The sequence below is a fragment of the Notamacropus eugenii genome, chromosome 5, assembly GCF_028372415.1.
Source record: "Notamacropus eugenii isolate mMacEug1 chromosome 5, mMacEug1.pri_v2, whole genome shotgun sequence".
NCBI classification, from domain to species: domain Eukaryota; kingdom Metazoa; phylum Chordata; class Mammalia; order Diprotodontia; family Macropodidae; genus Notamacropus; species Notamacropus eugenii.
This window is the reverse complement of record NC_092876.1, coordinates 436,570,981-436,859,338: the sequence shown is the minus strand read 5'-3', so window position 1 is coordinate 436,859,338 and position 288,358 is coordinate 436,570,981. Positions and strand designations below refer to the sequence as shown.

Sequence of the window (288,358 nt, the reverse complement as noted above, 5' to 3'; positions counted from 1 at the left end):
ATTGCATGATGAGTGCTAAATGAATAACCCCAACTGCAAGTGCTAGAGGAGTTCAGAGGAAGGTGAGACTACCTTTGCCTACCTTGGTTAGGGAGGACTCCATAGAGGAAGTGGTATTTGAATCGGTATCTTAAGGCACTGGAAATTTGTATCAGCAGACAGGAGCACAAAGGGGTACCTCACATTCCCTTTTAATGTGTGGCTGACTAAATCTCCATATGTCTTTTTCACCCCCCACTTCTCTCTGTCTATTTGAGAGAACTAAAGACACTTAGGTTTGAAAAACTGGGGAACTCAAAATTTCGATTGTTAGTTATTGAGACTCCCCAAAACCACATTTAATAGTTTCACTTTCAGAGGCTAAGATTGAGAGGTATGCAGATGTTCGCTATAAACTAGAGCCAGGTCTCTGACAGAGTGACCCAGACTGCTCCATCAGGAAAAAGATGTTCAAAGGAAAAAAATAGGATTAAAAACATTAGCTGGCACTTAGGTTGAGAGTCTCCTGTTGGAGATCAAAAGTTTAGCCAGGACTCTGATGGGAATTATACAGGAAAACATGAAAACTTTTTGTTTGCCAAAGCAAGGATTTCTGCCTTTTCTGAAAGAGTAAGAAAAATCCCATGGAAGTTAAGCAAAAAGAGCCTAGCAGTGCCTTGTCTTCCCTTGAGGAAGATAGAGCCAAGAACTTCAGCTGATGCAGAGCTAGAGGTTTCCCAGGCACACATTCAGCTCAGCAGCGTTAGGCAGAGACTGAGATCAGTTGGCAAGAGACTGACTAGGAGCTAATATGGAAATTTTTTTATCTGCTTTCATTCCTCCTGCATCTTTTCCTTAATATTAACCTATATATAAATAACATAACCTATAATATTAACTAAGCAAAACCTGTCCCACAGGATGTAAAATTTTACTTAAGAGCTTTAAGTATTCCTTAGATAAGAAGACAGAAAAAGAATCTCAATGGTCTCTTTGTCAGCTTTCTTGCTGTCCTGTCCTGATTTTGAATCCTCTAAATGTAGTTTAATCTATAACTTGATTGACATTGAAGCAAGTATGGGATTATAGGTCTATCTTCTTTTTAACTTTTATGGCCTAAAAGGAATGTATAAAATTGTGATATGTAAAAGAACTATTTCTCTGTCACTCTGATGTAATTTTTCCTTTAAGAAGCCTCATCAGAATCCTCATGCTTGTTCAGGTTTTCTCCAAGGCTTGTACCTATGCTTGAACATAATAATAAAACCCAGATATTTACCTCCACAATTTGTGCATTCTGGTAAATATATATTTGGCAGCAGTTACCTTGCTCATGAACTCAGAGTGGATATTTTTCTCCCATAACAGAGCAGTGCAATGACATCACTAAAAGAAATCTGTGATCCAATAGATTAAAGATTGAAGTCGACAGTCTACGTGTGTACCTGGCCACATGTGTTCCTTATGTGTGTGCCCCTCCACACATGGTCCCTCTGTCCATTCTTCTCATTGATATGACATGTATTCTTGAGACAGTGTGTCCCAATTAATGAAGTAAATGTTGTGCTGCTATTTTCTTGCTATGCCATTTCATTATGTAACTTTGCTCTACACTAATTAGATCCCTTGGCTACTAGAGGTAAAGAGAATGGTGGGAGCGCATTAGTTATTTAGGGCAGACATATCAAACTCCTGGCCCTCTGACCCAAGCAGTCAATGAGACTCCGGAGTGCTGCTAGAACCGATTAAAATGTAATTGAGAAATGTTTAAAATAACAATACAACACCAGAGAGATAATGTTAATGTATGGTTTTCTAAGTCAATATGCTGCCAGCAGGGATCTGTTTTTATTTGAATTTGACACCACTGGCTTAGAGGATGAGTACTCACAGAGTACCTTGAATCTAGGGTACCATTCTTTGGAGGATCTGTACTCAGAATTGGGAAATCCATCAGCTGCTATAAGAGGAAGGCAGTCTCCTGGGGCATGGAGGTAGGTTAGTAAGTGGGGGGAAAAGAGGAAAGATGGGGAAGTGAAATGTGGGAAAAGACAAGGAAATGGAGGGACATAATATGTGTTCTGAGACCAACAAATAGACAATTTGACTAAAGTAGAGGGTTTGTGTGGGAAATCAGTGACAGAGAACACTAGAAAGGTAGGTGAGGACATGATCATGGAGGGTCTTAAATGGAAGGCAAAGGAATTCTGATTTCATACTGTAGGCAATGGGGAGCCAATTAAGATTTTGTAAGAGAATAACATAGATAACAAGATTTTTTGGAGAGATAAAACTGTTAACCACCCAACTCTGCTGTTTGCTACCTCATACCCACAGAAGTCACTTTGGCTTCTCATAGACAACATCTATGGAACATAAGCTCAAGCAGATCCAACCAAGGCAGACAGATTTTGAGTATGTGGGTCTGTATGACAAAGGACCATATACTAATTGTCTGAGGACCAAACTGGCCATATGAAGAGAAGAAGTTCATAAAATTGAAAATTGACCGTGGGGTAATGATTTTCGTGGGTTTTTTGGACACAACAATTTATTTGCATTTACAAAAGTAGAGAAGGATTGCAATCCATCTACCATGATGAAATAATAAATTAAAGAAGCATTAAAGACAGTAAAATGGCAGCAGTGTGCAGAGCCAAGAGGCAAAACCAAGGATATTTTACAGGTACTTATATAACAAGAGAGTAAATTGTCCTAAAATTTTCATTGATAAAATTAAGACCATAAAAATGAGTACAAGTTTTTAGACATCTACTCATGAGAAGAATGGATTTTTCAAAAAATAACATTTCACTTAAGTGAGATTCAAAATTTATGTTTCCTATCACCAAAATTAATTATAAATTTTCATCTGTTAACGTAGATCCATAATGAGATTTTACATATTTTATCTTTGAAAATGCCATTTCACAGATAGATACTGCCAAATGTTGATATCAGTTCATGATCATGTGATTTTAGTTGAGTATATTCATCATTTGGGAAGCATTTGTAGAATTCTATTACAGTCTTCTCTTATTATTTGCCTTTTTGTATGCCATTACATTGCAAGTTAATCACTTACAATTGAAGGTTAGGTAGAAACTCCTCAATTGTGCAGTTAAATGGATTTTGAAATATGGAAATTGTATTTTGCACTTGCGTTAAGGTCTCCCAAAATACTGCCAAGACTGTCGTTTGAGCTCAGAAAATATATTCACTGCAAATTTGTGTGGGAATGGAGATTCTTGTTTTAACTTTACAGCACAGGAAGTGTATGAAGCACCTTGTATTACTTGAGATTCAAACAATGTTAGCTGCCATCCAACTGACTTTACCACAGTATATGTTTCACATGTAAGCTCCATTTGCCTTGTGATTTTAGGCTGAATTCATCATGAAGTATTACCAAGGCTGAAGCAAAAGCTAATTTCCACAGTCATTCTGTGTTCAATCATTAGTGACTGAAGGTAGTTCAGAAAAATTTCAGTTTTAGCCCTGACCTTAAAAAAAAAAGGTAATAAAACTTTTTTTTCCCCTTCTTGTTTTGACAGTATAGCCATGCACCGATAAAAATAAAATAAAATGTCACATTACAGTGATACACATGGCACTTGAAATGCTGTTAACCGTGTCACTGTGATTTGTAACGTGTTCCAAGCAGCAGCTGAAGTGATAAGAGCACCAGCATGCCATAGGGACTAATCAGTTCTGCTGGTGAAGCAGGAAAGCAGCCAGCTGTAGACAAACAACATGTAAACAAATGAGCATGGCCACATTCCAATAAAACTTTATTTAAAGATTTAAATTCTTAGCTTTTGAAAACAGATATGGGTCAAATCTGGACCCTTGCTTTAGAAAATAGCTATTTTTCCAGGCCAGTTTACAGATGTAAATCCACATTTCCAAGGTCAGCAGCATGGCATGGTGTGATTAGCAGTTCATTGGACCCAGGATACCTGTATTTCAATCCCAGTTCTGCCATTAGCTTTCTGTGTGACTTTGACCAAGTCATTTGACTTTCCTGGGTTTATGTTTCCTTATCCATAAAATGAACAGGTTTGGAAGAAGTGATCTTGAAATGTCTCTTTCTGAATTCACGATCCACTTTTTACCCACAGGGAAATCTTTTCCACAAATTTGAGATAGTGGAGCTGCTCCAAGATGGATAAAGAAGTGGAAAGAGGCCTGTATGGGACTGAGAAGCGTTCTGTGTTTTAGTTTGTTTCAGAGGTTGACAAGGCCAAAAATTCATGACCAAGTAAGCAGCTTATCTCTCCTTAGCTAACCAGGGCCTTAGAAATCAGGCATAGCAAGTTTCCAGGGACCACACTCAAAGCTTTTCCATCATGGTCGGACCTGTTGGAGCTTGCTCTCCATTTTACCATAGCCTTTGAGAACCCAGGCTGATGTTTTCATATTCTAATGTAGTATTGGATTCTGGTTCTTCATAGTAAGTAAGGTCTCCCAAAATACTGCTGAGACTGTCGTTTGAACTCAGAAAATACATTCACTGCAAATAAATCTTCTGTAAGATGTGCAGAAGAGAATACAAACAAAGCAGTTTATGACATCATAAAAGCTAGCATTTATAAGATATTTTAAAGTTGATAAAATACTATTGTTGTGCTTATCCTTTTGTGAAGAGGGTCATGACATCAGGGAAATGATAACATGACTTGCAGTTGATTTTGATTTGAGGGAGGGAGGGCTGTGCAACGTCACCAGCCTCACTTCCTCTTTCTGAGCCATCTGGGTCCAGTGGCCGGATAGTCATCAGGATGACTGGAGATGGCCCAGGATGCAATGGGAAACCTTGGCCCTTTTAGGCTAAGGAACTTAATAAATTACTTTGGATATCTTATTGTACTAAAGTTAATAGATATAGATATATATTTCTTTTAAAAAATATGTAATGGCATTTATATGTTTTAAGTCTTATAGAATAATATGTTACATATAACATCAAACATGTACATTGTGTATTTTTAAAAATATGTAATAGCATTTATATTATATTTTAAGGTTTGTGGAGCATATATTATATATCTGTGCAAACCTTAAAATATTAAGTATACTGTTATATATTTTAAAAAGAAACAATATATGATATATACACATTATATAAGTGTATAACATATGTATACCTCATATACTTGCACAGAAGTATATTAATAATATGTACTAATTATATGTTGACAATATTAATATATACATATATGTGTATCTGTATGTGTGTGCATGTATATATAAATCTGACCCTCACAACTCTGGGATATCAGTGCTATTATCATCCCCATTTACAGATAAGGAAACTGAGACTGAGGGAGGTTAAATCCCACAGCTGATAAGTATTGGAGATAAGATTTGCACTCAGGTCTTCTGGTTTCCAAGTTTTTTTTCTATTCACTGTGCCGTATAGCTATATATGTTTCCTCAAAAAAAACCCAACAAACCAGAAAAAAAAAAAAATTGGCAGAAGTTAAGTTTCTTCCATAGTTCTCTTCCCTGTTCTTTGTGTCTTGAAGTATTTGTGATTGTTGATGGTTGTTTAATTTGTTATAAAAAAAGAACTTTAAAAAAAGTGGAAATTGGAAAGCATGGTTGGTAAGAAAATATGATTTTGACACATATTGTATTCATTAAGCTATTTTTCAAAATATAAACATGTATGATGACAAAATAATTTGGCAACATTGTAAAACATGCTCTCCCTCATATGTTTTAGCTTTTTCTAATTCTTTCCAACTTTTTTTCTAGTCATACACATACATAATTATCTAATATTCAGGCATGCCCACAGGAAGAAAATTGGATTGATTTAAGATTTCATTCAGAGTCATCTTATATAAACTTAACATCACCAGAACATCAAACATTTTTCTCAGGCATCTTTCTTTAGAATTTCAATTTTCTAAAAATCAAAAACAGCAAAAAAAACCCCCAACTTTTCTTTAATTAATTTAAATTTTAAAGTCATTCAGCAATTTTTTTTCTCTTAAGGAACTTTTGATATTCAAAATTCATTTCAGGCTATTTCATAGTTTGCTACTAATTTGTTGAGGGTAAGGTAACTAAGCCGGATGCTGTCATCTAACTTTTTTGTGGCATACATAGAATTTAGCACAGTATCTTGCACCCAGGAGGTACTCAAGAAACACTAGATTAGTTTTGAAGTCATTATTTTACTTTCCTTCTTTCCTCCTAAAATAAATGAATCAATTCTGTCATCATTAGGCCAAGGTATAGTCAATGTGTCTTCCTCCCTTCCCCTTCCCCGCTAATTCAGATATACACATGTACCTGTACAGTAACTAGAAAATAATTCTGATTTTAAGATGATCTTTTGTGCAAAGGAATTCAAAGATCTGAAGGTTGAAGGATAATGAACATTTGAAAAAGTTTTGTGCGTGTGTTTGTCTTTTTTATTTCTTCATTCAAGGTCTACAACACAACTGTCAACTACTCTGGCACACTTCTTATTGTTAATTTACAGAAAATGTGCAAAATTCATTTCAGTCTAGAAACCAAGTGTCCAAAATACTTTCTTTGTAGCAAAGAAATATGCATAAAATAGGAAAATGGGATATTCTACTTAAATTAACTAAGATTAACTACTTAACCTACTAGTTAAGTGATTTGGATTTGTCTAAAACTCTGCAAAAATATCCTAGTCGAATTTTTGACCTTTCTAGAAGAAAAGGTTGCATGCATTTGGTCTTCTGCTGTAGATAGGAAACATTTTATAAAATAAGAATTTGCTTCCTCTTTATGTGCTTCGTTTTGATTTTTTAAAAATATCCTAGTGCCAGCTTCTCAAACTACAATTTAAATGACATTCTTATTAAGCTACTAACAGTGGAATACAAATGGATAATGGATATATAGGATACTGAGGAATTCCTCAACTCATATGTCCTAAGACCTTCTCTGAGAGTAACTCCTCCCACCAATACCCATTTGACTAAGGTCAATAAATGAAGCTAGGTAGGCAAGAGAAAAAAACTGATTCACGTCATCTGATGGGCATTTGACAGGTAGACTAATGGTTATGACCAAAAGGAGATGCATACATATGTGCCTATATCTACCTATATACATATATGTGTATACACATAAACACATATAAATACATGCCTATATATGCATACTCTGTGTGTGTGTGTGTGTGTGTGTGTGTGGTTTTATGACATTTTAGCGAGATATTTTGAAGTCAAGAAGAAAGTTCAACCAACCTCTCAGGCTGCCTGGCCATTTTCCTTACTTGGGAGGTTGAGGAATAGGAACAGGATGTCAGGCAATTTGGGGAAGAATGTGTTAACTTTGGAGTCTTAGAAGTTGCCTAAGATCGGGTCTGTTTCAGTGAGATAAGGCTTTCTCTGTAGTTAATCTCATTAGAACGTCCTGTTTAGGCAGGACTCTCTTCAAGACAGAATGAGTTCAGATTTACCCTGTCCTTGCCAGCCTGAGGGCATCTATTTATACAATCCTGTAGCTCTGTTTCTCTGGCCTCAAAGGTTACTTTTTCAGAAAGAGGAGGGGAGAAGATGTTTTCCCCAAACTCATAATACATAATTTTTTTTTTCTTCTTTTTTCCACAAAGACAATCCAATATCAGAAACAGACAGAATAATTGAATGGAAAGCATTTGTTGATTGCTATATTAAGCAGAGAGAACATACAAAAGTGAGATAGTTTACATTCAAATAGGAAGGATGGCATATATGTGGCAGTGATCAACAGGTAAAGGATTGTGGGAAAACAAAAATTGTGAGTAGAAATCTAGAGCAGCCAATTGCCATGCCTTTTCCAGGAGCTATGGCAGTGTTGACAGGACAACAGTTCTCAGAACAAAAGTTGAAAGGTGGCCAGTGATGTGCTGATTCTAAACTGCCATTAAATTTTTGAAGTATACATTTACATCTTACAAATGGCAAACTTTACAAGGCGGGCTTGGTTTCTTGTTTTGTTGATTACGTAAAGTTAAGCGATAGAGAAACTGTTAATAATGCAAATTCAATTTAAAAATGCGTCTTCGGTAAATATCTCACCCCACCACCCCAGCTGGTTGGTCAACATTCACCAACACTCCTGGGGATGGAAAACAGTGGCATTGCAAAGAATGAGGAGAGAAGAGTGATGGTGGCCCAGTAGGCGTGTAGAGCCACATAGCTTAGATCCTCCAGGAGTGGTGTCCGGAAACCCCGTTCTAAGGGTGGAGTAGCAGCAGTGACAGAAGTCTAGAACCATACAAAAAATTCATACCAAAGCACCACAATTTACTTCTGTCATCTCTTTGTTTGTTGGATCCAATCTCAATTAGACTACTACTTGAAAAACAATTTTTTTTAAATTTTAGACTCAAATGCCAGAACACAAATACAAGGGAGGAAAAAAAACCTTCAGTACTGAAACTTAAATACAAAGTAAGAAAAGAAAAAGAAAACCATGTCATGAGCATAGCAGGACGTAAGACAGGACTTAAAATGTAGCGATGAATTTTCATTTCAAAAAGTCTGTATGATAAATATTTTTGAAAAACAATCCTTATCACTTTAGCTACACCCATACTTCATCAAGGTAGCTTTTTCTGTGTGATGATGATAATCATGATAAAAAGCTACAACAAAAATAAAAGATGATAATAATGAGCCAGAGAATCATTTATTAATCTGGGCCTTTATCATGTGATCTCTTCTTCTCAGTGGGTATTCCTTAATGATCAGGAGGCTTTGCCTGTTCTTTGTACAGCTTTACCTAATTCCCTGGTTTGCAAATCTCTGAAGCACAGAAATCCAGGGCACTGGGAGGTAGAATTATTTGCGTCAGAGCTGTTCCTGGGCTGGGGCAGGGGAATGCTAGGGGACTTTGCTCAGGAACTGAAATTTAGAGTGAGCTGATCATACTTGTAATTCTTCAGCACATAAAAAGAAGTGTTTAGCTTCTAATTAACAGGATTAAAGTAGATATCTATGGGATGTCTTTCCCTTCCTTTGGCTTCTGTAAATCCCCTCCCTGGCCTCAGCAGGCAAACTGTTCTGGAGTTTCTGTCCGTAATGCTTAGCATCTCAGTGTCTTTGTTACCCCTACTTTATAACAAAAATTTTCTTAAAAATATGAGTTGAATAAACTTGTCATATCACATTGGTGAAACTTGTCCCAGATACCAAATATGCCAGTTACAGCCCTAAGCCTTGTCTCTTCATTTCTGACTTGGCTGCTTTGGCTTCCTCAGGAATCAGAGTCCCTGCATGCACATAATCCTCTGGCGAAGTGGAATAAACACTAGAATTGTCGAGTGAGAATGTGGGCTAGAATCCTGGCTCTTCCACCGGTTCTTGTGTGACTTGGAAAATGACTTAACTCTCTGGGTCTCAGTTTCCATATCTGTTAAATGACAGAGTTGTATTGGATGATCTCTAAGGGATCATCTAGCTTTAAATCTATGATCCTATGAGTGTGTGCTAGAGATGTGCTACAGTCAACTTGAACTAGCTAGTGAGAGCTGATTAAGTGTGTGAGCATTATACCTCAGAAATTGGAAAACACCATAAATCAAGATTTTCATCCTTCTTTCCTTCCTTTTTTTGATTGTCTAGTCTTTTTTCTTTTTTTTTGATTGTCTAGTCTAAGGAAAGGCAATTAGGTGGGCAGTTGATAGAGTGTTAGGGCTGAAGTCAAGAAATCTCATCTTCATGAGTTTAAATCCAGCCTCAGGCACTTACCAGCTGTGTGACCCTGGTCAAGGCACTTCATGCTTTTTGCCTCAGTTTCCTCATCTGTAAAATGAGCTGGAGAAGGAAATGGGAAACTGCTCCAGTAACTTTGCCAAAAAATTCTCAAATGGGGTCACAAAAGTTGAACACGACTGAAATGACTGAACAACAGTAGCAGTCTTAAGAAAGTGTTAAAAATAGATTCAACTTTAAAGGGTGTCATGAGTACATTTTTGTTTCTTTGTGTGTGGATACAATTGTTAAACATTTACCAGCACACCCCTGGTCATTGCTGTAGTGGGACCACGAGAAATAGAATAGGACACAATATGAAAATTTTACAGAAGCATGCTATGTGCATTAGATGCGCATGGAGAACCCTTGAATCATGAGATCTTTGAAAAGAATTTAAAGATCGGTTTAGATTAGATCTTCATTATATTGAAAGGCTGAGGTCTTTTAAACAGAAAACTGAGATCCAGAAAGTGAGTTGCCTTATGTTACACTGCTAATTAGTGGCAAAACCAGACTAAGATTAAGACCATATACTAATCCAGTACTGTTTCCATTCTGCTACATTCATTAAAGTCATACAATACTGATCCCACCTCTTCTTTCAGTCTTATTTTAGATTACTGGTTTATCATATTTTCTATTCCAATCAGCATGTCCTGTTAGTTATGTCTCATCAATTACATTCAACCTCCATAATGTCATTTGATAGTCTATTGATGGAATGTGGGAGGATGTTTATCCTGGAGAAGAAGGAATAAAGGGGAATGTAGCTACTTTCAAATATTTGAAAGGATTATCCTTACTTTTCAGTGTTTGAAAGAAGACCATCTTGTTTTTTGTTGATGCCAGAGTGGAGAACTAGGAGCAGTGATGGGTAATAGTTACAGAGGCAGAAAAGGTCTTAATAATTAGAGCTGTCCAAAAATGGAAGGATCTGCCTTAATAAATAGTAAAACAATTGAATTAATGCCTATAAAGCTCTTTGCAAATTTTAAAGCACTATATAATGGCTAATTATCATTATCATTATTATTCGTATTTGATTGGAGATACTCAAGCAAAAGGCTGATGAAGTGGTTTTGAGGGATATCGTAAAGTGAAGGGTGGAGGGAAACCATTTGTTCCAATGGCCATGACGACTGCTGAAGTAGGTGCTTGTGGAGAACTAAGAGCTTGGTCAGACATCCAAGATGCCAAGACATCCACTGCATCCTGGGCCATCACCAGTAATCTTGATGTTTCCCTGCCACAGGACTTCAAGACTCTAGACGAGAGAGTGAAGCTTACAAATTTGTGCAACTCTGCCTCACTTAAATCTAGCTCATGAACAAATCAAGACCACCCTCATGATGTCACTGGTCCTCTTGGAAAACAAAGGACAAACAACAAATGCTTCCTTAATGTTTGGGATGTATTTCTTCCTTCACCCCCACCTCACAGCCTCCCTTGCTTCTTTTAAAGCATAACTCAAGTGCCACCTCTTATAGGAGCTCTTTCCTAGTTCTCCCAAGAAACTCTGAATATTTTGGAATCTGGATTAACGCAAGGACAAATCTTGAATCCAGATGGCTGAAGCTAACCATATTTCCCATCTCATAATATGAAAATTCTGATCAGTGGATTATGTGTTAAAGGCAAACTAAAGCCACAATCTTGGTTCTGTGGTCCCCATCTGAATATTGAATCTGTTCCAGGTAGCTATATATGAGAGGAGTGGGAAGGTTTAAAATAGTCAGCTCCAGAAGGATGGCAGCAGTACTTTTCTGAAGACCCAATTGTTTTGATAGGGGCACTGCCCAAACCTAGTTGATCACAGGCCTGTTATTTTATCCCTTGGTTAGTATGAAGACATACTGCATAAACAGACAATTTTGAGGCCAAACTTTACCCAAGATTAAAACAGCATTAAAAGAAACTAGGCCATGAAAAGAAAATATATGCAGTAAGTCTGTAATTCTCAGTACAAAACTTGGCAGAACATAAAATCTACAGTAAATCTCTCCAGTTCCTACTCTCTTTCTCTTCCACATTAAATTAAAATAGTCTTTGAAGAAGATGAATAAGTGCTCTATGAAGATCTTTGTACAGCTATTGAAGTTATCTAACTACAAGAAAAAAACACAAATATTTGCAAGGCCAGAAAGATACAGAAATAGAAGAAAATACCATAGAATAACAAATACTTTTCTATGTCTCCCTAGCATGAGAAGAAAGGAGCCACAATGACAGTCTGTAATTTGAAAAGATATCCATGCCAGGATAGGGGTCTATTGAGTAAATCAATCAACTTTCCTTCACCACTGCCCCACTCCTGCTATCCCCTACCATCTTAGCCATAAAAAGACTTCAAAAGATCCAGAGGATTTGGAACATTCCATCTTTCCATCTTTGGCCCAGTAGGATCCTTGTACCACCTGAGGGTAGTACTGCCTTGGTAAACAAGGACTGACCAGATGCAGATCTACAGCTTTACAAAAAGCCAAGTGGAAAACCATACCATTCCCGAGGGTTACATAGTGAAGACTAAAACAGAGTGTCTTCCAGGAACTGAGGATTACCACATGCTCTCTAAGCTTGAAACCATTTTCCCCTTGATGTTGTAGGTATTTGTGTGAGAGTGTGCAACAGAGTTTTGGGGGAGAATGTATTTTAACAACTGTTCTTACCCTACCACTGCAGCAAATCCTCCTTTGTAAAATCTGGGCTTACTAATTGATAATCAACTGACAACCACGGAGGGGAGCACCCTGGTGGAGGTGTGTGAGCTATATATTAGAAAGACAACTCCTCCATTACCTCAGGGCTACCCATAGAACCTGCTGTCCTCTGGAGACCCAGTCCCCTAGTATGAGTTGAGGTTGGAGGAGCCACCTTGGAGCATATACTACATAGACATAGATGATACCGACTGAGACATAGCCTCTTCACATTTATATATATGTATATATACATATATATGTATATATGCGTATATATATGTATGTATATACACACATATATGTGTATATATATATGAATGTATATATAGATAGAAAGATAGATAGATATATCTATAGAAACCTATTTCTATGTATGTAGATCTCTGTCTGTCTCTCTCTGGTCTCTGTCTCTCTCATTATGGCTATGTCATCTTTGTTTACGTAGTATATTATATTGGGCAGCTAGGTATGGCACAGTGGATAGAGTGCTGGGCATGGAGTCAGGAAAACTCATCTTCCTGAGTTCAAGTCTGGCCTCAGACACTTACCAGCTGTTTGACCTTGGGCAAGTCACTTCACTCTCAATTTCCTCATCTGTAAAATGAACTGGAGAAGGAAATGGCAAATTCCTCCAGTATCTTTGCCAAGAAAACCCCAACTGGGGTCACAAAGAGCTGGACATGACTGAAAACAACTGAACAACAACATTATATACAACATGTATGTGTATATGTATTCATGAATGTTGTATCTATATGTGGAGAAAAATACTTTTTCTTATTTGTTTAGGTTCTTGCTACTACTTTTTATTTTGGAAAGGATGACCTTATCCTTGGAAATTTTTCTCTTCCTGATTCTGAGGGAATCTCAGGAAGCTTATAGGCTGTTTATATTTTATTTGCTTATAGGTTGAGAAATTCCCTAGATTTTTCTGTTCCATTGGGAGAATGAATCTTAGCAAGCACAGTCCGATAGGAACCCCGGTAATTGTATCTCTGTCCAGGAGCTACTTTCATGGCAAATTGAAGGCTTTATTTCGCTTCTAAATATTCTTATCTGTGTACTTTGATCAACCAAATAAATATATACACTAAGTATGAACAAATCTTTAATCAATTAAAGAAGATTAAAATGCTTTGATCCTTAGATAAAAACAGATGACACCACACTGGAAATCTTGTGACTGGCTAAGAGAATCAGACACCCTCTTGGGCTTATGTGGAGAGCTAGCCAGTGGAAGAGGAAAGTAATCCATTGACTGAGAACTCCAAATTCAGGAAGTGAGAACTGCAGGCTCCAGGGTAACTTGAGGAAGCAGACGGTTATGCCCATATTGAAGGTTGCAAGGGGGAAGGGGAGAGTAGTGATCCCAAAGGAATGTTGCAGGCCTTCTTCCCTCTCCCACATTGGGGAAATGACTGATAGAAAATAATACTGACTTTTTAAAGGCATTCCAGTAAAATTATAGTATCTCCATTTTTTTTTTTTGTTATTCCACTAGCACATCCCTGAACATTCTTGCTAAATTATAGTTCTATAAAATATGCATGTATATAGGATTGTATAAATACATGTTAATTTGAGTGGAAATAGTATGGAATAATAGAAAGAGTACTGATCTTAGAATGAAAAGAACATGGTTTGAGTCTGTGTTCACACTTGCTAGAAGTTTGCCCTTAGTAAAGTCACTTAACTTTTCTAACTCTATTTTCTCATCCATAAAGTGGAGATGATAACACTAATATTATATACCTCACTTGGTTATTATGAGAAAGGTATCTTGGAAAACCTTCAAAACTTATATAAATCTGCTCTTATCATTATAGAGAGATAGGCTCTAAGTAAGGGAGATTTGGATTCAGGTGTTGCCTCTGATACACAATAACTGCAAATCTCTGAGCAAATTAATTTCTTAGTACTCCAGGCAACTCTCTAGGACAGGAAACTGAAGAGAAGATACAGATTTACACTGAGAGAGAGAGAGAAAGAGTGAGTGAGAGAGAGAGAGAGAGAGAGAGAGATCACTTTTTCATTGGGAATTTCCTATCCTAATAAAATCACAGGTCCATGTCCTTCTCATTGATTATTGTTTCATAAACAATTAATTTGGAGAAAAGACGGGTTTTCCAAAAGACTTTCCCTACCCAAGCAGCAGCTAGGTGGTGCACTGGATAGAGCACTGGGTCTGGAGTCAGGAAAACCTGAGTTCAAATCCATCCTCAGACACTTATTAGCCATGTGTTATACTGGGCAAGTCATGTAACCTCTGTTTGCCTCAGTTTCCCCAATTGTAAAATGGGGAAAATAATAGCATGGACTTTCCAGGGTTGTTGTGAGGATCAGATAAGGTGATAATTGCAAAGTGCTTAGCACAGTGCCTGGCACATAGTAAGCATTATGCAAGAGTTAGCTGTTATTGTGATGATCATTACTGCTGCGCTTAGCACAACACTTGATACACAGCAAGCTCTATATAACTGCCGGTGTTGTTCGGTCATTTTTCAGTCATGTCTGACTCTTCATGACCCCTATTGGAGGTTTCTTGGCAAAGATACTGCAGTGGATTTACCACTTTCTTCTTTGGTTCATTTTACAGATGAGGAAACTGAGGCAAAGAGGGTTAAGTGACTTGTCCAGGGTCATACAGCTAGTAAGTGTCTGAGGATGGATTCAAATTTAGGAAGATGAATCTTCCTGATTCCAGGCCCAGCTCTCTATCCATCACACTGTCTAGCTGCCCATTTAAATGTTAGCTATTATAGCTATTGATGTTGTCATCACCCTGATCATTACCAGCTTTGCAACCTAGACTCTGCAATGCTGGAATACCGGAGAGCCCTTCTGACCTTTTGAACTCATAAGGTCAAAGTCCCCAATAACCTTTCACCAAAAGGGACAAGAAGAGACAGAGTCCAAGGACAGAGGCCTTTTCATAAGGTCAGAAGGTCTCAAAGGGGAAAGGCTATAGAATCTGGACGCATACCGTTGTCTCTTACCAGAAGCTAAGTACTAAATAAAGCCTTCTATGTAAGTTTATAGTCTAAACATTTTCAGATGTTGCATTTAGAGGGCTGCAAAAACTGTTGAAACTCTCCCAAATGAAAATTTAAGGAAATACTTTATTTTTCAGACTTGTCACTAAGACACGTAGGGAACCTATAGTCTCAAGACCACATGTGGCCCTCTACATCCTCAAGTGGCACCCTTTGACTGAATTCAGATTTGTTCTGTGAAGTTTGGATTCAGTCAAAGGACTATACTTGAGGACCTAGAGAGTCACACGTGGCCTTGAGACTTCTCCCCCTTTACTCCACTCCCCATATTAAGAGAAATGAGACAGAGGTACCACATCACACCTATCAGATTGGCTAACATGACAAACCAGGGAAATGATAAATGGTGGAGAAGACATGGGAGAGTTGGAAGACTAATTCATTCTTGTGGAGTTGTGAGCTAATCTAACCATTTTGGAGAACAATTTGGAATTAATCCCAAAGGAATATAAAAATGTGCACGCCCTTTGACCCAGCAAGACAGCTTCTAGGGCTGTATCCCAAAGAGATCATAAAAATGGGAAAAGGACTTCCATGTACAAAAATATTTATAGTAGCTCTTTTTGTGGTGGCCAAGAATTAGACACCGAGGGGAATGTCCATCAATTGGGGAATGCCTGAACAAATTGTGGTATATGAATGCAATGGAACAGTATTTTTCTATAAAAAAATGATGGACAAGGGGACTTCAGAAAAACCTAGGAAGACTTATATGAATTGATGCTGAGTGAAGTGAGCAGAGCCAGGAAAATATTATACATAGTAGCAGCCACATTGTGCAAGGACTGTTTTTGATAGACTTAGCTCTTCACAGCAATTCAAGGATCTAAAACATTTCCAAAGGACTCATAATGCAAAATGCCATTTATATCCAGAGAAAGAACTATACAGTCAGAATGCAGAATGAAGCAGACTGTTTTCTGCTTTACTATGTTTTGTTTTTCTCATGGTTTCTCCCATTCATTTTAACTCTTCTATGCAACATGACTAATGTGAAAAAGTGTTTAATAGGAATGTATGTGTAGAAGCCATTTAAGATTGCATGATGCCTTGGGGAAGGAGGGGGAGAAAATTTGGAACTTATGGAAGTGATTGTTGAAAACTGAAAACAAATAAATTAATAAATGTGTGTGGGGGGGAAAGAAATAAGATGGCTTTCCTCATCTTGGCTGTAGGGAAAAAAGGGAGGGGTGGGGCTAACATAGATAGAGGACAACTAATTCTGGATAAAGTTTTTTGAGGCTTTAAGTAACCAACTAGACTTACTTTGAAATGTGTATTTTGGATGTCGTTTTCTTTGTAACTCTTAAGAAAATATAAACATGGGGCGGAGCCAAGATGGCGTAGTAGAAAGACGCACATACACATAGCTCTGAACCCACAACCCATAGAACAACTACAAAGAAGTAACTCACGGCGAATTCTGCACCCAGAGGCCACAGAACATTGGAGCGAGGGAGATTTCTGTTCCGGAGAGACCTGCAAACCTCTCGTAAAAGGTCCTTCATGCTGCAGACTGGGCGCCGGGACTGGGAGCTGAGTACAGCCCTGCCGTGGCCGCGGCACTGAGAGGAACAGATCCGAGCGGGCTTCAGGGACGGGATCTCCAGCGGCCGCACAAGTACCTCCACCCACAGGTGACGGGGGTCTGTGAGAGAGTCCCTTTGGTGGGTCGAGGGGGGAGTGGGGTGCCCCCATGGCTCGGGCCCCCTCGGGAGACAGAAGCTGAGGGGCAGCGGCAGACCAGGGCTCTCCAAGCAGGCAGGAGCCTGGATCCATTGTTGAAGGTCTGTGCATAAACTCCCTGAGGGAACTGAGCCTGAGAGGCAGCCCTGCCCTCACCTGAGCATCTGAATTTAATCTCACACTGAATAGCAGCCCTGCCCCCCCCAAAGCCCTGAGGCTGGAAGCAGCATTTGAATCTCAGACCCCAAACACTGGCTGGGAGGATCAGGAGGTGAGGTGGGTGTGAGGAAAATATTCAGAGGTCAAGTCACTGGCTGGGAAAATGCCCAGAAAAGGGAAAAGAAATAAGACTATAGAAGGTTACTTTCTTGGTGAACAGGCATTTCCTCCCTTCCTTTCTGATGAGAAAGAACAATGCTTACCATCAGGCAAAGACACAGAAATCAAGGCTTCTGTGTCCCAGCCCACTCAATGGGCACAGGCCATGGAAGAGCTCAAAAAGAATTTTGAAAATCAAGTTAGAGAGGTGGAGGAAAAGCTGGGAAGAGAAATGAGAGACATGAAGTCAAAGCATGAACAGCAAATCAGCTCCCTGCTAAAGGAGACCCAAAAAAATGTTGAAGAAAATAACACCTTGAAAACTAGCCTAACTCAATTGGCAAAAGAGGTTCAAAAAGCCAATGAGGAGAAGAATGCTTTCAAAAGCAGAATTAGCCAAATGGAAAAGGAGATTCAAAAGCTCACTGAAGAAAATAGTTCTTTCAAAATTAGAATGGAACAGATGGAGGCTAATGACTTTATGAGAAACCAAGAAATCACAAAACAAAACCAAAAGAATGAAAAAATGGAAGATAATGTGAAATATCTCATTGGAAAAACAACTGACCTGGAAAATAGAGCCAGGAGAGACAATTTAAAAATTATGGGCCTACCTGAAAGCCATGATCAGAAAAAGAGCCTAGACATCATCTTTCATGAAATTATCAATGAAAACTGCCCTGAGATTCTAGAACCAGAGGGCAAAATAAATATTCAAGGAATCCACAGAACACCGCCTGAAAGAGATCCAAAAAGAGAAACTCCTAGGAACATTGTGGCCAAAATCCAGAACTCCCAGGTGAAAGAGAAAATATTGCAAGCAGCTAGAAAGAAACAATTCAAGTATTGTGGAAATACAATCAGGATAACACAAGATCTAGCAGCTTCTACATTAAGGGATCGAAGGGCATGGAATAGGATATTCCAGAAGTCAAAGGAACTAGGACTAAAACCAAGAATCACCTACCCGGCAAAACTGAGTAAATACTTCAGGGGAAAAATTGGTCTTTCAATGAAATAGAGGATTTTCAAGCATTCTTGATGAAAAGACCAGAGCTGAAAAGAAAATTTGACTTCCAAACACAAGAATGAAGAGAACCATGAAAAGGTGAACAGCAAAGAGAAGTCATAAGGGACTTACTAAAGTTGAACTGTTTACATTCCTACATGGAAAGACAATATTTGTAACTCTTGAAACATTTCAGTATCTGGGTACTGGGTGGGATTACACACACACACATGCACACACGCACACACACATAGAGACAGAGTGCACAGAGTGAATTGAAGAGGATGGGATCATATCTTAAAAAAAAATGAAATCAAGCAGTGAGAGAGAAAGATATTGGGAGGAGAAAGGGAGAATTGAATGGGGCAAATTATCTCTCATAAAAGAGGCAAGCAAAAGACTCATTAGTGGAGGGATAAAGAGGGGAGGTGAGAGAAAAACATGAAGTCTACTCTCATCACATTCCACTAAAGGAAAGAATAAAATGCCTACTCATTTTGGTATGAAAACCTATCTTACAATACAGGAAAGTGGAGGATAAGGGGATAAGCAGAGTGGGGGGGGGATGATAGAAGGGAGGGCATGGGGAGGAGAGTGCAATTTGAGGTCAACACTCATGGGGAGGGATAGGATCAAAAGAGAATAGAAGTAATGGGGGACAGGATAGGATGGAGGGAAATATAGTTAGTCCTATACAACACAACTATTATGGAAGTCATTTGCAAAACTACACAGATTTGGCCTATATTGAATTGCTTGCCTTCCAAAGGGAAGGGGTGGAGAGGGAGGGAGCTAAAGAAGTTGGAACTCAAAGTGTTAGGATCAGCTGTAATGTTCTTACCACTAGGAAATAAGAAATACAGGTAAAGGGGTATAGAAAGCTATCTGGCCCTACAGGACAAAAGAGAAGACAGAGACAAGGGCAGAGAGGGATGATAGAAGAGAGAGCAGATTGGTCATAGGGGCAATTAGAATGCTTGGCGTTTGGGGGGGGAGGGGAGAAAAGGGGAAAAATTTGTAACCCAAAATTTTGTGAAAATGAATGTTAAAAGCTAAATAAAAAAAAAAAAAAAAAGAAAATATAAACATACTACCTTTAGTTCATTCGTCATATCGACCTTAACTAATGAAAATTCTAAGTTCAGAGAAAATTTCAAAGTATAAAATAATGTGGAGTGGAGGAGGGATTCTATCACGGGAGCCCTTCACCAATTTTATGAATCTTCCCTAATCGATTTGGTAAGATTTCAGAGTATAGCTGTTGTTCGTCCTTCATTCTTTAAAAGGACCATGACATCAGAAAAGTAATACCATGACTTGCAAGTTAATTGAATTTAAATGAGGAAGGCTGTACAAAGTCACTAGTCTCACTTTCATCTATGGAACCATCTGGGTCCAGTGGTAAGTCATAGATTAGGATGAATGGAGATGGCATTGATGCAGTAGGAGACCTTGACCTTTTTAAGCTAAGGTCTTTCCCAGGTCTCAGTTTGACTGGGGCTATACCCATTAAGTGATTAAGGTTAGGTAAGAAATGAGGCAAAGAGTGGCCTCTGTTACCTAGTCAAATATATTTGTGTGTGTGTGTGTGTGTGTGTGTGTGTGTGTGTGTGTGTGTGTGTGTGTGTGTATACATCAATCTGAGAGGGGAAGATCCTCAGGGTTTCTGGCCAATACAGCAACAATTGCTGTTTAATTCACTCTAAAACATCAGGGCCCAAACAATGACCAGGTTGAGGTTGGGCTGGCACCTATTGTTGGCCCATATATGAGAGTCAAAATAACTGGGGTTTAAGGGTCCTTAAGAAAAAAATCTAGCCCTTAAATCCCAAGATACAATGTAAGGTTTCAGTGTTTGAAATTTGCATTCCTTTGGACAAAATACAAGCAGATAAGGGTATGATACTCTATATGGACAGAGGGAGAAGAGGCTAGGAGAGAATGAGGGACAGAGGTATAGAGGGAAAGAAGGAAGGAAGGAAGGAAGGAAGGAAGGAAGGAAGGAAGGAAGGAAGGAAGGAAGGAAGGAGCTTCACTGCCCAACTAGAACACATCACTTGGGTCCCCAGTGGGGTAGCTACTACTACTCACAGGTTGTTGTTTCTCCTTCCTTCTCTACCATGACATCAGGAAGGTGATGCCATGACTTGCAAGTGACTTGGATTTAAGGGAGGGAGGGTTGTGCAAAGTCCCTCTGGGTACAGAGGCAAGATATAGATCAGGACAACTGCAGATAACCCCCACAATCTGGCCAATAGGCATTATTCATCCATGGATTGTTGGGTCAATCACTTTTGGTTACTAATCTAATTCACTGGAAGCCCTATGATATTCTAGGCTTCATGAAAATGGCACATTATCATCCATGAATGGAGCATGTCAAGAAACTCACAATCTATAGGACATCTTATTTCCATTTGGACCCTACATTGGACATCATCCTATGGAATGGAAGGAAAAATAGGTCCAGAGAAAGCTTTGATGTGAGGATCAAATAAGCCATATTAACCAAAAGCATTCATAGATGACACTATCAGTATGGAAGAAGCATAACTAAGTGATAATTTTTTCAGTCTGCCAAATGAGCTCTTTGGACAGGAAAAAATGAATGATGCCTCCCAATTATTTTCTAACCAAGAAAGTGTTGAAGGTAATGGAACATCATCTCCATTATGTAATTGAGGAAACTGAAGTAGACAGATTAGGTGACTTGCCTAGCGCCACACATCTGGAAGTGTCTAAGGCTAGATTTAAACTCAGGCCTTCCTGACTCCAGGCCCAGCACTCCAGCCACTGTGCTACTTAGCCCCCTTTCTCCAACTTTGCATCACTTCTCTCACTCTCCACCATCTTTCAAAATTCACTACTAATGGCTCAGAATGCACATCTGCTAGTTTTTATTATTACTATTGTTATTATAAGCTATAGCTTATTTAGGTCAGGTAACATGAACATCTCAAGTGCATCTAGGCATCTTGTTAGTATTTACCTATTTGTCATGAGGTGAAGTACTAATGGTTTGATCAGCTTAGAGTTATGTTCTTATTGGACTAGGCAGAGATGGAAACGTCACATCTTGAAACTTCACATCTGGTTAGAATGATGGGCTGAGTCTAGCTATAGAATATTTAATAGAGAAAAATGTAAAAGTCCCATACTATTGGTTTCAAAAAATCAACTCCACAAGTAAAAGATGGAGCTGGTGTGCTTAGGCAGTTATTGGAAAAAAATAACTGTAGGTTTAAGTGAATTATATTGAGAGGCAGCCAAAAGTTCTTAATGGCATCTTGTATAGGACTAGGCAGGTAATATGGTTCCATTTTACTCTGCCCTGATAACAACACATCTGGAATATAATGTTCAGTTTCAGGTATCACCCTTTATAAAGTTCGCTGACAGTCCAAAGCACATTTAGAAGTCAAGATTAGCTCAAACATCACCTTCTACACAAAACCTGTCCCAACTTCCCCCAAATGCCAGTGTCCTCTCTCCTTATCAAAATACCTTATACTTACAACAAGGAGACAAGTAGAAAGGAGGAAAGTAGAGATCATGTCAAAAGATGATCACTTAAAGATTTCCTGGAAAGAATTGGATGAGGAGGAAACAGGAAATTTTTCTTCACATATTTGAAGGGCTGACAGAAGGAAGAAGAATTAGATTTGATTTGCTGGTCCCAGGAGGCAAACCTTATAACAATGGGTAGAAGTTGTAAAGAAGCAGGTTTTAGCTTACTGTAAGCAAAACTGACAATTAATAATTTAGTTCAAAAGTTAAATGACTTTTCTTTCAAGTAAGGGATTCTCGGCACTGGAGATATTCCATTTAGGTTGAAACATTGCATGATGACCGAGATGGTACAATGCATAGAGCACTGTGTCTTGAGTCAGGAAAATCTGAGTTCAAACCCAGACTCAGACACCGTCTAACTCTGTGACCTTGTGTAAGTCACTTGATATGTGTTTGCCTCAATTTCTTCATCTATAAAATGGGATTAATATATCTCTAATACACATTCACATATCTACACACACACATGCATAAATGCATATATGCATAAACGTAGCATAAATATAAAGGGAACAAATAAAACAAATACAAAGTAGTTAAATATAAAGTAGTTGGGTAGGGAGAGTGGGAGTTGGTGGGAAATCAGGAATGACTTCATGCGGAAGGTGGTATTTGAGTTCTGTCTAGAAGGAAGAGAGAGTATTCTACGACGCCAAAGGTGAGAAGGGAGTGAGTACATTCCAGGTAAGGAGTTCTTGTTGTTTATAGTTGTGCCTGACTCTGTGACTCTTTTAGGGTTTTCTTGGAAGATATACTGGAGTGGTCTGCCATTTCCTTCTCCAGAGTATTTTATAATAAAGGAAACTGAAGCAAAAAGGGTTAAGTAACTTGCTCAGGGTCACACAGCTAGTAAGCGTCTGAGGTCAGGATCTTCATTTAAGAAAAATAACTTTGGCAGCAATCTACATGGAGGACAGGTGGGTGAGAGACTGGAGGCAGGGAGACCAATCGAGGAAGTAGTTGGAATAATCTAGGTGAGAGATAATGAACTAAGGAGACAACTGTGTGTGCAAAGGGAAGGGGTAGAATGAAGGGGATAGAATTAACATTTGCATAGCATGTACTACTTGCCAGGCACTGCACTAAGTGCTATACTAATATCTTATCTGGTCCTCACAAAAGGCAAGTGAATGTTCCATTGCCTTCAACACTTTCTTGGTTAGAAAATAATTGGGTGGCACTATTCAGTTTTCCCTATCCAAAGAGCTCATTTGGCAGACTGCTTTAAAAAAATCATCACTTAATTATGCGTCTTCCATACTCATGATGAAAATAGATCATTATAGAAATGTTAACAAATTTGTTCCTTTTTACTTCCATTTAGTTGTCTACTACTAGCGCCATCCATATATGCTTTTGGTTAATACGGCTTATTTGATCCTCACATCAAAGCATCCTCTGGACCTATTTTTCCTTCCACTCCTTAGGATGATGTCCAATGTAGGGTCCAAATGGAAATAAGATGTCCTATAGATGGTGAGTTTCTTGACATGCTCTATTTATGGATGATAATGTGCTTTTTTCATGAAGCCTAGAATATCATAGGGCTTCCAGTGAATTAGATTAGTAGCCAAAAGTGATTGACTCAAAAAGTTATCCCCATTTTACAGCTGAGAAAATTGAGGCTGATTTGCTCAAGGTCACATAGCTAGCTGATGAGTATCTGACACTGGATAAGAGATGATGTTGTGGAAGGATTAAATGAACAATTGAACAGTGAGTTTGAGGGAAACAGTTTCATCCCAGAAAACATTTTTTAAAAGATCATCATCTTTGAGACCAAGGAAAGAGAGTTATAGGTTTGTGTAAATAGATACCCTCAGGCTGGCAAGGGCAAGATGTGCTTGAACTGATTTTTTTTTGAGGAAGCCCTCCACTGCCTTAAAGATTTACTACCCAAGTAAGATATTATCATGAGATTTGCTGGAACAAAAACTTTATCTCACTGGAATGTACCTGGTCTTGGGCAACTCCTAAGACTTCAAGGTTGATTAATACATTTTCCCCAAATTGCTTGACATCCAGTCCCTATTCCTCAACTTCTCAAATAAGGAAAGTGGTCTAGCAGCCTCACTTAATAGATTGATTGAACTTTCTCTTTTCTAATGTTTCCCCAAGATCATTTAAAATCCTCTATGTGTGTGCATATCTCCCTTTCTTTAAAGGTATTGCTATCCTCCAGGCAACTGCTCATCAGTTGAGGCTAATTAAACTTTTCATTTTCCAGCCTCTCCTCTTGATTTATTGATCTCCAGTCAAATGGACCCTGGGGGTGAAGATTTATTCTTCTCTCTTAGGACCACTGGGTACAATGATTCCTCATCAATGTGCAAGTAGCAAGGGCAAGACTTGACAAGTAACTGGGATATTTAGGATAAGGTAGAGTCAGGAGCCAAACATAATGCCGAGATTATGAACCCAGGAAACCTTTGAAATTCCTTCTAGTTCTGAGGTTAGGCCCAAAGAAAGATGCAGGACCAAAGTCAGTGGTCCTAAATTGTAGGTCGTTAACAAGGAAGTATATAGTGGATATGTCAGATAAAAGCCAGCAAAGTCAGACCAAGTTACTTCTATTGGGATTCTAAGAAAGGTCAGTGAAGAACAATGGTTTTGTCTAGCTGTTCATTTAAAGGCTCAGGCCTTTTTCCAGCATCTATCTTCCTTCTCCAATAATTCTGCCCCTACAGCTTTGGCAAAAAAAAGGAAAAAAATAAGATTTTCTCTTCTATTTGCCTTTGGACAGAGAATACCATACCCTGTGAAACAGGATCTCCTAGGAAATCAATGAGGAAGGGAAATTATGAGTGAAGCATGAAATATGTATTTCTTCTACTTCTTTTGGGCACCATGGAATCACAGATTTAGAGGATCAAACCTCTGTTATCCCATTTTTCAATCTCCTCACACCCAGGCAGGAGGATACAAGGTGTCCATAAGCAAAAAAGCCACCTGGCCTGCATCTGGTCTTGTTTTTGTTTTTTCATATTCCTCAGAATCTGTCATCATCTTCATGGCTTTCATTCAAACATATGGAAGGGTATGTCTTGGCTGTTACTTATTCAGCAGAGGAAGTGTTTGTCCCTTTAAGCTGGATTTCCATTCAAATGGCCATCTTCTTAGGAGCAGAGCTATATATTGATTTTTTTAAGGGCTCCACATAAGTATTTAAGAACCAAAACATCTGAGACAACTCAGGAGCTGACAAGCTGTGAAATGTTTGCTTAACGATATGCAGAACAAGCTGATCCCACCTGACAACTGATGTTACATAAATAAAAAACAGTTTCTTCATTGCTGTCATTTTTTGAAAGAAACTACACAGGATGCAGTTAAATCTTTTCTGTGCCTTTTCTTTGCTAAAGAGCAGGGTTGGCACTAAACAAAACTGTCTTCAGCATTATTTCTCCTTCTCCCCCCTCTCCCTCTGCTCCCCCACTTTGGCGCACAAACACATCCACCCACAAGACATCCTACAAAATATTCTTTTTTTAGCATGGTAGAATTATTGAATCTTGGAAGGGACAGAGAAGCGATGATGAGGTCCAACCTTAACAAATGAATTCACTACAATGATTACACCAGATGATTATTCAGGTTCTGCTTGAATAATTCTCCAAACAAGGCACTTTTCGTTAGGAAGCAGTGGGGTCTAACAGATAAGGTGAGGAACCTGAAAATAGGAAGAAGGGTTTGAATTTTGCCGTTGGCAGTAGCTGTATGATCACAAGCAAGTGACAACTCCCCGGAGTCTCAGTTTCCTCATTTGTAAGGTACCTATAGTATCTAACACAGAATGCAGCTCAAAGGAGATAATATATGTAAAACCCTTTGCAGTCTTTGAAGCACTATAATAATGTTAGCTATTATTAGGTTCAGCCAAAGCTGTCTCCCTATAATTTCCATTCATTGGTCCTATTTATACCCTCTGGATCCTCACAAAATGTCTAATCCTAGTTCCCCATGACACTCTTAAAAATATTTGTAAATAACTATCATTTCCTCCCTAGGATTATAGGATATAAAACCAGAAGGGATTTCAGAGATCAGTTAATCCAACCCTCTCATTTTACAGATAAGGAAACCGAGGCAAACAGGGTTAAGTGATTTGCCCAAAGTCACACAGCTAGCAAGTATCTGAGGTCAGATTTGAACTCAGAGAGATATGTCTTCCTGACTACAGGCCCAGCACTACCTAGTTGCCAGACAGAAGGGATTTCGGAGATTAGTTAATCCAACCCCTTCATTCTACAGATGAGGAAACTGAGTCCCAGAAAGGTTGTGACTTACCCAAGGTCATACTGGAAATAAATAGCCATAGGGCTGAGGCCATGAGGGACAGTGGTGATACCAACTCAGAATACCCAGGCAATGGAGTCACTGTAGCAAAGCAAACTTCTGTGAAGTTTGGATTCAGTCAAACGTTCCCCACAGGTTCCCCACCCCTAGCCTAGACCTCTTAGCTTTGACTCTGGACTCTACCTAGAGCCACACCTTGATGAACCCACAAACACTTATCCTCTGGTTTGTTCACAGTCTGGCTTTGGGCCAATTTATACCTCCCAAAGGGCAGCCAGGTGGTGCAGTGAATAGGGCGCCAGACCTGAGTTCAAATCTAGCCTCAGACATTAGCTATGTGACCCTGAGCAAGTCTTTTAACCTCTGTTTTTCTTTCTTTCAGTTTCCTCACCTGTAAAGTGGGGATAATAACAGCACCTGTCTTCCAGGTTTGTTGTGATGATCAAATTAAATGATATTTGGAAAGTGCTTCACAAAGCTTAAAAAACTATATAAATTCTAGCTATTGTTATATTCCACCATCTACTGGGGAGGGACACTCAAACACAGTTCAGTTTCAGCTTCCACAAAGCCATGTCTCTCTCTGTCTCTCTCTGTCTCTCTCTCTTTTCCCAACCATGACATATCTCCATCCTCTCTCCTTTTTTCCCTACTGCACACAGTGGGACTGGGTGGACAGTTCTCTAGCCACACCTACCAGTATTGGAACACTGATTACATTTATATTTCAATAAATTAACAAGTTAAAATGTTAAGAAATCTAGAGGAAGGGCCCCAGAATATTGAGTGGATCACCTTGGACTTAGATAAGAGAATCACACATAATGAGGAGAAAGCATGGCTAAGTTCTGATCTGTACCGTTAAAAGGAGTACCAACACTTCCTTCAATGGATCACAGAAATTGTTCAAGAATTTTCTTTTTAAATGTCATCTTCAGCTTTGAAAATCAGCCTCATGAAGCGTCTTGGTCATCATGGCATCTTTCCCTATATTTACGAACATTCATTTTAATTTAGGGATTATTTGTTGATGGGAAGTTTGAAAGAATTCACCTGTGAATACATTTGGGTCTATTTCTGTGAGGTATTTTATTGGGCTATTTCTTCCCTGAGATTGTTCTGTTTAAATGATTAATTTTCTTTTGTATCAAGTTTGGTAATTTATTTTTTTTAGAGATAATCATTTATTTATTTTAATTTTTTTTCATATTTTTAGCTATATAACTAATATTCACTAATTGTAGTCTTAATTTCTTTTGAGTTTACCTCCTGTTTCTTTTGAAATTGTGTTGATTTGCATTTCTTTCCTTTTAAAAATTATCTCTGTTAATGATTTGCTCACTTTATTGAACTTTTTGAAAAAAACAATTTCTGGTTTATTCATCAAAGTAAGCATTCCTTTTTTTCATTCTATTTACATCTGCCCTTCGTTCCATATTAAATTTTCTCTTATCATATTCATTGCTGTGGCCTGTTGAGATCATTTTGGCCCCTGATCCTATCAATTAGTAAAATATCTCTGAGAGAGAGAGAGAGAGAGAGAGAGAGAGAGAGAGAGACAGAGACAGAGACAGAGAGACAGAGACAGAGAGAGACAGAGAGAGAGACAGAGACAGAGAGAGAGAGAGAGAGAGAGAGAGAGAGAGAGAGAGAGAGAGAGAGAGAAATGTCATGGACATTCTTCCTGCTTTGAGTATCATGGAGCTGAGGCCAAAGACAAGACTTTAGGAGCAGGGCCTCATACTCAAGACTGTAATTAACTATAAAGATTTAGAGACCTCTCAGACTGCTGAGGCAAAAATTTTTGTTTTGTTTTCAATAAAGATTTTCTATATTTTGAGAAGTTCATGCTTTTAAATAAGGAATTGACCGCAGTATGACTGAGGAGTACCATGGTTTTGATTCAATTCAATTTCATAGATATTATCTATGTTGTCTATTATCATTATATGTCTATTATAATATTGTCTATTACCTCACACATTGGTTTAACAATTGATTCTAGAATGCTGGTGTAATGTTAATAAGATTTATGTTAATAAAAGATGTTCCCTGCCCATTAATGGGCCTCAGATTAGGGGAGATTTGTTTTGCAGGAAGGCCCACATCTTTTGTTAATTACTAATGAGGCACTGGATCATGAAGGTCTTGCCCTCCAGCTTTGAAAAAATGTGTGTGTGTATGTGTGTATGTGTGTGTGTGTGTGTGTGTGTGTATGTGCATGTACTCTGAGGTGAGGTGGGTAGCCATGTTCCCCTGCTTTGAAAACCCAGATGTTGGTGTTTCTCTCTCTGGTAACCATTTATGTATGTATGTAATGGTCAGACAGTTGGATCTGTCTGTTGATGTGTAATGTCTGTATTACATATGGTCACACAGTTAGAAGCCCAGTCTGCAGGTCTTTATTTCTCTGCTTGCATTTTCTCTGTCAGCATATATGATTCAAGAAGATTACTGACCTCTCAAAGTTGATTTCCTTTTAGAAAAGCAGATCTGAGATCATTTACAGCAGGCCCTCCTGTATATACTGGGGTGCTTGCTGCTACAGCTGCCAGGGACTGAATTCTGCTGAGACTTATCTTTCAATCCTTTTTAGGATTTACCTTCTGCTTCTTCTTTTGAAGATCCTTATAATATTTTTTATCTCCATTCTTCTGGTCTATTTCACATTCTCCATGATTCCTTAAAGACTGTGCCTAGTAATAACATTTAAGAGCTTTCAATACCCTGAGATGTAGTTCACCTAGGGCAAGAGACTCATAGTCATTTAGAGTAGCTAGGTGTTCTCTATCTCCTTGTCTACTTTATGCTTCAAGTCATATTTATTTTACCTTTCTACATTTGCATGTCATCTCACTAAGCTCCTTAATGATAGAGATTGCTTCATTTTTTGTTATTGCTACCTCCAGTGCCTAGCACAGTATCTACCATAAAGCGAATGCTTAATAAATGTTTGTTACTTGCTTTCTTGCATATTTTTCTCACTGCCACCCTGGGAGACATATTCATTTGATTTTGGGACTCTATCCTGGGGTTATCCTGATTGGTGGGGGGACCGATCAAAAATTCATTAACCCATTTTGTTTAGTTAGACCAATGCTAGGTTTCATATTTCAGCCAACTAGACACCAGGGCACCAGCACCTACCAGAGTGAACTATTGCCAGCTACTGGGAACCAAACCTGATTCTCTTCTAATTTTTGCATTTCATGTTCTGAAATGCAAATCAGATTGCATCAATATTACCTCTGTTACTAGAAAGGACATGACAATCTACTAACTGCATGAGCCTACTCATAATCTTTGAGACTTCCTGGCCCCAACTTCCTTTATCACATTCTTATACATGCTATTGGTTTTGTTGTCTGTCCTTTGTTCTTAAGGAGGTCTAATGATAGGAGGAAGGTGATGCAATGACTTGCAAGTGAATTGGATAGAAGTGAGGCAGGGCTGTGCAAAGTCACAGCCTCACTCTCCTCTGCAGAGCCATCTGTGTCCAGAGGCAAGTCATAGATCATGACAAGTGAGATAGCCCCAATGCAGTGGGAGATCTTGGCCTTTTTAAGCTAAAGTCTTTCCCAGGTCCCAGGGTGTTTGAGGCAACACCCATTAGATGATTAAGACTAGGTCAGAAATGAGGCAAAGAATGGCCTCTTTTACCTGCCCCCTCCCCCAAAAAATAAACATCTGGGAAGGGAAGACCCTCAGGGTTTCTGGCTCAAACAGAAACAAATGCTATTTGGTTGGTTAGTTGTTGTCCTTCAATCTATTCTTTTTTTATTTTTAGATTTCGAGATTCATTTCCACAAAATTTTGAGTTCCAATTTTTCTCCCCATCTCTCCCATCTTCCCACCCCATAATACCTTGCATTCTGATTACCCCTTTTCTCAATGTATCTTCCTTTTTATCATACCCCACCCTTCACTTATCCCCATCTTTTCTCTTTTCTTGTAGGGCAAGATAAATTTCTATACCCAGTTATCTGTATTTCTTATTTCCCAGCTATATGCAATAATAATTTTCAACATTAGTTTCTAATACTTTGAATTCCAACTTTTCTCCCTCCTTCCCTACCCATTCCCACTGAGAATGCAAACAATTCAATACAGGCTATATATATGTTGTTTTACAAAAGACTTCCATAATAGTCATGTTGTATAAGACTAACTATATTGCCCTCCATCCTACTCTATCCCCCTCTTTTTTTTTCCTGTTCTCTCATTTGACCTTGACCCTTCCCAAAAGTGTTTACTTCTAGTTACTCCCTTCTCCCATTTGCCCTCCCTTCTATCATATCCCTAACCCCACTTGTCCTCCCCTCCCTTACTTTCCTGTAGTGTAAGATAGATTTTCATACCAAATTTAGTGAGCGTGTTATTCTCTCCTTAAGCCATATGTGAAGAGAGTAAGCTTCACTTTTCCCCTCTCACCTCCTCCCTTTTCTCCTCCATTGAAGACGATTTTTCTTATCTCTTTTATGAGTAATAGTCTGCCCCATTCCATTTCTCCCTTTCTCCTCCCAATATTTTCCTCTCTCACCCCTAAATTTAATTTTTTTTTATGGATATCATCTCTTCTGATTCAACCCAACCTGTACTCTCTATCTATATGTGTGTGTGTGTGTGCACATGTAATCCTTCCACCCACCCAAATACTGAGAAAAGTCTCAAGAGTTATAAATATTATCTTTCCATGTAGGAATGTAAACAGTTCAACTTTAGAAAGTCCTTTATGATTTCTCTTTCCTGTTTACTTTTTCATGCTTTTCTTGATTCTTTGTCACTTGTGGGTTGAGGGATCTGGGACCCTCCTTGCTGAGAATTCTGCTCTGGAGTTCTGTTCAGGTCCTGTTCCTCCCAGTGCCGCATGGCCAAGGCTGGACTTCACTCCACTCAGCATCCCATGAGATAGACCTTTCCTGTTGGCCTTCCAGGTTACCTTTGGCTGGAAATGTCTTTCACTCTGTTGTTCTGTGGCTTCTGCTGCTCTAGAATTTGTGGAGAGTCATTTTTACAGGTATTTTGTGGGCCGTGGGGGAAGTGCTAGAGTATACATGTCTTTCTACTCTGCCATCTTGGCTCCTGTCCTTCAGTCTTGAAGAGAATCAAAATGATATCACTATGCTAGAATCAAGTTTCAGTGTGTCCAACTGTGGTTGATCAGACCAATACAAGCACAGAACACTCTACCATAGGTCAGGCACAAAAAATCCATGTGAACATTTGGGGTGGATACTCTAAATGTGTGCATCCTACATTTCCTTTGAGCTGTTTCAATTCTGCTTTGCTCATAGAGCACAGCACCTTCTCTGATGTGGGCATGCCATGCTGAACAGTCCTGTGCCACTGTCTCCCATGTCACACAATCAATTTCAAAGAGCTTAAGAGAGTCCTTGAGAATGTCCTTATATCACGTGTTCTTATCATGTAAATGCTTGCCCTGTGTGAATTCTCTATAAAATAGTCCTTTTGGCAAGCGTATATTTTGCATTTGAACAACATGGGCAGCCCATTGGATTTACACTCTCTGAAGCAGAGGTTGAATGCTTGGCAGTTTAGTTAGAATAAGGACCTCAGTGTCTAGTACCTGTAATGCCAATGCAATACCCATAACAGCTGCTATGAATATGCATGCATATTTTGTGAGTAAATTCACAAAACATAATGTCTTTCTCAAAGGCAAAACCAAAGTATTTATTTGGGACATTATTAGAATACCAGGAGGTAAGATTTAATAGGGTACTTTTCACTAATCTAGGGAGCACTGACATTTTAAATCTTTTTTCTGTCAGGCCTCCCCATAAAAACAAGTTCCCCTAGACAAATTCCTCTCTCCACCCACTCACAGCTTGCTTCTCTCTCTCTCTCTGCTCTGCCTGCTCTCATTTTCTGCTTGTACTCTTTCTCTCCCCTCCTTGGACAAGCTTCTCCCAGTCTGAGCTCCTTGTGACTCAAGTTCCATGTGATCACAGGTTTCATGTCTTAGGGCTATTAATGGATAGGGAAAATCTTCCTATTCTATTAACATTACATTTGGCCCCAAGATCTTTCATGTCCATTACATAGGTCAATGGGACTTTAAGGGTAACTTGTATCAACATAACTTGCATAACAATATAAAAAGTATAATACAAAATAAACACATAAAACAATACCCCATCATTCCCCCCTCAAATGAATGGGACCCCAAATCCCTTAGGATAAGAGGTAAAGGTCTCATCTTCTGAAACTACTTCCTGCTGAGATTGGACATAGAGCTGTCCCTGCCTCGTGAGATCCTATTTGAGGGGTCAGTTCCTTACCTGGTATGCAGACCTTGGTCAATACCAGGTTCAGGGGTGACATATCATAGTCTTGGACATAGGGTGACATCCAGTTTAAGCAATCAGTCATCTATAAATGGAGGGCACTATGCCTGAAGGAGACAAATCTTGCAAAGGGGCTAAGCAAACAAAGGCCAAAAAGAATGAGACAATAACCAGAAGCAGGGTAAATATGGCATCAGCCATACTTCTGGAGTCCATGAATCCAGTATCATAGCCTTATTCACAGTAAAATATATGAGTTAAGGGCACAATTTGGTAATCATCTTCTCCTGAATAAACAATTGTTACAGTATCATCTTTTCTGTGCACTATGATCTTTGCAGTCTTTGGAACATCATTTGGCTTCCGTTTTACTCATACTTTAGCTCCCAATTTTATTCTATCAGTAGAACCAAACCTTTCAGTTCCTCGGATAGTTATTTTGGAAGGAGGGTCATTTTCACAAGGGGTATTATTTCACAAGGAATAAAGATCATTTGAACTATTCTATTATTTTTACAGAACTATTTTTATAAAACAAAATTTACACCTAAATTTTGGAATGCCACAATAATTTCTCTTAATAATTAGAATCTATCACTTCAGCCAACACATGCATTCCTTGAGCTGCAAATCCTGATTTAGGTAATATCCATCCAAAATGATTTTTAGGGATTCTCATACATATTCTAGTGCAGATTTTCCTTATTTCTTTCCTATCCAACAAAAAGTTTTCCAAACAATGTAAATCATATCCTGCTCAACCAGGTATTCCTGAATACCCCAAATACCTGGGACATTTTGCCTTACAGTTCAATATTCAGTATTTGGATCGTATGTGTTTGCTGTTTTCTAATTTGCAGATTTGAGGTCATCATTAGCGTACATTGTCTGGCTGCTATTTCAGCCCCTCCCAGGCCTGTGATGGTAACAGCAGTTCCAAGTTTAAATTTATCAGGGTTTCTATATATAAGGGAGGCCTCTGCCGAAGTATCTATTAATGCCCTAGTTACAGCGGCTAATCTACTTTTCCAATATATAGTTAAAATGATATGGGGTCTGTAATCCCATTGGTGTACTTTTTAAATCTGAACTGGGGCTTGGCTGATTTCCTATTCTCCCTGCAGGTGTGATGAACTTGGATACAATGATTCAGGAGGATTTGCAGGGAGCAGTTCTTACTTCTCCATTCTGCTTAATATTAAGTCCCTTCTCCTGGTATATCTTATATAGCTTGTTAGTTGGAATACCATCTATTTTTCCACAATCTGTCCCTATTCTCAATAGAGCAGTAAACATTTCTCTCCTCGTTAATCCATGCTGACTTTGAATCTGCTGGCAATTTTCTCTTCTCCCTTGGGGAAAGTTATCTTTTCCCCATTCCTCTAAGTGACCCAACTGTGCAATCTTATCTAGTACCTCTGAAAGAGGGTGCCCTATTTCCCCAATTAGTAGAGTCAGAATTATATGTTTATAAGCAGGAGGAGAAATCTTCACTATTATATTTCTATGAGAAACTGTTAAGGGACTGCTATGATAAGCACCTGCATATCCAATCATAATTGCAGTTTTCATTACCTCTTCCTTTAATTTTTTCATATACTCTCTAAGCACATATCATGGTCTGTCTCCACTTGGCCACGTAGAGTCTATGGGATACTGTTTATTGCATCCTTAGGCAGATAAAGCTAACAAATTAGTTTCATTGTTACCTCTTTGAATATGGTAATCCTGAAAAGCTTGTTGTACAAAAGGCTTCTGACTAATACCTATGAATTTCAAACAATCTATGTTGTCTACCCATACTTTTCCCACTCCCTCATCACTGATTCTCACCATCCAAGATATTAAAGATTCTCCAGTTTTGGGGATGAATCAACTTAAAATATCTGTGACCTCCTGCTTAGTAAAAATCCTCAGTTACTTCCCTAAACACTGTGTGACCCACCTGGTTCTCTTGCTTCTTCAAAGTACTGAATGAATGTCCACATTCTTAGAAGCCTCCTCATCTAAATTTGCTTCATTTTTTTTCCATGCATCTTTCTCCCAGGTTTCTAGGTACCTGTCAGACCTTACATGTGCAAGAGTTACATGCACCTTCCTCTTGTTAACTTTTCTTTTTCTAAGCTAAACTCACAGCTGTCTTTTCTGCTACCACCTGATACTTTCCTGCTTGCTCTTCTAAAGGGAAGTTCTAATACTATAGCATAGAAAGCTTCTAATGCAAATCATCTAACTCCTTTTTCAGCAGATCCTTTTCCTCCTGCAATTTGTCTCTACTTTTATATGTAATATGGCAACTTTTTAACAATATCCATCCTCTTCTACATGTCCCTGACATTTCTTTCGCCGGTTCTATTGGTATTACTTGCAAACATGTTTCTAAATCTATGGGTTCTCCCCTCTGTAACCTCAGTTCCCAGTTTGCACAAAGTCCTATACTTTTAGCCCATTCTCTTGCCAGGGAGGTATAAAGTAAATCCTCCCATCCCAGGATACCCATTTCCTTACCTAGAGCCTTCCTGGCTCCAAGTAGAGGTTTTATATTTCGTGATCCCATCCTCATCACCATTTATAACATCAATGTGATATCCATAGCAGTTGCTATGAATATGCATGTGTATTTCTTGGGTAAATTCACAAAATACAATAAACTCTCTTCCTCAAAGGTAAAAACCAAAGTATTTATTTGGGACATCATTAGAATACCAGGAGGTAAGGTATGAAAAGGGTATTTATCACTAATCCAGGGAGCATGGACATCTTAAACCTTCTTTCTGTCAGGCCTCCTCACAAAAACGAATTCCCCTAGATAAATTCCTCCCTCTGCCCACTCACAGCTTGCTTCTCTCTCTTTGTTCTGCCTATTCTCTCTCTCTCTCTCTCTCTCTCTCTCTCTCTCTCTCTCTCTCCCTCTCTCTCTCTCTCTCTCTCTCTCTCTCTCTCTCTCTCTCTCTCTCTCTCTGTCTGTCTCTCTCTCTCTTTCTCTCCCCTCCTTGGGCACGTTCTCCCCAGTCTAAGCTCCTTGTGACTCAGGTTCCATGTGACCACAGACTCCATATGATCACAGGCTCCATGTCTTAGGCCTATTAATGAACAGGGAAGATCTTCCCATTCTATTAATATTACAGTACCTTATCCTGTCAGGTGGTCTTCAGAATCTTTCACAGACAGTTCAAATGGAAGTGATTCAGTTTCCTGGCATGGCACTGGTAGACTGTTCAGGTTTCACAGGTATACAACAATGAGGTCAGCACAACAGCTCTGTAGATCTTCAGTTTTGTAGTCAGTCTAATACCTCTTCTCTCCTATACTTCCCTTTGGAGCCTTCCAAGCGCTGAGCTAGTTCTGGGAATGCATGTGTCAACTTTATTGTCAATATATGCGTCCCTAGAAAGTACACTGGAAAGGTAAGTGAACTTATCCACAGCATTCAAAACTTCTCCATTTGCTGTAACCAATGGTTCTACTTATGGATGATGTGGTGGTGGCTGATGGAGTCCCTGGATTTTCTTGGTGTTAATTGTTAGGCCAAAATTAGCACAGGCAGTAGAGAATTGATTCATACTTTTTTGTATCTCAGCTTCAGAGTCTGCATTGAGTGCACAATCATTTACAAACAGAAAATCATGCACCAACACTGCCTCCACTTTAGTCTTGGCTTATAGCCTTTTCAAATTGAAAATTTATCATCAGTACAGTAGCTGACCTTGATGCCATGTTCATCCTCATGGAAAGCATTTCACAATATGGTTGGAAACATCATGTTAAAAAGCATGGAAGCAAGCACACAGTCTTGTTTTACTGCATTGGTGACTGGGAAGGCACAAGAGCATTGCCCATTATCTAGAAACTGGGCAAGCATGTCATCATGAAATTGATGAAGAATGCTGATAAACTTCTCCAGACAACCAAATTTTGACATAATTTTCCATAAACCCTCATGACTAACAGTATCAAAGGCCTAGGTCAGATCTATAAACATTGCATACAGACTTCTGTTCTGCTCTTGGCATTTCTCCTGGATTTATTGGGCAACAAATATCATATCAATTATTCCTCAGTCCTTCCTGAAGCCACGCTGGCTCTCAGGTAGATAACCATCTTTCACGTGAAGGATCAGCCTATTATGGAGGACTCTGGCAAGAATCTTGCCAGCAATGACTAAGAGAGAGACCGCCCATGTGATTGGCCTTCATATGACAGTCTATTCCCTTTACCCTTATAGAGATGAACAATGGAGGCATCCTTGAACTGCTGGGGGATAACCTCCTGTTGCCCTATAAACTGGAAAATTTCAGTTAATTTTTTTTAAATTAATTAATTATTTAATTTAACTTTTAACAATCATTTTAACAAAATTTTGGGTTCCAAATTTTCTCCCCATTTGTCCCCTCCCCCACCCCAAAACACCAAGCATTCTAATTGCCCCTATCACCAATCTGCTCTCTCTTCTATCATCCCTCTCTGCCCTTGTCTCCATCTTCTCTTTTGTCCTGTAGGGCCAAATAACTTTCTATACCCCTTTACCTGTATTTCTTATTTCCTAGTGGCAAGAACAATACTCAACAGTTGTTCCTAAAACTTTGAGTTCTAACTTCTTTTCCTCCCTCCCTCCCCACCCCTTCCCTTTGGAAGGCAAGCAATTCAATATAGGCCAAATCTGTGTAGTTTTGCAAATGACTTCCATAATAGTCATGTTGTATAAGACTAACTATATTTCCCTCCATCCTATCCTGCCCCCTGTTACTTCTATTCTCTCTTTTGATCCTGTCCCTCCCCATGAGTGTCGACCTCAAATTGCACTCTCCTCCCTATGCCCTCCCTTCCATTCTCTCCCTCCACCCTGCTTATCCCCTTATCCCCCACTTTCCTGTATTGCAAGATAGGTTTTCATACCAAAATGAGTGTGCATTTTATTCCTTCCTTTATTGGAATGTGATGAGGGTAAACTTCATGTTTTTCTCTCACCTCCGCTCTTTATCCTTCCACTAATAAGTCTTTTGCTTGCCTCTTTTATGAGAGATAATTTGCCCCATTCCATTTCTCCCTTTCTCCTCCCAATACATTTCTCTCTCACTGCTGGATTTCATTTTTGTAAGATATGATCCCATCCTCTTCAATTCACTCTGTGCACTCTGTCTCTATGTGTGTGTGCGTGTGCGTGTGCGTGTGTGTAATCCTACCCAGTACCCAGATACTGAATAGTTTCAAGAGTTACAAATATTGTCTTTCCATGTAGGAATGTAAACAGTTCAACTTTTATAAGTCCCTTATGACTTCTCCTTGCTGTTTACCTTTTCATGCTTCTCTTCATTCTTGTGTTTGAAAGTCAAATTTTCTTTTCAGCTCTGGTCTTTTCATCAAGAATGCTTGAAAGTCCTCTATTTCATTGAAAGACCAATTTTTCCCCTGAAGTATTATACTCAGTTTTGCCAGGTAGGTGATTCTTGGTTTTAGTCCTAGTTCCTTTGACTTCTGGAATATCCTATTCCATGCCCTTCGATCCCTTAATGTAGAAGCTGCTAGATCTTGTGTTATCCTGATTGTATTTCCATAATACTTGAATTCTTTCCTTCTGGGTGCTTGCAGTATTTTCTCCTTGACCAAGGAAATCTGGAATTTGGCCACAATGTTCCTAGGAGTTTCTCTTTTTGGATCTCTTTCAGGCAGTGTTCTGTGGATTCCTTGAATACTTATTTTGCCCTCTGGTTCTAGAATCTCAGGGCAGTTTTCCTTGATAATTTCATGAAAGATGATGTCTAGGCTCTTTTTTTGATTAGGGCTTTCAGGTAGTCCCATAATTTTTAAATTGTCTCTCCTGGATCTATTTTCCAGGTCAGTTGTTTTTCCAATGAGATATTTCACATTATCTTCCATTTTTTCATTCTTTTGGTTTTGTTTTGTGATTTCTTGGTTTCTCATAAAGTCATTAGCCTCCATCTGTTCCATTCTAATTTTGAAAGAACTATTTTCTTCAGTGAGCTTTTCGATTTGGTTAATTCTGCTTTTGAAAGCATTCTTCTCCTCATTGGCTTTTTGAACCTCCTTTGCCAATTGAGTTAGCCTATTTTTCAAGGTGTTATTTTCTTCAGCATTTTTTGGGTCTCCTTTAGCAGGGTGTTTACTTGTTTTTCATGCTTTGCTTGCATGTCTCTCATTTCTCTTCCCAGTTTTTCCTCCACCTCTCTAACTTGATTTTCAAAATCCTTTTTGAGCTCTTCCATGGCCTGAGCCCATTGAGTGGTCTGGGATACAGAAGCCTTGACTTCTGTGTCTTTCCCTGATGGTAAGCATTGTTATTCCTCATCAGAAAGGAATGGAGGAAATGCCTGTTCACCAAGAAAGTAACCTTCTATAGTCTTATTTTTTTTCCCTTTTCTGGGCATTTTCCCAGCCAGTGACTTGACTTCTGAATATTCTCTTCACACCCACTTTGCCTCCAGATCCACTCAGCCAGAACTTGGGGTCTGAGATTCAAATGCTGCTTCCCAGCCTCAGGGCTTGGGGCGGGGGCGGGGCTGCTATTCAGTGTGAGATCAAGTTCAGTTTCTCAGGTGGGGGCAGGGCCACCTCTGGGCTCAGTTCTCTCAGGGGCTTTATGCAGAGACCTTCACCAATGGATCCAAGCTCCTGCCTGCTTTGGGAGCCCTTGTCTGCTCCCGCCTCCGCTGCTGCCTCCCGAGGGGGCCTGAGTTATGGGCTCACCCCACTCCCCTCTTGACCCGCCAAAGAGACCCTCTCACTGACCCTTGTCACCTGTGGGTAGAGGGACCTGCGCGGCTGCTGGAGATTCTGTCCCTGAAGCCTGCTCGGATCTGCTCCTCTCGGTGCCATGTGGCCAAGGCAGGGCTGGGCTCGGCTCTGGGTCTGCAGCGTGAACGACCTTTTGTGAGAGGTTTGCAGGGCTCTCTGGAACAGAAATCTCGTCCACTCCATTGTTCTGTGGCTTCTGCTGCTCCAGAATTTGTGGGGAGCTCTTTTTTACAGATATTTTATGGGCTGTGGGTTTGGAGCTAGCATATGTGTGTCTTTCTACTCCGCCATCTGGGCTCCTCAGTTAACTTTTGTATGAGCTATTGACCCCCAACCTTGTAAAACTCAACTGGAATAGAATCAGCACCAGGTGCTTTGCCACATGAAAGGAGCCTAATGACCCTCAAAACCTCTTTTTCATTTGGAACTTCAGCTAGGGAGGGATTGCCTTCAACCTGAGGTACATGGTCAATGGCCTCAGCATTGATTGATGATGGTCTGTTGAGAACACTATGGAAGAATTCAGTCCATCTCTCTAGGATCATGTCCTTATCACGAATCAATGTGGCTCCATCAGCATTGAGTAGTTGAGATGTACCATAGGTCTTTCCCATAAATATCCTTCAGAGCAACATAAAAGCACTTTGAATTCTTACCATCAGCATAAAACTCAATTTCATATGCCTTCTTACAGAGCAAGGAATCCTATATATCTCTAAGCTTTGCTTGTACTTTGCTTTTGATGGAATTAAATGCTGCCCTTCTTGGAGACAGATGAACTATCCTGCTAGTTAACCCTGTGGAATTCTTGTTTTTCATTTATTTATTTAAACTCACTCTGAAGTCAACAAAACCCAAATAATGACCAAATGAGGCTTGGACTGGTACCTATTGTTGGCTGATCAATGAGAGCCACAGTAATATAGCCATTCATGTACATATATGTACAAACATACACACAATGTAGGTATTCATGTATATATATAATTTTTTGAATATATACACACGTGCATGTATAAATATACATACATATACACATATTTATACATGTGTAAATAGTATGATGACCAAAGATAACATGAAAATAATTAAACCAAATGTCTATTAGGCATCTGTTGTATACAAGATATCACGTTAGGCATTAGGCAAGCAAAAAAAAAAAGACTTGTCTAAAGAAACTGATATAGGTTCTTAGAAAATGCACCAACTAACAGATTTTTGAAAGAATTGTACAGAAGATGGGAGGTAGCTAGGTAATAGAAGATGAATGTGAGAGTATAGGGCAGCTAGGTGGCTCATCTTCATGAGTTCAAATCTGGCCTTAGACACTTACTAGCTGTGTGACCTTAGGTGAGTCACTTAACTGTTTGCCTCAGTTTCCTCATCTGTAAAGTGAGCTAGAGAAGGAAATGGCAAACCACACCAGAATTTCTGCCAAGAGATCCCCAAATGGAAACAGAAATAGTCAAACATGACTGAACAACAACATGAGAGTATAGCACAATCCTTTAAAAATATTATCAGGAACACTAAGGGTAAGAATATGTTAAGGCTGGTGAGGGAAGCTGACGACAACAAAACAATTGTTTGTAGTTTGTTCACTTGTTTGTTTGTTAGCTATATTAGGAGATAAACAGGATCAAAGAAGAGAGAGGACCTTTACTTGAAGGTAAATGGGATGATGACAGCCAAGCACAGAGAGAAGGAAGATCTGCTCAGTTCTAATTTGGTTTTTGTTTTCTTTGCAATGGAGAATAACCTTTACACTGGAAATGATAATCAAAAATGATACCCAAGGTACATGAAGAGATAAATGACAAAGCCCTTAGATCTCCTTAATGAATTCAAGTCACCTGATCCAAATGAATTACACCCTCAATTCCTGAAAGAACCAGCAGATGTGATTACAGAGCCACCATTCCGGATTATTTAAAAGATCATGCAAAATATCTGTCTCAGTTTTCAAAAAAGGGAAGAGAAGAGAGTCTATAAACTATAGCAAACTTTAGTCTAGGGAGCTTGATTTCGATTCCTGGGAATTTCTAGAATGTATCATTAAAGTGATGGTTTCAAACATCTAGAAGGGGAAGTAGTGATTACATAGAGTTAGCATTTTTTTTGCATAGACATAGATAGATAGATAGATAGATAGATAGATAGATAGATAGATAGATAGATAAATGGATAGATGGATGGATAGAAGGAAGGAAGGAAGGATAGAAAGACAATCAGATGTTTGTCTGTGTTCATCCTTTGTTATCAAAGAAGACCATGACATCAGAGAAATGATGACATGACTTGCACTTGACTTTGTTTTGACTGAGGAAGGGCTGTGCAGGTACCCCTTGAGCCATCTGGATCCAGTGACCAATCCTGATCAGATAGATGAATGCAAGGACTGATGAATGGATGCAAGGGAAGAAGGAAGAAAGAAAGGATGGACAGATAGATACATAGATGATAGAGCATTTATTAAATGCTTTTTATGCTAGGCATTGAGAACATAATTATAATCAACAAGAGAGCCTCTCAAGAAGCTTACATTATAATGGAGAAATAAAACATATATAAAAGAAGCTAGAAAAGAAGGTGATGGTACTGTAATAGAGAGATGGTTGGGAAATAGTGTTGAGTAGTGGTATCAAACTCAAGTAGAAACTGAGATCACTGAATCATACATAAGGATCCATGAGGGAACATTTTGATTTAGAAAATCACATATCAACATTATATTTGGTCTATTTTATTTAAATTTACTTTGGGAAATATTTCCCAATTCCATTTTAATCAGGTTCCAGCATGGAGGGGGGCACATGTATGCTATTTAAGCCCAAATCATCCTGACTTTCCTTGAATGGCCAATAATGGCCCCTAGTTGAAGCCTATGTAGTTCATTGTTTAGATTGTAATGGCTCAATGAGTGTAAATAGCAATTGTTTTCTGTTCTCCCCAGAAACTTTGAGGGTCTTTTCCTCCCAGATTGTTATTTTTGTGATGGTAAATTAGGCCATCTTTTGTCTCAATTCTTACCTAGCCCTTAACCACTGAATGGGCATGGCCTCAGACAAATAGACCTGGGAAAGACCTTAATATAGAAAGGCCAAGGTCACCCACTGCATCTCAGGCTAACTCCATTCATCTTGACTTTTGTCTTGCCACTGGATTTTGAAACTCAAGAGGAAAGAATGAGGTTGATGACTTTGAGTAGCTCTACCTCACTTAAATCCAATCTACAAGGAAGTCAAGACAACACCTTCATGATTTCACTGCTCCTCTTTGAGAACAAAGAACCAACCACTACATCACCACTAACCCTGGTTCTAGACAACACAGTAGATAATCTCATCTTTAAGAATTTGGTATTCCAGGAGTAGGGTCCAAGGGAGCAAATGAGGAAGATAGCTGGAATAGAGGCAGCCTAGTGTGGAGATGGCCAGGAATTGTTGTGGGGGCCTGGTTCCAATCAAGATAAAAGGAAAACCCATCTATGAGAGCTGGGGAGGAAGAGTTAGTCATATTTTTGACAGGGTTACTCAACTAGTAGATGAGGATAATACTGGGAATACATCAGGGATGTGCTGATTGTTGAATTTTCAGGGGTTTACATTTTGAAAATTGACAGAAGTTACAAATCAGACTTGATGTATTGTTTTGCTGATTGCCCAGACTTAAGAAAGTGATGGAGGCAATATTGATAATGTAGATTAAATATACGTGTCTTGTGCTCTTTTGGAGAGCCAGTTGTTAGCACACCCCTGGATAGAACTTACTTAGATTTCAACAGAGCTTTTGATTATTTTATACTACTTGTGGAGAGAATGGATTGACCTAGATTAGACAAGAATACAACATTTCGAACTAACTAAGAGTTCCTATTAACAGTTCAATTTCAGCATGGCAGAGTCCGCAATCAGGGGATGTGCCTAAATATTTAACAACTGGCTCTCTGAAAATAAATCATGCTTTTAAATGTAATCTATATTATTAACATTTTCTCCATTATTTTCTCAAATCTAGACAGTCAACAAAGCAATAACTCAAGCTCTGATTTATAAGAAGGTTATAAATGCTCAAGCTGAAAATTTAATCATTAGCTCTCCACAGCCTGTGTGAGCTGGATATAGTGTACCCTTTTCTCCAGGAGAATGCCCTAGGAATATGTGCTTAGCCCTTGGCTGTCTAACATTGTTATCAGTGATGGATAAAGGCATAGATGGTATATTGACCAGATGGCACAAAGCTGGGAAGAACCTAGTCTGGATGACCTGGTCAGGATAAAAAATTACCTTGATGGGCTAAGTCTAATAGGATGAAAACAAATATAATAAACAAGAATAAGATGAAATTCAATAAAGACGGATGTAAAGTCTTTCACTTAGGTACAAATAAAATCACCTTTACAATGGGATGGTCATGGTTAGACAGTGGTTGTTTGGAAAAAAAATTTTCCTTGGAATTTTAGGAAAGTATAAGTTCCAGATGAGTTACCACTTTGACATGCCAGTCAAAAGAGCTGTGATGTTGGGCTGAAGTAAGAGGGTCATAGTTTCTTGAAGAAAGAAGGTGTTAGTGCCTCTGTGCTCTGACCTCCTCCAATCTTACCTGGAGTAACGTGCCTGCCTAGGCACAGGGTTACTCTAAGGAGTTAATGAGATCCCAGATGTGAAATTCATAAACGTAAAGGATGCCAGTGGGAAGAAGAAGGCAGAGACTAGTGAGGGATGACTATTTATTTTTCCACATAATGGGTGATAGGGCTGGATCTTCACTTTCTCAAATCATTGTGATAGTAACACCCATGTATGATTCACCTTACAACTTTTGTTTGTTTTCTCATAACAACCTGGTAAGATAAATGATGTAGGTGTAATTTCCTCCATTTTGTAGGTGAGGAAATTGAGACTAAGAAAGGTAAAGTAAGTGACAAGAGTCAGGTCCTAGGCCTATCTGAATCCTAGTCCAATATTCTTTCAATTATACAAAAGAGAATGAGCCCAGGAGAAATTAAGGAGTGACAGTTAACTCATACGACACCTCATCCATGAAACTTTTTCTGACTCCTCCAGCTAAGAGAGTTAGAAACCTTCCTTTTTCAGTCCCTCATGACACTCTGATAGCTTATACACTTAATCTATATTTTATTATAGTTGTGTGATATCTCATCTCTTTGCTCAATTGCATCCTTGTGAAAATGGGAAGTAGGTTGTTTCATTTCAGCAACCCAGGACCTAGTGCTGCATCTTAATGAAAATAACTCCGATTTACTGTATATATCACCTCAAGGTTTACTAAACACTTTTCTTATAATAAGGAAGGAAGGAAACAAGTATTAAGCTCCTACTATGTACCAGGAACTGTGCTAAGCACTTTACAAATATCTCATTTTATTTACTATTACACCTCCTATTTTATAGTTGAGGAAACTGAGGCAAAGTATCTTGAGTAAATCCAAGAAAGATAGCATGGAGTACAGACTTGAAGATTGAGTTTATCCATGAACAGATGTGGAAACTGAGGCAGACAGAAGTCCAGCTGTTGTTTGTCTCTCCTTTTCGAAGAGGACCAATGCTGTTCTAAGACATCATGGGGTGATGTCTTGACTTGTGGGTAAACAAGATTGAAGTGGGGCAGAGCTGCACAAAGTCATCAACTTCACTCTCTGTACCAGAGATATAATTTGAATTCAGGACTTCTATACTCCAGGTCCTGAACTCTATTGACTATACTACCTAGCTGACTACATAGTGGGAAAGAGGATCAAAATTTAGACCCTTTGTCTCCAAAGCCAGCATTCTTTTCACTGTCACATTTGGCAGTTCTTAGTATCCTCATGTTATAGATTAGAAAACTGAGGCTTAAAAAAGTTTCCAAAATCCAGTTATCTCATTTGATCTTTAAAATACCACAGTTGTTTGGTCTTCTGGATACTTCTATCCCCATTTTTAGAGGAAGAAAATGAATCTCAGAGAGGCTTAAATGATTTATCCATAGATAGTGAGTAAGAACTTCAGAACTCCTGTGTTTTAAGTCTAGTGCTTAAATTGAATGAAAGGACCCATTTTTTCCCTGCTCTGTTAATGTACATACTCACCCGGCAACCATCTCCAGAAGATGTTAGAACCTTTTCACTCAAAACACCCCCTGACTCACTTCTCCTGCTGACAAGTCCATAGGACCAGGGTTTGTTGATGGTTGAGTTTTTTTCTGTTATCTCTCCTCCCACTTTTTCCCTACCCTTCTTGGCATGTGGATTCCAACAATGATTTGCTATCAAATATAAAAGTCTGCAGTTGCAGATAAAGACAAATTTATCTCATCATGAATCTCTCTATAGATGCAGGGTGGCAATAATGAAAATTCAATTACTGATCAATAGTCAGTGAAGAGTATGATTTGCTTGTCCAACTTCACCTCCCTGGGCTTAGGCCAATGGCAGCTGCTGCAACTTGTAGCCAAAATACTCTGTAGTGGTTAAATTATGGGCTAGTTCTTCTACTGTGGAAATGGCTATTTAATCAACTAGATTCATTCCGGGTATATCTCCAATAGAACATCCTGATTCAGAGACCTCAAAAGGCAGCCGTTACATCTTTTCTTGCCAAACTCCAGCCCAGTTTTCCTCAGTACTCTAATAGTAATTTCAGGTTTAAAATTGGGAACCAGGAAATCTGATCTTGGCATCAGAGACTGGGGGGAAAAATGCAAATTGCACATTCATTTCCAGTCCTAATGACAACGTACAGCAGATACATAGTTTGTGGCATGCTCAGGCAATGAGTTGTTCTCAAATAGCAAAAAAAAAAAAAAAATCCAGTTTAAAAAAATTAACCTTCAGTCAAGTCCTCCCTTCTGATGAATCTTAAGTATTAGACATTTTGCTTCTTTCTATTTTCTATCAGCTATGCTACTTGGGCTTCAACTCCAGGGAACATCTTGCCTCCTCCATAAGCTGATCACCTGGAATCTATCACCATGCAGATTGACTCAGCTGTAGATATTCAACACCCTCCTCAGCTGCCTTGACTGCCTCTCCCTTCTGATTGGAGGACTGGAGGATGAAGCAATAAACTCTTTTCAAAGGCCTCCTATTATAGAGGGCTCAGAATGTTCTAGGTAGCTCTACTTAGCTTCAGCACCTCTGCTTGGTAGTCAAGAAATACCAGAAAGTCATGTCCTCATGCTTGTTACACACCCTTTTTACTTTCCTTTGTGTATCCTCTTCCCTCATTATCTTCAAGTTCTTAGAGGGCAGGGACTGTTTCTTTTTCTTATTTGTATCCCCAGTGCTTAACAGGGTGCCTGGCATGTAGTAGGCACTTAATAAATGTTTTGAATTGAATCAAATCTTCCCCTCGTATAATGTTAAGGAAATTTGAGGATCTTCCCTGTCCCTTAAAATGCCCATATGATCTGTTTTGAGCTTTGGTCTAGCCAACAGCCTGAGTCACATGGAACTGATGGTGGGAGGAGCCTTGCAGAATGGGTGGAGCAGGTGCAGAAGGAAAAGAGAGTGAGGTGCAGCTGAGAGAGGCAGCAGACAGAGTGGTACAGATAGCAGGAGTGAGAGAGGGAGTGGTTTTATCTAAGGAAGCTTGTTTGTGGGGAGGCCTGATGGAGGGAAGGCTTGGGGATGATGATCCTCTCTCTATTGATAATGTGTACAAACTTCCTTGTTACTATGGTGGATTTGGCTTTCTGGTATCTGAATAAATATCTTGGTTCTGTCTTTGAGGAAGAGAGTTTATATTTTGTGAAGTTACCCTGGAAATATGCTTGCACAGCCAAAGCAGCTACTGTGGGTATTGCATTGGCACTATACCTGGGTGTCTAAGTGCTATCCTGAGTATGTTGCAATCTCTTCTCTCAATCCAATTCTGTAATTTCATCTTTGCATTTATAGAATACTTTTCATGAAACTTTCAAGCTCCTTTATAAATGTTATTTTATAATTTATAAATATTCCTTTACCTCAAATCACTTTATAGTCTATATAAATAAGACTAAAAGTTTGAGTTGTTAGTTGAAGGTCACACAATAAAGGTATAGATCCCAATTCTCACTATTGATTCCCATTCCCATTCCACTGGAATGCTTGGATGAGAACAATTTGTTCCAAGGGCCAGGAAGGTCATTGAAATAGTCTCTATGGAGCACTTAGAATTTGGTCAGACAGCAAAGACCCCAAGGTCATCCACTGCATCCTGAACCATTGCTAGTCATCTTGATTCTTGTCTTGCCTTTGGACTTTGATGACTCTGAAACAGTGAGGCTGATGACTGTATAACTCTACCTCACTTAAATCCAGTTCACTCAAAAATGAAGACCTGGTGCCATTAGTCTTCTTTGAACACTGAAGGACAAACAATAAATGAGCCATCTAAGTCCTTAGACTGGACTATCACCAACTTCCTCAACCTACTCTTTTGGTCTCCCTGACCTATGGTCTATGAGTAGAAGACAATGTTTTATTCTCATCCTCTGCCTCATGTTTTGCGAGCAATTTGCTTCACCCTTATGGCTATTTGGTCTATAATGCCCTATAGTCAGCCATTTGGTGATTACTTTCATCTCAAATAATGTACGAAAGATCTTATTTGAATTGTTCAACCTTACCAGTAACTCTAGTCATTCAACCCCCTTCATTTTACAGATAGGGCACTCAAACTCAGGGACATAAAATGACTTATCCAGAATCACTCATGTAGTAAATAACATCCAGGAGTCAAATCTAGGATTTCTGACTCCAAGCATGCTTCCTGTTATATTGCAAATGAAGTTATTAATATTCTTGTTTTATAGATAAGAAAACTAAAACTTAAAAGAGATTTTGCCCATGATCACTCACCTAGTAAGTATCAAGGATGGGTTTCAGGGGTAGGGAACCTATGGTCTTGAAGTCACATGTGACCTTATTGGTCCTTGGGTGCAGCTTTTTGACTGAGTCTAAGTTTTGCAGAACAAATTCTTTTATTAAGGAGATTTGTTCTGTGAAGTTTGGATTCAGTCAGAGGGCTGCCCTTGAGGACCCACATGTGTCCTTGAAGCTGTAGGTTTCCAACCCCTGGTACAGACTCAGCCTTATAATTCCAACTGCAGTTATCTTATTTGACCTTCATAACAACATATTACATTTCGTATACTCTTGATACTTTTATTCACATTTTGTAGAGGAGGAAAATCATCAAATATCAATCAATTAATCAACATTTATGTGTTAGGCCCTGGGGATATACATAAACCATAAAACTAACTATATTACTTTCTGTGTGTGGGAGACAATCAGGCTTAAGTGACTTGCCCAGGATCATACTGTTAGGAAGTGTCAAGAGTCTGAGGCCTCATTTGAACTCAGGCCTTCCTGATTCCAGGAATGATGCTCTATCCTCTCACTACCTACTTGCAGATATATACCAGTGCAGGAGTCAGGAAGACCTGAGTTCAAATCTCACCTCAGACACTTGACACTCACTAGCTGTGTGACCTTGGGCAAGTCACTTAACCCCAGTTGCCTCATTCTGGGTCATCTCTAGTCATCCTGATGAATATCTGGTCACTGGATTCTGGCTCTGGAGGAGAAGAAGGCACAGCCTTCCCTCACTCAAAACAAAAGTCAAGTGCAAGTCATATCATTATTTCTATGATGGCATGGTCTTCTTTGGCAACAAAGGATGAAGACACAAACCTGCTCCACAACCATGTTTTAAAAAGCATCTTAGTTTAGACATTTAAAAAAAAAAAAAACTAGTTTTTTAGGGAGGTGGAACCAAGATGGAGAAGTAGAAAGACAGACCCACTCTAGCTCTCCCCTCAAAGTCCATAAAATACCTATAAAAATGACTCTAAACAAATTCTAGAGCCGCAGAAGTCACAAAATGACAGAATGAAAGAGATTTCCAGCCCAAGACAGCCTGGAATGCTGACAGGAAGAATCTATCACACTGGGCTTGGAGCAGAGCGCAGCCCAGCCTTGGCCATGCAGCGTGGCAGGGACAGGACTGGAGCAGGCTTCAGGGTGTGGAATCATGGGCAGCAGCTGTGGTTCCAAGATTCCTCAACCCACAAACACCAAAGATAGCTTCAAAGGTCAGTGAGAAAGCTCTTTCACCTGTGTGAGAAGGGAACATGATCTGATCCTAGCCCCAGGGTGGCAGCAGTAGCTGAGGCATCAGTGTCCACTTTAGGAGGCTTCAGCCTAAAGACCCTGGGGAAATCAAGCGACTGATCTGTATCTCAGTTCTGAGTGGTGACCCTGAGGCAAGGAGAAGCATTGGTCTGGTGGAGCTCAAGGTGGTTGTGAAGAGGGAACCCTACTCACAGATCCTGGGCAGAAAAGCTTGTGGTTGCTCCCAGAGAAGAGTGAAGGCCAGGAGAGTGGTAAACTCTTCTCCCTTGATTGTGCCACCTTGGAGGAACTGAGAACTTACAGGTCCCTAGAGTATACCCTCCACTTGACAAAGGACTCAAAAGTCGAGTAACAGGCTGGGAAAATGCCCAAAAAAGGGGGGAAATAACACTATAGAAGGTTACTTTCTTGGTGAACAGGTATTTTCCTCCTTCCTTTTGGATGAGGACGAACAAAGGATACCAACAGAGGAAGACACCAAAGTTGAAGTTTCTGCATCCCAAACCTTTAAAATAAATATGCAATGGTCTTAGGCCATGGAAGAGCTCAAAAAAGATTTTGAAAATGATAGAAGGGCAAATGGGAGGAGGGAGTAATTAGAAGCAACCACTTTTGGGAAGGAACAAGGTTAAAAGAGAGAATAGAATAAGTGGAGGGCAGAATAGGATGGAGGAAAATATAGTTAGTCTTTTACAACATAACTATTATGGAATTTTTTGGATAACTACACATATATAGCCTATATTGAATTGCTTGCCTTCTCAGTGGGGATGGGTAGGGAGGGAGGAAGAGAGAGAAGTTGAAACTCAAAATTTTAGGAACAAATGTTGAGCATTGTTTTTACATGCAACTAGGAAATAAGAAATACAGGTAATGGGGTATAGAAATCTATCTTGCCGTACAAGAAAAGAGAGAAGATGGGGAAAAGGGAAGGGACGGATATGATAGAAGAGAGGGCAGATTGGGGGAAGGAGTAATCAGAATGCATGGTGTCTTGTGGTAGGGGAGGAGAGAGATGGAGAGAAAATTTGCAACTCAAAATCTTGTGGAAATGAATGTTGAAAACAAAAAATAAATAAATAAATAGAAAAAGTAGTTTTCGATCAAGAAACAATATATCTGGTTTGAATAATTTTTCTCATTCACAAGGCTCTTTTGACATTGTATTTTCATTGGTTCTTAGCTGTGTATTCAGTTTCAGCTAATGTTTCTAAGCCCCTCTCCAAACCTTAACACCTCTGAAACCAATAAGAAAAGAAATATATTTAGAAAGGCATACCTTTCCTGATCCAAGCAATGAGGTCTTCTGTAGTAGTAAGGTTGCCATCTTTAGACTAGATTTAGCCAGTGAAGATCCTTAGATGTAGGAGGAGCATCTAATTCCTTTAAAAGTATACTGCCTCTGAGATTTCACCACAATTTGATCAAATGAGGAAACCATGACGAATAAGACTTAGTGCATTTCAAAATGGAGTCCTTGTTCATATGTCCATGTTTGTAGTACGGGGATTAAGAAGAATCCATAGTAAGGACTTGTAACTACCCATGCTCAAATCCACGTACTAGGAGGACACAGATGGCAGATATCAAACAGCTGGTAGTACAGGCTATAAAGAACTTCTTATCCTCTTGGGGGTAGAGTGGGAGAACAAACATTTATTAAGCTCCAACTATATACCAGGTATTGTGCTTGTTCAGTCACTTCAGTTGGTTACAATTCTTCATGACCCCATCTGGGATTTTCTTGCCAAAGATACTGGAGTGGTTTGCCATTTCCTTCTCCAGCTCATTTTGCAGATGAAGAAACTGAGGCAAACAGGATGAAGTGACTTGTCCAAGGTCGCACAGCTAGTAAGTATCTGAGGTCAGATTTGAACTCAGGAAGATGAGTGCTAAGTACTATATAAGTTTAATCCTTCTTATTTAATCCTTCTCAGAACAATCTTGTGAGGTAGATGCTATTATCTTTATTTTGTAGTTGAGGAAACTGAAGGAGACAGAGGTTAAGTGACTTGCCCAAGGTGATCACTCAGCTAGTAAGTGTCTGAGGCTGAATTTAAAATCAGGTCATTCTGACTCCAGGCACACTGTTGTATCACTGTATCACCCAGTTCCATCTAGACTGCTGGTCCAGCAGTGTGCCTGGTCTCAGGAAAGATTTTAAAAAGATAAGAAAGTCCTTTTGAAGGCAGGAGACTTAAAACTAGCTTAGTCAGGACTGGTTGGCTCACATCCAACAAAGACATGACTGTACTTGACCCATTCTATAGGACCTGGTCATCTAATCTGATGATACTGTCTAGAACAATGCATCTCCCCTTCCCTCCTCTCCATCATCAGACTCAGAGAAATGAACATAAAACTTCTCCCATGATGTTACCATAGAAACAAGAGTCTGATTCCAAAATGACCTGATGGGAGGGGGCCCTCAGTGGCAGGACCTATGTTTAGAGTTAGAAGGATGATCCATGAGGTCTTTTCATGTAGAAGAAACCCTGATGGATAAGACCTCCTGAATTCTACTGAAAAAGATACTCAGAAACTGAAGGAACCAACAGACTGCCCTGCTTGGTGAAACCCTAAAGATAACAAAGAAAGCCAGAGAGGGAATAACTGAATTAGCCCTACACTTAGGCCAGTCCTCCAAGAGATGCATTTGCACTGATGGTTCAAATATTATAGGACATGAAAGCACTCCAATAAATTGTGAGAACATTTTCCTATACATATCCAACTGCTCAGCAGAAAGTAGATCAGCAGCTGTCTAATGCACTGAATAAAAAGACATTTTCAACTGCCACAGGTCCTGTGTTCCCACTCCGATGCAGGAATGAGTAAGGTAATCCTCTCCTGGAAGAAAGCGGCAAAATACAGTTTTCAGAGGGGGAAATCTCTTTAAATGTTATGGCACAAGTAAGGCATCATGGCCAGGGGTATAAGAGTCAGAAAAGGATATGTGATGATTTGTGCTTTGCATTAGAGCTTCCCTTGGAATGATAAACACATAGCTTGCTTTCTTAAAATGTTTTTTGAATGAATGAGTGTTCTACCTGTACCTGGTCTGCTGTGAACAGCTGAAGCCGGTGACTGATGATTGTCTTCACACTTCAAACAAATGATCAATCAATAAATATGTACTAAGCACCTACTATATGTTAGGCACTGTCCTAGGCACTGAGATACAAATATAAGGAATAAAACAACCCTTACTCTCAAGAACCTGACGTGGAAAGAAGTATATATAAATATAGGTGCAGAATACACACAAAGGGAATAAATACAGGGAGTTAGGGAAGGAGAAGAACTGCTTGGGCAGATCAGGAAAGGCTTCATCCAAAAGGTGGTACTTGAGCTGGGTTTTGAAGGAAGAGAAAATCTATGAGGTGGAGGTGAAGAAGGAGTGTATTTGAGGCATGGGGACAGATGCTAGAGATGGAGTGCCGCTGCTGTGTGTGAGGAACAGAGAGAAGAACAGTTTGGCCACATAATTGGTGTATACTAAGCCCTTAAATGCTTTCTCAAATATTCATTCAGGTTGTAGATAGATGATAGATGGGTGATAGATAGATTACAGACAAATTATATACATTCTAGACATGTAGATTGTAAATAAATGACAGATGATGGATAAATTACAGACAAATATGTAGGTGAAAGACAGATTATAGATGGATGATAGAAGGACAGACAGATAGACAGACAGATAGACAGACAGACAGACAGACAGACAGACAGACAGACAGATAGATAGATAGATAGATAGATAGATAGAGAGATAGATAGATAGATAGATAGCTGTTATCACTGGGAACAGTTTGGCATGAAAAATTATCTCATTAGGTATAGCAAGACTCAAAAGTTTTCTAGGACCAAAAATGATATTCCACTCAAGGTGCTTTTTAGAATCTCCTTTCACAGATTCATGGGTTTAGAACTTAAAGAGAGAGTCCTTAGAGATTATCCAGTCCAACTCTTTCATTTCACAGATAAAGAAATTGACCGAGAGAAGTGACTTGTCCAAGGTTACATAAGTAGATAAAAAAGTAACAGAATCAGCTTCAAACCCAGGCTCGGTGAGAGAGCAGGATGGGGCATGGGGTCACTGAGTGGGAGGTTATTTAATGAGATTTTACCTTGTGGCAGGTTTCTGTCTCCTTAGCATATGCACTCAGCTCTAGTTACCCTATAGAAGTGCATCACTTCTTTTTCTGAGATGTTTGGGTTTCAGAGGTTTTCAGAAAATAATTACTCTGCCGTCTTGCCAATTACATGCTCCTCTTTTTTCCCTAACATTTTGCAGCTGTTTCATCAAATCAAGTTGTTTCACTGTGTCCTCAAAGCATCATGCTCCCCTGCTTATTCTGCTTGAAATCATCACCATTTTAACTTATTGAACAACTGAGCACCTACTGTTTTCATATAGCAGAAAAATTGAAGTATAAATCACTGTTTTTCAGAAACTTATAGTCTAGTTGGGTCACATGAAGGAAAACTTTTGGGATCTTGGCAAATTCAACTGTTTTTAGAGGGTACTCAGATGGCTTTTCCTAATCTGGACCTAGAGAAGAAAAGAGAGACAGACAGAGAGAGACACAGAGGGGGAGAGACAGACAGAGATAGAGATAGAGACAGAGAAAGACAGAGAGAGACAGAGAAAGATAGATAGAGACAGAGAGAAAGAGAGATAGATAGAGAGAGAGAGAGAGAGACAGAGAGAGACAGAGAGAGACAGAGGAGCTGTGTGATTCCTTGATTTGAACTATTCCCACAACAAAACAAAACAGAACCATGGAAGCCCTGAAGCAAGTACTCCATCTTCTCTTCCTTCAACTTGCTGTGCCCCTTTCTTTTCTTTCAGCACCCCATTTTTGTAGGACTCTCATGCTTTAATAGGCATATTTGTTAATCGATTGGGAGACTCAGTCAGCTCCCATAAATAGTGTGGCACAATAATTGCCGCAGTTAGACTTTGAGTCAGAAAGACCTGAGTTTGAATCATGCCTCAGATACTAATTGTGTGACCCTGGTGAGTCTTTTGGCCTTAGTTTCCCCACCCGTAAAATGGGGGCAATAACAGCACCAATCTCACAGAGTTATTGTGAGGATCAAACCTTAAAATGCCATATAAATTCTATCTATTATTAAAGTGTACTAGATGTCTTGCAGGTAACACAACAAAATGATCTATTAACAGGGGACCCATTCAGAAGCTATCTTAACAAGACACTTAGACAACCAGCTGGAAAGTCAAAGAGAAAATTTTTCCTTAAAGAAAATTATTCTTGACCAATACACTACTGAATAGTCACTTGAACAAATTTCCATCATTTGATTGACCAGTTACTTAGTATCCTAAATGCAGAGAAAACCAAAGATTCCTAAAATCCTTTGAGATCCATCATCCACTGAAAGTGAATCCAGTAATGATGGCTGTCTGCTCTTAAAGTTATTTGTCCTTCCTTTTCAAAGAGGACCACTGGCATGACTGGTGATGTCTCAATTCATAGGAGACTTAGACTTAAACAAGGCAGAGTGGCACAAGGTCTTCAGACTCTCTCTTCCAGTCTTCAAAGTCCAGTGGCAAGACAAAGTCAGGATGACTGGCCCTTGCAGTAACAAACTCCAAGAGGTGGGACCTTAATCTGGAGAAAGTCACGAAATGAATGAAAAAGATGCTATTCCCCTTTCCAGTGTTTTACCAGAAGGAAAATGGAAGATGGTAAGATCTGAGTTAAGTCCAATCCCATCACTTCCTTCAGCTGCATGGAATCCATCACCTTTCACATCAGAGGACCAGGTTTGTTAGTATTTGGGGACATCAGAATGATTCAGCAGCAGCATGTGCTCAAGACTCAGAAACAACCAAATCACACTCTCTCCCGTAGGAGTTCAGGGGAACTGAATAGGGTGGTTATCAGCACCACGAGAGGCAATCAGCATAGACATAATACGCTTCTTTCTCCAAATTCTAAGCAAATAGCTGAGGGGCCCAATAACTTCTATTTCAGGAACAGTAAGTGGGTGGGATTACATGGTCATTTTTGTTCATGCTTTCCTCCTTTTTTGTAATGATTTCCTTTAAAAAAATATGCAAAAGTTCTTTAGCATGTTCCATTTAGCGGTACATTCTCCACTAACAGGTGCTGCCATTTCAGGGGTGTGATTATCTGCACTTGTTTAAGGGAAGCATTTGAGGATCGCCTGAGATAAACAATTCTGGCTAGGTTCTTAGACCAGACATAGCACCCTCCTTCCAAAGCCCAGGTCTGGTATTTGGATTGTAAACTCATTAATATATCTAGAACTCCTCTAGTGCCTATAAAATAGTAAAAATGTGTCTATGGTTTGAGAATTGATGATTACGGATTTTATTCTTCCAGTTACATTTGATATGCAAAGTAAAACAGAAATAGAATCGTATTTTTTTTTAAAGCTAACATTCCCAAACCAACCTCTGTGGTATACACGTGGTCTAACAGAATCCATGAAAATTTGTTTTAATTGGTTTTCTATTAGTCTACCTAATCCATTGGGAATCCCTAATTGCTGAGATAAGTCTTGACTTTCCACAGCTCTGAACGTGCCTAGCTGGCTGCCTAGCATCATTATTTTTCCTTCTCATCTATTTCAGCCTAATATGGGACAAAATGAGCTCCTTTTACCAGGTGCTGATTATAAGCTGACCTGGCAACCCTCCAGCTGGGATTCGTAGGGCAATCCATTGCTTGCCCTTTCTGAACTTGACCCTCTAGAGAGGAGAATTTTAAAATTCAAATGCAGGGGGATGACTATTAATCATCGTGTTTTTGCCAATGACATAATTGCCCCTTGAAGAAATGACTTGGCAGCCTCCCAAAAGAGAAACAGATTATGTCTTAGAGGGGAGTTAGCTTCTGCATACAAATCCCTCTGACTACTTAGGCTTTAAAAAAAATTCTGAATAACACTCAGAGGAACACACAAAATGGAGTCCCAGAACTGTTGTGAGCTGGAAATGGAGGGATGATGGCCAGCATTATACCCACTAAAATGAAGATGAAAGTGAACCAAATCACAGAAATCTGGGTCAACTGAGGAGACTGACCTCGGCTCTATATTTCTGTGAAAGAAGTCTTTCTCTCTGAAATATAAATACTTTGAGTTCTATTCCATGGTATGAGAAGAAGCCTGAAATGTAGCCATATGGTTACTGACTTATAAACCAGGATCATTATTTATTTATTACTTGGGCTATAGTCCCAGCTCTGCCACTAACAAGCCATGTGCCTCTGGGCTTCTGAGTTGGGTTTTAGTTTCTTCGTGCAGTGTATAGGGTCTTAGATTTATAATTTAGGAAGACCTGTGTCCAGATTCTACCACTGCAGTGGACCACTACTCTGAATCTCAGTTTCCTGGTCTGTTAAATGGGGATAATTTTACCTGCAGTACCTACCTCACAGGGTTGTTAGGAAGCTCAAACGAGATCATAAAATCCCTTGCACACTTCAAAGGCTTATGTAAATGGCGGCTATTACTCATCTATAAAATGAGGGGTTGGACTACATGCCAATAATTTCTTTCAGTCTGTATCAGCAGTCTCTGAAATGGGGGTATGGCTCATCCTGTTCAAGATGAAATGAAGTTTAGATTAGGAATTCCTGACCTTTTCAGTTTCACAGACCTCTCTAGCAGTATGGTAGCACCTACCTTCTCAGAATAATGCCTTAGGTTTTCCTAACTGAAGGAATTCAATGAAAGGCTAGTGAAAATAAATATTCCCTTCCAAGTTCACAGACCTCCTGAAATCTATCCAAAGACTTAGCTAAGACCCTGTATTAAGAAAGTTCGGATTCGCTCCTGTAAATGACGCTCTCGGACTCAATCAAAACGAAAATAAAAAGCTTTAATTACACAAGGCACGGTACAGACAATTTAGGACAGCAGAAGAAGCAGAGGGCAAATATAATGATTATTGATACAAGGGCTATAATTACAATAGATAGATAGAGGAAGAGAATACATCACCAATTCAAGGGAACCTCCAATAACTCAATCGGCTGGGAGCCCCGTCGCAGCCAGAACAACTTGAATTGTGTAAAGATGGTCCCGCGCGAAGCGTCCTCCCACGGGTGAGGCTAATCGGCTGGGAGCCCCGTTGCAGCCGGAACAACTTGTGTAAAGATGGTCCCGCGCGAAGCGTCCTCCCACGGGTGAGGCTCATCGGGACTTGGTGGTCCGAGCTTTTTATAGGGTTCGCGAAAAAAGAAGGCTCTCAGCCAGGGCAGTTACATACAGAGTTTTAGCCCACTTCCCTAGCATATGCAGCTTGTGTGTCTGGGTCTAATTCTGGCTTTTTAATTGCTGACATGTTCAAAAACCTTGAAGCTCAGCACATTTTATCACTGTCAAGTGCTTATGCTCAAGGAAGGGGCCACCTTCCCTTGAACATAAGCAGTTTCAGGAGTGGCGAGTTCCTGTTTTTATTGCCAAGGACATACAAGGTTTAAAGAATGGTCAAGTCCTGAGACTAAACGTTCAATAGCTCAGGCCTATTAAATTTGAATGATATTACAATTTTAATAAGAAAATCTAATTTCTTATTCATTTGGCCTTAATATCATGAAAATAATAAGAGGACTGAGCTAATGGAGTAAACTTAGAATAGATCAATTTCATTTTTCAATACATATAGCAGTTACAAATACATAAAAGTAATAAAAACAATATTAATAGCAATACAGGAATAGCTAAACTATTAAAATATGCCTTAGCACTAATTAATTTAAAAAGAAAGTCATACCAATGATGATTAGTATCAGAGGTTACTAAATGAGAGGCCTCGATAAGTCGATCTGCAACTATGTGAGTCTGTATTCGATGTTCATTTAATGCGCGCTGATTAGACTCTAACAGTTTCTTCAGGATCACAAAATCATTTAGGATAGCTATCAAAGGTTGTAATGAAAGAGAAAGGTGAGGTAAAGGAAGAGGTTTGGGTACCCAAGTAAAATTCTTAGCAATATCTATATCAGGGGAAAAGTAAAAAATCATCTCCCTGCCAATGCAGGAAAGATACATTAAATATACAACCAGAAAAAGGAACATAAACAATCCCAACAAATATAAGATCAGCAAAATTATTAGAGGATATACATATATGCTGAGCTGACACCTCATATATCATAGAAAAATTATTGACAGGGTATATGGTTAAATCACACAAATTGGATGAATGTGAGAGAAGGCAGGGTTCCATCTGCCAGGTCATCATCCCACAAACAATCCCTCTATCAGTTGCAGTACAATCGGACAAGGTATGTGTAACATTATGATCATCAATGTAGTTCCCATAAATATGAGGTAAAGCAAAGTAGCTATGCAAGACAAAAGGGATTACATGAAATTGACACATTACAGAGCATTTCTTAATCTGATAATAAACAATAGTTCCAGTACACAAAGAAGAAGTACATTTAGTATTCTCAGGTAACCGTTTCCAGGCTTCCACCAAATTGAGATTTGGAATTTGTAAGTAGTCCTATATTTGGGAATCACCTTCCTGTAACAACCTCTGTGCATTCTCTTTCTGTATTAGGGTGTACATATTTTGTAAAGAACATTTGGTCCAATTAAACAATTGTGTCACATTGTTATTAAATGTTAGCGAACTTATGGCTGAACTGTTAAAAACTTGCAGGAATTGGCCTTGGTATTTTAAAGTACGTTGATGGGGCAGGATCATCGTGGGCAACCATTTGGCATTAACAGTAAGTGCTTGAGCTACATCCTGTCCAGCACTGCGCAGTCTGCTGGCCAGGGTCTCAAGATCTATAGAATTTACTATACCCAAACCAGTTCCTGTCCTGCCAAGTAATGTATCATACCAGGCCCCCCCTTTTTTTTTTTTTTCCTATTACAATTTGGTAATACAGGGAAGGATATGTTATTATTAACATTAATACACTGGGTCGTGTTGTTAATGCCTCAGGTGGTACAATTACTATTCTTCAACTGATCCTTCATCACTTGAAAACGCCTATCAGGGGTGGTAGAATTTCTCCACTGTAAGGTTATTTGAGAGTCACCTGCGTGCAGTCATGCTCCTGGGATCCAGGCAAAATTTTCTGAGATGGTGTACAGCAATAGCCATATCCCTAAAAAACACTTTATTCACATAAGAAGACACGTATTAATGGAACATCATGTAAGGTATCATCTCCTGAATAACAAACCAGCACTGTATTATTTTTTCCCTCAGCTATGATTTCCATGGCCTTAGGCCAGTCTGTAAGTTTATTTTTAACCCATGCCTTTAAGTCAATTGTCATATTGGTAGTACCAAATCCTCCCCTCCTGGCATCAGAAGATTCTGGTGTATGAACTTTGGCCCATTCAAAATTCAGGCAAGGGATAATAACTAGTTGGGCAACTCTCCTTCTGTTGTATGATAAGGTTCAGTATCCAAATTCTGCAAAATTATTTTAATTTCTCCAACACAGTTGGAGTCAATTACTCCTCCTAGTACACCTACTCCTAAAACAGCTAAACTTGCTCAGGATAGTATCTGCCTATAACGGCAGTATTTTGAGGCTAGGGAGGAATGTGATTCCAGAAGCCCAAATACATGCACCTAAGCACCCCATCATTCCCCCCCCTTAAACAGACGGGACTCAAAATCTTTCTGGGGTAAGGGACGAAGGTCTCAGATTCTGAAACTGCTTCATGCTGAGATTGGACGTAGAGCTGTCCCTGACTTTAGAAGTCCCATTCAGGGGGTTGGTTCTGCAGTCAGTGTCAGGAACATGATCCAGGTCCAGACAGTGATGTGTAATGGTCTCAGACAGAGGGTGATATACAGCCAGAACGGTCATCTGCAAGTGGAAGGAACTAAACCTGGACAAGACAAAACTGGCAAGGAGATTAAGCAAACAAAGGCCAAAAAATGACCAGAAGGGGTTAAATATGTGTTGGTATCCTTTAGGTAGGGCCATCTCAAATCTGGTAGGGTACTAATTGTCAAATCAAGTCACAACACTTTTCTGTCTTCTGAAAATACTTCCCCACACTCTCTCAACATACTTAAACCATCTGAGACTGATACAAAGGTATCCAGAGCAACGATCTGGGGATAGGAGGGACTTGGATAACCCCCATTTGTCCCCAAACCTTCTTATCTACCTTCTATATTTTCAATCAAGCCTTTATTTATCTTTCAAAATCTCTTGAGACCATTATTCAGACTGCTTCACTCTCCTTTATATTTCTGCCATAGACAAGATAGCTCACAAGTTATTACTCTTCACTAGTATAGCTGTATTGCCTTAAACAAAAGGGGTTTCTAACTTGAACCTCACAACTGAGTAGATGTGCATCGTTGTTTCACAGGCTTGTTTATTTCTTTCTGATTATTCACTCTGGAAGGGAAACTTTAGAAATTAAGTTGTTGTTGCTTACATACGATAAGTTCAAACACTAATTTTAACTCTTGCTTAGGCCATGGGATGGCTACAAATTCAAATCAAAATACCAAAATCTTTTCTGCTTTGTAGATCATTACATATTAATTTAGCAATACAGTATCTTGAAAATGACAATTTAGTAGGCCTTACATGAGAGATTTTTTCTTAAATTTCTTCTAAAAATATTTTCTTTCCCTTTTTTTTTTAAAAAACAGTTTAAATTTTATCCTGATGTTAAGTCACTAAACTTTTATAAAGAAAATTAGTTGAAATTTTTTTTTTGAAATGATAACTCTCTTTTTTTACTTTGAAGCAAAAATAAAACTTTAAAATTGAAGTTCATTAAAGCTGTTGTTATAAAAATGTCCTTAAGTAATATGAATTCCCAAAATATTACAAACTAAATTCTTAGTTATTGCAGAATTCCTAGATATTACAGAATGTTTTAGTCAAAAAGGTGTTATGATGGAATCTCACATTGGTAGCAGTAAGAGACTGGTCACAGAAAAACATGACTGCTTTTAAAATCCGTTTAAACAATGGGAACATCTTAAGATAAGTCTTGAGCAGTTTACATAAATTTCTCCACATGTTCTAATTTTAGATAAGAAATAATATTTGATTTTCCAGTAAGATTACACAAAAGGGCTCACACATTTACTGACTACTTGTTCTGTTCATAGAAAGTTGCTAGAGAAGGAAAAAAGCAGGGACATGTGACATACCAAATATGACAAGATAAAACATCCTTTATTCTGTTTGAATTCAGGTTAAGAGTGAAATTCTCCAATCATGCAGTATCTGTCTCATAGCCAGACTCAGGAATAGTCAGGTGAGAAACATTCCTTTTTAAAGGAACACAGTGGGGAAACTGAGCCAGGGGGATCCCATCCTAGATTGAGGCTAGAATTGTCTCCTTGGCCTTTCCTCTCCAAATACAAACTTCACCTGTTAACAGTACAGGATCACGTTCCCTCTGAGTAACTTGTGGCATTTCTCTCAGATACTGGTTTAATGTGAACAACTATACCCAAATTCAAACTCAAAACAAAACTAGTTATGGTCCCAAATGCCTTTTATCTTAAATAGCAAATTTCACTAATTACAGTTTAGAGCCAGATACCGTTACGTTGTTTTTTTTCCTTCTTATGGAGTTGCAATAAGTAATAAAGATCTACCAGGACTCACATACACAAGGGATTCCATTTAACATCTTTCCTTCTCAAATTGAGAACTTGTCCTGATGTAAAAGCCAATTGTTAAAAATCCTTTCTATCTATTACAACTTCTGAGAAAGTCATATTCATTGTTTATGAACTACATAAGCCAAACAAGTTCTTTTCTTTCCATACACAGTAATCAATTAACCATTTTAGGCTTAGCATTGAAACAGTAACTCCAAATAACTTCACTAACAATTTTACAACTTTTATTCATGATAGTCAAATTGTTTTAGCTATAACTTTTATCAGGCAAAGGTGAAAATACCTGGTTTTCTAAATGGCAATTACAAAACATTATAAGACAAGGTTAGCAGGACTCATAAAGTAACATAGCTGGTTTTACACAATTTTCCCGACATCTTTTAGTTTCAACGAAATTCAGGTTAAAAATTACTTTGTCCAATACTATTTCTGAATTAGAGTGGTCACTCAATTTTTACAGTCTAAGAGAAATTCAGAAATATAATCTTAGAAATGTAGTCTTAACACAACAATAACTTCAGGTGGTATTATTTACATTTCCATAAATTATTGATCATATTACCTTTAGTAATTAAAACCACTTCAAAATTAACAATTATACACCAGTCATTATATTAAGAATCTCATAATCATTTTATCCTTTTGATCCCATAACAACAACCATTATTATCTTTACTTTTACAAATCAGAAGACAGGTCAAACAGAGATAAAACACTTTTTTGCAACCGGAACAGAGAAGTGAAGTTTACCAAGAGCAGAGAAGGTAATGATCTTGAAGAGAGGCATTTACACAACGAATCCTGTTCGTGACGCCAATTTATGTATTAAGAAAGTTCGGATTCGCTCCTGTAAATGACGCTCTCGGACTCAATCAAAACGAAAATAAAAAGCTTTAATTACACAAGGCACGGTACAGACAATTTAGGACAGCAGAAGAAGCAGAGGGCAAATATAATGATTATTGATACAAGGGCTATAATTACAATAGATAGATAGAGGAAGAGAATACATCACCAATTCAAGGGAACCTCCAATAACTCAATCGGCTGGGAGCCCCGTCGCAGCCAGAACAACTTGAATTGTGTAAAGATGGTCCCGCGCGAAGCGTCCTCCCACGGGTGAGGCTAATCGGCTGGGAGCCCCGTTGCAGCCGGAACAACTTGTGTAAAGATGGTCCCGCGCGAAGCGTCCTCCCACGGGTGAGGCTCATCGGGACTTGGTGGTCCGAGCTTTTTATAGGGTTCGCGAAAAAAGAAGGCTCTCAGCCAGGGCAGTTACATACAGAGTTTTAGCCCACTTCCCTAGCATATGCAGCTTGTGTGTCTGGGTCTAATTCTGGCTTTTTAATTGCTGACATGTTCAAAAACCTTGAAGCTCAGCACATTTTATCACTGTCAAGTGCTTATGCTCAAGGAAGGGGCCACCTTCCCTTGAACATAAGCAGTTTCAGGAGTGGCGAGTTCCTGTTTTTATTGCCAAGGACATACAAGGTTTAAAGAATGGTCAAGTCCTGAGACTAAACGTTCAATAGCTCAGGCCTATTAAATTTGAATGATATTACAATTTTAATAAGAAAATCTAATTTCTTATTCAGACCCTCTGATCAGAATTGCTTTACTATGAACTGGCTCAGCTTTACGGGGGTGGGAGGGTGTGGGAGGGTGTGGGAAGATTTCTGGAGTGAAGTTCAAGCACACCTGTCTCTCTCCAACACATATCAACTCCACCTGTCATATAATTAATGTTTTGTAAACCTGAAGTGGTTATATTCAGGTGTGCTATCATGGCAGGTAATATCGTATAGCTGAAGGAGCACTGCACTCAGTATCAAAAGTCTCAACTCTGACACTATTCACACAATTGTGATCAGATGACTTCTTTGAGAAGTTTTCTGGCCTACAAAATGGGGACAATAACACTTCTACTATCTTCCTCTCTCCTAGGGTTTCTGTGAGAAAAGTGAATTGCTGTAAACTTTAAGGAGTTACATAGATACAACACAGATTGAAATTTCAGCGATTTTGTCTAAAATTTGTATTTCTGATTAAAATGCAAATAACCCTCAAATGGGTAAATACATTATTTCCCTTTCCTCTTCTATAGTTTTCTACAGACCTTATGGATATTACATGCATTCACAATAATTAGACAACAAAGAGATTATGTATTAGTCTTTAATACTTCAGTGTGAATTAATTTATACATTCTTTCTAGGAGCAGATTTTAATAGGGTTAAGTAAAATTTAAAACATGGGGCCTTGTGGGACTGAGAGATAGAGAAAGAGATGTTACCAAATTAGGGGAAAGAGGAGATGAAGAAAAGGGAGATATTAGGTGTACCAGACAAATTGTGCCTCCTTAATGTGTATTAGTTGTTGTTATAGTGGTGTTTGGGGGGGGAGTTGTCTCTCTATCTCAGCTGGGATGGAACTACCGGGGCTCCTCATAGACCCCTTCCCATTCTGATTAGCATAAGAGATTTGGATTTGCTATACTTCCTACCCTTCCTTAGGCAACCTGAAGGCCTCTTAAATTCACATTTGGTGCTGGGCTTAATATACACACCCAATCAGCTTTAATCTTACTTAAACTCAGAATTCCAGAGGTCAAGTGATCCTCTGTTCTGTCTTCTTAGTAGCAGGGATTACAAGTGTTCACCATCACCCCTATTGCATGTGTGTATATGCATTATATTATATGTGTGTATGTATATATGTATGTATATGTTTATATATGTACTGATGTCAGTATATGCATATTATTGTGTCATATATGTATACACATACACAGAGATCGTTTTTTTTTTTTTTAATATGGCCATTGATGACCATGGACCCTGAAGTTGAAGGAATAATGTATGAGGGGAAAAAAGATGCATCATGGCACATCTTGCCCTTGACTTTTTAAAAAAATTATAATATTCTAGAATAGAATTGGGGCAGGGGAAAGAAGTAGCTCCTATAGAAAAAACCCAAAACTTTGGGCAGACAGGCTAAGTTAGACAATCAAAGAGCGCCTTGATAACATGTTCCTTCATCTTTTCTTTCTGACCTGGTATGGAACTCCTGGTATGAATCTCTGCTATTGCAACTGTATTTTTTTTTTATTTGTTCCAGCACCTTGGACTTCAGTACAGCAAAGACAACTTGGTACCAACTTGGTCTGGCTTTTTAGTTTATGTTTGTTCATCTCAGAATCTGGATCCAACTTCCTCTACCCTTCAGGAATGATTGCTCACCCCCACATCGGTGTTGCTTAATCTCTGGCAGGTGAAAGTCCTTCATAGAGCAGGATACGACAGGAATGAGAAAAAAAATAACATTCATATATGAACACAATTTAAAGGCACTTTTCACACAAATAAAGGCAGATCTAAATAATTGGAAAAATATCAGTTGCTCATGGGTAGGCTGAGCTAATATAATAAAAATGATAATTCTACCTAAATTAATTTACTTATTCAGTGACATGACAATCAAACTACCAAAGTTATTTTATAGAGCTAGAAAAAATAATAAGAAAATTTATCTGGAAGAGCAAAAGGTCCAGAATATCAAGGGAATTAATGAAAAGAAATGCAAAGAAATGTGGCCTAGCCATAAAAGATCTAAAACTGTATTATAAAGCAGCAATCATAAAAACTACTTGATACTGACTAAGAAATAGAATGGTGGGTCAGTGGAATAGGTTGGGTAAACAAGATACAGTAGTCAACAACCATAGTAGCTTAGTGTTTGATAAACCCAAAGACTTCAGCTTCTGGGATAAGAATTCCCTATTTGACAAAAACCACTGGGAAAATTGGAAAACAGTATAGCAGAAACTAGGTATGGACCAACATCTTACACCATATACCAAGATAAAGTCAAAATGCGTATATCATTTAGACATAAAGGGTGAAACTATAAGCAAATAAGGAGAGCAGGGAATAGTTTATCTGTTAGATCTATGGAGAAGAGAAGAATTTATGACCAAACAAGAGATAGAGAACATTATGAAATGCAAAATGGATAATTTTGATTACATTAAATTAACAAGATTTTGCACAAACTAAGACAATGCAACCAATATTAGAAGGGAAGCAGAAAGCTGGGAAATAATTTTTACAACCATTGTCTTTGACAAAGGTTTCGCTTTTAAAATATAGAGAAACAGAGTCAAATCGATAAGAATACAAGTTATTCCTCAACTAATAAATGGTCAAAGGATATGAACAGGCTGTTTTCAGATAAAGAAATTAAAACTATCTATAGTTATATTAAAAAATGCTTTAAATCACTGTTGATTAGAGAAATGCAAATTAAAACAACTCTGAAGTACCATATCATACCTATCAGATTGACTAACATGACAAAACAGGAAAATGATAAATGTTGGCGAAGATGTGGGAAAATTGGAACATTAGGGCATTGTTGGTGGAGTTGTAAACTGATTCAACTATTCTAGAGAAAAATTTGTTCAATAGAACAAAGTTCTATTGAACAAAGTTCTAGAATACTATTCCCAAAAGTCTATAAGACTGTGCATACCCTTTGATCCAGCAATACTACTATTACATCATCTCAAAGAGCTCATGAAAAAGAGGAAAGGACCCACATGTACAAAAATATTTATGGCACCTCTTTTTTGTAGTGGCAAGGAGTTGGAAATTGAGGAGATATTCATCAGTTGGAGAATGGCTGAACAAGTTGTGGTATATGAATGCAATGAAGTATTATTGTTCTATAAGAAATGGTAAACAGGCAGACTTCAGAAAAACCTGGAAAGATTTGCATGAACTGATGCTGAGTGGAGTAGAACCAGGAGAGCACTATACACAGTAACATTATGCAATGACCAGCTTTGTTACACTTAGCTCTTCTGAGCAATGCCATGATCCAAGACAGTTCCAAAAGGCTCATGATGGAAAATGCTAACCACACCCAGAGAAAGAACTATGGCGTCTGAATGCAGATCAAAGCAGACTATTTTCTTTTGTTGTTGTTTTTTCTTTCCAATAGTTTTTCTGTTTTGTTCTGATTCTTCTTTTACAACATGACTAATGTGGATATATGTTTAATTTGATCACACATGTATAGCCTATATCAGATTTCATGCTGTCTTGGGGAGGAAGGAGAGGAGGGAAGGAGAAAAATTTAAAATTCAAAATCTTATATAAGTGAATGATGAAAACTAAAAATTAATTAGTTAATTTAAAAACAAAGAAAATACCATTCAGACAACTATTGGATCTAACTTTATGGCTATGTAAACCAAGGATCAGGAGGGATAGAGATAGGTGGGAACACCTCCTCCATCTCTGCCACTCAACATCATCGCTACTACTCAAAGGGAGAATATTCCACCAAAGCATCAGGAATTGCAGCCAACGCGCACTTACAACCTCTATCTACCTCCCCCACGCCCAGGAAACTATCTGCTCCCTCCAGTTAACAGATTCCTTCTACTCATTCTACACCAAAAAACATGCTAGCTGGGCTAATGAGCAAAGCAAAGTCTATCAACAAAGCTCAAACCAGCAGTCTTCTTGCTTCTTGGCACCAATAGATTCCTCCGGTGGAAAAGCCTGTATAAGCAACCATTCCCCTCATCACCTATTCCTCTTAGAGTGGTGACAGTTGAGGAAGGGGACCATGACCTGCATGCTGGGAACAGCAATAGCCTATGTATTTAGTCTCCCAGACCTATGGCACCCCAATCTCTCAGCACGTCTCATTCCCCGACCAAAAATCCTCTATTTTAGCCAAGTTGGAACATTCACTGTCCCCAGGGCATGTCATGGGAAGTCTCCAAACTGACATGCCCCACCCCTTCTTCTCTTTTGCTCATACAATATCAAAGTCATAATCACAGGGGATTGCCAACTCTTCTCCATTTGGATGGGAGGAGACTCACAGGAATGTGAAAGTACCAGAATTATTGGCCTGTGTCAGAACCAGGATCCATCCAACTCAGTACTCTAACTTTGAGCCCCAGAAATAAATTACAGAAGTAAGGCAGAATCGTCCATCTTAACACCAGCTCCAACAGATGGGGGGGGGGGGTGTATTTCAAATATTTCAGTCCTCAAAACACTGTTCCCTGCTCTCCAATCCCATATATGGGTTGTTTTCCACTATTAGAATATAGTAGACTCATTGATGATAAGGATTATTTTACTTTTTTTAATTTTTAAATTTTTATCCCTAGAACTTAGAAAAGTTCCTGGCACACAGTATATACTTAATAAGTGTTGTTTTCATTCATTCAGCCTTCCCATGCTTCTAAATATTTTTCACATTCATTTTATAATACAGTAATAAACCAATTATGTCCACATACCACAATCTAGCCATTCCCTAATCAATGTAAAACCAGTCCCCAGCTCCACCCCCACCCCCAGTTCATTGCTACTATAAAATGTACTATAATAAATACTTTGGTGAGTGTAGAACCTTTCTAACCTCATTGGAGTACATACCTAGCCACAGGATTTCTAAGTCAAAGGGTATGGGCAATTTAGTCACTTTTTAAATATAATTCCAAATTGCTTTTCAAAGAAACTAGATCCACTAACAGCATATTAGAGTGCTTATCTTTGTTCAAACCAGTATTGGTTATGTCCATCATTTGTCATCTTTGCCAGTTTAATGGGTATGAAATGAAATCTCTATATAGTTTTATTTGAATTTATTTTGGAATTATTTATGTGAAACAGTCTTTTATGTGACTGTTAATAGTTTGCAGCTTTTATTTTGAGAATTGTTTGTTTATAAGTACTTGGTCTTATTCATTTGTTAGCTCTTTTTATATCTTTGCTATCAGGCCCTGTTCACAGGTATTTGGCTCAAAGATTCCCCTTTTCCCTCAGTTAGCAGCTTTCCTTGTTTTCCTCATTGCATTGATTGTTTGTTGTTGTTGCAGAAGACTTTTTATTTTTTTGATTGTTTATATTTTTGGTCTATAGTTTCTTCTGAGGAAATGAGCTCCAGAAGCTTCCTACTTCCTATAGAAATTGTAGTTCCTTTCATTTGTCTAAAAGACACTATGTTTAAAACTTTAAGAGACACTATAAAGTTCTAGCATTCTGAGACCTGAGATCCAAGTCTGTGTTCATCCTGTCTGTAAACACCACAAGATGAGTTGATTTTGATCCAGTTCTCTCTGAGACAACATGGCATGAAGTCAGATGACCCAGACTGGAATGTTATTCCTGCTGGGAAAATCACAGCTTTTATGGGTCTCAGTTTCCCAATCTATAAAATTCAAGGTTACATTAAATGATCTCTAAGATTCCTTCCTTCCAGTTCTAAATTCTATCATTTTTCAAGAAGGAAAAAAAAAATGATTATTTTATATTGCCATCTTATGGTAGGCTCCCTGTCCTCTTATATCATTGAATTGCCCTTTTCTGGATCTTTTCCAGCTTTATTATCTCTTTCTTGAGAGGTCAAAATCTGAAGTGCAGTCAGTATTCCAGGTGTGAATTATCTGTTTTCTTTACAAGGACAGAGTAGCACTGTTAGATTGAATTCTAACATGCTTCTTAAAGAAAGTCAACATGGAGTAGTGGGTAAAAGATTGAACTGACATCTAGGGGTAAGTCTCATTGTACTACTTCATATCTTGGTCAGGGCTGGAAGTAAACCTCCAGTCCAGGGGTGGAGAACCTGAAACCTTGAGGCCACATGTAGTCCTCTAGGTCCTCAAGTGTGGCCTTTTGACCAAATCCAAACAGAATTGTTCTGTGAGAACTTGAGGACTTAGAGGGCCACATTTGGCCTCAAGACTGCAGGTTCCCTACCCCTCCCTAGTCCAGTCATTTCATTTTACAGATAAAGAAACTAAGGTCTCTAGAGGTCAAGTGATTGACCTTCATTTTCAAGATGACGAAATTAAGACCTAGAGAAGCTCTGACTTGCCCAAGGTCATACTGATCTCCCCTATTATATTGTAAATTCCTATAGAGCAGAAACTTTTTTCTACTTGTTTGTTTTTGGGTGTTTTGTTTTGTTTTTGCCTTTCCTTGTATCTTCGCAGAGCTTAGCACATTTCCTGGAACATAGCTTAATAAATCTTTACTTGCTGATTTACTTTCAACTGAGCTCAAGAAATATTGCCAACTCTTTTCATAAAATCATAGATTTGCAACTCAAAGAGATCTTAGAGATCATTTTGTCTAATTCTTTTATTTTTCAGAAGAGGAAAGGGGAATCCCAGAGAGATTAAGTACTTTGCCCAAGGCCAAACAAGTAGTCTTGTGACATTACACAGGATTCAAACCTAGCTCTGTGTTCACTGTGCCCCAAGTCATATCTTCTGCACAAAGAGTGAGGGAGGAAGATAAAAGAATAAAAACCTAAAAGTTTCCCCATTTGGTCCAATTGTACTCTACCTACCTCAGCATCTCTGAGCACCATGACATATGTCATGAAAAGAGAATAGAATTCTCCTTCCTTGATTCATATTTCTTCCTCCATCTTTTCCTATGTCTATTGCATCAAAACACCAAGAAAAGGGAAATATTTGCTCATCTAGATATCTATAAAAATTCATCATGATTTAAAGAAAAATTCCTGAGGTCACTGACTTTTTGGCCACTTTTCATTTGGACTTTCAGGAAAATGTAGATATTACTTCCAGCAAAATAATATGCTCTGAATCTTTCAAAGGTCAGCCATTGTAAAAACAGCCTTTGACTCTCCTCCCTTAGGTATAGTTAGTATTATAAATAATTGATCTGAGTCTTGAGTATTTGCATATTTGGTGAAGTGAAGTTATTGTTTGTCTTTGCATGGTTTTTAACATCTCTGATGAAACTGAAATATTTAAATCGTAGAGTATGAGATTTCTTCTCAGAAATGAGTCATCTAGAATTTACTGCCCTCCAAGAAAATTAGAGGATGATAGTAATATTTCTTCTAATATGAAATGTGGGAGGATACAATGACCTCTAAGGTCCCTTTTAGCTCTAAATATAAGATCTGTGAAAAAAATATGAAGTGAAATTTATTGTTGTTTTAAAGTAATATGTTGCTTCTATCATTGTTTCATATTTGTATCACACTACAGATTAGTCATTTAAAGAATAGGAGTCTACTAATGGTATCACTCCTTCCTCTCTGGTCATATCCTCCACAGGCAAACTACCTATATTTTTCCTCCCTCTGCTTTCTTCCAAAATGCCATGAACGTTGTTCAGATCATCTCTGTCACTGTTCCTGGATGGGGTGTGCCAATCTATCTCTCTATGGTTCCAACCATATACTGTACAATGTCCAGGTTTCACAAGCCTACAATAATGAGATCAACCCAATGGCTCTGTAGACCTTCAGTTGGGTAGGCAACCTACCTCTTCTCTCCCACACTTTCCTTTGGAGAATCCCAAGCACTGAACTAGCTCTGGCAATGCCTTCATCAACCTCATCATCTACGTGTACATTCCTGGAAAGTATACTGTCAAGGTAAGTGAACTTATTTGAAATTTCTCCATTTGCTGTAACTGATGGTTCCACATGTGAATGCTGTGGTGCTAACTGGTGAACCTGTGTTTTCTTCGTCTTAATTGTCAGGCCAAAATTAACACAAGCAGCAGAGAACTGATCCATACTTTGCTGCATTGCAGCCTTAGAAGTTGCATTGAATGCACAATCACCCGAGAACAAAGTAACTATGTACCAGCTCTCCCCCTACTTTAGTCTTGGCTTGTAGCATTTTCAAGTTAAATAATTTACTATAAGTGCAGTAGCTGACCCTGATGCCATTTTTATCCTCATTGAACGTGTCTGACAATATCACTGAAAATATCATGCTAAAAAGCATGAAAGCAAGCACATTGCCTGCTTCACTGCATTGGTGACTGGGAAAGTGAGAGAGCATTGCCCATTATCCAGAACCCATGCATACATGCCATCATGAAACTGACATATGATACTGATGGACTTCTCTGGGCAACCAAATTTATGCCATGATCTACCACAGTATCAAAGGCCTTGGTCAGATGAAAGAATGTTGTATACTATTATATTCTGTTCTGCTCCTGGAATTTCTCCTGGAATTGTTGGACAGAAAACAATCATATCAAGTATTCCTTGGTCCTGGATCTTGGGAAGATGATTGTCTTCCAGGTGAAAGATTGACCTATTAAGGAGGACTCTGGCAAGAATATTGCCAGCAATGACTAAGAAAGAGACCCCTTCTGCAATTGTCACAAGATAACCTATTTCCTTTTCCTTTATAGAAATGAACAGTGGAGGCATCCTTGAACTCCTGTGGGATAACCTCCTCTTGTCATATAACCCAGATGATTTCAGTCAGCTTTTGCACAAGCAGTGAACCCCTGTTCTTCAGCACCAAGCACTTTGCCACATGAATGGAGCCTGACAGCATTCAAAACCTCTTCTTCAGTTGAAAATTCAACTATGGAGGGATTGACTTCAGCCTAAAGTATATGGTCAATAGTTTCAACACTAATTAATTATGGTTTGCTGAGGGGTGGAACCAAGATGACAAAGTAGAAAGATGGACCCATAGAAGCTCCCCCACATAACTCATAAAATATCTGTAAAAAATGACTCTGAACAAATTCTAGAGCAGCAGAAGCCACAAAACAACAGAGTGAAAGAGATTTCAGCCCAACTCAGCCTGGAAGGATGACAGGAAAAGTCTATTACACTGGGCACAGAGTGGAGGGGAGCACAGCCTGGCAGGAACAGGACCCAGAATAGGCTTCAGGGAGCCATTGGCAGCAGCAGTTCCCACATTACTCAACCCACAAAGGCCAAAGACAGCTTCAAAGGTAAATGAGAAAGTCTTTTCATCTGGGTGAGAAGGGAACACAGTTTGGTCCTGCCAGCAGCAGCCACAGCAGCACCTCCATTTTTGGACCTCTCCACCTAAAGCCCCAGGGAAACTGAGCAGCTGATCTGAATCTCAGCTCAGAACCTAGCCCTGGGGTGAGAAGGAACACTGACAGTGGAGTTAGAGACAGTTGTGGAGAGGGAATTCTACTTGTAGATCCTGGGCAGGTTTTTGATTGATCCCAGACCAGTGTGCAGGCCAGGAGAAGAATAAACTCCTCTCCCTTGATTGTGCCACCTTGGAGGAACTGAGAACTTACAGGTATACCCAACTCTTGACAAAGGACTCAAAATTCAAGTAACTGTCTGGGAAAATGTCCAAAAAAGGGAAAAAAATAAGACTATAGAAGGTTACTTTCTTGGTGAACATATTTTTCTTCTGTCCTTTCAGATGAGGAAGAACAAAGTACAATATCAGAGGAAGTCAAGCCTTCTGCATCCAAAACTTCCAAAATAAATATAAAATGGTCTCAGGCCATGGCAGAGCTCAAAAAGGATTTTGGAAACCAAGTAAGAGAGATGGAGGAAAAATTGGGAAGAGAAGTGAGAGTGATGCAAGAAAATCATGAAAAGCCAGTCAACAGCCTGCTAAAGGAGACCCAAAAAATCCTGAAGAAAATAACACCTTTAAAAATAGACTAACTCAATTGGCAAAAGAGGTCCAAAAAGGCAATGAGGAGAAGAATGCTTTAAAAAACAGAATTAGCCAAATGGAAAAGGAGGTTCAAAAGCTCACTGAAGAATATAGTTCTTCAAAAATTAGAATGGAGTTGATGGAGGCTAATGACTTTATGAGAAACCAAGAAACTACAAAACAAAACCAAAAGAATGAAAAAATAGAAGATAATGTGAAATATCTCATTGGAAAAACAACTGACCTGGAAAATAGATCCAGGAGAGACAATTTAAAAATTATGGGACTACTTGAAATCCATGATCAAAAAAAGAGCCTAGACATCATCTTTCACGAAATTATCAAGGAAAACTGCCCTGATATTCTAGAACCAGAGGGTAAAATAAATATTGAAAGAATCCACTGATCACCTCCTGAAAGAAATCCAAAAAGAGAAACTACTAGGAATATTGTAGCCAAATTCCAGAGTTCCCAGGTCAAGGAGAAAATATTGTAAGCAGCTAGAAAGAAACAATTCAAGTACTGTGGAAATACAATCAGGATAACACAAGATCTAGCAGTTTCTACATTAAGGAATTAAAGTGCTTAGAATATAATATTCCAGAAGTCAAAGGAACTAGGATTAAAACCAAGAATTACCTACCTAGCAAAACTGAGTATAATATTTCAGGGGAAAAAAATGGTCATTCAATGAAAAAGAGGACTTTCAAGCATTCTTGATGAAAAGACCAGAGCTGAATAGAAAATTTGACTTTCAAACACAAAAATCAAGAGAAGCATGAAAAGGTAAACAGGAAAGAGAAATCATAAAGGACTTACTAAAGTTGAACTATTTACATTCCTACATGGAAAGACAATATTTGTAACTCCTGAGACTTTTCTCAACATTTGGGTAGTTGGAGGGATTACACACACACACACACACACACACACACACACACACACACACACACACACACACACACACACATAGACAGAGAGTACAGGGTGAGATGAATAAGAAGGAATGATATCTAAAAAAATAAAATTAAGGTGTGAGAGAGGAATATAATGGAAGGAGAAAGGGAGAAATGGAATGGGACAAATTATCTCTCATAAAAGATGCAAGATAAAGCTTTTTCAATGGAGTAGAAAAGGGAGGAGGTGAGAGAGAAAAAGTGAAGCTTGATCTCTTCACATTTGGCTTAAGGAGGGAATAGCATGCTCACACAATTTGGTATGAAAATCTATCTTACACTACAGGAAAGTAAGGGAGAAGGGGACAAGTGGGGTGGGGAGGGTGACAGAAGGGAGGCCAAATGGGAGAAGGGAGTAATTAGAAGTAAACACTTTTGGGGGGGGGCAAGATCAAAAGAGAGAATAGAATAAATGGAGGGCAGGATAGGATGGAGGGAAATACAGTTGGTCTTATACAACATGACTATTATGGAAGTCTTTAGCAAAACTACACATATATAGCATGTATTGAATTGCTTGCCTTCTCAGTGGGGATGGGTGGGGAGGAAAGTAGGGAGAGAAGTTGGAACTCAGAGTTTTAGGAATGAATGTTGAGAATTGTTTTTGCATACAACTAGGAAATAAGAAATACAGGTAATGGGGTATAGAAATCTATCTTGCCCTACAAGAAAACAGAGAAGATGTGGATAAGGGAAGGAAGGGGTGTGATAGAAGAGAGGGCATATTGAGGGAAGGGGTAATCAGATTGTAAGATGTTGTGGGGTGGGGGGAAGGGAGAGATAGGGAGAGAATTTGGAACTCAAAATTTTGTGGAAATGAATGCTGAAAACTAAAAATAAATAAATAAACATTAAAAAACAAACAAACAAAAAACCAACCAAACAAAAAAAGATGGTCTGTTGAAAACCTTAGGGAAGTATTCAGTCCACCTCTCCAAGATCTTGTCATTATCACTGACCAGTGTGGCTCCATCAGTTCTGAATAGTTGAGATGTGTTATAGGTCTTTGGCCCATAAATAGCCTTCAGGGCATCATAAAAGTGTGTTGGATTGTTACTATCAGTGTAAAACTGAATTTCATCTGCCTTCTTACCGAGCCAATAATCCTGTATCTCTATCAGCTTCACTTGCACTTTGGTTTTGATGGAGAAATTAACCTTATAACAGCCCTATACAACAGGTAAGTGTCAGTGATTTTTCTTCCTAGCATGAAGACTGGGAAAGAAAGAGTCAAATTTAGCAGTCTGTATTACATAGTGAGTGTTCCTAATAGGTAAAGTGGTTCTTTGTTTTTTGTGTGTGTATTAGAACTAGGAGAAACCTAAAGCAAATATTTGATGGTGTCACTTTATGTTATGTGTTCACACATGTAGAAATTAAAAGATTAAGAAAGCTCTGAATACAAAAGATATAAAAGCCATAACTGTATCTGTAAATACACAATAAAATCAAAGGCTAGAAATCTAAATCAATTCAGTTTTTTGTTTAATTAAATATTGCTAGAGTAAACATTTTACTTCTGTAGACATATAATCTTAGTTTGGTTTCATACATACATACATATATATATATATATATATATATACATATGGAAAAGATAATCAATAGTTCATGTATCCTGTTGAGCTTTAAGATTTAATAGAAGTGGCTCCCTACTCAATAACTTGTAAATTAAGCTGGTAAAAGGGATATACATTTATTTAACTTATTTGCAGAGTATACCATATGAAGTGCCAGAGTAGATGAATCAAAAGCCGGGAGAATTATCAATAATCTCAGACATGCAGACGATAGCACTCTGAAGAAGAATTATGAAATCTCTTGATAAGGGTGAAAGAGGAGAATGAAAAAGCTGGAATGAAGCAGAACATAAAAAAACCTAAGATCTTAGCAACTTGTCCCATCACTTCCTGGCAGATAAAGGGAGATGGAATAAAAGCAGTGTCAGATTTTATATTCTTGTTCTTGAAGATCATTGCAGATGCCAACTACAACCATAAAATGAAAAGATGCTTGTTCCTTGGAAGAAAAACTATGGCAAATCTGGACAGCATACTAAAAAACAAAGACATCACCTTGCTAACAAAGTCAAAATGAGGTCCAAGGACCCCTGGGTGTTCCAGAGACTCTTTCAGGGAGATAGGTAAGACAAGAATTATTTTCATAATACTAAGGCATTATTTAATCACCACTTTTCCAACTACACATCTGTGTGAGGCTGGATTCTCTTCATATGCTTTGTATAGTCAAAGCTATGGTTTTTCTAGTACCAACATATGGCTGTGAGAGAGTTGGACTACAAGGAAAGTTGAGGTCCACAGAATCAATACTTTCAAATTATGGTGCTGGAGAAGACTTTTTAGATTCCCTTAGACAGCAAGGAAGTCAAATCAGTTCATATTTATTGTTTTTTCTCCCATTTAATAGTATTTTATATTTTCTAATAACATGTAAAGATAATTTCCAACATCACATTTATAAGATTTTGAAACCTCAATTTTTGCTTCTTCCCTATCTTTCCCCCTCTCCAAGACGGCATGCAATCTGATATAGTCAATACATGTACAATCAGATTAAATATATTCCACATTAGTTACATATAAGTTAATAAACATTTAAAGAAATTAATTCAGACTATTCATTGGAAGGACAAGTACTAAAGTTGAAACAAATACTTTGGCCACACAATGAGAAGGCAGGACTGATTGGAAAAGACCTTGATGAAGGGAAAGATTGAAGGCAAAAGGAGGAGAACCGAGGATGAGATGAACAGATAATGCCATGGAAATAACAAACATGAGTTTGAACAGACTTCATGAGATAGTGGAAGATAGAAGTGTGTTATGATCCATGGGGGTCATGAAGAATGAGAAAGAACTGAGCCACAGCACCAAAGCAGTTAGGGACTGAACCTATGATTTCATTGGTACAGAAAACTTCTGGGTAGAGAAATTCCCTCCACCAGTGCAAACTGACACCTTCTAGGAAACTTAAAGTTTTAGGGAGTTTCCTAGAAATCTGAGAAGTTGAGACTATCCTAGAATACCACAGCTAAAGGCAGCACCTAAACATCAGTCTTCCTGGCTTTGATTCCCCCTCTCAATCTACTTACTACACCAGCAATTTTCAAAATGTGGTCCAAAGACTCCTGGGTGCCCTAGAGACTCTGTCAGGGAGATCTGTGAGACAAGAATTATTTCCATAATAATACTAAGATATAAATTAATCCTCCCTTTTTCAACTATACATCTATATGAGGCTGGATTTCTTTATATACTTCGACCAAAATAACGTATTACGCTGGATTGAATGCAGAAGCAAATATGAGAATTTAACTGTCTTCTGTTAAGCTAGGTATTAAGAGTAATTTGCAAGAATATATAAAACAATGCCACTCTTCTCACTATTTTTAAATTTTGGAATATATAGTAATTTTTCATAAAACAAATGGGTTATTATTTTAAGTGAATTAACAAATATTTTAAAATTCATCAGTTGTAGTTTCTGATACAATAAACATAGATGAATATAACTCACATAACAGTTCTTTGAAGTCCTCAACAATTTTTTAGAATGTAAGGGGCTACTGAGACCAAAAAAAATTTTAGAACTGCTGTACTACCATGCTACCTAAGTACGTTATTATGGCCTCCAAGTGCTCAAATCCTCAGTTTCTCTATTCCCTTCCCCTTCTGATTCTCCTGATTTTAAACCTCTCTAAAGGAAGGATGAGATATACTCCTTCATTCTGAAATGTAAATCATCGATAAGGCAGAATATTTTTTCCTCCCAGAGGTACTTACTTTTTTGCCTAGAGCCAAAGCCTTAAACCAAAGAAAATCACCTTTAGTCATAAAATTCAAGGCAACACCAATTAGGTGAACAGGGCAGTTAGGTGGTATAGTAGATAGAACTCAGGGCCTTGGGTCAGAAAGACTCATCTATTTGAGTTCAAATCCCACTTCAGAAACCTACTAGCTGTGTGATCCTGGGCAAGTTGCTTAATGCTGTTTGCCTCCATTTTCACACCTGTAAAATGAACTGAAGAAGAAAACGGCAAATCATTCCATATCTTCACCAAGAAAACCCCAAACAGGGTCATGAAGAGTCTGAAATGATTGAACAACTACAAAATTAGGTGAACAGATATCTTGTGGGGTGTGGGAAACTGAGTGAGATGGGAGAGGAGAAGCCTGTTACACCCTCTGAGATCTACCTATAGCCTGCTTGTTCTTTTTTTAAGGTGTGGCCTAAATTATGTTTTTACCCCAATGACTTGAAATGTGTGGAGGAATCAACAAAATGATTATTTTAGGACAAAATCAGGAATGAATTTCCCAATTTTCCCATGCAGCCGGAGTTAAGACTTGAACTCTGGTTTTCCTTGCTTTGGTAGATCTCCTCTGTCTCACATACCAAGCTGCCTAAGTAAGTGATATGTTTTTGGCATTCCAATCTCCACTTTTTTATCTTTCCCACCATGTGCCCAATATACTCAGTCTCGTCTCTAACAATGTATCTTCCCACGTCTCTTTTGCGTCATCTGAGCATTAGCTATGTGACCAGAGAAACTTCACCTCTCTGGTCTGCGTTTTTCTTATTTGTAAAATAAGGGGTTTTCACTCCATGATCCTTTCTAGCTCAATTTAAATCGTGTGAAAACTTATTGACTTGGCTCACAATGGTATTCCTTGGATTATGTAATGAATAACTTAGAAATCCTTGGAAAATACAAACAGCTATTTCAATTCTAAGAATAATTGTGCTCTGGGGTTTTTAAATATATACTCAGGCCTAAGACTGGATAATCAGTGTCAGTAAGAGAAGATTCCATTTCAGCGTGTAGCAGAAAGTGTCTGTAACTTGAATCACCACCAAAACAGCACTATCTCAAATTACATCATCTCTCTTGTGAATTTAGTGTAATCTGAAACTATGAAGCAAGCTGGAAGAAATCAGAAGTTATGATTGCTGAGTATCCCAGGTTTTATTTTTCATGTTGAGACATGAATGGGTAACTGTGGTTATCAAATATCTGTGGATAAATGAGTAGATTTTGAGAGCTGGTAAAACTAGGTCTTGACCATAAAATGGTGGTAAGAGGAAAATCAGGAGAATGCCAGAAAATGGCTAAATTTGACCCTGAGAAACCAAATTAAGATAATTAATATAAATTTATTCAATTTTGAAATGAATATCTTTAGGTTTTTCAGCATCTTTATTTCCAAATTGATCTTTCCTTCCCTCTTCTACCTGGACAACTTTCCCTTGTAACAAAGGCAAAAAGAAAAAAAAAAGCAGGTTGGTGAAATTAAAAAACACTTCAGCAGAATCTGATAATATATTCAGTTATCTACACTCATAGGCCACCACCACTCCCAAGAAGGGCAAAATTGCCTTTTCTCATCTCTTCCACAAGAACAATTTAGGTCAATATAATTACACAGTCCTGAGGTTTTGTGTTAGTTTCTATTTTGTGTTTTATTTTTAAGGTATATATTATTTCTCCCAAATAAAAGTTGAGTTTCTTGAGGTCAGAGATTAATTTTGTTTTTGAGAGGATTTTTGTTTTGTTTTGGGCTTTGTATCCTCAGCACCTAGCCCAGTTGGGGCATCTAGGTGGTGCAGTGGATAGAGCACCAGTGCAGGAGTCAGGAGGACTTGAGTTCAAATCTCACCTCAGACACTTGACACTCACTAGCTGTGTGACCTTGGGCAAGTCACTTAACCCCAATTGCCTCATCCTGGGTCATCTCCAGTCATCCTGAGGAATATCTGATCACTGGATTCAGATGGCTCTGGAGAAGTGAGGCTGGTGACCTGCACAGCCTTCCCTCACTCAAAAAAAGTCAAGTGCAAGTCATGTCATTATTTCTCTGATGGTATGGTCTTCGGCAACAAAGGAGGAACACACCTAGCCCCAATCACATAATAGGTGTTTAATAAATGACTGTTTCATGAATCAGTTTACAATGTTGTAATAATTTTGTTTTCCTGGTTCTGTTAACTTAGATTTGCATTATTTATTTTTTCCCCGTTTTCCCATATTCTTCATATTCATTTCTTACAATGTATTAACATTCCATTATATCTATGTGAACAGGATTTTACTATGCATGCCCAAGTCACTTAAGTTGGAGAGACTTGCTTTTGGAAGAAAGAATCTTCCCTTCCCCTACCATGTTGGCTACATTACCAAGGCAGTCTGTGTCTTTAAAACTTGAACAATCTTTCTTTTAGTGGCATCCAGGAGATGAAAGTCCTATTCATCCAAAGTTTAGGCACCATGCACTAAGCTGGGTGTGGGGGAAGTTACCTTCCTCCTTTCCCAGTTAGGGCCCCTGGGCACTTCGAATTGGGGTTTGGATCTCCTTCATCTGTCCTTTTCAGTTCTGGGCTCAGGCACTGGAGTCCTTGGACCTAAGAGCCCGAGCCATGGTGACCTGGGAAGCAGGTTATTAGGAAGCAGGGAACCAGGCCAGATGTTACCAGAGGATCAAATGAAAATTATTTGTAAAGCACTCAGCACAGTGCCTGGCACAAAGTAGAAGCTAGATAAATACTTATTCCTTTCTTTCCCCTTCCTCCTCCCAGCCTAACAGGAAAGCCCAGAGAAGCTAGGGCTCTAACATGGAAGCCCAGGGAACTTTTGCACTTGGAACTTGAAGATACCGATGCTAGCTTTAGAACTGAGCTAAGCTGTGAGCTTCATTCCTCACCCCATCTGTGAGGAGAAATTAATACACATTTGTTTTTGTTATACCTTTGAAATAAATAATCCTTTGTAAAAGCTAATGTGATAAGTGGTTAAATGGATTAGGGTTCTGGAGACACTGAAAATTGGGGGAAAATGATCAGGTGAGGTTTGAGCCAATGGCAGAGATGAGGGTAGAAGGAAGACAAGGAAATGAACAGGAAGAGGTAAAGACAGGCATAGCCTGCCTTTCACACCCCCACATCCCTTAAGGTGGAAGGCCTGGGAGAAGAGTGAGATGTAACATACCTGCATTTTAGGAGTGGAAGCCAGTGCACAAGATTACATATGTACCATAATTTGTTTAGCAATTCTCCATGGGATGGGCTTCTCCTTTGTTTCCAGTTCTTTACTACTACAAAGAGTGTTGCTATTAATATATTGGTGAATAGAGACCATTTCTTTCTGTCTTTGGCTTCTTTGCCTATGTGCCTAGTAATGAGAATTCTAATTTACTATTTTTTTAAGCATAATCCGAAATTTCTTTCCAGAATGACTGGACCAATTCATAGCTTGATTAATAGTGTGTTAGTATGTCTGATTTTCAATAACATCTCCAACATTATCAATTCATGTCTTTTTTGTCATTTTTTGCCAATTTGCTGGGAGTAAGGTAGAACCTCAGAGTTTTTATTTGCATTTCTCTTACTATCAGAGATTTGAAGTAATCTTTCAAATGGTTGTTAAAAATCTTTCTAAGGCTATATCTTCTGTCACTGTTTACATTACAATGAGAATCTGCTGGACTTGAAAATATTTTGAAATTACTTGGTAGCAATTAAAAATCAGAGCAATATATTTTTCAAAAATGATATTCTCACTGGGTATGGTACCACACCCTCCCTGCTAATGGGGAGGCTGAGGGTGGTAGACCTCTTGAGGAGTTCTGAACTATAGCAGGCACAGTTGATTGGGTGTCTGCACTGAGTCTGGCATCAACACAGTGAGTGCTATCCGGCTGAATAAGGAGGGATAAACCAGTCCAGGAAATTCCCAAAGTCAATCGGTAGTGATATCAGGCCTTCTGTTGCCTCAAAGAAAATTGGCAGGCTATGCCTGTCTTTACCTCCCCTGTTTAATCTGCTTATCTTCCTTCTACCCTTATCTAAGATTTTAGATCCTTTGTGAAAAGGATTTCCCACTCCTTGCCCTCTCATCCTCCTTTTACCTCATTAGGAAAGTATTTATTTCTTCCTCAAATATTCTTATAGAACTTTATCTGAATATCTCCTTTGGATCAGCTAGGGAGCCCAGTGATAGAACAGTGGAGTCTGGAAGATCTCAGTTAAAATCCAGCCTCAGATATTTATTAGTTGTGTGACCCTGGGCAACTCAACCTCCATCTGCCTCACTTTCCACAGTTGTAAAATGATGATTAAAAATAGCATCTATCCTAAGGTTGTTGTGAGGATCAAATGAAATTATAATTGTAGCTTAGCACAGTTCCAGGCATATTTTTCAGTTATGCCCCACTCTTTGTGACTCCTTTGGAGTTTTCTTGGCAAAGATAGTAGTGTAGTTTGCCATTTCCTTCTCCAGTGGATTAAGGCAAATAGAGGTTAAATGACTTGCCCAGGGTGACACAATTTTAAGTAGGTACTTATAATTAGAGTTTGTTGAATGGAACTGAACCACTGTAGTTTATAGAGTAGGAGAGGAACACAGTCAGATATATACTTTAGGGAAATCACTTTGGCAGCTTGCAAAGAATGAGTTGAAGTGAGGGGAGACTTGAGGCAAGGGTACAAATTGACAGATTGAACCAACATGATGTCCATGTGAGTGGAGAGAAGGGAATGGGGAATGGTCGTGGTTTGTTAATGGAGGCAGATAAGAGATTTGGTAGCTGATTAGCTAAGTAGACTGAGAACGAGTGAGAGTGTAGGATAACCTGAAGGTTGCAGTCCTGGGTGACTGGAAATGCAATTATATCTTCTATAGAAATACTTATAGGTGTATATATCTTGAGAGTCAGTGTAACACAGTAGATAGAATCTGGAGTTCGGAAGACCTAGCTCTGAAACTTGAAAACAGGGCTTGTAGTTATCTATCTATCTATCTATCTATCTATCTATCTATCTATCTATCTATCTATCTATCTATCCATCTATCTATCTACATACACACACATGTGTATAAACACATATATTGATTAGAAAGCATTTGTTAACCTCTCAGTGACCAATGTCACTTATCAAGATTATAAGTTGCTAATGAGTTATCAATATGTATCAACAGAAGAGATTTCCATACTGACAGTTCCCTATCCCACTGAAATCACAGGTCTCGATTTTCATAAATGTATACAATACATACTTTTGTTTACCCCATGGTACTGAGTATGGTGCTTTTTATAAAGTGAACATTTAAGTATTATTACGTTTTACTTTTTGAAAAAAAATGAATTAAAAAGGTCAAATCATCAAGAAACAGAAATCACATCATCACAATTATCCAGGTATGAGATAGAAGATTCCTTATACTTACCCACAACTATGCATACACATAATTTATATATATGCATGTGCATGTATGTATGTACATGAATATGTGTATATATAGATATTATGCATACATACACACATAAAAGTGTGTGTGTGTGTGTGTGTGTGTGTGTGTGTGTGTGTGTGTGTGTAATCTTTGGATAGTTCAGTTACTTCTTAGCTCCCATATAGTAATCTAATTATTAGGCATAGATTTATTAGATAAGCACAACTGAAAATAATACCAGAAATGAACAAATGAACCCAGCCAAAACCACAGCCCTAGATTTGCCGTCACTGTGTAGACAAATCATACTGAAGATATTGGACATGTTTATCTGCCCTAAACTCATTGAGTCAACTCTCTTTGAATGAATGAAATCTGTGAAACAATGCACAGAGGCTGGGTGATTGGCAGTGTCAATCTTCTTGACTGGCTTAAAGCCAAATCTCCATCCCTTTATGTAGTGAATACAGCAGACATAACAGGTGCTGCAGTGAGTATAATAAAACGCCATCCAATTTGAATAAAAAATTCCTACTCCATGAATATTCATGCACCTGTTACATGTGTTTCCTAGAGCTGGGCATGTGCAAGGGATAAATGTCAGTAGGATGCTTCAGCAGCTGCTATGCAGAAGAGTCTTAGGATAATTGGAAGGACAGCCGACAGAAGTGCATCAAGCTTCGCTATAGATGATGTAACATAATTATGGACTATTTGGAAAGAACTGTGGTTCACAGACCTGCTATGTGGTAATCAGAGACAGGGCAGACTGGTTTTTTCATTTTTTGAGAAAAGATATCAGGACAACAAAGGGTGATGTTCTCTGAATATGCCAGAGAAGAATCTGCATTGTGCACACAATTGGAAAGGACCACTCATAAAAATTAGCCAAGTGCATGTATGAACATTAAGCTATCTGTGGCACTACCTTGGTACCTAAAGCATGATGGAATACTTTCTAGGGAATATACATAAGAAAAGGTTCCCATTCCTTCATTTAGATTTATGTTATGACTTCTCAGGGCAATAATAATAAGAACTTCAGGCAACTTTTTCATGTCCTTTCAGGGATATGCTGGTAAATATTTTAAAAAGAAGAATATTGAAATTACTTCACAAGTCTATCATATGCCTAACCAGACTGCCCACTTCAATATAGATTGCTATTCTCTCTCTGCCTCCTTAGAAAATTGAGAAATTACAAAAATATTTTTTAATAAAAAATGATAACTTTTTTGAAAGCCTATAAAAAGATACATGTATGTGTGAACATAGACTATTATGTGTATATGTAGAGGGGTGCTGGTAAATATTTAGCTCTGGGAGGGTGAAATGAAAATATGATACACTTTTAAATTTAGTTGGCATCATTGATATCTCCATCATGTTAAGTGTAGACAATCAAGAAAACAAAAAATCAAACCCTGATTTATAGTTCTGCTGATTTCTGAGGTAGAAATGCTCACACTAAACATTTGACAGTCAACCCTCTAAAACCAGTTAGAACTGGCTCCAACACATCACAGTGAACATGTATGGTTATCTATACATACAAAGAGAATGAAATCTCAGGTTTTAGAGATGCCTTTGGGAATGTTATTTTTGATATCTCAAAGTTCCAGATACCAGAGTATTTATCCATTTCAAGAGCAAAACTAAAACTTTTAAATGTTTCAGATAAAAATCTTTCTAAAATGATAAAACTATCTCACATTTTTATAGCTCACAGAGCCCCATTATAGATATTATCTCATTTGAGATCCTCACAACAATATTGTGAGGTTGGGCAGGGCAGGTTTTTTTTTCATTAGACACACACACACACACACACACACACACACACACACACACATATATATATATATATATATATATAATTTTCATCTCATTTTTGGGCATATGAGGCAGAATGGTGTAGTCCAGCCATTCTCAACCTTTTTTGTGTGTGCCACAGGTCTCCCTGGAAGACTAGTGAAGCACATGGACCTCTTCTCAGAATGTTTTAAGATGAATAAAACAAAATACATAGGATTACAAATGAAACTATATTGAAATATAGTTATACATACATACACACATGTATGTGTGTATATGTGTGTGCATGTGTGTATATGTCTATATGCATGTATGTATGCGTGTATTTATGTATGTATGTATGTCTATAAAAGTTCACAGGTCCCCAGTTAAGAACTCCTGGTCAGCTGACAAAATGAAGAGCTTGACCTCAGGAATGTCTGGTTTCAAATCATTTCTGTAACACATTCTAGTCATGGGAGTATGGGCAAGTCATTTAACCATTTAGAGCAGCAGGAAATTCTCTAAGATAACAAGTTATCTATCTAAACTGATGCAAGGAGTTCCCCATATTGATGATAAAATAGGTCCAAATAACCCCCCCCCTTTAAAAAAAAGGGAGGCACCTTACTTTGGGACAGCTCCAACTATTAAGAAATTTTTCCTTACACCAAGCCCAAATATGAATCTCTGCAACTCAAATCTAGTTCTACCCTCTGAGGACAAACATAAGAAATCTAATTCTTCTTCCCCATGGCAGATTTCTGAATATTTGAGGATGGATACACTATCCTCACAAGGTCATGTCATCTCCAGGTGCATTCTCCTCAATTATTTTAACCAATGCTCATCTAGCATAGTCAATTTCCTTCCTAAACTGTGGTTCCCAGAATTAAACACAATTCCCCAGGGGTAGTCTGATGGGAGCACTGCAAAAGTATCCTTGTCATTTTCTGTACATTATGCCCTTCTAACTGCAATTAGTTTATTTATAAGTCTTTGGAATGCCATGTTACTTTGTTACTTGTTTTGGTCTTGTGTTAAAACTTTCAGACCTTTTTCATGGGCACTGTCTTCCTCACTGTGTTTTCACTTCAAATCTTTGTGTCTCCTGCATATTCTCCTCCGTGTGTGTGAGATACTTTTTTGTTGTTGTTGTTAAAGGTAGCCTAGCAGATTTTGATTCTTCATTATCTTAATATAACCCACCACAACCATAAAGCTTATCCTGGCAATTGCAAAAAAAACTCTTCCATGAAGACACTGTATTGACTGTGTTATCCATCTTGGCTTGAGAAGAAGGGATGCAGAATTTGCTTATCTTCTTCTATCTTCCCTTTGCTCTTCTGTTTGTCTCCTCAATTCTACTTTAGTTGATGAGAAATAGGGCCATTTTAGCTATGATTCACCTTTTCCTCGAACAACCTTCCATCTTCCTCACATGACTGTCTCTTCCCCCTGTCTGTTTATATGGTGACCTCACCAGGCAGAGACTGCATCTAATTTAGTGATAAATAACCCATAATAGCCACCACCACAACAGACTGCAGGAGGCTTTTCCAAGGCGTGTTCATTCTATTTTTACTCCTAGCTAGCTTCATGAAAGAGCTTATTAATATAGTTCCCATTTGAGAGCGAGGCCCTGAAAAAGCTTCCTCAAGGGTTAATTCCTACTTAGGGCAAAATCTTATGAATTCTGTCCCTACCTCAATGTGCTTAGAACAGTCTATGAACTATATCTCTCTGTGCCTAGCACCTAAGAAAAATGCCTTATCTTTTCATGGATCCATTGATTACCCTATATGAACTGTGCTCACAGGTTGGGTTAACCTCATCTGTCTTTTATACCCAGGCAAATTCTCTCATCACTACCTGATACAAAATGGTGTCTTTTATGTGCAGCTCGGTGCTCATTTAAAGATTTTCCTGAATACTTTTCCTGTTGCTTTAATGACCAAACAACAAACGATAAGCCCAGCTTCAGCTTCCAGAGAGGCAGCACAAATATATTAAATGTGCAGCTACTGGTACGTAACAACCTTCTAGAGCTTGTTTCTTCATTTGTAAGGTTACTGCAGCACCTCCATTACAGGCTCCTTCTGAAGATCAAATACGATGCGTGTTAAAAGTACTTTGCAAACCTTAAAGTGTCGTCTAAACGTCAGCTGTTATTATTATTATCCCAGCCTGGAGAGAGACTGTGATAGGGAGGACTTGATACATGGGTAGGATTTAGAGCAGGAAAGGGATGAAGGATGCCATTTATTCCAATTCCCCTGTTTCTCTAAAATGATAATCATCATTATCATTCCCTTGATGTAGCTGGATAACGAGTCACTGAGATTTGTGTCTCTCTCCTTCCAAATCAGTGCTTTTCACTTTCCTTCCTCTCCACCCGTCAAAGGCTTGTTTTCCATCAGAGTCCTGCCCAGCCGAATTTGCCCATTGCCCGGTGGGATGATCGGTGGAAAGAAGTGCGGTGTGACGAGGAGGCGTGAGAAGGCGTCGTGTGCGTGAGTGCGTGTGTGTGCGCGTGTGTGTGTGTCTGCGTGTGTGTGCCTGTGCATGTGTGTGCCTGTGTGTGTGCGTGAGTGTGTGTGCGTGCGTGTGTGTGCCTGTGTGTGTGCGAGTGTGTGCCTGTGTGTGTGCGTGTGTGTGCCTGTGCCTGTGTGTGCCTGTGTGTGCCTGCGTGTGTGTGCCTGTGTGTGTGTGCCTGTGTGTGTGCGTGCCTGTGTGTGTGCGTGCCTGTGTGTGTGCGTGTGTGTGCCTGTGCCTGTGTGTGCGTGTGTGTGCCTGCGTGTGTGTGCCTGTGTGTGTGCGTGCCTGTGTGTGTACGCCTGTGTGTGTGTGCCTGTGTGTGTGCGTGTGTGTGCGTGCCTGTGTGTGTGCGTGCCTGTGTGTGTGCGTCTGTGTGTGTGCGCCTGTGTGTGTGCGTGAGTGTGTGCCTGTGCCTGCGTGTGTGCGTGCCTGCGTGTGTGTGTGCCTGTGTGTGTGCGTGCCTGTGTGTGTGTGCGTGCCTGTGTGTGTGCCTGTGTGTGTGCGTGCCTGTGTGTGTGCCTGTGCCTGCGTGTGTGTGCCTGTGCCTGTGTGTGCGTGTGGTGTGCCTGCGTGTGTGTGCCTGTGTGTGTGCGTGTGTGTGCCTGCGTGTGTGTGCCTGTGCCTGTGTGTGCGTGTGGTGTGCCTGCGTGTGTGTGCCTGTGTGTGTGCGTGAGTGTGTGCCTGTGCCTGTGTGTGCCTGCGTGTGTGTGCCTGTGTGTGTGTGCCTGTGTGTGTGTGCCTGTGTGTGCGTGCCTGTGTGTGTGCCTGTGCGTGTGCGTGCCTGTGTGTGTGTGCCTGTGTGTGTGCCTGTGCCTGTGTGTGTGCGTGCCTGTGTGTGTGCGTGCCTGCGTGTGTGTGCGTGCATGCAGAAATCCAGCATCCATCCCTGACCCAGTTCTCTGACCGCTGCTCAGTCGGTCCAGAACGCCCTGCCGAGGTCCTGTTCGCCTAGCCCGGAGGCAGCTGGGCTTCACACTCGCACCCCGTCCCCCCACTCCCCTCCCTCACGGGCAGCCAGGCGCTCAAGTCCAGGTGCCCAGGTGCACCGAGCCGCCTGGGCATGCTCAGCGGTCACCGAGGGGTTGGTGGGCTGTTGTGTTTATTTGGGGGTTTTTACTCCGTAAGTGAGAAGGGAGATGTGTGAGGGGGGCTGGCTGCTCGCCGGGCGTCAGCTGCTCCGGCTGCCGCCGCCGCCGGGGTGCTGGGCCGGGCCCAGAAGGGCGGTGGGGCTTGGGTCCGCCCGCTGGTGCGGCAGAGGGCAGGGGGAGAGCGGGAGCCAAGAAAGCCGGGAGCACAGCCGCGGAGCAGCGGAGGCGGCCTCGCGCCCGCGCCCCCGCTCGCGCCCGCGCCCCCGCTCGCGCCCGCGCCCCCGCTCGCGCCCGCGCCCCCGCTCGCGCCCGCGCCCCCGCTCGCGCCCGCGCCCCCGCTCGCGCCCGCGCTCCTCCCTAACTTCCCTCCGGGGCGCGCGCGCGTGCGCACACAGCACACACGCGCTCGCGCTCGTGCTCCTCCTCCCCCCTCCTCCGGCGCGCGCGCGCGCACACACCCTACACACGCGCTCTCGCGCTCGCTCTGTCGCTCCCACCCCCATCCACCCACCTCCCCTCCTCCCGCCCGCCCAGCCGCTGCCCGAGCTTCTGTAGTATGGCATCGAGGAGAATGGAGACCAAACCCGTGATAACCTGTCTCAAAACCCTCCTCATCATCTACTCCTTCGTTTTCTGGGTGAGTGCCTACGCCGCGCCCCCCGCCCCGGGCTCCAGGAGAGGGGAAGGGGGGGCGGGGACTGTGTGGCCCCGGGCGTCCGTCGGTCAGTCGGTGTGGGTTTGGGAATTAGGATAGACGCCGGGGGCACGGCTGGGGGGGTGGATAACGGTGCGCTCGCGCGGGGGCTGCTGCTTCTGTTGCACTGAGGGGTGCGTGGGGGAGCTTGCTGCAGCAACCTCGGCGGGGGTGGCTGCGCCAGCTCCGGCACCAGCTCCGGCACCAGCTCCGGTACCAGCTCCGGCACCAGCTCCGGCACCAGCTCCGGTACCAGCTCCAGCGCCAGCGCGGGGTTGGGTGGCATTTCTGCAGGACCAGCTACCGTGGACGCCCGCCTTGTCCGGGGTCCGGTCACTTACGGGGGGGTTGGGATGGGGGTGGTAGGAGCCCGAGAGGGGTGGAAAGTGGAGCGCTGTTTTTGGGGTCCCTGCTATTCTGAGGTTTCTGTTCCTTTGCTGGGGGACGGGGGAGGAGGGAAAGTAAGAGGATGAAATTGACGCCCCTTTAGAAAGTTGCGAGATTGGATTTTATCCCCCTCCCCCGGGTGTAATTGACACCCCCCGGCGTCTCCGCCCTGGAGTTCGCTGCTAATGAGCCTGTGACAGGCAGCCTTCCCCTGGCAGGAGCTGTTACCTCGGAGAAGACCCTTGTAGGGAGCTGGCCTGGGTATTCCCGGGTGTGTGTGTGCGTGTGTGTGTGTCTGTCTGTGTTCAGTCCAGAGGTGGGAACAGCTAGCCCTGCGCTGCGCTTAGGTCCAGCCCTGCGGAGCCCACCTTAGGTCCTGGACAGCCCAGGACCGATCATCCCAGGAGGTGTTTGTTGTTTTTACAAGAAGTGCTTGCAGGTGCACGTCGAACATCCTCAGTGACTTAAACAGTGGCAGTTCGTAGACCGCCCCCCCCATCTACACCCCCTCAGCACCCCCTTCACCCCCTCCTCTTTTGCAAATAGTAGATATCCCCCACCCTCTTAAATGGCCCTTTTCCTTCCTTTCTGATGAATAAATCGTGTTCCCCAATCAGCTGGTGACAGGGCTGGCTTCTCCACTCCGCTAAGATTGTCGCGGGTGTGATCCATCCCTTTCCATTCCCTGCCTCTGGGTTTAATGCAGAAAGGTGACGTCATACACGGACTCAGCCCGGGTGCTGAGGATAGGGGCTGGCGTTGGGAAGGTACACCCCCTCTGAGGCTTATTGCTGATGGGAGGCGGGAGGAGGAGGTCGGCAAGCTCCATGGTGGTTAGTTAGAGCTTATGTCTTATCTCATTCCAATCTGCTCATGTGACAGGTGCAGAGGTGACATTGCATTGAGGCCCTTTTTGAGGGGGGGGGGTGTCGAGAGAGTAGGATTTAAAGATTTCACATTCCTTATTTGCTTTGGTGTTGAAAGTCCACACTTAGACTTGATGTCATAAACCCACAAACTGGCTCCCTAATAATGTAAAAGCCCAATATTTCATCAATGGGTGTAGATGTAACCCGACTTTTTTCTTCCTGCGATGTGGGTCATTCATTCTTCCAGTCAGTCACCTTGTAAATCGAGACTGCAGAAAAAGTCAATGTTGTCTCTGATTTGCTTAGCCAACATCCAGGCCCCCTCCCCCATTTGCCCTAATTTTGGTTTGTGACTGTGCACAAAGATATGAAGCAATCCACTTGAAATGGCTGGAAAAAAAAAATAAATTGTGATTTATGGAAAGAAGAAAGTTGTGATTTAAAAAAAAAAAATTCTGGCTGCCCCGGGATTCACAAATCTTTCTAGAATGGTAATCTCTCATTCCTTAGATCAACAACATAAGTGGTATCTAGGTAGCACAGGCTAATGTCTCTCAGCTGTTTGATTGGGGGTTGGTGGGGGAGGATCCTTAATTGGTGCATAGGAAGATGAACAAATAACAGGTTTTATTTTATGAATAAAACCATATGTTAGACCAATTTTCATAGTTATGTGTGCTCTAATAGTATTTCATTTAGTTGCTGGAAATGTAGGTTAATTGTTCATTGTTTTAAATTCATAGCAGCCATTTCCTTGATCTGCTTTGCATTCATTTAAAAAAATAAATTACTAAAATTCCTTCCTTTTCCCATGTATGCTTTCTTTTCAGATTTGGATCTGATGTAATTGATTTAGGTGACTTCTTATTTCTAGGGAAATAGAATTTATTATAAAATATTATTAATAAAGACATTCTCATAGGACTATCTGAATCTTACTATTTTTTAACTGTATATATTTATTTACATGTACATACTTAACTGTACATCTTCCTTCCATCCCTCAAATTCTTCTATTCCTTTCCTTTCTGGCTCCATATCTTTGTTCTCTTTTCCCTTCCTTACCTTCAGTTCCATGGCAATTAATGTGGTATAAATCATCTCAAATACCATTTTAAGTATTATCTAGAAGATTTTAAGATATTTTAACCAAGAATGACTTAATATTCTGCAGCCACAGCAAAAAACATATTAGGAACTTGATTTAAATACCTTCAACTCTCTAAAAACAAAAGTCATTTTAAGCTGAATCATCATTTGCCTTATATTTCTATGTAAAAATGATTGCTCTAATGATTTTTCTAATAGTGTTTTTTTTTTCCATCACATTTTCATTAAGCTCTAGGAGGACTTGACATAATTTTGCTGATACTCACAGTTGAGATTTTTATGGGAAGGTTTGGTTTGAGTAAATGGATATAACAGAAAATTAATAAAGAGTTGTTTTAGAGTTTTTGTGTCTTTTTTTTCCCTAGAGAAATGTGATGAAAAGATTGGTTAGGGATTATATCTTTGTGTTGTTTTGATCAAATGATCGCCTCGGTATTAATGTAGTGACTCTCAGTGGCACTGGGGAAATTGAGATCAATTTGGGAATTACTCAGAGTGGCCTCTCTTCCACTGTCCCAAAAGATCAGCTTTCAGTACGCTGCTTCTTCAACAGAATTTTTCTTCAGTGATTGGCCACCTGCTGTCTGCATCTGGCATATTTATAGTGCCAGGCTATGTAGGAGGTCTGGCAGAGGTGAGCCCACTGTTCCCATTTCTTTGGGGTTTTGGATCCGAGCAAAATTTAGCCTTCTGCTGCTTCCTCTAAAATCAGTTACTATAGGGATATTTTTTATTTCTGGGAAGATTTAGGAAAACATTTGCACAGGCAGCACGCTACTTCTTGGTACACATTTCTTCACCATTGTCTTTCAAAAACCCTCTTCCTTCAAGGTCCAGCTCAGGGGCTCCCTCCCACCCGAGGCTTTCTGTGATTCCTTAAGTTTGAAAGTATTGTGTTCCCTCACAGAGGTTCAAAGAGCCTTTGGATCTCTTCTTTGCCCCCTTGACTCCCTACTTTGAGTTATTATGATGTATGTTCAGGTCACTTTCTACCACCTCCCTCTCCCTTGAAACATTGTAGCCTGTCTCTCATTTTAAAATCTTTTTATTTGCGGGCCTACCACAGTGTGTGGAGTATAATGATACTTTATAGACAGATGTTTTTGACTTGGGAGGTGGTACCAGACCTAGAATTAGCACAGTCCTGGCTAAAGTAATCCAGTTCTGGCATCACAATATGCAAATACAACATACATACTCTTTAGTCATGGGTGTCAGTGAAGCAGGAACTAGACCTTGGTAGAGTGTGAAAGGTGAGACACTTGTGTCTTGTACTGTGTGTGTTTATTTGCTTGGCTTTTATAGGTATTATAGTTCAAGAATTGACTCATGATTTTCTTAGGGCTAATTTTCTGTCGGTAGATAGCTTCCTCTTTCATTCAGCTACTTTTCTATGTGACTTAAACTGAATCAAGACCATCAAAATTCTGTGCTTATTTATTCTGCCTTATTTGCAACAAGGTAGCATGCGTGTCTTTTCTTAGGTGGTGTGAATGGTTTTCAAGAACAAAGATCCAAGTGCCCAAGTAGACAAGTTAAATAGTGCCAGCAGTCTTTCAGTTTATCTTCCCTTACATGCTGTGTAAGCTGAGGCTTTATTTAACTTAGGATCATAGCTCTAGAGCTGGAAGGGAACTTAGGGGCCATTGAATTAGACCCCCTCGTCGACCCCCTCGTTTTAAAGATGAAGAAGATGAGTCGTGGGTAGAGGTGGGATTTGATTTAAGCTCAAGTCTAAAACCAGTGCTCTTCTCATGGCACCCTTTATTCGTATGTTTTTGTTTGATGTTTACATTCGAGGAAAAACATTCTAATAATAGCTTGTATTTACATACTAACAAAAGACCTGTTTTTATGGACTTGTGGTTTATTTAGCAGGAGAGCTTCTCCTGATTTATGTCAAATCCTTGAGAGTCAGGAGGGTCTTTAAAAATAGATTCCAGTGTGGCCGGGGTGACTTGAAGGCGATACTACTAGCACTTCGGAGAAGAAGGATGGACTGGATGACTTTTAATCCTATGATTTCTGGTAATACTAGCTAAATTAATGATCACATATATCCAAAGAGTTTTGTGGAAATGTTTACATAATATACTGAGTAAAGTAAAACTTGTCCTAATTTTTAGGGAAAAACCCCTCAAAACATTATATACCTCTCATGCTTAAGAGTGAGGATTATAAGTTTTCCAGGATATATGACAATTTTAAAAAATTGATTAATATTTAAGGTTTTGCTATTAGGCATTCAAATAAAAAATGACTGAATAACATAAAAATAGTTTTATATTTAAGGCCAGTTTTTTTTAAAGCAAAATTTCCCATACCTAGACATATTGATTTCTCCCATCCCATAAAAACTTAGGAAAATTAGAATAGTAATTGTATTTGAAATGTATCTCAAACTCATCTTTCACTTAAGAAGAATTGATAATTCTTTTTGGAAGGTCCAATTTTAAAATCAAAATTGAAACTTATTTAGAAAATTAGTACATCAAATTTTGCTTTCACTTGTCCGTCCTTATCTTTGTTTCTTTCTGACTCAAATATTGGTGTTTTATGTGTATGTATGCATATTTATTTTACATATATTTAACTTACCAGACATTTTTATCTCTGCTGATTTTAAGACTTTGATTTCTGTTCTTCCCCCTTTCATGAGAGATTCCTTTTCCTTCTTGGTTGGGTTTTTTCTACCTTTACGTAGCTAAAATCCTGAATGCATTGGGGGAATAAAAATTTTTATTTTTCAAAAAACCTTACCTTTTTGTCATTGAATCTGTGCTTCTGGTAAGAACCTTTCAATCTAAGGAATGTGAAAAAACAGAATTCTGGTGTTAGAGAAATTTTCTTTTTAGCAATGCCCTTGGGAAGTATAAGGGACTTTCTTACCATGATGTTACCCAAGAGGTGAGTGTGGTTCTAGTCTAAGCTCTAACTAGACAATCTAGAAAGAGCTCAGAATTTAAAAGAAAACGTAGCCTGGTTAAATTGCAGGTTAGTCTTAACCTTAGGTTGAAGGTAGTGTTATAGGGACTCAGATGTACAATAGCAAGGCAAGTAGGAAACTGATTCTGCATTGGTTTTGGTAAGGAGAGTTCAATGTATTTTTTCAGTTTGGGTGAGGAACAGATGAAGACATGTGTCAGTTGAAAGAGACTCTAAGGAGATTCCTGAGTGCCCCAGTGAAATGAAGCTGATTCTGGTTCTTGTTCTTTTTCTACCACTACTGATGGGGTTTAGACTTGGTAGAGAAGCTTCAGGTGTGAAAGAATTCACTTAGATCTGCCCTGTAGCCATTGGGAGCTTTATTTTATGTGAAAAAGCAGCAAGGGTCTCCTAGCAAGAAAGCTAAATGAGACCCCAATATTTGGGGGAGTTATGCTTATATAGGGGTTTCAGAAGGATGATGTAGTTTTGCAGGTTTTTATGGGGGTTGAAGATCAGGGACGTGATGGATGACAGGATAGGAGACACAAGATAAGGGAAATGGAATGGAGGAGACAAGGAATTCTGTGGTCCAGGATAAGGGGGAAGTTCTATAGTTTAAGGATTTAAGGACAGGGCAGGATGATACAGGTTAAAAATTAAAGGAGAGGGGAACACAGGATAAGGGAGACAAACAATTCTTTTGGTACAGGTTCAAGATAAGGGAAGAAAGGGCTTTAGGATGCCCTCAGGTTGCAGAATAAAGTAAACAAATAAAGTACTTCACAAAGTACTGGAAAAGCAACTTTTAATATTATTTTTAACCCTTAGGGGCACTGTTTGTATCCACATTACTGCCACCAGGTCTGGTGGGAACAGTGCATTAGTTCAGTTTGGACTGCCTCCCCCAGTTCCCAAAAAGGTACCTGTAAGCCTTATTGAATAGTAACCCAGACTTACAGAGACTGGACCTGACATTTCATTGGTAAGAGAACTCCCCAGTGAGGATATACTCTCCACCAGTATAGGTTGGCACCTTCTCTGCCACTTAAATTCTTAGAGAGTTGCCCCAGAGCATTGAGGGGTTAAATGCCTGGTCCAGGGTCACACAGCCAGGATGTGGGCAGGACTTGAACCCAGGTGGACTTTTGGGTCATCCCTCTATTATGTCCTGAAACATTTCCTTCATCTTGTCTTTGACCATCCATTGTCCCAATGAAACTTTGTATTATCCTCCTAGGCCACTCCAATTTCTCCCTCTCTGAATTCTACTGACTTTACCATTTGCATGACTCAGTTAGCATTTAAGACAACATTGGCTTTTATTTTTCATTCTCTGGTTTCTCCAGTTGGCTTCTAAGATCCTTGAAAGCAGGGATAATAGCTTATACTTAAAAAAAAAAAATTCCACAGCTCAGGCACAGTTTTGTGCATGCATCAATGCTCAGTAAATACTTTTTGAATAAATAAACTGACCTAGACTTAGAATTATAGCCACTGCCGATAACCCAGGGATAACTACTTTGATGCTGAGGCCTTCTGCCAAAGAGATAGGGAACTCCCATGTCAGAAGGATTTTAATTGAAGACCTTTGGGTTTTGTTAGACATTGACAAGAAAGTTGTGAACTGATTGATGAGTTTTTGACTCAGTAGTTGCCCATCAGACTCATTGAATAGGTATGTGGGGATGGGAAGGAGAAGATGGGATATTGCTTAGTGATAGGAGTATAAATATCCTCATTTTCCTGTCTGGTGTGAGTAAATATGACTTAAATGCTGATGTATTGATGATCATCTTCATAGGCCTTAGAGTTCACAAAGAAGAAGTACACCAGGAAAGCAGTGGAGATTCAGTGAGCTAGACAAAAGCATTGCATATGGTGGTGCCAGCACTTCTATTGTGACTTGGCCAAGTTACTTTATCTCATTAGGGCCCAGATTTTTGTCTAAAATAGGCATAATACTGCGTACTAGATATCTCATAATGTTATTTGAAGAAAGAACTTTGCAGACTCCAAAGAGCTTCATAAGCATGAGCTCTTAATGTTAGAATTGATCAGTGGAATTCTTTTAAAAAATATTATAATCTTCTAATCCACATAGAGTGAATGCTTAATTGCTTGTTGAGGAGAAGAAAGCCTAGACTTCCGTGAAGAACCATGTTTAGGTGATTCAGCACCTTTATTATGTTCTGCTTCTTAATCTTTCTGGCCTCAGCTGCCCTGTTTAAAAAAATGGAGCTAGTGATTTTTTAGCTTTATAACTCTGATTATTCTTAAAGAATGAATGAGTACAACTGTTGTGTTTTGATTTTTTTAAAGGTAAGTTCAGCATCAATACAGAGTAGAGGTAATTACTATACAGGTTATAATGCAAGGAAATATTTGTTTGGCTTTGATCTAGTCTGGATAACAAATGGAGGGGAAATGTGCTCTCAGCCTGCAACATCACTGAGAAGTTCACATCAAAGTCTCTTAAAAATATGATATCTGGAATGAGTTAGTAGGTGTATGTCATGTTAATTATTTTGTGGAGGAAAAGCAGCTGAAAGGTGCATGCAGAAACTGTTTTTGCTCTTATTTTAAACTTGTTCCTTATGTCAATTTTTCCCAAAATGGCTTGTCCTCGCTGTATGAGGTGTCTTTCTTCCTGTCTCTCAGAGTGGTATTGCAGCATCGCAGTGGTTTGGCCATCTCCCATCTGGCAGTGAAATTCTGTTTCATGTCATCAAAATAATGCAAAGGAGAGAAACATTGTTTTCTGCTAAGCCTCTGGTAGCATGAATCTTCCTGATCATTCTGTATTTTTATCATTAAAGTATTAATTTCAGCATCTGTAGTGCAGTCATCTACTTAAACATTCAATTTAGCAAACTAACCTCCTATATTCACACTTAGCAGTGTGCTAAGCATGATTTCAAAGCAGACCTGATCCCTTTCTGCTCTGAGATCACTTTGGAAAAGAAATGACCTAAATACAAGATACTGCTTTTTCCCCTCTGATCTCCCCATCTTGCCCAGGCTGGGAGTTCAGGAGCAACACTACCAGAACTGAAAGGTAGCTTCAGCTGGCTCCATTTTTGAACTGGGATGTTTATTTCTCCTTAGACAGTCTGGTACCTGCTGGGTGTACTGTACTGATGCCAAACTTGGTGCAGATCTCTGGTCAGCAGCTGCTGCCCACTGCAACTCACAGCTATAAAGATCAAGAGATTTGCCAGCCTCAGTCACCCTGCTAGCTGGGATTATAGACTTGTATGACTACTCCTAACTAAAGTTTTTTTTTTAAGTGAACTAGATATATGATCATGAACAAGTTAGTCTCTGAATCCCAGTTTCTTTGTAAATAAAAATGGGGATAAAAATACTGCCTCACATGGTGGTTGTGTTGGAAAGCATTTTGTAAAATTTAAAATATTATCAGTGAAGAACATTCTCTGGCTCCTTTCCCAGCCCTGCACCCAAACTTGTAGGTTGGATATGCAGGGAGATAATTATTACCAGATTCAAGGTACCCTATGGGCCCAGAATTCTAAAATTATATGCCACCACTGGTACACATCTTTAATAGTTAGCCAGAAGTCACAGCTCACATCCAAAGCATTTAGTGAGATATGATAGTGACAACAAACTACAATATATTCATACCTGTAAACCTGGGGCACTGTATTGCATAAGTACACATAATATCAGTGAGATGAATGGGCACATACGTAGGAAGAAAGGATAGAAAAGACATATATAGAGAGAATACACAAGGTCCAAGAAAACTCATCTCCCTGGCCCTGCAGGCCCTGATCCCCTTCTCATGTTGTATTACATGTACATAAGTCTCTCTCTAATTCCCTGTTCTAATGAGTGCAAAAGCAATAAATGCTGAAGCATGAAAATAATATAACCCAAATAATGATACAGCTAAATAAATAATAAATCATGTTAAATAATAAATTAAACCCACCAATTTGAGTGCCCCTCTATAAGCAGAAATAAAGCAATAGTTAGTATATCTAAAAATCTAATGTTTTAAAAGATGAAGCCTAGAAATGTGAACGTACATCCTAGAAATATATGAATTTTCTATATACACAGGTTATAGGTAATAGTGTAAACAAGTCACGCTAAAGCAAGAAGGCAAACTCAGTCTCATAGACTTAATGAAGTGAGACTCATGACTGAAATATCCCCATGGAAGTTGTTCAGATTCTGCACTGGAATGAAATGAGACATTCATAGACCAGCTAATAGTTAACAAAAGGAAGTCTAATTAGCCATAGCATAGAAAGGATACTTAGCAAGGATATGACATGGATTCTGTTTAGTGGAGCTTCCCCCCTTGCCTTTGTATTGCCGATGATAGTGCATCAGTTAAGCCTTGAAGGAGAGCAACTCCTGTCTTCTGATGGACTGGCCACTTAAATCTTAAGGACAGTTTTAGTACCTTTTCAGGGAAAATTAGCCTAGCCTACATGGCAGATATTCTTCCTTCTATGGAAAGGTATACCATATTCAAAAGGAGAAGAATAGATAAAAAGGATAGTGTAATTACATATTGATATAGTCACGTAAAGAAATCTAAGAAGCATACTGGAGAAGAATGCCTGGAAAAGCTCTTAGATTAGGATCAACATGTGGAAAAACAAAACGAATATTTTTGAGGGAGTATATTGCAGATTACTTGCTTATAGATTGGAGTCTCCAACCATCTGAATATTTGTTTGAATTTTCTACTCCATATTGGTGGTAAATAAGACTAAAGTTGAACATCGTTTTATGTGAAGGCAAGAGTTTGAAAGCAGATTTGACATCAGGGAGTTATATCCCATTATTTAAAAGCCAATAGAAGTAGTTGGTATGAGGGTGATGTAAACTTTTCAAGACTGAAATTCTGAAAACATTAAAGATTCTGATGAATCAAAAGACTTTCTAGAGTGGTCAGTGTAGGTGCGCAGGGGATTTGTGTGTCTCTTCCGATTTTTAAACAACATGAGATGGAAGATGGATGCCAAACACATGGTGGATCAACCAAGAAGCATTGACTAAGTGCTCCCGATGTACCAGTTGTTATGCTAGATTCTGGGGGTCCAAAGACAGAAATAGAACCATCCTCGCGCTCAAGGAGCTCACATTCTGTGAGTGTGACCGCCATGCATAGAGAATTCATTTAATGATCATTGTAAATGTGGATATACAGTAAGAAAAATGTTAGTAGCTCAAAATGTACTAAGGCTAGGGATGAAGGCTTGAGTCAAAACAGAGTTTTTGTTTGTTTTCAAGCTATGTTGGAGACAAGAAGACTGTCAAAGAATGTATAGCACTGGTGCTTGGTGGTGGAAGGGAGAAAGATAACAGGCTGCGGTGAGGAGACAGCTCCTAGATTCTTTGCTTCTGTCTTTTCCGCTAATGAGAATAAATAGCGTTTGATTGGAGGACAGGAAAAACAATGCTTAGTAGGGAACTGAAACCAGACAAGATAACAGGAGAGAATAGAATTGTTCCCATTGAGTTTAAGACATGAGACCTGGGTTATTTATAATAAAAGAACTGTAGTAAAAGTAGTAAAAGAACTGGTAAGGTTCTGTCAGTGATCTTTGAAAGATCTTAGGAGTGCCATAAGGTGCAGGCCAAGTAGTGGCCAGGATAGAGAACTGGACTTGGAGTTAGGGAGAGCTGATTTCAACTCCTGCCCCAGAAATTTATTTGGTCTCATGCAAGTCACTTAACTTTTCTCTGCCTCATTTTCCCCATCTATAAAATGAATTGATTGGCCCTAAGCCCCAGCTTTTGTATTGAAGACTCACTATTTGACAAAAACTGCTAGGAAAATTGGAATGCATTTAGGGACAAATTAGTTATAGACTAGTGTGTCTCACTCTGTATATAAGATTAGATATGTTACTTTTAGATGTAAAAGAACATGTCGTCAACAAAATAGAGGATCAAGGGAGAAAATGCCTTTCACAGATATATTTAGGGGAAGAATTCGTGATTAAATAAGTAAGAGAGGATCACAGAATTAAAAATAAACTTTGATGATGTAAAATGCCAAATTTTCATACTTTAAAAAAACCATTGCAATTAAAATTAGAAGGGAACCAGTTAACAGTGGGGGGAAAATCTTTTGAGCAAATTTCTCTGATATAGATTTAATTTTCAAGATATATATATATAATGTATATGTGTGTATGTGTGTATATATACACACACATACATACATACATGCACTTATATATAATTTCCAAGATATCTATACATGTGTAGATCCCATTTCTAACATGTATATGTGTTATATATATGTGGTAAATATGTATGTGTATGTATGTGTGTGTATATACATATATATTTATATCAGCAAGAGTCAAGTCAAAGATACAAACAGGTAGTTTTCTTTCTTCTTTTTTTCTAATATGTTTTATTTTATTTTTTCTACTTAATAATATTTTATTTTTTCCAATTACATGTAAAGATAGTTTTCAACATTCATTTTTATAAGATTTTTAGTTCCAAATATTTCTCTCTCCCCCTTCCTGAGACAGCAAACAGTCTGACATAGGTTGTACATGTATAATCATGTTAAATATATTTCTACATTGGTCATGTTTTGAAAGAGGAATCAGAAGAAAAGGGAAAAACCATGAGAAAGCAAAATTAAAAAACAACAGCAAAAAGAGAAAATGTCTGCTTCGATCTGCATTTCGATTCCATTGTTCTTTTTTTGGATGTGGATAACATTTTCTATCCTGAGTCTTTTGGAATTGTTTCAGAGCACTGTCTTGCTCAGAAGAGCTAAGTCTCACAAAGCTGGTCATTGTTACTGTGTTACTATGCTACTGTATACAGTGTTTTCCTGGTTCCACTCCCTTCACTCAGCATCAGTTCAAGCAAGTCTTTGCAGGTTTTTCTGAAGTCATATCTGCTCATTATTTTTTATAGCAATAGTGTTCCATTACCTTCATATACCACAACTTCTTCAACCATTCCCCTCAAGTAACAATTCTTTGCCACCACAAAAAGAGCTGCTATAAATATTTTTGTGTATGTGGGCTCTTTCCTCTATTTTATGATCTCTTTGGGGTTACAGACTTAGAAGTAGTATTGCTGGATCAAAAGCTGTGCACAGTTTTATAGCCCTTTAGGCATAACTGTAAATTGTTCTCCAGAATGGTTGGATCAGTTCACAACTCCACCAATATTGTATTAGTGTTCCAGTTTTCCCATATCTTATCCAACATTTATAATTTTTCTTTTCAATCTGTTAGGTGTGCTGTGGTTATTTTTTCATAAGACTGTAGATAGCTTTAATTTCATCTGAAAACTGTTTCCAAAGAAAGAAATCCAGTGTCAACATAAAAATGCTCCAAATCATTAATAGTTAGAAAAATTCAATTTAAATAAACCCTGAGGTTTCACTTTGTATCCCTCAGATTGGCAAAGATGTCAAAAAAAATGGTTGTAAGGAGAGGGTATGCTGGAGCCAGCTTGAACAGGCTCATAAGAGCTGATTATTAAATTTTCAGGGTGAGCATTTGCATCTTAGAAATCAGCAAATATTACAAACCAGGACTTGATTTATCATTTTGTTAATTTTCTAGACCTAAGAAAATGATGGGGAAAATATTAATAACACAGATTTAACTTAAAAGTCTATCTTTTTTTCTTCATAAAGCTTATTGTTGAATATTTACCAGCATTCCCTGGTTTTAGGGGTCATGGAGAGAATAATAATATTAGCTAATCCTTATTTAGCACTGAGTTGGGTGCTTTATAATCATTATCTCATGTATCTTTTTTACCTGGAAAATGGATGCTATCATTATCTTCATTTTCCAGGTGAAGGAACTGAGGCAAACAAAGGTTAAGTAACTTGCCCAGAATCGCACAACTAGTAAATGTCTAAAGTCAGATTTGAACCCGAGTTTTCCTGAGTCTAGGCCTGGTACCCTGCCCAGTGTACCACCTAGCTGCCCACATTGTTGCATTATTGTGGGAGCTGCTAGAAAACAGTGTGAAATTGTACCCCCAAAGCCATCAAATTATGCATACCATTTGATCCTACTGTTAGTCATATCTCTCAGGGATATCGAGAATGAGAGGAGAGGACCTATCTGTATAAGAATATTCTTACAGTAATAAAGAACTAGAAAAAAATAGGTACCCATGATTTGGGGAATGGCTGAAAAATTTGTAGTATGAATGTAATAGGTCATTATTTCACTATTACAGTGACAAATATGATAGTTTTAGAAAAATGTGGGAAAGATTATGGGAGCTGCTGCAGAGTGAAATGAGCAGAACTGGGAAAACAGTTTATGTGATGACAAAGATAACATGAAGAAAAACCACCATTGAAAAATCTTGAATTCTAATCACAGAAGCAAAAATTAATGACCTCAAAAGACCGATGACTCTTGACAGAGGTCAAGACATCTGTGTTTTCAGATGTCACCAGTGTGTTGACTTGTTTTGCTGGACTTTATGGTAGCTAAACCGATAGGCAAAAGAGCACCAGTAAAGCATTTTTTAAACTCATAGAAAAAAACAAAAAAAAAAATACAACACAGGACTCAGAGCAATTTTGTTATGACTCTGTTTTTAAATGGATGTCTGTATGTATATATGTGTGTATGCATATATGTGTATACACACATATGAATGTGTGTTATGTATGTATGTTATATGCATACTAATACCACATGCACAAACATGTGTGTATATACACATACTTCTTAAAAACGAATTGTACATAGCAGAAATTGAGGCCTCTTGTTCTTTTTTGTATATTGAAATGCTCATCCTTGTCAGTAATTAAGAGCAATTTAAAAAAAAGTTACTTTTAAAAATAAAATGAAGGAATTGTACATACTGATGTCCGAGGTCCCTTTCAGCTCTACGTCTAGGACCTGGTATCCCATGAATGTGCTAGGAGAAGTCCCAATCTTCAAAACAGAGAAAAGGGTGGAGTCTTCAAATTATAAATTGGTAAGATTGAATTATGTTCCTGGCAAAACTCTAGGACATATAATTGAAGGAATGGTTTGTAAGCATTTAGGAAAGAAAGGTGGTGATTACTAAACCTTGCATGGCTTTACTAGGTCATACCAGACTCACCTACTTTCCTTCTTTGATATAGTAGTGGAGAAATGCAGGCTGATAGTACAGTTAGGTTGAATGACCATTTAGACCCCAAAAGCATTCATTAATCATTCTATGTCAGATTGGAAGGAGGTTCTCCAAGAATCTGTTCTTGGTCCAATGCTATTCAACATTTTTATTCCATGGCTTGGATGGCGACATGTTTATCAGCTTTTTCAAAGGACAGGCAGCTGAGAGGAAGAGTTAACACATTGTACTCCAGACTAGCCTCATGGGAGGAGATAACTATGTCCTGGGAGGATTCATCTTCACCCTTTTCTAGAACAGAGAAAAGAGAAGAATGCCGCAAGTCCCAACTGGCCAACTTTGTTCCTTGCAGTAATACCTGCTGGCTCTATGATGATTCTGGATAACCTTGTCCAATAGGACACATCTCCTATCTGTCCTCTTTGCTCCACTCACGTAGTAGCTATACAGGTTCAGGTCCTCATTCCCTCATACCTCGACCACTAGAATACCCTCATTGCCCTCAAGAAGCTTACGACTTACCATGTCGCAGGCACTTAACAGTTGTTTGAATTGAATTGAATTTTTCCTCTTAATAACCCTTCAGTCTCCATTTTATTCTTTGGAGACAATGATGTTCACACGCCCCCCAGGCCTGGTGAAATTCTGTATATTCCTTTCAGGTCTTCATTGGTCATCATTGTCCTTAGCTGGAAATGTAGTCATCTTACTTTTAATCCAGAAATAGTTGGATTAAACTACTGTAGTTCCTCCTTTGGGTGACCTCCCCCTTAGGACGGCTGTCACTCTCGTTATAGGGGTGACTCCCTGGGGCTTTACTTCTAATGTTATAGTCCGTAAGCTCTTACTGACACGCTTCCCATTAACAGTCAGCCTGCAGACATTATTAACTTTTAGCAAAGGAATCAAATAAGACAGCATAGTAACAGTTATTTCCCCTCCAAACTCCCACAAACTTGGGGTACACTTTCCCCAAAATACACGTATAGCACATGAGAAGAGCAAGCTCAGAAATCTTAGTGATAATGAAACATGTATAGAGGGAACTTGTATAGTCCAAGCATTCTACAGCTTATGGTATTGAGGGCCTGGAAGTATTTTCTCCCGAAGTAGAGTCTTCAGGAAGCTGCCCCTGGGCCCAGCGCAGATTGCATGGCTAGGTTCATGAGGTCTGCTCCTCTCCACACACTGGATCTTGAAGGCCAGAGCTAGCTCTCTTTGAAGTGTCCATCATCAGCTTTTTTCTTTGCTGTCAAGGGGTCTCATTCCTCAAAGCTGCCTCTTCCCTTGAGTGATGGCTTTTTTTTGTATCCATGTGTCTCTGGAGTATGTGTCTCTGATCTTTCAAACTGTATCTCAGAATCTCTTTTGACATGATGAACTGCTGGGTGGAGTGTCTTGCACTTCTCTACTAGATGCCATGGCCAGTGAAGGGAGAGAGGAATCCCCTTCTCCCACCTACCTCCACAAAGTCCTCCTAATCCTATGTTCCTAACTTGGAGCTACGTCCTGAACTTAGATCTTATGGAGGCGTATCCAATGTGGTTGTTCCTTTAGTTCTCTCAGAGAAAGGAGTTCATACTCTAGAAAGGAGTGTAGCTACAGTTCTAGTTTAACATGTTTTTTTTTTTTTAAACTACATTAGCCACCATTTGTGACTAAATCTTGTATTATATCAACTGAATTGGTGGGAGAAGGATGTTTACAGCTTCCTTCCTTTACACTATTTGTATTTGGCAAGCAAGTAAACAAAGGTGATTTAAGGGCTGGTTACAATGAGGATGAATTGTTGGATTTCAACTTTATCTAAATGATGAAGCTAAAGGACAGGCTACCTTTGACACAAGAAAACCCTCCTGGTTATCAACTGGTTGCATTTTTTTCTTCAATAAATAAATCTTGAGTACTTATTTTCCATTCAAATCTGTGTACATCCATATTAATATTCAATGTGGAGTTATATTTTTAATTTACCTCAGCTAACTCATAAATCTGTCAATCTGTCATCTATCTAATCTTTACATTCTACTTATTCATTCATTTACTTGTCTTCCTTTTGAGAGTAGGTCTCCCTATTTCTCCAAGGCTGGAAGTGCAGTAACCACTCACAGGCCCAGTCCCATTGCAGATCATCACAGAAGCTTTATTTAATATGCTCCAATTTTGGACCTTGGCCCATTCTTCTCAGTGTAGGTGGCCTAGTGGCCTCCCACTCTCAGGGACTTTTCCTATTGGTGCTAGACTTAGTTACAGGTACAGTACAGTTTAGCCCTCTAGCAGCTCAGAACTCTGGGACTTAGGGATCCACCAACTTCAGTCTCCCTTGGTAGCAGAGTCTTCAGGTGATGTATTACCACTCCCTTCTTTGCTATTATTTTTGAGAGGCAACATGATTTAATGGATAGAGCCGTGGAAGAAGATAGAGCTATGGGTTCAGATCTCACCTTATTCACTTACTAGCTTTGTAACCCAGAATACAGTTTTCTTATCTGTAAAATGAGAAGGCTGGACTTGGGTGGCCTCTAAGGTCACCGACATCTGTGATTCTACAGGTTCACCCCACCCTGACTCCCACCAGAGTAGCCTGGAAAAATGACTCTGAAATGTGAAAATCTATATTGGCAAGATCTTTTTCTGGAATAGGAATGACTCAGGTAGAAGTCTACATACAGGCTTCTTTGTCATCACAACTTGAGGACTGTCTACTGCTTTAGCTCTGCTTTGCTCTATGGAGTCTCAGGAACCTGCTGGTACGTCTGGATGCTTGCCTTCCAGGGTTCTGCGCTATGTCTTCTGACCCTGTTATGTGCAGCTTTCCTTGCTGCCAGAGTCCTCTGCCTACACTCCCTCCTCTACAAAATCACCCACATTCTCTCTGGCACAAAGTCCTGCTTGTTGGGAGATTCTTCTTTGGAACCAGGCATCCTTGGAAATACAATCTCTTCTACTAAGTGTCTCCATTAAAAGCAGATCATAGATAGAACCTTATTAATGGAACGCACCTTAAAGATTGTATCTAATCCAAGTTTCATTTTCTACCACATTTTATAAGTGGGGAAATTGAGGCTTAAGGAGGTTCTACGATTTGACCATGGCCCCACAGATGCCCTGCAGGGCAGGAGAGACTTGAATCCAGGTTGCTTTTGTCTTGAGGAAAATGTACTTTATACTATACCCTACTCTACCACATTGTACCCTGTCCTTGCATGAGCAGTTCCCTACATTTATATAGTCAGCATCATTGGAAAGTATGAACTACAGAAAAAATATACATTTTATTTTAAAAATCTTAAAATTCATGATATAAAATTTTTCTTCTTTTTTAATCCCCTAATGTTTGCACATGGTGACTAGGTTCTCATTTGTCCAGGTGAGTTCTAATTTTAAAAATTATGTTCCTCTTATCCTTATAAATATCCTGGTAATTGAGTTAATTAAGTCAGTAAGCATTATATCATAAACATCCAGAAGGGTCTAGAAGTCTGTACTTGCAGGTTCAGATCTTGTCTGGAAATGAACTTATCAGCATTACTTTGGACAAGTCACTGAACCTCGCTGGGCCCGAGGTTCTTCATCTGGTGATAGGGTGTACAGTCAGGGCTGTTTGCAGAAAAAGTATTGTATAATCCCTAAAGCCATTTATAAATGTGAATTTTGTATATCATAATGTCACAAGAGAAAAATCAGAGACTGAATATCATTAGCTACCCATAAATGTGTAAATACTAGCTCCTATTATGCTTACATATAGCTGTGCAAATAGAATATATGTGTAGTTTGTGTGGTGGTATAAGGATGGCCATGACATTTTAAATGTAAAGCCCCAGAGCAGCTTTATGTGGGGGCTAATGTAAGCACGATTAGTTTTGGTAACATGATAAAGACATTTGGTATTGAAAGTAATTGTGATGGTGATTATTACCCGGTATTTTTGTACGTAGTTAATATGTATTTAATTTGAAGTTGTTTTCAGTGTAGTCAAAATTATTTGATGTAATTTTAGCTTTTAAAATAAAGGTAATTTGTTAAATACATAAACAAATCTGATTGAATGTTTATACTTTTAGAAGATTTCTGCATAATAAATTCACAACTCAAATCTTTTATCAGACCATGTCTTCTGATTCTTGGTTTAGAAAATGCAATTACTATAATTCTGCTTAAGAAAGATGAACAATATTTATAGACACTTCAGAAAATATAATTTTTTGGTCTGTATGTCAGCTAGAAAAACATGATTTTTTTTCTTGATTGCTGTATATGCACTTTGCAATTAGCATGTGCTAAATATCACAGAAGGGAAGAATACTTGTCTGAATTCCTGGCATATGTATTATATGCAAAAAGAGTGGAAATTTGGATTTTGGATACATAAAAACACATGATTAGGTTCCCCTGATTATATATTTATGATGTTTGAAAATAAGACTGATGCCTGTCACTAAGCTAAATGGATTTTTGTAAGGGTTTTATTTTCTATGATGATTTATTCTTCAGGGGTCATGATATGATTTGACATTGATTGTGCAACTGCATGGTGTAGGCCAGAGCACTAGTTTTGGTACTGGGGCCTGGATTTACATCTTAGCTCTGTTACTTTGCTATCTGTGTGAGGTCTGGCATTGTTTCAACTCGTTCATTTTACAGACAAGGAAATTGAAAGACAAGGAGGTCTCCTGGATTAGAGTTAAGGCATATTTTAGCTCTAAATGCTATGACCCTACTCTACTGTAGATGATAATCCATGTTAGGAAGTTCTGTGAGTAGATTTTTATGTTCCTTTCATTATTTTGTGTCCTCAAATGTTTGTTTTTAGTGTGCAGTGTTTATCGCTAGGGCTGCTAGGTGGCACAGTAGATAAAGTATCAGGCTTCGAGTCAGTAGGACTCATCTCCTAACTTTAAATGTGGCCTCAGACACTTCCTAGCTGTATGACTTTGGGCAAGTCACCTAACCCTACTTGCCTGTAAATTGGTAAAATGAACTGGAGGAGAAAATTGCAAACTATTTCATTATCTTTGCCAAGAAAACCCCAAATAGGGCTCTAATAGTTGCAGGCATAATTGAAAAATGACTAAAATGCATTGTCTAGGCAGCCTTGTTTGTCTGTTAGAATGTATATCTAGGATAAGTTGTACAATTGGATAGTGATATAGGCACAAAGGTGAGAAAGAAGGAGAGAGTAAGCTGTATTGCTTTTTGGAAATGTCATAGCATCTTTTGTTATTGATTCTAATTTTCCCACTAAAGAAAAGGTTCACTTTTTTTTTTTTTTAGGAAATAAGGAAATACTTTATTCAGTACTTTCATCATAGGAAGGAAAATAGTTTCTGTCAAAAATGGGAGGAAAAAGCCAAAGAGGACAGATACGATTATTTGACATGAATGACATGAAGAACAGTGGTGTTATTATTGTTATTATAATAAATTGATCACACCAATGGAATCAAGAGGATTTAAAACCTTTTGCATTTTTATTTTTTTGAAAGTTATTTTTTATTTTAAATTATTTTATTTGTTTTCAGTTTTCTACAATCACTTCCCTCTATCTTAGATTTTCCCCCCTCCCTCCCTTCTTCCTCCCCGAGACGGTGTGCAATCTTATATAGGTTCTACATATACATTTCTATTAAATACATTTTCACCTCAATTATGTTGCATAGAAGAATTAAATTGAATGGGAGAAACCATAAAACAAAGTAAAATATAACACAAGAGAAAACTGTCTGCTTCATTCAGTGATCCAATTCCATAGTTCTTTCTCTGGATGTGGAAGGCATTTTGCCTCAAGAGTCCACTGGGAATTTTTTAGGTCCTTGCATTGCTGTGAAGGGCTAAGTCTACCAGAAAAATTCCTTACATACTGTGGTTGCTGTGTACAAGGTTCTCCTGGTTCTGCTCATTTCACTCAGCATTAGATCATATAAATCCTTCCACGCCTCTCTGGAGTCTTCTTGTTCATCACTTTTTATAGCACAGTAGTATTCCATTACATTCATATACCACAGCTTGTTCAGCCATTCCCCAATTGATGGGCATCCCTTTGATTTCCAGTTTTTTGACCACCACAAAGAGAGCTGCTATAAATATTTTTATACATATCAGACCCTTTCCCATTTTTATGATCTCTTTGGGATACAGTCTTACAAGCGATAATGCTGGGTCAAAGGGTATGCACATTCTTGTAGCCCTTTGGGCATAGTTCCAAATTGCTCTCCAGCATGGTTGAATCAGCTCACAGTTACACCAACAATGAATTAATATTGCAGTTCTTCCATATCTTCTCCAACATTTATCATCTTCCTGTTTTGTCATGTTAACCAATCTGATAGGTGTGATGTGGTACCTCAGAGTTGTTCTGATTTGCATCTCTCCAATCAATAGTGATTTGGAGTATTTTTTCTTATGACTATAGATAGTTTTAATTTCTTCCGCTGAAAACTGCCTGTTCACATTCTTTGACCATTTATCAATTGGGGAATGACTTGTATTCTTGTACATTTGACTCAGTTCTCTATATATTTTAGAAATGAGGCCTTTATCACAGACACTAGTTTCAAAAATTCTTTCCTTGTTTTCTGCTTCCCTCCTAATCTTGGTTGCATTGGGTTTGTTTGTGCAAAAACTTTTCAGTTTAATGTAATCAAAATTATCAATTTTGCACTTCATAATATTCTCTCTCGTTTGGTCAAAAATTTCTCCATTCTCCATAAATCTGACAAATACACTATTCCTTCCAACCCTAATTTGTTTATAGTATCAGTCTTTATACCTAGATCATATATCCATTTGGAGTTTATTCTTGTGTACGGTGTCAGGCATTAGTCTATGTCCAGTTTCCACCACACTGTTACCCAGTTTTCCCAACAATTTTTGTCAAGCAATGAGTTCTTGTCCCAGAATCTGGGGTTCTTGAGTTTATCAAACAGTAGATTGCTATATTTATTGACTACTGTGTCTTGAATACCTAAACTATTCCACTGGTCTACCCTTCTGGTTCTTAGCCAGAACCAGGTGGTTTTGATGATTGCTACTTTATAATACAATATGAGATCTGGTAGGGCTAGACCACCTTCCCTAGCATTTCTTTTCATTAGTTCCCTTGATATTCTGAACTTTTTGATCTTCCAGATGAATTTTAATATTATTTTTTTCTAGCTCTGGAAACAATTATCTGGTAGTTTGATTGATATGGCACCGAATAACTAAATTAATTTAGGTAGAATTGTCATGTTTATTATATTGGCTTGCCTACCCATGAGCAACAATGTTTTTCCACTTTACTTAAAATCAGTTCTATGATTTTATTTGTGTGAAAAGTGTTTTGTAATTGTGTTCATATAGTCCCTGGGTTTGTTTTGGCAGGTAGACTCCCAGATACTTTATAGTGTCTATTGTAGCTTTAAATGGGTTATCTTTTTCTGTCTCTTGCTGCTGGCTTTGTTAGTAATACATAGAAATGCAGGTGATTTATCTGGGTTTATTTTGTAATCTTCAACTTTGCCAGTTGTTTATTATTTCAAGTAGTTTTTTTTTACTTGATTCTCTGGGATTCTCTAAGTATATCATCATATCATCTGCAAAGAAAGAAAACTTAGTTTCTTTGCCTGTTCTAATTCCTTCAATTTCTTTTTCTTCTCTTATTGCTAAAGCTAACATTTCTAGTACCATATTGCATAACAGTGGTGATAATGGACATCCTTATTTCACCTCTGATCTTATTGGAAATGCATCTAGCTTATCCCCATTGCATATAATGTTTGCTGATGGTTTTAGGCATTATTTTATGGAAGTTCTACTTATTCCTATGCTCTCCAGTGTTTTCAATAAGAATGGGTGTTATATTTTGTCAAAAGTTTTTTTTTTGCATCTATTGTATCTCAGTGTGGTTTCTGTTAGTTTTGTTGTTGATATGATTAAAAATACCGACAGTTTTCCTAATATTGAACCAGCCCTGCATTCCTGGTATAAATCCTACCTGATCATAATGTTTTATTCTCATAATAGGTTGCTGTATTCTTTTTGCTAATATCTTATTTAAAATTTTAGTATTTGTATTCATTAGAGAAATTGTTCTATAATTTTCTTTCTCTGTTTTGGCTTTTCCTGGTTTATGTATCAGAACCATATTTGTATCATAAAAAAGAATTTGGTACAATTCCTTCCTCACCAGTTTTCCCAAATAGTCTATATAGTATTGGAATTAACTGTTCTTTAAACAGTTAATTTTTTTCCTGGGATTTTTTCCTAGAGAGTTCATTGATTGCTTGTTCAATTTCTTTTTCTGAGATGGGGTTATTTAAGTATTCAACTTCCTCTTCTGTTAATCTGGGCAATTTATATTTTTAAAAATATTCATCTATCTCATTTAGATTGTCAAATTCATGGGCATACAGTTGAGCAAAGTAATTTCTAATTATTGTTTTAATTTCCTCCTCATTGGAGGTGAGTTCACCCTTTTCACTTTTGATATTGATAATTTGGTTTTCTTCTTTCCTTTTTTAATCAAATTGACCAAAGGTTTATCAATTTTATTGATTTTTTCATAAGACCAACTCTTAGTTTTATTTATTAGTTCAATAGTTTTCTTAATTTCAGTTTTATTAATCTCTCCTTTGGTTTTCAGTTTTTATAATTTGGTATTTACTCGGGGATTTTCAATTTGTTCTTTTTTTTTTTTTTAGCTTTTTCAGCTGTGTGCCCAATTCATTGATCTCCTCTTTCTCTGTTTTATTCATGTAGGCATTCAAAGATATAAAACTTCCCCTAAGAACTGCTTTTGCAGTATCCCATAAGATCTGGTAGGTTGTCTCATCATTGTCATTCTCTTGAATGAAGTTGTTGATTGTTTCTATGATTTATTGCTTAACTCACTCATTCTTCATGATTAGCTTATTTAGTTTCCAATTAATTTTTGGTTTATCTTTTCATGGCCTTTTATTACATATAATTTTTATTGCATTATGATTTGAGATGGATACATTGACTATTTCTGCCTTTCTGCATTGGATTGTGAGGTTTTTATGTCCTAGTACATGGTCAATTTTTGTATATGTGCCATGTACCGCAGAGAAAAAGGTGTATTCTTTTCTATCCCCATTCAGTTTTCTCCAGAGATCTATCATATCTACCTTATCCAGAGTTTTATTCACCTTCTTAACTTCTTTCTTGTTTATTTTGAGGTTAGATTTATTAAGTTCAGAGAGGGGGAGGTTCAAGTCCCCCACTAGTATAGTTTTGCTGTGTATTTCTTCCTATAACTCGCTTAACTTCTCCTCTAAGAATTTGGATACTATATCACTTGGAGCATATATGTTTAGTAATGGTATTGCTTCATTGTCTATGGTGCTTTTTAGCAGGATATAGTTTCCTTCCTTATCTCTTTTGGTTAGATCTATTTCTGCTTTTACTCTGTCTGAGATTAGGATTGCTACCTCTGCTATATCAGCTGAAGCACAATATATTCTGCTCCAAGCTATTACCTTTACCCTGTGTATATCCCCCCATTTCAATTGTGTTTCTTGTAAACAGCATATTGTTGGATTATCATTTTTAATCCATTCTGTTATTTTATGGGAGAGAGTTCTCTCCATTTTATGGGAGAGTTCATCCCATTCACATTCACAGTTATGATTACTATCTGTGTTTTCCCTCCATCCTCTTTACCCCCATTTGTGTTTTTTGTTCTCCTTTCCCCCTTCCCCTCCACAATAGAATTTTAATTTTTGACCACCGCCCCCCTCAGTCTTCCCTCCCTTTTTTCAGCCCCCCTCCCTTTTACTCCCCTTTTCCCTTGTTACTTCTTCCCTTCCTCTTAGCCTCCCCTCTTTTTTCTTTCCCTCTTCCCCTCCTTCTGCCTATAGAGCTAGTTAGATTTCTATACTTAACTGAGTTTATTGTTCCCTCCTTGAACCAAATCAGATGAGAGCAAATCTCAAACAATGTTCATCTCCCTCTCCTCTTTCCCTGTACTGTAATATATTTTTGTACCCTTTCCTGTGATGTATTTTACCTTTTTCTGCCTTTTCCTTTTCATATCTCACATTACAAACTCTTCTCACCCTTAAATCACATTTTTATCATTACATCATTTTCTTTATACCTACTCCCTCTATCTATGTATATCCCTTTTATATATCATAATAATTGTACAATCTTCAAGTTTAACAAGTATCATCTTCCCTTATAGGGATGTAAACAGTTTGCTCATATAGAATAACAAGTGTTTTTTTTTTTCCCGTTTGCCTTTTTATGCTTCTCTTGAGACTTGTGTTTGAAGATTGAATTTTCTATTGAACTCTGACCTTTTCATCAGAAAGGTCTGGAAATCCCTTATTTTTATTGAATGTGCATTTCCTTTCCCGAAATATTATGCTCAGTTTTGCTGGTAATTGATCCTTGGTTGTAGTCCCAGCTCCTTTGCCTTATGGAATATCATATTCCTATCCTGCCGATCTTTTAATGTAGAAGCTGCAAAGTCCTGTGTGATCCTGACCATAGCTCTTTGATATTTAATTGTTTCTTTCTGCCTGCCTGTAGTATTTTCTCCTTGACTTGATAGTTCTGGAATTGACAGTGATATTCCTTGGAGTTTTTAGTTTGAGATCCCTTTCAGGAGGTGAATGGTGGATTCTTTTGATGACTATTTCGCCCTCTGGATCTAGGACTTCTGGAAAGTTTTCTTTGATGATTTCTTGGAAGATATTGTCCAGGTTCTTTTTTTCATCTTGGCTTTCTGGTAGACCAATAATTCTTAAATTTTCTCTCCTGGATCTATTTTCCAGATCAGTTGTTTTTCCGATTAGATGTTTTACATTATCTTCTGTCTTTTCATTTTTTAGATTTTGTTTGACTGATTCTATTTGTCCAATTCTAATTTTTATCAAACTGTTTTCTTCAGTTAACTTTTGCATCTCCTTTTCTATCTGTTCCATTGTTCCTTTTAAGGAGTTATTTTCTCCAGTTAGTTTTTGTACTTCCTTTTCCATTTGTCCAATTTTCCTTTTAAATTCTTCTGTGATTTCTTTTTTTTTTTTTTTAAATCATTGGCCAATTTTTCTTCTACTTCCCTAATTTGGCTCTTAAAATCTTTCTTAAACTCTTCCAAGAAGGCTCTTTGTGCTTCCAACAAGTTCATATTCCCTTCTGAAGTTTTGGATGGGAGTGCAGTCTCAATGCTGCCCTCTTTGGTATTTATGTTTTGGTTCTTGTCCTCATAGAAAGATTCTATGGTCTTATCTTTTCTTGTTTGCTTCTTGCTCATGATGATCACCCTTTTCCTGGCTTTTAAAGTGGATCTCTGCTTCTAGGGCACAGGGGGCTCAGTCCCAATGTTCTTGTGTTTAGAACTTGAAGCTTTGTATATTGTGGCCTCTGGTTCTTTCAGGTAGAGGCTAGAATGCTGTAGCTTACCTGGTGCTGAGCTGACTGATGTGTCAAAGCAGAGGCCAGGTGAAGTCTTTCTAAGTTTCATTCTCATGAACATTCTCACCATGAAGAAATTCAAGAGGATGCTGATGAAACCAATGAATAGAAGAAGAAATCTATTGAGCTTTGGAATATCTGGTGCATTAGATCGGTCTAGGATCATGAAACTTAAATTTCCAAATATAAACAGGAAACTGGATGCAAATCCTTCTATAATATATTGTCCATTTACCCTATATGCCAATAAAGCAATTGGTTTCTGATATCCATGTTCATCTGTCATAGATCCAACACTAGGAAGTTCCATGAAGACATCATAAATTATTCCTCCAGTGATGAGGAAATAAGACACCACCACCAGGGTGTACAGTTGCTGATGGCATTTGGGCCCATGGTAGCTTCTTCAGCTTCAGGTTGGGATGTGTAAGGACCAAGAAGGGCACCCAGTACCACTTCTCCATGGCAGCAATGGTGATGTCTGATGACCCCTGAGCCCTTCACTCCATGGCACTGGTGCTACCACTGTCACTGTGGCACTAGAAAGAAGTCCATGTTTTTAATGTCAACATTCCACCAGTGATTGTATGGCAAAGAGATATGGAATGAAACAGTCTGTATAATTAAGAGCAGCACCCAAGTCAATGGAAAGGCGCTTGGTGTGGGAGGTAAACAGGTTAGTCTGTTTAAAGAATGAGAAATTTCAAAGAGCAGTAAGAGAGATATTCTCAAGGAATTGTATTATAAGAAGATAAGATGGGATGTCCATGTAATTAGAGAAAGGGTTGAGTTTCTATCATGTTGAGTCCTATGATGTAACTGATTTTATGCAGTATTAATTTTATAACCGAGTCTGCATTTACTTAAAGCCACATGTCTGTGTCCTTGAGTTCAGCTCAGGAATTTAGCTTTAACCTCCCTCGCTTAATCCATCCTTATCAATCATGAACTTTCAAGTAGTTTCAAGTCTTGGAAACTTACTATTAAAATGTGTTCATGCACATGCATATAAATTTCATGAAGTGATAAAATTTTAATGCAAGTAAGATAAAATTAATATAGACAACTTTATACAAATATGTGGAATGTTTGAATCTATGTTATTAGTTCAGGCATGTTTGGACATCCTTTGGGGCCATGAAGCACTGCAATTTAAAAAATTTATTTTCTTTTATCCTGAATTTAATACAAAAATGAGCATTTCCACGTATAACACTGAATGAGAAAAGAGGATTATACAGGAAAAGGTCCATCTCTGTAACATACAGTTTCCTTTTCAGACAGGCTATCATAAATTCAGCATGCTACTTTCAAAGCTGCTCTGTTTGTCTTTGTTTCCTTTTGAACTTCCTTTTCTTCTCCTTGGTATTTTTTTTAATATTTCAGTGACATTCTTTTTCCTTTTATTATTTTATTTTAGTAATTATGTTCTGAGCTCCCCTTTATCCAAAAAATTCCTCCTCTTCAAATGAAAAAAACAAACAAACAAACCACACCATGACAAACTAGAGTTCTTATCTCAAACTAGCACGGTCAAGCAAAACAACTCCACGTTTGCCCTGTCCAGAACCTTATGTCTGATTTTGCATTTTAAGTTCATTACCCTTCTGTCAAGAAGTGGTTGATAGGCTTTAACATTGGTCCTCTGGAACTGAGGTGGGTCAGGCACTAAGTCAGCCAACCAGGCAGTGTGCAGGAGGATAGGAATAGAAAAAAGGCCCTGCTGTTTCTCAAGGCAAGCCCCTTGTACGTGTAACCTCAATTGTGTCTCCTCCTACCTTCAGCAGATCGTCCCCACAACAATATTTATTCTCACAATCTTTAAACTTGGTCTACTGGTTTCTCTCTTACTGCCTGCAAACATGCCCATTTATATCCCATTCTTTAAAAAAAAAAAAAAAACCTTTTTACTTGATCTGACCATCCTCAATATCATCCTATTGCTCTCTCTTTTTTGAAGGAACTCCCTGAACCAGCCCTCTGCAATAAATATCACACTTCCTCTTCTCTCACTTTCTCCTAAACCCCTAAGCATTGTCTTCTGACTCATCATTCTACTAAAACTGGTCTCTACACTGTTATGAGTTATCTCTCCATAGCAAAGTCTGATGGCCTTGAGGATGTTTTCAATAATTTTTAAGGATAAGTAGATATTCCTTCTATTACAATGCCTACATAAAATCACATCCCTTTGACTTTCTAATTTGTTAAGTCATATTGCTTCCTCACAAGTCCCCAAGGTTTAGGACTAGCTTTTATACTGTCTCTCTCTTCCCAAACATGTGCCTCTGCTGACTTGACTTCTTCCAGAAGAACAGGGTTTTGGTTTTTTGTCTCTTCCTCCCTCTCTCCCTTCCCATTCCTTTCCCATTTCTCTTCTCCCTGTCCCCCTGCCCTGTCCTTATTTTCCCCTGCTCTTGGAGAATAAATTTCTCCCTAAATTTTGTGCCAGATGTCATGATAGGGAAAAGAATAGAAACTTTAAAATGTAATCTTTAGTATTGCTAATGATAAAGGTTTAACAGTGTTAAATGAATTTTGAGGAAATGAATTTTGTGATATATTAATGAATATATTAAATAGGACCCTTCTCAATTCTGCATCTTTGTCACTTAGAACCAGTAATGCTCCTTGGCACCATTGTTAAAATTTATTTGCAAATCACTGGAGTCTGGCTTCATAGTATGTAACCCGCACCCCATCCCAATGGCTTTGCATTGAACTTGCTTGTGTGATTCTTGTTAGATTCCTTACTTGGTATATTGATGTTTTGAAAAGGAAAACTGGTTTTTTTTAAGTGATTAAAAGGTCTGTAAATCCTTTGACTCAGAGAGCTTACCACAGATCACAAAATTCTATGGAGTCTGGTGAGAAAAAATGTTTTGCATGTTACCAATTTTATTTTGTGTACTTCATTTTATAGATTATTTTATGATTACCATGTTAGGAAAGTACATATTGTTATAAATAATTATATTATAAAATGTATTTACATCAATCTGTAGCAGAAGATTGCAGTTTTTGGTAGTTACAGGAACCTACTTTCCTATTTCCCATAGATACATTGTATCAACATTTGTGCTTTTTACTTTTTTGGCATTTTCAAGGAATGTTACCCCTGTGAAAATTGAGGATTGGCTCTAAATGACTACATTAAGTAAAGCAGTTTAAACGGAAAAAATAGTGAAGCAAAACTGGTTGTTGCAGCATTGTAATGACCCAGCTTGTTTCTGGAGAAAAGTTAAGAAAATATACCTTCCTCTCTTCACTGCAAGGTTGGGTAACTATCAATTCAGATTGTCACGTATGCTGTCAGATGAGGTGTGGGTTGAAAGATCTTTTTGCTTAGGGGCTAGGGACGGGGTGTATTAGGGAATGAATGGGATGTAAAAATAAAAGGCACCAAAAAAGAAATGTAGCCCTGTATGTTCTGTACTCATTCTACACTGTCACTTAGTGATTTCATCTTTTCTTGACATCTGTCAGGGACAGAAAATTTTGGCTACAGGAATGTTGCAGGAACTATATACATTTTTTTTATACTGATACCTCTGAAATCATATTTGTTCCCTTATATTAGGGTTTCTACTTCTTATTTGTTGCTGACATTTTGGGCATTTTGGTAGAATGACATTATACCAAAGTTATTGTATCCTTTTCACCCCTCTTATCTGTCTTTTCTTTTCCCTTCCTCCCTAAGAGGAAAAAAAATCTGCGAGTAATATGAGTATGTTTTCTACATATTTGAACTCAAGTATAAAAATTCTTTATTTATTATTAACAAGAAGAAAGAGTACGCATTTTTGAAGAAGTTTCTGTGTAGATGTGATTTTCTTACAGGGTTGAGTTGGGTAGGAAGTTAGGACAAAGTCAGAATAGTCATGTTTTGCTAGAGTAGTAGTTATGTTTGTTTATAGTAAGCCCTCAAAACGGTTCCTCGGAGTGTGTAAGTCAGGAGTGATGCCCAGAAGTGCTGCCCCAGAAGAGAGATGAGCAGCACTTGTTTATCTATATTTCTGCTTACTCTTTGTCTGCCGGTACATTAGGATTTCAATGGGAGATTTCACCAAAGATCAGTGTTTTCTTTAAGGTATATCTAATTGACTTAAAATTCCTTCTAATAGGATTTGATTATTGTAGTACAAAGAGCATCTTATTTTAATGTTTTCCTGCTGATAAGGTGGCCCCTTGTCATGGGTGGTCATTTTGACGTTACGGTGAATTCAGCTGCAGGAGAAAAAATAAAAATTGCCTCACTTCATCACATGAATGCATAAGCTGTCTATCTAAAGAAAATAATATTGCATTTCAAACTAATCCCTCTCCATCTTTGCCCTGATGAAGAAATGATGTCATTTATTCTTATAGAAGTCTTGGTGTGGCAAGGCTAAGCAGGAGCTTTGCTTTAACCAAAAATTGAGGAAGTAGAAAAGTAAATATAGGCACTTTTTAATGATTATGCCAGGGATCTCTTTTGCTGCTTGATATGTATGGTGTTTTATATGCACTATTATCTTGGACATCCTATACTAAAAATCGATTTGTGAACAGTTTGAAAAGTTTATGCTAGACAGATACATACAGTTTTGATGAATAATGAACGTATTAGATTCTGTTCAGATGGAATTTGGCCTAATAAACTTTATAAAATGCCATTCAATTACCATTTATGTTGGAACAGCCAAGCAACGTGACATAGTACGGTGCTCCTTTATCTCTTGCCAAGGAAAATGTATCCTGTATTTATAAACTCATTGACACAAGTTGGTGGCTAGGTTTGTAGTAAGAGGACATTGTAATGGGTATTACAAAGACCCTGAAGGGGGCGGAGCCAAGATGGCGGAGTAGAAAGGCGCACATACACATAGCTCCGAACCCACAACCCATAGAACATCTACAATGAAGTAACTCATGGCGAATTCTGCACCCTGAGGCCACAGAACATTGGAGCAAGGGAGATTTCTGTTCCAGAGAGACCTGCAAACCTCTCGCAAAAGGTCCTTCGCACCGCGGACTGGGTGCTGGGACTGGGAGCTGAGTACAGCCCTGCCGCAGCCGCGGCACCGAGAGGAAAAGATCCGAGCGGGCTTCAGGGATGGGATCTCCAGCGGCCACGTGGGTCCCTCCACCCACAGGTGACAGGGGTTGGTGAGAGGGTCTCTTTGGCGGGTCGAGAGGGGAGTGGGGTGCCCCCATAACTCAGGCTCCCTCGGGAGGCAACAGCGGAGGCGGGAGCAGACGGGGCTCCCCAAGCAGGCAGGAGCCAGGATCCATTGTTGAAGGTCTCCACATAAACCCCCTGAGGGAACTGAGCCCGTGAGGCAGCCCTGCCCCAACCTGAGCACCTGAACTTAATCTCACGCTGAATAGCAGCCCTGCCCCTGCCGAAGCCTCGAGGCTGGGAGCAGCATTTGATTCTCAGACCCCAAGTGCGGGCTGGGAGGATCAGGAGGTGAGGTGGGTGTGAGGAGAATATTCAGAGCTCAAGTCACTGCTTGGGAAAATGCCCAGAAAAGGGAAAAAAAACCAAGACTATTGAGGGTTACTTTCTTGGTGAGCAGGTTTCTCCTCCCCTCCCTTCTGATGAGGAAGAGCGGTGCTCACCATCAGGGGAAGACACGGAAGTCAGTGCTTCTAAATCCCAGCCCACTCAATGGGATCTGTTCTGGGAAAAGCTCTTAAAGAGCCCACACAATTTTCAAAATCATGTTAGAGAGGTGGAGGAAAAACTGGGAAGAGTAATAAAAGACTTGCAAGCAAAGTATGAACAACAAATCAGCACCCTGCTAAAGGAGACCCAAAAAAATGCGGAAGAAAATAACACCCTGAAAAATAGGCTAACTCGATTGGCAAAGGAGGTTCAAGAAGCCAATGAGGAGAAGAATGCTTTCAAAAGCAGAATTAGCCAAATGGAAAAGGAGATTCAAAAGCTCACTGAAGAAAATAGTTGTTTCAAAATTAGAATGCAACAGATGGAGGCTAATGACTTTATGAGAAACCAAGAAATCACAAAACAAAACCAAAAGAATGAAAATATGGAAGATAATGTGAAATATCTCATTGGAAAAACAACTGACCTGGAAAATAGATCCAGGAGAGACAATTTAAAAATTATGGGCCTACCTGAAAGCCATGATCAAAAAAAGAGCCTAGACATCATCTTCCAAGAAATTATCAAGGAAAACTTCCCTGAGATTCTAGAACCAGAGGGCAAAATAAGTATTCAAGGAATCCACAGAACACTGCCTGAAAGAGATCCAAAAAGAGAAACTCCAAGGAACATTGTGGCCAAATTCCAGAGTTCCCAGATCAAGGAGAAAATATTGCAAGCAGCTAGAAAGAAACAATTCAAGTATTGTGGAAATACAATCAGGATAACACAAGATCTAGCAGCTTCCATATTAAGGGATTGAAGGGCATGGAATAGGATATTCCAGAAGTCAAAGGAACTAGTACTAAAACCAAGAATCACCTACCCAGCAAAACTGAATATAATACTTCAGGGGAAAAATTGGTCTTTCAATGAAATAGAGGACTTTCAAGCATTTTTGATGAAAAGACCAGAGCTGAAAAGAAAATTTGACTTTCAAACACAAGAATGAAGAGAAGCATGAAGAAGTAAATAGCAAAGAGAAGTCATAAGGAACTTTACAAAAGTTGAACTGTTTACATTCCTATATGGAAAGACAATATTTGTAACTCTTGAAACTATTCAGCATCTGGGTACAGGGTGGGATAACACACACACACATGCACACGTACACGCACACACACGTAGAGACAGAGTGCACAGAGTGAACTGAAGAGGAGGGGATCATATCTTTAAAAAAAATGAAATCAAGCAGTGAGAGAGAAATATATTGGGAGTAGAAAGGGAGAAATGGAATGGGGCAAATTATCGCTCATAAAAGAGGCAAGCAAAAGACTTTTTAGTGAAGGGAAAAAGAGGGGAGGTGAGAGAAAAACATGAAGTTTACTCTCATCACATTCCACTAAAGGAAGGAATAAAATGCACAGTCATTTTGATATGAAAACCTTTCTTACAATACAGGAAAGTGGGGGGATAAGGGGATAAGCAGGGTGGGGGGGGGATGATGGAAGGGAGTGCACGGGGAGGAGGGAGCAATTTGAGGTCAACACTCATGGGGAGGGACAGGATCAAAAGAGAGAACAGAAGTAATGGGGGACAGGATAGGATGGAGGGAAATATAATTAGTTCTTACACAACACTACTATTGTGGAAGTCATTTGCAAAACTACACAGATCTGGCCTATATTGAATTGCTTGCCTTCCAAAGGGAAGGGGTAGGGAGGGAGGGAGGGCAGATTGGCAGACAGGGGCAATTAGAATGCTCAGCGTTTTGGGGTGGGGGGAGGGGACAAAAGGGGAGAAAATGTGGAACCCAAAATTTTGTGAAAATGAATGTTAAAAGTTAAATAAATTAATAAATTTAAAAAAAAAAAGACCCTGAAGTCCTTCTAATACATTTACGTTTGGATCCCCTTCCTGATTTTCACAGGCCCAGTTTGGGGTGTTTGGATGACATTATGTAAAAAAACGTCTGAGGTCCTCATCATTGCAATGCTCTGGAGATTCCTAGACTACGTAAGGGCCACAAATCTAACTGAAAGCTTTAACTAGGAAATAAAAGCTTCAGTAACAAGGGATAAATAAGAGAACCTGTCAGATATACATTCCTTGGGATTCTCAAGTTCTGAACTCTTACAAGCTTCCCCCTAGCCCTCTGTTTACTGGAATTCCTCATCTTTCTATCTGTCTGTGTCTCTGTCTGTCTCTGTTTATGTATCTTTTTACCTATCCTGTTTATTTTGAATAAAATATACACACCCAGAGCCATAGTCCCATCACATCTGCTAGGTCTTACGGATACTTCTGAGATCAAATTTGTTTCCTTACATTAGTATTTTAGGTTCTCCTTATTTATTGCCTACGTTTTGGACACTTTTGTACAAACATTTGAGATCAAGGGTACTCACTATGGATTCCTTTCTTGGGTTTTGTCTCCTGTGAGCGTGTTTTCCCCACTGCTATTTTTCTTGCTTCTTTCTTGCTGTTACTAGGAATACCTAAAAGGTCAGCTAGATGGCACAATGGAGAGAGTGTTGGGCCTGGAGTCAGCAAGGCCTGAGTTCAAATGTGGCCTCAGACACTGACTAGCTGTGTGACCCTGGGCAAATCACTTAGGCCTGATTGTCTCAGTTTCCTCATCTGTAAAATGAACGGGAGAAGGAAGTGGTAAACTACTCTAGTATCTTTGCCAAAAAAACCCCAAATGGGGTTATGAAGAGTCTGACATAACTGAAACAATTCAACAGAAGAATATCTAACTTTGGGGAGATTCATAGGTATCCTCCTGCCTCGTATCCTTTGAAAGTTTAAAGCCCTTTTTCATTTCAGTATTGTTAGATTTCTTTAATGTTAGCAGTCCTCTTTAGGTTCCTTCTGGAAGTGAATTGCCTAAAATGAATAGTCATCCATTTTGATAAGTCTTGGGAGGTTCTCAGTTACATCTTGGCTGTGTGCCCCAGGGAGAAAACAGACCTTTTCATGTTGTTATCAGAGATTCACCTTTTCTTTTTCCTCTGCCTCTGTTTCTGTTGGCTTTCCTATTGACAGCTATGTCTAGTGGATAGTGTTGGGGCTGGAGTCAGCTCAGATCTTCCCTTAGAGTCTAGTTGTGTGACCTTGGGCAAGTCACTTAATTTCACTTTCCTTGACTGTAAAATGGGAATAATAGGAGCACCTACCCCTCAGGATTATTATGAGGAACAAATAAGATGATATTTATAAAAGTGCTTAGCACAGTGCCAGGCACATAGTCGGTGCTGTGTAAAAGTTCATTCCATTCTCTTCTTCATTTTCCCCTCCCTTCCCTTCATCTTCTCTGGAAGAATAAACACCTTCTCCCCCTTAGAAGCTCCCTTTTCTTTGAGAAAGGCTTCATTTTCTGCTGTGTGAGGCACACTCATTCCTTCTCTATCATCTTGAAAAGGGTCCAGTTCCTCTACCTCAGAAGCTGCTCTTTTCCCCCCATGTTGATGCCTTGGTTCCCTTTCTTTTGGGAACTTTCCATCTTCCCTCAGAACCTGGAGTGTATGTGGAGAAACTTTATTTTGCTTCTTTGACCTTCTCTAGGAGAAAGGTCAGAGTAGCAGTTCCTTGGCTTTGGCAGAAATACAGACGTTACCCGCTTGATGCAAAGCACTGCACAATTTGCTCCACCCTCCATTGTGGTTGATGATTTCAGCCTTGTTTCTTGAAACTACTTGTGAATATATACACTTCAGCCCCAACGTTTCACAGCTAGTTATGTTTTAAAAGTTAAAACTTTTTACTACCAGTCTGCTCTATCAGTTCTATTTACCTTTTCTTAACTTGTTTTCCTTTGTCTCCTAATCCTTTGTAAGCCTTCTTCTCGAGGTCTCACTCCCTAAATCCTCCTTTGTTGGCTTAATCCATTTCTGTCATCCCAATTGTCTTTGATCCAGCTTCCCTTTGAACCCTGTAGTAGATCAGTATCTTGGTTGGTTGGCCTCCAGATTGTTCTCCTTTAGGTTTTCTTGAATTTCTTTCAAATTTTGCCAATTTCTCCTTTCCAAATCCAGCCTGTGACCTACCTCATCGTTTCAAACCTCTCCAAGTCAAACACAACCCACAACACGTTGAGTGTGGCTGAACCAGGGTTAAATTATAATTGGAAAATATTTAGCAAAATTAAAAATACAGCAAAACCTAGATAAAGTTAATATGTGGTTTTCTAAGTCAAAGTGCTACCAGGAGGGATCTTTTTGTAAGGTTTGTGGCCCTAGTTTCTATTTAGGCTTGATACCACTTAACTAGATGATTTCTTAGCCCCTATTCAATTTGCCATTCTGCTTCTACCACGCTTCCTATAAGCCTGGCCACCCAAGAGGCTAAGACTGGCAGATCTCTTAAGCTTCAGAGTTTTGAGGTATGGTGAACTCTGCCTATTTGGAAAGGGAAGAGGGAAGCCTCTGCACTAGATTCAGCATTATATAATGAGCTCCTGGGATGCAGGGTAGGGAGAGAAGGGCAGGGTACCAAATTGTCTTAGGAGGAATAAAGTGGCCCAGGTTAGAAATAGAGCAGGTCAGAAATGTTCCCATGCCTGCCAGGAGTAGGATTGAGCTCTTGAGCTGATAGATAGCCCCCTTGTGGTTTCCAGGTTGGGCAAGATGGGAAGACCTAAATCATTTAAAAAAAAAATTAAAAAATAATTTGCTGATTGAGTAAAGTAGCTGAATGGTGCTACTAATTTACTAAGCTAATCTGTTTTTTTTTCTTCCCCTCTGCTTTGTAACTCAAAATAGAGTATAATCAGTAATTTGTGCACCTGAGCATTAGTGTATCAAAACTGGAATTTAAAAATGAATATCCTTTAGCTTGGTCAAAAAGATATTGCCACATTGATAGTAGACTCTCTTATGACTCACCAGAAGTCATGAAATAGCTGCTTTGAGTCTCTCTGGATATATTTATGTATCTCATTGTCAAAATTTGTGTTGAGACATTGAACCGCTGATGTAGCATATCTCAAAAATTGTTTATAACAATACCCAAGAAGATTATAGGATCATTGAATTTTATTGTCGCAATACACCTTAGAGATAATCTTGTAAAATCTCCTTATTTTATAGATGCGGAAACCAAAGCCCCAAAAGATTGTGACTTGCATAAGATCACATAGAGAGAAGGCTTAAATCTGAGTCTGCTATCTCATAATCTAGTGGTGTCTACCTCTCCCCTTCTCCATTATAACGTTAGTGTGTCATATAGAAATTTTGCTCATGAATTTTTTTGGAAGCAGTAATTGAGAATAGTTTTTTTAAGTAATAATTAATCACATTTTTCTCCTACCTGAAACATTTTCATTAGCCTTTTCTGTATTTAGTAATGTCAAAGACAGATTATGTATAACAAATAAGTATCAGATATCCAAGTTTCATCCCCCTCCAAAAAAGACTCCTTCCATCAATTATTGTCATAAATCTGTACACAATGAACTAGTGATTGGGCATCATTTGGATCATTCATTTGGTGAATCATCTCTATTTCTTCTGACTTTTCTTTATCTCTGACTCTACTGATGACTTATTGTGAAACCTGGGTAAAGTTGTTGAGTGACTTGCCATCCTTCTTCTGTCTTTACAGGGATGAGATAGTTATTTGTCTCTTCAGAATTTATTTTTCTTTCTTCTTTTATATTTTAAAAATTAGCAGCCTTGGAGGGAATACTCATCCTAAATACAAGATGGCAGCATGACATCCTGTTTATCTTATGTGGCTAGATATGGCAGCAAGAGCTCCCGAGTGTGTGTAATGATGATCTAACTGGACCAAGCAAATTGGTTAGAAATTGGAAAGCAATAATCTAGCCTCGATATAGTTTGATTTCAAGTGGTTTTGCCAGAGAACCCATGAAATGTAGAACTTTAGGATAATAAGAAAATAGAGCATTCATTAGTATTAAAGAAACCCACATTTGTAAGGGCAATATAATCAGCATATAATGCATTGTTGAAATCAGTAAATACTAAAGAAATTGCATATTACTAAACTATAAAGCAACACAGACTACTGGTTACTTAAGTCATTTTAAGCAATGAATATTCAATACATTTTTCATCAATATATTGAAAATTATTAGGTAAATAAAAGTCTCCTCTTCGAAGTAGAGAGGAGAATAGAGAATTTTAAAATGTCAGGATGTATCTGTGTGGAAACGTTAGAAGAAAATCCCTTCCTACCTGTCTTCCACCTTCCAAGGGAATTAAATATTCAAGAAACAAAAATAGTTGAAGATGATAGAGGGATTCCAAGCATATTAGGATACCAAGTGACCAGATCTCTAATATGTCAATATTAGGCAAAAGGAAGGTGAAAATAAGTGGAAACTTTAAATTGGCAAAGGCTTTTAATTATGTGTATGTGCATACAAACACACATGTCATACCCTGTGGAAATAATTATCTGGTTTTAAGCTTAGGAGCTGTATCAAGGCTGTTCAGCTCCATATGCTTCTCTTCTCTCCTCTGCTACTTTAGAGAGTTTATATTAAACAAAAAGTAGTGCAATCACAAATTCTCTGAGCCCCCAGTTAGGAGGATTCCTAATGTTTGACCAGAGCTTTGGCTCTCTGCCTTCATTTACATTTCTGCTTATCTCTAGATAAACTCTTGGCCTGTTTGTGGTTGAGGCAGAATTCAGATTCCTGGAAACACTTGGTTAAAGACACAAGCCGATTGTGTTACAGTGTCTTTTTACAGGAGGAAAAACTGGGAAAAAAACAGACCTTTTATTTAGAACTTGCCTCAGTCTTTGAAGAGGTGGGACCTCAGGACTAATTGTAATTAGGTAGATAGGAAAATTCACAAACGGTGTAGTCTCCTAGAGAGAGGACCCCTCCCGACTGCCAACCATAGAAAATGTACTTCTACCTTAGTGGGGCATGAACAAAACCACCAGTGAGTAATCGAGTTACCTGTTGGTTAAGTAGGTCTTAAAGTTGTGAAGTCAGGAGCAAATCATCCGATGAATAGATTAGCTGATTTAAACTGATTTTAAAAAATCAATCACCGTTAGCTTTTTGAAAGATGCCCTCTGTACATTTGGGGCCCTTAACATGGCACTTCCATGCTCCTAAGGAGTCATTGAGCCTGTGGACCTATGTTATTTTGTTAGTTCAATTACTGTGTTTGATTTGCCTCTGTAATACTGTTCTATGCATTTGAAAATGTTATTCTGAGATGAGGTCCGTAGGATTCAACAGACATCCAAAGAGGTCCATGACACAAAAGAGGTTTAATCACCCATGAGGTTTCCTTAGAAGCAGGAAGGAAGCAAAGGCCTTGCTGGAAAAAGAAAGGCAGCAGCGGTGTTAACGTATATCCCATCCTGTTCCCTCCATGTTGTGCCCTTAGGAAAAACTTGCATTTTGTTAGAGGCAGGCATGCTTTCATGGCCTTTCACTTTGAAACTGATCTAGTTAGAAATTGCTCTTAACTAGATTATCTTTCTTTTTCAGTTTCATATTTATCATATATTTTCATTTCTTTATGAATCCTTGAAAAATCCCTGTCTAGTGGTAGTTGGTATATGACATAAATTCTTTAGACAGCAGGCTTTTAAGGTTTCCACCTCACAATATATGCATCTAAATAAACTAGCTTTAGGTCACTTGAGAATTCTGTACCTTTCCAGTATGAGGTGAACAGTGCACTAAGAATCGTGGGCAGAAGATGCAGCATTCTGTCCTGCTTTAGTTTATCCTATTGACAAAGTAGCTAGTGATAGAGCATTGCTTGGCTTCCAGCGTCCTCCAGAGTCATTATTACAGAGGGACTTTATTCCTGCCTCATTGATAATAACTTGTGGATATTTTAATTTTGAAAGAGCCATTCCCAGCATCATTAGTAATAATAGTTTAACTTCTAGGTGGCACAATGGAGCATAGAGTTGGCCAGTTGAGGGGAAAGAACCAGTATCTCTTGAAATGCCTACATCCACTCAGAGGCAGAACTTTTTCTTGTTGGCCACCTCTATACCCTTTCCCTTGTAGAATGGTGTAGAGATCCCAGTCTATCCTAGTTTAGAGCAAACCAATCTGCTAATAAACTAGTGGTTTTCTCCAAAGGTAATCGTCTGAATCTGCTGGAATTCTTTCCTCTGCTAATTTGTAGGTATTAATAAAGTAGATTTTCAATACTGGTTATTGATAAAACATAGTACCTCAAGCCTCTATATCTTTTCATGAGAACAGATTTGACTTCTTATGTATTTTTAAATTTTTATGCAGATTTCAGGTAATCACTGCATCTTTCATTAATCTTGGCCATACAGCTATAGAAACAAACCATATATGTTTAATGATAGATCATGTTTTTCATATAAAGGGAAACAGAATCAAAATAAAACAATAAATTAAAGTGTGACAAAGAAACAATTCAATGTTAGGTGTGAAGTGTGTGTGTATGTAAGAGAGAGGCAAACAGACAGACCTATAGTCCTTAAAACAATTAAAAAATAAGTTATTCACTAGACTTAGTCCAAGTTCTTTGATCCGTAGAGCAGAGGTGGCCCTGACACTAGCCTGCTACCCAGTCCTGAAGTGATGTTCTTCAAGATGTTCTCAGGAGCCAGGACACTACAGCACATCTCTCCTCTCCTCTCTTTCTCTCTCTCTCTTTCTCTCTCTCTCTGTCTCTCTGTCTCTCTCTCTCTGTCTCTCTCTCTGTCTCTCTCTGTCTCTTTCTGTCTCTCTCTCTCTCTCTGTCTCTCTCTCTGTTTACTTTCTTTCCATTCTCTACCTACTTTTTAAATCTTTCACTGCATCACCTTGACATTCAACATCTGCAGAGAATCCTTAGTTTTCCCTAGAGCATTGGACTGCAAATCCTATGATGCTTATTTAACTCCTGGATGCTTTTTTCTTTGCCTCCAGGGCTCAAAGACATGTCACATAAATACAATATATTTTTCTTGAGCAATCTATTCAGCTGGAAAATCTGAGGATGCGCAGCATCTGAAGTTTCTTGGTTTTGTGTTTTGTTCCCTGAATACTTGGAGGAAAATCTCACATGTTTACTTTTTAAAAAAGTTTTAATTTTGTCATTTATTTGTTTTAATATTCATTTCTTTTTAAACGTTGGTTTTCAAATGATCTCCCTCCCACCTCCTACCACAACTACTGAGAAAGCAAGCAATATTCAGTTATACATGTGAAATCATGCAAAATTTATTTCCGTCTTAGTCATTTTTTTTTAAAAAGCAAGAAATTAAAATGAGATAATCTTACTGCAGTTTGTACTCATAGTTCATCAGCTCTCTAAGGTGGATAGCATTTTTTCATCATGAGTCCTTGGGAATTGTCCTGAATCATTATATTGATCAGAGTAGCCAAGTGTTTCACAGCTGATCATCATTACAACATTGACGTATGATCTCCTGGCTTTTCTCTTCGCTTTACATTACTTCCTATAATTCTTGCCATGTTTTTCTGAAACTGTTCCCCTTGTCCTTACTAACAGCACAAAAGTACCTCCATCATAGTTACATACCATAGCTTGTTCAACCATTCCCTAAATGTTGAGCGTCCTCTCAATTTCCAACTTTTTGCTGCCACAAAAAAAGTTGCCATAAATACTTCTGTACATATAGGTCCTTTCCCTTTGATCTCTTAGGGCTATAGACTTAGTAGTGGTATTTCTGGGTCAAAAAGTGTGCAGAGTTTTAAAGCCCTTTGGACATCGTACCAAATTGTTCTCCAGAATGGTTGGAATACTTCACTACTCTACCAGCAGTTCTTTAGTGCATCTAATTTTTCCTCAACCCCTCTAGCATTTGTCTTTTTTTATGGGTGTGAAGTAGTACCTCAGAGTTGTTTTAAGTTGAATTTCTCTAATCAATAGTGATTTAGAACTCTTTTTATATGACTAAATAACTTTGATTTCTTTTTTTGAAAATTGCCTTAGACGATTTATCAATTGGGGAATGGCTCTTAATTTTATGAATTTGACTCAGTTCTATACTCAGTATATATTTGAGAAATGAGATCTTTATCAGAGAAACTGGAAAAAAATTTGTATTACGTCATTGTCTTTGGTACCTTTTAGCATAATGTAGTTTCCCTGATTATTTCTTTTAATTAAGCATAATTTTGCTTCTGTTTTGTCTGAGTTCATGATTGCTACCCCTGCCTATGTTACGTCAGCTGAAGAGTATTAGGTTCTGCTGGGACCCTTTAATTTACATCTGTGTCTTTCTGTTTCAAGTGTGTCACTTGTAAACAGCATATTGTTGGATTCTGGTTTCTCATTCATTCTCCTATCTGCTTCAGTTTTATGGGTGAGCTCGACCCATTCACAGTTAGGATTATTATGTATTTCCTTCCATCCCATCTTCTTCTATTTCTCTGTCTCTCTCTCTCTCTCTGTCTCTCTGTCTGTCTCTCTGTTTGTCTCTCTCTCTGTCTCTCTGTCTGTCTGTCTCTCTGTCTGCCTCTCCTTCTCTCTCTCCCTCCCTCCCTCCTCTCTCTCTGTCTCTCTCTCTCCTGTCCTTCCTCAAAGTCTCCTTTGCTTCTAACCACTGTCTCTCCTAATCCACCTTCCCTTGTATTCTCCTCCCTCTGCCCCACCTCCAATATCTTTTCTCCTCCTCTCTTTCTACTTCTATATCGTGTAAGTTACATTGTCTATATACAACTGAGTGTGTTCCCTCTTTGGACCAGTTCCGATGAGCATGAGATTCAAACATTGCCTATCCCCCTATTTCCCCTTCCATTTTAAAAGCTCTTCCTTTCTTGAACTCTCCTTTTGTGTGAGGCAGTTTCCCCCATTTTGCCCCTTCCTTCCGCCTTCTCCCAGTGCATCCCTCTTTCTCACCCCTTCATTTTTGTGGAAGCAATCTCCATATAATCCACTCACATCAATGAGTGACTTCTCTCTGGCTATATAAACTCCTTGAACTCCCCTAGTAGTGAAAGAATTCTTACGCATTGTATATAACATATTCCCACATAGGAATGTAAACAGTTTAACTGTACTGAATCCCTTATGATTATTCTTTCAGGTTTATCCTCATGCTTCTCCTGAGGCTTCTGTCTGAATGTCACAATTTCTGTTCAGCTCAGGTCTTTTCATCAGGAATGCTTGAAAGTTCTCTTTTTCATTGAATATCCATTTTTGCTCAGAAGGATTGCACTCAGTGTTGCTTGGGTAGACTATTCTTAGTTGTGACCCTGTTATCTTGGCCTTCAGGCTGCTGAATCCTGCATGATCTTGACTGTGGCTTCATAATATCTGCATTGTTTCTTTCTGTCTCTTTGACCTGGGAGCTCAGAAATTTGGCTGTATATATAAGTTTTCCTTTTGTCATCTCTTTTTAAGAGGTGATTGATGGATTCCTTCAATTTCTACTTGACCCTCTGGATCTAGGACACCAGGGCCATTTTCCTTGATGATTTCTTGAAAGGTGAGATCTAGGCCCTTTGTTTGACCCTTTCAGGTAGTCCAATACATAGCTCTTCTTGATCTCTCTTCCAGGTCATTTGTTTCTCCAATTATTATTTCACATTATCTTTTTTTTTTGTTCTTTTGGCTTTGCTTTATTTTTTCTCCATATCTCATGGAGTCATATTTGCATTAGCAAGATTTTGTACCTCTTTTTCCATTTGGCTAATTCTGCTTTTTAAGGAGTTTTTGTCAGTGGATTTTTGTGCCTCTTTTACCATTTGGCCAATTCTGGGTTTTTTTAAGGTAATATTTTCTTCAGGTTTTTTTTTTTTTTGTACCTCTTTTACCAAGCTATTTATTGTCTTCTCATAATTTTCTTGCATCACTTTCATTTCTTTTCCAAATTTTTCCTCTACCACTCTCATCTTTTTCTTGAACTCTTCCAAGAATTCTTGTTGGCCTTGGGTTGAATTAGCGTTTTTCTTTGAAGTTTTTTAAATAGCTATTTTTCCATTGTTGTCCTCTTCTGAGTTTGTGTCTTCCTTGGGAAGACCTTATGGCAGGTCTTCCCTGCCACTGTAGTAGCTTTTTATGGTCAGATTCCTTTTTTGTTGTGTGCTTATTTTTTCAGCATATTGCTTGACTTAAAACTTTATGTTAAAATTTGGCTTTGCTTGTCATGGGGTGGGTTTGTGCTGCTGTTTTCCCAACTAGTTCTAGGGATCTGTAAGTTTTTGGCACTTCGCAAGTGGTGTGATCCTGGGAGAGAATCACTGCTCTCCTGCTCTATACTCTGATCTTTATCTAGGAAGGGCCCCTGCTCCCCTGTGACTGACCAGCAAGTGCTCCTGCCTGCCCTGACACTGCAGCCTAGAACTGTGGCTGCACAGTGGAGATGCTCATCACTGCCAGCTGTACCCAGTGCCTATAAAAGAGTGTCCAGTAATCTCTTTCTAATCAGTTGTCTGACCCCCTTGCCATCTCTGGTCCGAGAGCTTCCCAAGCTGCTGCTGCGGTGGTCTCTGTTATGGCCTTTGTTGCCACCACAGTGTATGAGGCCCAGGCAGCCCTCCACCCTGCTGCCACAGACTTCTTCTGCTGACCTCTGGTTTTCCTAGGCTGGAAAAATGTCTTACTCAGACCTGTAGCTGGCTCTGCTGTTCCAGAATTTGATTTGAGGTTTTATTTTATTTTTAATTAAAGTTGTTTCAAGAGGAATTTTGGGAAAGTTCAGCTGGGTGGCTGCCCCTAATCTGCCATCTTGGCTTCACCACATATTTACTTTTTAGAGGTTACTATTTTATTTCTTCATTTCATTTTCTTTGAAAAATTGTTTCATTATCCAAGTTTTTGTGCTTGTCCTGTTGTGCTTAGGTGGTCCATGTTAAGTTTAACAAAAGTTTTTTTGTTAAGATTTCATAAGGCTTAGATAGGTAAAAAACTCAACTGAATCTAATTTTTCTACTGTTTCTTGGTTAAGTGGGAAGAGAAAAAGGAAAGAGTATCATTTTATTTATTTGATGTCCCAACTCTCACTATGTAAATGAGTAATATATATATGCATGTATACATATATATACATATGTGTGTGTATATATATATATTAATAAGAAGGTGGATCCACTAGAAATAATGGTATTTTTGTATTTGCTGACTGATCTTCTTTAAAATACATCTTACTTACAGGGACTTTAGAAAGCTTTCTTCCATACTGATTAAGTCTGTTCATATGTAGTGACCGTACTGACTCATCATTAGTGACAATGTGTTTTGAGTTGTTTTGCTAGTAATAATGGTTTGTACTATACCTCCCACAGTTCTCTTACACATACCCAATATAATAGGTAAAGTGAAGGATATTGTCCATGGCCTTAGAGGAGAGTTCTGTTTTGCTGGTTCTACTGCTTTTCCTCTTGAAATAAAATGGTTCATTAGTGAGTAAAATATGACCTTCATCTATTAACTCTGTTAGTGAATTCAGTTAACCTGTACATAAATTTCATATTTAAAGCACTGTCAGGTATTGCAAGAGATATAATTATATATATATATTCTAATGTATGTAATGTATGTAATATATATGTATATATGAGATATATACATATATATATGTATGGGATATAATTTAAGGTGTAGTACCTGACTTTAAGAAATTTTAAAACTTAGTAGGTCAAATAAGAAATGTATACCAATAACAATAATAAAAGGCAGGCCTTAATAAATGTGAGAGGAGCATGCTATAGGAGTTCAGAAGAACAGAAAAATCTTATGTCTGATTTACCAAGTAAAATTGGATAGTCATCCATCTCTTTATTCCATGTCTCTGGAAGTGCTAATGATAATGAAATGAGTTGGATAATCAGAGAGAGGAAAGCAGTAGGGGTATGGTTGAGGTAGAGAGTCAAATAATTACCTGCCCCCAGTGTCAGGTTTTAGGAAAGTGGGGTCCTAATAGAAATACATCCTTAACAAAGCTGTCAAAATTGTCTTCCTAATTAGGCTGAGTCTGGAATGCACGCTTCCATTGCTCAGTCTTGTTGCAGTTCAAAATTTGAACTAGTTTGATTTAAAATGTGAGCTTTGGGCATTAAACTTGTTCTTCCTTATTTCATTCTCATTCCGTAGCCTACTAAAAAAGTGTAATTTTAAAATAAGTATTACTAAATATTTAATAAATTTTGGCTATTGAAGGGGAAGACTTCTAATTTGTGAGAGTTTGGGATATGGGAAAAAAGATAAGAGATTGCCATGCAACAAACAAAGGTGGGTAAGTGGGCTTTGAGGTGTACCTTCATTGTCTGTATTTGGCACATCACTCCATTAATAGCAAAGAAGCTCATTTGAAATGGACTTTAGAGGATATGGAATTAGGAAGTTCCCTAAAATTTCCTCCAGGTAAGAGATAAACTTGTAGATATACAATTAGACTTTAGTACCTTTTGTTGTATTTAATTCTTAAGGCCCAACTGGATTGTTATAAATGATGTTCCAGTAAAATCAGTAAGAGAGAACCAAGGCATAATAGATGCTGAACATATACACAGGAGATCATTATTAGGAATAGATTTGGATAAGCTGACCCACCCAGATTGTCAGCATAAACTAGTGTTAGCACCCTTGTTTTATCAGAATGCACATTGGGTTAAGAAACATCCATTCCAGATGCCTGTTTAAAAGAAAATGACACTGTTCTGCAAATGGATAGGTGACCGCAATTTAATATCCAACTTGTATAGAAGTACTCTCCCTGAGGCAGGTGATGGATTGATCTTAAAAAGCATAACATAGGCAGAAAAACAGGCAGCCACTTTGAAAATGAATACTGTTTTGGTAAAAAAAAAAAAGTGTTCTTATTAGCTTCAAAATTTGCTGTTCAACCATAATTAAGTAGCACTTCAGTTTTAAGCAGTTGCAGGCTGGAGTCAATTTTGAAGGGTAGTTGATGACTGGAGGGTGGAACTTCACACACCCTCTCGGCAGCCACCTTGCACTACTATGGTAATGAAAACAGCCCTGATTTATGAAGTGCTGCGCCTTGCACATAGTAGGTGTCCAGGACAGGTTTAAATGGAATTTATTGCATCCACGTACCAGAAATAGACCATATAAACACCTTGTGAAAACACCTTTGGGTCATTATTTTATACTCTCATAGTTGAGAAGGTGATATAGTGGGGGAGCTTTCTCTGTCCATGTATTCGTTTTACAAAACTGTGGTGGTGGTGATTTTTGACCAACAGTACGCTAGTGTCCCAGTTTTCCCACATCCGCTCCAACGTCTGACATCTTCCTTTTCTGTTATGTTAGCCGCTCTGATAGGTGTGAGGTGGTACCTCAGAGTTGTTTTAATTGGCATTTCTCAGATTAATAGTGATTTAGAGAGTTTTTTTCCTATGGATGTACTCCTTTCTTACCTCTACCTAATATTCTACTTCCTTCAAGACACAGCTCAAGCACTGTATTTCTGCATGAAGCCTTTCCTGATTCTCCTAGATGTTAGTATCTTCTCTCCATTACTACCTTGTAACACTTTTTATGTATTCACGTTTATTAAATTTATGTTTATGCTATGTATATTAGCATATGTCCTTGTCTCCCCCATTAGAATGTGAACTCCTTGCCAGTAGGGATTATTCATTCATCGTACATGTAGCCCCAGCACCTGATAGTGCCTGGAATAGGGAAGATGGTTGGCAAACGCTTATCAGTTATTTAATACAACGTATGTTACTTAAACTTTTTTTCCTTATCCTAAAATATATCTATCTCTGTCTCTATCCCCCTAGCTTTCATCAAAAAGGAATGTTTTTAGACCTCTGGCATTGTTATTGCAAGAACCCTTAGATAAAGTGAATATGGAGCGTCTGAAACAAATTGTGGTAGAAAAATTGGCTTGGATCTTTTTTAGTCTGAGAACCAAGAACTAGTGAAGTTATAGAAGAGCACCTTGCCCTCTGATAAAAATAGAACGGATAGTCTGTTGTTCTCAAAGGAGCTTCTTACTGTCTAAATATTCATTATCTGAACCCTTGTAGAACAGTTATTCTGCAGTGTTCATTAAAATTGTTGTGATTTTACAGTGATGTCAAGCTCAGATAGAAACACCCTTCCTGATCATTTATCGACTTAGAAAACCACATGTTAACATTATCTGTGTTGTATTTTTGTTTGTTTTGTTAAACATTTCCCAGTTAGGTTTCAGTCTGGCTCTGGCTACACTTGGGAGTTTTGTGGATCATTCTAGCACTTGAGTTTGACACCTCTGATCTGCAGGTACTGAGACATTAAGTGTTTTGCCAGAATGTCAGAGGTACGGTTCTTCCTGAGTCTGAAACTGCGTCTCTAACCACTACACCAGGTTGTCTTCCTCTGTTTTTGTGTAGGGCAGCAAAAGTTATCATAACATGAAAATTAAAGAAGTGTCCACTTCTACAATATTCCCTATGCAAACGTTTCTTTTTATTTAACACTGTCTTCTGTCTCTGTCCACTATATCAATATCCTTATTCATCGGTCAGTCAGTCGTTATAAGTAGGTGCTTTAAAAGAGAAGGATTTACATAATAAAGGATTGATAAGGACCCTTGGGCAACTTTATGAAGCTTTAAAATCTTTTTGAAGAAATGGGCTCTATAATCTTGTGTGAAAGTCAAACTTGATTTGAAGGATGTTATTTTAATGTATTGGGGAAAATACATTAAAAGGCAAAACTTTTCATTTTTTCAAGTGATTGGGATTGGGCTTATGATTTTATTGTTTAGAGAGCTGCTGGGTGTGGAAATTCCCTCTACCAATTCAGGTTATCACCTTCTCTGAAATTCATATTCTGAGAGAGTTACCTTGAGCATTGAGAGGTTTAAGTGACTTGTTTGGGCATATGGCTAGCTATGTGTCAGGGGTAGGACTGAACCAACTTTGTCTCTGAAGCCATGCGACTTCTAAATTTTATTAACCATAGGATAAAATAAACTTATTTCCATACATTGTTCTTTTCAAGATAAAGGCCCAAATAAACCAATTTTCCTTGCTACTTATGATGAAATGTTGGTTACTGGCTTTTTTTTATGGATTCATTGTCAAAAAGATTTTTTCCCATTACCAATTTAACTTCACATACTGAGGGACCACCTGTATTTAATTCATATTTTCTAATGAATTAATTTAAGGACAGAAGGTTGGAGTAGAGTTTTGAGTTCATAGATGGTGTGTGTGTGAATGCCCTTTAATGCAATGGCCCATATATATTTAATTTTTAAAGATCCTGATGTGCTTTAGGGCCTCCAAGGCTGGACTGATTCCTATCAGTATCCTCATTTAATTCATTCTTCCTACTGTCCTAGTCCATTTTCACTTTGAGTTTGAACCATGTGCTACGGGCATTATTACAGTGTGGTCAGCTGAAGTTGAATAATTCACTTGGTACCTTTTCTTAGGACATGGGCTAGGGCCATATTCAAGCTGACAAGCATTGGCCTCTCTCTAGTGCTGCTGTTAGGAAATGGTCATAGAGATGGAAATATGAGGTGTTGGACTATATGGCATCTGAGTTTTCCCTCTAGCTCTTAAAACTGTGATCCTAAGTGAGAGTTTTGGCTTCCCTTTCAATCTCTACTACCTCTTTTTACCAACTTCCTCCGCTCTTCCATTGATTCCAGAAAGATTTATACCAATGTCATTTGTACTAGTTTAAATTTTTAATTTTAACTTTTGCTTGTTTTTATACTTCATTTTAACTTATAGTAAATAAATAAATAAAAATAATAATAAGTCAAATAATAGAATCATAGACGGTCATCACATCCCTGACCCTGTTCCATACTTAATAGGAATACTCTTTGTAAATCTCAACAAGAGGTCATCCAGTTTTTACTTCGAGCTCTCTAGTGATATGTAACTCATTGTGTCCCAAAGAAACCGTTCTGCTTTTGAACATCTTTCATGGTTAATAAGTTGTTATATCAGGCTAAAATATCCCTCTTAATAACTTCGATCAAGTTCTGCCATCTGTGGCACAACAGGACAAGACAACTCTTCCTTCTATATCATAACCTTTTACAGACCTGACTAGGGCTGTCATACCTTTCCTAATTCTTTTCTACATGCCAAATATCCTCAGTTTCTTCACTGATCTTCCTATGGAGGATTTCCAGTTTGTTCATGATCCTGGTTGCCCTTAAGTATTATGCGTGGACATTTTAAAAATTAATTGAGGACAATTGGGGTTCTCTGTCTTTTCTTCAAGAGCACAGAAAACTCTCAAAGTAACAAGATTAAAAATAAAAAACGAATGCACTTTATTTTCATATAGCCTGCATTATGAAAATTATTCTGGTTGCTGTAAACACAGCACTTAGATTTTAACACTGATAATCTAGCAACTCGAAGGGGATGTATTAAATGACTGAGAAGGGTGGATACAGTGAAAAAATTTCTCTGTGTCATGTTAAACTTTCCTTTTAGGCCTCACAGATTCCATTTTCAATGAAGCGAGAGTAAGAGAGCTTACGTTTGCCATAAAAAGGGTGAGAGGTCTTGCTCCAAAGTATGAACTGGGTCATAAAATTAGGTATGGCAAAAGATAATTTTATTTGATTTGGAATTATTTTAATTTAATCAGTTCACCTGCAAACTTCTTTAAGAGGTTTGCAAAAACTGATTGGCCTTATTTACTTCTGCTGTAGCAGGCACTGAACTCCTGGCATGGATTAATTTATATTTTTGTTGGAAGGCAGATGTGATGATCTCTCTAAAGATCCGTTGACCTTGGGGTAGGTCATTGGCTGGTAAGTAAGAAGAAAGGTTAAATACATACATTGTCATAGCTGCACTTTAACATTAGATCTACTAAAATATTTCCAAATGTTGAGTTAATTCATGTTTGATTATTTTTTTCAAGTGAAGTTTTTTGTTTTAGAAGCAAATTACTCTCCTAGGTTCTTGTTCTGGTCGTGTTGACTTGAGGAGAGTGAGTTTCTACCCATAACTCAGACGTCTGTTTTACCTAAAAGTGGTGAGGACGTGATGATTTTATTCAAGTCATTACATAGTTGATTTTAATCTTCATCATCTAAATTCTGAAAGCAGTTAAAAGAAGACTGTTGGAAATAAGGAAGGGCAAGTCAAGACCGTATGGCTTACACAGCAAGATTGCGTTATCTGCAGTGACATAATCCTTTTTTTAAGCATATTACTCTGTTTGATACCTTCTGTGAATATATGTTCCAATAAAAAGGAAAAAAATTAACAAGAAACCCAGAGAATACATCTGATTGCTGTTAAAATAGCTTGCAGTGTCTTTCAGGGGAAATGTATATTTAATCATATCAAGTAAATATGCAGTAATAGAGGATATTTGCCATACAGTTATGCCAATAGTTACTGGAAGTGTAAGCACTTCTAGTGTTATCTGCTGTAAAAAATGTTGTCAGAATGAGACTACTGGTCCCTATTTTATTATAGTACCGTTAGTTTGTTGAATAGAGAATGAAACCCTTTAGATTATAGGGTAACACCTCCCCCACAGGCACGTGCACACATACCTTTCGACTTGGAAGCTACAATTTCTTCCTTAGGTTTTACTTCCTAGATTACCAGGATCTCACTACTGATTAATAAAGCAGAGGATTTTTCATTAAAACTGCACTTTAATAAAGAGGGGAGGCAAGAGAAAAACATGAGGTCTACTCTCATCACATTCCACTAAAGGAAAGAATATAATGCACACTCATTTTGATAGGAAAACCTATCTCATTATACAGGAGAGTGGGGGACAGGGGCACAAGCAGGGTGGGGGGGAGGATGGAGGGGAGGGCATGGGGAGGAGAATGCAATACGAGGTCGACACTCATGGGGAGGGAAAGGACCATAAGAAAATAGAAGTAAAGGGGGACAGGATAGGATGGAGGGAAATATAGTTAGTCCTATACAACTCAACTAGTATGGAAGTCATTTGCAAAACTAAACAGATATGGCCTATATTGAATTGCCTGTCTTCCAAGGGGAAGGGGTGGAGAGGGAGGGAGCTAAAGAAGTTGGAACTCAAAGTGTTAGGACCAAATGTAATGTTCTTACCACTGGGTAACAAGAAATACAGTTTAAGGGGTCAAGAAAGCTATCTGGCCCTACAGGACAAAAGAGAAGACGGAGACAAGGGCAGGGAGGGAGGATAGAGGAGAGAGCAGATTGGTCACAGGGGCAATTAGAAAGCTTGGGTTTGGGGCGGGGGAGGGGATAAAAGGGGAGAAAACTTGTAACCCAAAATTGTGTGAAAATAAATGTTAAAAGTTAAAAAAAAAACAAAAACAAAAAAAAAAACTGCACTTTGCACCAAATTATATAAGGTCCTTTTCGTTTCTTCTTGTCACATCTAGGTATTCTGGACCAGGCCTGTCCTAGGCCTACCTTGTGAGTTAGGCTCTGGGGTGAAAATACAATAAGGTCCTCCCTGGCTATAACATGCAGTGAAAACAAGTTTACTGATAAGAGATTAAAATAATACAATTTCTAAAAGTTACTACCTCAAAAATATTTCTCCTTTCTTGCTGCACAGCGGGTCACTGCTGTAGCCAGGTGCTTAGGACAGGAAGGTGGTCCGTGGATGGCAAAACCTTCGACACCACCTCCCACTGGACTGAGCCTTTATGTCTCAGGGATAAAGGAAGCCAAGGGGCTTCCTTGGGACCTGAAAGGAGGCTGCAGCCCACCCTCTATAGAGCAAGAGTTCTCATCACTTCCCGTCCCTTTTGTGGTAAGCTTCCAAAACTCTTTTGGGAATGTATTCACCATTAAATAATCTTTTACCAAAGAAGCCCTAACTGAAACCTTATTGGAGGTGAAGCTTAATGTCAATAATTGAAAACCACCACCAGCTAAACAGTCCTGATGAGTGGGGCCTCTCCCCACCTCTGCTGGAGAGAGTGGAAAGTAGATTGGAGACTCCACCCAGATCCTCCAACATTTATGGAAGGGGCTCAGGGCCTTTCCCTCATCCTTTCCTACTCAGCTCTTCTCCTGGACTTCATCCTCTCTGGAAAATCATCCTGCAAGATGAAATCAGTACTGTAACTCACATGTCCTGACATCATTTTCTATTACAACTGCAGGACTTCATTATGCCTGTTGCACAGTGTCCTTAGTTGAGATGTACGGGTTGTTCAGGGAGGACTAGCCCTTCTGGTATGAGGGCTTGCTGAGAGCCCTTTTCAGGGCTGCTCATTTACTTTTGGTGTCTGTCTGGTACTCAGCTCTTACCTGTGGCTCCAAGAGGCTGTAGCATGCCTAGTGGCCATACCCCAGTAAAACCTTGGCAGAAGGGCTTAACCAGGTTGGGGATAACTGACAGATCTCAAGCCCCAAGCACGTGAAGACTTCTCCCTCTGGAATGGGCAGATGAAAACAGTTTGTTCCAGTGACCATGAAGACAGCTGAAGCAGGTGCCTTGGAGGGCTTAAAGCTTGGGTAGACATCAAAGATGCCAAGGTCAGCCACTGCATCCTGAGTCATCGCCAGTCTTCTTGACTTTTGCCTTGTCACTGGATGACTGCATGACTCAGGAACTGAGACTGATGACTTTGTGCTACTCTGTCCCACTTAAATCCAATTCATGTACAAGTAATGCAAAGAAATAGAAGAACATATTATTTGTAGTTTTATATTATTTGATGTTAAAATTCAGAATTTTAAAAAAGGAAAATTTAAAAAATGAAATATCCTTCCCCAATTGATAAATGGTCAAAGGATATGAACAGACAGTTTTCAGAGAAAGAAATTAAAACTATCTATAGTCATGAAAAATGCTCTAAGTCCATATTGATTAGAGAGATGCAAATCAAAACAACTCTGAGGTACCACATCACACCTATCAGGTTGGCTAACATGACAGAACAGGAAGATGATGAATGTGGGAGAAGATGTGGGAGAGTTGGAACACTAATTCGTGGTTAGTGGAGCTGTGAGCTGATCCAGCCATTCTGGAGATCAATGTGGAACTATGCGCAAAGGGCTACAAAAATGTGCATATACTTTGATCCAGCAATACCACTTCTAGGACTCTATCCCAGAGAGATCATAAAAATGGGAAAGGGTCCCACATATACAAAAATACTTCTAGCAGCTCTCTTTGTGATGGCCAAGAACTGGAAATAGAGGGGATGCCCATCAATTGGGGAATGGCTGAGCAAGTTGCCATGTATGAATATAATGGAATACTATTGTGCTATGAGAAATGATGAAAAGGAAGACTTCAGAGAGGCCTGGAAGGACTTGTATGAACTGATGCTGAGCGAAAGGAGCAGAACCAGGAGAACTTTGTGCACAGTAACAACCACAGTGTGCTAGAGTTTTTTCTGGTAGACTTGGAATTTCATTGCAATGCAAGGACTTAAAAAATTCCCAATGATCTCTTAAGGAAAAATGCCTTCCTCATCCAGAGAAAGAACTGTGGAACTCAATCACAGAATGAAGCAGATCATTGTCTTTTGTATTATGTTTTGTTTTCACGATTTCTCCCATGCATTTGAATTCTTCCGTGCAACATGACTAAGGTGAAAATGTGTGTAATAGGAATGTATTGTAGAACCATTATATAAAACTGCGTGCCGTCTCAGGGAAGGAGGGAGAGGGAGGGGAAAAAATCTAAGACATATGGAAGTGACTGGAGAACACTGAAAACAAACAAAATAATAAAATAAATGGGTAAATAAATAAAACAACTTTTCTACCAATCAAAAAAAAAAAAAGGAAATATCCATGTCTCCTTTATCACTAAAATAAAACCCAATTCTTGATTCTCTCAGCTGGTTGTCCCATTTCTTATCTTTTACGTAAAAACTTTTGGTAAGAACGTTTGCTTCCTCTGCTTCTTTAACCCACAGTCGCTGTTGTCCCTCACCTAGCCCAGCGCCTGGCACAGAGAAGACGCTTCATACGTGTGTGTTCATGGGTTGTGTCTTTGTCATACCGGGCTGAGCCTCCTGCCCTGCTTTACCTGAGATTCATCCTCATGTCCTACTGAATTAAAGATCTTTTCTACCTGAAAGTCTTTGCCACCCACCAAGACATCTTAATTCTTCTTTAATTCATTTTATCAACACAAAACTATTTAAAAATGTATATGTCAGTTAGTAAACATTTGCTAAGTGTTAACTACATTCCTGCTTTCCAAGATCTCATAACCACGCATGTGTGTGTGTTGTGTGTTGTGTGTCTTGTGTACACATACCCATGAGCACACATTGCTTTAGCCAAAGGTGTGATCCGTTAAGTAGGCACATAAAGAGGAATTATTTACCACAACACTTCTGAAATTTCTACTTAGGAGAAAAATCATGTCATATAATATTGAAATGCAAAAGAAATATTAGCCATAGTTTGGCTAGGAATTTCAGTGCCAAATCTGTGAGACCAGGTAGAATAATACAAAATAATTTATGTAGAATTTTGCTGCATAGGATTTTTTCTTCTTCATCTTAATTTAGTGATTTGAGTATCAAAGCTGAGTTTTAAATCCTGTTTTGTAGCTGGATAGAAATTATCTTTTCCCATTCTAAAACATTCCTCCCCTTTTGGCCATGTTTCGTTTGATTTATGAGATGATAAGTTTTCTTATATCCTTTCAAATATTATCAAACACTTCCTATTTGAGATTTTCAGGATAAGCAGTAGAGTACTTTCATGAGGATACACATTGAACCTCATTAGAAGATGTTTAGAACATTTAGACCTTGTGCACTTAAGCGACCCAAGTTGTACATGTCCAGGAGCTGAGGTCTGATTTTCAGTCACACTGTTTCACAAGCTGTAGGGGCCTCCCCAAGTCCCTTCTCTCCCCTGAATTCAAGGACTCCCTCCTTACAACAGTTGGCCTTATGGGAATTTTATCATAAAAAGAAGCCTCTGCATTGGGTGGGTAAGGAGGGCCATGAAAGGCAGAACATGAGCTTGTATATCTTCCTGTGACTTTACCGTTTATTGTTTGGGGGGGCTGGGAAGCATTCCTGCTGCCCATTAGAGGGAGCAGGAGTGAAATATGGGAGTTCAAACCCAGGTTTTTATTATGCTTAATTAAGCACAGGTCCAGAATTTAAAAAAATATTCCAAACCTCAACCAGAGGGGTTTTACAAGGCTTATGTAGTTCTAATTATATCAGGGAAACAAAAATAATTCTTAGTTTTTACAGTTGTCAAAGGTGGGGGCAGAATCTCACACATTATTCCAAGGAAACAGAAACAAACTTTTACAAAGATAAATTAAGAGAATTACACTTCAAGGCCAGGTCTGTGAGATTTACGCTTCAAGGCCACATTTGGAGAATTTCCAAGGGCTAATTGAGAGAGGGAAAGATTTACAAGCCAAAAGATAACTACAGAGCCAGAGCTGGTTATAGATGTATAAACAAACAAAGAAGATTTGTTAGGAAATTCATACCCACCAGACACATGTCATAAATTCTGCTTTCTCAGTTCTGCTGCCTCATTTTAGAAAAAAACCAGATAAACAAGTAACTGAGAATCCCAATTAATTTTAACACACCACGAGAAAGAACCCAGCCCACTGTGTGACCCTTCCACTCTGGATTCTAACTTCTATTCTAAATTAAATTACAGTTATTTCTATTTAATTTATAATCCAAATCTATTATTTCTATTTAGTTTTACCTAAATCTATTCTAAATTCTAAATCCTAAATCAAAAATTCTTTCTCCTGGTAGATCATTTAGATCTCTTTTCTACCTAAGGAAACTGCAATACTATAGTATGAGGGGTGGAGATGCTATAGAGGGAGTGAAGTATCCTTTAATCTCTGAGAGTATATTTAATTTAGGAAATGAGACAAAAATCATTCAGAGCCAAGTCAGGTAAATAAAGTAGTTGCACAGTCTGGATAATTTCATCTATATTCACAATTCCCTCAAAAAGTAGGTATAACTGTAAAATAATGAATAATTTCCTTGTGTGGTTTGTAATGGGTTCTGAAAGTAATTCTGAAGATGAGTTCAAAGAGAGTTTTGAATAGTAGTAGCATTGTAAGAAAGTGTAGATGCCCATCTTCCTAGTCGCCCGCTCCCCACCCCCAAAAAACCCAGTGCTCACTTTCGTATCTAAGTTCTGACATGTTTCAGTACTTGAATGGGTCCATCAACATAGGTGGTAAATTCTGCTGAAAACACAAATGCGCAAATCCTTCATTTACTTTGTAGACTCTACGTATTTAGAAAGAAACAAATTTTGTTAGGTTATAATGCCAAACTTTTAAATCGTGAGATCTTTTTTTTAAATCAAATATCTCTGACTTAAGGAACTCAAAATCTGTCAGAAGAGCAGTGAATATATATGTATGTAACAAAGCTTTTTTAAAAGTGTAAATTCGATGTTTTTAGTCCATCTCCTTCTGAATTTAGCTGTCTACCATTATAAAGTAAATGTGTCTGCCAAACTTTCATTATTTACAAGGTCTGGAAACTCTATCCTTCATTCCTTTAAATGTCAGTGATTCTCCTCATCCCCACTCCTTGCTTCTGGAATGATATTTATGGCAAGAAAGTGGGGATGGCATAAAAGAACATCCTGTAGAAGTGTGAGAAGACTTATGTATGTGAAAGGAACATGTTTAAGAGAGAGGATGAAGTGTTTTCTTAAGTTAGAACATCTTTAAGCAGAAAAGAGAAAAAAAAGAGAGTGATGTTTAAGCTTGTTTTGCTTTTATGGTTTCATTCTACTAATGATTCTCTGCCAAGTTAGAACACTCTAAAATTTTAGATTAATTTATAAAATGATCTTGAGTCCTTTGTATAGTATAATATGGTTGTTGAATGCTGTTAAATTTAAGACTGATTTATTGCTGGGTGTCTAATTTTATTCTAGCTGAAAAAAATGTAATTAATGCATGTGATTTTTTGTACTGAAACTCTCCAGATTAATGGCTCCAAAAAACACCAAGCCATCATTTTAAAAGGTGGTAATGTACAGACCTTTCCTGAGAGATAATGGAGCTAATTTCTTTATAAGATTATATTCATGGTTATAGGACTCTTGCTTCTATCTAGATTAAAAAGAGAGACCAGTCACATTTATTATTGTATCTATGTAGGTATGATAAAGGTTGTGTGTTTCTAGGGTATTGGAATATCCTTAGAATGGAAAACTGAATTAAAGTAATGAATTTATGCATGTGGAAATCAAATGTATATTTTTGCAATATTTACATATACCTATCATTTTTACACTTACAAATATGTGAAGTATTTGTTGTAGATATTTAGGAATTTTGGAATATTTTTCACTTTCTCTTCCCTTCTTTCCCTATTTTTGCATTTTTCCCCATCTAGTACAAACTGGGTCTATACCGGAATAGATCCAAATGACCCTTCCTAGTCTTGGGGAATTCTTAAGAAGATTTCCTGGAATACAGTAAAGTCATGTTATGCAGAGAACCTACATCACCATTACTGTAATAGCTTTTGCTCTTGAAGGCAAAGTAAAATATTTCTACTGTCAATTAGCAAGATTGATCCCAAATGTTAATATCTCCTTGAAACTTACTTATTTTGAGAAATTTTATCCTTTAATTTGCATAATGGAAAATGACTTTTTGGCTATCGTGGGCAAAGTGAATTTTTAGAAACAAGATTATCTACTTATGCAAGATCATTGTCTGTACTTTCTTTTTATTAAATTCACTTTTCTAAAGGCTTAAAGCCAGAGTTGTTTTCCTACTTGAATATTTCAAAATTACTAGATTTCTTGACTGATTTTCCTGTGAATCTTGCTATCTTTTTATGCACTCCCAATTACTGACGTTCCCTATGTGGACATTTACACAGAGTATTTCTTGGTAGGGCTAACAGCTTGAAGGTTTGGGGAAGTTTATTGGGCCAGGGGAAAGAATCAAACTTTCCTGTAATTTAGCAGTAAATTAATGATTTTGTGGTAAGACAAGTGACCACACGAGAGAAAGGAAAGACAGCCTACATAAAAAGATGTGTGTATCTGGAGCTCAGTTTATTGAAGAATGTTTTGGTTCATAAACAAATGGGGCGTGGGTGTTGAGGATTAGAATATGGTTGTTAATTCTCTTGTTTTTTACGTTTGAGAACTTGTCTCATACCAGCTTGTGACTCGGTTTCTAAGAAGCCCAACCTTTGGGCTCCAGCACATAGTATGATAGCAGCACAATGATTTTTCCATTTTCCCTTCATAGACAGAAAAAGCCTTCATCTCTGATTTAGGCTGCTATATCTTTCTGGTTGTTTGAAGTTGTATTTGAAATATTTGCCTCACTAATAAATCTAGACTTAATAGGAAGGACTACTTGGGAAAACAGCATATGCAAATATATGTTAACTTACAAGTATGTCTTACACTTATATTTTGAATTTAAATTCAGTATTTGGGGGAGGGATGGCTCTTATCTTCAAGGTGAAGGCTACAGAAATGAAGATGTCTTCAAAATAGCATGGGGACCGGAAATTTAACAAATAATATGAGGCTTACATTATTTTGAAATACATACTTATTTCCTATATTGAAAAGGGCCCTGTCCACATATGCAGGAGCTTGCGTGTGCATCACTTAATGAGGACAAGAGGGCCCATAAGGTGTACATAGGAGGAGGTGCACAGGATGCATCTCTCAGTGACCCAGGTGAGACTGAAATTTGCAGAGAAGTGCTTACCTGCATTAACAGAGGAAGCTTCTCAACAAGGGCCCCTTAGGCCATGAAATCACAGGTCTAGTCCCTAACCCTACCCTTATCCCTGTCCCTAGATAAGTGAACTCATGAAGACTGGAAACTGGAACAAACTGATGTTAACAAACTACGCGTTTGGCTGAGCTGCTACTTCAGAAGTTCAGCCTCATTTACGTTTTGTCAGCAAGATGTAAAAATTTGAAATATTTGGCCTTTTGGCATTTAATTAGTCTTGGAAAAATTGAAATTTAACTATGTCTTATGATTTTTCTTTGAAATTCATTCATCAGTTTTATTGTTATCCTACCAATGATTTCTATTAAATAGGCAAGCACCCATTTTAAAAGCCATGGGCTGTGAAATAATTACTTCAAGGTAGCTTTGTGTTAGTAACTAGTCAAATAGTTGTCAGTCTTGGAGGAGAAAGAAGATCGATCCCAAGAATTCCAGTCAGAAATCTGGTGACCTTCCATACTATACCAGGACCTAGGGTAGATTGAATGTCATAAAACCAGTAGCCAGAAGAGACCTTAGAAATCTAGTACAGAGATATCTAACTTGAGGCTTGAATGCCAACACTGCCTGAGGGCCAACGTTCCTCAAGTGCTGTCCTCCCAATAAAAATGTGTAACGGGAAAAGTGCAGTACAACATCAAAGAAGCTAATTTGTGGTTTTCTCAGTCAATATGCATGGGTCTGGGAACTCTTTCTGTTATTTTGACACTATGGATCCAGTACACCCTTTCCTGAAACTTGAATCCTTTCCACAAAATTGTGACAGATAGCACTGCCTAAGTACCTCATAACGTGTCCTGGTATCACTGCTAGCTCTTGTTCGAAAGTTCTTAATATTGTTGACCCGACTTCTGCCTTCTTCTGATGCCCATCCATTTAATATAGATTCCACCTTTGAGAACACTTCAGAACAAATCTCATTGACAGCCCTTCCAACTCTGCAAATTTATTAACCAGTTTTGATGACACTTAAACAATCCAACATGAATAACTAGGCAGTGACGCTTTTTTCTTTTTCCTCAAAAAAAGATTTTTTCTTTGATAGAAGCACAGAGGTTAGTCTTCTCAACCTGTGGGTTTCAGTTTTAGGAGTTATGAAGGATGCGTTTTGAATAGATGTTTTCTTGTATTTGTAAAGGTAGGGTTTACGCCAACCCAATTAAACATAAGGGCCCAGGCCTATGGCTTGAATCACTTAGAGGTTTAAGCCAGGTGTGAACAAGTCCTTAATCAGTTTGGAAGTGCAGTCCCTTGATCATTATTTGAAATCAGAAAATGCCACTCCAGAAATATTTTTGGTTGCTTAGCAATCAACAGCCCTACACAGCTCCTATGGCACGATGTAGAATGCAGCAAGCCTGTTCGGCATTTGGCTCTCTACCTGCAGTGAGTCAAGTAGTTGAGGGAATTTCCCCTGGGACAAAGGGAGGATAGAATTTCTCTTTTCCTCCCCATTGACCAGAGAATGACCTTGTAAACTATCAAAGGTCAGAAGATCTGGAATTCCCATTGGTAGCAGTGTCCCCAAGCAACAGGGTTTGGTGGTAGCGACTGCATTAGGAGCTGAGAGAATCACTGAGAATAAATGAGACACTGAAGAAAGAGGCAGCTTTAGGGCTCTCTACCAGGGTACCTATAAATTATCTTTTAAAATTAGTTTAAAAGAGAAATAGCAGGACTAAGCAGTGAAAAGACCTGGGTCATAAACCCAAGACAGACAACAATATATTAATGTTGGGTCATTTCAACTGTTCAGAAACCTTCTGGATTTCCTTTTCAAAAATCAGAGCAATAATTGATCGTCTTGAAAGCTATAATGATAATTTCATTCTTCAAAAGATTGAAGGTTCTCATAAACATGGCATAAAAAGGTTCATATCTAGAATATTAATCTACAATATAATATTCTGGGTAAGAGTTAAAGAAGTTTGATATCAACATGTATGATGATGAAGATTGATATTTGGATCATGGATATACAACCAGAAGCTATCTTAGCTCATCTAGTCCAACCCTTTAATTTTGCAGGTGAGGAAACAGAGACCTGGAGGGTTCACAGGGGTAGTTATTGCTAGAGGTTAGATTCAAGCCCCAGTCCTTTGACTCCAGGTCAGAGGTCTTCTCGCTGGACTGTGCTGCCCCTTGCCAGAAGAAACTGCCCTAAACCTCTCCAGTGAATGTAAAATATTAAAATTTGGAAGGAGAAGTTTGATTGCAGTAGAACTGGGCATAAACCTAGGTGGAAAAACTAGTTTTAATCCTTTATATTGCTGTCATTACTCATAGAGAATTAAAACAAGGGGAAAATAGGAAGGGTACTTAAATATTTGATTTGATTTTTTAAACTAATACATTATCTCTCATCAAAGTTGATAATTGTAATAAATTTGTAGTGTCTTCTCAGCCTGGCACAAGTGAATTTGGTTTTCAGTTTAAATGAAAACGCCCCAGTGAGCATGGTAAAATTAGCAGAGCCCCAAACTCCCAATTGTTCTAGAACTATGCTGATGTCAGTATAATGTACGCAAGGGAAAGGTTTGGTAGCAACAAGGTTATGTATAGGTCACAGTTATTCTGAGACACCCATTTTGGCACTCTTTTTGCTGAGATGTGCTAGTATTTATGACCTTAACTTAGAATGAAACCTTAAGTTTATGGAAGAAAAGCCAATGTACAAGCTGCCTTCCAAGCTTCAAGTGCACTGTTCTGACCCTGGACACCTTTAGAATCCTCGACTTCCTTTAAGTTTGAGATCAGGTCTTATCTCCTAAGGGATAGCTTTTGCCATTTGCCTCCCTCTTACTTAGTTGGTATTCTCACCCTCTCATTTAATATTGTTTTCTTAACTGTGCACATGTTGTATCTCTCCTTCCACCTTACCTGCCAACAGTATAAACCCATTGAGAGGCGTCTGTTTCTTCTCCCCAGAACCTGGCAAAATCTTTGTATATAACAGCTGCTTAAATATTTGTTGAATTAAGTTGTATTTGAGACTGCAAACCATTTTTCATCCTATTCCATTACTTTGGTAACATTCTATGGGGTTAAATCTTTATTTTAGCTTTGTATATCTTAATAGAGAATAGAAGAAAGAGGTATAGAAATAATACAAAGGAAATTTCCAAGTGGATTGTGCAGAAAGCCACTTAAAGTTTCCCAAACCAGTAGGTCTTTATGAGCTGCATCCTGTGGAGGAATGCAGCCAAAGGCCACTGGTTTTGTATAAATTGGAAAAATGTAACAGATTAGGTAGCATGTGTATTTATGACGATCTTAATGCCACTATTAGAGAGATGGCTGTGGCGTAAAAGACAATTATTGAATTTGGATATAAATCCCAGCCCTGATACACACTAGTCATAGATCCTTGAGAAAAACAACTTGTCCAAACCCAAGTTTTCTTCTATAAAATGGTGATAATGCTCTACACATTTGTAATGAAGAAAGATCTTTGTACACCACAAAGTAGCTATTGTAACTTATAGCAATACTTATCTACATGCTTTGCAAATCCATAGTGCTTTCTTCAGTTTTCATCCTTTTTGACCCCTCTGCAGCATTGACTCTTTGGATCCTGTCTATTCTCTAGGCCTTTATAATAACTCTGTCTGTGTTCTTCTCATACCTTGGTCTCATTTGCTTGCTGAATCTTCATGATAACTCATTAACTGCGAGGGTACCACAGGCCCTGTCCTGGGCCATCTTCTCCATTTCTGTATACTACCTTGGTATTCTCATCAGATCATCAGGTTTAATTATCATCTTTATGCATTTGGCCCAGATCTATATGTACAACCTTAGTCTTTTCCTGGGTCCTAGCCCCAAGTCATGAACTATGTGTTTAACAGTTCAAACTGCATGTCTCATAGATATTTCAAACTCAGCATGACCAAAATAGAACTCTTGTCTTCCCCCTCAAACCAATCTCTTTACAAACTTTTCTATTTTTGTCAAGGGTACCATCATTCTTCCAGTCACTTGGGTTCTCAACTTCAACTCTTCATTCTCTCCCTATATAGTCAATCAGGTTGCCAAATCTTGTCAATCTATTTCTACAAAATCTTTTACACTTGACCTCTTCTCACCCAACCACTGTGCTAGTTTAGGTGTTCATTCCCAGGAACACTGCAGCAGGGCTGCAGATTCAGCAGCACAGTGATTGGCAGCCTCATCACCACTGGGTTGCCAAACTGGCTTTTTGCTGTTATGTATACGTGGCACTCAATCTCCGGTCTCCATGTCTTTGCACTGACTGCCTCTCATGCCTGGCATGCTCTCTGTCCTAAATTCTGTTTGCTTTTGAATCAAAACTCAGCTCAAGTACCACCTGAGGCCTTTCCTGATCCTTCCAACAGTAAGTGCTCCCCTCCAAAAAATTACTTGTTTTTATTTGTATCCGAATTGTATATGCATATATATACATATAGATTACTTATATTGACATATATTTAGTCCCCTGATAATTTGAATTCCTTGAGGGTAGGAGGCTGTTGCAAGTTTTTCTTTGTATTCACAGTGATTGACTCAGGGCCTGGTGTGCTTGATAAAGGCTTGTTGTTGAATACCTTTTCCTGCTGATCATCTTATTTCATATACATTTTTTATGTAGTTTGAGCAAAATAAGTTTTCTTTGTTTTACAGAAATAGGATTTAAAAGGATAAAGACTAAATCTCTTCATTATTCCTTGCAGATTATTGATAAGAGGAAAAAAAACCTTTAGAACCTTATTTCTTATTTCGAGATCTCATGTAGTATGACCACCAATCAGAACTGGATTCTCTCTTTTTCCTTTTTCTCCCTTTGGGAGATGTGAAGGAAGGCATCATTTGCCACTCTGGATTTGAGCGTCATTTGTAGTTCACAAAAGTGATATTTGCTAAGTACTAGGTTTATACTCAGTTGATTGGCATGTGAGGCTAAGTGTGGGGAAATACGGGTTACCACTACCTTGAAAGAAGAAAACAACTTAAAAAACGTGTGGCAGAAGATTAGTATGGGTCACAATGACATTACAAGCCTTCAACATGAATGAGAATACTGTTTAAAAGCCAGAACGATGAACGGAGATGTTTTGCTTCTGTTACCCTGATTCACATTCCCTTACGGTGTCGTGCCCATGTCTGATGTGCCTTCACCTGTGCCCCTGGTTTGGGTGATGCTGTTTCTCTACCTCGAGTGCTCTTTCTGCAAGTCTGTCAGCTCTCTTCATCAAACACTGCTCTAGACTCAGCTCTTATCAGGAACATTCCCAAATGAAACCTTTGAGTTTAAGGAACGAAGAGACCATTTCTGCCTGTGGCAGTCATGGAAGCCTTCATGAAAGAGATGGCAAGCATTTGAAGAAAATGCTTCAAGAATGGGCAGAATTTCCGCAAACAGAGGGGAGTCCAGGCACAGACCTGTTTGAGAGGAAGGGCAAAGTTTATTTTGCTTGGAGCATAGATGTATGTAGGTGAGCAATATGTGAGATAAACCTAGAAATCAGTCAGTAAGCATTTATTAAGCTCTTTATCTTGTGTCAGGAACTATCCTGGGCTCTGGGGAAACAAAGATAAAGCCAAACAGTGCCACCTTTAAGAAGCATATGTTCTTGGGGGGAGACAACATGCACACATATAAGTATACAAAATACATTCAAAGTGAATACAAGATAATTTCAAGGGGCGGGTCACTGGCAACGGAACTGGGAGTGGGTTGGGGAGATAAGGAAAGTTTTCCTAACAAATGTGATAATTGAGTTGCATTTTGGAGGCAGCAAAAGATTAAGGAGAGATAAGGAGATCATGGGAGATGGCCAGTGCAGAGACATCTGTGGGATGCCATGTGAGAGAGGAATAGTAAGAAGGCCAGGTCTGACTGGACCACAGAGTACCAATGGAAAAGTAATGGAAAGGTAAGTTGGGGCCAGATTGTGTAGGGTTTTAAATGCCAAGCAGAGAAATTTACAGTTGAATCTAAAGGCAGTAGAAGAGCCACTACAGTTGCGGTAGGGAAGGTGACAAAGTAAAACCTATATTTTAGAAAAATCATTTCAATATATGTATAGAGATTGGGTCCAAGTAAGCTTGTTACAGTCTAGGTGAGAGATGATGAAGGCCTGAGAGGTGGTGACTGTGTTAGTGGAACCAAGAGATTATATGCAAGAGATACTGAGTGGAAATTACATTTGGCAACTAACTGGATGTGTGGAGTGAGGAACAGTGAGAATTTGAGGATGATTTGAAGTTGTGAGCCTGAGTGACCAGAAAGGAAGGGATGTACTCAACAGGAATAGGAATGTTTGAAAGAAGCGTGTGTTTTATGGGAAAGGTAATTAATTCTGTTTTGGATGAGTTGTTTAAATACCTCCGGACATCTATTTGAAATGTTCAATGAGCAATTGGAAATGTGCACCTAAACGTGGATTGGATCTAGACTGAGTAAGGCCTTGAATGCCAGGCTAAGGACTTTGGGCTTATTGGCTAGGTACTGGGAAGTTCTTGACAGTTTTGACCAGTAAAGTAACATCATTAAAGCCATGAATTACTATGTGCCAGGCACTAAAGCTACCTGCGTTACAATTATTACCTCATTAACTCTCCCAAGAACCCTGGGTTTTTCCCCATTTCACACAGGAGATAACTGAGACAAATGGAGGTTAAGTGATTCACCCTGGTGTACAACCTGAGGCCACGTTTGAGCTCAGGTCTTTGTGACTCTCTACACTTGGTGCTCTTTACATGGTACTGCCAGCTGCCTCAGAATAAATGGTCACCTTGGACAAATCATGTAACCCCTCTGCGCCTAAATTTCTTCATCTGTGAAATGAGGTTGAATTAGATGACCTCCAATTTCCCTTCCAGCTAGAAATTTATAAATTATAATGGATGACAAGTTTGTTAATGCTTTTATCCACTCTTAACTTCTCCGATGGGAGTCCCTGTCCTCTGTTCATGTTGTTAGTAAAATTTAATTGTTATCCTTGTGAAATAGAGCTTCATCAATTTTAGACCCTACGAAAAGCAGGAAGCTTAATAAACACGTAGAATTTGTTTACCTGTTTTTGCTCTTTTGGTGGCATCTTTGCTTCATTTCAACAAAGCCATTATTAGATCTGCTTTGCTGTTGGAAATGGACATCTCTGTCACTGAACATGCGTTCACGACAGCTGAGTATACATATCCCAGCCCCACGCTTAATTCTTCATATCTATTCCAAGTGCAGAATACCCACTCCCCCACCCCCTTCTTGGTGAGGCGGTAGTTTGGATAGCAAGTCTTCCTTTCCTGGTGGATATCCTGCCCTTATGGGAGAATGAAATAAGACTTAAAGCTTGGCTTCATTTCATGTGATCTCTGCCCTCTTCTCCAGACTCTCCATCTTGACATATAAGAAATAAACTTGTTCAGTTCCTTCCATACATAATTATGGCAGGGACAGCAGATAAATTAAAAGAAAACCTGTCATTGCTGTGAGGTTAGGGAGACTTGTTCTAAATGAATTGGTGTGACTGCTTCCCTGAGCTTTGGGTTCTTCATCTATTGAATGAGAGGAACCACCCCAAGAGGTAACACTAGTATTGTCCAAAAAGCACCTTGCAAAATGAGAATAATTCCTATACTTTCTCAAGAGAAATGTGAGTAGACAGTACAACCAAGTGGTCTCGTGCCAAGCGTGGGAAAAGCTCACGCTGCTTTCACTTGACCACAAAATCTGGGAGCTCTCGCTTGGGGCTGTGAAGGAAGTTTTGCATATATTTGCTTTAAAGCCTCTGTATTTTTGTGCACAGATGAATGAGTGAAAAAGCATTTATTAAGTCCTTGCTGTGTGCAAAGCAGTGTGGTTAGCACTGGGGAAACAAACAAGCCAGTGTTAAAGGTGCTCTCAAGGAACCTGCATTCTAACAGGGGTACAGCCGAGCCTGTGTTGTGTCCTATAAGTTTGCTGAATTAAATTGAAGGGGTTAGGGCATCAAATTTCTCATGGCTTAGTCAGAACCAGTTTCAGTCTTGCCTAGGAACTAGATGAATGGTATAGCAGTGAAAGATGAAATGACTGAGGAAACAAAGGTTTGAACTTTCAAGCATTTTGATTTATTAAGCAGTGCATGCCAATTGCCTAACATGTCAGGACCAGGCACCTTCTTCAACTTAGTCCTGGACTCAGAACACATCTTTTATACATTAAGAACAATCAAGTCAAGTCAGTTAATTAAAATGAAACAATACAACATTAAGTAATCTGAGTTCTAATTGGAGGAAAGTTTAGGGACTTTCCAGGTTGGGAGGAGAGTGAACAAGTGTCATTCCCTGAAATGAGAAAAGGAGGTGTCCCACTCCCCCAAGTGTCTGTGAACATTCAGAGGAGTACGGAAATAATAACTGATCATATGGAGCCAGTTTTCAGATAAGACACCAGGGTTGTGAGATGTTCAATTGTGAAAAAAAATTGTATCTGTCTTTGGATCTGACCAGGTTTTGGTCAGCATAACCTAGGTCCTTGGTTAAGGGTTTAGGTGGTCCAGCTTACCAGCCATCCAGGGCTTGGTTCAAATAATACAATAAGGTTTTCTCCCAGTCCCCACAATCAAATGAAGTTTTCTCCCAAGGCAGAAATTAGACTAGACCCATAATTGAATAGAAGCTAAGCTAGGTCCAGAATTGAATCACAAGGTGGAGTCAGCGTGGCTCACTCCGTTCTCACAATTAACCATTACTTGTCCCATTCCCCTCAGTTCCCTCAGTTTACTCAATGATAGCCTACTTATGATGGAATTGAATTTTAATGAATTGACTAAGCTAATTTAGTTTTAGGATGCATTGAACATCTGCTCTGTACCTGGCTCTGTGCTGTGACTGTTTCACAAAGTCGTCCTGCCTTCCAGGAGCACACAACTGGCATGAAAAATATAAGATAATATATAATAAAGGGTTAAAATGATAATAAACAAGGGCCAGAATACATTCTATAGGCAGTACTGTAAGCAGTCTGGAAGAGGAGAGATACCACTGTGGGTTGTAGTTATTGAAGGAGATTTCCTGGAAGTGAGACTTGAAATACAGCTGGGAAGCGTGGCTCGAGTTTGGATAAATGAGAATGGGGAGAGAAATCATTACAGATATTGGGTAGGTAAAGATGGGCATGGGATGCCATAAGCATGAAGGAATGAGACCCCTCCATCTGAGTACGGTAGATGGAAACAAATAATATTGCCACACAGTGGAAAGAATGAAATGCTCTCATGCTTCAGCCCCTCTACAGAGCTTTACAGGCTCTTTCTTGTAGGCAAAGGAGTGAATGGGGAGCTCTGTTCACAAAATCTCCTTAGAGGTTAAGCTCTGCCTGTAGTGGGTCCTTCAGTGGGTTTCAGCAGTACCTTTGAAAGAAAGAGAGTTTCTCTTCCTTGCATATTAATTTCATGGTGAGAAACGTGTAATTGCTGACAGTCCGTTTCTCATAATTTTGGTTGAGATGTAGATGAAGACTGTCCCTTACTCCTTTCCCCCTAGTTAAAGGTAGGTCACCATGATAATGCTGAAAAATAGTGGTTGTGACCCTACAACCCTCAGAGCCCTCCGGGGTCAGAAAATGGAATTTATAGATCTTGCTCAAAAGCGTTTACTTGCTGTTTGTCCCTGGAAAGTATCGTCGGTACATATAGTATTTCATCGACATAAGGAGCTTAGGATGTTTGGCAGTCACCCAAGGTAGTTTTCACGTGAGCAGGAGATCATGGGGGAAAACAGGAAAATCTTTTTATTTGCAGGGCTCCTCCATGGAATGTCGGTAGGTGGCCAGCCTGCTAATGTGACCAGTGTTTAGATTTCTAGCCCTTGGGCCATGAATGTGATTTTTCCAGGACGTTACTCTAGTAACATGTTCAAAAGCAGCATGGGTGTCAATTTGGAATTTAGGGATAGTGGTTTGAGGATCCCCTAACTATCAGACCTGAAGCTCTTTTCCATTACTATGGCAGGTACTGCTTTCCAAGCACTTAATTTCATTTTATGAAGCTTTACTGGTCTCTCTTGACAATAGACATTTATCTACATGGCGTCTGTTTCATCAGTTAAGCCAGAGTTATGAGCTATATCCTACCAGACTGAACTTTCAGTTTCTTACTTTCTACTTTGAAATCTCCAGGAGACTTGGGAAATTGAAGGAGTACATTCATATGACTTACATAAGGCATATTTTGTAAACCCTTCTGATTAAGGTCAATCAAAAGCCAAGCCATAAAGTAATTTGTGTCCTCTTTTGAAAAATTTTTATATGAAACATTATAAGGTCAGGAAGCTCACACAATAGGTAACTGAGGAAAATCCACCTTGATTTAACAATTTGTAATAATAAATATATTAATAAGACTAATGTTATTGTATTGTACACATACTGCCTTCCATTAGAGGTTCTTAGAATAAAAGAAAACCAGTCTTTTAAAAGCAGATGAAAGAAGTGCTAGGGAAATATCAAAAGTCGAAAAACTAAGGGTAATGAAGAGAAAAGGGGAAACCGAAATCATAGATTTGGAGCTGGAACAAACCTTAAAAGTTGTATAATCCAGCTCTCTCATTTTATGAATGAGGGGAATTGGTTTGTTCACAGTCACGCAAGTAAAAGAAGTCAAACCAAGGGCTTTAGAATCCAAATAAATGCAGCATTCTTTCCACTCCCTGGGGACTAAGCCCTGGCCTTGGTTTGTGAGTCCTGTCTGTCCTTTCTACTCGCCATGTGACCTTGGAAACGTCACTTCTGAGTCTGCTTCCTCTTTTTCTAAAATAATGACAATAGCCAATAGACATTCGTTAAGCACCTGCTCAGCCCTGGGGATGTAGAGAAAAAGCGAAAGAAGTCTGTCCTTGCCCTCAAGGAGCTCCCAGTGTAATTGGGGATGCCAATTGCCAATAATGTAGCTTGCTCTACATGTATGTGTTTGTGTGTTGTTTCCCTCTTACTGTTGTAAACTCTTTGAGGTCAGGAACTTGCATTCTGCCTCATTTTATATTCCTAGCACTTAGCACAGGGGATGCTTAATCGACCTTTACTGACTGACTAAATATGAAATAATTAATAGAGAGAAGAGGGATGAGGAGAAGCTGCTTCAGCCAAGTAAGATTTTGTCTCGTACTTGAAGGAAGCCGGGAGGCAGATATGAGGAAGGAAACCATTCCAGGCATAGAAAGTGAAACACGGCTGTGTCTGTAGGGTTGTTGTGAGAAAACCACCCTATAAGATACGATTATAAACATGAAATAGGAGTCCTTCTCTATGGAAGTCTGACCCTGCTTTGTGATCATGTTCATTTTCACACTTGGCACCTCTCTTAGGTGCTTAAGTCACATTTGTAATAGAGTTATATCACACCGACTGCAGAGACCCTGATTTCACAGAGCCTAAAATTTGATTTGATTTTATATTTCTTACAGCACAGTTGTGTTAACATAAAAGTATTTAATAAATGTTTGGTTGAATTGAGTTGAAAACAGTGAAAGTAAGTTAGGCAGGTTCTAAGCCCCATCCAAAGCTTTGGGATTTAGGTAATGAAGTAAGGAAAGGGCTCCACTGTAAGAGGACTTCGCCAAGTGAAGCAATGCCATATTTGCTAGAAAAGTTCCCAAGCATAGGCTCTCAGCTCCACCTTAAATATAGATTCGGGTATTTCTAAGCAACAGTTTTATTAAAAATTGACTACATATAAGGACATAGAGAAATTTCAAATGTAAAAAGGTAGAAATACTAAGCATTATTTATAGACTACAACACAATAAAAATATTAATTCAGGGAATAGAAACACAAGACAGAGACCTAAATGGAGACTTAGTGAAATCCTAAGTAAGGAGTGGCTCAAAGGACAAATCATAGTAACTGGAATTAAATGAAAGGCCATGGTGGTGATGGGATAACAAAAATTTCTGGCATGCGGTTAAAGCAGTACTCTGTCCTGAGATATACTTATTAACAAAATACAAAAATAGAGAATTGATGAGTGATTATGCATTTAAAAGAATTAGAAACCCAAGAAATAGACCCAAAGGGAGCACAAAAGAAATTTTGAAGTTAGAGGAAAAGTAGATAAAACTAAAAGTTGGTTCTTTGAACAAATTAACAAAATTGATCATCCTTTAGTGAACTTTAAAAAGAAGAGGGGAGAAAATAAAATCTCTTACTACCAAAAAACAAAAGGACAAAACTCAATTGTAACGAAACCAAGATAGATAAAAACAATTATCTGAACCAGCTGTGTGCTTGTTCTATGCCAACAAAATGAAAAATCTCAAAGAAAGAAAATTACTCTAAAAATATAAAATGCCCCCACTAATAGAACACCAGACTGGCACTCTTAAATAATCCAATCTCAGAAAAGGAAATAGAACTAGCTGTGAAGGAACGACCAAAGGAAAAAATTCCTAGTCCTGATGTATTTGCAGAAGAATTCTATCAGACTTTTAAAGAATGCTACAAATTGTTTTCAGATAATGTTGAAGGCCATACTCCTTTTATGAGACAAATATAGTCCTAATACCACCCCAAACCATAGAAGGATGAAGTGAAGACGAAATACATACCAGTATCATTAATGAATATCGATTCCAAAATGTTAAATAAAATCCTTTCAGACCAAAGCAATTTATCCAAGAAATCATTCATTATATACCCAAATGGGATTTATACCAGGGCTGCAAGGATAGTTCAGAATTAGGAAAACAATATAATTAATAATATTAAAAACAAAACCATCCCAAACCACATGTTTACCTCAGTAAATGTGGAAAAAAGCCTTTGGCAATGTATGGAACATAACACTGCCACCACCAGCTTGTCATTTGTATGGTGCTTTAAGATTTACAGAGAAGTTTGACATATGTTACCTGATTTGATCCTCACACCTACCCCAGGAGATAGGTGATATTGAGCCCCATTTTATCGAACAGGAAACTGAGATTGGGAGAGGTTAAATGACTTGCCTGGAGTCACAGCTAGTGAGTGTCTGAGACAGGATTCAAACTCAGATCTTCCTGAAACCATGTCCAATGGTCTGTCCACTATATCACCTACCAGCCTGCTTGTTCTAAATACCTTGCAAACTAGAGAGATAGAGGGTTCTTTTTTTTAGTACAACAAAAAATGTCCGAAACCAAAGCTGTATGTACTTCAGATACGTTAGAAGCCTTCTCAATAAATATAGACAAGAAGCAAGCTCTTGCTCTCTTTCATAATTGAAATATAGAAATTCTACATTTTTATATTCATTCTCTATAAAAATGCTCACAATATAAATAAGACAAAAGAAAGAAATGAAATGTGTTAAGGTAGACAAAAGAGGAGACAAAATGACCTTTCTTTGCTGATGACATGATGGTTTGCTTAGAAAATACTAAGGATTCAGCAAAGAACCTAATTGAATTAATGAATCACTTCAGCAAGTGTCAGGATACAAAAATACCACCCTTCCCCCATACATACAAAAAATGGACTCAGCACGTCGTCTCTAGTTCAGCACCCACTTAGCTGTGCTCTGGAAGCACACACCTGAGAGGGCACCTGGGAAATGCTTAGCACAGAGTAGAACACCCCGTCATGCTGTGCATCAGCTGACTGGAGGTCTTCACATCTCTCTTGGATCACGGTCTTTATATTTCTCATTAATTCGTAGCATATTAAAGATGGAAGTTATCCCAGACATAATTCCCTCCAGTCCATTCATTTGGAATCAAGGTATAGATGAAGAAATCAGGGTACAAGAAAATTAATTGACTTGCCTTTGATCCCATTGCCAATTAGTGGAGTCTTAAAGCTAGCCAGGCATGAAGCAATCCAGTTTACTATGAAGCAATCATTTACTCTACTTCATAAGGAGAGAAATTAAGCACACTGAGTCTGGGCCCAGTAAACTGTCAGATCTAGAGTTATAACCCCCTAGCCACTCATATGGCCTTGTATGTGTTGTTTTTTTAAATCCCTTCTGAATATCGTGTGATGGAAAACTCTCCTTTAAAATCTAGATGAAAACCTAGGACTCTCAAACACCGTTTGTTTTGCGCTAACATCCATATTTCTGCCCATTGAACTTGACTCCAACAGCTCTCCAGGAAAGTAATACTTTAAATATAAGATATAATTAAATGAGGCTTTAGAGGAGTATGAGAGCAATTAATTAAAGAGGGGCATGTCTAGGCCGGCTTAGTTGGAGCAGAACACTATGCCATTGAAGCTAAGATTGTGCTTTCAGTCATCTTGACGCTGTTTAATCACTAACTATACACCTTGTCCACGTCCCCTGCTGGCTATTAATCTTCCTGACTGAAGCTCTCTCTCCTTTCTTGGCTTCTGTACCATCTCAGCTTTCCTCCCAACTCTCTTGACAGAAAGTTCTCTCTTCTCCCAAGTCCTAAACATGGGCATTCCCTAAAATTAGCTTTTGGCCCTTTGTTCTTCCCTCTCTCTGTAATCTCTCTGTCAGGGGCAGCTAGGTGATGCAGTGGATAGAGCACCAGTGCAGGAGTCAGGAGGACGTGAGTTCAAATCTCACCTCAGACACTTGACACTCACTAGTTGTGTGGCCTTGGGCAAGTCACTTAACCCCAACTGCCTCATCCTGGGTCATCTCCAGTCATCCTGATGATTATCTGGGCACTGGATTCAGATGGCTATGGAGGAGAAGTGAGGCTGGTGACCTGCACAGCCCTCCCTCACTCAAAACAAAGTCAAGTGCAAGTCATGTTATTATTTCTCTGATGGCATGGTTTTCTTCGGCAACGAAGGACGAGCACACACACACCCAATCTCTCTATCAGAGAGACTACTACCAGGAATGACATCAATGAACAAGCAGAGGAAATTATTTTTTTTATCCTACAGACAATAGAGAACCACTGTAGTTTATTGAATAGGAAAGTAGAATTGTCATGTCTGCACTTAAGGAGAATCACTTTAACAAATGTATGGAGAATGGATTAGAGTAGGAAGAGACCTTGAAGCAGGAATATCAGTTAGGTCACTGTCCAGACAAGAGATGATGAGCACCTGAAGTAAGGTGGTGGCTGAGTAGTGAGAAGGGGAGACAGCCAAGACATTGTGGAAGTAGAAATGGCAAGTTTAGATGACTGATTGGATGTGTGGGGTGAGGGAGGAGGGATCAAGAATAATGCTGAGATTTTGAACCTAGGAGAATGGAAGGATGAGTGAGTCTCTACATGGAAATAGGGAAGCTCAGTAGAAACAAAGGTTTTTGGGGAAAGATTATGAGTGCTATTTTAGACATGATGAGTTTGATGTGTCTGTGAGATGCCTAGTTTGAAATGTATGTAGTTGGTGACGTAGACCTGGGACTTCAAGAGGAAAGATAGGGTTGGATGTTTAGATCCTGTACTCATCCATATAGAGATGTTAATCAAACCATTGGTGGCTTATGAAGTTATCATATTTAGAAGGTAAAGAAAGGAAGGCCCAAAGACTCAGTCTAGGCTCACAATTAGGGGATGTCACATAAATGGTAAGCCAGCAAAGGAGACTGAGAAGCATCAGTTGGTTCTACAAAGTAAGACTCATGCGCCAAATATAGCCCACCATCTGCTTTTATGAGGCCTAAGAATCAAGATGCTTTTTGCATTTTAAAATAAAGATGTAAAAAACATTCTTAGTGAGCTGGAGTTGGCCCTCAGTGAGGTCCTCAACTGAGAGGATCAGGGATGACAGAAGAGAGGGTATAAGAGACCTGAGTAAAGGAGAAAATTGATTATCCCTACTTCGCTCAGAAGCCTTAAATGGCACCTTGAATGCCAGACCTTCCAAACAGATCTCATGCTTTGTTTCTGCCGTCAGTCTCCTATCCCTGTTCCTAAGTGAGGAAGGGAGGAATGAACAAAGGAATGACGTAAAGGAAAATTTATTCAGTACTAACTATATGCCAAGGTTTGGAAAGTTGCCGGGTTGCTGAATGGTGCTAGGGTGACATTCCCATTCCAGGATCTATGGCAGTATCGATGTGATCATGGCTTCAGGAATTGAAGGCACGTAGGTGGAGGGTCTGGGAGGAGGTAAATCCCTCTAGCTGCTGAAAAGATGGCAGGGACTGTGCTTAGCAGACATCCGAACATCTCCAACAAGTCTCCCCTGGCTACCCTCACTCAAAGTTCAATTCAGCGAATGTTTATTAAGCCCCTGCCCTGTTCAAGGCCCTGTATTCAGCCCTGGAGGTACAAAGATGAACTCAAGGACCTTCCCTGTGACGGGGAAGTAAGAGAATAACATATACACAGATATAAATACAAAGTTCTACCCAGTTATTGCAAGAGGGAGAGAACGCTGACTGCTAGGGGAATCAGAAGGAAAAAGTGATATAGGCTATGGCATTTGAACTATTACTTTAAAGGAAGCTAGAGATTTGAAAAAGAAGAAATAATGAAGGGAATGCAGTCTAGGAAGGTAGACTGACCTACGCAAAGGCACAGACTTGGGAGAGAGTTGTCTGTGGAGCAAAGCTGGAAGTTTAGTTTGACTGAAATGGAAAATGGGAGTTTGTATGAAATAACCTTGAAAGGGTAGGTTGGAGTCATATTTCAGTGTCAAGGTTGTCTTATCTCAGAAGAAATAGGGAGCCCCTGAAGATTTTTGAGTGAGGGAATGAGAGGCCCAAATCTGCATTTTGGGAATATCATTTTGTCAGTTGTGGAAAGGATAATTAGGGAATGAGAGAGGCTAGAAGCAGAGAGACTGTTTGGACCAGGGGAACCAAGACCATATGTCCTCAAGTGTGGCCTCATAATAAAAGGCTCCCTACCCCTGAATCAGACTATTAGAATAGTTCAGGCAAGAGGTAATGAGAGCCTGAACTTGGGTGAAGGCTCTATCAGTTAAGAGAAAGCACATTTTTCCATCTGGGTCAGAGACGAGATGGTAGTAGAGGTGGTGTTGATGGGTAGACTTGTCTAGCATGTGCCATTTTAGTAGATTTTAATGCTATTCCTTCTAGAAAAAAATTCTATTCTTCCTATAATTTAACATTTTTATTGTGTGCTTGTTTCATCAAACTTTTATTTATCTGCTTTGCATTTATATATTGTCTTCCTACTAAACTGTGATCTCCATGAGGAAAAGGATGGTCATTTTTCACCTTTGTGTATCTCCTGTATCCAGTATAATGCCTTAGAGACAGTGATCAGGTGATAGCTGCATGAATAGAAAGGAGAAATATATGGAGAATGTTGGGGAAGAAGCAATAAGATTTGGCAACTTATTTAGTCTGCGAGGTGAAGGAAAGTGAGGAGTGGAAGATGACGCTGAATTTGTGAGGACCCATGTGACTGAGGGAATGACAGTGTCCTTGGTGGTGGCGATGTGCTTGTCGTTCGTCCTCAGAGAGGACCATGACATCAAGATGATGACATGACTTGCAGTTGACTTTGATTTGAGAGAGGGAGGGCTGTGCAGAGTCACCAACCTCACCTTCTTCTCCTGAGCCATCAGGGTCCAGTGGCCAGATATTCATCAGGATGACTGGAGATGGCCCAGCATGCACTGGGAGACCCTGGCCCTTTCAGGCTAAGGTCTTACCACATTCTCACTTTGAGTGAGATACACCATTTGATGCATAGGCTTCTTTTAGTAGTTACTCAAGGGATGGCCCCTTTAAGAGAAAAAAAAAAACAAGCTGGGGAAGACCCTCGGGGTCCCTGGGTAAAAGAGGAACAAGTACTATTTAGTTGTAAGCATTGAATAAGATAATAAACATGAAGTGCTGTGAACCTTAAAGCTTTGTGTATGAGCTAGTTGTCGTTCACTGTGTCCTGTGTTCATTTCAGGAAACTTTGGGGCGATCTTTGCCTCAGTTACCAAGTTTTTTCTGTTCTTATGACGTAAACTCCTTGAATCTCTGTTTTCTTTTCGTTCCAAATGCCACCACCTATTTTTCTTCTCTTTTTCCACTGATCTTCCTCTCCGTGATTTAGTACTTATGTGTTAAGGCCCAAATCAACAATCATCTCTTAAGAGGCCTTTCTTTATCCCCAGGTCTAGATTCCCATAATACGATTTTTGTATCTCATAGTCCATCTCATACTCTGTAGTTAAGAAAGTTTGGGAGAAGGGTTGGTTTGGGGGAAAAGATAAAGTACTTATACCTACAGTGCAGATTGCATGTATTCATGCCCACTTGTCCTATATAATGAAGGATGCAAAATGAAAAAAAAAGAGGAGGTCACTAGCCAGAACTGCAGAATTTGCACCAATGACATGCTCTGAGGGGCACGTCATCAAGTTGTGGCCTCTTGGCACTTGTCAGCTATTGTAAGCTGCTGGTAGTCCTGATGGAACAGCCGTCGTGGGGCTCAGAAGAGGGGAGATTGAGAGCTTGCATGGTAGAGGGGGCAGATGGATTAGAGTGATGTTAGTGCATTAGGATGGGTCTGATTGGGTTGGAGATAAGCCTCATCATTGGCAGTCACTGTAAGGATGGGATGTGCTCCATCTTCTCTCCCTTCACACTCTGCTTTGGTTCAAGTTGGAGATCACTGAGCCTAGGCAAAAAGCTCATCTAAAATCGTGTCTTAGAATTCCCTCTTCTCCCTCCTCTGCATGCCTAGCACATAGTAGGTATATGATAAATATTTGTTGCTTTAATGAATAAATGGCATTCCAGGCCATTTGTCACAAGGGCAGCTGTGCAGAAGAGTGGATGAATCAGCACAAATCATTTCCTCAAAAAAACAAAAACTCAAAACACACATCCTGCTTCTACCATGTCAGCAATATCGCTTTTGTATACAAGGGATGTTTTCATGATGGTGGTTAACAAAATAGCTCCTATTTGGATGACTATATGAAAATATAAATGTTAAGTATGAAAGCTGCCTTGTTGAATCCTCTATATATTTTTGTTCGTTTCTTACGTGCTTAAAGAAGGGGGCGTGCTAAAACAACATGTACTAAGTGTGTTTTATTTTTAAGGTTCAAATTTATATTTGAATAAATATGTATGCCTTTTGAGTATTCCATAGCTTCGCTTGGCCACCCTTCCAAAGTGTAGCCAACCAACATAACAATAAGTTTGTGGAAATATCCATTTTTAAAATAATACCTTTATCTCCCCAAACCTCTAACTGAAATTTAGAATTTCCTTCAATTAAGATGTAGGCAATAAACTACACTAATATTTAGGCTTCACCAGATTTCCAAAGGGGGGCATGACACACACAAAAGGTTAAGAACCTGTGTATTAAAGATTGAATTGAAACAGTTAGATAGTTGAATTCAGTGATCTCTAGAGTCTCTTCTCGTCCCAGTGCTAAGATTCTAAGAGGTGGTAACCCCTAACCGCTGCTGCTAATGGATGTTCTGTTAGATGTGGTAACTTGTGGTGTACCTGGAGGTTGTAAGGTGATAGGTGGTGTTTGCACCAGACCATGTAATGTGGTTTCTCTGTCTCTGCTGTGTCTCTTACTGTGTTTTCTTTGATTGGAAGTAAAAGTAATTTTTTTTCTTAAGGAAGAAAAACTGGTATAGTCATTAAAATAAGATATATTGACTTACTTGGGGAATGGGTGTTTCTTTCAACTCCCAGCAACACTAGTTGCTTCAGGGAGTTATGAAGTCTGTCTTAGGAGTAGACAGCAGAAAACACCCATTCCAAATCCACAACCTTACAGTAGATCTTGGGATCTACTGTACAAACAGAGAATATCTCCTTGGGAAAATGGGTGTATTGCAGATGAGGAAAAGGAAACATTCACACACATATTATAAGACTGGCTCCATTCTTGGGCGTTGGGTTGGGGAGAGGGGCTGGTAGCTGGGGAGGGGGAATTGAAAGACCTAAGACCTAAGAATCAGGTTAAAGCCAACTTGGAGATCTGAACAGGGAAGACTGTTTTTGAGGGGGACCCAAGAATGACAGTGGCTAATCTCTCCTTAAGGTTTCCACAGCACCTGTTTCCTTCTCCATCCCCCAGCCCCCTCAGCTAAGGCTGAGGACCTCACCTCAGACTTCTCAAAACACTGGAGGCCCTTCACTGACATCTCCCTCTTCCCCCATCTCATGTCAGTCAGATATCTCCTCCTACTATTTTTCTTCATCCCGTCTCGCAAGAAGGAGTGGCCCTTTTCCTCGCCAAGGCAAACCTCTCAAAATGCATTCTTGGTCTTATCCCTTCCCATCTCCTCTAACAGATTGCCCCCACTATTATCCCTCATATCTCTATCTCCTGTTGCATACAAACATGTTCATTAAAAAAAAATCATTTGATCTGAACATCCCCACCATCTACCATCCTGTATATTCTCTCCTTCTTAGTTAAACTCCTTGACAAAGCCAGTGTATTAGGTGGCTCCATTTCCTCTCCACTCACTCTTCTAAACCCTTTACGATTTGGCTTCAGACTGGACCTGTGCTCTCCAGACTTGACACGGCTCTCTTTAATTATCAGATCTCATGGCCTTTTCTCAGTTCTCTGTGGCCTTTTGATGCCTCTTTCCTCCTAGATTCTCTCTCCTGCCCAGATTTTTATGTCACTGCTCTCTCCTGGTTCTCCTTGTACCTGTGTGATTCCTCCCCTTCAGTCTCCTTTGCTGAATCTGTTCAGATCATGTCCACCAGCTGCGTGGGGATGTCCCCCAAGGCTCAGCGTTGGATTCTCTTTCCCTTGGTACTGTCTCACCTGTTGATGTCATCGGTTCCCATGAGTTCCATTGGCATCTCCATGCAGATGATTCCCAGAGCCATTCAGGGCATCCCATGAGTCTTAATGCAGTTTTATGTACCGTAAACTCTGTATATAATATGTTGTTCATCGACATATAAATTTTATACATTAATGCTGCAGCAGTGACCGTGGATATTATTATAAAATATAACTTACTTTGTATTCCCAAATTTGGGGCTGAAATGGTAATTTTACAGAATTTGAGATGAAAGAGACCCCAGAGGTCATCTAGTCCAACTTCCACCTCAGTAAGAATTTCTTCTACAATATCTGCTCCCCGCTTCTCCCACCAAAGCAGTATGCCAGTCTGTACTTGAAGATGTCCAGTGATAAGGAATGCACAACCTTCTGGCAGCTCTAATTGTTAGAAAGTGTTTTTCTTACATTCAGCCTTCATTTTTCTAATATCTGTCTCTTTGTGACTTTCAAAGACCAAGGAGAACATATAACAACCCTTTCTCCATATAACAACCCTTCACATACTTGAAAATTGTTATCTTGTCCATCCCTCTCCCCACCCCAATACCTTCTCATATCTAGCCTCAACATCCCTAGTATTTTACTTTGTCTTTATAACCTGCTTCATTTCATCAGTATCTTTCTGAAGGGGCAGCTAGGTGGTGCAGTGGATAGAGCACCAGTGCATGAGTCAAGAGAACCTGAGTTCAAATCTAACCTCAGACACTTGACACTCACTAGCTGAGTGGCCTTGGGCAAGTCACAACCCCAATTGCCTCATCCTGGGTCATCTCCAGTCATCCTGATGAATATCTGGTCACTGGATTCAGATGGCTTTGGAGGAGAAGTGAGGCTGGTGACCTACACAGCTCTCTGGCACTCAAAACAAAGTCAAGTGCAAGTCATGTCATTTCTCTGATGTCATGGTCTTCTTCAGCAGTGAGGGATGAACATACATCTTTCTGAAAATGCAGTTTTCAGAGCTGAACACATATGCCAGATGTGATCTGACATAGATAGGGTAGAACAAAATGTTAGTTCCCTCAGTCTGAACACTATGCCTCTCTTAACGCCATCCAAGATTGTACTCTGTAACAGTACAGGCCCTAGAGCACTCAGAGTACTCAGAGTACTCCAACAGAGTACTCCAATAGAGATCTACCTCCATGTTGACTATAATCAGCATGGAGGTACTACTCCTTAGAATCCTTTGAATTAACTTATTCCAAATCCACCTAAACCTATTGTTGTCTGCATCTCCTTCCTCCTCCTCTCTTTAATCACCATACAGTTATCAGAACTTGCCATTTCTACTTACACAGCATCTTTCACCTAGTGCCGTCTACCTCTTCACACAACCACAATCTTAGTTTAGGTCTTTACCACCCCTCTCCAAGATTATTGCAACAACTTCCTAATAGGTCTCTGTGTCTCAAGGCTCTTCCCACTTCAATCCATTCTCTCTCATAATTATCGAAGTGATTTTAATTAAGGGCAGATCTACTTACGTCACTTGCCTACTCAGTAAATTCTAGTGGCTCTCTGTTGCTTGTAGAATAAAATAGAAGCTCATCTGTTTGGCTTTTAAAGTCCATCATGACACGAGGTGAACCCATCTCTCCAGTCTTGTACATTTCTTCTTTTCCTCCATTCTCTGGTCTAGGCCACCTGGGCTTCTCTTTGTTCCTCATGCACATACAGTGAAATCCATCTCCTTTCTCCATGCAAGGGCCTTCTCCGATATCTAGAATACACTCCTTCCTCACCTCGGCCTTGCAAAAATTCATCACTGTCTGCAGGACACCACCTTCTACATGAAGTTTTTCCTGGTTCTTCCGCTATTACAGTTAAGCTCCTTGTGTTTCTTTTATATGAATTTTATATCCTTTTATTTGGACATGTCTCTATTTCAGTATTTTGTCTTTGCATCCTCAGCATCAGCACAATTCGTGGCACATAGTTAAATATTTAATGAATCCTTGTGGATTGATTGGTTGGTCTTTCCATCTTGTCCACATGGATATCATGAGAGACTTTGTCAAATGTGAGATCAAATTATGCTCTATCCGTGGAATTCCCTTGGTGTATAGAGTGCATTTCTGAATTGTTGAATGGTAAATTACTGTGTGGTATAGCAAGTTTTCTTGACTGCTCAGGTCATTGGTTGATAAGGTTTTAGAATAATTCATTGGATTCCAAAGATGTAGATGTTCTGTAGATGTAATTGTATTTGTGTGTGTATGTATGTATGTATGTACGAATACACACACATATGCACGCACATACATGCACTATTTTATCTTATCCAGACTCCCAAGTATATCTCACATTTATGGTAACCTCAAGTTATTAAACACCCATGTATGAGATCAGGTAACATTTTATATTTTCCTGCAATCAGGAGGTAGGAATGGGAAAAAGAGAAAAGAAATGGAAATGTTTTCTAGTTGTCCACTAGATGTCAGCAGAGAACATGAAACGTGTCATCCAGCACCTTTCCAAGGCCTGTTTCACTGTTCCTAATAACTGATCACCCCCAGCTACAAGGTTTGCGTGCTTGGTTCTGTTTTTAAAGGTGGCATATCGCCGCTTTCTCCTTCTCCTCAGTTACATTCCAACGCTTCTTCTAGCATATCCACCATTGTCCCTTAATGAAGAAAGGAAAATGTATTTGGAGCAGAACTGCGTCCTACATGTTGCTAAACTCTAGAGTTCAGGAGTGCTATCTGGACCTCGTTCGGTGATTCACACAGGGTTTGGGCAAACACGATCACATCTAGTCTAGGAGGACCATTCAGATTCTTCTGTTGTCCTAGAGTTCTATAGTACTGAGTAGTGTTCAAGAAAAAAAGGAACTCCCCAAATGGGCTATCAGAAGGGCTTGAAAATATTCTTTTGTGTAGAAATTTTTGTTGTAATGGTAATTTTGCTAATAAGATTTAACCTGAAAGAGGAAATTAGGTATCTTGTTATCTAAAGAATAATACCGTAGCTTTCGTTTATAAAGTCACTCAAATACACTTTGCTCACATTAGTTCAAGGGGTTAGTGTCTTTGACCTTGTTTTACAGATGAGGAAGCAGCCTTAAGAAGATTAAGTGACTTGCCCAAGATCTCATGTTGTTCAGTCATTTTTTCAATAGTGTCTGACTCTCCATGACCCCATTTGGGGTTTTCTTGACAAAGATACCGGAGTAGTTTGCCATTTCCTTCTCCAGCAGACAGAGTTGAGTGACTTGCCCAGGGTCACACAGCTAGTAAGTGTCAGAGGCTAGATTTGAACTTCTTAACTTTAGGCCCAGTGCTCTATCCACTGTGCCACCTAGCTGCCCTGCCCAAGACCACATAGTAAGTTACAAAGCTGGGATTTAAACTCAGTTCTACTGTATCAGAAGAAAGTCTTGAATTTTTAAAGTTATCAGTGTTGGAGGGTTGCAAATGTACTTCATTGTGAGATACCTAGAATGACAAGGCAGTTGGAGAGAGATTTTGGCTTGTTGTAATTTCTAACACCTCTTTGAATTATATTAGTCATTAGGTAATATCATTGATTTCATACGTCATGTTTTGGCATTGGATGTATAAGGGTTGCATTTTGTTTAATTTGTATTTATTACAAGACTTTAGCACATTATGACTTGCAGATTGTGGAATCAGAGCCAGTAGGTCTCTAGACTTTCTTGACTTAAATTCCAAAAAGTTTGCTGCATTCTATGAATTCTAAGTATTCCTCTGAATTAAATACTCCTTTCCTTTCCTCTCCCTGTCTTTCAGATCACTGGTGTTATTCTCCTGGCAGTTGGAGTCTGGGGCAAGCTTACTTTGGGCACGTACATTTCTCTTATTGCAGAGAACTCCACCAATGCCCCCTATGTGCTTATTGGGACTGGCACTACCATTGTGGTCTTTGGCCTATTTGGATGCTTTGCCACATGTCGTGGAAGCCCATGGATGTTAAAGCTGGTGAGTGTGTCAGTGATGTATGTTGCAGTATTAAAACTCCTTTTGCCATGATTTTTTGAAAAGGCATACAGATGAGAAATGGTGATTCTTTGGGCAAGAAGGGCCTCACCATCCGCAGACTCATTTAGCCATTATCTCTCTGCTAAAAGCAAAAGCAAAAATTCAGTTTTAGCCAGACCTAATTAACACAAAGAAGAGTGCTAAAACAACAGTGGGTCCCCTTGGTGAGGCTGACTGGCAAAAGCTGTTGCTAGGGAACATAAAGATGCCCTTTTATAACCTAATGGCCAAACGCCTTGATGCTAGCTTTAGGTGCCACACTGGAAACTTCCTTCAGCCACATTACACATTTTCACTAAGCAACTCAGGAGCGTGACCAGCAGCCTTCCATTTGGAGTGACCTCCTCGTTCCCTTTTGGGAAATCAGTTTTCTCGTCTCAACTGTGGCTGCGCTTGGCACTTCTCCCTCCTCTAAATCAGCACTGTCTAGCCACAAGCCACGGAGGTCCAGCTGTGTCCCAGAGCACAGCTCCGCTGAAAGGTTGCTCAGTGTCGCGTTGCTTTCTCCTGGCCTAGAATTACTGCTGGGCTTTTCACCCTTTAAAAGCTGTTGTGTTATTCCTCCTTCCTGACCCTATATCTAGAGAAATGTGACAGAGAAGAGGCCAAGTGATCAACAGTCGACAAAGCTTGACTCTTCTGAGGCACTGGACTCACTCGAGTCACTTCATTTCTTGCTGCAGTCATAAAGTACCAGCTGTCAGGACCAGTGTTAAAAGTATATTTACCCTTTCACACTGTATTTACAGTAGAAGACATTTAGCCTGTATGTCCATGAGCGAGCAGAAAGAGCGGCTAGGCTAGGGTTGGGATGCTGCTGGGATGATCAGTGTTGTGGCCGGCCATCGGTCCACATTTTGTGCTCAAGGTGCCTTTCACAGCACTCTCCATTTCTGAGAATTACTGGAGTAGCTTTTGTAAATGAAAGGAGGTCAGGGTCCCCACTTAATGTTAATTGCATTAAATGGGGCCTGTGTTAAATGTGTCACCCAGTGAATGGGAAAGGGAGCAAGTCTTTCAGCCCCATCTTGCTTGGTTTAGCTTAACCCCCGGAGCTGATAACATTCACTACCATCTGATGACAGAACTTGGTCTGTGTCCAGTTCACATCGAAGAAATCACTTTGACAATCAATATTAATTGGTCTGTGTTGTCAGCCTCCATAGGAGGGATGAGCAGTAGGATCCCATCCACTAACCCTAACGCTTTAGAAGTAAAAAGAGGCCAAGGGGCATCACGGCTGTTCCTGTCTTCCACATGTGTGAGGGAACATGAATACACTTGTACCAGTGTCCTGCCCAGAATGCACCAATATTGTGAGTGAGGCCTGTCCATCTAGTGCTTCTCACAAATAAGGTTGTTCTTAATATGCCCAGGGTTGACCTTGGGCAAGAAGGGCAAGAGGAGAGAGAAATGACTATTTTTAAAGCAATGGTTACTGACCTGGTAAGAGAATTTAAGCCTAATGTAAATACACACACAGATCTGTGAAATGACCATGTACTCCTGCCCAAACACTGCTACAAACCTGTACGACTACAGCTATGACTCGAGATAAAAGTGACGATTTGGGAGAAGTTTCCTTTGGAGCAGGAAAGAGAAATGTGTGTACTCACCATCAAAACCTGGGTTCTGCCCGCATCCTCGGACAAGTCATGCATCTCTCTGGGTTTTAATTTTTTCTTCTTTAAAATGACAGGAGGCAAACTAGGTAATTTCTAAGGACCTTTTCAGCTCTTTATTTTTCTAAGGAGAAATTTTTTAACCGTGGAAAAAAAGGGAAAGGGAGATTTATACCCCCAACATTGTGTTCACTTCTTTCACCTGACAAGACTATGTTTCCAATGCTGGGAGTATCACCAGAAGAGCTTACATGTGGACTGGACAGGGTAACTGTGTGATCCCTTGATGATTTTCTCCCCGTAAACAAATATACCAGTAATTCAGTGATAGTATGCTGGTTGTTTGAGGGGAAAGGAAGCTGATGAGAGGAGAGGCTAGGATAGGTTAGAAAGAAGTAGCAGCTTCAGCTTCTGGCATCTGTTTCTAACACAAGCTTTTCTTAATGGTCATGGTACTACAGGTATTACATCTCCACAGAGAAGACAAACACCCCTACTGCTGTGTGTAAAAGTAGAACTTCCAGGATTAATACTTTGCTAACCTTTCCTCTCTTATATGAGCTCCAAAGTCTGTGGCTACCTAGGTTGAACCTGGTAAAAGGCTTGTGGACGCTAACATACAGAGCCAAAGATTTTCAGGTGAATTTGAGGTTATACTTCCAAGAGCCCATTGGGTAAAGCTACGCTCTATGTACAACGATAAGGATGTGAAGAAAGATGCTCTTAGAGATGGGAAAACCTTGTGATGCGAAAAATCTTTAGAAGAGTCGAGCCATGAACTCATTACATGCAGAGCAGTGCATCTGCATCGTTCTCCCCAATGATCATTAATCCCATATTATTGTTGTTTTTTCAATTGAGATAATCCCCAAATCTTATATTTAGAAAAAGAGGAACTAAATTAAATCAACATTCCCTGCCATTAACATATATGAAGCTAACCTAGTAAAAGACTTTAAGCTTGATGTATGGATGCACATAAAATCAGTGGAATGACCCCGTAATGATTGCTCACATTGTAGACTCGTTGAACACCATTCTCCACCTGTAGAACCACCAGCTATGGCTTTTGACATATAAATAAATATTTGGGGAAGGTTCTCTTGGGCAGGAAAGAGAAATGTATATAGTAGAAGGTTTTTCCCCTGATATTTATTGCCCAGTTTCCAGCTTTCACTCTCCATTCTTTGGAAACATCCTCATTTTAATTCTTCACATTTGATCTCCTCCCAGTATGCCATGTTCTTGTCCCTGGTGTTCTTGGCTGAGCTGGTGGCGGGCATCTCAGGTTTCGTCTTTCGCCATGAGGTAAGTGCATACAAACCAGGGGGCAGGAACCATCCATACTGTTTTTGGAAGGGAAGATTCATTGATACTTTTTAAAATGTGCATAGCACTTGCAAAATGCTGAGTTTGGTTTATTTACTTTGAATGGTGGTAGTTTTTTAGTTGTATCATGGTCTGAAATTATGATTTCAGATGAACAAATCTGACAAAAGCTCAGAAGCTTAATTATTAGTTATTTACCCTTAAGCAGTCTTTATGTGTCCATCATGGAAGGTCATTCTTTACCCCTGTTACAGTGCCAAAGCTTATGATATAGAATAAATACACTTTTTAAATATAACCCTTTCAGTAAGATGTACACTATATATAGATAGATAGATAGATAGATAGATATACACATACACATATATATATACACATACATACACACATATATATATATGTAGATATACACACGCACACATAACAAAGGGAGGATTTTCAAGGTTGCAAAGCCAAGTCCAATTAATTTCTTTGATATATTTTAAGTAGCATGTCTTCCCAGAAGTAACAGTAAAATGCATATAGAGATGCTTTTATGATTTTAAAATTAATAAATTAATTTATGCCAAAAATTCAAAGAAGGCCATTAAAGGAAATCCTTTGTCCATTTTTTCTTGAGTAAATGTTGGTCAGTGAAGTCTGTCAGTCTTTTTTTTTTCCTTCCTGAGAAGCCATGGGAATTTCTACAGCTGGTTTTAATATTCCTCAAAATGACCTGTTCTTTAGAATTCTACTTTGAGTGAGACTGAGTAAAAGCATGGAAAGGAACGCAAATTTAAATCAGATGGTTGGAAAAACTAGCTAGTTCCTGGCTTAAAATATAGTATTTCCCTCACCTTGGTTCAGCTTTTCAGCCACAAACTCTCCTTTCCTAAGTACTATCCCATCTTTGACAGTCTCCTGCTTCCACTTCATTAAATACCTTTCCCCATATAAATGACAGAACCATGGCCCTCATATTCCCAGGCAGGTGATAAGAGGTAGTATTTCAGTAATAGATCATTTTCTTCAGTCAGTTCACTACACTCACCACTCTTCTCCCCTAAGTCATGCTTTTCAAATGCTTAAATAAATCTGATTTCATCAGTTTGGATATCCCCTCCAGTGATGCAAATTGCAACCTGTCCAGGACTGTCTATAATGTAGGACTCTTCTCATGAATTTGCTACAAGGGTCCACCCAGTGTGTTGTGAGTCTCTCCCCCCTCCTGCCATCACAAAGATAACAGGACTGTCCAGCAACCACCTTTCCCCTTTACTAGGTCATAAGTACCAATCCTCTCTTTCGAAACATTTCCCTGATGATGCATTGCATGCTGCTTAATGCCCCTTCCCCCAGTACCACTTCACTCTTGTATTCATCTTTAGCTCTTAAAAGACAGTTATGTTCCATGTCTCACAATCATACAATAATGCTGATAGAATTTTGGTATTAAAAAGATGGACTTTTGTTTTTTGAAGGAGCTTGGAATATTTAAAGATGTTTTTTCAAATTCCTGAAAATAATCCAGCCCACTCTCCTCCTTCTATTTAATTCTGGGCCCAGTTTACCCATTTATGTTGTCAGTCCCAGACATTCATACTTAGACAACTCATCAAGCAAAGTCAAGCTTCATTCTTGTTTTCTAGAAATATTGAAAATGCTTAAAATATATTGATACCAAACAAAAGACATCTGGTTATAAAGGACTTTAAGGAACAACTCTAGGCCTTAATTTCTTCCTGTAAAAAAAGAGGGGATCAGTTGAGTGATCTCTAAATACTCCTTGAGCTTTCAGAGTCATGTCTCCTCCTGAGCTCTTAACTGCCATGAGCGGCTTTCCCAAGGGTTATCTTCAAATGAAAACTAGCATGTTAGCATGAATTTACTTCTCTTAGCGTCCTCAGCACTTGGTATGTGCTGGCATATAGTAATCACTTCCTAAATGCTTCTCAAGTGATGTAATAACCTCATGTTGCCTGTCTGCTGTCCTTTCTCAGATCAAGGACACCTTCCTTAGGACATACACGGAAGCCATGCAGAATTACAACGGGAATGATGAGAGAAGCCGTGCAGTGGATGATGTGCAGGAGAGTGTAAGTTTAAAGTGGCCAGAGAGTCAGTGAAGGAGAGAACTCTCAGCAAAGTCGTTCATCAGTTGCAGTTTGGGGTTTGTGATGTGCTACCATCGTTAATTTTATAGCCTTCCCCAGTGTATGAGGATTTACTGTTATTTTTGATCATGTCATTGCTTTAGAGATAAAATAGTACCCCTGAGCTCAGTTTCCTACAGATATGCTTTCAACAATTTACCCAGATACAAAGAACTTCACAGAAAAAGCGAATCTCTCCTGGTCACATGCCTTTGTTGCTAAACATATGCCTTTCCTTTCTGAATACATGCCTTGCTAATAGAAGAATTGTGTCCATTGGAAAGCTGATATATTCAATAGGCAGGTAGTAATGTGGGAACTGGAGTTTAGAAGAGAGTCTGGGGCCAGATATATTGATCCAATGGTGATCTGAATTAATGTGATAATTAGATTCATGGCAGCTTTTAAGTTCACCAAGAGAATGAAAAGAGAAAAGAGAACCTAGGATAGAGCCTTGGGGTAAAGTCTGGATGATGATTCAACTGAGGAGTCTAAGAAGCATTGGATAGATAGGTAAAAGGAAAATCAAGGCAGAATAGTCTTAGGAAAACTCAGGAGAGGACATTCAGTGGAGGCATCAGGTTGAGAAGGATGAGTACAGAAAAAAAACCCATCAACTTTGTCATTTAGAAGGTAATTGGCAATGTTAGAGCAAACAGTTTCAGTTAAATGGTGAGATCAGAAACCAGAAGTCAGATAGTTGAGGAATGAAAGAAAGTGAATGAGATGGCTGTAGACAGCTTTTTTCTAAGAGTTTGGTTGAGAACGGGAGATAGGATGATAGTTTGAGGACCTGATAGGGCCCAGGGAATTGAAGGTTGGGAAGTCTTGGTCCTATTTGAAGGCAGCACCAAAGGATTCAGTAGATAGGGAAGACATTGAAGATTAGAGAGAGGAAGTGTGGTTTTGAAGGTAGTCTGGTAGAGAAGATGGAAAGGGATGGAGCCAAGAGTACACATGGGAAGTGGTCTTAATGAGGAGAAAAGCTGCTTCATCAGAGAGCGGCACAGAAGAGGAAGGACTGAGAGATGAGACTGAGAAGAAGGAAGAAGATCACAGAGAATGGTTTCGTGGTCTCACTATAAGTAATGTTGGGGACAGTTAGAGAAAGTTGGGTAGATTTCTGTGAACTGAGGCAAGGTGAAGTGAACAGAACCAGGAGTACTCTTTATACAATAACATCAGTATTGTAAAGATGAAAAGCTTTGGAAGACTTAAGACTGGTGATCAATGCCATGACCAACCATGAGTCCAGAGGACACCTAGTGAAATATGCTGCACACTTTCTTAGAGAGAGGTTATGAGCTCAGTTTGAGATATGTACACATTTTTCTGGCCAATGCCAGAATTTGTTAGCTTGACAATATATGCTACTCGAATTTTGTTTTTTTTTCCCCCATAGTTTGGGGTGGAAGGAAAGGAAGGTGGTTTTTCACTATTTGAAAAAAATAAAATTTTAATTAAAAAAATTCTTGAAGAAGGGTAGGAGATAAAAAGGGAATTTGGAACAGCCTCTGTTTGGAAACAGTATAGAAAGCCAATTAGAAGGAAGTAAATGATTGCCTTGCCACAGTGAGGATCCAATGATTTATGACAAATTTGTAGTGGACCCAGTCAGCTTGGGTGCTTGAATTCCTCCTGCCCCATTCAGCAGTGCTTGAATAGAAGTGGAGAAATCAGATGGTGGGGAGTAATCCAGGGTTGGGATTTGGTAAGATACGAGTAGTGATGGTACCAGGGGACAAGGAAATTCAAGAATGCAGGAAAGTATGGTCTTGAACTGGTTAACAATAGCATCAAAACTGGAAAGCGAAGTCAGAGCGGAGGTAATGACTCAAGAAAAAGTACTAAGGGATGAAAGGACTGGAGGTCTCAGTGATGCAGAGAATGCCTCCAAGGTTTAGAGGAGGGAGATGGAGTGATAGTAGATTAGCAGATACAAGAATGTTCTGGCTTTTTATTGTGTACATGAAGCACTTCTGAGTAATGGTGAGACCTAGGATCTGACCACTCCTGTAGATGGCTGAGGTGGAATGAAGTAGTGGGTTGTTGGCTTTGAGGAGGTTGAGGAGAAGATGTCTGAGGGAGCATTGACATGGTTGCTACCATAAGCTTCAAGCTGGAGACAAGAGGAAGATGGTGAGTGAGGTGTTAACTCATTGTGAAAAAATTAGAGAAGGACTACTTATAGACAGTCAGTGACAAAGGGGCAGGGGATCATGATGCACGTAACTGCCCACTCTTGTTTTTATTCTCTGTAGCTGAGCTGCTGTGGTGTTCAGAATTATACTAACTGGAGTACCAGCCCATACTTTGTGGAACACGGGATCCCTCCCAGCTGCTGCATGAATACCAGTGATTGCAACCCCCAGGATCTGCGCAACATGACTGTGGCTGCCACTAAAGTCAATCAAAAGGTTTGTTCCCTTGAGCCTGTGAAAAATTTCCCCTCAGTAACTTTATAATTTCTTCAATTGATGTAATAGATTAGAGCAGGGTGAGCTGGGGAGAGGCACTCAGGAGGGGGTGGTTTAGGTTTTGGTTTTTTTTTTTATTTTTTTATCCATGAATCTGGGAAAGATGTTGGAAGCAGACACCAACAGAAGGGACTCAGAGTTCTGATGTTTTTGGTGCCTCATTCTATGCTCATTTTCCAAAACCTTAAGAATATAGGAATCCATTACTCAGTTCAGTCTGCTTTCTCTTCTTTCCGTAATCCATCAAAAAGCTAAATCCCTTTAGATTTAGCAAGTGTATACAGGTATACTTATGTCAGGCAATAGAGGTCACTTTTCTTTCTGGGTTTCTTTTGCAAACACAAGAGTGTTAGCATCTGGAGGCCAGCACTTAGGCAGAAAGAGGAAGAGAGATGCAGGTTGACTGATGGTGAGTATTGTGGTGAGCCTTCATCTTAGTGGACTCATGGTGCTGTAAAAACCTTTCCTCAGCTCACTACCCGCTCCCTGCACCCTGTGAAATTAGAGGGGAAAGATTGCCACCAAGAGAATCTAGTAAAAAGGCAGCACAAAGTAGTAATAAGGGAATTTAAAATGTAGAAATGAGAAGAGGAGGAAAGGGGTTCTGTATTTCAATTTACCAAAAGATGTGACAGAGCTAAAGGGACAGCTCACCAATGGTCTAAAAGAACTATTTTAGATAATCCCATTTTAATTTATGTAAATCTCTTTTGGTAAAGCTGCAGGAAAAAACAAATTAAAGTACTTTTCAAGTTGTCTATGTTATGCAAATATAAGCTTTTTATTCATTCTGGTATACTTTTTTTGTTTTAATTTTATTATGTGTGTGTGTGACAGAGAGCAAGAAGGGGAATGATGATAGCTCATGCTTATGTCCTGCTCTTTAGTCTACAAAGCACTTGGTTCACGAGAATCCAGTGAAGTAGGTGTTACAACTCTTATTGTCTCAGTTTTACATATGGGGAGACAGTGGTTTTAACCTGCTCCAGGTCACACAATTCAGTTAGCATTTATTAAGAATCTAATACATTTAAAGAACTACATTGGGTCCTGGGAATACAAAGACCAAACAGCCTCTCCTCTCAAGGAGCTTATACTTTCTGAGACATGGAGAGCTATGACTTACCTATAGATAAGTGAATACAAAGTATATATTCAGCTATGGGAGCTTCTAAAACTCTCCCAAAGTTATCTGAAGCAGAAGGTAGGCAGACAACTTGGATCACCGAAAAGGCCTCACTCTGGAGATGGCTTCTGAACTGAGCCTTGAAGGGAGTGAAGAATTCACATAGGCAGTGGTGAGGAGGGGAGTGTTTCAGGGGTGCTGGACCATAATCGCTCAGGCAGACGTGGGAATAGAATGTTGTATACAGCACATACAGCGTAAGCCAGCGTGAGGGGCCGTGACACGAGCTAGGACGCGGTAGGCTGTATGTGTGTATTAAGATTATGGAGGGCTTTATTGCCAAGCAAGAGTGTATGTTTCATGTTAGAGGCAGCCACTGAAAATTCTTGAGCGGTGGAGTGACATGGTCACACCTTGCAGTTATTTGGAGAAGAGATCAAGAAACCATCAAGGAGACTTAGAGCTGTGCAGGTTCGAGGTGGTGAGGACCTGAACTGGGGTGGTGGACACATGAATGGAAAGAAAAGGCATGGGAAAGTATGAAGAGCCACAAAGCGCTGAGCTTGTGACTGGAAAGAAAGACAATAATCCCTCTGACAAAACTGGGTAAGTTAGGAAGAGTGGAAGATTGGAGGGGAAAGAGAATGTTTTCAGTCTGGGGAAGTGTGAAGTTTGAAATGCCTATTATTGTCTTATTCTTTTATCATCCTGTTCTCCTTCCTTCCTCAGTTCAGCAACTGACTCATCATCTCCCTACACTTCCCAACTCCAGCCTCTACATGGGGAATTTCAGGGGCCATGTGGATGATTAACAAACTCCTTAACCTTCCAGTTCCTCAGTTTTATAGCAGTGATCAAGACTTGCATCTCACAATTACCTAATTCCCTTTAGAACAAAAACAGATAAACACAACAAAAAACTCACCCTGACCCATCGGACCATAACCTCCATAACCTCTCCCTGTGCCTCATCTTTCCTAAAACTGCTCTTTATCCTCAAGACTTCCAGCCCTTCCAGTACCCCTGAGTATTTTCTCAAGCCCTTACCCTCTAGTTAACCACATCAGCTCTACATTAGCATTGACTCGAACCCCTGACCTCCTGTCCTGTCAGTATTCATCACTTGGCAAATCTGAGCCCTGCCATTGCCCCCACCAGCCGCCTCCTCCACTTTCACATGCTGCTGAGTGGAGCTCGAGGAAGTCATTCAACTACACTGACTGGGTACACTCTCAATTCCTGTTATCCAACTTTAGCAGAGCCATTGTCGCAGCATGACCCTTTTATTTTTCCCTAATAGATTCCCTCTTTTACTCCCCACAGAAACTATTGTAAACCCTCTCTTCTCTTCTCAAGACTCTCACACTTCTCCCTCCCACCTTTTACTTAGCTGAGGACTCTGACTTACTTTAGTGAGAAAATCAAGACCATTTGCTGTGAGCTCTCTTCTCTTCTCTTTATTACATAATCCCTTGGCACCAGCTCCCCCTCTGCTTCTTTTCTCCCTGCTCTGACAGTAAAGTGGCCTTTCTTCTTGCCAAGGCTGACTCTTCTACACTTTGATCCCACCCCCTCCCATTTTCCCTAGTACGCTAGCCCCGCAATCATCTTCTCTCTGTAATCTTCAACTTCTCCCTATTTATTCCTTCCCTACTGCCTTCTAACATGCCCAAGGTACCACATTAAAAAAATCTCTCAACAGACCCTACCATTCCCTCAAATTATCACCCCACATCTCCTAGCCTTTCTCAGAAAAAGACTGTTTAGACTCATTGCCTTCACTTCCTCCCTTCTCACACCTCAGCCCTTTGCTTTCTGGCCTCTGGCCTCGTCATTCAGTTGAACTGTCCTCTTCAAAATCAGCAGCCATTCTTGCCATGTTTGAGGGTCTGCTCTCAGTCCTCATTCTTCTTGACTCCTCTATTATTTTTGACACTGTTAACAACCCTTTCCTCCTCTCCTCTCTGGGTTTTCGTGACACTGTTCTCTTCTGGTTGTGTTCCTCCTTGTCCAACTCCTCAGTCACCAGCTCACCACCCATCCCACGCTCCAACAGTGGGTGTTCCCAAAGGCTCTATCCTGGATCCTCTTCTCTTTTGTAGTGACCTCATCATCTCCCATGGATTTAATTGTCATCTCCATATGGGTGACTGCCAGATCTATATATCTCTTGGGTGCTAGTTTCTGTATCACCAGTTGACTGTTGAACATTTTAAATGGGATCTCCTAGAGATATCTCACAATCAGTGTGTGCACAATAAAATTCATTATCTTTTCCCTGTCTGCAAACTTCCCTAGTACCCCCCTCTTCTAGTGGCCCAAATTTGTTACCTTGGTATTATCCTTCCCTCCTCCAGATTTTGTCCTTTTTTGCCTCCACACATCTGAGCATTTGACGCCTTCTCTCTGTTCACAAGGAACTGCCTTAATGTAGCCCCTATCACCTCTTACCTGGAGTAGTGCAGTGAGACCTAATTGGTATCTGTGCCTCCAGTGCCTCCCTGCCCTGATCCATTCTCCACAGTAGAACACACAATGACAGCAGCCTTTGCACTCCCCTACTCAATAAACGCCAGTGGCTCCCCAGTGCCTTCAGCTTTTAAAGCTGACCTCCCTTTGCCCTCCCTCGGTTCCTACACACAGGACTCTGTCTCTGGCCCCTCTCTGGTCCCTCTCCTATAACTTCTCCCTCACCTCCTCTTCGCAGAATCACTCTTTTCCTACAGGACTTAGCCCAGGTACCACCAACAGGAATCCCTGATCCTTCCTTCCCCTGATGCTTTTCTTCCCAAACTGCCAATACATTTAGTAATGCGTTTCTTTGTTCTTTATATAGGTATTAATGTCCTTGTCCGTGCCTCTGCTTGAATGTAAGTCACTCGAGAGAGGGATTGTCTTATTCTTTATATCCTGGCCATTTGGCACAAATAATGCCTGGCCTAATTAATAAAATACCTCTTGGTTGTTCCAGGTGAAAATATCCATCTGGGACTAGACCTTGGAAGAGAGAGGAGGGCTGGAAATCAGTAAATTTGGATAGAGATTTAAAATTTGTAAATTTGAATAGAGATTATCATTGAACTGATGAAAACAGATATGATCACCAAGAAGGAGTGTAAAGAGAGAAGAGGTAAAGGCTGGGATACACCCACATCTGAGGGATAGGTCTTGATAGAGAGTCCTGTAAAGGACATGGATAAAGCACGGTCACACACATGGGAGGAGAAAGTAGAGAGAACAAGGACACAAAACCCAGCAAAGATAGAGTATTCAGGAGGAGGGAATACGTCCCCCATGTCAGATGATCGAGAAGGATCCAGAACAATGAGGATGGAGAAGAGGCCTTAGAATTTAACAACTAACAGATTGTTAGTTAAATGTCTAACAGTAGGGGAGTGAATAAATCCATTTTGGTACTGTATAAGGGAATACTATAATGCAATAAAAATGGACAAGAATCAGGAAAGAAATCTGGAAAGATCCTTATGAAATAATGCAAAATTCAGTTCAATTCAGTAAACATTTATTAAGCTTCTGTTATGTGCCAGGCACTGTACTAAGTGCTGAGGATACAAAAAAAAGGCATTTCCCGTAGGAGCTTACTCTCTAATGGGGGTGGGGGGAGGGTGGGGGACAACTGGGAAACAAATAATACAAAACAAAAGATAGCCAGAGAAATTGGAAATCATTAACAGAGGGAAGGCACTGACATTTAGAGGGGGTAGGGAAGGCTTTCTGTAGAGGAGGGGGTTTGAGTTGGGAAGCCAGGGAAGTCAGTGGTCAGAGTGGAGGTGGCAGAGCATTCCAGGTATGAGGGACAGTCAGAGAAAATGATGAAAGAAGAACAAGAAACTGGAGTGTGTGGACGTTGTGACCACGTAAGGGGAAAAATAGAGCATCCTGAAGACTTAGATGGAATGACTGAAAAATGATCCTGTTTTATACATTTAGATAAATTAGCTTGAATGTATTTGGTTACTGAGAAAATCACGTTGTTTGTATTGGTGTTCATTATTTTTCATAAAACAGTTCACTTTTTAACAAGTAGACCTTTTTTGATCATGCAACCTTGTCTGCAGACTTCTCCAACACCAGAATCTCAAAAGAAAGGAATTCTGTACTAGCTGTATAAAGTAATTATAACTAAATCCACCAACAAGTATTTGTTAAGCGAGTTACTGGGTGCTAGGTACCAGGGGTTAAAAAAAGTGATAGTCACTGCTTCCCAAAATCTTAAGTTGTCCGTTGGGACTCCCCCCCAACAACCCCCCCATACAAAAAAGCTACAAGGTGACTGTGGCAGGAGGCAGGTAGTAGCTGGGGAGATTAGGCAAGGTGTCATTTGAACTGAGTCTTGAAGGAAATCAAGAATTCTTAGAGGTAAAATGAGGAAGATGGGGTAACAGGAAATAATTCTAGGAAACTGCCTAGTATTTCTCAATATAGGCCGGAAAAGCTTTCATGGAGAGAACCCACAGGCTGCTACCAGAATATGAAGGACACTTCAAATTCCAAGACATGTTAGTGGTTAAGTTTCGCAATTTCAGCAACAAGGGCATTTTGAAAGCAGCCAGAAAACCTCTTGAGTGTGAAGGGAAAGTAATTGGGACGACACAGGACCATCAACAAGCATTTGTTAAGTGCTTACCTAGTGGAAATCACAACATATTCTGGAAGTGAAGGTGGTGTAGAGAGTAAGAGCACTGGGCTTGAAAGAAAAAGGGCTCATCTTCACGAGTTCAAATCCAGTCCCAGACGCTTAGTAGCTGTGTGTCCCTGGCAAGTCCCCTAACCCTCTTTGCCTCCTTTCCTTACCTGTAAAATGAACTGGAGGAGGAAATGGTGAACTGCTCCAGGATCTTTGTCAAGAAAACCCTCAAATAGGGTCACAGAGAGTCAGACCCAGCTGAAATAACTCGAGCAAAGGCAAAGGAGCTCACGATGTAACCCAGAATATCATGTCCTGCAAACTTGGCCCTAATCAGAAGTGAAGAAAGGGAGGCATTGAGGCTTCCTGTCCTCCCTATCCAAAGAGATAAAATATTAGTGAGCATCAGTACGATTTGCAAACACTTTAACATCAAAAGTCATATAACTATGAAGCAAAGAGCTATTTTCTCATGCGTGCTGCCTGTGTGACCTTTAGTAAGTCACTTTAACACACTGGGTTCCAGCTTTCTCCTCTTTGCAGTGAGACGCCCGGACTGGCTGACCTCCAGGGACCCTCCTAGCTCAGAATCTAGAATTCTGTGATAGATCAATGAGTCTGCACTATCCCAACAAGACCAATCTGTCAGCAAGGAGACAAAGCATATGTCCTTCCAGAAGTGGCCAAAAACAGGGGCAGCTCCATTGGAGAGGGCCTAGTCTAGAAATCAGGGTTTCCTTTTATCATCTCTGCTCCACTTTGCAAGTGACTAACATCAAAATGTAGCAGTTCTGAGACACCGGTTTTATTTTTTTATCAGCTGTGCACCCAAAGTGTTGGACTGCTAAGGTTTTAATACAGCTGTTCTTTACTGTGCACATGTCCAAAAGGATGAATGTCAGTCGGGTCTGTACAGTTTTGGCCGGTGTTGCCCTTAGTTAAGTTTATAATTTAAAGCAACTCTGAGACAAAAGCTTTTTATAAAGTGGAAGCAGGTCAGTATCCTGGAAAGCACTGCCCCCAGCCCAAAGATCTAGCTTTAGTTCTAGCTCTGTCGCTGGCTTTGTGTGCGACCTCGGAAAAGTTATTTCATTGTTAGCTGTGTGTATTGTTTGGCTAACTTGGCAAATCCGCGTCTTCTCTTGCTTCTCTGAATTCTTCATATTCACTGTCTCTTACGAAGCAGTGATTATTCATGTCCCACCATTAGCCACTCTCTCAATCGATGAGCATTTCCAGTTCTTTCTTATATAAAAGTGCTTTTTCAATATTTCGGTGTGTTTGAGAACTTTCTTTCTGTCTTTAACCTCCTTTTGGCAAAGGCCTAGCGGTGGGATCTCTGAGTCAAAGGGAATCAACCTTTTAGTTCACTTTATTAATTCCATTTTGTTGTCTAAGACAGTTGGAGTAATTCACAGCTTCACCAATAGTGTCCAGGTGTCTCTATGTTTTCACAATCCCTACAACATCTATCATTCTCATCTCTGAAAAAGTCACTTGAACTCTCCTGTTTTGTAAAATGACAGATCTAAGCTAGGTGACCAACATGGTCTCTTTCAATGTATTTGCACTGTGAAAAGCCTACCTGATTTTACAAATGTTAGGTTGTAAAATTTGCTTCAATATTTGCATATTTGCTGGATTGTTAGCAAATGATACTTTTATATGCTTTATTCCATACGTATTTTTTATCCCTGGGGGAAAAGACATCAGCGATGGTCAGGAAGAAAAGGTGTACCCTAGGCTTTATTGTTTTTAGAAACGATTTGAAATTTCATTTTCCTCCTCTTTTTATTTTTTCTTTGAAAATCAGCTTGGGATTATGTCCATGCTCATAAAAGTTAAAAGCCTAATTGCCAGCTATAAAGTGAGTAAAACTTCTCAACGTCCTCTGAATGATATTTCAATTATTCCCTTTAAAATTTGCATCAAATAACCAGGGATTAGAGTTTGTCAATTGCGGTGAAAACACAAGTCATACAGTAGTTGCTAAGTTAATGCGTGTTTCTTTGCATGACAGATTGTGGACATGTAAAATACAACTTGTCAGGAGATATAACTCAGCTGGAATTTTCACACACCCCAGGGAATGTGCAAAATAAAGGGGAAAGCAGTGAAAATGTTAGCCTGGCAAATTGCTAGGAACTAAATTAAGATAAACTAGAAAACTGTGCTTTCCTTTGCTTTAAAATTAGACATGTTATTTAAAAATTTGCTCAACAGCATGCTTTTCCTCTTTTAACTAGCACAACCTTTTAGTCTGACTAATGAATTAATGTAACTGTTAGTTTTTAGAAGATGTAAGCTCTATGCAAAGTTGAGTTGATAGCCTTTGAAGAACAATGGAAAAATGCCAAATTAGATACCCTTTCATTTATAGAATAAATTCTAAAATGAAAATTGTTATGGTTAACTTCATTTTGTGCTATATAAGTGATGGAACAGTGATTGTTTAATGAAATAAATGGAGTGATCTCAAGTGGACTAAAGAATATGGCAGTGTTTTTAAAAATATCATTAGTACATGATATTAATACTGAAAGAGTTTTGTAGTTGATTTGTATCCCTGCTCCTGCATAATCTCTATCAATTCATGTTATTCAATCAGTTTTAAAAATATTACTGACATCTTGGACCTTAAATGTCTGTTTGATGGGAATTCATTAGAAGTCACTGAAATATGCATATTTTTGACACAGTGATATGACTTCTAGGTTTCTATTCCAAAGACATTAAAAACAAAGGTCAGGGGCCCTTGTGTACAAAACCATTTATAGGAGCACATTTTGTGATAGCAAAAGAACAGAAGCAAAGTGGATATTGATCAGTTGGAAAATCAGCTGAACTGATTATGGTGTATGAATGTAATGAAATATTATTGAATTGTAATAAGTGATAAAAGACATGAATTCACAGAAATCTAGGAAGACCTATGAACTTATGTGGAGAGAAATGAACAGAACCAGGAGGAAAATTCATATAGTGACCATAACATTTTAAAGAAAAACAATTTTGAAAGACTTAAGAATTCAAATTAATGCAACAATGAAGCATGCTACCAACCCCCTGCAGAGAGGTTATGGGTTTGAGGTTCAGAATGAGGTGTGTCCAATATGTGGATAATAGGACTCATTTGTGATGCAGGAGAATGTGGGGTGCTTTGTTTTCTTAATTGAGAAGGGGGACTTTTTTTAAGAAAAGAAGGAAATAGAGGTTCAGAAGGGAGCACAGATAAGCAATATAGCAGCTTGCTAAATTTATGTGTTTTCGAAGAGTTATTCCTAGTAAACGGTCATGGTTCCTATGCATATTCCTCTTTTCATTCTCCTTTTCATGAAGAAATGTTCATATTAATTGATGTTTGTTAAATGTAGAATGGCAACAAGAAATACATTTAAAAAAAAAAAAACCAAAGTAATTCAGTTTTGTTTGTCATGAGGCCAGGCGCAAAATTTGTCTCTCTCCACTTGGACCAGATTGACGTGGCAAATCTCAGAAAGGGCAAACATTGTCTAAGTAGCGACACTTTTTTTGCTTCTAAACTAGCTAAGTTTAAAATCATCCATTTAGAAAAGCGTCACTTAACTTTATCATTCATAACAACCAAGGTTAAAAATCAAGTTAACAATTAAATTTTGTCTCCTTTACCACCACCACCCCTTCACGACTTCCCCCTCAATGAAAGCCTGCAATCTCTCCCTTTTATCTGTATTGTGGAGTTCAGACTCCTTAGCCTGGCATGTGAGGTCCCCATAATCAGGCAACACCCTTCCACTCCTTGCTTTAAGTCTTACTTTCCATAAAACAGGAACTCTAGTCATTCCATCTGCTGTTTGCAAGTTTAACTTTCACTACTCTCTGATATGAACCTTTACTCCAAGAAAGAGGACCTGAGTTCAAATCCTGGCTCCTCCATTTACTGCTTACATGGCCTTGTGCAAGTCATTCCACCTCCATGAGTCTCTGTTTCCTCTTCTATAAAATGAGGAAGTTGAACCAGATAGCCTTTTGAGTCCCTTCCAGCTCTAAATCCATTATACCCTCAAATGTTCCATCTTCAGCTAAGACTTTTAACTTTACTCATGCTCTGGTCTCAACCTGGAATGAATGCCCTTTTCCTTCTCTCTAAATCCTGTCAACTAAATAAGTCCTGGTGAAGGCCTAGCTCCTCTATAAAGACATTCAATTTGAACCCGTCATCTGGTTTTCTAAGTTCCTACACAGTGCATTGTCTGAATCACTCATTCTAGGGCTGCCTTGTGCTGTGTACCTAATACAAGCCCAACAATAATTAATGGGGAAAGGATAGTGCTAGAAAGCAGTGTCTCATTTTAAATGGATAACGTTTTTATAAGGTTGTTACTTTTATAAATTCATGACTTTTAATGTACTTAGTATAGAGGATAAATCAGTACTACTTTTTTATTTCATTAAGTAATAATTATATGTCTACTACAGGCAGAGCTCTTTCTGCGCTGGTAGAAATGCAAAAAAATGATTAAGACATCTTTGCCGTTACATTCCATGAAGAGGGATTTTACACAAACATACACCATATATATATATATAGTTACACACCACGATTACACAGGATAAACTCATCAAAGCAGCCATCAGGGAAAGGAAAACCCATTTAACCATTTCTGAGTTGGGAAGATGAGGAATCAGTGGAAGCTTCATGCAGGATGTGGTCTTGAGTTCAACCTTAAAGGTCAGAGTAGAATTTCAGGAGTAGGAGAGGGGAGGAAGAGGCATTTCTTTGTGTAGGAAAAGTTCTATGACAGAAAGCCCAAAAGAGGGAAAAGTAGGAAGTGGACGGGATTGATGGGAAGCGTTCAGTGCAGCTCATCTTTATTAAGAGTGCCGGGCACTTAGTAGGCTTTTGATAAATGTTTGACAATTGATTTAACATTGACTTTGTGCTGGGAAATGTATTATATACTGGATGTAGAAAGGCAAAAACGAAACAGTCCCTGCATACAAAACACATATTCTAGAGGGGGATGGAACTTAGTTTACTTAGATTTTAGACTGTTCTGCCATAAAACTTAGACAAATTCCCTTTAAAAATGAAAATTTATCCATTTAAGTATGTGTGAGCACAAGTATGTATGTCCATTTGGATGTGTGAGCAGAAAGTAAAATGTAAGAACAAAACATATGTATCTGTGGTTCTTATAGTAGCTGCACAGAGGTGCACGGCTGTCTGTGGAGAGAATGTGTGCTTGAGAGAGAGAGAGAGGGAGGGGGGAGAGAGACAGAGAGAGGGAGGGAGAGAGGGGAAGAGAGAGACAGAGAGGGAGGGGGGAGAGAGACAGAGAGAGAGAGGGAGGGAGGGGGAGAGAGGGAGGGGGGATAGAGACAGAGAGAGAGACAGAGAGAGGGAGAGAGAGAGGGAGGGGGGAGAGAGACAGAGAGGGAGGGAGAGGGAGAGAGAGAGGGAGGGAGAGGGAGAGAGAGAGAGGGAGGGGGAGAGAGAGAGGGAGGGAGGGGGAGAGAGAGGGAGGGGGGACAGAGACAGAGAGAGAGACGGAGAGAGAGAGGGAGAGAGAAGGAGGGAGAGAGAGAGAGGGAAGGGGGAGAGAGACAGGGAGGGAGGGAGAGAGAGAGGGAGGGGGAGAGAGACAAAGAAAGAGAGAGGGAGGGAGAGAGAGGAAGAGAGAGAGAGGAGGAGGAGAGAGAGAGAGAGAGGGAGGGGGAAGAGAGAGAGGGAGGGGGAGAGGGAGAGAGAAATTGTGCCTAGTATAGAAAATATATAAAGTGTAGAGATACTTCTCAAGAGACATCATTGTATAGTGGAGCTAGGGCTGCTTTTGGAAACAAAGGCTATGGCAACATATCCCAGTTCTGCCCCTTGGAATCATAGATCTAGAGCTAGAGCTCGTCTTACATCTTCAGTCCTCTCGTTTTATTCATGAGGAAACTGGGCCCAAAGAAGTCAAGTGACCTAAGATCCACCAAGAGCGCGTAAACTGGCAAACATGGCACAGATTAGACTCCTATAATATTTCGGTAGCTCTATGAGTTTATTCATAGGAATACTGCTTCCAGTGAGTGACAGATTTCACATTAAAAGAGAAAAGAGATTTCTAAATTGGTAAGTACGATTTTTAAAATATTAATTTTCATTCAGTTTGGTGGTCTATTTCAGACAATTATTCCTTTAATTTAAAAAAAAAACCCTTTACTGCTCCACATGCTTAATATTGCATAGACCATATTTCATATAATGAAGTGTGAAAAATGCACAGGAATTAAAGCAGATCCAGGATCTCATAAGCCATGTATCATAAAATGTTCTCTCCCTTTTCCCCCCAGGGTTGTTATGATCTGGTGACCAGTTTTATGGAGACAAATATGGGAATCATAGCTGGAGTGGCTTTTGGAATCGCCTTCTCCCAGGTATGGGACCTGCTTCTTTGATTGGCGATTGATTGGATGGCTCCTCTTTCTCTTTTATCCCCCTCTCTTGTCCAACTTTCTTACCCCTCTGCCAGTGTACCCTTTACCTTAGGAAAAACTGATGGAATGGGGACAGAGCGTAACACTTACTAGTCCTCAGGTCATCTGTTTATTGATTTTCCTTTTTCAACATAAATGAAGTTTTTCCATCAAGGGAATATCAGTTACAATTCAACTAATGACTCGCTCTAGAAAAACAACTTGTCTCTCCAGTAGGTCAAATAGAGGTTAACCCAACAGAGCACTGGTTTAATTGGAGGATAAACAACTCAAAACATCAAATAACTGATCCATATTTAGGAAACACATTTTTTTCTTTTGCTAGTAGACTTACTCCCTCTTCTTTCCCTTTGTTACTGTGGATTTTGTGGAAGGTCTCTGAGATTAATGGGGCCCCTTTCATTTCCCATTCATTCCCACTCTTAAGAGTTAGCTGATTTTTTTTTTCCATTGTCTTCTGAAATGTCAGGTACATTGTGTCATGTGCGCAGGGACTGTAAAGCCCCACTTTTCATTTACAGTCACGTAAATCAAGCTGAGGAATTGAAGAAGATTAAAACAGCAACTTTAGAAACTTAAAGCATACTTAGGAACTTTTATAAACGTTGAAAAATCTCACCTCGGGCACTAAGGTTTTCTGTCCAGAAAAGCATGGGAAAGCCTGAAAAAAATATTTGTAACTTGATAAACCAACATCTTAAATCTAACTCAACTCATCTAAACCCAAACAATTAAAAATGAGCTCTCCCTTAATTAATATATTTCTGTAACTTAAGTTTAGGGAACTATAATTTTCACCTGTATGTCTTATGAAAGTAGAAGGCAGCAAATGAGCTGCATTTTTTTTTCCTGCCAAATAATGTTTTTAAAAACTAAAGGCATTTATCCTAGAAAATAATGTGGACCCATTTATTGAAAATGTGCATGGTGATTTCTCATTGCGGTTTTAGAATTCTTTATTGTAACAGTTAGATGAGTTTACTAAGCCCTTTAAATGCATTAAGCACCATCATGAAAGAACAGATCAGCTAGAAATGATCACAAACAAAAGTGAATTAAATACCTCTAGCATTTCTGAAGCAGTGCTATAAGTGTCCTAGTCGGGTTTCAAATCTAGGGCTTTCTGATCTACTCCTTTCTGCTCTACGCCAGGGCCTCTCTTTGGGTTGTTGTGAATTGTAGTAGTAGCATTACAGTAACACTTGGCATTTCAATAACATCTTGACTGCCAGGATGGTACAACCTTTGGAAGTGGATTCTGAACCTCATGTATAATTCTGATGTATAGAGCTCACAACACGGTCCTTGAAATACAGCCTTCTCTGCATGCTGGCAGTGTCCAGATGTACAAATCAGAAAGGGCAGATTTGTAGTTAGTATCAAGGATGTCTCTATCCCTGGAAAAAAAGCTAATTTTGTTTCAATTCTCCCTGGTGAATGTGCAGAAAAGCAGCATATAGCTCAGTGACTAGAGAGCGAGACTGAGCATTAGGGGAAGACCTGTGTTCTGGGCTTGCCTCTGACACACACTGGCTGTATGACCCCATCTGAAGTGAGGGCAATTATGATGTCTATTTCACAGGTTTGTTGTGAGGATCAAATTAGGTTTTATACACACACACACACACACACACACACACACACGTGTGTGTGTGTTTTATATGTGCATATTACATAACATGTTAACATGATATATACACATGTATACGAATTGTGCTTATTATAATTTTATAACATTGTATGTTATTCTTGTTCCATTTTTTAATTGTTCAGATTGTTAGGAAATTCTTCCTCGTGTGAAACTGAAGTCTTCCTCCCTTTATATAATGGGGACATTGTTTGTATTTCCACCTTCTAGGGCTAAGTGGAAATATCCTACTTCCTTATGTCAGCCTACTAAATAAATCCTTTCTCTCCCCAACTTTCCCTTCTTTAAGCTGAACATCTCTAGTTTCTTCAATTAGTCTTCCCTTTCTCTAACCATTCTACAAATACACACCAGCAATGTCCTTCCTAAAATGTAGTACCAAGAACCTAGCACTGCATATGTGCTCTAACCAGGCAATCAAGTGACACAGATGAGGGCTGGAAGGGGGGCAGCAGGGGCAGGTTGTTGGGGTAAGAATTCACGGACTCAAGCACTGTTGAAGTCAGGGTAAAGATTTATTACTCTTTTCAGCGGGCAAGAGTTCTTAGGGAACCTGCAACCTTAGAGGGGTATAGGATATTCTATTGTCACTTGTGCCAAATATGCTAACTAGGTGATTTGGGGTGGAATTAGGGAGTGGTTAAGGAGTGGTCAGTTCTTAAAGGAACATGCACTTTGGGTATCTCCTGTGCAGGTATTTTACCCAAAATTCCTCAGGAAATAGCCTAAGGGCAGTGAGGCTATCTGGAGGTATGGTTTTAGTCCTGACACATCACTAAGTCAACCAAAGGTCTGGGCTGGCTCAGAAATATCAGGTTGCTCTCATCAATGTCTTGTTAGACAAGATGAATGTAAGGGAGTATAGGATACACGATTGGTCGGTGAGTAGTGAATGTCATTATGACCTAGTGCACGTCCCGTTCAGCCAGTACACAACTGGTTCAAACTAATGAATTCTGTAGGTACAGCTGGCTACCACAGCAAGAAGGGAGATAACGGCTGTTGCTGGGGCAGGCTGTGTCCTTGGACTGGGGAGAAACTGCCTGGGATAGTGTTTTGAAGCTAGGGAGAAATGTGATTTTTAAAGAGAAATGTGATTTTAGAATTGAGGCCCAAGTCTATGCACCCAAGCACCCCATCAAAACCATCACTTCCCTTATTTTGGACATGGTGCTTCCGTTAATGTAAACCAAGGTCACATTATCTTGAGGCTGTCATGTTGTACATCCTAAATTTGCAGGTGTCAGCTAAGTCACTGAAATCTGTTTACCACCACATACCTTCTTCCCTTCCATACCCATATGAAGAAATATATTTGCTTAAAATTCAGCTGGCACCTTATAGAAGGTAATGATTGGAAAAGAAATTTAGGCAGCATGTGTCATCATTCTGGATATTTCCCTTTAGCATAAAGTGAGGAGAGAGTGATGCCTTTGACAAAACTAGGAACTTGGGAAGAGGGAAGGGTTGGTAGGGGAGGGAGAGGGGAGGGTACTGAGTTCAGTTTGGGAAATGTTGAGTTTGAGATGCTTAGGGGACAGGATTAGAACTTGGAGGAACAGCTGGGTGGATATATAGATCTGGGAGTTATTTACATAAAGATAATGACTGAGAGAGAGTCTAGAGAGAGAAGAGGAGGTCAGAACCTCCATGGAGTCCTACAATTAGAAGGCCCCTGCCTGCATGGATGATGGGGCCACAAAGACTATGATGACATAGGTTCCCCCTTAGCCAAACAGAAACGATCCATTACCTTGAATTTGTGAACTTTGGTCACATATGTCAAAGTAACTTAGGCCTGGAGCCTCAAGAGGAACTTAAAAAATATTCATCAAAAACTTTGGCTTTCTTACCAGCAGGATGACATGAATAGTTTTAAGGTTTATAAAGCATTTTCCTCACAAGTCTGTGAGGCAGAACATCTTATAACATCCCCCCACCTCCATCTCCAGAGGAGGAAAATAAGTCTCAGAGAAGCCACATGACTTGCCCAGGGTCACACAGCTAATGAGTGTCATAGTTGAGTTTCAAATCAAGGGTCTCTTGATTCTAGCCCTTCCTGCTCAATCACAGGAACTCCCTCCCCAAGTCTTACTGGGCAGTAGGGTTAAAGATCCCTGTATAGGGGTGAGGGGCAATGAAGGAAGGTGAAAAGGTAGCTGTCCTCTCCTCTACCTACTGATCTCTTCTCCCACTGTATTGTCCCTGCCTACCTGGGTCACCCCTGTGGTACCTGTTCTAGGAAAATATTATAATTTCCTAAGTGCTAAATACAGAAAAAACTGAATCCAGGTGTAGTCTTTTGGGAGGGTGGTTGTGATGCTGAGGGAAAACCTTTTGTTTACACTCATCCTTGGGACCCTTGAAATCTCCTTCTGGACATCATGTGAGCATCTTTTAGGACCTAGTGGTGCTGGGACAGCTTTTGTGGCCGAATCCCATCTTCTTCATTTTCCTGAAGAAAGGAATCTGTTTTTATCTATTTGACAGACTGCCCTTCTGAACGCTGGTAACTTATAGTATTGAGTTTTAGTGGCATTTGTTTTGTAGTATTTCTCCTTCCTGGCTGAGTTATTCCCATAAAGATACAACTTTAGTTTGGAGGAAGTCAAGCCACAGGTCAGCCTAGCACCCCTAAGCATTCTCATGTACTTTGTGGTGGGGATGTCACAGCAGTGATGGTACATAGCTTGTTATTTTATAGAATTGTAAGGTATACAAAATACCCTCCTCACAACATCCCTAGGAGGTAGATAATAACGACCTTTATAAAGCATTTAAGGTTTTGTAAAATATATTGTTTTGTTTGAACCTTAGAGTAGCCTTGTAAGGAGAACAAGATTGGTATTGTTAGCCCCATTTTACTGATGAAGAAACTGAGACTCAGTTTGCCTAGAGCTATACCACCTTTAAGCATCAGAGTCAGGATGTGAACCCAGGTTCTTTGACACCAGACCTAGGCCTCTTTCTTCTATATGAGACTGCCTCAATATGGAAAATCAGATGGCCTGGGTCTGTAAGGACTGAGAGTCCTAGGTTTTCTCTTAGATTTTGTGATCTGTCCTGTGGTTCCCTCAAGAGGACATGGCATTTAACTAAAACTTCAGGGCCTAGGGTGATTGCCCCACCCCTGGGCCTACCTAAGTTCACAACCCATTTGCCTGGATTCAAACTTGAGAAGACCACCAGGTTCTCTCACTTTCTCCCTGGTATTTAAAGAAAATGCATCAGTCAATTGTATTTGATGACAAGATACCTCAGGTGTCTGTGTGCTGTTAAGAGATGGAGGACAAAGGCAGTGTTCCTTTGAGGACATACATTTCCCCCTCTTGGCTTCCTTTCCCTCTGTGCCTCCCCTCTTCCAGCTGTCCCACGTCTTCTGGGTGACCCTGGCAGAGGTTGCGGGCATCTTTTGTGGCTCCCTTGGAGAGCTGTAACTCCTGCTCCCTAGGAGCACCTTGTCCTACTGGGCACATGTCCAGCCAGAGAGAGATGTTGCTTTTTTAGCTCATTTGACGTTATTTCATCATTTCTTTCTAATAATAATCCAAAAAGTTTGGAATTACTTCCCATCGTCCTTGGCTGAGCCAAGGAAATTTCCTAAGCCGCATTTATTCACTTTCAACTTGGCTTAAATTGTTAGGAGTTTTCCCAGAAACCCAGGTGAAGTTCTCAGTTGAGTCATTAATGTATAATCTTCCCAACTTCAAAATAGTTTCAGAGAATTTGAGCTAGTGCTTGTCACTCGCCTCATTAGCTCAGTTTAACTCTGGAGCTTTACTTACCTGCCCCATTATGCTCTGGAAACCCTGGAGAATAAAATCATTAACCAGGGGGAATGAGAGGCTTTCTTTGCCATCTGAGGGTCTTTCCTGGTTGTATTTCTGCCGTGACCCTTCTCCCTCTGGTCCAAGGCCCTCATGCCAATACGCCTTCTTCGCCCTATCTGTGTTGACTGGTTGCCAGCAATTCTCATTGCTGCCATGCTGAAATCCACAGCACGATTGCTACTCAGTGGTTCCAAACAGCGTTGCAGTTGGTGCTAGAGGTGGACCTAGAGCTTGTTCCTAGGTAGTGGGTCAACACACCACCTTTGCTGTGGAAAAGACCTTTCCTTTTCCATTTCACTGCTTTGAAAATAAAATCTTACAGATGCATAGTTCCCCAGAGGAATTCCTGATAAGAAGAAAGAAGAATAAAATATTGACAAGGCAGGTAGTATTAAAGTTTTGTTTGGTTAGTCATTAGATTGGGACTGATTACTAAGCCCTGTTTAACCAAATATAAATAGTGATCTGTATCTCTCTGTGACTAAATTGTTCAAGTCAGTGGCCCCAAGAAGTCCAGATGACCAGCAGCCTGCCATTTTTGCAACAGAGGCAAATAAGCTCCTTCTCTTCTGTGCTTCTCTTGTTTTCTGATCTTGAAATCTTGGTAATAGCACATCAATGAGAATTTTTAGAAAAGATTCTTTATGGACTTAAGCTCCATGGTTCTAAAATAACAAGAAAGATGATGTACAGATAGTGACCGGGGCCATTTCCCAGCTGGAAAATAGAAATACATTCTGTGTATGCCAATTAATCTGGTATTTGTTTAATCTGAATAAAGATGGATGGAATTTGCCGTGTTCAGGTTAATCAAGTCTGGCAGTCATGCATTGTTTATTGACCCGGGCTAAATGAAAGGACAGATGCAGCCTGTCTTTGTGTGTAGAACATGACTTTACTTTTATGAAGATAAAATATTTGGTTTTAATTTTTTATAAAAAATACCTTGGACAGAATTTTCTGCCTTTAGCCTAGTTTGATAGGTAAGGAAATTTGGAATATAATTATTTCTCAACTAGGGAGAAAACATTGATTCGATGTAAATCAAATGTCTCCAGTAGTAGGAATAATAATAAAAATTCACATTTGTGTGTGATCCTTTAAAGTTTCCATGGCTCATTCTTAACAGTATTATTTGATAAGTAATGAAAATGTTATCTCCATTTTATAGAGGAGGAAAGTGAGAATCGAGGTTGATAACTGACTCGTTCACCATTGCAAGCTAATAAGTGCTAATAATATGCTTGGGAGCTGAGATTTGAACCTAGGTCTCCTAACCAACAAGCCCAGGCTTCTTTTTACCATATAAACTTCCAGTATAGAAAGAGTAGCTAGAGATAAATCCCTTCTAAGACCTCCAAAATACTGGATCTCAGCTTTTGTTGTCTAAAATAAAATTCAGTGTGAAGGCAAACCCACACATATTTTCATGTGACTTGAATAAGCTTCAATTTAACACAATTTTTGGAAAAACAAAATTCTTTTTACTGACAGATATAAAATAAAAAAATCTTTTTCCTCCAGGCAGATGAGAATGTGTTTATGCTCCAGAAATGGGAAGCAGAAATGAATTTCAAGTGAACAGCATTTTTCTGCCTATTTTGTAGTTGTTTCAATGATCAAGTTACTAGGTCTAACACTTGAGAGCTGGATGTCTCCTGCTTTCCTAAAAAACTGCAGAATGGTGTGTTTCCCAGAAGGCCACGGATTTGCGTACAAACAATATTTAACGTAGTGTTCTGAAGTGTTTTCTTGATCTGTTGTCTCTAAATTGAAGCTGGGGAGTCTTGTGCTAGAATATTTTTCATGCTAAATGTCTAAGAACTACAGAACATAGTAAAAGATTGTATTTTGGGTATGCAAACACATATGCAGTGATAGAGAGGAAAGCAAATATGTGAAAGGATAGATGTGAGGAAGAAAAAATACAAAAAAATCTTTGAACCTTCCTTCAGAAATTAAGTAATGATAACCTGTTGAAATTTAGCAGCAAGAGAAAACTTAGGGCATAAGAGGGGAGTGACATTTTATAAAGGGAAGATATTGTAGAAGATGTATCTCTTGCAGCAGTGATTTCAAGAGTGGGAATTATTAAGATGCAAATAGGTTTTTGGAGAATAAGTTTGTAACCGAGCTTCCAAAGCCCGTTGGTCTGGGACTCTCTCTTCAGCAGTGGAGATCTGTGTGCCATTCTTGCAGGAGAGGTGGGGCAGAGTGGGTAAGGGCAGGAGAGAGGAGAAATGTGGTCTCCTCGGTGTCTTCAGGGCTTGCCACCCTCTCCTCAGGTCACTGTAGAGGGAAAAGCTGACATAACAGGGAATCCCAGTGAGAGGAGCTGACAGTCTCTGTCATGTCAGCCTTTTCCCAGTTTTTCTGGAGTTTCTTTCCAGCCTTTTGCCATCTAGCTGGAATCTTGAACTCCCTAAACAAAATGGTGAGGTCAGATCTCTCCTGTCTCTTACTCTTATCAACTCTGCCCCAGCCCACGTACCGCAATGGGGCATTGGTCCCCATCAACAAAGAGAGCATCCCACACTGCTCTGGGACTTGGGTTATAAGTGTAAGGGAAGAGGAAGTTATTCCTTGGGTAGAATCAGGTTCCAATTAAGAGGACAGGACGGCAGGATTCATTAATAGGAAACTGTTTTGGACAAGACATGTGGAGCTAAGAGATTAAGGCAAAATATATCAAAGCTGAGAAGGGAAGGATGTGTGTATCCACATATACATATATATACGTATATATATATATATATATATATATATATATATATATATATATATATATATATATATATATATATATATATATATATATTCAAGGGGATGGATTGCTTTTCATTACTTTACAATATCATTCTTTTCCTATTTTTTTCCCATTAAAATTCTCTTCTACTTCTCTTCACTTCCTATTTTTATTGTCCAGGCTACTAATTCATCTGTTCTCTAGAATGTCTAGGCTTTGCTCTTCTACTCTCTTTGCCAGATTTCTTTAGTCTCTACCGGTTATCTCTGTCATTGGCCTTCTTCGTGTCCTTTTATTTGTAACAGCACAGTAACCATACATTTATTGGAGATGGCATAAAAAAGTATAAGTTTGGATCCAGTGACCTTGGAGGTCTGATTCTGTGAATGCTCTGAAATTTGATTCTGACCACTGAAGAATAAGGAACTTACTGTGAGGCTCAGCTCCCCTTGAAACACAATAATTTCTTCTTCCTGTTCTTTTCCTCTCACCTCCCATGCCCATCTCCCTAAGGTTAAAGCTGTGTTTATGTGCAGCAGCCAAACTGGTCCTGTATTATTAAGCCTTGTCACTAAGGTCAAAGATGACAAAGTCCCTCTGCCAAGTACTGCCCTCCCTCCTAGAAAATGTAATTGGGAAATAGTTAACAAAATAACTAAAAATGTTCAATAATACAACCTGGATAACGTATTTATGGTTTTCTCAGTCAGTGTGCAGTCTCCAAGACTCCCTTTCTATTTGATCTCTCTCCTCAAGGCCGTCTTGATTGCCTGATGCCTATTCCTCACTAAAACAAGGGAGTGGCATAAGGATGAATGTAAGAAGCACCGTACACCATGTTCTCTCTGAATTACATTGGCCAGTTTTACAGTATGTCGTGAATGTCAGCTGAAGCCAAGAACCGTTATTAAGCTTACCAAATAAAATAAGAAATGTGGCTAAATGGTTTACACAACAAGTGTTTGCTTGGATGAGAAGAGGAATAGGCTTTAACACTAAAATATAAAATTGGATTGTCACAGCAAGGATTTTGCTTCTCTAGAGATCACAAACCAAGATTTGCCCAAGAATGCTTGGTGTCACCACTCCTTTATCTGAACCATCTGTGCCTTAACCTGAATTAAAGAAAAGTACCTATTTTCTTTTGTTGAAGCAGCATTAGTCTGTGAGCAAATTGTTCTATTTTTTAATTTATTAACATAGTTTAGTATTCTAGGAGTCAGTATTATAGTTGAGTTCTTTTAAAATTTCTGTTGAGAGCTAAGCTAGAAACCAAAACCTAAACCCAAATTCCTGATGCTCTGGTTTCCCACACATTTAGGACCAACAACCTGGAACTCAAGGTATTTAATATAATTTCCCCCTATTGGGCCTGATTGTTTTTTGAAAAACAAGCCAGAGAAAGGAGCATCCAAAATTAAGTCCCAGTTGTCCCCAGCAGCCCGAGTCTATGCAGGGACATGGAAGGAACACGTGTGAGGACCTTGATTCTCTTTTGTTTTTCTCTTCCCTGAAACAGTTGATTGGTATGCTGCTGGCCTGCTGTCTGTCTCGGTTTATCACTGCCAATCAGTATGAGATGGTGTAATAAAAAGGCAAGTTCTATTTATATTTACACGTACTTTTAGTCATATTTATATGTACATATCCTCGTCTACACGTATGTATAAGTCATAGAAGACTCAGCGGGCAAATACTGCACTGCTAAGGTTTGGCAGCTGGGACGTTAGCATTGGTAGAGAAGAGTATGCTTTATGCTTTTAAAGGTGTTTTCTTTTCCTTGATCCATATTGTTTAAACAAACCGGTGTTTCTTAAATGGCCTACTGTGTGTCAGGTCCTACACTGACAGAGCAAGCTTTTATTGAGCCCTTTCTGTGTGTCAAGCAGACACGCTGGGCTAAGTACTAGGATACCAACAGACAAATACATGTGAGCAGCTCCCTCAGGGAGTTTACATCTTACAAGAGGAGAGAAGAGAGAGAAGACCATGCACAGTGGGGAACCAGAAGGGATGGAGAGAGGTCAGGAAAGGCAGTGCAGCTGTCAAGAAGAAGGAACCAGGAGGGAGACCTGTGAGTGCTCGGTACTGGAGATACAGATATAAACGTGATATACCAGCTTAAAAAACAAACCCACAAGTCTACATTATTGATTACCAGCCTGATAATCAGTTAATTTTCTTCTTTAGTCTTTCAGGGATGTTGGGGAAAGAAGAAACCTGTTTCCAAATTGGGAGCTGCAACCATCTAGGAAGAGTTTTAAGGAATGTTACAGCATACTACACACAGACACACACATGCACGCACGCACACATGCACACACACACACTCATGCATGCATGCACACTCTTGTGTGCATACATGTACACTCAAACTCCAACAGACACGAAGTCTCAGCTCCACTTGTCAAATCGTACCATGCCTAGCGTTCCATTCTGTGAAGTACTGTTGTGCCACAGAGAGTAACCCAAATTGTTCTGCATCTAGTACTGTACAATATTCCGTCTTCAAAGGCTCTGCATAAGATGGCGCTATTGGTGTGCCCCGGCCATACCGTAGCTGAATGGTCACTTAAAGGTCATCCATTGACACCGTTGATCAGACTCTGCATGTAGTGGCTGGAGGGCGTCCTTAGCCTTTCACCAAGCTTAGTAACTATTGCACATGTCCATCTAAACAAGCGTATGAATTTATCTCTTCTTTTGGTTTAATCTTCTTTGGTTGTGTTTCATTTACTGCTTTACTAAGGACTTTTCCTCCCCTTCCTCAAACTATCCTGATCCTAGAAAGAAAAACCAGTAATTGACCATGAAGATATTCAGAGGGAAAGTTTTGAAAATGTCAAACTGGAAGGAAATGGCTTTTCTTGATTTTTAGACATCTTTGATTCCTCCTCTGTCGTATGCCTAGTATGTATATAGAACATTTAGTGCACTTTGGCCTCTGACTTTGAACCTGTGTAGTACCGTTGCAAATCTGTATTGTTGCTCACTGTAAAGGCAATAAGGTCACCTCTTTTTTTCCCTAAAGATAATATAAACTAATCCTGATTGTGCTGTACTTGGATTTCTTTCTTTCTATAATTATATTTTTCATGCATTGATGTTACATTCATCAAGGATATCATCAAATTGATTAAAAATGAGTCTATGAGGAGGAGCAAAAAATTCAAAACCTTTAAAAAAATAGAAATTTTTAAATAATGCCTCTGTCTAGCATGCCAAGAATGCATTGATATTGTGAGCATTTGTGATACGTGTTAATAAATGGAGCCATTATGGGTTTATTGGTGTTTTGTCTTGTTTTTCTTTATTACTATTTGACTTTCTTCTCCAGCTTCACAGACACAGACGCACATTCTCTCTCTCTCTCTCTCTCTCTCTCTCTCTCTCTCTCTCTCTCTCTCTCTCTCTCTCTCTCTCTCTCTCTTTCTCTCTCTCTCTCTCTCTCCCCTCTCTCTCCTCTCTCTCCTCTCTTTCTCCTCTCTCTCTCTCTTTTTCTCTTTCTCTCATATCTCTCTCTCCTCTCTTTCTCCTCTCTCTCTCTTTCTCTCTCTCTTTCTCCTCTCTCTCTCTCTCTTTTTCTCTTTCTCTCATATCTCTCTCTCCTCTCTTTCTCCTCTCTCTCTCTTTCTCTCTCTCTCTTTCTCTCATCTCTCTCTCTCTCTCTCTCTCTCTCTCTCTCTCTCTCTCTCTCTCTCTCTCTCTCTCTAGCTCCCTCCCTCTCTCCCTTTCTCCCTCCCTCTCTCCCCCCTTTCTGTCTCTCTCAGCAGATGAAACCTAAATATAGAAGGTTTGGTTTATCAGTGAGCATTTTGAAATCTTTAGACACCGTTGTGAAGGGGATGTTTTCTCATGAGGAAATAGAGCTGCCACAATGATTTTAAATCCTGCCTCAAAATCTTGTGAAGTGGATGTACAGCATTTGGCAGAACGAATTGCAGGCTCTCCTTCCCTATTTTTTATCATATGAATAAACTCAGTCTGTGGACAAAGACCACATTATTCAATTTTTCCTCATGCACAGATAGATTTTATACCAGTGTGCTAAAAGTGTGAGTTTTTTACACTTGATTAAAAGGAGCATTTTAGTTTAAAGGGGCAATGAGTTTTAGTGATGGTGTGTCGATTTCATTGGTTTCCCAACTCAAGACCTCAATTCCTACATAAATGAATAGGGAAGGTCAATGATCTCCTTACAACCTGAGGAAAAATGAAATTGTTGTTATTTTTGAGCATTCTATAATCAGGAAATAAAGGAGGTGGCTTCCTTTTTTCTTTTTTTCTTTTGGAGGCAAGCAGGGTGAAGTGACTTGCACAGGGTCACGCAGCTAGTAAGTGTCCAAGGCTGGATTTTAACTCAGGTCCTCTTGACTGACGCTCAATCCACAATACCACCGAGCTGCCCCAAGGAGGTGGCTTTCTAAACAAATCTATGCATTTATTATCTATCTTTTTCCATGAGAACTTACAGAACTTAATAGTTTGCAAAGCAATTTCGTAAGCCTTCTCCTTGGTCCTTACAGCTAGAGGTAGGTGCAGTACAAGCAATATCCTTGTTTACAGGGAAGGAAACCGAAGTTTAAACATTTAATGTACCTGTAGTAAATAGCATGGCTGAGTCATGCATCCTGGTCCTCTGCCTCCTAAGGCTAGTGCTTTTTCCACTGCAATACTACATAAAAAAGAATTAGGAAGTATGAACTGTCCTCAGCTGTAAATTTTGTATCTATCAGGAAGCCAGTATTTCAAAGGAGGGCTGTTTTATAGAAAATCCATATTTCATAATTTTTCTAATCAATTAAAATATGCAATTTTTGTATAGAGTAGTAGAGATAGAATTTATATAGCACTTTAAGATTTGCAGAGTGCTTTAATGTTATCTCATTTAATCCTCATAACATCCCACTGAGATAGGTTAATTCCCTTAGGTTCCCTATTTAGCAAAGGAAGTAGAGAGAGTGGATTGAGCGATTTATCCAGGTTTGTATAGCTGGTAAGTATGTGAGGCAGAATTTGAACTCAGGTCTTCCTAATTTCAAGTCCAGCGTGCACACATGTATGTATGCTCAGTAATCTGCATAGCGATATATATGTATATGTGTATGTATATATATATATACACATATATATATATGTACTTGGGGCATACTTTTAAAGTTTAATTTGCACTATTAACATTTTCTCCATTTTCTTAAGTCTATATCATCAACAAAACAATTAAGTCCTGTTTTGTAGTGTTTACTGCTTTCCAAGCTGAATTGAAAATTGAACACAAGAACCGGTTCCAGTAAACCCCTTGCTACACCTTTTCCTACAGATAATGAGCCCCCACAAGTGTACTTCCAATTAATAATACCCATTAAAAACAGTACACACAGTTAGCTTTTAGTAAAGGTATTTACTAAGATGTCCTAGTAAGGATAGTTGCATAAAACAGTCCTTCCATAAATCTAGGCTGCGCTATCCCCTCTCACATTCACAAAGTATCTGTGTGAAGAAGGAGCTCAGACTATAAGTACAGTGCTAGTAAGACAAGTATATGATAAAGGAAACTCACAGCTCCTGGTGCTAAAAATCCTAGAAATTTTCTTCATAGAGCCATCACAGTTGCTTCATAGGGTATGCTCCTTTTCATGGTCTTATTCTCACCAGGAATCATCCATGTCTGTTTGGAGTGCCTCTGTTCCCCACATGATTCATTATCTATTGATCAAGTAGCAACTCTTCAAAGCTATGTGGGCAAGGGAAAGAAAAATATGTTCCTTCTTTACCCCTTTTAAGCATCTCGTTTTATAAGCAGTTCCCAGCATATAATCTCTCCTACTCTCAAATGAATGAATGAGCTATTTCTGGAGGGTATCTAGGTGGTGCAGTGGATAGCATGCTGGGCCTGGAGTCAGGAAAACTCATCTTCCTGAGTTAAAATCTAGCCTCAGACACTTACTTATTAGCTGTGTGACCTTGGGAAAATCACTTAACCTTGTTTGCCTGGTTTCCTGATCTGTAAAATAAGCTGGAAAAGAAAATGGCAAACCACTCCATTATTTTTGTTAAGAAATCCCCAAAGGAGTCACAAAGAGTCGGACATGACTGAAATGAACAATAAAATGCTATTTCCTATTCAGGGGTCAGGGTTGAGAGGGAAGGATGAAAAAATCCTTTCTCCCTCCCACTAAGGGTCTGACTTCAAAACTGTGCCAAGTTTTAAATACTTTGAGTTTGGGTTTAGTTAAGCCCTTAGAGACTTGGCTAATTTATTTTCTTAGCTTTCTTGAGAAAGTTACACCAGAGTTGAGCCTTAAAGACGGAGGAATTTCAACAAAAATGGGAAATAAATCCATTTCACGAATGGGAGCTAGTGTAAACAGAGACAGAAGAAAAGCGTAGGAGGATGACAGGGATAAAGAGTACTCCAGTTCAGCTGAATGAGGGTAGAAAAATGGTTTGAAGCAAGACTATGGAAGACGACATGTCAGGAGCAGACGTTTATACTTTTATTTGGAAGGCAATTGGGAACCACTAACGATTTATTAGTAGAAGAGGGACATAATCAGAATAGTGCATTAGGAAGATAACTTAAGCAATGGTGTGAAGGATGGATTGAAGAAAGAGAGATTCTAGAGATGGACCAATTCCATCTTGACTCAGTGAGGTAGGGCTCAGGGTGTAGATGCATCTCTATGTCAGTCTAAGACTTTGTTAACACCTTGTGACTATTCTTAACCTTCCTGACTATATTCGTAAAGAGGAGGAAGGAAAAAACCTTTCCCTTTTATTATGCACATATACAAATAGATTTTCTATTAGGAAAATCATAAATAATGTTCTGTAACATCCAATTATTTGTACACTAAAAATTTGGGATGAGAGCATTGAATACTTTTTTGCATTGACTATTTACATCATCCAGCCATGGTTTAATGTACATGGTGTCAAATCCATTGATTTTCAAGAAAATCTTGTATAATATTACAGAAATTGGAGGACAACCAATGGGGGAAAGTTAACAGCATAGACAATCCAAACAGCCTTGAATCTGGAGATGATCGCCATTCTGTAGTAAATGCTACTCTGACAACAAGATCATTATGAAACTGTGACCTTGGTATGTATCCTAGAGTTGGTAGACAATCAAGGTCATGAATGGTCATCTGCTAGTTGGCAGCATAGTGGAGAAGCGTATTAGAGACAACTGGAATATTAAAGATAATATGCATTTTTTGGAGTGGAAAACCTCAGGAAATGGTATGGGTCGCAATGCTAATTAAATCATTGGTATGGAACAGCCTTGGCATTATGCAGCTCAAAATCTTCCTCTTGGAAAGCTCCTCCATTTCCATAGTTTTTAACTCAAAATATCTAAAACAGAACTCCTGGCTCCTCTTTCCCTAAACATCCACCTCCTCGGCATTTCTGTAAATGGAATTGAATCAGTGCCAGATAGAGCCAAGTCAAGAAAGCTTCTGTTTACTGCTTCCTTAAGCAGAGCTGCTGGCATCCACAGCCGCTGCCTGTTGTCACCACTTATGGCGAGCAAACTCCCACCACCTCTTACTCTCTGAAACCCTGCTCTAAGAGTGAATAAGGGTTGGGAATATTTGGATAACAGGGAGTACAAGCTATTCCTTCCACTTCCCAGCTTTCTTTAAGCCTCTGCTAAATTCCTACTAGAAGTTATTTTGGCCCCCCTTAATGTTAGTGCCTTCCCTTTGGGACTGCCCCAATATATCCTGTCTATATCTTACTTATACATAGTTGTCTCTCCCATTAGATTGTGAACTCCTTAAGCAGAAACTATTTTCGCCATTTTTTGTAGTGCTTGACCGAGTGCCTTACATATACATATATACATATACATAGCTATAGATGTAATACATATGCATACCTATAGGTATAGACATAAATGTGTCTCTATATAGTCTTTCTTTGCAGCACCTATCATATCTATCCCCTTCTTTTTACTCACATGGTACCACTCTAGTTCAGACATTCCTCACCTCTAGCTTGGATAATTGTAAAAGCCTCCTAATTGTTCTGGCTGCCGTTACTTTTCCATATCTATCTGCCAAAGTCATTTTCCTAAATCAGAATTCAAATCATATTTCTCCACTACTCAATAAACTCAAGTGGGTTCCTATTCTTTCTAGAATCAATAAAAAACTCCTCTGTTTAGTAATTAAGGCTCTTCACCACTTGTCCCCTGTCACCTTCATGGGCTTGTTACAAAGATCCCCTTAATGTTCCAATGAAGTGGCACTCATCTCTTCCCCTTTATACTGGTCATCCCTCGTGACCTTGTTACTCCCATCTTTTAGAACCTTAGTTTCCTTCAAAGTTCAACTCTAGCATTACTTTCTACACAAGGACTTTCCTGATCCCTAAATGCTATTGCCTTCCCCCAAAATTATATTGATTCTGTATATGTTTCATATATACTTTCATATGTACATATTGACTCTCCTGATAGAATGTAAGTTCCCTGAGGTCAAGGGTTGTTTGTTTGTCCTTTGTATCCCCAGTACTTAGGACAGTGCCTTATGTAGAAGATGCTTTAAAAATGATTATCAATTGATTGGCTCTACCCAGGATTCTAGAATTGTCACTTTGGAGTCATTAGCTCTCCTCTCCCAAGAGTTATTTGCTAAAATCTGCTGTTTATACCCCCAGACCTGCCCGCTATCTCTCCTTTTTGGCCTCCTCTCTTCACACATCATTGTGATACAACCCCTCTCTGTCCTATGGTAATATTCTGAACTTCAGTTGATTCTCTTCCCAGTTTATCCTCAATGATTGAGTAATCTTTCTAATGATCTATCAAAGGTCACCATTATGATGTCACCCCTTGTTTTAAAAACCTCCAGTTGCAGGTTTTGTTCAACCATGCCGTACTCTTCATAACTCCATTTGGGGTTTTCTTGATAAAAGATAGTGGAGTGATTTACCATTTCCTTCTCCAGTTTATTCTACAGACAAGGAAACTGAGGCACACAGCGTTAAATGACATGCCAAGGGTCACACAGCTAGCAAGTGTCTGAGGCCAGATTTGCTGTCCTAAAAATGAGTCTTCCTGACTTCAGGCCTGGTGCTCTATCCACTGTGTCACCTAACCACCCAAAAAACCTTCATCAGCTCCCAGTTCTTCCCTAATAAAAAATAAATCCACCATTCTGGCATCCAAGGTCCTCCATTAATCTTTCTCTGACTTACCTTCATGTTGTCCCAGCCCCTTCACATATTCTGTGTTCCAGCCAAACTTGCATACACTTCATCTGTGATTCTTGTCGTGCCTTTTCCTTCTTCCACATCCTTGCTCATGCCATCCCCATCATCCTTTCTTGCCATTCAGATGTTGCCTCTTCCATGAAGTCTCCCCTGATCCCTCCTAGGTGAGAGTAACTCTCCCTTAGGTTTCTCATGTTGTTTTGCCTGGGTCTTCAGTCTTTTTTAATCCCAGTTTTTTTCTTTGTGTATGTGTATGTGTGTGTATATGTATGCTTGTGTATGTGTGTGTATGTGGCTCCCCCCCAAAAAAAAATCCTCATCCCACTTGTATATGTCAAGCTGCTCCCTAGGTATTAGATTATTTATAAGCAATCTGCTCATAGCTGCTTCTAACAGTCCATATGAAAAAGTTTTATTTATTTATAGATGTGGTCAAAGGGTCTGCATGTGCATCGATTAGATATAGTGGAGAAACAGTTCATATGCATGGCTCCAGTCCTTTATTCCCAACTAAATTTCAATTTGGATGTCCCACTACCACCTCAAGCTTCATTTTCCATCCTAAGTCAACTCATCGTTCTGTCTTCGCTATTCATGTCTATAATTATCATCAGGTGTCACTTCACAGGACAAAGCCTGTGGCTAAGGAGGGCTTTCCTCCTGCCCAACAGAAAAGAGGCAGAGTTAGGTTACTTGGAAACCACATTGTCTCCTCCCTTGGTTTTGAACCAAAACTTCCCTATTAATAACCACCTCCTCCTCCCTACTAATTCCTTTCTTGTTAGAAGGTAGAGATCATTGTTTAAAATTACCTAGACCAATAACAAACAGGGTTATCCAACTCCTGACCAAGTAGTAACAGTCTAAATATACAGAATGAAGCCCACTTTTTTTTGGGTATGACCAAAATAGAAATTTATTTTGCTTAGCTATGTATATTCGTTACAAGGGTTTTGTTTATCATTTTCTCCTCCAGTAGTAAGGGTGGGAGGGAGAAAAGGATAGATAAGTGATGACTGAAAAAATAAAATTTAGTTACAATAATGTGATCTAACTTGCTTTCAGACAATGAATAAGTTCATGGTTTTATACTGGGGCAATGGTGCTCGGGTTAACAGGATCATCTTTTGTTCTGCTTATTTAGGGAGCTTAAAAAATACAGGGAAATAAAATTCTTTACAATTCTGAGCCCCCAGGTCAGTGTACTTCTGATCACCAGTACAGAGTACATCACTGATTTATATAAACTTGTGTATTTTCCAATAAGTCGCTCCCATTTTTCCTTGTATATTCTCTGTACAGCAGGATTCAAAAATAGTTGAAATTGATCTTGTAAAAAGACTTCAAGGTGCTATTGAAAATAAAAAGTAACATTTAAAAAAGAATAGAAAAAATAATTCCGTATGATAACTATTAGTACACACAGGTACAGCAAGAAATCAGTGAAAGAGATTTTAAAACGTTTTATCTCTTTTCAGAAGCCTTCAGCACCACTCATTTGTCCTGACAATGAAATCTGGGTTCTTTGTGCCATAAAACAGAGACTGAGCTGACGAAGAACTATAATCCCACCATAGAAATCTCCACCATCACCTCCTCTGAAAAAATCTTATGGTACCTGGAACTGTACAGTAGCATAAACTTCATTCAGAAAAACCATGGTAATAACAGCTAACCATCTAGTGCTTACTGTGTACCAGACTCTGTGTTAAACACTTTCCCATGATTATTTCATTTGGTTCTCATAAGAACCCTGGGAGGTGCTATTATTATCCTCACTTTTACAGATAAGGGATGTTAGGTGAAGAGGTTAAATGACTTGCCCAGGGTCACACAACTACTAAGTGACTGGAGCTGGATTTGAACATGTCTTCTTTGTTGGGTGGTACAGTGGATAGGGCACTGGGCCGGAAGTCAGGAAGAAGACTCATCTTCCTGAATTCAAACCTGATCTCAGACACTTAATAGTTGTGTATCCTGAACAAGTCATTTAGCCCTGCTAACCTCAGTTTCCTCATCTGTAAATTATGAGCTGGAGAAGGAAATGGCAAACCACTGTAGTATCTTTGCCAAGAAAACCCTACATGGGATCACCAAGAGTTGGATGTGACTGAAAAATGACTGAAGATACACACACATACAGACACACACACACACACACACACACACACACTCACACACACCTTGTTTCAAGGTCCAGCTTTCAGTCCACTAGGCCATCTAGCTGCCCCAAAGAATTTTTGAGTAGTTGTGGTAAAAGAGGGGAAAATGAGTTGGCTACACATCATAGTAGTGCCTCAAATTTCCAACAGATTTCTGTATTGGAAATTATGAAAACTCAATGTAATAACCATATCACACATTACGGTTGTTCCATTTCCAATGTTTTAAGTTTTTGTGTCTCCTGTCAGCTAAAGGATCCATATTACAGAACATCATACCCTATGCATAGTCTACAGTCCATGGTACTATTAATGATACCATGTTTTTCTCTCTGTTACAGTTCAGCCCCCAGCTCCATTTTCTTTTCCCACTCTCTCACAGACTAGACCATGTTAGGAGTGGTTCTATTATGTCTTAATTATCTTAAGAAAGGAATTGAAAGAAGGTAAGAGAAATATACTGAGGAGGGGGGAATTATACAAACAATGAGGAGAGAGTGGGGAGAAGCAGTTGACATTAAACTTTATTGTCATCTGAACTTGTTAAAAGAAGGAAGGACATGAGAGCCACACGTAACGTCAAGGATTGACTGAAATAAAACAATAAGATAACATGCCAAAATTTATGTGCCATAGTAAAAATGTTACTCTGAAGAAAAATATTACCTCTGAAAATATTAATAAAATAGAAAAAAAGAGATGACCAGTGAATGATTCCAAAAAACCTTAACACCATAATGCAGAAAATAATGCAAGACAACTCCCCAGAACATCTGAACATAGGAAATGAAATACCAATTTAAAGAAAAATACATCACCTCATGAAAAAAAAAATCTGAAAGCTGCAAACTTCAGGACACATGGTAGTTATATTTAACAATTCAATTTGGAAACAACAAATTCTTCAAACAGTCAAGAGAAAAATCTTTAAATACAAAAGAAAGAGAATTTGAATAACAAGACTATTCTACATCCAACAGAAAACATAGGAGGGAATGGAATCATTCCTTTCAAAGAGGATTGAAGCTCAAGATGCAGCCCAGGGCTACAAATCGGATTTTAATGTCATTTAAAAAATGCTATTCAATAATAATGAAGCATTTGAAATCATATTTGAAGAGTTTATTTGCTTCTCTATTACCTCAATAAATAGAAATTCAGGAGGAATGAATAAATGCAGCAGCCAAGGATAGAAAGGCAACAGAATGATGGCAGAGACTGGGGGAAACGCTTCTTTCTAAATGGAGATAGGGTGAAGGCAGAAGTTTGGTGGAGGTAATAGTGCAGAGGTGGACCTGGGGCATTGCTGACACCCTGCCTATAAGTGCATCAACGGTTGGTTGGTTTGTTCGTTTATTTTTGTTTTTATAGGACTAGCAGTAAGGAGAATGTGACCCTGGTGGTCTCAATAAAAGAAGAATTTGCAGGAGGGTGGATGGAGAAGAAGTGGGAAGAATCAAAATGAGGGGGAAAGGAAGGAAACCTTGCTTTGGTGGTGGGAGGGGGTTCCACTGATGTATGCTCCTATGGATAAAGAGAAATGTTCTATGAAGGGAGATGGCAGTATTACAATGGATATGATCTAGGGAATTTGGTACTGGAGAAACCCAATTGTCCTAATTTAGGAGGGGAGAACAATTCCTGGGGACAACTGTTACCTTGGGGAACAGGAGGGCATGGACCCAAAGAGATGATTTTGAGTCAAATGGTGGAAAAGGTAGCTGAGGAAGGGTATAAATCAGTGGTAGACTACATAATCAGAAACAGGGTAGAGGAGGGACCCTTTCATGGGTCAATGTTCTCCCTGAAACCTTCAATAATTGTTATTGTTCTGGAATGGAGACACAATGGAAAAGAGGAATCTAGGGCAAGGTGTACAAGGCAGTGGGAAAAAGTGGAGTCTTAAAATGGATAACTTGGAATTTCTCAACCATGAGGAATAGAGAGAATAAAGAGACTAGATAATAATTATAAGGATGATGAATCAGAGAATGAGAGTCTTGAGGATACAGATAGTATGGATATTGAAAAGAGTGAGAGAAATGTTTTTTTGTAAAGGTCAGAAATTAAAAGAACAACTAATAAATAGCACTATTTTAAAGGGAGGCATGGAAGGAAGAATCTACTTGACTGAGAACAAAAAACAGGGGAGAAGAATTATATACCCATATAAAAGTAAGAGAAAAGCAACTAATAGGCACAACTCTGAAGGGAAATTGTGAATGGATTAAACAATCCAATAAAATGAAAAAGAGTGACCAATTGAATAAAAAAAATAAAACCCTACAATCTGTTGTTCATAAGGTACACATTTAAAAAATATAGAAATATATAAAATAAAATCAAGGGCAAGTCACTTAATTCAATTTTCTCATAATAAATAATAAACAGCATCTACCTCCCAGAGGATCAACTTAGATAATAATTGTAAAGTACTTAACACAGTACCTAGTACATAGTAAATGCTATATAAATGTCAGCTATTATAATCTTGAAGTGTGGATAATGGGCCACCAGGGAAATCAGGATGAAGATGGCTCCTATGCTCCATCCATTCACCACTACTAAGGGAAACAATTTCAAATCTCTCAGGAATATCATCTTTGTATATGAAGCATGGGATAGAAAGAATGAAAATGACTACTCCTTTATTCAGGATTAAGTTACTAGAAGCACTACATGCCACCGCCTTGCCCACTACTCTTCTAGTTCAGGGTCAATTTATTTTGTATAATTCTATGTAATGATTTATCTGTGAAGTTCCTAAAGGAGAAGAAGCCACATGGATAACTCAGTATCACTGAGGCAGGTAAATAGAATGGCTTAATGCATTCATTAAGTAGGAAAGCAAACAAAGGGAGATTGATTATTCCAAGTGAAGGTTATTGAACAAGGTGAGATTGCTAGTCTCTGAAGGAACACAAGCCTCCCTCCTCATCGTTTCCAATGCAATAGATTATTTTTAATGCTCTTTTGGTGAAATAAACTTTTTCTTACTATGAAAGAAGAGAAATGTGGGTTCTAATTTATAAGTTCCAAAATATTCAACTCTCCCAGGTACCAAAATCCTTTATTTTTGGGGGGTCTCTCTCAAGTAGTGCTGATTCAGGACAAGGCCTCCATGTTCTCATTCAAGAACCATGCCTCATTGAGCCTTTGGTCAATGGGATGGGTCTGTCTATAGCTGTAAGCCAGAAATCGAAGTCTGGAAATTACTTTACAATTCATCTGGGGAAAGGGAGGTCAATAAAGTTAATGCTGAGGTTTTTATATGCAGACACTCTAACTGGACAAAGTTTCTCTTATTTTTGATGGGTTTTTCATGTATCTTATTGGAAAGAAATGGGTTGTCCATATATTGTAATCTATGTTTTTTTCCTTTCTCCAACATTCATAACTTACTAAAAATGTTAAACCTCTTGGACTCAAAGGTACTTGGGAGGGAGGTGAATGTTCAGCATAAATTTTCAAATTTTTTTGAAAATATTAAGTGTCACCCACTATCCAAATCCTAGGCTTTTCTCAGTGTACCTCACTTCCACACCTACTGCTATATCACCAGCTCCCTACTGGACACTTCCAACTGGATGTTTTGTAGGCATCTCAAACATCATATGTCCAAAACTGAACCTAGACTCTTTTTCTCTAACACCAAGCCATCTTCCAAATTCCCCTATTTCTGTTCAGGACACCATTATCCTTCTAGTCACTTAGGTTCATGTTCTTGGAGGCATCCTTGACTTGTTCCTTTTCCAACTCATAGATCTAATCAGTTGACAAGTCTTAACAATTCTAATAGTAATAGCTAACATTTATATTGTGCTTACGATCTACCAGGCACTGTACTAAATACTTGCAATTATTATCTCCTTTGATCCTTACAACAACCTTAGAAGGTAGGTGCTATTATTATCCTCATTTTATGGAAGAGGAAAGTGAGGCAAACAGGTTAAATGATTTGCCCAGGATCATACGATTAGTAAGTTCTGAGGTTAGATTTGACCTTAGATCTTCCTGAGCCCAGGCCTGTCACTCTATCCTCTGTACCCTTTAGCTTCCTTTGAGTAAGAGACTGAATCATAATAAGGGGGAGCAAAAGACCTATAGTTTGCCCTCCGTTGCTTCATGAAAAAGAGTTTATCCCTTTTCCAACAATCCCAGGTTTGTTTTCTTTACCAGGAGGAGTTCAAGGCTGTAGGATAGGACTAGATGCATCTCTGAAAATCTAGACTAGTCAGAATGTAGTTTTGTTTTCCTTGGATTCATTTAACTTCTGAGGAGAATCTAGACCTGGGGGTAGTGCTGTGAATCTATGTAAGGAAGACCCTGGGGGATTGGGGGCATAGACTCCCAATAAAAGCAAAGTGTTCTGCTGATTGTTTATGGGCTACTATGAGTCATATATTTTTGTTCCTTTGTTTTTGCATTTTCTTTGGGGCAAAATAAAGGTTATCATCTATCATAACCTAGATCTGTTGTTGTTGAGTCCTTTCAGTTGGGTTCAACTCTTCATGACCTCATTTGGGGTTTTCTTGGTAAAAATACTGGAGCGGTTTGCCATTTTCTTCTCTAGCTCATTTTACAGATGAGGAAACTGAGGCAAACAGAGTTGAATGACTTGCCCATAGTCATACGGCTAGTAAAGTGTCTGAGGTTAGATTTGAACTTGTGAAGATGAGTCTTCCTGAATCTAGACCCAGCACTCTATCCACTGTTCCACCTAGCTGTACCAACTTAGACATGAGCTGTATTTAAATCAGATTCTGAGATTTTTTAGCCGTAACTTGGATCAGGGTAAAAAATGTCCAAGAAAGTGAGTGACCTAAGTATAAACCCAGAGCCTGTGGTGCTGTGCTACCTGGCTACTTTCCCTTTCTTCCTTTCTTTTTTTTCTTTTCTCCCTGATAATTTAATTTCAGGCAATTTATCTCTGCAAAACTTCTTCCGCAAAGTAATAGAGAGGAAACCAAACCTGAAGACAGAAGACCCAGTTTAGATTCTCAACTTTGATCCATGCTCTTTACATGACTCTGGGAAAGACTTTTAGCTTCTTGGCTTCCATTTCCTCCTTTATAAAATGAGGAGTTTAGGCTGGAGGGTACTAGGGTTCTTTCTAGAACTGATTTCTACTTTTCCAGAAATGGGTACAATATTCTTTTCTTTTTTCTTTTTTGAGGCAATAGGGTTAAGTCACTTGCCTAGAGTCACATAGTAAGTGTTTGAGGCCAGATATGAAATTCAGGTCCTCCTGACTCCAGGGCTGGCGTTCTATTCATTGCACCACCTAGCTGCCCAGTAGAATGTACTTCCTAGCCACTGGAACGTGCTGTCATAAACAGTTGCTCCATGCTGGGAGTCCTGACTATGTGACAGTAATCCACTCATACCTTAGCAAGAGGGAAGAGTCGTTTCTTCTTCTCAGTCCTGCTGGGCAAGCTACTTTCTACCCCGTCCTTGGTTTTGTAAAAAACCTGCATATCAATGTGATAGGATGACCACTGGCCTGGCTATCAAAACCTAAATTCAAATCCCACCTTTTCCCACTAACAAGCTGGGTAACCTCTGGGTCTCAATTTTCTTATTAAAATGGAATGTGTTGGTAAAGATTCCTTTCAGTGCTAAAATTGCATGCATAAATACACACAGTGTTGAAAGATAAAGCAAGGCTTACTCTCCACAGATATTTTTGTGTAATTTGTCCAGAAAGAAAAAAAAATTACGCAACAGTCTGCATAACTAAAATGACACCACTAGGAATAGCCGCTGTACCTTGGGCAGAGATGTGGAAAGACATGTGAAGAAATGCCCTCTTCTCAAGACTTATGTTACATGTTATGTAATCCTTATTTCCTTTATAAGATGAAAGGTTATTAAATGCAAAGTTGGATTTTAGAATCACTAATATCATTATTAATTGACTGATGTTTATATGAAATTCATAAGAATCAAAGATCAAAGTTAGGATCAGACATTGCTATTACTTAGTTGTTTTCAGTAGTATGCCAACTCTTTGTGACCCCATCTGGGTTTTTGGAATGAAAAGATACTAGAGTGGCTTGCTATTTTCTTCTCCAATTCTTTTTACAGATGAGGAATCTGAAACAAACATGGTCAAGTGATTTTCCCATGGTCATACAGCTGGTAAGTGAGACCAGATTCGAACTCGGGAAGAGGAGTCTTCTTGACTCCATGCATGGTACTCTATACACTATTCCACCTAATGTATAGGTAAGGAAAAAAAGGAGCCATTAAGAGGAACTAGGATCAGAAACATTGATGATGCCATCCAGACTAGAGAAACTGTAATGAATAGCCAGAAAAGATTATATGACTTGTCCAGTTTGAAAGCAGAGAAGAAATCTTTAAGAGAATTTGTCTGGATAGACCAAAAGGACCTAGAAAAGTAGAGCATATTTAAAAGGAGCTGAACAGAATCAGGTGGAAAATAGACTAATGTTGCAAAAATAGCTGGTGAACTAGAACTGAATGGATTAATAATAATGACTATTACTGAGATAGCATAGCACTCTACAAGTATATAATGCTATTCAGTATATATAATATATAGCTTGCAAAGCCCTTTACGTGCTATCTCATTTGATCTTCATAATAATCCTGGGATGTAGGTGCTACTTTTATCCCCATTTTACCAAAGAGGAAGCTGAAGTGGAAAGAGATGAAGTCCAGGGTCACATAACTAGTGATTGACTGAGGCAGGATGTGAAGTCAAGTCTAGCAGGAAAGAGCATGGCAGCTGTTAGGACTGGAATCATTTATTCCTGGAAACAAAAGTGGTGGCAATGGTAAAAACCTAATTATTGTATGAACTATGATGAAATAGCAAGAAATCCAATCTTGGAGTCAGGAGGCCTTAGATTCCAGTCTCAGCTCTACCAATGATGAGCAACATGGTCTTTAGCACCTCACCTACCTCTTGGGTCCCAACTTGTTCATCTCTGAAGGAGGCTGTTGCTTTCAATGACCAGTAAGGTTCTGTCCAGCTTTAATAATCTATGGTTCTGAACTGATTCAAGTGATGAGACTGCTTATCTGTACTGCGTTTATACCCCAAGATTTACTTACAGTGAGGATGGAGTTCAGTATACCCTCACCTACTGATTAAGCATGAGCTCTGCCCAAAATTAGGACTAGCCCTCCACAAAACTGTGCAGCCATCAAAGATTTTCTGAACTGTCCTTTCTCCTTTCCTTTTTCTCCCACTTTTGTACACATATAGGTCATCTTTCCTCTCTTACCATCAAAACCCACTCTCAGGAAATAAACCAATAAGCTCATTCACATTAAGGCTCTTATAGGCTTAAGGATTTTGAAAACTTAATGGGCTATCTCTCCCAGGGGCAAGCTGTCCAAACCTGAAGCCAAAGAGATACTGTACTCGGTTTTTTCACTTGTAAAAGGGCAAGGGTGGCAGGGGAGAAAGTAATAATAATATCTGTAAGGATGAAATAAAATAATATTTTTAAAGTGCTTAGAATAGTATCTGGCACCTAGTAGGAGCTTAATAAATGATTATTCCCATTCTACATAGTATGTGTCAGGCACTAGGTACTGGGGTACTACTAGGTACTGGGGTACTGCTAGGTACTGACTGCTCTGTGCTGGGGACCACTTCCTGCTGCTTTCCTGTATAATTCTGCAAAAGTAACATGCTGCTACTACTTCCTCTCATCATGTTCTTCTCCATTAGCCTCTTGAGGACCCTGAATTTTATTGCTCATAGACTTTGATATATTCCATGACTCAAAATCATATGGAATGATCAGGAGATTATTGATGTTAAAAAGATAAGCCTTTGTTTCAGGGGAAAGCTTAGGGACATTAAAAGAGTGCACAATTTCCCCAAAGCGATGTGGCCCATTTTGCTTCAATTCCAAGTCTTGTTCACTAGTGATATCGATTGGATACATAAGTATGAATCAATCAGCTCTGTGAGTGAAATTAAGACAAAATCCCTTTCTTCAAGTCAAATAGTCTAGAACTGTGAAAGTGAGCCTCTTGTAGAAGATGTTGAAGGAAGCCCATGAAGCTAAGAGAAGTAGAAGAGCACTGTCAAGGCACAGAGGTGAAAGAGGAGTCAGGATAGTGAGTATCATATGCAAGGAACAGCAAAGAGGCCAGTGTAGCTGCATCATAGAGTTTAGGAGGGGAACAGAATATAAAAAAATTAGAAAGGTAAGAAAGAACCAGATTATGAAGACCTGGAAAATACAAAATAAAGGACTTTACAATGGACCTTGGATTCATAGGGAACCACTGGAGTTTATTTATTGAGGGACTGACATGGCCAGACCTATATAGCAGAAAAGTCACTTGGGCAGCTGAGTGGGGAGTGGATTGGTGAAGGGGAGAGACAAGGATAGGGAGAGTAACTGTCAGGCTATTACCTAACCCAGGATATGAGGAGATGACAACACTCTTCTAATACTGCCACCCACAATGTGTTTCCTGGCACAACTGTACAACTCTTCCTCCTTTAGAACGTGAAGACACCATGTCTTTGCCCCTTTAAAAGGCTCTAATAAGGATCTTCTTGTCCCCGTCTTCCGTAAGATTTGGGTGAATCTATCATAAAGATCCTGGGACATCCTTGGATTGCCACCAAATCGGTGAGGGAATATCCTCTTTCTTTCAAATAAGTACATTTTCACCATAGTTATAGAGCAGCATAAATTTACCTCCCCCACAACGTAAGCATGACTACCTCCCTACACTACCACCTCTCTGTCTTAAAAGCCCTTTCTGAGAAGTTGTCAGGACCATTTCTGAGGAAAGGAAGCCTGCCAAATGAAAGAGATTTGAGCTGTTTCCTCAGGACTGAAAGAACCTGCCAAGGCAAGTAAAGATATTAAGATCCAGCCAACTCTATGCCTCAAAAAAAAAAAAAATAAGGAAGAATAAGAGAGAGTCAGAAGGAATTATATACAAAAGAAATCCATTCATATCAGGAAAATCTTCCTGGACACTGGATCCAAGAAGTCACTAGGCCAGAGAGCCCTGCTTCTTAGGATGGAACTGATTCATTGTAGATGTGACTTCTGGCTGGGGCTTTATGATTCAGGCATTGATTCACAGGAGGATAATGGGCTAAGAAGGCCAGTTTGCCAGTATGGGACAGCTTAAGGGTCACGTGAGTGAGGTGGGTACTCCAACTGTTACTAGGAGTCTAGCTGAGCAGGAGTCTCTGCCTCATCTTTAATAAAGGGGAATCATACAATCCCATTCCTAACAAAGCCTGGTATCACAACCCCTATTCCATATAAGCAATGGACCCACTTCTCAAACTCTGTTGTTTTTATAAAGGCTCCAGTCTAATTTAATGAGTGGCATAAGATGTCTCTGAGGGATGCTATTATGCCCCGCCCCCCAAACAACAGGATGCAGTGGGAGACATCAGCACAATTTTCCCATTAATCTTGACCTCAAAGAAAAAAGTCTTTGACTGTTCAGTCCTATTTTCTCCAGACCCTAGTCCCCTTGGTCAGACTCATGATCACTGCCCAGGTTATATAGCTGAATATCTTAGTCTCCCTATCCTTCAAGGGTCTCTCACATGTCAGCTGTGCTGCTTGAGATATATACTATGAACATGGAAAATGTATGATTTTATTTTGGTTGACTATAATTATTTTTGATAGGATTGTGTTTTTCCTTGTGTCTTTTTTTCACTTGGGGAGAGGGGGAGCTAGCAGTAATATGAAAGAAAGAAAGAAAGAAAGAAAGAAAGAAAGAAAGAAAGAAAGAAAGAAAGAAAGAAAGAAAGAAAGAAAGAAAGAAAGAAAGAAAGAGAGAGAGAAAGAGAAAGAGAGAAAGGAAGGAAGGAAGGAAGGAAGGAAGGAAGGAAGGAAGGAAGGAAGGAAGGAAGGAAGGAAGGAAGGAAAGAATCACAATCTTTGCCAAAAGAAAGGAAGAAAGTAAGAAAAGAAGGAAAAAGGAAGGAAGGAAGGAAAAAGGAAGGAAGGAAGGAAAAAAGGTCATTGAGGCATTTGAAAAATGTGTAGGAGATAACAGAAAGAAATTCAGAAGGAAACACAAACAGGACAGCTTTGAAAATATATTGAATTTCTTATACACTTTAAAAAAGTAAAGCAAGTGGAGAGTCATGGTGTCATATATAATACTCTATCTGTTCTACTTTTTTATATGGAAATATTTCTTTTGGGGGTATTTATAAAGTTGAGAATTTTTTTTTGAAAAATATTTTTTTTACAGAAGTAGCACATAATCCCCAGGCTTTTTCAGCTTTGACCAATAGTCAAATCCACAACCACACTGTATCCACTAGAAAGCCACCAAATCCCTTAGATCAGATCTGTCTTTTTCATTGCTTTACCATCTCTACCCAAATTCTTCCTGCTATTTGGGTTGGGGTGTGAAATTGTTTTCAACTCCCCTCATGATCTTGGAAGGGCCTCGTAGATCACCCTGGAACTTCATTTTTAGCAAGACTGCAGACGGTTGGGTGAGGTTGGCGTCTTTTCCCCCTGCTTTCCTAAAGTTGCATACAAATTCTGAGAGCTCCCCTTCCTTTCTGTATTTAATTGTTTGTTCATAGATTTTTAGTTATTTGACTGAGAATGGGATTACAGGATAGGAAAACTAGAAAGTCAACTTCTTAAGCATTGATGCTAATGGAAGATCAGTCAGAAATGAATACAGAGCCAACCCAAAGCTCAGATATCAGCCATTATGAAAATGATTGACCTTATCCAAGCTTGTGTTATCCTGCTCCTTTTCAGGAATGAAGCTTTCATTTGAAGCCATCCCCAATCCTATGTGACTGAGGCCACCAGTAGACTATCTCCAGGATTTGCTCCTTGGGGATCAGGATCACTCTGACTGCCTTATAGCATGTACCATCAGAGGGAATGTACAGAATCATTTTCCAAGTGGCCAATACATTTCCCTGGAGTGATTTCTGTCACTGGCTTGACTCCTCTCTTAACATTTCTATTAAATAAGCCTTCTAGGATCTAGGATGGTCAAAGGAAGAGCCTGTGCTGTCTGTCACCCACTCCCCTTGGACTTTTGCTTCAAACCTAGCATGTTTCTTCTTGGTAACTCATTTTTGTTCCAGGCATGATTGCACTTTATTCCATGATCTGCTCAAGGCTCTCAACTATTTCCTAACAGTGTGATAATACAGAAGGAAAAAAAAAAGAAAATCTATTTCACATTCACATAGCATTACCAGGGATTCCAGATGTCACCTTCCCAACTTTCTCCCAACCCCACAATAATCCACCCTTCCACACAACTTTCAAACAAACAGCATTGCCTGCATTTCCCAAAGGAAATTCTGAGAAAAGGAAAGGGTCATTAATAATCTCCTAAACTGGGTATAGGGAATAAGAATGACTATGCCCTTTCCAGAAAGGCCCCAGAGATATAGAGGGAGATGTTGTTTGAAAATCAAAACAGCTCCATATCAAAATTAATCTAGACTGGCAAAAAGATTTGGATCCGTCAATCAATCACATCTGTTCCCTTCAGGCAAACAGCTTGAAGCTTTTTCATAGGAAGGCAAAATTAGTAGGAAAGTTAATGTAACAGCAAGGATATTTATCTTAATTCAGAGATATATAATAACATGGCTGCTAAATAATGCCTCCTCATGTACAACAGAGTAGATGGTACAGCTGGAGAACTTGAAATAAGTGGCTTCCACCCCCAATACTGTGAAAAACACAGGCAGAGCATTGGAAGCCAACTGCCTCAAGTCGCCCAGTGTGGCACAGTGAGAAAAGTACCCACTCTGGTCTTTACCGCTTTTGGTAAACTTCGGGAAGATCACATTTTCTCCCTGAACCTCAGTTTCCTCAGCCGCAAAATAAGGGATTAGGACCCAACCACTTATGAGAAGCCTTCTACCTCTAGTTCTGTGACTGGAAGAGGATTTGAACAAGTTGAGTGTCCCTCCATAAACCAGTCAATGGAGAAAAAAGAAATCTCTCTTTTCTCTCCTGGAGGGGGAAAAAAGCCCATTCATTCCCCTTTGTCACAAATGAGAGCAGTCTTAGGACCAATAAATTCTTGTAGTGGGGAAGATGCTTGTAGCTCCATTGGAAACCTATCCATGTGGCCCTTGCAGCAATTATAAGAGTCATTCAGAGACTAACCACCATCCGTGAAGTTGGGTATGAGGAAATAATCAGTGAGTAGTAAGCCATGCCAATGGTACTTCTATGATAATCGTAGTAATAGGCATAATATACAAATTATAATAGCCAGCATTCATATAGCACATTGAGGTCTGCCAAGGATTTTGAAAACATCTTGTTTTTATCCTCACACTGTATTAATGATGTTACTGTGAAATAAAATTGGTTGAAGGAAAATATTATGTTAATTGTGTATGTATATCTATGTATATGTGAGCTTCCATGCATAGGCAGGCAGGGATGTTGTGAAGTTAAATCATATAATGGGTGGTTTTAAAGGCACTTGGAAAACTTTTAAGTGTTGTATAAATGCTGGGTTTTGGTTTTCTCCCCCCCCCCCCCCCGCCATATTATAGATGAGGAAACTGAGACACAACAAAGGTTAAGTGACTTGCCCAGGCTTCACACAACCAGTACATGTCTGAAGTTGCTAGACCACACAGCTCATAAGTTTGTAAAGGAATTGACATCTATCCTGTCAGGGAAGAACACACACACACACACATACACATACACATACGCACATATACACATGCACAGACATACATATATATACATATGCATACATGCAGAGAATATACATAAAGAGAATAAATGCAAGTAAATATAAAGTAGTGAAATGTAAGGTAGTTTGGGGGAAAGGACAGCAACATTGGGGAAAGGGGCCAGAAAGGCTTCATGGAGAATGTTGCGCTGAGCTGCTCCTTGAGGGAAGAGGTTTCTGTGACATGGAGGTGAGGTAATAGCACTTTCTGGACACGTAGATGTTCAGAGAAAATGGAGATGAAGTATAAGAAACAGAAAAAAGGACCGTTCAGCTGGATCACAGAATGTTGGAAGGGGATTTCTTCAAGTGAGACAGTGAAAGGTTGGGAAAAGTTTAAAATCTAAACAGAAGAGCTTATGTTTAATCTTAGAGGCAGTAGGAAGCCACTGGAATTGACTAAGTAGGGGAGAGACATGATCAGATTTGCACTTAAGGAAATTCATTTTGGCAGATTTTTGGAACATGTACTGGAATGCAGAGAGACTTAGGCAAAGAAAAGCTAAATATTTCCAGTTCCTCCCCTTGAGCCTCATATGGCATGATCTCAAGGTCCTTCCCTTTCTTTGTTACATTACCCTCTGGGTGCTTTTCAATTTATCTATCACCTTTCAAAAATGCAGTGGCCAGAACAAAATCCTCTAGATGCAGTTAAACCAGAATAAAGGATTATCACCTTCCTCATTCTGGAAATGTGCTTCTCAATGTAGCCTGAGACTGTATTAGCTTTCTTGATGAAATTGTATCGCAAATCACTAATAATAAGGCAAATGCTAATTAAAATAACTCTGAGGTTTCACTTCATCCTGAAATATGGCACAAATGATTTTAAAAATAGAAAAGGTCAATTTTAGAGAACCTGGGAGAAGATAGACACACAAACACATAGATGGTGGAACTGTGAAGTGGTTCAATTGTTCTGGACAGTAGCCCAGAGTTATAAGAGAAAAGTACTTAAATTATACATCAGTCCTACTTCTGGATATCTATTCCAGGGAGATCAAAGACAGGGGGAAAAAAGGTTCAACATATATCAAATTATTCATAGCATTATTGTGTGTCAACAAAGAACTAAAAAAAGTGAGTGCCCATTAATTAAGGAATATCTGAATAACTTGCGGCATGTGAACATAGTGAAAGAAAGGCAGACAACGATAGAATATGTTAGTGTTGTTAATTTACAAACATGCACATATTCAGGTATTGGATCTGGTTTGCATATGATGTCAGTGATTTCATAGTGAGTTTTATTTTTTCGTATTGAGGTTTAGTTACAATGTATTAATATGTTATTGTGAAACAAAATTGGTTGAAGGATAATATTATGGTAAGTATGGTTGCATATATGTATTCTTCCATGTATGTATGTAGGCAGGCAGGGCTGTTGTAAGACCAAATAAGATAATGCATGTTTTTAAAAGCAAACTTAAAAGTGCTATGTAAATGCCAGTTTTTGTTGTGATGATCAGGCTTCCAGGCTGGTGATGACTTTATATTCTGAACCTTCTATTGCACTTTTGCTGAGCTTAAGCAATGTTTGTAGGGTAATAAAGGGATGTTCTGCACATACACTTTTTCATTTAACTTGCATTATTAACACTTTTAAAAGTCTAGACAGTCAACAAAATAAATCAAGCCCTGATTTGTAGTGATTATGCATTTTTGAGGTATAAATGCTCACACTGAAATTTTAACAATCAACTCTCATAAACCAGTTAGAACTAGCTCTAGCATACCCCTGTCTGTCTGTCTGTCTATCTGTGTATGTATGTATGTATGTATGTATCTATCTATCTATCTATCTATTTATCCATCCATCTATCTCTCTATCTCTCTATCTCTCTATGGCTATTGCCATAGTTCAGGTGACAGGTGATGAAGGATTATACTTGTGTGATTGTGATGGGAATAGAGAGAAGAGAATTGATTTGGGGAGGTGTTAAGGAGGTAAAATGGACAAGAATTGGCAGAAAGAGAGTGGAAAGTAAAGTAGAATAGCTGCAAATCCAAGTGATCAGAGAATGGTGCCTTTCAAAGAAATAGGGCAGCTAGGAGGAGGAGTGGGTGTTGGGAGCGAGGCAAAGGAATTTTGTTTTACAGGTATTGAGATAAGATATTTAAGGGTCATATCAGTGGAGTACGCACTTGGAGATGTGAAGGGCTATGATGGTTTGTGAACCAGAGATCTGGGGAAAAAATATGCAGCACATTTTTTATTTAATCTATGTGCATTTCCTTAAATCTAGAAAATCAATAAAAGAATAAATCAAACCTTGATTTGTAGCAGTTGCTCACTTCTGAGGTATAAATGCTCACACTGAAATTTAGCAATCAGCTCCAGGTTTGAACTGGCTCCAGCATGTCCCTGGACATGTAGGACTGGAGCTCAGGAGAGAGGTAAGGATTGGATGTGTATATCTTGAGGGTTACCTGCAGAGAAGTAGTAGTTGAATCCAAGGAAATTGTTGATATTGAAGAAAGAGTAAAACATCAACCTACAATAGATCCTTCTGTCTTTCTGGTTAAAACCTTAGATACACATCCAGTACAAAGAAGTAAAAAATAGTTTTATGCATCCAATTCAATTTAAAAAAAAGTATTAATAAGGAGCACAGATTTAAGGAGTATTAGTAATTATTAGCCCTACTGTCTAAAAAATTACTGAGAACTTTTCACTACACTCCTACAGGATATTCTACTTGATAATAATTCCTTTCAGATTAATATAAAGCTAAAACTACATTATTTGAAAATGCAGACCACAAAAAAAGTGATCATAAATGAACAATCTTGGAAGAGGCAGAATATAGAGGGAAGAAAGAAGGACTAAGATAGAAACTTATGAGATATTCAGAGTAAGTTGGAGTGATAAGAAAGTAGAGTCAGCAAAGAAAAATGAGAAGCTGTACAGTAGACAGTAGATAAACCATGGAAGACTAAAGCCATAAAACCCAGAGGAAAAAGAACATCCTGGAAGAAAGGGTGCCATCAGGGTCAAAGGCAAAAGACTGATCAAGAAGGGTAAAGACTGAGAAAAGGTCATTAGGTTTGGCAATTAAGAGGTCACTGGTAACTTTGGAGACAGCAATTTTAGTAGAGTGATGAAGCCATAAGTCAAATTGCAAAAGAATGAGGAGTTAGTGAGAAGAGAGAAAATGGAGGTAGTAAGTGTAGGCAACATTTTCAAGGAGATTGGATGATAAAGGGAAGACAGATAAAGGATAATATGGTAGGGTCTAATTTAGGTTTTTTTAAGGATGAGGAAGACTTTGCCATGCTTGTAGGCAATAAGGAAGAGTCAATAGATAGGGAGAGGCTGAAGGAGGGAGGAGGTAGTGATTAAGGATGTAACTTGGAGAGAAGACAGAAGGGGATGGGACCTGTAGAGGAGCTGGCCTTGACAAAAAGAAGGGTCACTTCTTTGTCAGGGAGTTGTAGAAAAGACAATAGAGTGAGAGATGGTTAAGTGGTTTTGGAACAAATCAGAGCTCATATTGAGTAAGAGGTAGGAACTTCAAATAAGAAAGGGAGAGGAAAGAGATAATGGAGGGTAAGGGTGCGGAGGTGTTAAGGAGGGAAGAGAAAACTTGGAATAGCTTCTGTGGGGAGTGTAACAGGAGGAAATAAAAGGATCAAGGTAGCGCAGTGAGAATCCAATTTGCATTGGATAAGGAGAAAATTTTATCTACCCAGGCAGCTCAGTTGTGAGATTTCCTCATATTACACATAATATGTATTTTAGATAAATATGTATTTCCCTTATATACATATAGATATAGGCTATGCTTATCTATCTATCTGTCTTACCCTTATATATTCCCATATTTATATCTATCTAGATCTATTTATGTGTATGTATATATTATATGTGTGTAGCATATAATATATAATAGTGTAAAAGCAAACACCCTGACATATCCAGGATGTCCTGCTATCACAGGTTCTTAAATCTTCATTTCTAAAAGGAAACCAACTTTTGAGGGATCAACAATCACTTCAATCAAGCACATATATCATTCATTTAGTTCAGGAGAAAAAGTCAGCACCCTGAACTTCAGAGAAAATACAGAGGAAATAAAGATCAACAGACAGGGCTTCCAGCTGCTTGACCATAAGCAATACATACATCACAGATCAGCAGACAGATCCAACTATCTGACCATTACATACATACACAGTTACCAGAGAGGGAAACACCAACATCTGGGTTTTCAAAGCAGGGAGGCTGCTTAGCAGCTTCCCAGAGTCTCATCTGGCAGACAAATCTTATTCCAAAAACTAAGCCCCCAAATAAAACCTCATGTCAGAGTATTCATGCACTTTTCAGAGCCAGAAGGCATCACAACCCCTGAGAACCATTGCCTTCTTGAAAAATTAACCAAAGGTACTTGAGGCCTATTAATGGGCAGGGAAGACCTAATTAACATTACAAATAGGTATATAAATATACTCTACCTATCAACCTATCATCTATCTTTCTATCTATCTTATCTATCTATCTGTCTGTCTGTCTGTCTGTCTGTCTATCTACTTGGCTAGCTAGTTACTTACCTCCCTATACTCTTCCCTGTGTTTTCCCTTCTGCCTGTGACAGTCTTGTGTGTGTCTAGGTCACAAGACTAGGATATCACAAATACAGGTGGAACATTCCTAGCAGCAGTGCACAAGAAGTTTAAGCATCTTCAAACCATTAAAACACTGAGCTAGATCCAATCCACCCTCCTACCTTCCCACTGCGGGTTTCAAAAATCATAAATTCTTGACTTTTAGTGGTTTGGAGAGATTCCTTCTAAGCTCACCATAAAATTCTGTTTGTTTTGATAGCTCTGCTGTAAGCCAGGAGGTGGTATTAAATCGTTCATTATTACTTTTCCATCCCTAATACTTTTGGTCTACTTTTTGGTTGCTTTTCCACCCTTTTATATAACTGCTTGGGGAAAAATATTGTCAAGCACGGATTGTTTCTTCTCTTTATTCAGTGAAACCAGGAATATAAACAAATATCCCAGCTTTTGTCTCTGGCCACATCTCCTTGCCTCCAATAACGTTATTTCTACTCCTATCTTGATCCTGCGAGAGACATGAGCATGTTACAATGTATAGAGAGTCAGTCTTTAACTTGAGAAAATCTCAAGTTCAGATTCTGTTTCTGATTCACACTGACTGTGGGACCCTAGGTGAGTTATGTAACTTCTCAACTCTACTGACAACTAAGTCCATATGTTGGTTAGTGGATACCAAAGTGCTTTATTAAGGTTGTTTCTCCATCAGTAGCTCCCTATACCAATCTAGTCAAAGGTCTGTTTCCATCACTTTATTAGTGACATTCAGAATAAGATAAGACGTTTAGAGCTGATAGACATCTTAGAAATTCTATTTTACAGAAGAGAAAACTGAGCCCCAGAGGAGTGAAGTTCAAGGTCACCTAGATGATAAGTGGCAGTACATATGTTCAAATCAGGTTCTCTAGCTTCATATGCAATGCTATTTTCATTGCATCATTCCACTCTGGGTACTATTTTTTTAAACTTGTCCCTTGAGAGAATGGTATAAAGAATGTGGACTCCATATTGGCCTCAGGCTTCAGACTAATCTATCTGAAATGTGGACTGTGGTATTTGGTCATTTCTAACACACCTTTTAACTTTCCAAAATGGTTTGCACCATTTATCTCATTTTCTCTGTGTTCTATAAAATAATAATGATAGCTAACATTTATACACTGTTTTAAGGTTTTCAGATAGCTTTACATATATTGTCTCACTGGGTCCTTATAATGACTTTTGTGAGGTGGGTGTTGGTATTCCCACTTAACAGCTGAGGAAGATGAGGCTCTGAGGAGTTACATAATTGCCAAGGATCACACAGCTAGGAAGTATATTAGGTGAGATTCAAATCCAAGGGTTTCAGCTTTCATGTCTGATCAGGGATGTGCTGGGGCCAGCTCAAACTGACTCAGGAGAGTTGATTGTTCAACAGTAACGTATTTACATCTCAGAAAGTGATAAATGCTATAGATGAGGGCTTGATTTATTATGGATTTTTATTATATAGACTTAAGAAAATAAGAAAAAAATGTTAATATTACAGGTTAAACGTAAAAAGTATGTTGTGGGTACTTTTTTTTTTGAAAATTGGTTGTTAAACATTTACCAACACACCACTTATACCCCAGATAAGTTAATTGTAAAGACAATTCAACAATAAACTGGACATTACAGTAAAGGAACAGAATCTTACTCTGAAATTCCAGTTCTTAAAACTTTGGCCTTCCACTAAGCTATGATTTTTTGAAAAAAAAAGAAGGTATATTTAAAAGCTCATTTAATAAGCTTATTTAAAAATAAGCTAGACAGCACAGTGGAAAAAGTGCCAGGACTGTCATCTTCCTGAATTCAAATCTAGCCTTAGATACTACATGTGTGACCCTGGGCAAGTCCCTTAATCCTATTTGCCTCAGTTTTCTTGTCTATAAAACCAGCTGGAAAAGGAAATGGCAAATCTCTTTAGCATCTTTGCCAAGAGAACTCCAAATGGGGTCACAAAGAATTAGACACAAATGAAAACAATTAAACGAGCACAAAGAAGCAAGCTTATCAAAAACCCCCAACATGATTCTCTGTATTCACCACTGTTTTTCCATACAGTTTGGGAGAAAACATATCATAGAAGTTGGTGGAGCATATTAGCTTCATTGAGCAAAAAGACAAAAGCTTTTTAACAGTCCTGCCTACTGAATGACAGAGGTCATAATGTCTTTTATCATAAAATGCTGGAGCTGGAAGGGGCATCTGAATTATCATCTATTCCAATCCTCTAATTTTTAGATATGGAAACTCAGCCCCAGAGATGGGAGGATGACTTACCTAGGTCTTTTGACTCCAAATCCAATTCTCATCTTATTAAACATCACTGCCTTTTATGCCTTGTTAATGTAATAAGTTTTTATTGGTTGCTTACTGTGTCACAAATATAAATATGATATGATACATGATATATAACAACACAACACAGTATAAAATATAATATATAATAATGATGATGATGATGATGATAACTGTAATAGCCTTTGCCCTAATGAAACATAGGCTGGTTGAAGAGAAAGTAATGCCCATGAAAAATTGAATAACAAAAGGAAATACGTGATTAAGTGACATTCGGATAGTTTAGACAAGAAGTACTATGAAATTCCAGGTCAGGTGTGATCCTGAGAAGAAGAAAGCTCAAGAGAGCCTTCATAGTAAAATTGACTGCAATTATATCGTGTTTCCCAAAACTCTTAATGAATTTTAAGGTGCTAAAGCTTAGGTATGCACCAAGGCTTTTAGAACACTGCTTAGTGCTTTACATTTTTCGAAGCATGTCATGTACATGGATTTGCATTGTCATTTTATCCTCATGAGAGTCCTGTGAGAGATGTGCTACAGATATCATTATTCCCATTTTACAGATAAACTGAACATGCTACATTATGTGATGTGCCCATGGTCACACAGCTAAAAAGTGTCAGTCTTCTGACTAATCCCAAGGGAGGCTACATCAAGAGAAGGAAACAATGTAACAAAGATGTAAAGAAAGCAATGCGTCTGTCTGTGAGCGAGAGGAGAGTGAAGAGACCCGTAGAGAAGTGTAGGATTTGTGTTTGGGAACATGTAGTGGTGTTTTTTGAAGGACATTGACTAGATTAGCCTGGTTGGATGGGGAATGATAGGAAAAAAGATTGGAAAGATGGATGAGGGAGAGATTCTAAAAGGCCCCAAATGCTAGCCCAGGGAGTTTGGACTTCATCATGTGGGCAGTGAGTGGGGAGTTTCTGAGCAGGCTAGTGACATGATGAAAATGGTATTTTAGAAAGATCAATCTGACAGCTCTGTATCTTCTGTTTCTCCTCTTTAGGATGATCTGGTAGGTGAGCTCAGTTTTTATTTCCAGAGCACACATTTTCTTTTGTCGTTCTTTTCTTGTTAATCCTACTGGTAACTATTATTTCATTCCTAACTCATGCAAAACAATGAGAAAAACAACACCAGAGTAAAGCTTATTATATGAAATATTTGATAAGATTCATACTTCTTTAGAACTTTTTTCTCCTAAAGGCTCAGAGCATTTCAGAAAAACCTCTATGGGCAGTGTTTGATATGGGCAATGAGCATGGCTTAGTGGATGAAGGGCCAGCTTTGGAGTCAGAGACACCTGGGTTCGCATCATGCCTTTGATGAGTAGGTCTCTTAATCTTCAATGACGTAAGCAACTCTCCAAGATTACAAATTACAAGGATTGTAGCAATTTGCATTGGTAGAGGGAATTTCCATGTTGTAGGTTCTCTACAAAGACAAAACCTGGACATATATCCTTGCCCCTCCAAGTCACCAGTATCAACATGGCAATACAACACAGGAGACATTTTTAGCAAGACACAAATTTGTTAAGAACTATGTTTCAAATTTAAAATAAATAAATCAGCATTTAGTTTTGAGAACATGTATAGTTTGTCAGAGAGGAAGAAGAAAAGGTTAGTCGCACTAACTATTGAAAGTTAGGATGAACTTGTATATATATCTATGTAGATCATAGATCTCAAGCTGAAAGAGTCCTCTGAGGCCAACTAATCCTGTCCCCTTATTTTGTAAATGTGGAAAATGAGGCCCAGAAAGGTTGAATGAGTTGTCCAGGTTCATATGGGTAATAAGTATCAAAGGTGGGATTTGAACTCAGGCCGGCTATTTTGATGTTGTAAGTGATCTTGTCATTGTCTCAGAATACTTCCTACTTCTCATGCTGTCATTTTCCACTTTGCTGGCCCTATTGATGGGGTTCAGACTCTGGTAACCTCCCTGAACTCCCCTTGAATCTTTCCACTTAATCTGGTGTTTCATAATCTAATCTTCCCATTTGATCCAACAGTCTCTGGAGGCCCATGGGCTTTTCATTATCATGGTTCCCAAGATTCTGTTGCACTCCCTACCCTTGACCCTATCAAAATCCCATTCCCTAGGCTGCTGACCACTCCCATCAAGATCCTCCCTGGATTATATCTGTATTCACCCCAGGGTACTGATGATTCCCATCAAGACTTCTGGACATTCCAAGTTGACCTCCTCTATCAAGATCATCCCTGGGGCTCCAGACTACTGGGGGGCACCTGGATTCTTCCCTCAGTCTTTTTCTGTATTTAAGTTCCATCTTGCCTCCATGAAGGCACTCAGATTCAATCCAGCTCTGACTCTGTCTAGCTGTGATTGCTTCTGGCCCACTTGTAAATACAAACATTACAAATACTTAGGCTCCTTAAGAGTCACCCCAATATGGCAAATCTTTAATAAACTTTGTTGGTTTTTTTTTTTTTTTTTGCTTTAAGAAGGCTTATGTTGAATTCCTTCAAGCAGGACCCGGCGTGTTGGTATCTTAGGGTCCTCAGCACCCCTCAGGCCTCAACACTACTCTTGGGAGTTTACTTGGGAACTTTAATTAACATGTTTTACTTTTACAACAGAATTCTTGATTGTGCTAATCATACAAGAATTTGTTATTGGAAACAAATTACTGTCAGATGTTCATTGATACCCTCATAGGGTATCATTGTGCTAAGTACCTAGAGGAAAAGAAACGATAGTCTGCTCTCAAGGAGATTGTGTTAAACATTACAGAAGCAATTAGGTTACATAACTGTATCCATAGAATTTCTACCATTATCATGAGTTACAATAGTACTTTTTAATCCTGCTTAGATTTATGGTAATGAGACTGATGAAATCTACATTAACATTATGCTCAAAAGGCAGCAATTAAATTCAACAAATATTTTTCAAACTTCCACCACATATGAACTTCATCAAAGCCAGTAATGTAATGGAAGGAGTTAATATATGGCATGTCAATGTAATACATTTGTGCCTAAGGAATGACAAAAGAAGTGTTTTCAGAGGAACCCAGGAAGAATTATTTGAACTGATGCAAAGTGAAATGACCAGAACCAGGAGAAAAAGTTATATAATGTCAACAGCATTATCATGATAAATAGCTTTGAAAGTTTTAAGAACTCTGGTCAATGCAATGACCAAGCACAGTTCCAGAGGACCAGTGATGAAGAATACTACCCATCTCCTGACAAACTGGTGATGGACTCAGTATGCAAAACGAGACATACATCTTTGGACAAAGCCAATATGTGAATTTGTTTGACTGAGCTATGCAAGCATTTGTTACAAGGTTTTTTACTTTCCTTCTTTCTTTCTTAGGTGGGCAAGGAGAGATGGGAGGGTGTGAAAATAAATGCTTTGTAACTGGTTGTGGACATGCTCATGGAAAAGGTTGGGGCTTCTGAGTTACCTGTGAAATAGTCTGATTTTCTGTATTCTTACTGTTTCTCAGGAAGAAACCATGAATAAACTAACAAACACAAAATTTGGGTTATACTAGAATTGTATCCTAATATATCAATCACATTGGAACAAATCTTTGTCTTCAAAACAATCAATATAGAAGAACTGACATTGGTTGGGAAATGACATGTATTGAGATGTGTGTGTGTGTGTGTGTGTTTGTCCTTCATTGCAGAAGACCATGCCATCAGAGAAATAATGACATGATTTGCAAGTCTTGACTTTGTTTTGACGGAGGGCTGTTCAGGTCACCAGTCTCATTTTTCCTCCAGAGCCATCTGAATCCAATGACCAGACATTCATCAGGATGACTGAAGATGACCAGGATGAGGCAATTGGAGTTAAGTGACTTGCCCAATGTCACACAGCTAGTGAATGTCAAGTATCTGAGGTGAGATTTGAACTCAGGTCCTCCTGACTCATACTCTATCCACTACACCACCTAGCTTTCCATGTATTGAGATAATTCTGGTACAAAGGAATATATACATTATGGTTCAGCAGAAAACTCTGGATTTGCAATCAGAGGAGCTGGATTCAAATCCTGACCATATTACTTGACCTATCTGACAAAGGCAAGTCACTTAACCTATTTGGGTTTTAGTTTTCACAACTGTAAAATGAAGGGATTGAACTAGGTGACCTCTAGGGACCCTTCCATCTCTAAATCTATGATCATTTGGAGCAGGAGTCAACACACCTCAGAGCCCAGACCTGCTGCCTGTTTTTATAGGACTCACAAACCAAGAGTGACTTTTACATTTTTAATGGATGGGAAAAAAATTCAAGTAAGAATAATATTTCATGATGTGAAAATTAAATGAAATTCAAATTTCAGGGTCCATAAATAAAGTTTTGTTGAAACACAGTCATGTGAATTTGTTTATGAATTGTTTAGAGGGTTGCTTTTGCTCTATGAGGACAGAATTGAGCAATTGGAACAGAGACAATATACGGGGTGCTCATGTATCAATCACTGCAGCTCTCTGGATTGCAATTTGCAGTGATACAGTTATCAGTGATAGGGCAGCTAGATGGCACCATAGTGCACAGAGTTCTGGGCCTGGAATTCAGAAGACTCATCTTCCTGAGTTCAAATCTGGCCTCAGACGCTTACTAGCTGTGTGACCCTGGGCAAGTCACTTAACCCTGTTTGCCTCAGTTTCCTCACCTGTAAAATGAGCTGGAGAAGGAAATGACAAACCGTTCCAATATCTGTGACAAGAAAATCCCAAATGGGGTCACAAAGAGTCCGACATGACTGAAACTGAACAACAGCATATCTTTTGTTTTATTTTTTGTTACCAGTGAATACTCATGAAGTCAAAATAAGAAGAAAAGTGAAAAAAAAGTATTCCCATTTTTTTAGCTCAGGTCTGACATTGAAATATTTCTGAACAAGGACTGGCTTCAAACAATAATTATTGGATCCTGAATCACCTTGGAAATTAACTTTTGCTGCAGACTTAATAAAGTTTTTTTAAAGTGAATTGGACCTAGATTATAAACAAAACAGTGCTTATGTGTGCGACTTCTACTACAGAAAAGTCAATTTGACCCTAATGTCATATACTTCTTGTGTTTTCAAAAGCAAAAACACAACCCAAGATGACCATTCGCACACACATTGGAAGCAGAAATACTTTCTGAGTTGAAACTACAGCTCCAGCAATGTCTTTTGGACCTTGATGCAAATGCAAAAGAAATTTCTGTTTCAAAATCCACTTAACTGAGGAACTTCCACCTACCCTTCAATTTGTTCTTGTTATTCAGTCATTTTGGTCATGCCTGACTCTTTGTGACCTCATCTGGGGTTTTCTTGGTGAAAATACTGAAATGGTTTGCCATTCCTTCTCCAGTTCATTTTACAGCTGAGGAAACTGAGGTCAACAGGGTGAAGTGACTTACTTACACAGGATCACACAGCTCGTGTCTGAGGCCAGATTTGAATTCAGGGCTTTCTGACTCCATATCTAACGCCCTATCCATGGTGCCACCTAGGTGCCCAAACTTCAATCAGAAGTGATCAATCTGCGATGTGATAAAAGGCAAATATAAAGAAAAGATCTAATAAGCTTCTAGAAATGCCTTCCAATGTTAAATATGCTCAATTAAAATTGATTGCCCAGTATTTGGCAGTCCTATTTGTGTGAAATAACATTTTCACACAGTAATATGACTCAAATATGTTAAGTCACATGACTGATCACCATTAACAGGTAAACATTTGCAACCAATTTTGATGTTAGGGAATACTAAGCGTGAGCCCCAAGGAAGCAAAATGTCATCCCCTCCAAAAATAATTCCATTCTTCTCACTAGACTTATATTACAGAAAAATTACTCATTATTATTATTTAAATTTTATCAATAAAAATTGTGGAAATTTGTTTTCTCTCTTTTTATATAGGTGCCTACAGAGCATCCTTGATTTTGCCTCTTAGCTTACAATGCCTGAAATATTAACAATCTGACCCCAAAAAGTCTGCCAAGTCCTGATTCACAGCTATGATTTTTTGATGCTATGATAAGGACATGAGAGAGGTTCAAAAAGGTACCATTGTAAGGCCTGAGGGGAGAAAGGTTGTTACCAAGAAGGGAGATAAATGAAAACTTCTAGCCTTCAAGAGAGGTTTTAAAGGATGGGCAGAGAGGTGGAAATGGTACTTGGAGACCTGAGGTAAGGGTAGAGAGAGTGGACCATGCTATGAGCTGGACATGTAGGGGGGGCACCAAGTGGTACAATTTGGCAGCAGCAGACTGGAGGTCAGTTATGGAGGGTCTTGAATGCCAGGCTAAAGAATTGTACTTTTAATCACTGTGTAATAAGAAAAAGGGATTCTAGTAAAGGAGTAGTATGACCAAGAAAGAAGTAGCATGGTGGAGAGAGTGCTTGACTTAAAGTTGGGGAAGTGGGATCTGAATCCTGCCTGAGGCATTTATGGGGAAGTTACAACTTGTCTGGGTTTCCATTTCCACATCTGCAAAATAGGGGTAAGTAATAGCATCTATGTCACAAGGTTGCTATGAAAATCTAACGCACGTGTGTGCACACACACGCACGCATGCACACACACAGCCATTTCCAGTTGTCCTGCTCTATATCATGCCACTGGATCCAGATGGCTCTGGAAGAGAAAGCAAGGCTGGTGACTTCTCGCAGTCCTGCCTCACATAAATCCAATTCACTTGCATTTCATGCATCACCTCCCTTATATCATGGTCTTCTTCAAGAATAAAGGAGAAACAACAACTTTAACAACAATACACGCACACACGCTACACATGATTAATATACTTATGTTTCTATACTTAAAATTTTTCAAAAACCTTAAAATTCTATGTAAATGTTAACTGTTACCAACTCTAAATATTGATGTGGCAGTGGGGTGAAGGGTGGCCAGAATACAAATAGAAGCAGCCATTAGAAGGCTATTGAAGTAATCCCAATAGATTTTAATATGGTAGGGGGTAACAATGAGAAGTGCCATGGGACTGAGCCAAGTGACAAAGCAGCATCACCAGCACTTGGAAGCGGATTTGTTGTGGGAAATAAAGGGGTTAGGAGAGGCAAAGATAATACTCAGTTTTTGAATATGGAAGGAAAGAAAAGAAGGAAAGAAGGATTATTAAGTGACTACTTTGCGCTAGGTGCTATATAAATATGATCTCACTTAATCCTAATAACAATCCTCAGAGATGGGTGCTATTATTACTAGGAGAGGAAACTGAGGTAGATGGAGATCAAGTGACTTGTCCAAGGTCATGGGGAGAATTGTGTCTCAGTTATTCCTGATTCCAGGTCCAGTGTTGTATTCACTGTGTCTATGGCATGGGGAACTAGTAGAAGTGTTTGGTTACTCACAGAGACAGTGAAGTTGGAAGTGTGAACAGAGTTTGGGAGAAGGAAATGAAAACTTCTTGCCAGGCAGTCTGCAGACAACCCTGCTTCTGCATCAGAGGAAAGGAAAGCACTAGCAGCATATTCCTTATGATTCAGCCCTCCCTCATGGGCTTCATTAGCATACTTTTAGCCCCATCATAAGAGCTGGGAGTTGCACTTTCTGCCTTTATATTTCCTTCTCCTTTCCTTTAATGCAGCCCAATCATCTAGAAAGATGTGCAGTGGCATTCACAGACAATGACTGGCATCAGATTTCCCTCATTATTCTGTCCTAGAGTCAGCACTGAAATCGATAAGAAACCAAGTGCAATCACCTGAAATTGATTGCCATTTGGTTCCTATTGATTAGGCTGCCAAATCTATGACAGAAAAAAAAGCCATCCTGGATGGCAAAAAGGTACTCGGGCTGCCATCTGCACTTACCTGAAATGGCAGCTGTCAATTGATTTAGGACATGCTTTCTGGATTAAGAAAGAGATGGCCGCCTACAAAATGGGTGCCAAGGAGGAGAGAACTCCTTGTCTCTTAGCCATGGTACTTGACTATGTCATTTAGGCCATATTTCCATATCTTTTCAAGTAACCTACATCATTAGTATATACAGGGTATCCCAAAAGTCTTGGTTCAGTTTTAAACTTTAAAACTTAAAACTACATTAAGACTAACACATGTTTATGTACACACATATATATACACATGTACACACACATGCATGTGTGTATCACATAAATGTAGTTGTGGAAAGCATACACATTTAATAACAAATATGAGTGTGTGATAACATACATGTGTATATATACATGTATGTATAGGTGTGTGTGTATAAAATAATTTCATGCAGAAGGGTACAAACAACTAGAAGAACAAACCCGTCAAGCTATAGCAACAGGAGGGTAGGTTAATCATAAGACAATATGTTATTGTTTTTTAAATACGGGTGAATTAAAAGGCTGGAATAACCCTGAATAAATTATTTTATTAAACAATTTTTTTCCTTACTGTGAGAGCTCTTTTTCTCTCTCCACATATTTACTTCAACAATCAATCAGCAAACATTTAAGCACCTACTATGTGCCAGGCACTGTGCAAGTAACTGGGAATACAAAAAAAGGCAAAGACGTGATCTCTGCCCTGAAGAAGTTTAAATGTTTCTTGAACGCCTACTATGTGCTAGAAGTCTGTTAGGTGCTAGAGATGCAAATACAAAGCTAAAAACTGTCAGTGTCCTTTTATGGATCTTACATTCTACTATTCCATTTGAGAGAAATAAGGTATATACAGATAAAGAAAATACACACTTATTTTTATGTATATGAGCAACTATGCATAAGGGCATCTAGTTGGCACAGAAAATGAAGAGTACTACACCTGGAGGTGGACAGACCAGAGTTCCAATGGGACCTCAGACTTTAACTGTATGACTTTGGGTAAGTCACTTACCTGCCGCTTGTGTAAAACTAGAAAAAGAAATTACTGACCGTATACTTGCCAAGAAAACTCCACAGCCGTTTGGTCCATGGAATCATGGTTAGGACTGAATGACTGAACAACATCTGGTGTATGCCTACACGAGCATACCTGTGAGCACACACCGAGATGTACTTATGTACAAAATAAGCGCAAAGTTTTATATGTAATATATAATATGCATTTGTTGATTAATTGTTCAATTAAACATATGGGAATAAAGAAAAAGATCTCAGTGAGGAAAAAATGTTTAATATAACATTATATATAATAGGACTAATCCTGCTTTTTAATTCATCTGTCTGTATGATATATAAGCATATATGAAAGGAATATACAGGATATACAAGTGCCTATATATGTGTGCCTACACACGCGCATATCACACATGTATATATGAGATGTTAATGTACACACGTGTATGTGCACACATATATATACATATAGAGAGACTGAGGCAGAGAGAGATGTTGTTTCTGTGGTTAACACACCTGCACATTTTTATTTACTTATGTCATTTAGAATGAAGCAAAGAAGGCAGAAGTTCGTAGTGAGAGGACTTGAATTCAAACCTGACTCTGTCATGATCTGGCTGGCCATAACAGCTATGAAGGAGGGTCTCAAAGGAAAAGACTGTGTGAGTTCTTAGGAAAAGTGAAGTAAGAGGCAAAAATGAAGTTAAAAACTCTGGAAAAAAGAAAAAACAAGTAGGAATGGGTATGTTAAGAATGATAATATTAGACAGGGAAGAGCAACAAGAAAAAACAAATTTCCTCATCCTAAAAGAGGGTATTAAAAGGTAGAGCAGCTGGGTGGTGCAGTGGATAGAGTACCAATGCAGGAGTCGGGAGGACCTGAGTTCAAATCTCACCTCAGACACTTGACACTCACTAACTGTGTGATCTCAGGTAAGTCACTTAACCCCAACTGCCTCATTCTAGGTCATCTCCAGTCATCCTGATGAATATCTGGTCACTGGATTCAGATGACTCTGGAGGAGAAGTGAGGCTGGTGACCTGCACAGCCCTCCCTCACTCAAAACAAAGTCAAGGGCAAGTCATGTCATCATTTGTCTAATGGCATGGTCTTCTTCGGCAACGAAGGATGAACACATTAAGGGGTAAAAAAATGAGCAATTGAGGAATGGTTAAACAAATTTTGGGGCTGTAAGAAATATTGGAAGAGATGATTTCAGAGAATTCTGAGTAATGTGGATTGCTACAGAGTGAGGAGTGTAAAACCAGGAAAATGGTGTGTACATTAACAGCAACATTATTAAGAAAACTATGAATGACTTAAGAACTCTGATCGATGTAATGACCAACCATGTTTTCAGAGGGCATATGATAAAGCATATTACTCACTTTCTGACAGCTGAGTGAAGGTACAGAAAGAGGCACATATTTTTAGACACGATGACTATGTGGATTTGTTTTGCTTAATTATGTTTACTTGTTGCAAAGATTTTTTTTCTCCTTTCTTCTAGTTTTTAATTGGTATCTGGGGAAGGGGGTTAGCAACAGTGACACTCCCACCACCACCAAAAAGAAGGACATTTAAACATATTTTAATGCACAGAAGGCAACAGAAGGAAATATAAAAGTAAGCACAATTAGAACAGTTTTGAAAATAATATGTGGAATTGTCATACATCTTTAGAAAAAAAAAACAAGTGGATAGAGAGTCATAGTTTCATATAAAATCCTCCTTTGGTATTCTAGTGTATACATGGCAATGCTCATTTTTTGAGTGTATAAGTTCAAAATAAAAAATTAAATTTAATAAAAAGGTCTAGAACATCCTGCAAAGAGCAGAAGTGACAAGAATGACCTACAGAAACAAAGGATTACTGGATTGTCTTGATTTAAGGGGATGCCCAAATAATGTCATAGCTACATCACAAGCATGGCTCTGTGACAAATTTTGAAATGTGGGAAATAACATGAGTGAAGAGAGAAGGCCTGCAAAGAATCCCACTGTCATAAATGTACAAATTCAGCTACTTTGGAAATATCGTCTTATCTATGGTCCATGTAAAATAGTCAGGGAAACTGCCCTGCAGGTAAAGAGTCAATTAAAGGGACTCAGAAAAATGTGATGAGATGTGTACCAATAGGCAAAACCTCTCTATGAGACATACAGTAGGTGCTTAATAAATGTTTATGGATTGATATTGTAGAGAATGGAAGCTATCCCTGCCTGACATGCAAACACCCTTGTCAAGAAAAGAACAGAACCCCTATCTGTTACAGCTTTGGAGAAAGATGGCCACACACAGGCTGTACTTGTGAAGAGATGGGAGCTCTGGGGATATAGAAGCTGAAGGTTCCAACACCAGAAAAGCTATTGTAATTATCTAAGCATGAGGTGCTGAAGGCATGAATCAAGGTGGCAGCTGAAGGGAGAAGAAGAGACAAGGGGACTGAGATAAGAAATGTGACTGTTGAAACAACAAGACTTGACAGAAGATTGGATATGTGGTATTATTGTGGGTGACGAGTAAAGAATGACACTGGAGTTGCTAGCCTGGGTGACTTAGATGACGTGGGTTCTCTATAGTAAAAATTAAGTTCAGAAGAAGAAAGTGTTTTGAAGATAATGAGCTGTATTTTGGACAAGTTGAACTTGAGATGCCTGTGGGACATCCTGTTTGAAATGTTCAAGAAGCAGTGGGGTATGTGAAATCAGAGCTCAGGAGAGAGACATGGGCTGGAATTTGATCTGTGAATCATCTGTCTAGAAATGATAGTTGAATGTGTGAAGCAAATTACTTTTTGAACTACCCCATCATGCCTTCCTTCCCTAGAAAACTCAACATTGGGAAATCTCACTATGTTGAAAGTTTAAATCTCCCTGATAGTCACATCTTATCAGTACCCTCTGTCCTTCTGATTGAGTTTTTTGGTTGGAGGGAGGACCTTTATTTGAAGAGGAGGTTTTCTTCCCATTTCCTACTGTCTGTGTTGCTTTTGGACTTTTTTGAACCTCTCCATCATGCCATCTCACTGGGTACTTCTCTCCTCCCCCTAGCTTTTCAACTTCCTTTTGTGTATTGTCTTCTCCCATTGGATTGTATCATATAAATATATAAGACCTCTAAGAGGTCAGGGACTCCCTTCAATTTTTAAAAAATTGACATTTGTATCCTCATCACTTTGCATGGTGCCTGGCATACAGCAGGCACTTAATAAGTGTTTATTGACTGACTGATGAGATAACCAAGCCAGATAGTATAGAAAGAGAAGAATACAGGGTCAGATAGACCAAGAGGCCACAGAAAGATTCTAAATCTAGTAGACTGGTGACCAGAATAAGTGATGATTTCCCAGAGGAAACTGGAGATATGGTTACTGTTATTGAATCATTTTTCAGTCATTTCAGACTCTTTCTGACCACATTTGGGTTTGTTTGGGTTTTTTGCAAAGACACTAGAGCAGTTTGCCATTTCCTTCTCCAGTTCATTTTACAGATGAGGAAACCAAGGCAAACAAGGTTAAGTGAATTGCTCAGGATCACACAGCATCAGAGGTCAGATCTGAACTCAGGAAGATGATTCTTCCTGATTCCAGTCCTAATAGTATCCACTGTGTCATCTAGCTACCCCTTAAAAATGGTTACCCAAGTAGCCAAATTATGATGATAATGTTTGCCCATGTAATGTGTAATTACATATTTATTGACACACGTTAATTACTGCACACACATTTTAAGTACATTTCTATTTTATTTTCCTGTTTGTATTTATTTGTCCTTGTGTTAATATTGTGCATTGTAGCTACATTTGTCTGTTAGCTATTAACTCTTTTGCTATTGTTAATGTGAATACATGTTGCTACTTTTGCATATTTTCTTATTTTGTAGATGCACAGATATTATTATTTTATTTCTGCTTTGTTATTATGCATATTTGCTTCTATTTTATGGACATGGATATACTGCTGAGACATATACATGTTGTATATCCCAATTGTTAGTAAGACTAGTCATTGAAGTAGTCTGTCAAGTCATCTTACAATGCTAGGATTATTGCATTTATTGGTGGTATAAATTTGCTGTGAACATTACTTATAATGATTAACTAGCATGCCCAATTAATAATTCTTATTCTGCAGGATGTGGTATATGATTGTGATAGAATACTATCATTCTATAAGAAATGATAGGAGGAACGGTTTCAGAAAAACCTGGAAAGACATATAAACTGATGCAAAGTGAGGTGAACAGAATCAGGAGAATATTGTATACAGTAACAGCAATATTGTAACAATGTTCAACTGTGAGAGGCTTAGCAACTGATCGAGACAATGATCCAAGATAGTTCTGAGGGACCCATGATGAAAAATGCTATCCATCTCCAGAGAGAGAACCTATGAACTCTGAATGCAAATTGTAGCATACGTACTTTTTTCACTTTATTTTTGTTGTAACATCGCCAATATGAAACTATGTTTTGCATGACCTCATATGAATAGATGGTATAAAATTGCTTGCCTTCCCAGTGAGTGGGGAAGGGACTGGAGGGAGAGAATTTTGAACTAATTTTTTTTTTTTTGAAGTGAGTGTTAGAAGTGTAAGAGGGTGGAGTCAAGATCATGGAATAAAAGTAGAGACTTGTTTGAGCTCTCCCCAGACCTGTCCAGATACCTGTAAAAAATGACTCTAAACAAATTCTGGAGCTGCAGAACCCACAGAATGATGGAGTGAAGCAAATCTCCAGCCCAGGACAGCCTGGAAGGTTGACAGGAACTATTACACTAGGCTGGGAGCAGAGCGCAGTCCAGCATGGTCCATGCTGGAACAGACAGGACCTGAGCAGGCCTTGAGGGACTGAATCACTGGCAGTTGTGATGGTTTCCAGATTTCTTGACTCCAAAATACTGAGGACAACTTGGAAATTCAGTGGAAAAATCTTGTTGGACTTGTGTGAGAAAATAGTGTGGTATGGCCTGAGCCCTGGGTGGGAGAGGGGGCAATGGAGCCTGTGGTGGTCACAGCAGCAGAAGCAGTGGCTGTTTCTGGAACTCTAGACCCACAGATTGTGGGGGGATTGAGTGGCTGAACAGAGGGGAATAGCAAGAATTTCTTTGCTAGCACTGAGGCAGAATTCTCTTGCTTTGCCCTGCTTGGATCTGGGTCCCAGTCCTGGGCGACAGTCCTAGGGTGAAGAGTGTTGGCATGGTGGAGCTTGTGGCAGTGGTGCAGAAGGAATTCTCACAGTTCCATGGCAGAAAAGAGTCCGTGAGGTCACTCACAGATAAGATCACAGACCAGGAGAGGAGTAAATACCTCTCCTTTGCTCATACAACCTTGAAAAAGCTGAAAATTTGCAGGTCCCAAGAAGTTTTTTTGAAATCAGATACACAACACTCCTGAAGCTTGGGACAGTATACCTCTCCCCCCACTAGAAGCAGAGAACTACTTTGACAAAGAGCTCAAAAGTCAAGTTATTGACTGGGGAAATGAACAAACACCAGAAAAAAAAATCAGACTATGGAATCTTACTTTGGTGACAAGAAAGATCAAAACATATAACAAGAAGAAGACAACAAAGTCAAAGCTTCTCCATCCAAAGACTCCAAGAAAAATATGAATTGGCCTCAGGTCAAGGAAAAAATAAAAAAAGGATTTTTAAAATCAAGTAAGAGAAGTAGAAGAAAAATTGGGAAGAGAAATGAGAGTGAAACAAGAAAATCATGAAATACAAGTCAAGCTCTTGCTAAAGAAGAGCCAAAAATGCTGAAGAAAATAATACCTTAAAAATAGACTAACCCAAATGGCAAAAAAAGGTCCAAAAAGCCAATGAGGAAAAAAATGCCTTAAAAAGCAGAACTGGCTAAATGGAAAAGGAGGTTCAAAAGGTCACTGGAAAAAATAATTCCTTAAAAATTAGAATGGAGCAGATGGAAGCTAGTAACTTTATGAAAAATCAATAAATTATAAAACAAAACGAAAAGAATGAAAAAATAGAAGACAATGTGAAATATTTCATTGGAAAAACAACTGACCTGGAAAATAGATCTAGGAGAAGATGGCGGAGTAGAAAGATGCACATACACATAGCTCCAAAGCCACAACCCGCAGAACGGCTAGAGGGGAGTAACTTACGGCGAATTCTGCACCCAGAGGCCACGGAATATTGGAGCGAGGGAGATTTCTGTTCCGGAGAGACCTGCAAACCTCTCGCGGGGGGTCCTTCGCGCTGCGGACTGGGCGCCGGGACTGGGAGCTGAGTGCAGCCCTGCAGCGGCCGCGACACCGTGAGGAAAAGATCCGAGTGGGCTACGGGGATGGGATCTCCTGCGGCCACGCGGGTCCCTCCACCCACAGAGAGAACTGCAAACCTCTCTCAAAAGGTCCGTCGCGCTGCAGACGTGGAGCCCAGCCCAGACCTGCGGCAGCCATGGCTCCGAGAGGTACAGATCCGAGCAGGCTTTAGAGACGGGATCTCCAGTGGCGGCACAAGCCCCTCCACCCACAGGTGAGGACAGTTGGTGAGAGAGTCTCTTTGGCGGGTCGAGAGGGGAGTGGGGTGCCCCCATGGCTCGGGCACCCCCGGAAGATAGAAGCTGAGAGACGGCTGCAGACAGGGGCTCCCCAAGCGGGCAGGAGCCTGGATCCATTGTGGAAGGTCTGTGCATAAACCCACTGAGGGAACAGAGCCTGAGAGGCAGCCCTGCCCCAACCTGACCTCCTGAACTTAATTCTCACACTGAATAGCAGCCCTGCCCCCGCCAAAAGCCCTAAGGCGGGAAGCAGCATTTGAATCTCAGTCCCCAAACGCTGGCTGGGAGGACCAGGAGGCGAGGTGGGTGTGAGGAGAATATTCAGAGGTCAAGCCACTGGCTGGGGAGAATGCCCAGAAAAGGGAAAAGAAATAAAACTATTGAAGGGTACTTTCTCAGAGAAAAGACACTTCCTCCCTTCCTTTCTGACAAGGAAGAACAATGCTTACCATCAGGCAAAGACACAGAAATCAAGGATTCTGTGTCCCAGCCCACCCAATGGGCTCAGGCCATGGAAGAGCTCAAAAAGAATTTTGAAAATCAAGTTAGAGAGGTGGAGGAAAAACTGGGAAGAGAAATGAGAGGGATGAAAGAGAAGCATGAAAAGCAGATCAGCTCCCTGCTAAAGGAGAACCAAAAAAATGTTGAAGAAATTAACACCTTGAAAACTAGCCTAACTCAATTGGCAAAAGAAGTTCAAAAGGCCAATGAGGAGAAGAATGCTTTCAAAAACAGAATTAGCCAAATGGAAAAGGAGATTCAAAAGCTCACTGAAGAAAACAGATCTTTCAAAACTGGAATGGTACAGATGGACGCTAAGGACTTTATGAGAAAGACAGATATCACAGAACATAGCGTGAAGATTCGAAAAATGGAAGATAATGTGAAATATCTTAATGGAAAAACAACTGACCTGGAAAATAGAATCAGGAGAGACAATGTAAAAATTTTGGGACTACCTGAAAGTCATGATCAAAAGAAGAGCCTAGACATCATCTTCCATGAAATTATCAAGGAAAACTGCCCTGAGATTCTAGAACCAGAGGGCAAAATAAATATTCAAGGAATCCGCAGAACACCGCATGAAAGAGATCCAAAAAGAGAAACTCCTAGGAACATTGTGGCCAAATTCCAGAATTCCCAGGTGAAAGAGAAAATATTGCAAGCAGCTAGAAAGAAACAATTCAAGTATTGTGGAAATACAATCAGGATAACACAAGATCTAGCACCCTCTACATTAAGGGATCAAAGGGAATGGAATAGGATATTCCAGAAGTCAAAGGAACTAGGACTAAAACCAAGAATCACCTACCCAGCAAAACTGAGTATAATACTTCAGGAGAAAAAATGGTCTTTCAATGAAATAGAGGATTTTCAAATTTTCTTGATGAAAAGACCAGAGCTGGAAAGAAAATTTGACTTTCCAACACAAGAATGAAGAGAACCATGAAAAGGTGAACAGCAAAGAGAAGTCATAAGGGACTTACTAAAGTTGAACTGTTTACATTCCTACATAGAAAGACAATATTTGGAACTCTTGAAACATTTCAGTATCTGGGTACTGGGTGGGAGTACACACACACACACATGCACACATGCACACATACATAGAGACAGAGTGCACAGAGTGAATTGAAGAGGATGGGATCATATCTTAAAAAAAAAATGAAATCAAGCAGTGAGAGAGAAATATTGGGAGGAGAAAGGGAGAAGTTGAATGGGGCAAATTATCTCTCATAAAAGAGGCAAGCAAAAGACTTATTAGTGGAGGGATAAAGAGGGGAGGCAAGAGAAAAACATGAGGTCTATCCCATCACATTCCACTAAAGGAAAGAATAAAATGCACACTCATTTTGATAGGAAAACCTATCTCATAATACAGGAGAGTGGGTGACAGGGGCACAAGCAGGGTGGGGGGGAGGATGGAGGGGAGGGCATGGGGAGGAGAATGCAATCCGAGGTCGACACTCATGGGGAGGGAAAGGATCATAAGAGAATAGAAGTAAAGGGGGACAGGATAGGATGGAGGGAAATATAGTTAGTCCTATACAACACAACTAGTATGGAAATCATTTGCAAAACTACACAGATTTGGCCTATATTGAATTGCCTGTCTTCCAAGGGGAAGGGGTGGAGAGGGAGGGAGCTAAAGAAGTTGGAACTCAAAGTGTTAGGATCAAATGTAATGTTCTTACCACTGGGAAATAAGAAATACAGGTTAAGGGGTCAAGAAAGCTATCTGGCCCTACAGGACAAAAGAGAAGACGGAGACAAGAACAGAGAGGGAGGATAGAAGAGAGAGTAGATTGGTCACAGAGGCAATTAGAATGCTTGGGTTTGGGGGGGAGGGGATAAAAGGGGAGAAAATTTGTAACCCAAAATTTTGTGAAAATAAATGTTAAAAGCCAAATAAAAATAAATAAATAAATAAATAAAAAGAAAAAAAAAGAAAAAAAGAAAATAGATCTAGGAGAGAAAATTTAAAATTTGTTGCACTACTTGAAATCTCTGATTAAAAATAGCCTAGACATAATCTTTCAAGAAATTATCAAGGAAAAATGCTCCGATATTGTAGAATCAGAGGGTAAAATATTGAAAGAATCCACTGATTACCTCCTGAAAGAGAACCCAAAAGGAAAACTCTTAGGAATATTGTAGCCAAATTCCAGAGTTCCCAGGTCAAGGAGAAAATGTTGCAAGCAACCAGAAAGAAACAATTCAAGTATTATGGAAGCACAGTCAAAATAACACAGGACTTAGCAGCTTTTACACTAAGAGATCACAGGGCTTGAAATACAATATTCCAGAGGTCAAAGGAGCTAGGATTAAAATATCCTACCCAGCAAAACTAAATATAATTCTTCAGGGGAAAAATTGATATTCAAAGACATAGAGGAACTTCAAGCATTCTTGATGAGAAGACCAGAGCTGAATAGAAAATTTGACTTTTAAATACAAGAATCAAGAGAAGCATGAAAAGGTAAACAGGAAAGAAAAATCACAAGGGACTGACTAAAGTTGAACTGTTTATATTCCTACCTGGAAAGATAATATTTGTAACTCTTGAGACTTTTCATAGTATTAGGGTAGTTGGAGGGATTATATATACAGAGAGAGAAGGCACAGGGTGAGTTGAATATGAAGGGATCATACTTAAGAAATAAAATTAAGGGGTGAGAGAGGAATATATTGGGAGAAGGAAAAAGGGAGAAATACAATGGGGTAAATTATCTCTCATAAAAGAAGCAAGTGATTTGGAGTATTCTTTCATGTGATCATGACTACTTTCAATTCTTTTGAGAACTGTTTGTTCATATTCTTTAAATGTTTTTCTTATTTTCAGTTTTGAATTATTTCTCTCCTTCTGGCACCTTTCCCCACCCCATAGGTAAGAAATATGATATCTGTATTATGTTGCTCATATCCTTTAACTACTTGCCTTGGAGAATGGCTATTAGTCTTATGTATATTTGTTAATTGTTTATATATTTTGGACAACAAATGCTTTACCTGAGAAATTTGGCACAAATATTTTTTCCCACTTGACTGCTTTCCTCCTTGTCCTAGGTAAAGAATTATATCTGTGCATAACCTTTTCAGTTTCATTCAATCATTTATCCATTTAAACTGTTGTAATTGCCTCGGTCTTATTGTTTGGTCAAGAATAGGTCTCCTATCCGTAGCTATGAGAAGTATATGATCTGTTTGTCTCTTCAATTTTAAAAATAATATCATCACTAATAGTAAGATTGTATATCCACATTTAGAATGCATTGTGGAATATAGATGTAAGGTGCTAGTCTAAGCTTAATTTCTGCCAGACTACTTTTTTTTCCCAGCAAATTTATCAAACAAAGAGCTTTTCCTAGGTAATTTATGTTTTCCATTTTATCAAACACTGGGTTATTGAGTTCTCTCTCATCCAGTCTGTTCCCATTGATCTATCTCTCTATTTTTTAACCAATACCAGATGGTTTTGATGACTGCTGCTTTATAATATAATTTGAGATCTGAAAAGTGATGTTTCCCCTTCCTATCTACCTCTGTTCATCATTTTTTTCTTGATATTCTGAACCTTTTGTTTTTACAAATGAATTTTGTTATTATTTTTTCAAGTTCTGTAAAGCCTTCCCTTGATAATTTGATGTGTATGGCATTAAAAGCACAAATTAATTTTTATAATATTGTCATTTTTATTATATTGGCATGGTCTAGCCATGAACACTGAATATTCCACCAGTTATTTAGGTTGTTCTTTATTTCTGTAAGGAGCACTTTGTAATTCAATGTGTAGAAATCTTTTAAGTGACTTGATAGATTGATCTCCAAATATTTTATGCATTTTATAGTTATTGGGAAGGGATTTCCCTCTCGATTGTTTCTTCTTGTGATCTGTTATTATTATATAGAAGTATTGTTTATTTTTGATGGTTTATTTTGTAGCCCACAACTTTGCTATTAATTGTATCTTTGCTGATTCCCTCAAATTTTTCAAGTAAGCCATCCTATCAGCAAATAGGGATAGTTTTGCCTTCTCTTTACTTATCTTTATTCCTTTAATTTTTTTCTTCTTATTATTCCAGCATTATATCAAATACAAGTGGGAAGATTGAGCATTGTTGCTTCTTGAGATGTCTTATAGGGCAATGTTGATCTTCTATCTGACTTGGGACGGATGGAAAGGCTAACGTAAGATATGTGCTCTGGGACACAGTGTTGGGAAAACATATGAAGATATGAATGGAGCAAAAGACCAGAGAAATGGAGGGAATATTTAGTACCACTAAAACTGCTATCACAACTAGGCATCTAAAATATGTTAGCATCTTCCCCCAGGAGGTGAAAAGAGAATCTGACTACTTAGGTTTGCCAAAAAGAATGTTGGCGATGCATTCCTCCTTCCCTCCTCTTGTCACCTCTCTCTCCCCCACCCCAGGCTTATTGATTCCCTGTTTCAAAATTTTCCTATTCTTTAAAGTCCATTTGTACTTTCTATTTAATTAATAGAAATACTGATTTAGATAAAGGTGTGATTAATCATAATTGCTGTGGCGTGAATGATTCATTATTTTTGAGTAGAGAGTTGCAAAGGAACAGGACAGAGTGAGGGATACATTATGCAGGGGGCGAGAAATTAACAGAGAAAATGAACTCTCTCCATCTGATTTTTTAAAAAAAGTTATGAATTTTTAATGTATGCGATAAAACAAGCATTTCCATAACTTAGTATAATTCTTAAAAAATGGTTGCACATGAAACTGCAAATGTATTATGTATAACTTTCTATTCTTGATTTTATTTAACCAAAGTAAACTGGTGGCTCAGGAGCTAAATAAGGGAGAAGCTTATTGGTATTGATTTTCTATGTAAACCCCCCAAAGTGAAGCAAGTATGGAACAAATTACAATTTGCAGTCAGGTGGGCAAGCCAGACTCTGTTGAGTCTTGTGGCCATTTCCACTCTTGGAAAGCCTTCTCTCCTCCCTCACTTCCAACCCGCCAATTCCCAACACATACATGATTTAGGAAAGAAATTTCTCTTTACAGATGGAGCTGAAGATGGTGAATAGTGAGTACTCCTCCTTTCCTTTAGTAGTAATTCAGCAGGAGAATTTTTCCACCTTCTACAAATAATCCTCACAGACACTTGGTTATGTTTTAATTGTTTTCATCTAGTCTCTAACAAGAAATTCCTGAGACCTACAGGTTTGCAAAGCACTTTATACTTATCATATAGTTTTCTTCTCTCAACAACTTGAAACTTTGGGACAGGGTGAGAATGTGAAAAAGCTGGAAGAATAAAAAGTGCTTTAAGGAATACCTATGTTTTTCCTCCATTCTAGTCAACACATATAGAAATCCTCAGATTCTTTAGTTTTCATAAAATTTCTGAAAAAAAAAACCAACTTAATACTAGCTTAAGAATTCCAGCACTCCTAATATTGATTAGCCAATGTAGAGGAGACATCCTGAACAATCCTGGTCACTGATCAGTCTTTGGCCTCTGCTTATAGACAGAATAAGACTCATTGAGAGACTGAGGTCTTTTGCTAAAATCTGTCTTGAAGAATCCACATTTAGTATTTCCACATGAATCCACCTCAAGTCAGTGACAACTCTATTGCATGGATGATAGCTTAAATTCTTGTGTTGCCTTCCAAAAGAATGTTCAATAAATATGCCTCCTGAGCCATTACCCAAGCAATGACTTCAATCATGAAACAATTGTGTTTCAGATGAGTGATCAACCATGGTGGTAGTTCAGGGACTCATTCTCTGAATCCATGTCCTAATTCCAGAAATCTATGGAAATTGGTGAAATATTATAAAAATCAATGTATAACTTATAAAGTCAGTTGCTACATAATTAGTAGCATTTGCTTGTCCATTATTACTGAATGGAGCTTTGTGAGAGGCTACCTGAAAGAATTTATCAGATACACTAATATATGTAGGAAGTAGAATTTAAATACAGCTCTATCCTGACTCAAAATCCCACACTCCAGTTACTAGACCATTTGGCCTTATCTAAGCATTCTGTCTACGCATTTGGTGAACCAGGAATATCTGTTAGCCACTATTTCCCCACCCATATGGTGTAATGATAATTAATTATTATAATGATCTTGAGGCACTGAAAAGATCTAAAAATACTTTCTTAGTATGAAAGATTAAATTTGATTGAATATGCTTTTGGTGGGCATATTTTGTCATATTTGGATTTATTGAACTTTGGAAATCCTCATATGGCATATAGGATAGATCTCTATTAACTAGAACATTTGATTAACTAAACAGATTGGATAATTGTGAGCTTATGATACCTGTGTGTGTGTATGTGTGTTCATGCACATGTTCTCTTCACTATAAGAAAATAAACTTTCCTCTCCCTAAGAGTAATACTTTCTCTCAGTTCTTCAGGCCAAACTAGACTACCTCCACTCTGATAATTATAGTAAAACCATCTCTACTTTTGCCTTACAGACTGAATTTTGATCTGTAGTATAGACAGATAGTGGCAGTGTAGCTAGCTTGTGGTAGTTTGTTGGACTTGGACTCAGGAAGACTTATGTTCATACCCCTCTCTTTCATTGGTTAAGTCACTTAACCTCAGTGAACCTCAAGCATATTCCAAGGATTTATGGATAAATAAGTAATTTAAAAATGTAATAATTAAGTGCTTACCATGAACAAAGCTAAGGGGCTGGAGGGGCTAGGGTGATGGAAATACAAATAGAAACATACACAGTCCTTGTACTCAATAATTCACATTCTAATGGGATGAGACACCATATCTAGGCTGTGGTATTTCAGTTGCGAGTTAGGTAGAAATGTCCCTTGTTCCTTAGGGTGTAGCAACAAAGCAAATATTAATACATCTTCTTCAATGTCATTTCCACTGAAAAACAGGGTTAGTTCTTGATACTGATAGTGCCCAAGACTGTGATGGTAAGAATTTTCTTTTCTGGATTTGTAGCATCTGCAAAATCAGTTGCCAGGATGAATCTCTAGAAAGGTTGCTCCCCATGACACCAAAGATGGCTGCAGGGCCTGGACCAATGGTCTGGATGGCACAGCGCTGCTGTTCCCAGGGTTCTGGGACTCAGAGTCTTTGGCTATCTCTGTCAGTGTCTAAAAAGACTTTGTGGTAGATGTGGTGATGTTGGTGGTATGACATGCTTGGTACTTACTACATCTTGTCTTTTCTTCAAGGATAGCTTGCTCTTGCTGGTTAATGTGCCTACTAAGTCATAGGTAAGTTTCTCTGGGTAGAAGGAATTCCCACACAAGATTTGCATGAATAACTTTGCATTTAGATGAAAAATAAAAATTTTTATAAAAAAGTAACTTTTAGAAATTTAATATGGAATTCAAGATATAGTTAGGAATACAGTGATAAATTCTTTGAATGCTCAAATCTTTAGCTGAAGAAGATCAGTTTTATAATTTTTAACCACCTGAATGCTATTTTAGAAAACAAGATATTTCTCAATTGTTCATTAATCTTTGGTGATCCTGGTTATCTTAAAAATCTATATTTCATATTACTTTCTGTTCATTTTTAAGAAGATGGGTTCTGAAACCAGTTTCATAACTTATTTTCTTACTAATTCATTTCACACTTTAAAAAATTAACACAAGTATCTTTATTCATTTTTCAAAGGGGACATTTGCAGGCAGCAGTGTGTGGATAAGTGTTTTAACAACTGCTTCTCCAGAAAAACCACAACAGCACACTTTTAAGATTCATCTGCATTACAAACATTTTTTCCATCACTTTCTTAAATTTAGACCTTTTGCTTTTCCAAATGAATTGTTATCATTTTATCAAGTTCTGTAAAGTATCCCCTTGGTAATTTTGGTTTGTATAGCATTAAGAGTATGAATTAATTTTGGCAGCATTGTCATTTTTATTATATAACCAGCAAAATAATAAATTAAATTCTAAAAATTCTCACACTGAAAATTTAAGAGTTCACTTTCATGAGTAGGTCAAAGCAGACCCCTGTATATGAGTTGTTGTTTGTTCTTGTGACTGTAACTTGGTATAGCAAGTAAACCATCTGAAGAAACTGGATTTCTTATTGTCAGCGGCTCCAACACAAAACATATTTAGTTGTGAAGTAGTTTCATTGGACACAGGTAAATAAGTTGAATTACTATTGGAAAAACATAGTCCAAGCAAAGGTGGTAGGTCCTGAGATAACTCACCTGATGGTCAGCACATTTAGACTCTTTTGCTCTTTTATTACTTCAAAGGATTGCATGGCTACTCTCTATCTTTGACCAACTTTGTGTTGGGTTTCTCAGAAGCCCTACCCATTTAATAGAATGAGAACCATGTACTTTTAATTGGCTGCTGCATTCACCATAGGTGAAAATATCTTTTTCAGATGTGGCCCTGACAATGTTAGGGATATAATGTTAGCTTTCATCCAAGGATAATTGAAACTATAGGAAATATACACGTGTATATATATATGACATATAATACACATACATACATATGATACACATAATTATATATTATATGATTATAATATATTATGCTATATTACACTTTACAGAGTATGCATATAATATATAATATTATATAAATACGTATATATTTAAAAGTCATTCACCGCTAGACATATCACATGGTTGGAACAATTTTCCAAAGAAGAAATTTCAAAAGAATATTTACAACCTGAAAAAAATATTAAAAATCAATAATAATCAGAGAAATTCGAACTAAACAAACCTGGTATCACATTACACCCATCAAGCTAGCAAAGACACTAAATACTTTTCAGTTTCACATAATCAAACTTACTTATTTTGTCTTTGTCATTGATTTTATCCTTCGTTTTGTGAATATAGCTCTACCCATTGTTGTGAGAGGAATGTGATTAGTTTCTAGTTTAGACTAGAATGCATTGTAGAATACGGTATAAGGTGTTGATCTATGCTTAATTTCTGCCAGACAGTTTTCCAGTTTTCTCAGCAGTTTTTTTTTAAATAAACAAAAGATTCTTTCTTTTATTGTATTGTTTTCCCATTTACTGAACATTGAGGTTATTGAGTTCCACTGTTTTTGATTCTCCCTTATTTAATCTGTTCTATTGACCTACCTCTCTATTTTTAACCAATATCGAATGGAACTGATGACTGATGCTTTATAATATAATTGGAGGTCTGCAAATTCTTTTCTCCTTTTCTCCTTACCCTTCAATATATCTTCAAAACAGAAAGCATTGAACCCCAGCAATTATTCCAGTGGTTCCTTAGACTACTGATGAATAGTTCACTTTGGCAGTAGAAAGAGATAATATTTGCCTGTGCCAATGGACCATTCTTCAGGCTCCACCAATTGTCAAGGCTGTCTTTAGAGGCCAGATATAATTTGTCAGCTGCTGTGACTTTGTACCATACTACTAGACTCACCAAGTCTCTCAACTTTAGGTGTTAGACTGTTAGGAACAAAAGCTTGTTCTCCCATGTCACACCATGATGTTGGCTTGATGGAGCTATTTTGTGATTAAAGAGAAATCAATACTTGTCAATTGGATAAATGTAATAAGCCAACATTGCCAGCACAGTAGGGAGAATAAGGCATGGAGGTGAAAGAGATTATAAGCAGAACTTTGGATGCACACTGGAGACATTTGGGGAGTTCTGGGACATAGAAATAGCTAATTTGAGTGAAGGGCAATTAAATTCGCACTTCTGCTGCTTAGAGAAAGTCAGTGTCCAGGAGGCTGGTGTGTCATGGATCAGATTAGCCTATACATGATGGTGATCAAGTAAGTGTGCAGGACAAAGACAGTGCAGGCCTAGAGATTAGCTGAGGCTGGGAGTGTCTGCACCCACAGTGTATTTAGGCTCTTGGTCTTTCTTCCTGTGTCTACAGTCATAGAGATTTGAAAGGGGAAGGTGTCATAAGAGTCTCTGTTGGTCTGGTTTGTGGGTTATGCTGCTTTATAACCTACAAGCTGTGTGTGACCAAGTTGAAAAAGTACGTAAGGATGAAACGATGGGGTCAGCTTCAGTCTGGAGCTTTTTACGTTATATCTGAATGAGAGCTGGAAATTTATACTAAAGGTACAAAATGGGAGGGAGAAATGTTTAGAGTGCTTCTTTCCTTAACACTGCTTCATCAGCTATGAGAAGGGAAGGAAGAGGTGAGTTGAAAGAGGATGCAGGTGACTTAATTTCCCTTGAGAGTCTCTATTGCAGACCTACCAGTTCAGCATTTATCTGGACTATTCTGTTTATCAGTCATATGGGAAAGAGGGTATTTTATAGATTCTAGCCCAGGAATTCTTAACCACACATACATACATACGTATATATGTATATATGTGTGTATGTGTATATATATGTATGTGTGTGTGTATGTGTGTAGGTATATTAATGTCACGGACCCCTTTTGGCAGTCTAGTGAAGCTTATGTACTTTTTCTTAGAATAATGTTTTTAAATACATAAAAATAAAATTAGCATCACAAAGGAAACACAGTTGGAATATAGGTATCAAAATATCAAACAAGTTCACATACCCCAGTTTAAGAAGTCCTCTTCTAGATGATTCTTCCCCACCACCTCCCAGTGGGTAAGAAGAGTCTTCTCCTTCCATGCTCTTTTGGGAGAAGGGAGCAGGTGAGCACTCAGGAAAGGGGAAAACAGGGAGGGACAGTTATAGAGTACAAAGATGGAAGGCCACATGAAATACTTCAATGGTTCCAAGACCTTGGGGGAATTGCACAAATCTAGTGGAAACTGTTTGTAGAGGCTTTTAGGGGAGGCAGATAGTGAAAAGAGGGCTAGTGTAAGTTGGATCAGATTGGCCTTTGTAAATAAGGTATTCAAACTAGTGTATTGTGAGAATAGTTGGAGTGGTTGAGGCTGTGAGACATGATGGTGCAGGGATGGAAGTCTTTCTTGCTTTGTGTCATCACTGTAGTGGTGACAGGGTTGTTTCTGGGTGATTGGGTCATTCTGGCGGTCAAACCTTTTGTCTTTCCATAACCGCCACATAGCCTGCACTGGATGTGGAGGGTTAGCCAAAATTCAGTCTAGAGCTATTATTAGCTAGAGCCAAATGCAGTCTAGTACTACCTATCTGAACTGTGCTGGCCGAGGTGACTCGGAACTCTCCATCCCTAGGGAAGGGATGTTGCTGTGGTGGGTGCTGGGACCCTGTCACCTGGGTGGCATTTACAGGGCTACACTTCACTGGGCCCAGATCCTCCTTTCCTCATCTATAGAATGACAACGATGCTCGTTTCCCATCTCACTGGGAATTTACGAAGATGGATGAGATAAGAACAAGCATTGAAATGATTTGCGATCCCCATATTCAAGGCACCCAAAAAGTACAAAATCCTAGCTTTACTTCTGAGCTCTTGCTGAGGGTGTATTGTAATTTATGTATGTGCTGACATACTAAAGGACGAAGACATTTGTAATTCATAGTCAGCGCAGTGAAAGGCTGCATGAAGTAAGTGCATTACTCTTCGGGCTCCCCATGCTAGTGAAGGCACTCTCCTCTCCTCTGTTTCTGCATTGCCTTTGCCCCGACTTGGCCACCTGCTTGGAGGATAAGCCCACTCCTCAGCTTTTTGCCATCTCTTTTAAAGACAACACCCCCAAGGGCACAGGGGGAGCCAAAAGTATAGAGACTGCTATGCCAGAATGATGCTTCAGAAAATGAAAATCAGATTTTAAATTCATGGATGGCGGCAGCATAGCAAATTAATAATTAATGAAGATGTAATTTATGTAAATGTAAATTATATGATTCTTCAGGTGAATTTTCTGCCTGCCTGGGGCTTGGGGTGGGGGTGAGAGTGGGGGCATGGAAGGGTGCTGTCCATGAAAAGAACCGGAGAGCTTTTCTCTTTGTACACTTTCTTTAAGGTTTGCAAAGAGCTTTATGTAGAGTATCTCCTTCGATCCCCGCAACAACCCTTTGAGGTAGGCGTAATAGTTCTCCCCATTTTACAGGTAGGTGGAAGAACCAATAAGGCTGGCTGAGATTCCATGACCTGCTCAGAGTCACTCGGTGGGTACAAGGGTGTGAGGCAGTATTCATAATCTGGCATTTTATCTATTAGTCTTATTTTATCTATTATGTCTCAGTATCTATCTATACTACCTGTTTCTCCCTAGTTCTGCTTTTCTGAGCTTGTTCATTTTGCTCTCTTGTAACAAAACATTCAACTGTTTATAAGCCAACTATTGAAATCTCAGTGTAGAGACCATAGACACAAGTGAAACAAACCGGCTCAGTTCTGTTATTTATTTATTAATTTTTTTGGTCCCCTGCCAACCTTGATCTTTCACTTCAACCAAACACAGACTTGGCAAGGCAAGAATTTGATTGCTTCTTGTGAAAGGTGAAATGCCGCCCTGCCAATCTTGGTAGATTGGTAAATGGTAGAAAGGTCATCCACCCCATTGCATGGTCAAAATCCCACCTGAGACAGGGTTTTTTAACTGGGATTTGCAAATTTTTAAAATAAATTTTGATAATGATTTTATTGTAATTATTTTAGTTTATAATCCTATGCATTTCATTCTGTTTAAAAAAAACTTAGTGAGAAGAAGTCCATAGACATGCCAAAAGGGGCTTATGATGCACCAAAGAAGTTAAGAATGCTCTATAGTTCTGAGGTGATATAAAGAAGTTGTTAGATGAATCTGAGACTGCATGTGCCCTAAGTTTGTAGACAGGAATTTATACTACACCCCCCATACCTGTCCCCCCACATAAAATGGCTATGGGAGACAGGAAAATTTAAGTTACCAAGGAAACAAGGTGGGATTCCTAGATGGGACTTGTGTCCCCAAAAGGGCATTTATAGAGCAGTGTTCTTCTAGTGACCCAATGTATTTATTTCTCTTTTTCCTTTGTCATGGGGCAGTTACGTTATAAGGGGATGAGCCTCCCAGATTTGGGGCACTAGGGCCAAAACTTTGCAATTTATTAGCTATGTGATCTGAGCAAGTCACTTAACCTCCTTAAGTCCCAATTTCCTCATCTACAAAATAGGAATATCACTAGCTTCCTCACTGGATCAATGAAAGGAAAGTTCTTGAAAATCTTAAATGTCACATAAATGTGAATGACTAAATGTGATAGAGCCAAACTGCATCTGTAACCCGGTAAACCAGTTTTCCAAAGATACGCAATCTCGAATTTGTGTTCATTTTCTGATAGAAAGGTCCAAAGGAAGAAATTGATTACGTGAACTAGGACCATCACATATTTGCCTGCACTTTATCAGAGAGGAAAGGGGGAAAGTAGGGTACGTGACCATAAAAAGGGGGGCAATCACTGCTATTTTGGAAAGATCCATCCAGAAGGAAAAGGCTGCAGATGTCTGGTTTATTCTTTGCTAGGACACTAGATGTTTGCACCAGTGGTAATACTATCCTAGAGCACTAGATGGCAAAATGGTGCCATTTTTATAGTCAGTCTCAAAATGAATTTTTAATACCACTCAATATAGGAAACTGCACAAATTCTCAAGTCAAGTCAAATAAAAAATAGGTCTAGGGAAATTTTTTTTCTCTTGAATATTTAAAATAAATATTATTATTTAGAAAGTGTCCATTGGGAGTTCTTCCAGGGCTCCAAGGCTTTGATAAGGAGGTGATGTGCTTGTTGTTCTTCTAGTGGCCACCTGGTTTGCCCTCTAACACCTAATCAGTCAGATAAGTTCTGAAGGATACCACCAGGCGATGTACTTAGAACACAGTGTACTTTCACACACCCACAAAATAGATGTGACCCTGGCATACAGCACAAACATCATTTGCCTTGTTCATCTTTGTTTATATGAACATGGAATCATAAGGTCTATGGATGGAAGGATCCTTAGAGACCATTTAGTCTACCTCCTCTTTCTTTAGATGAAGGAAGTGAGTCTCAGGGACAATAAATAACATGCCCAAGGCAGCACAGGCAGTAGATAACAGAGTTAAGATGTGAACCCAGGACGTCTCTCTTTAGGTTTGATATTCTGGCTAGGTGACTTTGGAGTCAGAAAGATTCGATCCTGCCTCAGTGACTATTAGTTATGTAACCCTGGGCAAATCATCTAACCTTTTCTCAGGCTCAATTTCCTTATTTGGAAAATGGAAAAAATAAAAGCTCCTGCCTCCCAGAGTTGTTGAGAGGAGGAGATGAAGTAACATATATAAAGCACTTTTGTAAGCCTCAAAGTGATATATAAATGCTACCTATAATTATTAAGCCACAGATGAGTAAGAGCAAATCGAGTTGGCATGAAGTGATGTGTGTCTGCTTGTGCCAGCATCTGGGCATTTGGTCTTGTCTCTCCTTTGTTTTTTCTAGTTTCTGTCCTTACCTTTCAGGTCTTTCCATGAAACAAAAGACATCTGCACTGTCATGCTCAGTTTGACACGACTCTTTTAACGTGTCCTTCTTCCTTATATTTTCATCATTAGAGCTTTGTGACCAGTCATGTAGCTGTATGGTTTCCAGATTTTTCCCCCTCTCTTAATTCACACAGTCATAGAATTTCAGAATTAGAAGGGACCTCAGAAACCATTTACTCCAACACATGCTGAATGAAGTTTCCCCTCTTAAAAGTTACCTATTAAATAAATGGTCCTCCAGATTTTGTTTTCAGACTTCCAGTGGTGGGAACTCATTGTTTCCAAGAAAATTCAAGTTCTACTCTTTTTCATTGTGGAGAAAAGAGAAGCTTTTAGAGTGAAAGGGAAGAGACATTAAGTTAAATCATCAAATGTTTATTAAACACCTTTATGTTCAAGGAATTGTCCTGGGTTCTGATGCTATTATTAAAAAAGGAAAAAAAAACTGTACCCAAAGACCTTGAATTCTGTTGGGAAACAGATTAAGCATACTTACTACACATGAAAGGAAACACCAAGTATGCACAAACTAATAGTATGTTCAGTCTCTCTGTCTTTGTACATGGAATTATTTTGGATAAATGACTTTCTTATTATTTTACAATTTTTTTTCTCTTTATTATTATGAACTGGACAGACAACCATAATATATTATTTCTTATGTAAAGAAAAAAGGAGATTGTATATGACACTCTGAATCAATTACAGGAAGTGTGGGTTTTTAAAAAACATGTTAAATTTTACATGGTATTCTCAATACTACCCTACTTGTCTATGTTCCCTTTTGAACTTCTTTGCTATTTAAAAAAAAGTGGGGGGAGGAGCCAAGATGGTGGAGTAGAAAGATACACATATGCTAGCTCTGAACCCATAGCCCATAAAATATCTGTAAAGAACTCCCAACAAATTCTGGAGCAGCAGAAGCCACAGAACAACAGAGCAGAGGAGATTTCTGTTCCAGAGAGCCCTGAAAAACTGACACAAGAGGTCCATTGTGCCCCAGACTCAGAGCAGAGCCCAGCCCTGCCTTGGCCTCATGGCACCAAGAGGAGCAGATCCGAGCAGGCTTCAGGGACAGAATCTCCAGCAGCCAAGCAAGTCCCTCCACCCACAGATGCAAAGGTCAGTGAGAGAGTCTCTTTGGCTGGCCAAGAAGGGAGCAGGGTGTCCCCATAACTCAGGCCCCCTCAGGAGGCAGCAGTGGAGGCAGCAGCCGACAGGGGGTTCCCTAAGCAGGCAGGAGCTCAGATCCATTATTGAAGGTCTCTGCATAAACCCCCTGAGGGAACTGAGCCCTGAATGGCGGTCCTACCCCCACCTGAGCACCTGAACTTAATCTCAACTGAATAGCAGCCCTGCGCCTGCTGAAAGCCCTGAGACTGGGAAGCAGCATTTGAATCTCAGACCCCAAGCGCTAGCTGGGCTGATCTGGAGGTGAGATGGGTGTGGAGAGGACACTCAGAAGTCAAGTCACTGGCTGGGAAAATGCCCAGAAAAGGGAAAAAAAAATAAGACCATACAAGGCTACTTTCCTGGTGAACAGATATCTCCTCCCATCCTTTCAGATGAGGAAGAACAATGCTTACCAACAGGGAAAGACATAGAAATCAAGGCTTTTGTATCCCAAACATCCAAAATAAATATTCAATGGGCTCAGGCCATGGAAGAGCTCAAAAAGAATTTTGAAAATCAAGTTAGAGAGGTGGAGGAAAAATTGGGAAGAGAAATGAGATACAAGAAAAGCATGAAAAGCAGGTCAACACCTTGCTAAAGGAGACCCAAAAAAATGCTGAAGAAAATAACACCTTAAAAAATAGGCTAACTCAATTGGCAAAAGAGGTTCAAAAAGCCAATGAGGAGAAGAATGCTTTAAAAAGCAGAATTAGCTGAATGGAAAAGGAGGTTCAAAAGCTCACTGAAGAAAATAGTTTTTTCAAAATTAGCTATTTAAAAAAATGTTTCATTGACAGGTTTTAATATCAGTACAACTAAATCTCACTCCTCATGACTTTCTTTCTAACAAAAGTAAAATCTCTCCCCTGTAACAAGCAAAACAAATTTACACATCGGGCATGTTTTAAATATGTATGTCTCATTCTATACCTCTACTCCATCACTTCCCTGCCATGAGATAGAAAACTTACTCAATCATTTGTCTTCTGGAGTCAAGATTTGCCATTGCATTTATCATAGTTCTTAAATCTTTCATAGCTGTATTCCTTTACAATGCTTTAGTCATTGTATGAATTGTTTTCCTGTTTTTGCTCTCTTCAATCTATCTCAATTCATACTAGTCTACCTAGGTTTCCTCTGAATCCAACCCTTTCATTATTTTTAATGTTACTATAATCGATCAGATTAGTATACAATAATTATTTTAGCAATTTCCTGACTATTGGGTACTCATAGTGTTTTTAGGTTTTCTGTTTTGTTTTTTTGATATCACAAAAAGCTGCCATAAGTATTTTTATGTGTATGGCTCTTTTACATCTACCATGGATCTCTTTGGGGTTTATGCCAAAGAGCACTCTCAATGGGTCAAAAGGCAGGTGTAATTCAATGACTTTGGGAGCATAGTAGCAAACTGTTTTAAAGAATGAGCCATTAAGAATATTTGTCTTTCCATAGACTTGTCAACAATTGTCACTTTCTTTTTTTGTGTCATCTTTACTAATAAGATGGGTTTAAGATGGAACCCTGAGGTTATTTTGATTTCAATTTCTTTTATTATTGATGGTTGGAAATTTTTTCCAGTAATTGTTGATAGTTTGGATTTCCTCTGTTGAAAATTGCCTATTCACATATTTTGACCATTTGTCAGTGGGAAATGGCTCTTATTCTTATATATTTAAATCATTTCCCTATATGTCTCAAACATTAAACCCTTATAAGAACAAATTGTTGTAAAGATTTTTTCCCCTAATTAACTTTTTCCATTCTAATTGCATTGATTTTGTTTTTGCAAAAAAAAATTTCAATTTTGTGTAATCAAAATTGTTTGTTATATAGCCTCTATCCCTTGGTTGATTAATAACTCTTCCCCTATTCATACGGGGATATTCATTATGAAATCCCTGAATTTGTTCATTATATAACATTTTATTTGTAGATCATCCATTATGGAATTCTGGGTGACTTTAATGTTAGAGTAAGTTTATGCTACCAGACTTATCAGGGAGTTCTAGGGAGGAATGGAGGTAGAAACAGCATCAGTAATGGTCATTTACTGCTGAAAACTTTTGCATTGTATGACTTTCTCATCACAAACACTGTTTTCCACTTACCTAAAAGCAATAAAACTTCATGGATGCACCTTCGCAGTGAACATTGGCATCTAATAGACTATGTGATTGTAAGAAGAGACAGGCAAGATGTGAGAGTGCTGAAGCAATGTATGGTGCAGAGTGCTGGATTGATCATAGACTTATCTGTTCCAAACTAAATATTCACATTCATCAAAAGTGCTGCCCCCCCTAAGGCAAAAATGACTACCAGAAGAATTAAGGTCAACAAATTCGAGCTCTTCTCTGAGCATGAACAGTTTGTTGCTAACTTAGAGGGAAAGTTGAGTGAACACCCAGTTGGCCACAGTGGAGCAGAAAAAGAGTGGGCTGCTTTCAGGGATTTGGTGTACAGCACTGCATTTAATCATCTGGGTCAAAACACTCACAAACACCAAGACAGATCTGATGAAAATTATGGGGAAATTCAGACTAAATTACTATGTCACAACTACTCAGTGCTGATGGAGCTACATTGATTAGTGATAAGAATATGATTCTAGAGAGATGGGCTTAACACTTCCATAGTGTTCTCAACAGACTATCAGCAATCAATGCTGAGGCCATTTACCTCAAGATAAAGTCAATCCCTCCTTAGCTGAACTTCCAATTGAAGAACAGATTTTGAAGGCCTTTAGGCTCCTTTCATATGGCAAAGCACCTGGTGCTGATTCTATTCCAGCTGAGATTTACAAGGTAGGGGGACCATTGCTCATACAAAAGCTGACTGAAATTTTCCAGGTTATATGGCAAGAGGAGGCTATCTCCCAGGAGTTTGAGGATGCCACCACTGTCCATCTCTATAAAGGTAAAGGAAATAGGTTGTCCTGTGACAATCACAGGGAGTTCTCTCTCTTAGTCATTGCTAGCAAAATTCTTGCTAGAGTCCTCCTTAATAGACTGATCCTTCACCTGGAAGATGATCATCTACCTGAGAGTCAATGTGGTTTCAAAAAGGGCTGAGGAACAGTCGACAAAATGTTTACTGCCTTACAACTCCAGGAGAAATGCCAGGAGCAGAACAGAAGTCTGTCCACAAAGTTTGTAGATCTGACCGAGGCCTTTGACATTGTTAGTTGTGAGAGCTTATGGAAAATTATGTCAGAATTTAGTTGCCCAGAGAAGTTCATATGTTTCATATGTCAATTTCATGATGGCATGCTTACCTGGATTCTGGATAATGGGCAATGCTCTCATGCCTTCCCAGTCACCAATGGAGTGAAACAGGGCTACATGCTTGCTCCCATGCTTTTTAGTATATTCAATCATATTGTCAAATGCTTTCAGTGTGGACGAACATGGCATCAAGGTCAGCTACCGTACTGATGGTAAATTCTTCAATTTGAAAAGGCTACAAGCCAAGACCAAAGTTGAGGGAGTGTTGGTACATGGTTTTCTGTTTGTGGATGATTCTGCACTCAATATGGCCTCTGAAGCTGAGATGCCACAAAGTATGGATCAATTCTCTGTTGCCTGTGCTACTTTTGGCCTAATAATTAACACCCAGAAAACACAGATCAGCCACTACCACACCATCCATATATGGAACCATTGGTAATAACAAATGGAGAAGTTTTGAATGTTGTGAAAACCTTGGTAGTGTACTTTCCAGGGATATATACATTGACAATGAGGTTGACACACATATTGCCAGAGCTAGCTCAGTGTTTGGAAGACTCTGAAAAAAAGCATGAAAGAGAAGAAGTATTAGACTGATTACCAAACTGAAGGTTTACAGAGCTGCTGTGCTTTGTATTGTATGCCTGTGAAACATGGACAGTCTACCAGTGCCATGCCAGGAAACTGAATCGCTTCCATTTGAATTGTCTTAGAAAGATTCTGAAGATCTCTGGGCAGGATAAGGTTCCAGACACAGAGTTCCTTGTTCAAACCAAACTGCCAAGCATTCAAATTATGCTTCAGAGAGTGCAACTCCAATAGTCTGGCCATGTTGTTCAAATGCAAAATGTACATTTGCCAAGAAGACTATTTTATGGAGAACTCGCATAGAGCAGGTGATTGCACAGTGGTCAGAAGAAGCGATACAAGGACATTCTCAAGGTCTCTCTCAAGAACTTTGGATTTGATTGTGTGACATGAGAGACACTGGCACAACACTGCTCAGCATGGCATGTCCACCTCAGAAAGGGTGCTATGCTGTATGAGCAAAGCAGAATTGAAACAGCACAAAGAAAACATAGGATGCGCAAATTTGGAGTATCCATCCCAAGTGTTCACATGGACTATCTGTGCCTGATCTGTGGTAGAGCATTCCAAGCTCATATTGGTCTGATTAGCCACAGGTGGACACACTGAGACTTGACTTTATCATGGTGATGTCATTTTGGTCTTCTTTGAGAATGAAGGACAACAACCAATCAACCAACCAACTATTGTGGTATATGATATGAGATGTTTGTCCAAACCTATTTTCTGCCTGACTGTCTTTTGAATCAGAAATTTTTGCCGGAAAGGAAGTCTCTACCCTATTATTTGTGCCCATAGGCATATTGAATTATGTTTCAAATGTTGAGTTGCTTCTGGATCTTGCACATCTAATTTGTTTCACATCCATCTTTCTACGTTCTAAACAGGACCAAATTGTTTTGATGATTATTATTTTCAAGTATAGTTTGGGATTTGGTCTGCTGAAATCATATCATTCCTCCTTTTTTAGTCAGTTCTATGATGTAATCTTTGGAAGTTTGATAAGACACTGAATGTGGAAATTAATTTAAGGAGGATTGTCATTTTTATTACATTTATATACCTCAGTTGTGAATTATTAATTCCTCTTGAATTAAAGTCTCTTTACATCTTCAAAGAGTGTTTTGTAATTGTAGTCGTATAATTCCTATCTGTGATTTAGGCTATCAGACATTTTATATATTTGGTAGTAATTTTGAATAATTTTCTTTTTCTAACTCTGTCTTTTAGGTTTTGTTATATAGAAATATAGAGAAAGACTAATGACTTTTTGGGTTTATTTTATATCCTACTTTATTGAAGTTATTGTTTCCATTAATTTTTGTTCAACATCCAGGGTTTTCTACGTATCCCCTTACAGTGTTTATTTCTTTTAACGATAATTTTGTTCCTTTCTCCACTTATTCTCCACTCTATTCTATTCTTTCTCCACTTAATTTCTTTTTTCTTGGATGTTTGATATAATTAGTTTTTAAAGAACTATATCAACTAATGGTAGTAGAAAAAAGGGGGAGCATCTTTACTTAATTCCTGATTTTACTGTAAAGACATCTGCTAAGTTTCCATTGTTAGGTATACTAATTCTTAGTTTTAGATGGATTATGTTTACATATTAAGGAAATGTTCAACTTAATCTGTGCTTTCTAGTGTTCTTGTATTGGTGTACCAGCCAATGAGTTTAGTCCCTACAAGCGTGTGCAGAGTGCTAATGTAATTTTCCATGTGGAAGAGGCTGGGGAAACTATATTATGGAGAGTTAAGATGACATTAAAATCCTTGGATAGATTGTGAAGCATGTGTAAGCATTCTATAACTGATCCTGGTCTGCCTATCATGTAGTTATAGAGAATTTTAAAATTTTGTTTGGTATATTTAATGGATTTAGTAAAGCAGAGTGTCAGCCTCTTCTCTCTGGGTTAGACCTTTTCCTTCAGTTTACCTTCTCTTTGACTGACTTCTTCCCACTAAGTATTTCTTTCTATCCAAAGCCAGCATTTGGTTCCATGAAAATGAATCTCAGTCCTTTTCTTCAGTGTTTGTTTTCATTTTACAGGGAGAAGGTTATAGGCAATGACTTTGTTAGTTTTTAAAAAGTCAGAGTAAGTCATCTGGGAATCTGGGAGTCAAATAATTGAGTTTATGCCAGATTTTGCAGTCAAACCAGTATTGATGTCTCTAGGTTCCAGGAATGACCTTTCCGATCCAGCCCAACCTAGTTGCTGAAACCAAGAATCATTTGACAGCAATGTTGCATTTTAGATATGAAGTGAAGGGACCAATGCCACATAGAAATGGAATTAAGTCTGAGCTGACTCTCCAGAGAGCAAAGTGGTATAAGGGAAAGTGTGTCTCTTCAGTTTTGAAGGGGGGAGGGGGGCGGAATATTTGTATTTCTGTTCTTGATACATCTTCAGAGTAAATATCCCTTTGTAAATGTTATATGATGTTAATTAGTGAAATGAAACTGGTCACTAATTGCAGTCAATTAAGAGTAGGGGGAACACAAACTTAATGGAGGACTAACCAGAGGGTAATAGAGAAAAGACACCTAACTCCCTAAAACCCTAAAGACAAGCTATAAATATCTGGTTCTGGAATAGTGAAACCAGAGATAATACTTACTAGACTTTAAAAAAAAACATTTTCTATATTGATATGCTTGTGTGATTTTAATTGTTTTGGGCTTTAATGTGGCCTATTACATTTATAGTTTTTCTAATATTAAAACAACCCTGCATTCTTAGTATAAATCCAGCTTGGTCATACTATACAATCTTTTGTTGTTGTAGTCTCTTTGCAAATATTTTACTAAATATAATTTTTAAATTGAGATTTATTAGAGATGTCAGTTTGTAGCTTTCTTTCTCTGACTTATCTCTTCCTAGTTTGTTTCAGAATCATATTCATCTCATAGAAAGAATTAGGCAATATTGCTTTCCCTCTTTGGGAAATATTTTGCATAAAATTGGAGTTAATTAGTCCTTGAATATTTGATAGAATTACTATCTGGTTCTGGGATTTTTTAATTTGAATGTTCATTTATGGCTTATGTAATTTTATTTTTCTGGTTTGGGGATATTTTAAATATTTTCTTATTCTAAGTATTTTTGTTTTTCTAAATATTTACTTCAGACTGTCAATTTTATTGGCATATACATGAGTAAAATACTTTCTAGTTATTTCCTATTCCCCCTTAATTTGTTGTGTCCTCTCATTTTTAATTTTTTGTATTGGCAATTCAGTTTTCCTCTTTTAAAATCACATAACAGTTTTTTCTATATCATTAGTTTAAAAAATAGCACCTAGGTTATTAATCAAATCAAGAGGCTTTTTTTGTTTACTTTTATTAGTCTTAAGAATTTCCTTTTTATGTTTAGCTGGGGTATTTTTATCTAATAATTTTCTAGTTGAGTTTTTTCAGTTGCATATGAAATTTATTCATTAATATATTCTCCCTTCCTTTCTTTTTTCTCAGAAAAGTATTAGGAAACACAAAGTTTTTTCTCTGGACTCAAACATTTTGTCATATTGTCTCATTGTTCTCATCTTTTTAAATTAAGTTCTATATAATTTTTTTTCTTTGACTTACGAATTTTAGGGTTAAATTGTTTTAGTTCCCATCTAAATGTGAATACTTTCTTGGAGGCTGGATCATCACCAGTCATCTATTATTCAAATGGTCTATTGCATCCTGTCTCTTCAACCTGCATGTTGCAAAGTCAAGTGCAAGTCATGTCATCATTTCTCTGATATCATGATCTTCTTCAAAAAGATGGGACGAACACAGACTGTATTTCAATCAATATGTTTGCATGTTTGTGTATATATTGACAACCAAAACACCAACTCAAATCATTCTGAGCTCCAGTTCCTCATATAACTTACTTCTCTCCATTTCCTACTTTTTCAGTTCATGTTTTCATATTCATGTTTTTTTTTTCATCAGTTGGTTATAACATGGAATCAAATCCACTGGAAATGAGACTTGAATATCCCACACTTGATTCCAACCTTTTCTAGGTAAAGTGATGATTTACTTATCCCAGGTCTCTTAATTGTCTACTTATGCTCCCATGGGATCCAACCTCTTAGTCAAACATGCATTATTCTTGCAACATGAGCCATCCAGTTCCTTTTTAAATAGTTGACTTCCTCCAATATATCTGTCTCTCTTGACCTTCTGCAGAGGTCCTGGTTTGTCATCTGATGCCTCAGAGAGGTTCCCCTTTTCATTCTTTCCATTCCATATTGCGTGACTGTGAGCATGTATTCTTTGCATTGAGTTTTGCATGATCATTCTGATGTGGAGATCATCATAAGCAACATTCTACACTTCAACATTTGTCTGATCTTTTGGGACCCTTCATCAATCAATGTTGTGCAAATAATGCTGAAAGTAATTCAGTGGCTTTATATCTCTTAGTTTATCCTCTTCTCTGTCCATGGTATTATCTTAATGGAGAGACGGACTGATATTTATGTGTTCCACCACTACTCAGCAACTTCAGAGGGCACATGAGTTGATTAGCTTAGAGATGAACTTTCATAAAACATGGTAGGTGGGAACTGAACAAGGAGCTGAATGTAGTTCGATGTAGAACAAGTTGAATGCTTGGAGACAGAGGAGGCTGTTCATATATCTAGTGCTGAAATTCTGCTAACTAAATAGAACTATCCTTAAATCGATTTCATGCAGGACAAAACATATCATCTGCAGAGCCCCCACCGATGTTTGAAACAGTAAGTCACAAACAAAATCCACAAATAAATTGTGAAAGAAGTACTTCTTTAAAATTAAAACCATATTATTTACTCTTTGTAACTATCGAAAATTTAGTTTATGTTTAAACTAACTTCCTACTAATATTAGTATTTATATCTATTCACATGAGTCAGGAGAGGGGATCGGATGGGGGATGTTGAACCCAGCAACTCCTTCTTTCCTTACAAATACATATTATTATATGCTGTATATGTGTTATTATGCAATGTACTATTGGGGTTTATTTTGTTTAATATATATTTTTTTCTATATACTAATTTTTTACTTTACACAGGAACTATCGCTATATAAGCTAAGTGATGTATTTTGATCTAAATGTATGTACTGAAAATATATATACTTTTGATTATGTGCTGTCTATTATAAGTGCTTATGTTTACTGAATTAATACACTGCAGTTATGGGGCTTTACTGAACTATGTTATATGTTAGTTCTCATATCTTAACCTTGTTAATAGTGCATATTAAAGATATTTAAGTATACCCCAATATAATTTTCTCATGCAAATTGCTTATTAGGGAGATTGCAGAGAAAGTTAACTGTGAATTATTGCTTAGGAGAAATGGGACAAAGATTGCTAATTTTTTCAGTCTCCTCCCCTCAGCCCTTGTCATTTGCACAGAACAGAGGAGCATTATGGGTGAGGCTTAACTTACCAATTAACTTACCAGTTTCATTCACCTCGTTTTCTCTTTAAGTAAATATAGACCTTGAGATTTCGGTCTCAGCTAGAGAGTAGAATAAGGGCTAGGAACTGAAATGGGATTCTGACCACAAGTCAGCTGAGAATTGAACTGGGGGATTTACAACAGACAGCAGAGGAAAAAGTAGTTCAAAGAGGAATTCAAAAAGTAGATAGAACTTTAGCTAGGACATCTACTATTTTCTGTTAGAAGTTTGCATGAAAAGACCTTCATAACCATTGGCTGAAAGATCTGAGGAGAGACAATGCTCTCCCTTGAAGGGGAGATGTTAATTAACCACAACATTCCAACACTAGAAAAAGAATAGTGTAGCAGTAGATGCTGAAGATAATATCCCAGATGAAGACAGAGTCTTAGGAATAGTGGGATACTGCAAGAATTGTAGTCTTCCCCCTATATAGATTACTAATTACAGGATCCCTAGTGGATGTAAGACCGTAAGTAATTTTGAAGAAAGCCATATAGGTGAAAACCAGCTGAAGCTGAAAAATTATGCATTCCAGGGAAAAGTAGATATATAATAATTGGTAGAGAGCAGTAGAGAGAAGTGTCTGATGGTCAGGAAACCCAAAAGACAGCAATGCAATGAAGACCTTAAGAGTAGTGGTTATTGGAGGCAAGATTTACTTTTCCTTGCATTTTTCCTGACCCTCCATGCAGTGCCCTGTGTGCACATGTTCCCCATCTGTGTATGTGTCATCCCTGTGCAAATCTGCTTTTCCAATGAGGGTGTGTATATTTGTAGGACAGTGAGCTCAAGGTTTATGAGTTTTGTTTTGTTACCATGTTATTAACATGCTGTTGCTTTGAACTAAGTGGGTCATCTGGCTGACTACTGAAAATCAGCTTCAGCAGGGGCTCATGAACTATGATTTGAGAAGATTCTGAGTCATGAATTATCTAGTACCTGGGGCAGCTTTCAGGCTGGGGTTGGGTAGGTAAGCGAGTTTCATGGATTAAAGAGGTCCTGCATGCTACCAAAGTTTCAACAGATTCTTATGAGGTTCAAATGAAATGTGTAAAATTCTTTGCAAACTTTAAAACACTACGTAAATGTTAGTCATTATTATTGGATTCCTTATACCACTTTGTGTATACAGCCATCGTGTATCACTTCCTAATTGACTTTGGGGTCATCTGAAACTTTGATTCTTTTGAAATTGTGTTGATTCAAGTATTACAACCATATAGCATCACGGTGAAGACATCTGAGTTTTTTTTTAAAGATTCTTTTTGAGGGAAGGGGGTCAGGAAGTAGTTTGAGTTCACAAAGAAGCACTGATACAATCCACTCTGCAGATCAGAAATTTAGTTTATATATATTTTTTGTCCCACTGAATTTACTACCCCAGGTGTTATTTTCCAACTGCATGTCACAATCTGAGCAGTAAGAATTTTTTAAAATCTATTTAATTTTTTTCCTGAATGTTAGACTAATCTCTTGAATAATCACAGAGTTAATTGAGCCATTATAAATGTTCAAAATCTTAATACAAATAACACAATATCATTCACAAACATAAGTATTTGGAGGACATATGCATGTATAGAAAATCTCTCTTAAATTCGAACTCTATGAAGAAAATCTTCCAGGATAGTTGCAAATAAATTTAGAGAGCATATTTTATCTGGTTTCATGTTGTGATATAACTAATCAGAGAACCATTAAATAGTTTTTTTTACATAGTTACATTTGTTAAAGAATCTTACATGATTTTAACATATACTGCCCCCAAAAAATTTTATTGCAGGACAGCTTTTAAGTCTATGTTTTGCTTCCTCCTCCCCTGCCCTTAATCAACAAGCAGTGAACACAAGATCTTGCATCACTCTTTCCATCAATTAAGTAACTGTTAATAATACAGTCTATTGTAGAGAATCATTTGCAAAAGTCTCCCTGTCTCCTCATATTTTTCATCATGGATGATTTTTCTGTACATGTAGATTATTGTCATAAATATTTTAATAAAGATAAAAAAATAGGTATATGACTTGATCATTACTGTTATCTCAGCCACAATTTGGGGGTTAGTAATGTTGTCCATGATTCCTTCCCCCATTCTTTTGCTATCTTCCTATCCCTGAGATATTTGCTAAAAATGATACTTCAATGTTTTCAACAATATATCACTTCCAGAACAAATTTCCTAGGTTGGAAACTTGGTTGTTCTGATTTTATTTTCCTAAGTGTCATTTTTACTTCCACAATTTGGTCATTGTGCTATTAGATTTCAAATAATGTTTCACAATCATGTTAAACATTAAATATATTGATAAATATCTTCCATTTCTACATTTTTGTTCATTTTAATCTATGAATGCTCTTGGAATGATATGACTTAGTTGGAGCAGTCAAAATAAGGGCAGAACAATGAATTTTAAAAAAGACCTCAGTTTAAAGATCTATTATGGTGACAGGGACACCAAGGGCACAAAACCTAGAAAAAGATTTAATCCAAAAAAAACCCCACATCTTGGGCACAAGACCAACCAGACTTTCTAGAAGAAATGAAGCAAGACTTAAAAAGTTGCTTTATAAAAGAGATGAGGCCTAAAGAAAAGAATGGAAAAATAAATGAAAACTATGGAGGAAAGATTTTGAAAGAGAATTAACAACTTAGTCCAAGAAAGTACAAAGCCTAATCCAAGGAACAGACTCTTTAAAAATTAAAATGGACCAAAAAGAAATTAATGACTCCATGAGATAATAAGTCAAGTGACTGACAAAAGAGAAGACAATGTAAGGTATCTAATAGCAAAAACAACTGACCTAGGAAACAAATCAAGGAGATATAACTCAATAATCACTGGACAATTCAAAAGCTGAGACTAAAAAAAAGAAAGCCTGAGTATAATTTTTAAATGTTATGAAATAAAACTTCCCAAACTTCAGATCAGAGGGTAAAACAAAAATATAAATACTCCACGTGAAAGATGAGTAGGAAAAAGAAAGGGACTATGCGTTTATATAACCGGGTTCTCTGCTAAGTGCTTACAAGTATTATTTAATTTAATCATCCCAACAACCCTGAGAAGTACTGTCATTCCAATGTTTGTATTTGGGGAAATTGAGACAAACAGTGATTAAGTGACTTCCCAAAGGTCACACAGCTGGTAGGTGGTTCAGGCTGTATTTGAATTCAGGATTGCGTGACTTTAAGAATGAAATCTCAAAAGGAAACTTCTCAGAAACATCTTAGCCAAATCCAGAGCTCTACATCAAAGAGAAAATATTGCAAGTAACTAGAAAGAAACAATTCAAATACTGAGGAGCCACAGTCAGGATCACATAAGATTTGCAAGCCACCATTGTAAAGAAGTACAGAGCATGGAATATGATATTCCAAAAGACAAAATGATCTAGATTTGCAACTAAGAATTACTTTGCCATCAAAACTTAGTATAATAGTATAAATCCTACATGGGAAAATTGACTTTTATTAGAAGATTTCCAAACATTCCTGATGAAAACAATAAACATTACTGATGAAAATTCCAGAGCTGAGTAGAAAATTTGAAATGTAAACATAAGAGTCAAGAGAAATAAATACAAGCACACAATCACAAGAAACTAAACAAGGATGAAGTGTTTACATTCTAATATTTGGAGATGATACAAATGTCCCCTCAGACCTTAATATCATCAGGGGTTATAACAGGAATAAAATAAAACATAGAGCCTGTGAGTGATTTTGTTTTGATGATTTTAATAAAAGAATGAGAATGGAGAAGAAAATGAATATACTAGGGAAAAGGGAGGAAGAAATAGAGAGAGAATTAGAGTGTGTAAGGGAAGATTATATAAACAAGGAGGAAGGAGAGAAGAGAAAACTGGCCAAAGGAGAAAGAAATATACATACATTAAGTAAGGTGAAGACATTAATTTCATTTAGCAGGGAAATGTGAGAGAAAGTGAAGTGGAAAGAAGAGGGAATAAGAGGGAAGGTAAAAACAAGCAAATAACAGTATATTCAAGGAAGGTGAATTGCAAAAATGGATTTTAAAGGAAAGAAAGAAAAGGTAAGAATGGGTACTAGCTGTGAGAAAAGGGTCAGGGGAGCAGAGAGTGCATCAAACATGAAACTTTGGTGCTGATCACACTCCTCACATACCAGAATCTGCTTCTTTTTAAGGAAGGAACTGAAAATCAAGATAGGAAAAAATATAAGAGGATAGAAGGGAAGGAAATATAAAACTAATGATCATAATTGTGAAACAAAATGGAAGAGGATAGCAAGATGGACTAGAGAGTAGAATCCAACAGTACTTTGTTTCCAAGAAGCATATTTGAAACAAAACTTCACATAGTTAAAATAAGGGTGAAACAAGATCTGTTTTAGCTGAAGAAAAAAAAGCAGAGTTAGCAATTGTGGCCTTAGACAAGTCAACAATGAAAGTATATTTGATCAAAAGAGATAAAGATTATACTACATTATGCTGGAATTGATATCAGTACTTAAGATAAATGCACTAAATGCCATAGGGTCTAAATACTTAAAGGAAAAGCTAAATAGTAGAAATAGTAGAACTATAATAGGAAGACTTCAATGTACCCCTTTCAGATCTAGAAAACTCTAAACAAAAATGAAGAAGAAAGGAGTTATGTCCTAAATAGAATTTTAGCAAAGTTAGATATGGTTAGATATGGTAGATCAGGTGGAACTCTGATGATTATTGAAAAGAGATAGAAATGAGTTTTCTCAGATGTATATGGTACCGCTACAAAAATTGACCATATATTAGAGCATAAAAACTTCACATGTAAGTGCAAAAAGAAAAACGCAGCCATATTAAACTGACGTTTTAGGGACCACAATGCAAAAAAATAATTTTCCATTAAGAACACTGAAGAAATTATTAAAACTGATTAGAGACCAAATAATTTAATTCTAAAAACTGGGTGGCTCAAATAAATCATAGAATTAATAGACATTGTCATTAAATTTTAAGATGCAATCAAATCATGCCTTAAAGAAATATTCATATCTTTAACCATTTTTATCAACAAAAATGAAAATAAATTAACAAATCAGGCACATGACTAAATAGCTAGAAAATCAATGTGTGAAAAAGCTCAAACAAACACAAAAAATAGAAATCCTGAAAAATCAAGGAAGAAATGAACAAAATTGAAAGCAAAATAAATGAACTATGAAGTAAAACTGGAAGTGAGATTTCTTTTTTGTTGTTGTTAATAATTAATTTATTTTTAGTTTTCAACTATCACTTCCATAAGTTTTAATTTTTTTCTCCTCCTCACTTCCCCCTTCCTTCCCACAATGACATGCAATCTTATATGGCTTCTACACATACATTCTTATTAAACACATTTTCACATTAGTCATGTTGCATAGAAGAATTAAAATGAATGGGAGAAACCATGAGAAAAACAAAACAAAATAGAAAATAGCCTGCTTCGTTCTGAGTTCTGACTATATAGTTCTTTCTCTGGATGCGAATGGCATTTTGCATCAAGAGTCCTTTGGAAGGGTTTTGTGAAACCCTCTGTGAAGGGTTAAATCTATTATAAACAGTCCTTGGACACTGTGACTGCTACTGTGTATAATGTTCTCCTGGTTCTGCTCACTTCCCTCATACAACTCTTTCCAGGTTTTTCTGAAGTCCGTCTGTCTGCCATTTCTTATAACACAATAATATTCCATTACATTCATATACCAGAACTTATTTAGTCATTCCCAAATTGATAGGCATCCCCTCAAGTGAGGTTTCTTTAAAAAAAAAAAACTCAATTAAGTGGATGAATCATTAACTAGTTTGATTTCTAAAAAGAAAGAGAAAAACTAAGCAGACAATATAAAAAATGAAAAGGAAAGTGAATTCACAACAAATAAAGAAAAATAAGAACTATTAGAAATGATTTTGCTCAATCATATACCAATAAAGGTAGTAATTTAGATGAAATGGATTGAATATTTACCAAAAAAATTATTAATGCCCAGAATAATAGAACATGAAATAAAAGACTTAAATATCCCAAACTCAGAAAAATGAATTTAACCATCCATAAATGAGTTCTCAGAGAAAAAACAAAACAGAATCAGATGAATTTGTAGACAAAATCTATCAAATATTTTGAAAAGAATTAATTGCAACCTTAAGTAAGCCTTATGAAAAGAAATTGGGAGAAGAGTCCTACCAAATTTCTTCTATGATACACATATAGTATTGATACCTAAAACAGGGAGAGTCATAACAGAGCAAGAAACTATAGACCAATATCCCTAATAAGCACATATATAAAAATTTTAAATAAAATATTAGCAAGGAGACTAGAGCAACATATCATATAAATTATATTCCTTTGGGGTGAATTTAAAACAGGAACACAGAATTGGTTCAATATTAGAATAACTATTAACAGGGGTGACCATATGAATATAAAGAAAAACAAAAATCATATTTATTTTATCAGTACATGCAGAAGATTTTGACAACCTACAACACCCATTCCTATTTTTATTTATTTTTTTCTAATTAAATGTACTTATTTTTAATTTTCCACATTCACTTCCACAAAATTTTGAATTTCAAATTTTCTCCCCATCTCAACCCTCTTCCCACCCCAGGACAGCTTGCATTTTGATTACCCCTTCCTCCAATCTGCCCTCCCTTCTATCACTCCTCCCCCTTAACCCTTTCTCTTCTGTTTTCCTGTAGAACACAATAGATTTCTATGCCCCACTGCCTGTATATCTTATTTCCCAGTTGCATGTAAAAAAAATTTTTAACATTCATTTTTAAAGCTCTGAGTTTCACGTTCTCTCTCTTCCCCTGTCCTCACCCACCCTCATTGAGAAGGCAAGCAATTTGATATAAGTTATAAACGAGTAGTCATGCAAGACATTTCCTTAACAGTCATATTGTGAAAGACTAACCTAATATTTCCCTCTATCCTGCCCCACCCTTCATTTATTCTATTCTTTCCTTTGACCTGTCCCTCTACATAAGTGTTTGCTTCTGTTTATCTCTTCTTTCAATCTGTTGTCCCTTCTATTACACCCCCTCTCTTATCCCTTTCCCCACTGCTTTCCTGTATGGTAAAATGAACTTCCATACCCAATTGAGTGTGTGTGTTATTCCCTCCTGAAGTCAAATATGATAAAAGTAAGGCTTACTTATTCCCTTTCATCTTTCCCTTCTTCCCCTCCATTATAAAAGCTCTTTCTTGACTCTCTTATGTGAGATGACTTACTATATTCTACCTCTCCCTTTCTCTTTCTCCCAGGATATTATTCTCAACACTTAATTTTCTTTTTTAGTTATCATTCCTTCACATTCAGCTCATCCTGAGCCCTCTGTCTCCCTGTCTGTCTCTGTCTCTTTTTCTGTCTCTCTCTCTCTCCATGCATACACACAACACACACATATATATGTATACACATACATACACACATGCATATATGTGTATATACACACATATACATGCACACACATATATGTATATATGCACATATATATGTATACACACATATACACACATATACACACACAAATATATTCCCTCCAACTATCCTAGTACTGAGAAAGGTCTCGTGAGTTACAAATATTGTCTTTCCATGTAGGAATGTAAACAGTTTAGCTTTAATAAGTCTTTTATGGTCTGTCTTTCTTGTTCATCTTTTCATACTTTCTCTTGATTCTTATATTTGAAAGTCAAATTTTCCATACAGCTCTGGTCTTTTTGACAAGAATGCTTGGAAGTCCTCTATTTCATTGAAATTTCAGTTTTCCCCTGATGTATTATGCTCAGTTTTGTTGGGTAGATGATTCTTGGTTTTTAATTCTACCTCCTTTGACCTCTGGTATATCATATTCCAAGCCTTCTGAAACCTTGGTGTAGAACTGCTAAATCTTGTGTTATGAATATTGCATTTCCACAATACTTGAATTGTTTCTTTCTGACTACTTATAATATTTTCTCCTTGATCTGGGAACTCTGAAATTTAGCTGCAGTACTCCTAGGAGTTTTCCTTTTGGGTTCTCTTTCAGGCGGTGATCGGTGGATAATTTCCATTTCTATTTTATCCTCTGATTCTAAAGTATCAGGACAATTTTCCTTGATAATTTCATGAAAGTTGATGTCTAGACTCTTTTTTAATGGACTTCAGGGAGTTCAATAATTTTTAAATTATCTCTCTTGGATCCTTCTGTTCAGGTCAGTTATTTTTCTAATGAGATGCTTCACATTGTCTTGTATTTTTTTCATTCTTTTGGTTTTGTTTTATAATTTCTTGAATTCTCATAAAATCGTTAGCTTCCAATTACTCCATTATTTTCTTCAGTGAGCTTTTGGACATCTTTTTCCATTTGGATAATTCTGCTTGTTAAGACATTCTTATCTTCATTGGCTTTTTGAACCTCTTTTGTCATTTGGGTTAGTCTAATTTTAAAGGTGTTATTTTCTTCATCTTTTTGAGGTTCTCTTTTTGCAAATTCAACAGCTTTTTTTCATTTTTCATGATTTCCTTGCATCACTCTCATTTCTCTTCCCAATTTTTCCTTTACTTCTCTTACTTGATTTTCAAAATCCTTTTTGAGCTTTTCCATGGGCTTAGATCAATTCGTACTTTTCTTGGACACTTTGGATGCAGGAGCTTTGATTTTGTTGTCTTCTTTTGATTGTATGTTTTGATCTTCCTTATCACCAATGACATTTAAAATACCTTTTCACCGAGGAAGTAGGAATCTATAGTCTGATTTTTCCCCCATTTGCTCATTTTCCTAGACAATTACTTGGCTTTTGAGTTCTTTATTAAGTGGAGGGCTCCAGAAACAGCATCCTTCTGCAGTGACTGTCACTGCCCTGGGGCTGGGGTCGGGGCTGGGGCCAGTGCATATACCCCCTCTCAGCCAGGTGAGAGATCCTTCCCACTGAACTTGGAAGATGTCTTTGGAGTTTGTGGGTTGAAATCACTGAAAACCACTGCAGCCACCAATGATTGAGTCCCCTAAAGAGTGAACAAAATAATTAATTTTTGCAGGTGACATATAGTTTTCTTAGAGAACCCTAGAAAGTTAACTAGAAATTAATTGAAATAATAACTTTTGAAAAGTTGAAGAATATAAAATAAACCCTAATAAACCATTAGCATTTCTGTATATTACTAACAAATCCCATCAAGAAGAGAAGCAAAGAGAAATACCATTTTAAACAGTCAGGATTCCACCTGTCAAGACACAAAAAGAAACATATTAATAGAATTACAAAATGTTCTGTATACATAGAAAGACAGGCCTAAATAATTGGAAATATTTCAGGTCAGTTGTTTTTCCAATGAGATACTTCACATTTTCTTGTATTTTTTCATTCTTTTGGTTTTGTTTGATAATTTCTTGATTTCTCATAATTGTTCATGAATAGGCTGAGCCAATATAACAAAAATGAAAATACTACCTTAACTTTCTTATTCAATGTCATGTTAATCATTCCATTAGTGTCATGTTAATCATCCCTTTTTAGACTTCAGTGAAATAGTAACTAAAGGAAAGCAAAGGAGCAAATGTAAAGAATCTCAAGGGAAATAATGGGAGTGGGGGATGGGGAATGAGAAGTAAGAGGGTTTAGCAGTAGCAGATATTAAACCATACTCCAAAGCAGTAACTATCAAAACAACTTGGCACTGGTTAAAAAATTAAGAAGTCAAAACAGGTTAAGTACACAACATATACAGTGACTTGATAAACCCAAGGAATCTAGCTACTATGGTAAGAACTCATTATTCAACAAAAACTGTTGAGAAAACTGGAAAGCAGTCTGATAGAAACCAAGAGACCTTCATACGTCAAGATAACTTCCTAATGGGTATATGACTAAACAGAGGGGATGGAATCACAAACAAAATAGAGGAGCAAAAAAGATATTACCTTTCACATCCACAAATAGGAAAAGAGTTCATAATTGATAAAGCATATAGACTAGGATCAGAAGATAAAACGGACAATTCCGATTATATACAATTTCAAAGTTATGCACAAACAAAACCAATACAGTTAAAATTAGAAGAGAAGCAGGTAAATGGAAAAAATTCTTTGTAGTGAGTTTATCAAATAAAGCTCTTATTTCTAAGATACATAAGGAACATATTCATTTTTTTTAATAATAAGAGCTTTTCCACAAATGACAAAGGGTCAAAGCATATAAACAGGCAATTTTCAGAGGAAGAAACCTCAGTCTTCAAGATTTATAGGAAAATAATGTTCCAAATTACAAATAATTAGAGAAATGCAAATTAAAGCCTCTCTGGTTTCAGTTCACATACATCAGATTGGCAAAGTTGAAAAAAAGGAAAATGATAAATATTGGAGGGGCATTAGGAAAACAGGCACATTACTGAATTGTTTGTAAAGCTATAAATTCCATTCATTCTGGGAAGCAATTTGAAATTCTGCCTGAAAAACCATTAAACTGTACCATTTGGCCCAGTGAAGCCATTACTAAGTCTTTCCCCCAAAGGGATCAAAGGAAGAGGGAAAGAATCCATATGTACAAAAATATTTATAGGAATCCTTTTTCTAGTAGCAACTTGAGATTAAAAAGGAATGAAACTCAAAATTGGAGAAATGGCTGAACCAATTATTGTATATGAATATAATGGAATATCATTAGACTGTAAGAACTGGTGAATGGGACTTTCAGAGAAATTGAGGAAGACATGTATGAATTGATGCAGATTAAGGAGAACAATTTATACACTAACAATAGCATTGTAAAGGCAAAAAACAAAAATCAAAAAACCTCTGAAAGGTTTAAGAATTCTGACCAACATAACTACCAGTCACTATTTCAGAGAACCCATAAAAAAATTGCTATACACATTCTCACAGAGAGGTGACAGATTCAGGGTACAGATTGAGATATATATTTTTTTGACATGGCCAATGTGGAAATTAATTTGGATTGATCATGCAGATTTCTTACAAGATTTTTTGTTTGTTTTTGTTTCTTAATGGACAAAGTGTGGTGAGAGAGAGACAATAAGTATTTGCTAATTGAAAAAAATTAAAGCAAAAACAAACGAACAAGCCAAAACTAAACCACTAATTCAAGCAGATAGGAAAAATCAGAGGAAAAAGAAGCATGCAACACTTAATTTGTTGTTATGGAGGGCTCAGAAAAAGGTCCAGTTGGATGGCCTGGTCCACACATAGTAGGTGTGAAACTTTGGATATTTATAATTTCTTTCTATCAAAACTTCTGTAGGCTCCTTCCAGCTGTGGCATTGGGACCTTAATAAATGCACCATATTATGTTTATACTTTGCTGTTTAAATAATGCTATTTCACTCTATGTAAAGCAACTTAAAACTGATGGAAAAATGTTCATGGTACTTAAAACAACTTTAAATAGATAATCAATTTTTACCACATATTGTGGGTGAGCTTGGTAACTCTGAATGAGTTATGAAAGTCGGTGCCTGCTCCCGATAGATGTGCCTGCATATCAAATCTCTCTCCCTGTTAACAAATGAGACCTATCTAGTAGAGAGAGGGTAGGGGGTCACTAACTTTATCTTAGAAAATAATGATATTTTTTGAAAAATATTTTTGGCAGTTTATGTAGGACAGAAAGTTAGTCTTAGAAATAAGAAAACCTGGTTTCAATTCATGCCTCTCAGGGCAAGTCATGTAACTTCTCAGTGCCTCATACAGAATATATGTTGCAAAAGCAGTTCATGCAGTTTCCCTCATTAGCAGGAATTTGTACATTGAAAGTTCACTACACCAGGGAAGGCAGAAGTCTGGGATGAAGAAAAAATAAGGGGGATGTATTTTGAGTGGGAGTAGAGAAAGATGGAAAGACTGTATAATTACCTAATCCTCATTCTAGAGTAACTCTTATTTTAAAGTTTAGAGAAGATATGATCCTACAATCTTATAAAATTGAAAAGGACATAGCTAAGGTGAATATGAGTGTATACACCAAATTCCAGAACACTGAATAAGGTAATTTTTTTGGACAAATAAAATAAACCTCTTTATATAATAAGTAGAGAATTTATTTAGCTTATTATGATTAGTTCCAGAAAGAAGTTGCAGGTCAAAAAATACAAAAATGTTAAGAAGAATTTAGATCTATTTATGCACAACAAATCCAAAGTAGCTTATTAAAGGGAAATTAAATGTGTTTAAGGTCTATCCCTAACATGTGACCAAGGAGGGAAATTGGTACACTTTCACTGTAAAAGAAAAAGTAGAAGGTCAAATGTACTTCTGACTTGATTCATTATGCTATCTCTTATATTAATAAGAGGACTTTAAAACTAAAGTTTTTCTAAAGCATTGAAAACAGTAAGTGAATGGTTCTTATAGGTATGCCTAATCATGTTCACTTTCTGGGTAAATTTGCCACAACCCTTCTCACTAGAAAAGTCACAGTGCCTCACCCCAAAGTATTTTGTAAAACAGAAATAAATTCTCTCCCCCTTGCAAATGGGGAAACAGAGTCAAAAGTAACAACAGAGTTATTTCAGGCCATATAATATTTCCTCAAGAGATCTGTAAAGACTCATCAATACCATCAGCAAACTCTAACCAGTCAAGTCATCCTGCTCTCTTTTAATGAATATGGTTAAATGATGACTGAGCAACAGGTCCTGTGAATCTCTTGATTTCAGTCAATTCCTGTGACATTTGGCCAATTTGAAGCTTTCCTATAAGTTACATGCCCCTTAATTCTGGCCATTCAAATCTGAGTGGATTTGTATGAACAGTTGTAGTTCTGCTAAATAAAAATTGTTTTAGCCCAGGTTCATTGGTTAGACTAAATCAGTCTTTTAAAAAAAATCCATTTACTTAGTTGAATGATTTATGCATACATACATGTATGTGATTATACATACATATATGTGTACACATATAACATATGTATGTGCACATATATGTATACATATATAGTCAATCTCAAATGCGTTAAAACATTTTTAAAGTTTTATTTGACCTTAATTTTTAAAAATTAGTTAATTTCACTTTTTTGATATCTTGCCTTTTTTTCTTTTCAGAATGTCTGTAACCCACAGGAATAGTGACATCTAATCTCTGTATGAATATAGAGGAAAAATATAGAATTATTAAAAAGGGAGTAATGATGAACTTATTCATTGACTGAACAAAAATAACTGGAGAACAGAGTATTATACATGGCACTATTTTGTTTTTGTTTTTTGGTATAAAAGTTTGCAAAACAGAAACCAGAAATTTCCTATCACTCAAGCAGTTGTAACTTAGCTGATAAGACTAAATATATACACTTGAATCAGAAAAGGATTAAAACATAAGATGTAACCAAGGTCTAGGTACAGTAATATAATGTAAAGATAATATAACATATATCCATAAGCATTGAGGGGATGTAGGTAGATTTGTCAATTGCCAACTTAAAGAAAGAATTCACTTACCAGTTATTTCTCAATCCAGAAGAATGTATCTACTAATAATTAATAGTTCCTAAAACAATGCTTTGTACTGGTACACATGTAATCATATGTGTCCTTGATTTCAATCATAAAATCACAGGCTTGAAGAATTACAAGGTACATCAGAAATCATCTTGCTCAGCACCTATCCAATTTGATATTGTTTGATAAGAGGCTGGTTGGAATCCACTTGAAAATGTCTGCTCTCCTGTAAGTCCATCCCATTTCTTGGACAGCTCTAATTGCTAGGACATCTTTTCTTATACTGGACCAATTATTTTGTTCTCCTGTAATTTCTACCCTTTGATCCTAGTTTGTCCTTGGATTCCGTCCTGTTCTAATACATCAAATTTTTCTCTTTTTTAAAAAGTTTAATGACTTTATTTTTCCATGCATAATATTTCATTCTTTCCAATTACATATAAAAACAATTTTTAACATTCATTTGAAAAAATTCTGAGTTCCAAATTCTTTCCCTCCTTCTTTCTCCTACCCCCTCCCTGAGACAGAAAGCAACTTGATATAGGTTATATATATGTGCAATCACACAAAACATATTTCCGTATTAGTCATGTTGTGAATGAAAATACAGACCAAAAAAACCCACTTAAAACATAAAGTGAAAAAGAGTATGCTTTGGTCTGTATTCGGACTCCATCAATTCTTTTCTCTGGAGAAGGGTAATATTTATCATCCTGAGTCTTTTCAAATTGTCTTGGATCACTGTATTGCTGAGAATAGCTAAGTTGTTCACAGATGATCATCATACAATGTTGCTTTTACCGTATACAATGTTCTCCCTGTTCTTCTCACTTCACTCTGCATCAGTTCATGGAAGTCTTTCCAGGATTTTTCTGAAAGTATCCTGCTCAACATTTCTTATAGCACAATCATTTCCATTACAATCATATACCTTAATTTGTTCAACCATTTCCCAGTTGATGGGCATCCCCTCAATTCCCAGTTCTTTGCTACCACAAAAAGAATTGCCAAAAATATTTTTTGTACAAATAGGTCCTTTCCCTTTTCTTTTTAAAATATCTCTTTGGCATATAGATCTAGTAGTGGTAAATCAAATTCTTCTAAGTGAAAATCTTATAAATACTGAAGATTGCTATTTCCTATTTTTTTATTCTTTTCTAGGCTAAACACTGAATTTTTCATATGGTATGTTTTAAAGTTTCTTCACCATACTGGTACTCTTCAACTTATTGATCAAAATTCGTTCTAAAATGTGACACAGAAGTGTGCACAATTTTCCAGGCTTGCCATCAACATGGAGGCAAGACCCTTCACCAGCAAAAAATTGCAACTTGCTGACAGCTCGGATGACAGCAAGCATTTCATGGCAATAAAGTTTTAATTACATTTAAATTAAGGTATGTAACTTTTCTTAGACATAATACTATTGCACACTTCATTAACAGCAGTATAGTGTAAACATAACTTTTGTGTGCACTAGGAAGGCAAAAATTTGTGTGACTCGTTTTATTGAGATATTTGCTTTATTTTGGTTTGGAACTGAACCCACAATTTCTGAG

The 288,358-nt window shown here is 38.6% G+C and overlaps 1 protein-coding gene, 1 long non-coding RNA gene and 1 pseudogene across 2 annotated transcripts; 2 read left to right on the top strand and 1 right to left on the bottom strand.

Annotated features, from left to right (window-relative positions):
• Window positions 1-71,289: 71,289 nt before the first annotated feature.
• Window positions 71,290-74,620, top strand: LOC140503113 (uncharacterized). The gene is made up of 2 exons (XR_011966706.1): window positions 71,290-71,612; window positions 72,389-74,620. It is a non-coding gene; the product is annotated as an uncharacterized lncRNA (long non-coding RNA).
• A 15,017-nt stretch (window positions 74,621-89,637) lies between these two features.
• On the top strand, window positions 89,638-204,943 carry TSPAN7 (tetraspanin 7). The gene is made up of 8 exons (XM_072615169.1): window positions 89,638-89,898; window positions 173,388-173,576; window positions 176,492-176,566; window positions 178,567-178,662; window positions 180,981-181,136; window positions 193,289-193,372; window positions 203,176-203,251; window positions 203,847-204,943. The coding sequence occupies exons 1-7, from the start codon at window positions 89,818-89,820 to the stop codon at window positions 203,242-203,244; spliced, it is 750 nt and encodes a 249-aa protein (XP_072471270.1). The 5' UTR covers window positions 89,638-89,817; the 3' UTR covers window positions 203,245-203,251; window positions 203,847-204,943.
• On the bottom strand, window positions 104,512-116,251 carry LOC140504083 (oligosaccharyltransferase complex subunit OSTC-like; annotated as a pseudogene).
• Window positions 204,944-288,358: the final 83,415 nt, after the last annotated feature.

Bases quoted from the DNA above. Each gene is read 5' to 3' on its own strand.
- TSPAN7 (XM_072615169.1), top strand. From the start codon at position 89,818: ATGGCATCGAGGAGAATGGAGACCAAACCCGTGATAACCTGTCTCAAA. The intron at 89,899-173,387 runs GTGAGTGCCTAC...CCTGTCTTTCAG, and splicing joins TCTACTCCTTCGTTTTCTGG to ATCACTGGTGTTATTCTCCT. The intron at 181,137-193,288 runs GTTTGTTCCCTT...TTTTCCCCCCAG, and splicing joins CCACTAAAGTCAATCAAAAG to GGTTGTTATGATCTGGTGAC.